General features: G+C 39.4%; 7 protein-coding genes, 1 non-coding gene and 2 pseudogenes across 15 annotated transcripts; 7 read left to right on the top strand and 3 right to left on the bottom strand.

Moving 5' to 3' along the window:
* Nucleotides 1-29,223: 29,223 nt before the first annotated feature.
* On the top strand, nucleotides 29,224-30,162 carry LOC118993545 (olfactory receptor 4F3/4F16/4F29-like). Its single transcript, XM_037056005.1, has one exon. It carries the CDS (start codon nucleotides 29,224-29,226, stop codon nucleotides 30,160-30,162), a length of 939 nt encoding a protein of 312 aa, XP_036911900.1.
* Nucleotides 30,163-47,606: 17,444 nt separating this feature from the next.
* LOC118993544 (40S ribosomal protein S2-like) lies at nucleotides 47,607-48,343 on the top strand (annotated as a pseudogene).
* A 9,695-nt stretch (nucleotides 48,344-58,038) lies between these two features.
* LPCAT4 (lysophosphatidylcholine acyltransferase 4) lies at nucleotides 58,039-67,140 on the top strand. 3 transcript variants are annotated; one of them, XM_037056155.1, is made up of 14 exons: nucleotides 58,039-58,759; nucleotides 60,067-60,209; nucleotides 60,728-60,770; nucleotides 61,157-61,255; nucleotides 61,395-61,455; nucleotides 61,739-61,797; nucleotides 61,991-62,025; nucleotides 62,557-62,611; nucleotides 62,735-62,817; nucleotides 63,076-63,201; nucleotides 63,557-63,689; nucleotides 65,070-65,168; nucleotides 65,514-65,670; nucleotides 65,948-67,140. In XM_037056155.1, the coding sequence occupies exons 1-14, from the start codon at nucleotides 58,646-58,648 to the stop codon at nucleotides 66,100-66,102; spliced, it is 1,362 nt and encodes a 453-aa protein (XP_036912050.1). In that variant the 5' UTR covers nucleotides 58,039-58,645; the 3' UTR covers nucleotides 66,103-67,140. The 3 variants fall into 3 exon arrangements, with proteins under 3 accessions (XP_036912050.1, XP_036912048.1, XP_036912049.1); XM_037056153.1 differs by having other exon boundaries at nucleotides 58,041-58,759; nucleotides 60,550-60,770; nucleotides 61,157-61,269; XM_037056154.1 differs by lacking the exon at nucleotides 58,039-58,759 and adding an exon at nucleotides 59,586-59,979 and having other exon boundaries at nucleotides 60,550-60,770; nucleotides 61,157-61,269.
* A 190-nt stretch (nucleotides 67,141-67,330) lies between these two features.
* NUTM1 (NUT midline carcinoma family member 1) lies at nucleotides 67,331-78,858 on the bottom strand. The gene is made up of 8 exons (XM_037056001.1): nucleotides 78,819-78,858; nucleotides 76,931-77,026; nucleotides 74,612-75,320; nucleotides 72,313-72,441; nucleotides 70,776-70,915; nucleotides 70,022-70,305; nucleotides 69,667-69,783; nucleotides 67,331-69,299 (listed from the first exon to the last, which is right to left on the bottom strand). Exons 1-8 carry the CDS (start codon nucleotides 78,856-78,858, stop codon nucleotides 67,356-67,358), a joined length of 3,459 nt encoding a protein of 1,152 aa, XP_036911896.1. The 3' UTR covers nucleotides 67,331-67,355.
* Nucleotides 78,781-79,585, top strand: NOP10 (NOP10 ribonucleoprotein). Its single transcript, XM_037056152.1, has 2 exons — nucleotides 78,781-78,910; nucleotides 79,208-79,585. Exons 1-2 carry the CDS (start codon nucleotides 78,857-78,859, stop codon nucleotides 79,346-79,348), a joined length of 195 nt encoding a protein of 64 aa, XP_036912047.1. The 5' UTR covers nucleotides 78,781-78,856; the 3' UTR covers nucleotides 79,349-79,585.
* A 2,847-nt stretch (nucleotides 79,586-82,432) lies between these two features.
* On the top strand, nucleotides 82,433-181,092 carry SLC12A6 (solute carrier family 12 member 6). Of its 3 annotated transcripts, XM_037056145.1 has the most exons (26): nucleotides 82,433-83,635; nucleotides 83,741-84,021; nucleotides 137,158-137,202; nucleotides 152,865-152,959; nucleotides 153,985-154,116; nucleotides 155,344-155,490; nucleotides 157,101-157,155; nucleotides 157,651-157,781; nucleotides 160,971-161,212; nucleotides 163,371-163,585; nucleotides 164,542-164,700; nucleotides 164,872-164,970; nucleotides 165,248-165,305; nucleotides 167,601-167,775; nucleotides 168,071-168,189; nucleotides 169,578-169,676; nucleotides 170,660-170,779; nucleotides 171,521-171,625; nucleotides 172,246-172,414; nucleotides 173,804-173,999; nucleotides 174,588-174,757; nucleotides 175,656-175,787; nucleotides 176,364-176,471; nucleotides 176,680-176,864; nucleotides 177,244-177,377; nucleotides 178,705-181,092. In XM_037056145.1, exons 2-26 carry the CDS (start codon nucleotides 83,751-83,753, stop codon nucleotides 178,794-178,796), a joined length of 3,453 nt encoding a protein of 1,150 aa, XP_036912040.1. In that variant the 5' UTR covers nucleotides 82,433-83,635; nucleotides 83,741-83,750; the 3' UTR covers nucleotides 178,797-181,092. The 3 variants fall into 3 exon arrangements, with proteins under 3 accessions (XP_036912040.1, XP_036912042.1, XP_036912043.1); XM_037056148.1 differs by lacking the exons at nucleotides 82,433-83,635; nucleotides 83,741-84,021 and adding an exon at nucleotides 107,511-107,910; XM_037056147.1 differs by lacking the exon at nucleotides 137,158-137,202 and having other exon boundaries at nucleotides 82,433-84,021.
* A 356-nt stretch (nucleotides 181,093-181,448) lies between these two features.
* Nucleotides 181,449-188,532, bottom strand: EMC4 (ER membrane protein complex subunit 4). Of its 3 annotated transcripts, XM_037056149.1 has the most exons (5): nucleotides 188,337-188,532; nucleotides 187,942-188,056; nucleotides 183,677-183,830; nucleotides 183,220-183,380; nucleotides 181,810-181,987 (listed from the first exon to the last, which is right to left on the bottom strand). In XM_037056149.1, exons 1-5 carry the CDS (start codon nucleotides 188,420-188,422, stop codon nucleotides 181,952-181,954), a joined length of 552 nt encoding a protein of 183 aa, XP_036912044.1. In that variant the 5' UTR covers nucleotides 188,423-188,532; the 3' UTR covers nucleotides 181,810-181,951. The 3 variants fall into 3 exon arrangements, with proteins under 3 accessions (XP_036912046.1, XP_036912044.1, XP_036912045.1); XM_037056151.1 differs by lacking the exon at nucleotides 183,220-183,380 and having other exon boundaries at nucleotides 181,449-181,987; XM_037056150.1 differs by lacking the exon at nucleotides 188,337-188,532 and having other exon boundaries at nucleotides 187,934-188,020.
* Nucleotides 188,533-203,412: 14,880 nt separating this feature from the next.
* Nucleotides 203,413-255,057, top strand: KATNBL1 (katanin regulatory subunit B1 like 1). 2 transcript variants are annotated; one of them, XM_037056143.1, is made up of 10 exons: nucleotides 203,413-203,546; nucleotides 238,805-238,935; nucleotides 240,134-240,174; nucleotides 242,215-242,494; nucleotides 247,645-247,763; nucleotides 248,608-248,658; nucleotides 248,753-248,842; nucleotides 249,179-249,268; nucleotides 250,314-250,407; nucleotides 251,876-255,057. In XM_037056143.1, exons 2-10 carry the CDS (start codon nucleotides 238,819-238,821, stop codon nucleotides 251,906-251,908), a joined length of 915 nt encoding a protein of 304 aa, XP_036912038.1. In that variant the 5' UTR covers nucleotides 203,413-203,546; nucleotides 238,805-238,818; the 3' UTR covers nucleotides 251,909-255,057. The 2 variants fall into 2 exon arrangements, with proteins under 2 accessions (XP_036912038.1, XP_036912039.1); XM_037056144.1 differs by lacking the exon at nucleotides 203,413-203,546 and adding an exon at nucleotides 206,402-206,575.
* Nucleotides 230,518-231,022, bottom strand: LOC118993642 (60S ribosomal protein L32-like; annotated as a pseudogene).
* Nucleotides 255,058-271,764: 16,707 nt separating the features above from the next.
* Nucleotides 271,765-271,954, top strand: LOC118993658 (small Cajal body-specific RNA 16). Its single transcript, XR_005067912.1, has one exon.
* The last annotated feature ends 6,170 nt before the right edge of the window (nucleotides 271,955-278,124 follow it).

Below are 278,124 nucleotides of genomic sequence, written 5' to 3'. Positions count from 1 at the left end.
CTTATGAGATGATGCTCCAAACAACTGAGCCACACCAACCAAGGATGTTGTCATTTTTTTAACTTGGTAGTCTAAGAAAAAAGAGGTCAATGCCCCTGACTGAATAAATAGTGAGGTATTGCATATTTTAAAATTCTTGCATGGCCAGGTAGTGTCTGCCATAGGCCAAGGTTTTGAGTTTGATTTCCAGTCAAGGTACACGCAAGGAGCAACCAATGAATGCATAAGTGGAACAGAAAATCTGTTTCTCTTTCTCCCCCCGAACCTCTTCCTCTTCCTCTGTCTCTCCTCCTCTTCCCCTTCCTAAGAATTACATTATTTTTCTTCTCATAAAATTGGTTTAATATTGATCTCTGGAGAGACCAACCTTAACTTTCTTTTTTAAATTTTTTATTTCCTTATATATTTTTTAATTATTTTATTGTCGTTCAAGTACAGTTGTCTGCATTTATCCCTCACCTCTCCCCCCAGCCCCAGACATACCCAACTCCCTCCTCTTCTTCCACCCCACCTTGGTTTTGCCCATGTGTCCTTTATAGTTGTTCCTGAAAACCCTTCCCCCCCTTCCCCACATTATCCCCTCCCACACCCCTCTGGTGACTGTCAGATTGTTCTTAATTTCAATGTCTCTCATATATTTTTAATCAATGCTTAGAAGTGGGGTGAATGAAGAACATTTTCCTAGATGATACTTGGGAGGCCTTTGCCTTCCTAGAATGTAGAAAGGATGTACTCCAACTTTTTTATATCAAAGTTTTGTACTTCTCGTGTATTTCCCAAACATTTAATTTTCTCCTTTTAAGAATTGTCTTTTTTCTATTTGTTTTTTGACTTGTACTGTCTCTACAATACTTGAATTACTAGTGTAGGAGAAGGTTTATGTCTATAATTATTAATTTATACTCCAGTATTTAAATGTATTTATCTTATTTTATTATTTTCATCCTTAAAATGGAATAAGATTGTATCTTGGGCCTCAGTTTGAATTAAATAGCCTTATCACACTTCTTAAGTGTGCGTCTTTATGCTAACCATATTGTGATGAATTTTCTTATGTTTTCCAAGTTTGTGGCACTCTAGCATTCTTTTGATGATATTGAATGATTTCTCCAGGAATTAAAGTGTTCGTGAACACATCTCTCCACCTTCATCTCTGTTTTCCACCTTGTCTGTCTTCTGACCTGTTTCTGTTCTGGGTTAGTGTCACTGCAAGTCTTTCACTTATACTCATGGCTGCTTCTCCTCCTTGTTGTTTGGTCCCTTGAACACATCAGAAGACACAGCAAAGTGTGTCAATATTTCTAAGTTCTATAACTGTTTTTGTAGGAATGTTTTAAACTTATTCTATTTAAAAATAAGAAAACACGTTTTTCCTTTTTGTTAGGCATTCCCCTGGGTCATATCATAAAATAAAGATGAATAATATGTAAAAAAATACAATTATACATCCTACTTCTTCACAATCCTACGAGACTCTTCCCTTGGCCTGATGATCTCATTCTGAGAATCCCAGAACTCTAATGCATAGCTTGGTCACCACCTTCTACTATAGCTAATTAGCCACCTCTCTCAAAATAGCAGTGTTTTATATAGCCTCTTGTCTTAGAGCAGGACAGTGAGAAGATGTGGGCAATGCTTGTGCACAGGAGAAAATTTGGGTTGTGGAACTTCTCTGACTCCCTGACCATGTTGCCAGTTAGGTAGGTGTTGGTGATGAAGAGGGGGAATGCTGTTGGGCTATGCTCTATGCCAAGAAGAATCCTCTAGGGTCCTTGCTTCCAGAGAGAAAAATGTAACAAAATGAGTGGGAGCAGAAATTATATAGGAATGAAGTTTCAGGGCAAATGGGCAGAGAAAAGCACATGAAAGAAAGTGAAGTTGATTTTTAAAATGGGAATCCAGGTAGAAGACTAAAGATATGGGAGAAAGAGTGGTTACCAAAGGCTGACAATTATGGTTCCTGCTTTTAAAATCTCTGATCCATATTCCACTTTCTCTGCATGTCAGCTCGTCTTTGACTTCACTTGCTGCATTGGCCAGAGTGAAATTTGGTCAAACAATTTCAATGTGACCTTTAGCGCCCATGAATTTCTATCTCTTTTGATAGTCCATTGTGCTCATATGTCAAACAAATGTACTGAAATTCTCATTAAGTTCCTGAGCATGAGTGAATGGTTTCACAAACGTATTCCAGCTAGCTTTGTCCAAGTTGTTGATGCTCACCTTCAAGAAGCTTCTTACAGTTCCTGAGGAGCTTTATTTATCTCAACCGTTTATAGATTTCTGCCCCTCTACACATTTTCTACATGTAGCATATTGTTATTTTCCCACTTTTTCCTCCAAAAACTCCTTGTCTGTATTACTGAAACTGTTCATCCTTTTAAATTCTGTTTTCTCTACTTTGTCATTATTCTTTACCTCCCTACAATCTTGATTCTGTCTTTACTATTTGACTTTACCTGCTCCTTTTAATGCCGCCTATAGTAAGTATCCCAGCCCTAAGTCCCTGCTTTTTTCTTAGTCTCTACCTTTTCGATCACTTTGTATCGTATGAGAGTGACAGCTATTCCTTCTTTGGTATTTCTTTTTCCCTTGTTTCTCATCGTTGTTCGCAGAAACAGAGCTTTTTAAGGCAGGTGATATGTAAAAATAGATATAATGCAAAGAAAGACATGGATGATATAGATAGAACAGGGCAAAAGCTGGAGTGGTTCTCAAGTGCACAGGCGGGAAGAGGTAGAATGAAAAAGGTGAGGACTGACTACATCTTTGTTACTTTAGCTTTAGAAGGGAAAGGACACACTTTCCTTTCTGCCCTCTTAAGATAGAATTCTGAATCCATTGTTTTGACAAGTGATAGGGCGGTCAGTTTTGTTTACTGCTGTTCTTGCCTGGTATATTTACCTTTTGGCTTCTAAAATAAGTGAACATGGTCAATGCTGTACGATTATTCTGTACTTTGACACAGAGGTGTGCTGTAGAGAAGAACAAGAAAAAATTAATTCTTTTCTTTTTAATGTATTTTATTGATTATGCCATTACAGTTGTCCCATTCCCCCCTTCATTCCCCTCCACCCTGCACACCCCTCCCCCACCATTCCCCCCTTTCATTTATGTCCATGTGTCACAAGTTCTTTAGATTCTGTATTTTCCATAGTATTCCTGCCCTCCCCCTGTCTATTTTCTACCTACTGTCTATGCTACTTAGTCTCTCTACCTTCTCCCCCCTTCTCCTCCTCCCACTCCCCTGTTGCTAACCCTCCATGTGATCTCCATTTCTAGGTTTCGCTCCTGATCTAGATGTCTTCTTAGTTTGCTTTTGTTTTAGGTGTGGTTGTTAATAACTGTGAGTTTGCTGTCCTTTCACTGTTCATATTTTTTATCTTATTTTTCTTAGATAAGTCCCTTTAACATTTTATACAATAAGGGATTGGTGACGATGAGCTCCTTGAATTTGATCTTATCTGAGAAGCACTTTATCTGCCCTTCCGTTCTAAATGAAAGCTTTGCTGAATAGAGCAATCTTGGATGTAAGTCCTTGTATTTCATGACTTGGAATACTTCCTTCCAGCCCCTTCTTGCCTGTAAGGTCTCTTTTGAGAAATCAGCTGACAGTCTGATGGGCACTCCTTTGTAGGTGACTGTCCCCTTATCTCTTGCTGCTTCTAGGATTCTCTCCTTCATTTTAATCTCAGCTAATGTCATTATGATGTGCCTTGGTGTGTTCCTTCTTGGGTCCAAGTTCTTTGGGACTCTCTGAGCTTCCTGGATTTCCTGGAAGTCTACTGCCTTTGCCAGACTGGGGGAGTTCTCCTTTATTATTTGTTCAAATAAGTTTTCCACTTGTTGCTGTTCCTCTTCACCTTCTGGTACCCCTATAATTCGAATGTTGGAATGTTTAAAGATGTCCTGGAGGTTCCTAACGCTCTCCTTATTTTTTTCAAATTCTTGTTTCTTCCTTCTTTTCTGTTTGGTCATTTTTTTCTTCCTCTGATCCACTCCCTTGATTTGAGTCCCAGATTTGTTTCTATCAGTATTGGATTCCTGTGCATTTCCCTTCATTTCAATTGGTTTAGCCTTCATTTGTTCCTCTAATTTGTGACTAAATTCAACCAATTCTGTGAGCATCCTGATCACCAGTATTTTGAACTGTGTATCTGATAGTTTGGCTATCTCTTGGTCGCTTAGAATTATTTGTTCTGCGGCTTTGAGCTGTTCTTGAGCCATAATGTTTTGGTCTGTTCACACTTGTTATGTATGAGGGGCGGAGCCTTAGGTGTTCACCAGGGCAGGGTAACCCAGTTGCTGGGTTGTGACGCTGTATGTGGGAGTGTGGTCAGAGCAGGGCAATGGCATTTGTTCTGCTCTCTCTTAGATTTCAGTCCCCTCTGCCGCTTCCCACAAGCAAATTGGGCCTGTCTGGTGCTGGTTCCCTGGTGTGTGGGCCTATGCAGCCGCCAGGAGCCTGTTGGTCTCTCCAAGAAACTCTCTGTGAGCCCAGGAGCTTCTCCCGGCACCTTGACCCCAAGAGTTTTTCCAATTGGTGCTTTTAGACTTTAATTCCCGTAGATGGGGCAGTAGCCTGCACAGTCTGTCTCACTGCTCACTCCTTCACCTGATTTATCTTCTCACAAATGTGTGACCACAGTCAGCCAGCCACCTTGCACCCTCACTGGGTCTGCCCATTGCCACCCCACCTCTGGGATCTGCCAATGGCCACCTGTGCGCCAGGGTCAGTCTGGTCCCGCTTTTCCCTGCACAACTCCGTTCCACCAGCCGCTGACTCCACCCATTTTACCAGTCGGGATGAATGGTTTCTTGTTGTCAGACTTCGGTACAGTTCAATTTTCCATGTTTTGGTTGTGTTTTTGTCCCTAAAACTTTGTTGTCTTTAAACTTGATTGTGTAAGGAGACACAGTGTTTCCACCTACGCCTCCATCTTGGCTGAAAGTCAAGAAAAAAATTTTAAATTGTAAAAGACAGAAAACTGTATTTGAACAACTATTATATATATGAAATTTTAAAATTCTGGATTAAAAGACAGAAGTTACCTTTATTAGCTATATAATTTGATTTAATATTGTACATAGATAGGAACTATGTAGTAATAACAATACAGTTTATTGCCATTCTGAGGATTCAGTCAAATAATATGCAAAATGACTGATTTCCAAAATCACTTTATTTTCACTACTTTAAAATACTTTTTGTTTTTAAAGAAATTTGAAAACTTAGGTGAAATGGACAAATTTCTACAAAAACATAATCTTCCAAAACTGAATGAAGAAGAAGCAGAATCTCCAACAGACCAATAATGGCTGATGAACTTGAAGAAGTAATCAAAAAGCTTCTGACACACAAAAGCCCTGGACCAGAAGGTTTCACAGGAGAATCTTACAAAGCATTTAAAGAAGAGGTAACCGCCACCCTTCAGGGATTATTCCAAAAAAAAATTGAACAAGATGGAAGACTCCCAAACTCCTTTTATGAAGGAGCATTATCCTAATCCCAAAAGCAGATAAAGACATACCAAAAAAGGAAATTGCCGTGCCAATATTGCTGATGAACATAGACGCTAAAATCCTCAACAAAATATAGGCAAACCACATTCAGCAATACATTAAAAAGATGACACACAATTGTAGGGGTCCGGTTTGTTTTGGTCTGGCAAACGTGACTCAGCTCTGTATGAAAAGCCTAGAGAAGCGAGCTGGTAGACAGGAGCCAGACCTTCAAACAAATTTTTCCCATGGGAATCAGGCCTAGAAAATGCATACAGACTATTATGGCTTACTTTTGCTAAAACTTCATCACCCTGGTGTAAAAGAACAAATCTGTATTATCTATCTAATTATCTGTATTATCTATCTAATTTCCAAAGCCTGTGTGAATTTTCCCAAGGACAAAGCTGATCAGCTCACTGCCTTTCCCTTCCGCATATTATTTTCAATTCCTTGAGTGCACCTAAAATGTAGAAAACCATATTCTATGTAATAGATAACAAATCCTTCTTTGATGTAAAACCCAAGAAAAACAATAAAAGTCTGTCTAGGTGGAAAATAAAAATAAATAAATAAAATACTTTTTATTTAAAAAAAAAACTCAAAAATTCTGTCCTCAAGGTTTTAAAAACACTTTGCTGTATTTTCAAATGATGAGTATATGCTACTGAAGTCCTCATAAAATTATTTTTAAAATTACTTTAAATTTTGCTATGGAATGCATTTCAGTCACTATGTAATAAAAAGAGGTCTAGAATGTGGTAGAAAGCCTCTTTGTCAAGAGAAAATTACAAACCTCTTATTTCCTCTCATTAACAGCCTCCCTGCTTAGTCACCCTGGGAAAACCTAAAAGGTCATAGGCAATGACCCTCCAGGACAAGCATTCTCAGTTTGGCAATCCCAGATCTCTGGAGCATCACTTGGTCATCGTCCTCAGGGACTGCAATTAACTTCCTTTCTTACTGTGACACTGTTTTACACAGCTATTTGTGTGTGTGTCTGTAATGACACTGAGTAGGATCTGGTTGAGTCTTGAGGGGACTAACACCGAATCTTAGCAATAATGATGTCTTAATCCCCTTGGCAAATCAGGCAGGTGAGGGAATAAAAACAGTGAAAAATCAGAAAACAACATTTCTCTGTTCTGAGGACAGAGATGGTTTTGGTAATGTGTAACAATTTTCTCTGGTCAGATGTGCTCCTTTACAGCAGTGTCTCAATGGGGCTTCTCTTTCTTGTCCCTTCTTTCCAGTTTATCCATGGCCCTGAAACAAGTCACATTCCTTAAGCATGGGTCTCATTGATTCCTTGCTCCCAAGTCTTTGCTTTCTTTTTTTGAAACAATGCTCAATTATACTAAGTTAGAGGCTGAGGTCAGGTTTGGTGTTTTTGTTTTTTTTTAATGAGTCTGAGCTTTCTTTCTCATTGCTCCATTGTTCTTTTAAGCAATTTCCAATCTCCAGGCAACTTGCACTTCTGACCATTATCCCAGAGTATCTTGGACTTACTTGTCATTTCTCACATTGTCATCTGCTTGATATGATTCTTCCAAATTTATCTTTAAATATTATAGTAGCCCTTCTCAGAGCCACATTTACCACTTCATCTTCTCTGATCACCAGAGTTGTAGTTTGCTTCTTCCACTTTGCTCGGGTAGTCCTGCCTGTGGCATTCATTTTACTGTGCCTGCTGGATATTTATTGATGATGTTAGATATGCACTGTCTTTCTAAGCAACTAACACAGAACAGATACTCAATAAATACATTTTAATTAATCAAAGAAATAAGAAGGCATGGTAGAACAGGAATAAATAGAACTAAGAGTACATTGGCCTGAGTTACCAGCTGTCTCCAAAAGTGACTGTTTGACATGCTTAAACTGTCTATGCATTTTACATTTGTCCAGGGTTACCAAGCACTATGGCTAAACAATGTTAAGTGGATCTTGGCAAAAAGATGGTAGTTTGGTAACTTTTTTTCACAAAAATCTTATTTACTGAGAGGCAGGTATTTGAGAATTTGCCTCCTTTGGAAATTCCATGAGCAACCCTCCCCCAACCCCTGCCAAAATTACAAATAAACAGTGTTATCTGAGTTGGTCAGGAAAGCATCACAATAATTTTTGAGAGAATTTATCTATAGCTTTGGCTTCAGGGGGAGGAGAAGTTGGGGAAATGACACAGTATGAGTGTGTGTCAGAGCACAATCTTCTTACAAAGCAAGCTCTGAACAGCATCTTCACTGAGGAGCAAAATAATTCTATGGCAAATATTCCTAATGAAGAGTTTCAAGTCACTGGACACCAGCACAGACATGAAAACCTATCTTAAAAGCAGCTCCACCTAATTATTTCAGAATGGTGGATTCAGAACTTTAAAACTTTTAATACTTGGAATTGAAATCTGGGACATACAGCTAGCTGGTCCTTCCCATGTACCAGGTACCATTTATTGGGCTCCACATTGTGGTCGGTACTGTGTCAGGTGTGTTACATTTATCATGTCACCTAGTTCCCATCACACCCTGCAGGGGAAGTGTTATCTCCTTTTGCAAATGAAGAAACTGAGGCTCTGAGGGGTTCAGGAACTTTCTCATGTTCATATAGAAAGTAAATAGTAAAATGGGAGGGAGGTGGAGAGCATGGGGCGGGAGGCGGGCAGGATTGGGAATATAAGACAGAAAGCTGTACTTGAACAAGAATTAAATAAAAAAATTATTTAAGAAAAAGAAAGTAAATAGTAGAGCCTGGCTCATAAAACAAACCTGATGTACTTCAAAGCCCAAGCTACTCACAGCTCCACTGTAGGCTTCTCAAATCAGAGTAGCAGCAACAATGTGTTTACCTTGACATTTGTACTGCATTTTGAAAAGCAAATTTTCCATTCATTATTATGCACAGAAATTGTGTGAGCCTGGCTGGACAGTTACTCAAGGAGTTTACCTTTGGGAACTGAATCACTAGAGGTGGGAGCTGGATCCTCCTACTTACTTTTATCTGAACCCTTCTGAACTTTGTTCCTCTGTCCTTGTGTGCTTCCCTTTTTACTCCCCTTTTTAGTATCATAGTGCACATCTCTTCTAATTTTTTTCCTTGTGTCTTTTTTATTTTCATATTCTCTTTCCACTTTTTCTCTTATTCCTCTCTACCTCATAACAGTGACAAGCTTCATGAAAATGAACTGAGTGTTGGATGTAGTTTCAGAGAGGAAAGTGTCCTCCTATCCCTAAGCAAGATGTATGTTACAGAGGGTGGGGTGCCTCTGGATAGAGATTATTAGTTATGATTACTATCAAGTTTGAGATGAGTTATATTTTATTCTTCTTTGCATGTAGAATCTACTTGAAAAGCTGCTGGTGAGAGGAGAGGATTGGAGTCTCCTCTCATTCTGCAAGTATTTACTAACTTTCACACCTAGTTATAAACTCTGGATGATACACAAATAAAAATTTTCAATCATTATGTGAATAGCAGAAAACCATTCATTATAGATCAAGGTGTTTACCACTCATATTTAAAAGAATAGGTCTCATTCCATCCTCTCCCTGAAATCCTTGACCTCTCCAGAGGATACTGGTCCTTTCTTTGAAAATCTATTGCTTTTTTCCCACACATTCAACAAACAATTTATTCTACTCTTTACATGGCATATATTGCATACTTCCTTTTTATTATAGCTATTATGTGTGCATTTTATGTCTTTACAATGATTTATTGAGTTTGTGGCTTACAGAAGTTACACAAAAATACCTTTTGACCATTATGAACTGAAAACATCAAAAAGCTTTATAAGATAATTCAGAACTTTTATTGACTTTTGAGGAGAGTAAAATATAGAAAAGCAGAAATGATGGTGCAATAACAAATAGTCCTTCATGACTTTCAACTGTTATATCCTTCCACATGAGCACTGAAATAAGAGGAGTGAACATTCAAAGTATGTTGGCCAACTGCCTTGTGAACCTTACTGGGTTTGCTGGTTTCCTCCTCCAGCCTGGGTCACTAACTACCACCTTTTTCTGCTGGGACCTCTCTCTCCTAGCCACCAACTCTACCCCTCTTACCGGTCTGGATGAATGGTTCGTTGTCGTCGGACTTTGGTACAATTCAATTTTCTGTCTGTTCTGGTTGCATTTTCATGTCTAAATATTTGTTGTCTTTAAGTGTGGTTGGGCGAGGAGGTACAGTATTTCCACCTATGCCTCCATCTTGGCCAGAAGTCCTTTCTTTTTTTTTCTTAGATGAGTTTCATGTGTACTATAAAATGAAATCTTGCAATTTGTGATGATAACATGGATGAACCTTAAGAGTACAGTGCTAAGTGAAATATGTCAAAGGGAGAACAACAAATACCATGTAGTTCCATTTTCATGTGGAATAAAAAAGACCTGAAAAAACAAAATTAAACCAAGTCTTTGATTTTTTATTTCATTTTGCTCAGGATATTTAAGCTCCCAATTTTTCTACTTTTAGTAATCTTCATTTCTATCATACTTTAATTTATCTATTTACTTTTTGAAATTTTCCAGTTTATTTTTCATCACTTTATATTTTTTATGATGTTTGTATTTTTTTAGAGTTTTTTGGAAAATTGTTATTTTTTATTTGTTTTTTATGTATTTATTGTTGTTCAGGTACAGTTGTCTCCATTTTCATACCACCATGGCCCCCACCCCACCAATTCTTGACTCCCACCCTTGACCCTACCCTCTTTTGGCTTTGTCCATGTGCCCCTCACATGTTGTCCATGATGGACCTCCCCTATTTGCTCCATTATTCCTCTCTCTCCTCCCCTGTGGTTACTGTCAGTTTGTTCTTTATTTCAATGTTCTGGTTATATTTTGCTTAATTGTTTTTTTTTATTAGGTTCCACTTACAGGTGAAATCATATGGTATTTTTCTTTCACCAGCTAGCTGATTTCACTTAGCATAATGGTCTCCAGTTTCATCCATGCTGTGGGGAAGGGTTATTTCTTTTTTAACACTTACAAAACAATGTAACTTTAGTTTTTATTTTGTTATGTGTGCTTTGCTTACTCTTTTCTTTTTTCTTTTTATGTTCTTCAATTGATCCAATTATTTCCCCATTCACCCCCTCTGCCCAGCCTGCCCTCTATTTCCATAGTCAATCTTGGCCCATTGTCCATGTCCATGGGTTCTTTAACTAATCCCTCACTTTATTCCAAGCAGTTACCCCCTCCCTCATCCCTTACCACTTTCAGTCCATTCTGTGAATATATGTTTGTGGTTCTATTTTTGCACTAGTTTACTTTTGTTCATTAGAACCCTCTTATAAGTGAGATACTTTATTTGTCTTTCACCAACTGGCTTATGTTACTCAGCGTGATAGTCTCCAGGTCCATCCATGGAGTTGAACAAAGTAGGAATTCCTCCTTTTTTTCTTCTGTGTAATATTTCACTGTGTAAATGTACTACAGTTTTTAAATCTACTCATCTACTGGTTTTTAAAATATTTACTTTCAACTACAGTTTGTAATTAATATTAGTTTGTGTTAGTTTCAGGGTACAGCATGGTGATCAGACATACTTTACAAAGTGTTCCTCTGATATTTCTAGTATTCAACTGGCATCATATATAATTATTGCAAAATTATTGACTATATTTCTTATGCTGTAATTTACATTCCTGTGACTATTTTGTAACTACTTGCGGGGCAGGAGTTGAGAGAAGCCTCTGCCCGCTGAGTTCCCCTGTCTGTCATGGATGAGAGTAAGTCTACAAAGACATGATGTGTTTAGGGAGGAAAGATGGCAAATCTGTCAAAGGAGAAGGGCCTTGAGCCTGTTCCTCAATGAGTTTTTATTGGGTTTAATTTGTCAGGCAGTAATGATCATACAATAGATAACAATCAAAGAAGTATAAGGGCTTACTCTGAGTAAGGTTAAGATGGCTGAAGGGTCATAAAACTTTGGGGAACAAACACATTAATGTTTAAACCCTCATCGTTTAAATTGAGAGTGATCTTAACAAAGCAGGTTTCCCAGGATTTTATGCATTCTTTTCTTAGGCCTAATTATCCTGGAAACCCACCCTTCCCAGCACAGGACTGAACTGGCTTGTGGGATTGTTTCAGGCTTAAGTTAGGAGGGGGATGCAGGCAGCCAAGTGATTAGGGGACATTTTATAGACAGAATGAGGACTCAGGCTATGTCAAAGACAAGGGGGGAGGGTCCATCACACTCTTTTTCTATAGTCCCCCAAGTCCTTCCCTGATGACCTCACTGTGACCATGTCTGTCTCAGGTTGTTAATTCTTTTTTATGGCTGGGTAATATTCTGTTGTATTATTGTACCACCACTTTTGTATACACTTGTCTAATTTTTTAATTATTTTTGTTTTAATACTTTCTCCAAGACAATTTCCATTGGAGAGAGAGAGAGAGAGAGAGAAAGAGGAACATCTATGTAAAAAAGAAACATTGATTGGTTGTCTCCCATAGGTACCTAACCAGGCTTCAAACACTTAACCTAAGTATGTGCCCTGACAGGGAATCAAACCCACAGCCTTTGGGCTTATGGTGCAATACTCCAACAAATCAAGCCTCACTGACCATGGTATCTATTTACCTATTTATGGGCACCTGGATTGCTTCTGTAGCCTGGCTATTGTAAATAATGCTGCAATGGAGATAGAGGAGCATATACCAGTATTTTTTGAATTAGTGTTTTGGGTTTCTTTGACTATATACTCAGAAGAGGAAACACTGGGTCATAAGGCAGTTCCATTTTTAAATTTTTGAGGAGCCTCCATACCATTTTCCACACTGATGGCTCCAGTGAGCAACCCCAACAGTTCACAAAGATTCTTTTTTCTCCACATCCTCACCAACATTTGTTATTTCTTGATTTATTAATAATAACCATTCTGACAGTTGTGAGGTAATATCTCATTGTGGTTTTAATTAGCATTCTCTGATGATTAATGATGTTGAGTATCTTTTCCTATGTAGGTTGTCCATCTGCATGTGCTCTTTGGAGAAGTGTCATTTATTTCTTTTCACTCATATCATGTACAAGTTATTTCAGAAAGAAGGCATCTTGTTAAAAATTCATAGAAAATTGGCTCTTAATTTTTACTTCAGGGAATAACTTTCTATTAGGTGTATGTTGTGTGCATTACGTCATTTTTCTCTTTTCTTTGTTCTTGAGGCTTGTTAATATGTCATCTGCTGCATTTTATAATGAAAATATTATAACAATAGTAATATTAATATGGATCCTTGAATATACCACATATTTGAAAGAACATTGTGGAGAAGGAGCTAGGGATAATAGAAAGTGAGAGGCTGAATTTTGAAATGGTGTCTTCAAAACAGTCTGTTGGTGTGATTTTTCTCCTGTGATACTGTCTTAACTTCTAACTCAGAGCACAGTCATTTGTTAATTTTTTTTAACATTTCTTATGATTTATACTTTTTTGTCACTATCTAATGGGAATTATCTGCTATCTGGCTGCTTGCCCCTTTCTCTTGCCTTGAGTTTTCTTCCATTGCACCACAAATGTAGCCTAATTATTCCAAAGGTAGTTTATCTGCATCTTTTCTTTCAGATCCTTTTCCCCACAATTCTTCAATACTTCTGTTCCATGTCAAATTCACCAGATTTGTATTTTGGTACCCACCTCTTTTTGAGACTTCTAAGCTTCCTGACTACCCTAAGATCTTTAGTGGGTTGTATTTCACTTCAGTGTTTTCTCTTGACCTGTTTCCATTTTTGTTAAACATACACTTTTCTTCACATGTTGAAGTTTGAAATTATAGATATATTTCCTGGTCTTTCTAAGAGTGGAACTCACATTTATGTTTTCTTCTCCTGGTTTACAGGAAAAGACAGAAACAATTTAAGTGTGGAATATAACAATGGAGGTATAAATTTATTTTTCAGGTTGACCTACGGCTTTACTTTTGCAGTTGTACTTGTCCAAAATTTGAATTTATCAATATGTTAGGGAACATTGATTTTTCAGAATCCAGAGTGCTAACCATTACACAATGGAACCTAACATTGAATTTTCTTTTTTCCTTTTTTTGTGCTTTTTATTTTTATTTGTTTATAATTTAATTGTTGTTCAAGTACAGTTTTCTTTCTTTTACTCCCATCCCAGGCCACCCCCCACCAGTGCTCCCCACATTTCTCCCATTTCTACCCCCCTTAGTTGTTGTCCGTGTGTCCTTTATACCAGTGCCTATTGACTTTTCTATTAAAAGTTAGCTGTATGTAAAGAGGAAAAGTTTGAGAAATTAAGAAATTTAAATGTAGTTCAAATTTTAATATCTGTAAATTGTGGATGAAAACTGATTTGAGATTTTGTGGCAATAACACCACTTCTTCACTGTATGATGGTGAAGATTCAATAGAATATATATAAAAGCATTATTTTAGAATTTTGATGCCATTTTCTAATGTATTTTTTTCTGCTTTTTCATGGAATAGTGTTTGGTTTTATCTCTAAGCATTATTATTTATACTTTTAAAAACAGTCTGTGTTGGACAGAGGAAGATGGCAGTGAAGTAGAAGGGAGCAGGTTCCACTTCCCCATACACATGGAGAAAAACCTAGGTGATCTATGGAGGAACAGAGCTAACAGCCAACCGTACCCTATAATATATAAAAATAGGAGACCAAAAATTGTAGCAGACATTGAAAAACCAGATAGTTGAACACCAGGATACCCACTGGAAGAGGAAACCCAACAACAAAAGAACCACCAAGAGATGACAACAGAAGAAGGTAAAGGAGGGAGTGGAAGGCACACTAACCTCAATCTAGGACTTATCTGAAAATACAACTAAATAGTGGAAAAATTACCTAGAACAAACAACTGAACAAGAGCAAGGGAGAATCCCCAAAACACTGTACACATGGAAGAACCAGCTTCAACACAATCTGCCATCACCAGGACAACAAAAAACAAGAGGTAGTGGACAGAGTGACCCTGACTTCACCAGCTGATGAAAGGACCCACCAAAGAAAGACCCAAGAACCATCAAAACACAAAGACAAATGCAGGGCCAACTTAAACGATAGCCCAAGCCCAGTGAGCTAAGGAGATTGAGGAGACTGCACCACTGAATCTCACAGGTATTCTACCACAGAAGTTCACACCATACATCCAGGGTGCCAGAACAGATCAATTTAAGAAGCTGAGGCTAACAAGAGGAGTCCCACGAACAGTAGGAAGATGAAGAAACAATCCCCAAATGAAAGGAAAGGAGGAAGCCTCAGAAAGAATGCTAAATGAAATAGAGGGAACTCAATGATCAGATATTGAGTTCAAACCAGTGATTATCAGGAAGCTCAATGAGTCCACAGTGAATTACCAGAAATTAAATGGAAACTAAAATGAATTCACTGCAGACTGTATCAGTATAAAAAAAGAAATAGAAAGTATCAACAAGGGCTGAGAGGAAATGAAGGATACAATTGCTGAACAAAGAACAAACTAGAAGGAATCAAAAGCAGGATTGATGAAGCAGAAGATCGGGTAAGCAAGTTGGAGGACAAAATAGGAAGAAATATCCAGAAAGAGCAAGAAAAGGAAAAGAGGCTGCAAAAGAATGAAGAGGGATTAAGAGAAATGCAGGACAGTATGAAACATAACAATGTCCATATAATAGGGATACCAGAAGGAGAAGAAGAAGAGCAAGGGATAGAAAAACTGTTTGAAAAAGTAATCATGGAAAACTTCCCTAATTTGATAAGAGAAAGTCACACAAATCCAGGAAACACAGAGTTCCAATCAAGAGGAACTCAAACATGCCCACTTCAAGACACATCATAGTTAAAATGGCAAGACTCTAAGACAAAGAGAGAATCTTAAAGGCAGCAGGGGAAATGCAGGAAGTAACATACAGCCCTAATAAGGTCACCAGCTGACTTCTCAATGGAAACACCCCAAGCCAGAAGAGAATAGCAAGAAATATTCCAAGCAATGAGATTCAGAGACCTGCAGCCAAGGCTACTTTACCCAGCAAGGCTCTCAATTGAGATAGAAGTCCAGCTAAGGAGCTTCCTAGACAAAAGAAGTCTAATAGAATACACTTCCACTAAAGCAACTCTGCAAGATGGTAAAAGGACTGCTTTAAGGAAATGAAAAAAACAGAGAGAGAGAGAGAGAGGACCACACATATGAAAATGGCAATGAATAAGTACCTATCAACAATAGCCTGAAATGTAAGTTGATTAAATGCTCCAATCAAAACACATCGAATAACTGAATGGATAAGAAAACATGACCCACACATAAGCTGCCTACAAGAGACTCACCTCAGGACAAAAGACATGCATAGACTGAAAGTGAAGGGCTGGAAATAAATTTTCCAAGCAAATAAACAGGAATATAAAGCAAGGGTAGGAATACTCATATCACATAAAATAGGCTTCAAAAAAAGTGCCATAAAGAGAGATCCAGAAGGTCACTTCATAATACTCAAGGTAAGAATCCACCAAGAAGACATAAACCTTGTAAATATATGTGCACCCCACATCTGAACACCCAAACACATAAAGAAAATCTTAGAGGACTTCAAGAAACATATTGACAACAACACAATTATAGTAGGGGGAATTTAACACCCCACTGTCAAAAATGGACACATCTTACAAATAAAATAACAACAAAGATATTGTGGCATTGAACAATTCCCTAGATGAAATGTACTTAACTGATATAGACAGAGGCCTTCATTACAAAGAAGAAAAATAGTCATTCTTTTCAAATGCACATGGAATACTTTCAAAGATAGGCCACATGATAGGACACAAAACAAGCCTCAAAAAATTCAAAAAAATTGAAATCATACCAACCATTTTCTCCAGCCACAAGGGACTGAAACTGGAAACCAACCCCAAAGGAAAAAAACTAAAAACACTGAAAATTATGGAGATTGTATAGCATGCTGTTAAACAATGAATGGGTCAAGGATGAAATTAGGGAACAAATAAACAAGTTTCTGGAAACAAATGAAAATGAGCTCAAAACAACCCAAAATTTATGGGACACAGTGAAGGAAGTCCTGAGAGGGAGAAGGAAGTCCTGAGAGGGAATTTCATAGCAATACAGGCCTACCTAAAAAAGATAGAAACATTTCAAACAAACAACCTAACCCTATGCCTACAAGGACTCAAGAAACAACAACAAAGACAGCCAACAGCAAGTAAAAGGAAGGAAATAACCAAGATCAGAGCAGAATTAAATGACATAGAGACTAAAAGCACAATTCTAAAAATCAATGAACACAGGGGCTGGTTTTTTGAAAAGATAAACAAAATGAACAAGCCTTTAAGTAGGCTCATCAAGAAAAAAAAAGAGAGGACCCAAATAAACACAATCAGAAATTAAAGGAAATAGATTACAACTGATACCACAGAAATACAAAGGATTGTAAGAAATTACTATGAAGAACTGTATGCCAAGAAATTTGAAAACCTAGGTGAAGTGGACAAATTTTAAGAAAAACATAATCTTCCAAAACTGAATGAAGAAGAAGCAGAAAGCCTAAACAGACCAATAACAACTGATGAAAAAGAAGCAATAATCGAAAAACTCCCAAAACACAAAAGACCCGGATCACATGGTTTCACAGGAAAATTCTACAAAGCATTTAAGGAAGAGCTAACGTCTATCCTTCACAGACTATTCCAAAAATTCCAAAATGATGGAAGACTTCCAAACACTTCTTATGATACCAGTTTCATCCTAATCCCAAAACCAGAAAAAGACACAGCAAAGAAAGAAAACTTCACGCCAATATCGCTGATGAACATAGATGCTAAAGTCCTCGGCAAAATATTGGCAAACCGCATCCAGGAATACGTATAAAATATCATACACCATAACCAAGTGGGATTCATCCCAAGAATGCAAGGATGGTACAATATTCGCAAATCAGTAAATGTAATGCATCACATAAACAACATCAAAGACAAAAATCACATGACCATAACAATTAGATGCAAAAAAACCCTTTGATAAGTTACAGCACCCATTTGTGATGAAAACACTCAGCAAAGTGGAAATAGAGGCAGCATTCCTCAACATAAAAAGGGCATGTATGAGAGACCTACAGCCAATATCATACTCAATGGACAAAAACTAAAATTTGTTTTACTAAGATCAGGAAGAAGACAAGATTGTCCACTTTCACCACTTCTATTCAATATAGTATTGGAAGTTTTAGCCACAGCAATCAGACAAGAAAATAAAATAAAATGCATAAATAGTAAAGGAGGAAACAAAACTATCACTGTTTGCAGATGACATGATAGTGTACATAATAAATCCTATGCACTCCACCAAAACACTCCTCGACTTAGAAGATGAATTTGGAAAAACAGTGGGATACAAAGTCAATATCCAGAACTCAAAGGCATCTTCCTATAGCAACAATAAAACAGTAGAAGGAGAAATCAAGAAAAAACCCATTTGATATAGCAAAAAGAAAAATAAAATAACTAGGAATAAAGCTAACCAAGGAGGTAAAACACCTGTATGCAAAAAAACTACACAACATTGAAGAAGGAAATCAAGGAAGACACAAACAAATGGAAACATATACGGTGTTCATGCATTGGAAGAATTAACATCATCAAAATGTCCATACTACCCAAAGCAATTTACAGATTCAATTCAATACCTATTGAACTACCAATAGCGTATTTCACAGACATAGAACAAACACTTCAAAAATTTATATGGAACCATATACGACCCTGAATATCTGCTGCAACTCTGAGAAAGAAGAGAAAAGTCAGAGGAATCACAATACCTGATACCAAACTGTATTACAAGGCCACTGTAATCAAAATAGCCTGTTACTGGCATAAAAACAGGCACATAGACCATTGGAACAGAATAGAGAGGCCAGTAATAAACCCAAGTCTCTACTGTCAATTAATGTTCGACAAAGGGGACAGCAACATAAAATGCAGTAAAAATAGCCTCTTCAACAAATGTTAGGAGAACTGGACAGCTATATGTAAAGAAATGAAAACTGAGCACCAGCTTACACCATACAAAAAAATAAATTCAAGGTGGTTAAAAAATTCAAATACAAGCCATGAGACCATTAAAGCCCTAGAGGAGAACATAGGCAGGAAAATCTCAGATATTTCACATAGCAACATTTTTATTAATATGTTCCCCAGAGCAAGGGACATAAAGAAAAGAATAAACAAATGGAATCTCATCAAAATTAAAAGCTTCTGCATGGCTAAAGAAAATTATATTAAAATAAAAAGAGAACCAACCATATGGGAAAACATATTTGCCAATGATACCTAAGACAAGGGTTTAATCTCCAAAATACATAAAGAACTTACATGACTCCACTCTAGGAAGACAAACAACCCAAGTTTAAAAAAGGCAAAGGACTTGAATAGACATTACTCCAAGGAGGACATACAGAGGATCCAGAGACACATGAAAAGATGCTCAGTTATTGCTAGCTATCAGAGAGATGCAAATTAAAACCACGATGAGATACCACCCGACACCACGCAGAATGGCTATCACGAACAAGGCAACAGACAAGTGTTGGAGAGGTTGTGTGAAAAGGGAACCCTAGTTCACTGTTGGTGGGATTGCAGACTGGTACAACCAAAATGAAAAACAGTTGGAATTTCCTCAAAACTAAAAATAGATCAGCCGTTTGACCCAGCACTGTTGGTGCTGATTGTACTGTGGTGGGATTGCAGGCTAATTGCAATGTTGGTGGGATTGCAGACTGGTACATCCAAAATGGAAAAGAGTATGGAATTTTCTCAGAAAACTAAACATGAATCTTCCTTTTGACCCAGCAATTCTATTACTAGGATTATATCCTAAGAACCGTGAAACACCAATCCAAAAGAACCTATGCACTCCTATGTTCATAGCAGCACAAGTTACAATAAGCAAGTGTTGGAAGCAACCTAGGTGCCCATCAGTAAATGAATGGATGAAAAAACTATGGCACATTTACACAAAGAAATTCTATACAGCAGAAAGAAAGAAGGAGCTCCTACCCTTTGCAACAAAATGAATGGAACCAGAAAGCATTATGCTAAGGAAAATAATGCCAGGGTGGGAAAGACAAATACCATATGATCTCACCTTAAACAGGAACCTAAACAACAAAACAAACAAGCAAAATGTAACCAAAGACACTGAAATACAGAACAAGCTGAGAGGGACCAGAGGGGAGAGGAGAGGGTATTTCAGGGGGAAAGGGGAAGGGTTTACAGGAACAAGTATAAAGGACACATGGACAAAAAAAACTAGAGGGAGGTGGAAATGGGAGGAAGGTGTGGAGAGTTGGGAAGGTGGGCTCCAATGGGAGTAACAGACAGAAAACTGTACTTGAACAATAATTAAACTAAAACAAATTAATTAAATATTAAATTTAAAAATGGAAATAAATATATTCTATGTTTAAATTGAATATAATTGTGATAATCAACATAGGAATGATTGGTTAAAAATTTAAAAGAAAGTAACTTTTATTTTTATTTTTTATTGAGTCATTTTTTTTAAGATTTTATTTATTTATCTATAGAGGGGAAGGGAAGGAGAGGAGAGAAATATCAATGTATGGTTGCTTCTGGTGCGTCCCCTGCCAGGAACCCAGAACTGGCCTGCAACCCAGGCATGTGCCCTGACTGGGAATTGAACTGTGATCGTGTGGTTCACAGGCCCTCGCTCAATCTACTGACTGTTGAGTCATTTTGATTGTTCTTTTCTATTCCCATTTTACCCCCCTACCCTCTCTATCTCCACCCACTGTCCTGTCCCAACAACAATTACCACACTGTGTCCATCTCCATAAAAAAACAATATTTGATAGCATTCTGGAATTCACTTTTAGTCACCATAAACCAAAGATTTACAAGAGCATGTTTTATTACTATTGTATTGTGTGCCTACCACAATATCATAGAATTGTCACTTGAATCTGTATAATTTTATTAACCAATATCACCCCATTAAATTTAATTAAAAGGACTTCTAAAAATGCTTCTCTTTCTTCTCATTAAAAGCTTCTCTGCTTAGATATACTGGGAAAACCTAAAAGACCATAAGACATGATTCCCAAGCCAAGTGATCTCATAGTCCTAAATCCCTGGAGCATTCCTTGGTCATTACCCCCTGGGGCTATAATTAGCTGCTGCTCTGTTGTATAATCATTTGTGTGTGCCTTTAATGGTCCTGCATTGGACCAGTTAATTTCAGAAGAACTGCATATTTCTGAAACTTCAATGACGCTGTTTTCTTGTTTCCCTTGGCAAAATAGGTAGGTGGGAGGGACAGAAATAAAATCTATAGCCAGCAAATCAGCCATGTAAGGTCTCTATGTTCCAGTCATGCAAAAATGAAGCTTTCCTTAACTCACTGTGATGTCAGCTTTCTATGTGGCTGGTTGCTGCTGGCAGTAGAGAAGGATGGAGCAGGAATCAGGCCCATGAATGAGAGTCACTTGTGTGGTCAGTTGAAGGTATGAGACAATGTGTAAGGGAACCTGCACATCTTACCCTCAGAGAATGAGAATAAAACTGTGGAAGGATATCAGGAAAGACTCAGAGCTTAGTCTATTACTATTTATCTTTCTCACCAAGTTTGCCAAGTGTTTGACCTCTTGTTTAAACATTTATTTTTTTGGTTTCATGTGCCCTCTTCTCTGGCCTGGAGTTTATGGTCAGTCTTGCCGGTTTGTAGGTCTATCCAATGCCTAGGAACCTTTCATCATTTTGCAACCTTCGGCCTCAGCTTTCATTCCACTTTTCAGCCCTCATCATCCTAATTATTGCCGCTCCTTTTGACTGACTGGAAGCTGTTGAGCATTGTTGGTGTGTTACAGCAGAGTCGCATGTAGTGTCTCTGAAAACTGTCATGCACCCTCTCATGGGAAATTTCCATTATTTCATTCTTTGACAGCTCGATCTCATTTATTATATTACTCATTTATTAATTAACCCATTTGATATTAGTTATATTGTGTGTCTACAATAACCATGTCCACACTTCCCGTTTACAAGGTGGAAAATTTATGGGAATTGCTGTCTCAACTTCTATTTCTTCCCCTTTTTCATTCCACTATCTTCAGTCATGAAATTGCTCTGTTTCTTCCCTCTCTCCTTTGTTTTCTTCCTTTATTATTTTTAAATTTTAATTAATGAACTTTATTCTTTAGAGCAGTTACTAGTTCACAGCAGAATTGAACAGAAGGTACAGAAAGTTCTCCTATACCCTTGTTTTCACACATGCACTCTCCCCTTCTAGGAACATCCTTCTCCAAAGTAGTAGTACACTGATGAACCTACACTGACATGCCATTATCACCTTGGTGTTGCACATCTTACAGATTTTGACTAATTATAATGACTTATATCCATCACTGCAGTATCATATGAAATAGTTTCACTTCCTTACAAATCTCCCATGATCTCTTACTTCATCCCTCCCTGTCCTCTAACACCCTGGCAACTGCTAATCCTTTAACTACCTCCAGAATTTTGCCTTTTCCTTAACATCATATAGTTGAAATCAATCACATAGTATATATCTTCTCAGATTGGCTTCTTTTATTTAGTAACATGCGTTCATTTCCTTCAGGTCTTTTCATGGCCTGATAGCTCATTTCTTTTAGCACTAAATTATTTCATTGTCTGGATATGCCAGTTAATTTATCCACTCACCTATTAAAGAACATTTTGTTTGCTTCCAAGTTTTGGCAGTTATGAATAGAGCTGCTATAAACATCCATGTGGTTTTTCTGTGGACATACATTTTCAATTCATTTGAATAAATACTTTTTCTTTTTTTATTTTAATTTTTGTTCAAGTAAAGTTTTTGGCCTTTTACCTCCATCCCAGCCCATCCCCCAGCCCTCTCCACCTCCTTCCCATTTCCACCCCCACCTTGTAATTGTCCATGTGTCCTTTATACTTGTTCCTGTAAACCCTTCTCCTTTTCCCCTGAAATTCATTCCCCTCCTCCCTGTGGTCCCTGTCAGCCTGTTCTCTATTTCAGTGTCTTTGGTTATATTTTGCTTGTTTGTTTTGTTGTTTAGGTTCCTGTTTAAGGTGAGATCATATGGTATTTGTCTTTCACCACCTGGCTTATTTCTCTTAGCACAATGCTTTCTGGTTCCATCCATGGTGTTGCAAAGGGTAGGAGTTCCTTCTTTCTTTCTGCTGCATAGAATTCCATTGTGTAAATGTGCCATAATTTTTTGATGCATTCATTTACTGATAGGCACCTAGGTTTCTTCCAGCTCTTGGCTACTGTAAATTGTGCTGCTATAAACATTGAGGTGGATAGTTTCTTCGGGATTGGTGTTTCAGGGTGTTGGCTGAATTTTGTATTAAGAGTATGTTAGTTTCGTAAGAAACTGTGAAACTGTCTTCTAAAGTGGCTGTACCATTTTTTTTCACATTTACTAGCTTTCTGTTCCTGTAGGTCCACATTCTGGCTAGCATTTGGTATTGTCAGCATTTTGAATTTTGGCCCCGTCATTAGTTCCTTGTACCTACTTATTTATTGCCCTCCCATGTTTATTTAATAATTCTCTTTTATGGTGCAAGGTTGATTTCTTATTTTTTTCACATTTCTTATTGTTGTTCAAAAGAAACAAGCAAGCAAAATAACCAGTACCCAGAGGGCACGTGGGGGAAGACAACGGGGAAAAAAGAGGGAATGGTCTTCAGGAACATGTACTTAATAATTCTTAAATATGTAGGTTAGTTTGCAATGTTAGGCACAAACTAATCTTTATCATCTTTCTCACCTTATTTTCTTCTGTTCTCCAAACAATATTTATGCTGTGGACATTCTGCGTGCTTTGTTATTAACCCAGTGAACACTAAACTTACCTGTTTTTTATATTTTACCACCTGGTTAAAATGACTTCTTTAGACATTGTATTTATGTGCTATAACACTTATTATTTCTTAAATCTATACACAATGGCCACATCTCTTATGCTTCCTTTTCTCATCATTATAGTTATTTATCCCCACAGTTCTCACATGTTAGAGGATCTATTCCACTTCCACCACATGCATCACCTACTGTCTAGTGTATATTTATAGAAATATTAGATATAGACTGACTTTGTACGATATGGTCTATGTTGAGATCTGACACTTACAAGTAAATCTATTTTGTTATTTTAATTTATTTTTTAAGTGTGGTTGCTATACAATTTTATATTGGTTATATTAGTTTAAGGTGTACCACATATGGATTAAACATTTTTATTCCTTACCATGTGATTATCCCACTAATTCTTATATACTGATTTTTTGATAATTGTCATTCTGAGTGTTGTGAATTGATATTGTGGCTTGGATTTGCATTGCTTTGATGAGTAGTGATGTTGAGCATTTTTCCATGTTCACTGGCTTTCTGTATATGTTCTTTGGTGGAATGTCTTTTCATGTCCTCTGACAATTTTCCAATTGGATTGCTTATTTTTTGTTATTGATCTGTATGAGTTCCTTACGATTTTGTGTGTAACCCCTTATCAGAAATATCTTTTCAAAAATTAATTTCCCAGTCTGTAGGTTGCCATTTTGTTTTGTTGGTTTCCTCCACTGTGAAAAATCTTTTTAGTTGTGCTGCCCCTTTTGTTTATTTTTACTTTTGTTTATCTTGCTCAAGGGGATGTGTCCAAAAAGATAGTACTCAGACTGATGTCTGGTAGTTTACTTTCTATGCTTTCTTCTAGGACTTTTATGGTTTAAAGCCTTATAAGTAAATTGACTTTAAATTAACAAAGTGAATAAATAAGAAGTTAAGACTGGGAATAGAGCATATCTAAAACTTTGGTCTTGAGTAACCATCAGACGTTATAATGTGCCTAAAATACCTCTGTTTTGCCCTGGCTGGTGTAGCTCAGTGGATTGAGCACGGGCCTGTGAAGCAAAGGGTCTCGGGTTCGGTTCCCAGTCAGGGCACATGCCTGGGTTGCAGGCCAGGACCCCAGTAGGGGACACATGAGAGGCAACCACACATTGATGTTTCTCTTCCACTCTTTCTCCTTCCCTTCCCTTCCCCTGTCTCTAAAAATAAATAAATAAAATATTTTTTAAAAATACCTCTGTTTTTTCCACTTACATAATTAAAGTGGAAATAAAACTAAAAAAATTATACACCTCACAAAAAAGGAATTTGGGAGAAAAGTCTGTTATCCTGAGCAGCTGGTATTGCATGGTTTAGCTTCCTTGCCTGGGAAGATGAACACCAACGTGCACTTTGAGAAATCTCTTGAAGTACCTGCCTTGACTCTTTCTTCCTTTCTCCTCCATTTATCCTGAATCGCAAGTAAAATAGTCAGTTTTATCTGATGTGGTAAGGAATAATATGTTTTAAATATGGAGATTTGAAGTTTATGGCATTAGGTTGTTGGGGATAGCAGTAGTGGAAGGGACACAGCCTGATTAGAGCATAAAGCATCTTTCTACACCCATCAGTCAGTCTTTGACTGGTATGTCCACTAAGGAACAAAATTCTTATTGGGAAATATGCTTAAATGACTGAATACAAGTGCACACATGAAGGCGTTACCTCAAACTAGGTCTAATTTCAATACTTCATAATGCAGAATCTGAATTTAAGAAATGATTTTCTTTACTTGAAAGTCACTCATATAGAGTCTTCAATACAGAATAAATGCCATTTTTGTGCCATACTATGTGTTAGTATGTCATTTATTTATGTATTATGCCATTTGTTTCTCAGACACCCTGAAAGTGTGGTGGTATTATCTCCATGTTATTAATGAGGATCTGAAGCTCAGAGAGGTCAAGTAACTTTGTCGTGCTCATATAGCAAATAGTGGTGGAGCCAGGGTTGAAAAACAAGCTTGGCTGCTGTCAAAGTCCAAGATTTTACCCACTCTGCCATAACATATGAAAGCCAACCTGTGATTTTTGTATTTGTAGGCTTGAAAAAGATAGAAGTGAAGATTTGGAAATGATTTCTGGACTTTTGAATGTGATCATGAATCCATGTGATGACACTACCATGGAGAAGAACCACACACTTTTGGAAGTAACTGTGCTGTGTCCCATAGTAACAGAAGCTGACTGGAAAGAGAATACTTCTGGAGTGGTAGAACACACAGAAAACATGCACCAGGGAGAGTTTCACGTGCTTGTTGTCTGTTGTTCTGTGTAACTCTTTCTCCTGCTAGGTGGTATTTCTAGACACTTCAAATGATATTAGCAGTTTAGATTTACACTGAGTTGCATGTGTATATCATTGTGCAGCATAAAGGGAAGAAGTCTTTCTGTTCATTACCATGTGTGATTTTCGAAGAAACTCTATGAGGATGAGACAGCGATTAACAGTAGCAGCTTCCTTTTCTCTCCTTCCTTAAATGCAACCCAGTGTCAAAGACAGGAACAGCGCTGAATCAGTGAATTACAGGTGAGAGATTTATGTTCTTCTTAACTTACTTGGGTTCTCAGAAACAGAGGCTTCTCTATTTCATCACCTGAACTGTATTCAGATCTTCCCCTTTTCTCCTGAACTGATTTTTTATATTGTACCTATCTTTCCTAATTTTCCCTTTTCCCATCTTCTCCATATTTTAAATCTTCATTTTTATCCTTTCTGTTTTATTTTTCTGCATACCAGACTATTCTACAGACTTTAGGAAAATGAGTAGAGTGCTGATTGTAGGTTTGGAGTTGAAATGCTATCTAATCCCCAGCAAGAAATCTGTTGTGGAGCTTTAGGTGGCTTCTCACTGAGAGATGGATTCTCTGTCACTGAGAGTCATGGATTCTATAAATTTTTAAATGAGGAATTTTTCCTTATGACTGTTAAAACTGTTAGAAAAGGTGAGCAAGAGAGAACAGAACCAAGAATAATAGAGATCACTGACCTGATGGCTTGGTCTTACTACAGGCTGAGGCTATTAATATAACCTCTCAATCAAGAACAATCTACTGACTTTCTATAGGTACCTCAGTGTATAATATGGGCTACACACATATGAATAATGACAGTTAATTTTAATGGGAAACTTCATCTTATATAACTCAAGGTATTTTCCTCACATTGTCTGTATCTTTCTTCTTTTTCCTGTTCAGTTCTCTCTATTACCTAAAGAGCTAAACCAATATCTATGCCCTGAAGTAAAGGTGTAGCCTTCACTACCTGCTGTTGCTGACATGAATTACCTTCTATCCCCAACTCTCCAAAACCCTTACCAAATATTCATCTTACTATTCATTTTACTTGTATGGTATACAACAACATTAGAGTGTATTTGGTATGGGTGCAATTCTTCTATTTTCAACTCTTTTCTTGTTCTTTGACTTGCAGGAGTTAGCAAAAGAACAAATAAGTATAAAAGAAATTTTTCAATAAAAGCTACAAGAAATAATTGGGATTTTAACTAAAGTTTTAGGATAATAAAATTAATAAAAACCAAGAGAATGAGCTCTTAGCAATAACACCTTGAGTTTTTCACAATTGTAGAGACCAGTTACACAACCAGCAAAATAAGAATCTTTACACCAACTTAATAGCAGAAAAAATAATCACTTTCCCTAATACAATTAACTATTTATTGTACTTGTCAAGTGATCTTTAACTCATCACACGTGCTATATTTACTTGTTGTCAGCCTGTTATATAATTTAGTATTAATAATGGACACTTTGTGAATGTTGCTGGTTTTAGTTGTAACCAGGAAGAAAATCACTGTTCTCAGTTTTTAAACTTAATTACTTTCTCCAGTATTTGTCTTTTTGGAATAAAATCAAGAGATTTAACTTTTGGTGCCCAATTCTGACAAATGTGGGAATCTGGAAAACTCAGTTTATTTTTCTGGGTCTCATTGTTCCATCTGATTGATGCCCAAATGAAAAATGAGTTTTATATAATTCCATGAGAATTTTCTTCTCAACACAATGTGGACATGTGCTTTTTCTCACTAAGGCTTTGGATCTTTTTCAACAGCTATTGAGTTTCTTGGGTCCCTCCCCAATGTCTCCATCACCTCCTCTCCATGCACACTGTTGCCATCAGTCCTGTCCTGCCCTGATGAGCAGCACATGTGGTTGTCCCCTGTCCCCCATTCCCTACCTGGAGCTCCAGGTTTTTGATAATAGAAAGTGTACACCGTGAAATTGTGGATTATTTGCTCAGAAGGTGACAGTATAATTACCGCATGTGAGAATATAGTGGCATTTGTGCCAGTGATGGTGATCCAGAATTGGGATCAAGACATGACAGCCTCTGTGAGTTTTATGATCTGGGCTGAGTGAGAGCATCAGTCATAGGGCTCTTTGTGTGAGAAGGTCTGGAGTTGTGGCTGTGAAAACGGAGGATGTCAATATTCCTGTTCTACTGTATTTGATCAACTCCTAAAATGATTAACTTGTATTGAATGCTCTCAGGACCTACTCTCCACTATCAGGAATGATTGTGGTGGGTATTGGAAATGAAGAAACATAACACTGTTCTCTGCTCACCCTCCATGTCACATGTAAATACAACACACATTAAAGGACTAAATCTCCAGTGTTACATTTTGTGTTCTATGCGTTAAGATCAAGAAGGAAGCTTTGTGCCCTAATAAAGTATGTCTTATTAATGATCGGTATTCCCCTTATTTTTATAGTCAGAGATCAAAAGCATAAAATAAAAATTTCCTTAAACATAAAATATCTGAATGTATTTCAAAGTAAGCAGGGTAATATGAAATTTTAGAATGGGTGATCATGCAGGCCTCACTCAGTACTTGAACGGGTAGGGGGATGGCAGTGGACATAAAAGATGTCACCAAAGGTAGGCTGAGACACTGATGAATTAAAATGTAATATCTCAAGTGTTCCAAGTGCTGGTGATTAAAATGTATATGGACTGAAGAAATGTGTTTGCAGAGCAGGTTTATATTTTCAATGGCTGTTAGGCATGTGCCTTAGCTAAATTCTGCTGAAATCTTCCAAATACATAGTTATTAGACCTGGACAAAATCTTGTATCACTAGGAGGCACAGATTCCTTATGAAATTCTTGCAGAGGGTTGAGGCCAGCTTATTGCTTTGTACTTATCAAAAATTGTATGAGAATTAGAGGTACCCAGGATGGAAGTAGACATGATAAAGTGTGATGAAAATAGTGCTGGTTAATTTTTTTTATTAGAGTCCACTAATTTCTTGTTCTACTATACTTAGGGGCCCTCCAATATCACATACACCAGTACCTTTACTCATTTTCAAGCTTCAGCCTGTCCTAATTCAGTGTTGACTCGTGTTAAGAACTTTTCATTCCAGGTGATATAGCTCACCAGTTAATCATATTTTCCTCTTATCACTGCTTTCTGTGGGTTGTGAGAACAAAATGGAAAAAAGAAAAGGATTATGAGAATGTACATAAAAGCAAGATGGAATCTGTTGCAAGTGAGGAATAGTCAATATTAGAAGTGATTTAAACAGGTGATGAATATCATGTACACTCATGAATTTGAGAACTGAACATTGCAGTGAGAGTTTTGGCGATAGGTTTAAAATACGTTACAGTTCATATGTTGTAATACTATGTTTTGTGTTTTGTTTTTGTATACTTAGGGAACTGTATATCTATATACTTTTTATTTGTAATGAGAACATTGAAATTCCTTGATGTCTTGGCATCTCTGTGATCACACTTTCCTCTTCACTTTCTTAGTTCTCATAATTGCATCCACAGCCCAGCTATGTGGATCAATGGATGGAGGGAATCACTCAGTTGTGTCTGAGATTGTGTTTCTGGGACTCACCCACTCATGGGAGATCCAGCTTGTCCTCCTGGTCTTTTCCTCTGTGCTCTATGTGGCAAGCATGACTGGAAACATGCTCATTGTGTTTTCTGTGACCTTTGATGCTCACTTACACTCCCCCATGTACATTTTCTTAGCCAACCTCTCCTTCATTGACTTGGGAGCCTGCTCTGTGGTCTCACCAAAGATGATTTACGACCTTTACAGAAAGCATAAAGTTATCTCTTTTGGAGGCTGCATTGCTCAGATCTTCTTCATCCATGTCATTGGTGGGGTAGAGATGGTGCTGCTCATGGCCATGGCCTTTGACAGATATGTGGCCATATGCAAGCCTCTCCACTATCTGTCCATCATGAGCCGGAGAGTGTGCATTTTGTTTATAGTTGCTGCTTGGGCCCTTGGCATCACTCACTCACTGGTCCAACTAGCATTTATTGTGAATTTGCCCTTCTGTGGTCCTAATGTATTGGACAGCTTTTACTGTGACCTTCCTCGGCTCCTCAGACTCGCCTGTACAGATACCTACAGATTGCAGTTCATGGTCACTGCCAACAGTGGGTTTATCTGTGTTGGTTCCTTCTTAATACTTCTCATCTCCTATGTCTTCATCATGTTTACTGTTTGGAAACACTCCTCAGGTGGTTCATCCAAGGCTCTCTCCACTCTGTCAGCTCACATCACTGTGGTCCTTTTGTTCTTTGCCCCAACCATGTTTATCTATACATGGCCACACCCCAATTCACAGATGGACAAGTTTCTTGCAATCTCTGATGCTGTGCTCACTCCTTTTTTAAATCCAGTCATTTACACATTTAGGAATAAAGAGATGAAGGCAGCAATGAAGAGAGTATGCAAAACCTTAGTTATCTACATAAAGGTCTCTTAGGTGATGAGGTTAAGGCCTTTTCACTAGCCATGGTGTAGCACATGGGTTGTATCTTTGATATTTTAGATTCAGGAAGTTTGAGGCATCACATATTGACTTGCTTGCCATCAAATCTTTAATATAATTTTTAAGTAATGAATGTATTTATTCCAGAGGAAGAATGAATTATGAAAACAGTATGTCTATCTGTGTAAATCCCACTAAATTTTTTTCAAATGTTATATAGTTTTCAATGAACAGATCTTACATGTAATTTTTGAGATTTATTCTTAAGTATTTTAAATCTTTGATACCGTTTTACATAGTGTAATTTGTTTAGTTTATATTTATGTCTCATATACATAAATAAAATTGAATGTTTTGTTTTTTGACATTATATCACAAAGCCTTGTAAAACCTCTTACTTCTACTCGTGTTTTTATAGTTTAAGTAAGATTTTCCTCATAAGTGATCATGTTGTCACTGAATAATGACATTTTAACTCTTTTATTTTAATGTGGATTACTTTGTTCATTTTTGTTGCTGTATTGCAATTGCTAGATAAAATGTTATGATGCTGAATAGAAGTGGTTAGAGTGAACATCCTTGACTTATTGTTACCAGAAAAGCATTCAATGTTTTATTATTAAGTATATAGGTTTTTCATAGGTGCCCTTTATCAAGGTGAAATAGTTTCTGTCTATTCAGTTTGTTGAATTTTTTAAAAATTTATTTTACTGATTATGCTATTACAGCTTTCCCAGTTTTTCCCCTTTGCCCCACTTCACCCAGTACCCCATTCCCTCAAACAATTCTCTTAATTCATGCCCATGGATCATATATGTAAGTTCTTTGGCTACTTTAATTCCTATGCTGCTCTTATCCCCTATCTATTTTGAGCCTATCAATTTGTACTTCTTAATTCCTGCACCTTTGCCCCCATTTTCCCCTTTTGTCCTACCAACTGATAATCCTGCAAATCTCCATATCTATGATTCTATTCCTCTCTGCTTGTTTATGTAGTTTGTTATTTGGATTCCATTATTGAAGGTTGTGAATTTTTTGCCTTTTTAATGTTCATCATCTTGACCTCTTCTTTTTCTTTTATAATTCCCTTTAGCATTTCATATAATAATAGCTTGGTGATGATGAACTCCTTTAGCTTTACTGTCTGGGAAGCACTTTATCTGTCTTTCAATTCTAAATGATAGCTTTGTTGGACAGAGTAATGTAGGTTGTAGAGCCTTGCTTTTCATCACTTTGAATACTTCTTGCCAGTTTCTAGCCTGCAAAGTTTCTATTGGGAAATCAGCTGACAGCCTAATGGGAACTTCTTTGTAGGAAACTATCTACTTTCCTCTTGCTGTGCTTAAGATTCTCTCTTCATGTTTAACCTTTGGCATTTTAATCATGATGTGTCTTGGTGTGGTCCTGTTTGGGTCCATTTTGTTCAGGACTCTTTGAGCTTCCTGGACTTGTATGTATATTTCTTTCACCAAATTAGGGAATTTTTCATTCATTATTTTTTCAATGAAGTGTTCAATTTCTTGTGCTTCCTCTTCTCCTTTCAGCACCCTTATGATTTGGCTGTTGGTACATTTAAAGATGTCCTAGGGGCTCCTTAGCCTATCATCAACTTTGAATTACTTTACTTCTTGCTTTTCTGATTGCATGTTTTTTTCTTCCTTGTGTTCCAAATCATTGATTTGAATGTCAGCTTTATCCCTTCCACTGTCAGTTCCCTGTAGACTTTTCTTTATTTCACTTCATATAACCTTCTTTTCTGCCTGGGTCCTTTTATGCTGTTGCAGTACCCAATGAGTTCCTGGAGCATCCTGATAACCAGTGTTTGAATTGTGCAACTGGTAGGTTGCTTATGTCCATTTTGTTGAGTTCTCTTTGGGGGAGGTTGTTCTGTTCTTTCATTTGGACTGTATTTCTTTGCGTCCTCATTTTGGCAGCCTGACTGTTTTTGTTTCTGTGTATTAGGTACAGCTGCTTTGACTCCCTTAGTAGCATGATCTGTTGTAAAAAAGTGTATCTGTAAAATGTGTGGGGTAGATCCTTAGATAATCACCAGAGAAGCAGAACCCATGTCACCACTGTGTTGCTCTGTGTGAGAGAGGACTCACAGAGATGACAGTGCCACTGCCTGGTCTCAGAGGTTTTGCCTAGGAGGAAGCTGTCTCCTGGCAGTTGCTCTTGTGCCTGTCTCTGCACTTTCTCCCCATATGCCACTGGTGCTCTTCCAGCTGTTGCCCTGTTGCTGAATCCCAGAGGGGTGGGTCTGAGTGAGTCCTAAGTCCATGGCAGGCCCTTTAAGAAGAGTCTCTTGAGAATACCACAGTTTCTTTCACCACCTCAATGTTCACTGGTTTTTACAGCCAGAAGTTATGGGGCCTTCTCTTCCTGGTGCTAGAACCACAGGCTGGGTGGTCTGATCTGGGGCTGGGATCACCTCAGTCCCTAAGTTGCCTTCCTGATTTTTGTCCACCACATGTGAATGTGGGACTGCCCATTGCACATTCCCTCACCTCTCTGCATCACTCCACATCTCATCTTTCTGTGCCTCTCACCTCTCTGAGCCTCTCTGTGCCACTCTAACATCTCCACATCTTCATTACTCCTACCTATCTAAATGAATGCGGCTTCTTTAAATCTTTGGTTGTCACAGTTCCATACAGCTTGATTTTCTGAAAGTGTGGGTGATATTTGTTTTATAATTTAGGTGTCATTTTTTTCTAGTTGTGCTGGATGGCGAAGCATGGTTACCTTTGCCTCCATCTTGACCAGAAGTCCTGTTGAATGTTTTTAAAATCAGAAATGAATGTTGGATTTCATAAAATGCCATTCTGGTTTAGTATGAGAGTAATGCTGGTCTTTTTAAAAAATTAAACATATCAGGGTGACATTGGTTGATAAGATTATATCATTTGTGCACTTCATTGTGTGTCAACCACCCCAAGTCGAGTCTCTGTCCTTCACCAGCTATCTCCCCTGTGCCCTCCTCCTACTCTCCTCCCTATTCCTTTGGTAATCACCACACTATTGTCTGTGTCCCCAGGTGTTTACCTCTTTTTTCCCTTTTTGCTCAACACCTGCACCCACACAGACACTCTCCCTGCCCCTGACCGCTGTCAGCCTGCTCTCTATCTGTGAGTCTGTCTCTCTTTTACTTGTTAGTTCATTTTGTTCATTAAAATGTACATTTGAATGAAGTAATGTGGCACTTGTCTGTCTCATGCTTGCTTATTTCTCTTAGCCTAATGCTTTCCAGGTCCATCTATACTGTTGCAGTTTAGGATTTCCTTCTTTTTATTATGGCCGAGAATACATTTCTAACACATGATCTGTAGATTGCATTGTATGGCCACCATCCAAAGTCAAATCATCTTCCATCACTGTATATTTGACTCCCTTTACCTTTACTACCTTTCCATCCCCTTTCCTTTTGTCTATGAGTATTTTTTGTGTGGTTTTCTTGTTTATTCATTTGTTGCTTTCAGTTTTAAAATATATCTCCTCATTTTAAATTTACTGAAAGAGTTTTGTAGAATTTATATTTTTTCTTTCTAAAATGTTAGGTAAAATTTACCAGAGAAGTCTAGGTCTGAATTTTCCTCTGTGAGAAAGTTTTCTAGGATAAATTCAATTTTTGGTATTCATATATCTTTTTTTCTCATTTGGTTCAATATATGTTCTATCTTCCTTTAAATTTTTTTAACACATAGATTATAATTTCTTTGAAATTTTTCCAGATATATCCTGTTATTGATTCTAATTCATTTTTATTGTAGCCCATAACCTACTTTGTATAATTTGAATAGTTTTAAATTAATGGAGATTCGTCTTATGGCCCATAAGATAGCAGGTTTCTGTCACACCTCATATTTACCTTTTTCTTGTTTTAGAATTCTGTTCTACATAGTCCCTCTCCATTTATTTATTTATTTATTTATTTATTTATTTATTTCAGCCACATTTACTAACAAAAAAGAGATTAACATCCCCCAAGCTTCAAGGCTTACCTGTAGATAATATAATCAGCCTTTCCATTCCAAAAAAAATTCAGCCCCTAAATGATTCATTTCAGCTAGCTATTCAGAGTGTGTTTAAAATCATATCAACTTCCAATCAGGATAGTTGCATAAGCAGACATGGCTTGCCTCTTTGCACAATCACATCAAAATTACAACTAAAATATCAAACAGCCATCACTGAGAACTGTCAGAAATTGAGTTGAATGGAATTCTGACAACTACGAATTAAAGAAACCACATCCATCCAGACTGGTAGGAGGGGCCCAGACACAGAATGGGGCTGGTCCCTCACCCACATATTAGATAAGATTTGGGACAAATATCTCTGGAGCGAAGAGTCCCACACCCACATCAGGACCCCAGCCCAGGGTTCTAATGCCAGGAAGATAAGTCTCCACAGATTCTGGCTACAAGACCAGGGAGGACTGAGTTGATGGAAGAAACTTCTGGAGCCCCAAGCACTTCCTCTTAAAGAACTCACACATGGACTCACCTACTCAGACACATTCCCTCTAAGTTCCAGCACCTCAGTAGCAGCTGAAAGGCACCAGAGGCATACAGGGAAAAATTGAAGTGTGTAGCATCAAGATAAGCAGAGGCCATAGTTCCTTTTCTGAACCCTCCCCCCTACAGAGCTGGCAAGCTTGTGCCATATCTGAGACTCCACCAACCTGGCTACCACTATTGGACTCACCTTGGAGATCCCCAGAGAATCCACCCCAACAAAGTTAAGGGCCCACTCAAGCTGCTTTTCCATGTGAATGGTTGGTCATGGCTCACTTCACAACTTCCTAAATTCTATCAAATGAGCAACAGCTGGACTCAGTGAGCCCCAGGCCCGGCACTAGCAGCAGCCAGCCTAGATTTACAGTTTGCCTTCATCTGGGAACCTCTAAGCCCCACACAAGTAGCAGCCATCTCAGATAACTTTATAGCTCAGGAGAGTGGCCCCAGGCATAACACCCGCAGGGGCTGAACTTGACCAGCACCACCTGGGAACCCCAGAGCCAGCACACCCAGTGGACAGCTACAGACCACATTGGAGCTCCACCACCCTCCCCATGGACAGCTGATCCTCCGTGGTAGGTGGAGGTTAGTGATAAGTGGTCACAGCCAATCCTTGCAACTGACCGGCTTGGGTAAATCCCTCCCATTGATCTGCGAACAGCAACCAAGTCTCAACTACAAGAGAAGGGTGTACTCAGCCCAAATGAAGGGTACACTTCAAGTACCCAGCTTGCAGATGAGGGGAGGCTATGGCATTGGAACCTACAGAGCACTTACTACATTAGGCCATACTACCAAGACACGGAGTCAAAGCAGCTCTACCTAATACATACAAACAAACACAGGGAGGCTGCCAAAACCAGGAGACAAAGAAACATGGCACAATGAAAAAAACAGAACAAAACTCCACAAATAGAGCTAAATAAAACAAAAATAAGCAATCTATCAGATGCAAAGTTCAAAATACTAGTTATAAGGATGTTAAAGGAACTTAGTGAGGACATCAGCAGCATAAAAAACACTAAGTCAGAAATGAAGAACTCACTAATTGAAATAAAAACAATTTACGAGGAATCAACAGTAGAGTGAATGAAGCTAGGAATCAAATCAATGATTTGGAACATAAGGAAGCAAAAAAACAACAAATCAGAAAAAGAAAAAATAACACCCCCCCCAAAAAAAAAGAGGATAGTATAAGCAGCCTCTGGGACAACTTCAAGAGATACAACATTTGCATCATAGGGGTGCTGGAAGGAGAAGAGAAAGAGAAAGAAATTGGAAATCTATTTGAAAAAATCATGAAAGAAAACTTTCCTAATTTGGTGAAGGAAATAAACATTCAATTCCAGGAAGCACAGAGAATCCCAAACAAGATGGATGCAAAGAGGCCCACTCCAAGATACATCATAATTAAAATACCAAAGTTAAAGATAAATAGAGAATCTTAAAAGAAGCAAAAGAAAAGAAGTTAGTTACCTACAGGGGAACTCCCATAAGACTGTCAGCTGATTTCTCTAAAGAAACTTTGCAAGCTAGAAGGGATTGGCAAGACACATTCAAAGTCATGAAAAGCAGGAACCTACAGACAAGATTGCTGTACCCAGCAAAGAATACCATTACATAATAAAGGGCAGATAAAGAGCTTCCCAGATAAGAAACAACTAAAGGAGTTCATCATCACCAAACCATTATCATATGAAATGTTAAAGAGACTTATTTAAAAAAAAGAAGGGGGGGTAGTAAATTCCCCCTGTGTCTGAGATGAGACAGGACCCTGGCTGCCAGAAATAGGTACAATGTGTGACCTATCTGCTTAGCATGATAGAGACTAACCTGGCAATCACAAACAGTTCCTGTCAACCTGATACACACTCACAGAAAATAAACTGTCTAGGAGAGAACAGACCCAAGACCCCCTGTCTGACAATAGTAAGCTTTACTGGTTCCCCTTCTCCCAGCCCCCATCCAGAACTGTCTTCCCCTCATTTCCTGCTTTGAGAGTACCAGGAGACTCTGAGTCTCCATGATACATCAAACCTCCCTCTTTGTAGCCAAATGACTTCAAAAAGAACAAGTACCTCAATTAGGAACTTGAGACTTACACAACATTATGCTCTTAAGAACTTCTGTTGTACTCTACATTACCTACAGATAAATGATCAGCCACAAATAAGCATCAAACCAGAAGAAAATGAGAAGGTTCTAGAGTCTGTGTACACTTAGATACTTGTATCAATGGGAGCAATTTTAATTTGTAGCAAAGTAGCTTTTTGTTGGTGTGATTGTCCCAGCCTTGGTTAGATAACAGAACAATTGAGATGTTTAGTAAGTGATCTTACAGGATATTCTCTGGAGACTAAAGATGAAGACAGGTGCTCACTGCGTGGTAAATTCGTGAACAGGAATATTGCTTTGCCTCTTACATGATGAAGGAAATCATCTCAATAATACCAATAAAGCCATGAATTGGCTGCAGAGTTGATGGAAAGATTCAATACCCAAGCACTAAACTGGGAAGTTTAGTGACAAAGTCAAGTTGACTTCATAAACTCTCTGGCATGGCAATTGAGCCCGAATACCAAACAAATTAAGCCTAGGAACCAAATTTAAAAAATGAACAAATGAAGGAGTGAAGGAGCTGTTCCTTCCTATGTCACAGATCACCCATACCTTCCTATTTCTCTCCTAAAAGGAGGATCCAAGATGCTCGTTAGACCCTGTTATAGAAAGGCAGGGCAGTGTATTGGTTAAAAGCTTAGACTCTAGAGTTAACCTGCCTTGGTTTAAGTCCTGACTCCTTCACTAGTTACATAACACTAAACAAGTTACTTCAACTCTCTATGCCTCAATTTCCTCATCTTTAGAGAACATACTAAAGTCTACCTAATAAGAGTGTTATGTGTCTGAAACGAGCTAATATTAGCAAAGTGCTTAGAAAGGCACATGGCACATAGAGTAAGTTCTATAAAAGTACTTGTGGAATTGAGATGTTTAGTAGGATATCTTAACTTGTTAATTTGATATTATTAAGTTAAATTATAATAACAAATCCAAAAATACTGTTCCTTCGACTTTATGTAGCCTTTTTATGTGTCTCTATCATTTTCAATTATTTTACCATAATAATAATCAACACTATTATTGTTATTACTCTTATACCAGTATGATCTTGGCCAAGCTAATTGCCTTATAATATATTAATCTCACATATATCTGTGAGAAGTAGACACGGAGGTATTGTAAGATCTCAAAGCTAATTTTAGGCTCTTCACAAGAATCTCTGTGACAGACAAAGGAATTAAAAATAATTAAAGTAATAAAATAGTTTTTATCTATTAGTAGCCAATAAAGTCATTATATCAAGTATATCTCAATTTTTAAAATAATAATCTATATAGGCAAAAGGTCACTGACCTTCAAATAGCAACCTAGGAAATGTTATGCTTATTCCAGGGACACTGGACAGCACTGTTCAGAAAATGTGGGTCACTCACAGACTCATAACACATTAAAGCTGGAAGAATAAATATGACTGTGTAACAGGTATGACTCTAAGTCCAAAAATGATGGATACAAGAAATAGTGTGTTGCCTTCATTTCTTTTAATTACCTTAAATGTGACTTGGAGCCCCAGTCATGAGGCTGCTCGAGAAATGCTATGCCATCCATTATTTGGGTTCCCGATTCCCAAGTTGTATCCACATCCTGGGATCTTTCAGCGCTGAAGTGTGAGACAGTTTTTCGGCCATCTATCCAGACTGCTAAGAGATCTGTCTTCCCAACAGACTGTGGCCCCTGCCAGTACAGCATGCCACCTCTTCTGGGCTCACTGGGAGCACTGGAGTCTTAGGCAAGGCTGGGAGTCCCTGAGCCTGGAGCCCAAGTTTCTAACAAGCACAAGTCCCAGTGACTTTTATTCCCTTCCTAGTCTCTTTCTTTCTCTTTCTTGCCCCTGCAGGGCATAAATTATACTAGGTGGAGATAATACCCTATTAGAAGCAAAGAAGACTTAGTGACATCAAAATTTATATTAATATCCTTCAAAAAATATCTGAAGCAAGGTATTTCTAAAGGGACTGGCTATGCCCTTGAATTGGAGGAGTAGAAATAAATACATGGCAAAATATACAAAGTAATACACACTTCCAAAATTATCCCGCCACACACCAAAAACCCAATTTAATGACTTTTCTTATCTGAAAGACTGGTCTCTGAATAACTTTTGACTGTTTCAAAAAATAAAATTTACTCTTAATCAGTGCCTTTGACATCTTTTAATAATATTCAAAGACTGCCAACCCTGAGACAGAACCAGCAGGATTTATTTTTAAATTACAAGAAATAATGTTGACTTCGAACTATGAAAACAAACCTTTTATTTTACAAGTGATTGTCTTAGTTCTGGCTGCTATAACACATTACCACAGACTGGTTGGCTTAAACAACAAACATTTCTCACAGATCTGGTGGCTGTAAATCCAAGATTAAGTCGCCAGCAGATGTATCCGGTGAGATCACAGTCCCTGGTTCATAGATGGCCATCGTCTTGCTGTGCACTCACATGACAAAAAGAATCAGAGCTCTCCAGAGCCCCCTTTACAGGGGCACTAGTGTCGCTCATGAGGGTCCCGCCTTCATGACCTGACCACCTCCCACAGGCCCTACCTCCTGATATCATCACATCACATCAACAAATGGATTTGGGGGAACACAAAATAGTCCATAACAGTGATAAGCCCGGATGAAAAAACAATAGCTCATGTTTGCTATAAACTTACTAGAGGCCACTTTAATCAACTTCTAAAATTCTCACAATTCTATTAGATAAATCCCATAACTATCCCTATTTACAGGTGAAGAAGCTGAGTCACAAACAAGGTAAGCAATTTGTCCAGTGTCACATTTGGTGTCTGGGTGCCAAGTCTGTCCCATCAGCCCCACCTAGTGGTGATGCTGCAGTTCACAGGCTGGCAACCGGCAGTGCCAGGGTGTGAATCCAAATTGAACATCAGTGCCAGGCAATCAGCATGGCTTTTTTTTTTTTAACAATATGTTATACTGAGAACTTCACAAATCAGTCAAAAGAGCTAGAATCTTTCTCTAAGCACATATGCTCACTATTTCACCAACTGCTCCCATTCTACGGCTGCTTTAAACCTTCCTTGTGATGAGGTATAATCTACCTCTGTGAGGGAACTGCCTGCCCACTGGCTCGGGTTCTAGTCTCTGGAGCTGCAGAGTGAGTCTGCTTTCACATGGCAGCCCCTCGAACCCCTAAATGCCATTTTCACATCTCCCCCGAGTCTTGCTTTCATCCTTCAGTTCCTTTAATTGCACCAAGTTCATGCCCACTGAGGCAACTGAGCGCAGCAGTTCAGTGCCTGTGTCTGGGAAACCCCGACTTACTAGCTGGCATATTTGAACACCTTTCCTAAATTCTCTAGGCCTCAGATGCCTCATCTGCAAAGCAAGCATAATAATCATTCCCACATAGTAGGACTGTTGTATTAATTTAGATAACACATGTAAGGGCTTAGCGTCCTCCTGGCCCTTACTAAGAGCTTAATAACTGTTTCTTGTTTTGATTATGATTTTTACTAACACCCCAAGCTCAGCACTGCCCACTCTTCCCTGCCCAAAGGGAGACCAACACATACAGAATGACCTACACAAATGATTTATGACCTCAGCATGACGCAATGCCACAGAATGTAGCCTAAACTAGATGATTTGCCTAACGGATCTGTGTGTATGAAATAATTGTGTACCCCTAAAACTCAGATATTGAAATCCTAATCCCAACACGATGGTATTTGGAGGTGGTGGACACTTTAAAAGCTAATGAGGTCATTCAGGTGGAGCCCTCAGGAATAGGATTAGTGCCTTTTATAAGAAGAGGCCCAAGAGAGCTCTCTCTCTTTCCACCATAAGAAGATATATAAGAAGTCAGCAGAGTGCAACCCAGAAAAGGGCACTCACAGGAATTCAATCCTGGTCTTGGACTTCCAGCTCCCACAACCATGAGAAGTAAATTTCTGTTGTTTAAAAGTCACCTAGATGCAACAAAACAAACAAGCAAGCAAAATGTGACCAAAGACACTGAAATACAGAATGGGCTGACAGGGTCCAGAAGGGAGAGGGGAGAGAGTCACAGGGGAAAAGGGGATGGACTCACATGAACAAGTATAAAGGACACATGGACAATAACTAAGATGGGGGGTGGAAATGGGAGGGAGGTGGGGAGCACTGGGGGGGGCAGGGCTGGGAATAAGACAGAAAACTGTACTTGAACAAGAATTAAATTTTAAAAAATAAATAAATAAATAAAAGTCACCTAGATGTCCTGGCTAGTGTGACTCAGTTGATTGAGTGCCAGCTTGTGAACCAAAGGGTTGCCAATTTGATTCCCAGTCAGGGCATGTGCCTGGGTTGTGAGCCAACATAACAGGCAACCACACACTGGTGTTTCTCTCCCTCTCTTTCTCCCGCCCTTCCCCTCTTTCTAAAATTAAATAATTTTTAAGGCACCTGAACTATGCTACTTTGTTAGTTCAGCTTAAACAAAGACAATCTGGTTTCTAAAAAAGTAGCTTGCTTAGAGCTGCTATGGAGGTTAATTTTCATAGAGTATGTCTGCCACCTACTGTAACTTTTGTGAATTACCAGCCAACAATGTTCTTTTACCTAATAAAAACCTGGAATAAAACTATACTAACACTATTCTAAGAACTAAGGGAAATGCTGCAAAGAATACTGCAAGGGTTTGAGATGACCCCAAAATTACACCCCTTTTCTACCTTGTTACCAGTAAATAAGGTGGTTAGAAGTCAAACATCACTTTTGTTATTAATAAAGCTGATGAGAGCATGTTTTATAGTGTATCAGAGCTAAATTACACCTTCAATGCTGACCCCCAAATGAGACCAAGCCAGGTACAAGCAGTGCTGAATCACCGTAGACCTTTCCACGTGGGAGCCTGTCCTTACGAAACTTAGTGCCCAGAGGAACAGGGAAGAAAGAATGCTGCCTGTGAGCAGGAAGGAGACACGCATCCCCTTTCTCCCAAATTCACCCATTGGATGTGGTGCAACATTGCCCATCTTACAGTGTGGAGTAAATGCATGCCCACCGCAAGGAAGGAAATGTCAGGAAAAAAGTGACCCTCCTACCTCCTGTCCTGCCACAGCCCTGCCTTAAAAAGATCAGGAAATTATAAACTGCTCAGAATAAATAACTCATATAAAGAGTAGTAGCAACAAGGACAAAGAACTAAATTAAAAGCTTTTTTTTCTTTTAATTCTTGTTCAAGTACAGTTTTCTGTCTTATATTCCCAGCTCTGCCCCTGCCAAGTGCTCCCCACCTCCCTCCCATTTCTGCCCCCCACTTTAGTTATTGTCTATGTGTCCTTTATACTTGTTCATGTGAGTCCATCCCCTTTTCCCCTGGGATTCTCTCCCCTCTCCCTTCTGGTCCCTGTCAGCCTGTTCCATATTTGAGTGTCATTGGTCATATTTTGCTTGCTTGTTTGTTGTGTTGTTTAGATTCCTGTTAACGGTGATATCATATGGTATTTGTCTTTCACCGCCTGGCTTGTTTCGCTCAACATAATGCTCTCCAGTTCCATCCATGATGTTGCAAAAGGTAGAAACTCCCTCTTCCTCTCTGCAGCATAGTATTCCACTGTGTAAATGTGCCATAGTTCTTTGATCCAGTCATTTACCTATGGCCATCTAGGTTGCTTCCAACTCTTGGCTATTGTAAATTGTGCTATGAACATCGGGGTGCACAGGTTCTTTTGGATTGGTGCTTCAGGGTTCTTAGGATATACTCCTAATAGTGGAACTTTTTTTATTTTTATTTTTCACATACTCAGACAGCCGATAGGTAAGAGAATGCTAAATCTCTTCGTTACGAGAATTAAATTAGCTAACATGTAGAAAGCACTTAGCACACACCTGTTTCTACTCTTTGTGAAGAGAATCTTCTAAAGAGTAGAACAAACTAGCCCTGGCTGGCATAGCTCAGTGGATTGAGCGCGGGCCTGCAAGCCAGATGATCGCGGTTCGATTCCCAGTCAGGGCACATGCCTGGGTTGCAGGCAGGTTCCTTGCAGGCTAACTACCAGCAGAGGACGCACAAAAGGCAACCATACATTGATGTTTCTCTCCCTCTCTCCTTCCCCTCTAAAGACATAAATAAATAAAATCTTTAAAAAAAAAAGAGTAGAACAAACTATCTCTTCTACACTCAAAGTCCTCCATGACTACTGCTCAGAGTAAAACCTAATACTACAAAGCGACCTATAAAGCTCTTTGTGATCTGGTTCTGAGGGTCCTCCTCACATTTCCCGTTACTCTCCCCCCTTCACTCCACTGGTTGCCCATCCTCCAGCATGCCTGGCAGGCCTCCTCCTCAGAGTCTTTTGTACTCCCTCTTCTCCCATAGAGCTCCATGCTCACTCGGTCTCTCCTCACATGTTACCATCTCAATGAGTCTTACCTAATTACAAGTTATGTTACCATCTCAATGAGTCTTACCTAATTACAAGTCCAATTACCACTTCCACCTTGCTTAGCACTCTTTGTACCCCATCCTCACTTCAGTTTTCTCTTTAGCACTTAGCACCATCTGACATTATAGACATATGGGTTTTGTGTCTCCTATGACGACAAACACACACATACAACTTTTGAATGAAGCTCCAGCAGAGTATAAATTGATTTATTGTGTTCATGGCTATATCCCCATACTCTAGAATACAGGGCAGATACTATGCTCAGTACAAGTTTGTGGAAAATTAACGTAATAAATGAACATCCTGACCAGTTTTCTAAAAGTCTACAGGCTGTTTGTAAGTCACCTGGTGCGCTTTTGGGAAAATGCAAATTCTGAGGCCCGCCCCACACCTCCTAAATTAAAATCTGTCAGGCTGGGCCAGCAAATTTTTTTATCTACCTGGAGCCACAAAAAAAGTTTCAGAACTACTGATTCAGCCCAATCCAGTCATTTTACAGGAAGGTCAAGGCTACAGTACTAGTTTGCAGAAAACAGATACTGTAACTACCATTCCATGTTCTTCCCACTGCAAATTATTTTCATTTGTATCAGCTAAAATGGTGTAGAGTTCTCTGGAAGAACTTGAAAATGACACTAGCTAGCCTTTGGGAGTACTACAGAGACACAATGCAACACTAATTAAAATATTTATTTCTCCCCTGACTGGCATGGCTCAGTCAGTTGAGCACCATCTCACAAAACAGTAAGTCACTGGTTCGATTCCCAGTTAGGGCACTGGTTCGATTCCCAGTTAGGGCACATGCCTACATTGCAGGCCTGATACCCAGTTGGGGGGTGTGCAAGAGGCAACCAACCAATGTTCCTCTCTCACATTGATGTTTCTCTCCCTCTCATTCTCCCTCCCATCCCCTCGCTCTCAAATAAATAAATAAATAAACAAACAAAAATCTTAAAAAATAAAATATTTATATCAGACAGTTGCAAAATGAAAAAGGTAACAAAAATATGAATAGTTTTAAAACACTGTTCAGGAAAATATGTTTTAATCATGAAATTTTATTTTATTCTTTTGACCCAAAGTTTCCACTACTACATTTCCTTCCCGTACGAAAGTGTAATCATCCATGTAACTGACTTTAATTGAATGCTTCTAGGTGCTCTGCTCTGCTCTAGAGCGGCAGGAGCAGGAGGCCAGGTCCCTGCCCTCATGAAGCAGATGCCAGGGAAACAGTAAGTAAACAGAAAGGTGAGTATATAATTCAGAGAGTCCTTGGTGCTATGAAAGAAAGATAAAATAAGTCACTGAGATGGCAGGCAATGCAGCAGTACAGATAAGGAGGAGCGGTCCAATTTTACATCGGGAATTCAGGAAGGGCTCTCTGAGGCATTAACAAAGAAACTCAAATGAAGGAAATAAGCCAAAGCGAGGTCAAGTGCCGAGTCAGAAGTAAGCTTGTTGTGGGTCTCGGGTCAAGTACTCGAGACACAGATCAGTTTGTGCGTGATTTACTCAGAAAATTCTCCCCGAGTGTCGGCGAGGATGTGGAGAAAAGGAAACACTGAGAACTGTTGGTGGAAATGTAAATTTATGTAACTATTATGGAAAACAGTGTAGAGATCCTGCAGAAAATTAAAAATAGAACTATCATATGATTCAGCAATTCCACTTCTGGGTATTTATCTGAAGTAATCAAATCAATACTCCAAAAAGATACCTGCACCCCATGTTCATGGCAGCATTACTTACAATACCCAAGATACAGAAACAACCTATGTATCCATCAACAGATGAATGGATAAACAAAATGCAGTGTGTATGGCACGGAATATTATGAAGCCATGAAGAGAAAGAAATCTTGCCATGTGCACAACGTGGATGCACCTTGAGGACATTATGCTAAGTGAAATAAGTCAAAGACAGATACTGTATGATCTCACTTATAAATACAATCTAAAAAAACTGAATGCATAGATACAGAAAACGGATGGATGGTTGCCAGTCTGTTGGGTGGAGGCAGGGAAATGTGTAAGGGTGGTCAAAAGGTACCAACTTCCAGCTATGAAATATATAAGTCGTGAGGAGCCCTGGACCATGTGGTTCAGTTGGTTGGAGCGTCATCCTGCAACAGAAAGGTTGAGGTCTGACTCCTGGTCAGGGCACACACCCAGATTGGGGGGGTTCAATACCAGATCCAGGTGCATACAATCCCCAGTCCATACGGGTAAGGGAGGGAAGGGGACAACCAATCAATGCTTCTTTCTCGCACTGATGTTCTCTCTCTTCCTTCCTCTATGCCTTCCTCTCTTAAAGCAATGAAAAAAAGTCCTTGGATAAAAATTAATTTAAAAATTCTAATTTAAGTCATGAGGATGTAAGGCACAGCATGGCAGATTATGGTTAGTAATACTATATTATATATTTGAAAGTTGCAAGAGAATAGACATTACAAGTTCTCATCACAAGAAAAAATTTTGTAACTGTGTGATTGATCTAAACTAAACTTGTGTTGGTGATCATTTTGCAATGTATACAAATATCAAACCATTATATTGTACACCTGAAACCTATATAATGCTATATGTCAATTGTACCTCAATTTAAAAAATCATTATGGTGTACATCTAAAACTAATAGTACACATCAATCATATCTCAATTAAAACATTAAATTTTTTAATGGCTCATGGCAGCCATATTTTCTGAGTTCTTACTTTAAAAAGAAGGAAAGAAAATGCTCCCAAAAGAAACTAGTAAGGGAGCTAGGGAAGCAGGGCTGGGAGGAGAGAAAGCCAAGAAAGGGTGCAGTCTCACACGCATCGAGTCTGGGCCCCAGCTGTACCCTGCAGGGGACCTTTGGAATGTAGGTCACTGCTCAGAGTTTAGAGTTTATCTCGACTGGAGCCAGAGGAGCTGGGCTTTCATACTTCTGCAGAGGCTGAGGCCTGGGAGGGTTGGTGCAGGAGGAATGTAAACTCTGGGTCATTTACTTTTGTCTTTGCCTGAGCAAAGCAGTTCCAATACTGACTCCATTTCCTTTGGCTATAAACCCAGAAGTTACACTAAGTGAAATAAGCCAGACACAGAAAGGCAAATACTATGTGATCTCACTTACATGTGGAATCTAAAAAATGTTGAACTCAGAACCCAAGAACAGTGGTTGCCGGGGGGTTGGGGGCTGGAGACGGGAAGAGGTCGGTAAGAGGGTACAAACTTTCACTTATAAGATGAGTAAGTTCTGGGGATATAATAATGTACAGCTTGATGACTATAGTAACAGCACTCTATTACATACTTGAAATTTGCTAATAAAGTAAATCTTAAGTGTTACTACAAAAATAAAAGTTAACTTTGTGTGTTGATGGATGGGTTCATTAACGTGACTGTGGTAATCATCTCCCAGCGTATTCATTTGGTTAGAGTATCACCTCAATAGGCCAAGGTTGTGGGTTGGATTTCTGGTCAGGGCACATACAAGAAAGCAACCAATAAATGCATAAGTGGAACAACAAATTGATGATTTGTTCTCTCTCTCTCTCTCCCCTGACCCCTTCTATCTCTCCCTCCTCTCTCTCTAAAATCAATAATTAAAAAAACAATGTATACATATATCAAATTATTACATTGTACAACCTAAATATACTGGTTGGGGGAGGCAGGTTCTAACAGCCCAAGGACAAACCTCCTAAGAGAGTTGCAGGTGCTGGCCATTAAAAAGCGCACAGAAATGTTTTACTGAGGAGTCCAAGAGGATCTGGGCAGAGCATTGACAGAGTTCACTACAGTGTATTCAGGAACTAAAAGTCTAGGAAGGAGGGAAACCGTCGGAAAGAGCACTGCGATACTGGTTTCTGGTATCCAGAACAGCATTGCTGTTGTTTTTTCACTAATAAACATGTATTGAGCACCTATGATGCTCAATGCCAGCCCTGAAATGCTACACCAGCCCTGAGGATACAGTGATGCACAACAGAGACACCCTTACTGTGTCTTCTTGGCACCTATAGTCTGACCATGAATAGAAACACTAAATTCATTTCAAGCACTACAGGATGCAAAACAGGGGAGCAACCACAAGCCTGGGAGTCAGAAAAGGCCTCTCTGCAGAAGTGGTACCTAAACTGAGGCTGAAGGGAGAACAGGATGTATGTAGTAGGGCATAGGCTGGATTAGGGGGAAGATAAAGGAGACGGTGAAGGGATTAAGAAGTACAAATAGACATTTTTTCCCAGGAAACACTAAATGGCTTCTGACAACAGTTATGCAGGAGGCCCCAGGAGTCCTGGAATGGGAGGCCACAGCGGCTTCTGTGGATGATTTGGCAGCAGCATCTGGGCCAACATCACTGTCACGGTCATGGTGGAGGCCATATAGCTCGCAGAGGCAAGGCCAAGGACAAGGAGTGGATCCCTGTCACCACACTGGGCCGCCTGGTCAAGGACATGAAGATCAAGTCCCTGGAGGAGATCTATCTCTTTTCTCTGCCCATCAGGAATCTGAGATCCTTGGCTTTTTCCTGGGGGCAGCCCTCAAGAACAAGGTTCTGAAGATTATGCCCACACAAAGGCAGACACGTGTGAGCCAGAAGACCCAGTTCAAGGCATTTGTTGCCTTTGGGGACTACAATGGACACATAGATCTGGGTGTTAATGCTCAGAGGAAGTAGCGACTGCCACCAGTGGGGCCACCATCCTGGCCAAGCTCTCCATTGTCCCTGTGCGGCAAGGCTACTGAAGAAACGAGATTGGCAAGCCCCACAGTCCCTTGGAAGGTGAATGGGTGCTGTGTCCCTGTACTGGTGTGCCTCATCCCTGCACCCTAGGGCACTGGCATCACCTCGGCCCCTGTGCCCAAAAACTGAAGATGATGGCTGGAATTGATGACCACCCTACCTCAGCCAGGGGCTGCACTGCTACTCTGGGCAACTTCGCCAAGGCCACCTTCAATTCCATCTCTGAGACCTACAGCTCTCTCACCCTTGACCTCTGGCAGGAGACTGTGTTCACCAAGTCTCCCTGCAGGAATTCACTGACTATCTTGTAAAGACCCTCCCCGGAGTGTCTGTGCAAAGGACTCAGGCTCCTGTGGCCACCACAAAATTTTATACAAGGAAAATAAAGTGAAATAAGCCTCTTAAAAATAAAAAAAAGAAGTAAAAATAGGTAGTTACAGAATAGCCATAGAGATGTAAAGTACAGCATAGGAAATGAAGTAACCAAAGAACTTACACGCATGACCCACGGACACGAATAATGGTGGGGATTGCCTGAGGGAGTCGGAGTGCCGGGTGGAGGAGGGAAAAGGCAGTAAATCAGGACAACTATAATAGCATAATCCATAAAATATCATTAAAAAAAATAAAGGCAAAAGAGACATTACAGTTCTGGAGGCTGGGAAGTCCAAAATCAAGTCACTGGTAGATTCGGTTTGGTGAGAGCCTGCTTCCTAGATCCTAGAGGGATGCCTCCTCCTTGCGTCCTCATATGCTGGGAGGGACAGGGCAGCTCTCCAGGGGTCTTTTATAAGAGCACTTATCCCACTCATGAGGCCTCAACTATCATGACCTAATCATCTCCCAAAGTCCCTACCTCCTACGACCATCACATTGTGGGTTAGGTTTCAACCTATGAGTTTTTGGAAAAATACATTCAGTCTATAGCACCAATCAACCCACAGAAGCATGAGGAATGATTCTTGCTTGAAACCATTAAGCTTTAGGATAACAGGAAACCCAGCAATAGATAACTGAAACACAGATAACCTTCACAAAACCTCTATAAGGCAATTCCCACTATTAGCCTCATCTTGTATATGAGAAAACTAATACTTAGTTTAAATAACTGTCCAAGGTCACAGAATTCAGAAGTGGTACAATCAAAATTAAAATCCATATGGGTCTGACACAGAGCCTAACTCCTAAGTGTTACATTACAGAGCTTCTGACCGAGACTAATCTGTTCCCTAAGGTGAAAAGTATAAAATCCAGTTGACAGTCAGGATCTAGAGAGAATGGATTCAGGACATGAAGGAGCAAACACCTTCACCATAACGTTTTTGTCACCTGGAGGCAGTATCTCCTAACACAGGGTTTCTTTCTATTCAGAAAATACTGTCATGCGCAGCCTTATTAGGGCTCATCCCAGCAATGCTAGAGCATCGGGGAACACAGAGACCTTTACCAAAAATAGCATCCTGCCACAGAGAGCAAAGGGAGGAAAGATCCTAGTTAAGACCAAGCGTGAACACTAGCCTGGGGACTCAGTTTGTTGTCATGGTTCAGGGGAAAGGAGTCTTTGAAGAAAGATTAGAAACCAATGACAGAAAAGATGTTCGACATCATTAGTCATTAGAGAAATGCACATTGAGATTAAAATGAGGCCTAATCATGTACCTATTAAAACAGCTAAAATTAAAAACAGTGGCAATGCCCAATGCTGCTGAGGAGGTGGAGCAGCAGGACGCCTTTCACACAGCTTGTGCAAATGCAAAAGACGGTCTTGGTTTGGCAGTTTCTTCCACAGCAAAACATCCAACTCACATTCAACCCAGCAATCGCACTCCCAGGCATTTATCCCAGAGAAGTGAAAATGTATATCTACACAAGAACCTGCACGTGAATGTTCATAGCAGCTTTACTTGAAACAGGCAAAATCTGGAAACAACCAGAACGTCCTTCGATGAGCAAACAGTTCAATAAACTGTGGTACTTCTATTGCATGGAATGCTAATCAGCAATAAATAGGATTGAAATATTGAAACACACAGCATTTTGGATGGATCTCAAGTGCCTTATGCTAAGTTAAAAAAAAAAATGCCAATCTGAAAAGGTTAGAGAAAAGTCACACGCTGTATGATTCCACTTACATAACATTCTCGATCTGACAAAATTTCAGTGATGGGAAACAGATTAGTTAGTGGTGTTGCCAGGGATGAGAGATGGTGGGAGGCCAGAGGCGGGTCTGACTGTAAAGAGGTAACAAAAGGAGATCTTTGTGACAATGGAACAGTGCTGTATCTTGATTGTGGTGGGAGCTGCCCGAATCTACAAATGAAATGAAGTGGTATAGAACTATACACACACATTATATCGACATCAATTTTCTGAAGAGTTTTGATAACTGCACACAATAGTCATAAAATGTGTAACCATGGGGGGACCCTGGAAGGACACATGGACCTCTCCATACTATTTTTGAAACTTTCTGTGAATTGATAATTGTTTAAAAATAAAAAGGCAAAAAAGAAATTACAGAGTAAAATATATCTTAGTGAAGTCAACTTTAAAACTAACAAAAGGATGCCCAGACTGGTGTGGCTCAGTGGATTGAGGGTTGGCCTGCAAACCTAAAGGTCGCTGATTGGATTTCCAATCAGAGCACATGCCTGGGTTGTGGGCCAGGTCCTGGCTTGACTAAGGGCCACTTGATGGATGTTTCTCTCCCTCTCTTTCTCTCTCCATGTCCCTTGCTCTAAAAATAAACAAATAATCTAAAAAAATAAAACTAACAAAAGGGAATGAAATTAATCACTTATTGAATACGGTATCTCGTTTATTCTTACTTGTATTTTCCCTGGTTCTAAGTCTTTGATCTTGTTTATATTTTATTTTACATGTTCTGATTGTGAGGCAACAAAAGTACTTTGTAAAATATGGTATAAAAACACACTAAACGTTACTTTGCATTTAACCAACAATTAGGAAGCGCCTACCGCCCCCGCGGCCCACCGCCCCCCCACCCCATCCCGCACTGTGCTAGGCCCCGCCACAGCACTAACACCTGAACTCATGCTCGGCTTTGCCTCTGGGCACGTACCACCAGGTCCAGTCCTGGCCCACTCTACACACAGTTCCCAACCTAGCTCTCTCCCATACTTCATTGCTTCTTCCTCATCTTTTATCAAAGCTTAAATTGTATTTCTCTGAGAAAAAGAAGGCAGGAAACAACTCTTTGGTTGCTACCAGGAAACTCTAAGGCTCGGGACAAAGAGGTTTGGAGGGAGTGGCTGCGGAGGCAGCTAACCGGAGACAGGGAGTGTGTGGGCAGGGCGGGTGGGTGTGTGCCCCAAGCAAAAAGTTCCACGAAGTATTCAGTAGTGCCAGAGTCAAGGCTGTTTCTTTTATGCTCACCTTACTCACTCTGGCAACTCAGATTCACACCATTATTCCCAGGAAGGATTAATGCAAATCTAACACCAAGGCTGGAAAAAATCTTTCAGACAATAGTGATATCTTTGTAAATATGAAAGATAGTCTTTTAGTCAGTGGCATTGTATTCTAACAAGTTCACTGTGAACACAGATCTCAGAGCAGTCACTAAGGTACAGTGATGACCATTATTCCAGGCCCCTGGACTTGGGTGACTCTCAGAGGAATAGGGGATGTCCAAGAATCTACGCCAGTTATTGCTTTTTAAAAAATCTAAGACTCTTGCCCTGGCCAGTGTGGCTCAGTTGGTTGGAGCGTGGTCCCATAACAGAAAGGCTGTGCTTTCATTTCTGGTCAGGGCCTGTACCCAGGTTGTGGGTTCAATCACGGATCCAGGCACGTGCAGAAGGCAACCAATCAATGCTTCTTGCATGATGTCACTTTCTCTCCCTTCCTCTCTCTCTAAAAGCAATGAAAAAATGTCCCCAAGTGAGGGGGTGGAAAAGCTGTGAAAAAGAATCTCCTTGGGAGAGGATAAAAAACCATTCTGAGACTCTTGAACACCAGAAGACAGTTACTAAACATAAGCACATTCAGTACTGCAGTAAACTCAGAGGCACAGAGATGGATTCTCCTTCTCCCTTGCTCACATGTGCCTTTATGCAGTAAGCTCCCTTTTTAAAACATTTTTTCTCATTTTGAGCTAATCTTGAATATTTTCGAATATGCTAAAGTTTATGATTTCCATTTCCCTAATCTCATACCTCTCCGCATACATTCCTGGTAACCAAAGTATGAGGCATTGAGCGTGTGCTATCCCACTGAAGAGCAGTGCCACCTTTGTCTCCTGAAAAAAGAATCTGGCCTGGCATTAAATGAGCTTCTTGCTTATCGACATTTCAAAAAATGGTCCACTATAAATCCTGACTCAAGAATAAGATGGGACAAAGAAGCTGAAATTCAAGTTTCACACCCACAGTAAATTACGTCCAACTCACTCACATGTGTATACTTCCTGCACTCGGCATGGCATCTGGCACATGTATGTTGCTCAATAAATACTTGTGAACCAAACTGAAAACAGACAAGAGAGTTTGTCGGAAGTATCCCTTCCTGGCTTGAGGCACCTCTGAAACAAACAGAAATACACCTGATCCCAAAAGTATGTGAAAACACACTTCTGATTTTGATTTCTCTACCATATGCATAGACTCCTCCAAAATCTTTATCTCCATCCCAAGCCCCAGATCCACATTTTTAGTCTTAGTAAGATGGTACCACCTGGACCTGGCTGGCACCTCCAGGCGAATATGTTTAAATCAAGTCGACCCCAAATCTTCCTAGTCTCCCAAGCTAGACCATTGGTTATCAAGTGCCTAAAAGATCATGGAGTCAGCAGGGTACCAAGGGTGGGTCGATGGAGGGGGTCAACCCCAGGTACAGATCACGAGAGTGTGCATTGCCTGTAGAGAATATAAAGCCAATAATAAAACTGTCTAAAAATCAGTCAGCATTTAATTATCACAATGTGCCAGCAATTCTGAACAATGTTAATGATAAAACACTTCTCAAAAAAAAACAAGAATCCAAGTTTTAAATGATTTCTCTAGTTACTTTTGAGTTTTAATAAAATTTATTTAAGCTTCAAGTTAGACCTTTAGTACACACCTTTTAGTAAACATCATATTCTACATGGGATTTAACTGAAGAATTCTCAGTTATACAATTGCCCCAAACACAAATTTGAGCTATTCCGATTCATTTGGAAAGTAAGTTTGCAAACATCTGCAATCATTTCAGATAACTTACATCCTTCCTGTCTCTAGCCCCTGGGGTACTCCATAGGCCTATGTTTAAATAGTACGTTTGAGATAAACAAAGATAGCACAGCAACAGTGTCTTGGCTTGGGCTGCGACACCAAAATACCATTAGTGACCCAAGAAATCAAAATTTATTTTCTCACAACTCTGGAGGCTGAAAGTGTGAGGTCCATTCACAGTGAGGGCTTTCTTCCTGGTTTGCCGATGGTAGCCTCTCACTGTGCTCACAAGTCCTGCAGACAACAAGCCCTTTGGCCTCTCTTACAAGGGCACAATCTCATCCTAAGGGCCCCACCCAGGGTCAAATATGCTAGGTATACTACTGAATAGAGTAATTCCAAGGAGTCTAGACATCCACAGAAACACCAAACATTATCTGCAAGCTGAATAAAGAATAGAACTCACATTATCTATATAGCCACAAAATGTACAGTTATACACATTACTTACACAGATGTACACGAAAATTCCACAGAACACTGCCATATTTTTTACCGACTTTGGCTTTCTCTTTTCTAGAGTCAGGGACAAGTGCAACTTATTTAGCATACTCTAAAGGTTTTGCACAATCTCTCTCAATCTCTTCCCCAACCTAATCTATCATTATCTTTCCAGCAACCTGATCACATGGGCGCATTCATACCCTCATTAATTTCCTTCTCTCTGTTGACTAATTGCTCCTATTTCTGTCTAACTTGTCCCTCCCTGACTTCTTTACAACTCCTTTTCCATCAAGATCAAATTCATATGACCCTCTTTAAGCAAGTCTCTCTTGAGATATGATCTACTTAGTTGTTCCCTTTGTGGCACTCTAAGACCATTTGTTCCTATCTGCATTTCAGAATTGTTCACAGCTTTGTAAGTATGCTATGGCTAAACAATAAACTCTGAACAAGAGAGGAATTTAATTTTACTTAGGAAAAAAATGAGGGTATTTCTCCACAGTGGGGAAACAGTCTTCATCCTGAACCCTGAAACACTATAGTTAGTGTCTATAGTGGATACACTCTAGAGTGGCCTTAGGATTCCTGCCTCCTTAGTGTGTACACCTTTGTATAACTCCCTCTTCTTGACTTGCTTTTAACAATAGAATATGGCAAAGGTTATATCACCCACATGATCACACAGCAAAGGTGATTGGTATTTTCAGATGCAGTTAAGATCCCTGATTCCTAATTAGTTGACTTTGAGTTCATCAAAAGCATTACTACCCTGGTGGGCCTGACATATTCAGGTGAAGTCTTTAAAAGAGAGTATGGATGTCAGCGACTCAAAGCAGCCACACTCTGGTGCTGGCTAAGAATCAAGGTGCCATGAATTCTACCAACAACTACGAACCCTTGAAGCAGATCCTTCCCTATTCAAACCATAATAAAAGACCATGGCCCTGCCAACACCTTGATTTCAACCTTTTGAGACCCCAAGCAGAACTGAGTCTGGACTTCCAACCTAGAGAAACTGTGATAATAAGAGAAGGCTGTTTTTATTAAGATAAAAAGAGAAGCAACTGTTTGGGAAAACATATTTGCCAATGATACCTCAGACAAAGTTTTAATCTCCAAAATATACAAAGTACTCACACGACTCCACTCTAAGAAGACAAGCAACCCAATTAAAACATGGGCAAAGGACTTGAACAGACACTTCTCCAAGGAGGACATACAGAGGATCCAGAGACACATGAGAAGATGTTCAATATCGCTAGCTCTCAGAGAGATGCAAATTAAAACCACAATGAGATACCACTTTACACTGGTCAGAATGGCCATCATAAACAAAGCAACAAATAACAAATGTTGGAGAGGTTGTGTGAAAAGGGAACCCTAGTTCACTGCTGGTGGGATTGCAGACTGGTACAACCACTATAGAAAACAGTAGGAATTTTCTCAGAAAACTAAAAATGAACATGCCTTTTGATCCAGCAATTCCACTGTTAGGAGTATATCCTAAGAATCCTGAAATACCAATCCAAAAGAACCTACGCACACCAATGTTCATTGCAGCACAATTTACAATAGCCAAGAGTTGGAAGCTACCTAGGTGCCCATCAGTAAATGAATGGATCAAAAAACTATGGTATATTTACACAATGGAATTCTATGCAGCAGAAAGAAAGAAGGAGCTCCTACCCTTTGCAACATTATGGATGGAACTGGGAAGCATTATGCTAAGTGAAATAAGCCAGATGGTAAAAGACAAATACCATATGATCTCACCTTTAAGAGGAACCTAAACAACAAAACAAACAAGCAAGCAAAATATGACCAAAGACACTGAAATATGGAACAGGCTGACAGGGACCAGAGGGGAGAGGGGAGAAAATCACAGGGGAAAAGGGGAAGGATTCACAGGAACAAGTATAAAGGACACATGGACAATAACTAAGGTGGGGGGTGGAAATGGGAGGGAGGTGGGGAGCACTGGGCGGGGGGCAGGGCTGGGAATATAAGACAGAAAACTGTACTTGAACAATAATAAAATTTTTAAAAACCTTAAAAAATAGTAAAAATTTAAAAAAAGAGAAGGCTGTTTTGAGCTGCTAATTGTAAAAAGCAATAGAAATCTAATGCAGTTGATTTTTGCACATAAGAAAGTCTCTGACTCAAACTGGTTTAATGAGCAAAAAAATTTATTTTCTCATATAACAGGACCAGAAGTACTTCAGACTTCAAATCAGTTTGCTCAGAGGCTCAATTCTGTCATCAAAGATCCAGACTCTTCATGTCTCACCACTCTGCTATCCTAGTGATAGCTGATCCTCAGGGCAGTTGCAAAACAGCCCCAGCAGTCAAAGGTGTCACAAGAAAAATCCAGAGGATAAAGAGAGTGCGCTAATTTGTAAGGCATTCTCATGAAGAGTGAGGAAACTTTCCAGAAGCTCCTTGGCTGATTTTCCTTCATGTCTTATTGTCCAGAGTCACACATCCATTCCGAATCAGCCTCTGACCAAGAGAAAAGGATTACCTCAGAGGGGTTCCACCCAACCTGGCTGCCCCCTGAGGCAAATGGGCATGGGGGCAGCTAGATACTGGAACTAATCAGAATTCTGTGAAAGAGGAAAAGGGAAAAAAAGACCAATACGTCCACTACAAATCTGAAGAGTTACTCTACAAAGAAGTCGAAATGTATGAAACCTCTGGCCCATCAGCACTAGCAGAATGAATTATACTAACGCCTTTAAACTAGAAAAAAAGCAAGTAGAGGAGCAAAAACGAAGAAACTGGTCCATGGTCATAAGCAGCTAATAGCACATTTTAACAAAAGGTAATGAAGAGATTTAAAATGTTAATAATTGCCACAAACACGTAGATTGCTCTGCAATCCATGATAAGAAATCTGAGACTATGAAGTTACGACCTGGTAGAGGCTGGCAAAGAGCAAGAACATTGCAAGAGACATGAAAGATAAACAAAACAAATGATGGAAGAATAGAAACCCACACAAGACATACTTCCTTAGGGTTTTTTCAGGTCCAGGGAGAGAAAGAACTAGAAGTTAGTATCAAAACATTTTCTAGCCCTGGTCAGGTGACTCAGTTAGTTGGAGCGTTGTCCTGTACATCAAAAGATTGTGGGTTTGATCCCCCATCAGGGCACACACCTAGGATACAGGTTCCATCTCTGGTGCAAGCCTGTATGGGAGGCAACTAATTGGTTTCTCTCTCCCATTAATCTCTCTCTCCCCCTCCCTCCCTCTTCCTCTTTCTCTGGAATCCTCAAGTAAGGATAGAAAAAGAAAGAAAAACTTTCTTTATATATTGATACTATGCGGTTATCCATAATTTTATAACATAGTAATTGGCATATAATTATTACACTATGGGTTTGAGTCCTAAGTTTAATAACTTCTCTTGGTATTTAGATAACATAAAACATTCAAGACATAAAAAGCAAATTATGTGTCATTATGGATTTAATGAATTGCCTTAATTTTAAAAAATTATTGAACTATTGAAAGTACCTTGGAAAACCAAGATATACAGTAACTGCCTTCCCATAAATTGTAGGTAAAAGATGTATCTAATCACCACATTGTACACCTCAAACTTATCTGTTATGTGTAAATAATATCACAAAGCTAGAAATTATATTAATTTAAAAATAGATGAAAAGATGTAGTAGCTGTCTAGAAATAAATCTGTATCCTGTCAAGAAATAAATCTTGACTAGGATATCCTTTTATTTCTCAGAGAATGTTGGCTGCTTTCTCCCTAAGGACATACGCCTGAGTGTAAGTGGGTCAGTTATGGGATGGTTACGGAGGTCTGGAGAGAAGTAGAGTGACTTCTGGGTTTTGCCTGATTCCCCTTCCAATAAAAAATTAATGGTACCCAGTGACACAGATGCCCGTTGATCTTCCATTGTCTTTGCTACGCTCAAGAAGTGGTGATTGCCAGGGTTGCGGAAGAGAGAAATAAAACAAAGTGAACCCAAGACATCTCCTTTCCACTGGCTGTAGGTCTCAAAGTGCACCCAATTCCCTGGTCTCACGACCACCTGAAAACCAGGCGCCGACTAGTTTATGAATTTTCTAGGAAAGTTTGTACTTGGGGGGTGAAGGGTATTTGTCCTCTCACTCATACAGTGGAGACAGGATTAGAAAAGACACTAGAAGACACCTGCCTTGCCTCTGGAGTCATCCCAGCTCTCCCAGTTCCCACTGCCCCTCCCCATCCTGGCTTGTCGGCTTGTGGGAAGCATACGGGCCAGCCTCTTGAGAATTGCTGGAGACAGTGGATTCAAGGAGTCCTCACACCGAAACAAGAACCCCTGCCTAGTGCGGTCAGGACCCGAAGGTCGAGAGCCGTGAGGCACACTGTGGCCGCCAGAGGGCTCGAGCGCCTCCAGTCCTCGAGCGATGGCCACGCCCCGACTGGGAAGACAAGGTGGTCGGCCTCGGAGGGGTGGCAGCACCAAAGCGAGAGCCGGCCTCCGCCTCACCTCCAAGTTGCGGGCTTGCCGGTCCTTCCATTCTCATCCGCCATAGGACCCCACCCTAGTCTACGGCGCCCACGACCGCACGGCGCCCACCACGACTCGAGAGCTCGGTGGGAGGGCTGTCTTGGCTCGGCGCCACCTCTGAGCCCAAAACTCGTTTCCAGCCGGAATCCTGCAGGGAGGAGACAGACGGATCCTCAGAGAGGAACGCCCGGAGGGCCAGGCCCCAGGACATTCCTCGGGCGGGCGCCGCGCCACAGCATCCGGCCTCCACGTAACAATGGCCGGAGGGGCTGCCGGCGCAGCAGCCGGTGCTGGGGAGTCCGGGCGCCAGGGTGCTGGAAGCCCCGCCCCTCGGCCGACTCCCTGACAACGCGGGCCGGGTCGCGTCGCCTGCTCCCCGCCCCTCAGCGCTGTGCACCAGGCGGGGCTGGGGCCGGAGGGAGGCCGCCGAGCCGCTGCTGCCGCAGCTGCTGCTCTGCAGAGCAGGGCCGGGGGCAGCGGCCGAGGCACACTCCTCGGACCTCCTCCAGCCGCTATGAGCCAGGGAAGTCCGGGGGACTGCGTCCCCCCGGAACCCACCTCCGCACCCTCAGCACCCCCCAACCCGTTCGTGCATGAGCTGCATCTCTCCCGCCTTCAGAGGATTAAGGTAAGGTGTTGTGCGGGGGACGTCTAGATGGTTCCTGGTGTTGGGCGGGGGGGGGGGGGGGGGGGGNGGGGGGGGGGGGGGGGGGGGGGGGGGGGCGTCTAGATGATTCCTCTAAAGGAGGCTGTGTAGAGCACTGGCAAAAATAGGGGTAGGGATCCGGAAAGGAGGTTTGCGGGGCGGGAGTCCAGGGATGCGCACATGGGGACGAGCTAGGAGACCTGGAGAGGACGCGTGGGCTTGGGCGATAGGCAAGCTCCAAGGTGTGAAAGAATCGGCTAGGTGAGGATGGAGTACTGCAGGGGAGCAAGGGGTAGCAGAAATGGAGGACACTGGGTAAGGCGAATTACATCTTGCAGAGGCCCGTGAGCTATGAAGAAGCTGAAGGCTACAGAAAGCCAAGGGTAGGGGTAGAGGCATGCTGAATGCTTCTCCGAGGCCCTGAATTAGAGGAAATGGGTTTCTGGGCCCGGAGTCTGCGCCTCTGTGCCCTTCTAACGCCCCCTCTTTCCACTCTCCCCCGCTCCCCGCCACCTCTGCACTGCAGCACCTCCTGGTAAGGGGGGAGGCCGAGAAGGGGGTTGGCCACAGGAAGTGCAGGGTCGCACCAGCCTAGCGGAACTGATGAGTGGTGCGGTGAGTGTCCAAGGTTTTTGCTGCCATTGCCTCCCCTTAGGCGAGCTCCTGGGGCTCGGTTTGTTTACTTGCACTCTCCCCCGGGCATCCCTTGGAGTCACCCTGGCTCCAGGCAATCCCTGCCCTTCCGAGTAGGGCTGAACTCTTCCCCGACCCCCAAGTACCAGGTAAATGCTGTTGGGAAGACCTAGAGACTGGCCTGAGGCCTGAAAAGTGGATCTGTGTGTTCCAAACCTCTGCCTCCTAGGCCCAAAGTGGAAAGAACCACTCTGGTTTCTGTTGGACCTGGGAGCTATTTATGGCATGGGACGTGGGTGAGGAGGAACTATCTCTAGCCTACTGCGCATAAAGCACTGTGCTGGGTGGTTCACATGGGTTATCATTAAATACTCTTAACAGCCTCTCCAAGTTCTAGATGTATTTTATGACATTCAGTGTTATGGGTGGGATAGGGACCAACAGAAAGATAAGAGAGAAAGAGGCCCCATCCCATTAATCTTTAATCCACTTGTTTTCCTCATTTCTTCATCCCCTGGTGGATGCCAGCTCAGTTTCCCGTTCCCACGCCACCTGTCTCCTCATCTCCAGTGGGTGGGGGCTCTCTGCTGCTGGGTCCATCCCAGTGGGAAAGGGGAAGATGTGGAGGGAGTGACCTTCTCTCCCTCCTTCTGCAGTTCTGCCTCCTAGGAACACTACTGGCCCCCATCCGAGTGCTTCTGGCCTTTATCGTCCTCTTTCTCCTCTGGCCCTTTGCCTGGCTACAAGTCGCCGGTCTTTCTGAGGAGCAACTTCAGGAGCCACTTACAGGATGGAGAAAGTAAGTGGGGGATCAGCCCCCAGACACCCTACTTCTTCCTTGTGTTGGCTGTTTATTCTGCTCTCTCTTTGGGAAGAACAGGAGGGAGGGTTCTGAGGCTCTGGTACCCAGCCTGGCAAGGTGAGATGAGTCAGCCAGGCTCAGACCTGATACCCAAGAACTCAGCACTAAGTGATGTGCTAAGTGCCCTGCTATGTCCTACAGCGGCCAGAGACTTCCACCTTCTGGTCAGAGTAATAAAGGGCAAAAGGGCACTTGCTTTCCAGGTGCCAAACCCTGTGGTGGTGAGTGAGGAGTATCAGACTCTCTGCCTCCACTGACGCCCCACTTTGCCCTGCAGGACTGTGTGCCACAATGGGGTGCTGGGCCTCAGCCGCCTGCTCTTTTTTCTCCTGGGCTTCCTTCGGATTCGTGTTCGGGGCCAGCGGGCCTCTTGCCTCCAAGCCCCTGTCCTTGTTGCTGCCCCTCATTCTACCTTCTTTGACCCCATTGTTCTTCTGCCCTGTGACCTGCCCAAGGTTGTATCCCGAGCTGAGAACCTTTCCGTACCTGTCATTGGAGGTGAGAGAGTGTAAAAGGGATGGAGGGGAGAGATGAAAACTCTGAACAAAGAAGACAGGAATCAGATGAGCACGCTCTGGGACGAAGAACTGACCTCAGGATTGGGGGAGGCATTAAAGGAAATGGACTGATGCAGGCAAATGAGATGCAAATTAGCACCATTTGTGAATCCTGCTCTTAGATTCTGAGGGACGGGGCTTAGAGACAGTATTGGAGGGAGCTCTCATCAGTTCCATGAAAGGACAACATACAATAAAAGGAGGGTCCCCAGGGCAAAGAGATAATAACTGAGAAGCATCTCCTACTGTGGAAGGAGGGGTGGCTGCAGGTGTTAATACCCCCCAGATAGGAACCAAGTGACTCCTTGCATCCTCTCTGGACCCCAGCCCTTCTTCGCTTCAACCAAGCCATCCTCGTATCCCGGCACGACCCGGCCTCTCGGCGCAGAGTGGTGGAGGAAGTCCGAAGGCGGGCTACCTCAGGAGGCAAGTGGCCCCAGGTGGGTAAGGGTGTTAAGGCTTTCTCCTCACCTCTGATGTGCCTCTAAAGAGGCTTCTCTTTTCTCTCTCCTTTTCTTCAGCCTACCCTGCTTCATTCTGCTCCCTTGGTTTGTTTTTTCCCCAGGTACTATTCTTTCCTGAAGGCACCTGTTCCAATAAGAAGGCTTTGCTTAAATTCAAACCAGGTGAATAAAACAATAGTGGGTGGTAGGGCCGTAGGAAAAAGGAGCCTCAGGTTTGAAGAGGGACTCTGGAATAACCCAAGAAGTGTGGGGGTGGGGGAGTGGAAGATAAGAAATCACCTAGCTGACACTGCAAAGTCTGGAGAAGTCAGAGAGAAAATTATAAATGAAACAGGGCCAGGCCAGACCTCATTTGAGAACTGTCCCTGACTCCTACACTCCATGCCCTTTAGCTCCCTACATGTACTAACCTCTGCCTGGGGGGTGGGGTGGAAATGGGATTTAGGAGCCTTCATCGCAGGGGTTCCTGTGCAGCCCGTCCTCATCCGATACCCCAACAGTCTGGTGAGTCGTAGAGTAAGAGAAGGGGGAAAGGGAGCATGAGTTCACCCTCACGGGCGAAAACCGTCAGTGCCCTGATGGGACGTGCATGTGGAGGTGGGGCCGGGGCGGGTTAGGGCCTCTGCTCAAAGAGGATTGGCCAGTTCCAAGAAAGAAAAGTAAAGCGTTTTCCCCTTCACCTCTTTTTCTCCCATAGGACACCACCAGCTGGGCTTGGAGGGGCCCTGGAGTGTGAGTTCTGGTGGTCCTAGGGTGAGGGTGGAGAGCAGGGTTCATCAGAAAATTCCTGGCCCATCCTGTAATCTCTAGACAAGGCCAGTGGCCCTTCATCCTTGAACAAGGGAACTCTAGAGGAGGAGCTGTCTGTTTCCTGCTGTTCTGCCCTCCCAGTGGGATCTGAAAGTGCTCGGAGCTGGCCCACCTAATCACACCTGCTGTGATTATAGCTCCTCTTAACTTTCTTCCCTGTTTCTAAGTGATGTTCTCACTCAGTCGCCTCTTACTGAGAACCACCACCATCAGGCCTGCCGCTTGCCCTTTTCCCAGTTACTGAGACCTCTTCTCACCTGCAGTCCTTCCTTCAGCACATCTCTGCAAAGCTTCTCACTTTTCCTCCCACCTTCCTGGCCCTTCTCTCAGTCCCCCAACTGCATATTTACCCAGCTGACTTTATGGCTAGGAATTCATTTTCATATCAGTGTTCCGGGTGGGAGGAGCTCCAAGTGAGAGATTAGGGAACGTCTGAAGCCTCTCTTCTCTTAGACTCAAAGTCCTCTGGCTCACAGCCTCTCAGCCCTGTAGCATCGTGGATGTGGAGGTATGACCCCCGTGGAGGGGTGGGAGACAGGGCATCCACTGATCCCTGAAGCTTTGGGAGAAGAGGGTGGGATGGGGTCACCCTGGCTTTGAGGTTCTGATGAGAAGTGTGTGTGTGTTTCAGTTCCTTCCCGTGTACCACCCCAGCCCAGAGGAGAGCAGGGACCCCACCCTCTATGCCAACAATGTCCAGAGAGTTATGGCACAGTGAGTGTTCCACAAAGTATTTCCTGGGGCAGCTATACAGGGCAAAGGGACCACAAGAGCAGGTTTAGGACTGAGGTTTCAAGGCAAAGATAGGGGAGTGGGCAGTGGGGAAGGGGCTGTTGGACAGCTGAGACTGGGATTGAAGGGAGTTAAAAGGATCTAATGTCCTCTCCCTAGTCAGCAGGTCGGTCAGGAATGGACCCTCTGGAGATTCTTCTGCCTCATTCCATCCCCATCCCAACCCTCTTCATCCTGTAGGGCCCTGGGCATTCCAGCCACAGAGTGTGAGTTTGTAGGGAGCTTGCCCGTGATTGTGGTGGGCCGGCTGAAGGTCGCATTGGAACCGAAGCTCTGGGAGCTGGGAAAGATTCTTTGCAAGGCTGGGTGAGTGACCTTGAAGATGAGCGAATGGGCAGTGTCATGTACAGACAGAAAAATAATAAGAAAAGGGAGAGTGGGAAGGAGGAAGGAAAGTCTTTTTAAAAAATAGTGGGAAAATAGAAGAATTTTTTAAGAGATAATGGAGGAAAAGGAAGGAGGTGGGGTGGTGGTGAGATAGGTAATTACCCCAGTGAGTGAAGTAAGAAATGCTCTCAGGGGATGATGACTCAGACTGTGTCTTAGAAAAACAAGAGGTACCTGCACCAGAAAACCCTTGGGCCTGGAGCCAAGGTCCTGCTGGGTGGTGTGCCCAGAAAGAATCTGAGTTAGCTCTCTGCCTTCAACAATTCCACTGCAGGCTGTCCCCTGGCTGTGTGGACACTGGGGCAGAGCCAGGCCGGAGTCGAATGATCAACCAGGACGAGTTTGCTGGGCAGCTGCAGCTCTCTGACCCTCAGGCCGTGGCTAGTGCCTTTAGCTACTTCCAGAAGGTAAAGGAGCCGGGCTGAAGAATGCAGAGCTCAGCGCATTCAGGGTTGGTGTCCGAGTGGCCCTGGTGTCAGTAGCATCAGATGGCCGGTTTGGACCTGTGCTGGATGTTCTGACAGCTGTTGTCACACAGCCAACTTCTGAGGTCTCCTAGGGAGCTCCTTTCTTTATAGAGTATCCAGTGCATCGCAGAGCAGTGTGGGGTGTAACGATGGAGAAGTAATCGGTCAGTGAGGTCCGTAAATTTCCAAAGCCACTTTAGAGACTGGCAAAGATGAAGGATCACATGACCTTGTGAGGGCACTGCCTGAAGGTTAGATGGGTAGGTGACATGGAGGAGACAGTGCTGGCAGGTTCAGTGGTGAAGAGTTTGAGACCTAGAAGTATTTGCAGATTTTTTTAAATATCCCCTAACTTCAGGAATTCTGCATAATTCCTGAACTTTCTCAAAAACCTTGGCAAACCTTTATTTCCTGTCAAATTATAATAAGATTGTTCCAGAAGATTCTTAATGCTTATAAACAACCACCAGTGGTCCCAAGGAGCAGTTTTTTTTCTATGTAACGTGCAGACTGTGGCTCAACGTTGTCTGAAGGAGGCTGACAGGGTCCAGAGACGAGATGGGAGAGAATCATAGGGGAAAAGGAGAGGGACTTACATGAATAAGTATAAAGGACGCATGGACAATAACTAAGGGTGGGGGGTGGAAATGGGAGGGAGTTGGGGAGCACTGGGCGGGGGGTGGGCAGGGCTGGGAATGTAAGACAGAAAGGTGTACTTGAATAAGAATTAAATTAAAAAAACAAAAAAAAATATCCTCTGAAGGAACAGAGAGTGGCCACAGGTGTTGATTTCTTAGATTGGGGCAGACCTTGCCTGCAGGGAGCTTCCCCACTTATCCTACAACAGGATGGAACCCAAGCCAGAATGCCAGGGTTTGCCCATAGAGTTGGCAGGCGTACTTCTTGGGCTTTTTGTAAGAAATTATGCCAGTGGCCCCCTCTTAGTCTGTAGGACCAGTTCTCCCACATAGGATGAGTCAGGAGAGAACCAGTTTTTCCAGCCTGGAGGCCAGGAATGCCCTCAGTGGTAGGTCAGACACTCAATACTAACTTCAGCATTCCTTCGGGATTCCCTAACATTGCTATGAGATCCCTTTGTAGGAGAGCGGTGTCATCAGGTGACTTGGTATAGCTTGGGCAAACCCATGACCTGAGGGAACTATCGGGTCCTGGAGAGTTCAGGACTCTGGGTTCTGAGGGAAGTGGACATAGGAGTCACCCTCGAGCCTGCTGAGAAGAGGCAGGAGCCAACATCCAAAGCAAGAGAGAGGATGTTGGGTTGGTGCCCCACATTGCCCTGGTTTCCCTTTCACACTCCAGGATGCCAACGGTTTGGTGGACTTCCGAGATGTGGCCCTTGCACTGGCAGCTCTGGATGGGGGCACAGACCTAGAGGAGCTGACTCGCCTAGCCTTTGAGGTGCCCGGGGTTGTGGGGGGAGAGGCAATATGGTGGCTCTGCTTACCCCACCCAGAAACCCTGTGGTGTGCTGTTACCAGTAGCTTCTGGGTAGTAGGTGCGTGCTCTCCACGCCAGTGCCACGCTGTGAACTGCAGAGCCCCGGTGTCTATGTTAAGACATGCTGGGAGCAAGAAGAGGGCAGCAATTCTGAAGCTAGAATTCCCCTGCAGAAAGGTCCCAGGGAGGCAGGGAGGGCCTGTGCCTCACAGTGTCAGAAGAGGAGGAGGCTGTCGGGCAGATCTCCCGTGGAGCGTGGGGTGGTGGTTTGAGGAGAGGGCTTGATTGTGTCTCCTTCTCTCCCAGCTGTTTGCTGAGGAGCCAGCAGAGGGGCCTGGCCATTTGCTGTGCAAAGACGGCTTCAGCACCATCCTGCACCTGCTGCTGGGCTCACCGCGCCCTGCTGCCGAGGCTCTGCACGCTGACCTGTGCCAGGCAGGACCCCACCAAGGCCTCTCCCTCTGTGAGTCACTGCCTTCTTGGCCCACTTGGGCATTCAGGGCACCTTCAGCACTGGACTGGGAGGTAACGAGGCCTGGTGGCCAGTGGCAGGGATTAGACCATCTGAGAGGGGAGAATGGGAGGAACTGGCTAAGAAGGCAGAAAGGACATAAATTTGGATTTGAGAAGTGAAGCAGAGACAAGATGGACAAACATATCACTTCTGAGAAAACTGCAGGGTGCCCACTTCCTCTCCTTATATCATTTTACTTTTCCCCATCTCACTCTTATCTGTCCAGGTCAATTCCAGGACTTCTTCCTCCGTGACCCGGTCCACAGGAAGCTCTTCAGCACCTACCTGCGCCCCTCCCAGACACCAAATGCCTCATCCCCAGGCAGCCCCACTGCTCTGGCCAATGGGACTGTGCACATGCCCAAGCATAAGGGCGACTGAGCGCCTCGACCTCCCCAGCTAGCATCCAGCCCGCAGACTCAGGGCAGTGCCAGGGGCCGACCCTGGGCCTCAAGCCCTCTCTGCTCCTGCTTTTCTGTTACGGTCGTTTGTTTGTTTTTAAGTTGATTTTCATTTTTGTTTGGGGTTTTTTGTAAGAAACTATTTTATATATAAATATATATCTATATCTATTTAAAAATTATGAAGCTCAATCACATTGATGGTATCCTTAGCTGGGAAGGAAAGTGATTAACGGTTGCCAGCTGCCCACTGGGCAATCCTGAAGGTTCCCAAGGCCAGTCCTCTTGGCCAGAGCTGAACGGGTCCTCCACCTCCAGTTGGACATGGTGCTTTTCTGCACAGAATTCCTGCAGTTCTCATGTCCTTGCCCCCTGTTGTCATGCCCTATATATGCACATTAGCAGGCTTACTCATGAACCTCTTTTCAGCCTATTCCCTATTGTTCTGGCCTCATTAGAGATTAAAAAATAGCTAACTACCATTCCATATTTAATAATCTTACTGAGAGTGATGCCTCCTCTCCACAGCTCAGACCAGCCACACAGGAGGGTTCTTCTGCCATGGGAGGAATTGAGGACATTTAAGTCCTTTCTGTCCAGTCTCTTCAGGGAAGAAGAAAACAAGGCCCCTCCTAAAAAAAGGTGCTACGTCTAGACACAATTATGGAAAGTTGGATCTAGAAAATTAAATACCTATTCCAGGTTTAAAAAAAGGGGGGGGAGGAGGCATCTTTCCATAAAGACTTTTAAAGGGAAAGAGAATGACGGGCTACCCCAGAGAAGCCCTCCCAAAACCAAGTCCTGGCCTTTGACCAGAGGAGGGACAAAGTCATTGGGGTTTATCAGGGAACCTGAATAAGGCTAAAGGCCAGAGGGGTGTCAGTCTGTTGAATCCAAGGCCACCCCCCCTCCTTTCATTACAGCACCTTATCCCACTAGGATCAAGAAGTGAATATACATTAGCACATCAAGAATATTTTCCAACACCAAAAAATCTTTATTCATTGTTTTCCCATGCAACTCCTTCCAAAAGTACTTCAACCGTCACCTCCCGCCAGGACACCACCACCAACCTAGCTGGAATGACCACTCTCCCCACAATAACCACTTTAGCAGAACTACAAAACGTAAAACTGAGAACAGGTGTCTGGTTTGTGTGCAGCCAGGTGAAATCTATTCGAGGGGCTCTGGCTGCAAGAACTGGCAGGAGGGATAGGAAGGTCCTTCTGCTCCCTACTGGCTACGACGGCGTTTCTTCCTTCTGCCAGTGCCCAAACTATCACGCCTTCTTTTTCGAGGCTGTGAGGATCGAGTGGGGGGTTTCTCTCCAGAGACCGCAAGTTCAGCTCCCAGGTAGGGCCTCTTTTCTGCAGGAATTGGACCTGTTACTAGAGCTCGTTTCCTAGTCTTGGCAATAGGATGTGGAGATTGGCCGAGGCCTCTTGCCTCAGGAGAGAGGGGGCTGGATGCTCTCTGGACCCCCTGGCCCATGGAGGACAGGCCTGAGGCAGGGTGAGGACTGAGAGAATTCTGCCTTGGCGACAGGCTCAGTTTAGAGGCCAAGAGGTAGGCAACGCGAGAGAGTTCCTTATCCTCCTTCTTTCTTTTGGCCCTACCTGCTGAACTGCGTGTTTCACTAACAGGGGAGGCTTTCATAAGTGAGGCATCCCTGGCTCCCCAACGACGAGAAGTTCTCCCAAGGCTCCGGGGAGATGTTGATTTGGGGGTCCCGTGTGCATAAGACTCTCGATTCCCTAGTAAGGGAGCAAGGTCTTTAGAATTCAACAAACCAGTGTCCTCCCTGCCCTCTCGTTGGTGGTCGTAAGAAGTAAAATTTAGTGGGCAGGTGTCTTCACTGACCCTTAACTGGAGGCCATAGCCATCTCTAGTATCGAGTATGTTGCTGTGATCTATGGTTTCCAACAGAGAAATGGAACCGCCTCTGTTCCCTGCCTCCTGGCTGGCCTCGGGGAAAGAAGAGGCATCCTGAATCCCCAGGATAAAGACATTGCCTTGACAAGCAGGTGGGAGGGTTTCTTTGGAAACCAGTGTGGAGGCATCAATACTGCTTTCCAGCATCGGGGGGCAACCGTCAACCCACAGATCGCTGGAATCCTGTAGAGCCTCAGGATTCTGTTCTTTAGGCCTCAAGGCCAAGCTGTAGTTTCGCTTTTCTAGGGCAGCTGTAGCATCTGTGCCTCCACAGGGAACTGCACTGCTCCCCACATCCCCATGTGCTGTGGTTCCTCCAGGACCCAGAGAAATGTTGCTTGTGAAACCCAGTGCCTGGCAGCCTCCCTGATGCTCAGGGACGTGTTCCCCGTCGTGGAAGTTCTCCAACACTTCCTCGATTTGTAAGGGCAACTCTAAGCCTATGGCATCCATCTCACTGCTGAGCCAAAGTCCTGGACTGAAAGAGGCCCCATCCTCATACTTGTCCTCAGCCGTTCTAGGGGAAAAGTTCTGCTCGTAACTCTGAACTATGGGAGGGCCTCTGTCATCTCCCCACATGACTCCTGAAGAGCCTTTCTGGGGCAATGCTAACAGCTCCTTGCCTTGAGCCAGCACTCCAAGACTCCCTCCTATCTGTTGTTCTGTCTGCAACCCCAGGACCTGCTTTTCCAACCCCTGTCCTTGCAGAGGAGCCAGCTCTGCAAGTCCAATATCCAAACTGGGGACTAACTCGAGCTGGGAGCCTTCCTGCCAGCAAAGGGACAGAGCCTCACAAGTCCCGTCAGCCACCAGGGAGTACCCAGGGGACCCGGCACCTCCTAGGTAGTCCTCCTGATGTTGGGCTCTCTGATTTGTAATCTTCCCAGGCTCTCTTCTTTCTGTATCTAAGGGCACTCTAGTTCCCTGTGGAGCTGCAAGTTCTATGTGCAAGTCCCAGCTGCTGGGGGATGGCAGGCTGTTCCCATCCCTGCACATCCTGGGGCCATCTAGGGCCTGTTCCTGCCCACCATGCACTGTTCTTGCCTGCTTTCCTGGAGAAGCAGCCTTCCCAAGGCAAACAGTGCCCCCAACCACCCGAAGCCCAGGTGAGGGCCGAAGCCGCCCACCCGCATCTTCATCCTCATCAGAAACAGAAGGACTTGAGTCCAGATGAGCTCCACTGCAATTCGGAGGTGCCTCTGCACCCTCCTCCTCCTCCAAGGCCAGGAGTCGCTTCTGGACCAGCTGGAAGGAGAATGGACAAATAGCATGCTACACATGGTTGTGGGGAGGGGTGGCTGAGTGGATGGGCAGGGCAGAAAATGCAAGCAAGCAAGTGGCTTAAGTGACAGTATTAAAGACAGATACCAAAGCTCTTAACTGCCTTCTTGGACCTTACTACCATGCTTTGAGCCCTTACACTTCCCTTTTCCTGCATGTCCATAGTCCCTTACCTACTGTTCAGTTCTCAAAGCACAATCTTGAAGCTCTTCATCTCCAGAAGTCATACCACCCAAGACAGTGTAGGATTAGCTAAAATCATACGAGCTTCTTTTTTTATATATATATTCTCGAGCTTCTTATTCTGATATTCCCTACCCCTCAGGTTTACCTGGGCAAGACTGAGTTCTTCTTCTTGCTCCAGTTCCTCCATTAAGGCCAAGGGGTCCCTCTGTTGTTCTGGGGACAGGAGATCTGCCAGAAATTGAGGGTGAATGACAGCCTCCACCTGGGCAACAGAAGGAAAAGTGATGAGTCTGACAGGAGGTAACTTGTGAGCCAAGAGGCTCTAGAGAAGCCACAGCCCCTCCTGCAAATTGTTATAAACTGTGACCACTACCAGCTACACACAATCACACATGTACGCACATAACATGCCCACACATTTCTCAGTAACAACAGAACCTAGTTTCTAGGAGTTCCCACCCCAGGATCTGCTAGAAACCAGATATCCAGGCCCAGCCCACCTTGGAGACGAAGACCTCCTGAGAACACAGCTCATTGATGTAGCTCAGGAGCTCTGGGTCTGGATACAGCCCTTCCTCCTGCCGCTGCTCTTCCTCTTCCTGTCTTCCCTCTGACTCCCCAGTGGCCAGGAGACTCCCCACCAGGCCTTCCATGATGTCAGCATACTCTTTCACGGCTTCTGGTGGGATTTCCTTGGGTGCCTGGGGAACTGGAGGCCTCTGGGTTTTGCGCTGCCGCTGGCGGGGCGCCCGTGCCTTGGAGGTCGCCTTCTTGGGGATGTACACTAGGGAAGAGATGAAAAGGAGACGTGGGAAGTGGCACAGAGATGACAGCTTCCGCCTCCCAACTCCATGGGAGAACACTGAAATGGCTCCAGGCTAAACCAGGCCACCCTGGAAAGTACCAGCCATGGGAAAAGGCTGAGGAGCCGGAGGCTCTGAAGAATCTCGGAACCCCTGAAATCCAAGAAGTCCCCCGATCCAGCATCCATTTCTCAAGCAGATGAGTAATTGTGGGCTGCACTTACAGCCTCAGTGAGAAGGTATCAATAGTTGGTTTACTTGGCCAAGATCAATACCTAGTTTGGGACCAAGGGAACCTGAGAACCCAGCATCCTACATTTGCCCTGTTTGGAACTTTCCCTCCCTGGAGGGAAAGTGGCAGAGGCGATGCCTTCCCCAGCCCTGACTGGGTTCTGTACGCCTCCCTTTCGGCTTCTCGTGTGTGGCTTCTGTTAGAGCTGGGGATCCTCACCTGGCTGCTGGCAAACCTCAGGGGCCTGGGGTCCTGGAGGATCAAGTTTCAGAGGGGCTGCAGGGGGCAGACCCTGGGACCCATTCATCAGCTGTGTGTTCTGATTCTGCATTTCCTCCTCGGCCTCGAACTCCATGAACCTGCAGAGCGGGAAGAAGGCCCCGGCAGTGCTGAGGCCAGACCCATCAGCAGCCCAGACACCAGTGGGGAGCTTCTTGCAGATGACTGAATAACAGTTCTGAGGAAATCTCCCAAGGTCCCCACGGAGTCCCTTCACCTGCAGATGTCACTTAGGAAGCGTGTTAAGAAAATGAACAACACAGAGCTTGTAAGTTCTTCCAGGACTGAGCCTGACTTGCTTTTTTTTTTTTTTTTTTTTTGCTGCCTTATCTCACACAGCATCACCAAGGGTATAGAGCAGTAATGAATTCAATCAGGCTTATGCCAAACCTGGCGGGATCTCACAAGCAGGCCCGTTCTCGAGGCCTTGTGTGTCTCAGGTTACAAACCGTCACATGGCTGAAATCCTGAAGCAGGGCCTGGGGCTGCAATTCAAGGCAGTTCCCACCAGGGGACAGTGCTGAGACCCAGGAGTCTGAGGCTATGACTGGGCCTTCAAAGGTTAAATATAGAAGGTTTGAGTCCAGAAGACTTGGGGGAGAAAGTAGAAGCTACGTGTGGAGGAAAGGGTTCATTTTCCTCTGAGTTATTTTGTTAACCAAGGAGATTATCGAGGAGAAGCGGCAGGTAGAAGCTGGGAAACCACTATGGGCATTTAGGATCCTGGCTTCCCCTGACCAGCCTCTTCGAGAACCAGTCCCTCCCTGGAATGACAGGAGTGACCAATTCTTGTGCCTGTATTTCCAGAGGAAGGATGGTCCCAAGGTCTTCATCAACAGACACTTTGCTACCTGGCCAGTGAGACAGTAAAGCCGCTGTCCAGTGGGGCTTACCTGCTCATTGCTAGACCCTTTCATCATGGAATTTTTACACTGAACTGTTGAGCCCCCATCCCAACCTAAGAGTTTTGGGGGGGGGGTTTCCTTTAGGTTTTATGTATTTATTTTTAGAGAGAGGAAGGGAGAAAGAGAGAGAAAGACACATTGATGTGCAAGAGAAACATCCATTGGTTGCCTCTCGCACACCCCCAACTAGGGACCTGGCCCACAACCCAGGCAATGTGCCCTGACTGAGAATTCAACTGGCAATCTTTAGTTCATGGGCCAGCACTCAATCCACTGATCCACAGAAGCCAGGGCTCAACCTAAGAGTTTTAATATCAAAGCCCTTATATAATTCAAACTCTGGAAAAGGGAGAGCTCCCAAGGGAAGACAGGACACAAAAACTCAAGAGTCAAGGTGGTGGAAGGAGCAACAAGGATCCAGGAGACACATTCCAGTCCACACCCCTCCTCCTAGCATCCCTTTTAATAATCAACCATGCACTCAGACTCGAGCCTGTCTTACCTGCCCCTACCCTTCCAGCCACACAGCACCCCCCCCCCCCATCAGGAGAATGAGGGTTTCCCAAACTCACTTTTCTGCCATCTCATAGAAGATCATCCGGTCGAAGTTGCTGGTGCGATCCCACTCCTGCACGGCCCTTGGCAGTCCCTCTTCCAGGGTCATAGTGGGCTTCAGCCGGGCCAGGGAACGGAGCACTGGGCTAAAAGCCCCACTGGGTCAATCACGGTCTACAGTGGGCCCCCCACCATCCACCTGTCCTGACACCATCTTAATGCACACACCCAGCCCCTCATCAAATCTAATGTGGCCCTCAGTCTCCAACATGTCCCACTTTTTTTTTTACAGACCTCACAGAAAATCAAACACGATTCTTCTCCCCATCCTTTGAAATCAATCACCCTTAATTCTCACAGTGCTTTCCTTAACCAAACATTTGGAAGAAAGCACTGATATTATTACATTAATGCGTTTCACTGTAAAGTAGGCTTAACCCTGCCCAAAAGCCTTTTGCATTTTAAAAAAGGTACACTCACTGACATAAATGAATCTCTAACTAAAGTTTGTGTGTGTTTTTATCTTCTTTACTTTGGTTTTTTTTTTTTGCCTCCAGGATACCCCTCTCAGACAGTCAAATATTAATATTCTTTAAATTATTTGTGACTAATGTTTACCTGCTTGAAATGAGTCCCCATGCATTGTTGTGCCTAGGATTACCTGGTGGAGCTTGTTATAAATATGGATGGCAGCGCCACAGGAGTCTAGACCTTGGAGCAGTTTACCAGCTTCCCGGGTGACCTTTGCAGAGGGTCTGAACTGAGCTACGGGGGAGACCCTGTCTACAGGTCCTGAGTGCGGCCAGCAGAAATAGGCCAGGACCAACAGCAGTGCTGGCTCAAGAGTTAGAAATTCAGCCTTCCACCTCCAAGAGAAAACTCAAAACTGACTGAAACAAGCAAGCAGTAGGTAAGATGATCTATATATACTCGGTTATGAGGAGAAGTCTTAATTTACTCACTCTAGAGCCAGAGTGGGAAGGGAGATTCCTTTAAGAGTCAGTCACTGGAGAAACAACATGTACGTTTTTTTAATCTAGTAAAATATGGTGTGTGTTACGCAGTGGTTTACACAAAGTGCGGAGGGCGCAGTGCAGTGGAAAGCGGCAGAAGGTCTGACTGGAAAAAAGAGAAAATTGCCCAGATGGCCAATGATTCTGTTTTATAAACACAAAAGACAGCCCATGACCCTGACACATTGGCTAAGCATCCACTCATACTCCTAAGAAAAAGATTTGGCCTTTTCTGGGTTCTTTTTCTCTTCTAGAGTGCCTTTTTGTAATAATAATAATAACAGCACAAAAAACAGCTACCACTTAGTGAAGCATTCCCTGTGTCTGGCACTCTGCTAAGCACTTCATATATACTAACTCATTTCATCTTCTCAGCAACCCTCTGAGGTAGTAGGTATAATTATCCCCTTTCTAGATGAGAAAAATGAGGGCAAAGATATGAAGTGCTGAGTCCAGGATCACAAATCCAGGGAGTGGTGGAGCCTAGGCCCTCAACTACTGAGCAAGCTCTACCTCCTCCCCATCTCAACTAGAATTCCCATGAATAAAATAGGGGTGGTGAAAGGGGACACTCAGAAGGCCCTTTGCCTGGCCCCATACTCTCCTCCCCCACCACACAGGAATGAATCAGGGCCCAGAAGTTCTAATCCTGGCAGGTTTGGACCGCTCAACTCTGTGTATGAAGGTATTAAAATAGAACCAGAGGACCCTGGCACTTAGTGTTGGAGACCTACATTGCAATCATTTCTCCACACTTTATGACAGGAAACCTCTCTGAGCATCAGACTTCTCATGTATAAATGAGGATTACCATAAAAATGCTTTCGAACCTGGCTGGTGTAGCTCAGTGGATTGAGCACGGGCCTGTGAACCACACGATCTCGGTTCGATTCCCAGTAAGGGCACATGCCTGGGTTGCAGGCCAGTTCCCAGCAGGGGACTCACGAGAAGCAACCATATATTGATATTTCTCTCCTTCCCTTCCCCTCTAAAGATAAATAAATAAAATCTTTTTTAAAAAAATGCTTTCCAGAACTCAAGAATTGTGAGCACCACTTGAAAGAAGACACCTAAAGTCTTGTTATAAACTGGGAAGTGGGTAAAGAATCTTACCATCATCGTCATCATCACCATTACTATCATCTTTTTGTACTCTTAGCCATGCTTTTGTACTCATCGCCCTCATGACCTGCCCTCAAGTATTCCTACCTAGCCTAACCTTTTTTGTCCATCCCAAAGCCCTCCTTAATTAAAAGCTCTAGGATAATTAATCTCAGAATTAATCTCAGGCCTCCCCACTTACATAAGAAAGCAGGAAAGAGCTTCTGCATCGGGACTTTGGGACAAGTGCCTCCGAGCCAAGGCTTTGTAGAGCTGCCAGCGACGGAAGTTCTCATAAACACCGTTAGAGGTATAGGAGAGGTCACCCAGTGCTGGCTTGGATTGGGCTGCTGCCAGGCCTCCTTCTCCGGCTGATCCATGTGGCCCTGGCCAAGCCTTTTCTAGAGACGCAATGGGGACCAGGTGGGCAGCTGGTGCTGGAGCCTGAGCAGGCAGGCCTGGGGGGCCCTCCTGACTCACCACAACAGCCTCGGTGGGCAGAAGGGCCTTCATGTTAGAGGCCGTCACAAATTGAGGGGATGGGCCTTCGGGGCCCCCACAGGGAGCACCTGAGGCAATCCAATTGTGGGCAGTTTGAGCAAGGATAAAGTTCTGAATTTGAGAGGACTCAGCTGCCCCCCCTTCTTTCTTGACTTTGACAATAACCTTGCTGGCTTCAGCCCCACTGTGGCCAGGGCCCCCATCTCCTGTCACCAACAACGGATTAGGGAAAGCAGAGATCATCAGAGCGTTGCCTGGAGATAAAGCTGAAGGCACGGGGGGCTGTGGAGGCAGCTCCCAGGGTGGTTGGTCTGGTGGGCCAGGAGCAGATGGGGGAATGGGAAGTGCAGTGAAAGGAGACAGGGCAGTGCCAGGTTTCAAGGTCATATCTGGTCCAGGCAACGGAGTTACTGTTGAGACAAAGAAAAAGACGGAATGGAGTAGGAGAAAAGCAGAGACCAGAAACCAGGTTATCAGAGTTCCACTTTAGTCCTCGAAGAATCAGAGCTCTGATTCTCAACAGGTGAGGAAGGGTATATGGAGGGGGAACTTGCATAGTTTGCAAATGTCTCTCAAGTGGTTTTGATGTCCCTTGGCCCCAAGAGCTCATACTCAGCCCACCTGACATACAGGTATGTCTCTGATTCCAACATATTCCAGACACATTCAAACCACCTGAACGCTGCTTTCAGCTGCTCTGTGGTCCCTGCCACCACTCACAAAAGTACTGTTCCCAGGAGAGGGGGTGTGGATTAAATGTTTGGTTCTCAGAAATTTTGTTATATAATAGCCAGGAATGACTAGAGATAAGGGCCAGGAAATGGGGGAGGGGAGGGGGGCTGTGTGGGTTGGGAGTTTCCCAGAGCCTCACATAGCTGCCACACATGTTACATTTGGTGATGCAGACTATCCATGGTCTTTCTGCTTGGAGCTGCTATCAGAAATGTAAAATCCACCGAGAACAAGGCACTGACAGTGAAGTTGGAAACACACTACTTGCTAAGGAGGAGCTATGTGAGCTCAAAGAGACCAAGAATAAATACATAAATCGTTGCTGAATTAATCAGGACATGTATCTCCTAGGGCTTTTTATGATAATAATAGGCCATCTGCCTAATTTCATGCTACTCTCATCCTTCTTATAAAGAATACTCTGCTGGCAAACTAACAACACTCAGCTTCCGCTCCCTGACCTTGAAGGAGACAGGGAATATGAGCAGACTCATCACCTCTAGCATAAGGCAGGTCACAATTTAAGACACAGTGAAATGGGTCTGAAGGCCCGAGTTCCACAAAAAGTAGAAAAATTGAGAGCTCCTCATTGAATCCCCAGCTCTCATTCTGCCTGGAGTGACCCACCTCCCCTGGCCCTGGGGGAATCAAGGAAAACTGCTCCTTGGACTGAGAGAGAAACCGTATCTGGGGCTGGAAGGAGCCATGAGACTCTGGGCAGAGGCACTTTGAGTACCTGCCAAGCTAGCTCTCAAGAGTACATTTCTTTACAGATTTGGCAACAGATAACCCCATTGAACAGTTTTTCTAGCTAAAGCCTCCACCCCACCCCACTCCACCCCCCAATACATCGAGAGTGGCCCCAGCTCGATTCTCTCACTGCAAAATTCTAAATCAAGCTCCAATGACCTAAAGATACAGGAACTTGGGCCTTCCCCTTGAACCAACTCTGTGTCACAAACACCACACATACTCCACATACTGCCACATACTGCCACACAAACACACGTTGAAGGGGTCCCTCTTCCAGAGCAGCAAATTGCTCATTGCCATCCCTTCCCTACACCTCGGGACTCTCTTCTAAGGTGCTTGGATCTGGCCCCCAGAAGGCCCTCTTCCTTCCCCAACCCCTAATCTTAATGGCACAATTTCCTTCCCCACCCTCCCTAAGTGTGATGCCTTTGGTCTAGTACTCTCACATCCCTCCAGGTCAGTCTAAAGTGCTCATTCCTAGGTAAAGTGTCAATTTTTAATCTCCAAGGACCCTCCCTGACACCTGCAGACTTACCTCCATCTGAAGTCATCCTCTCGGGCTTAGGCACTAACCGTGACTGTCTGGAAGCCTCCAGAATGAGAAAGTCTGGTCCAGGACCCAGGGAGAAACCTGGCGCCACCAGATACACAGGGATCCAAGGAGGGAAGGGTAAAGATTAGATCAAAACAGAACTAGAATCTAGGACTCGAGGCATTCTGCAGTGGGGGAGGGGAGAGGAAATGTGAGGTAGGGGCAGGGAGTTATTCCACCAAGGGGCTCTGGTAAAGTCAGTAACCACGAGTTCCCAACAAACCAGAGTACGGCAACACTATGGTTGTGTACCTCTTTAGGGCCATGTGCAAATAAATACATTCTCAGATTCCCAACATTACAGTTTTACATCTCCATTCCCTAAACAATTCTTCATCAATATATTTAATTTTGTGCCCTTCAATCCCACTCAGTTCTGTAACTGACTCCCTAGTAACAGCAGGTTGTGGCAGACTCTTGATTTAAGTCAATGTTGACTCTATTTTCTGAACCAAACTCAGAGCACATAGTATGTGAACTTAAGTATCAAGGGAATGGAATATCTGAAATTAGGATATTTTCAAGGTCTGGAAAGATCCAGAGTGTTCGTTTGCTGTATGTATATCATTTCCTTGGAAAGTTGTTCTGGAGTTCCCAAACAGTCCATTGCCATCAGCTCTGCAGTCCCCGGAAGGCTCAGCCTTAGACCTTGGCTGAGGTCCCACACTAGCAAAAAGGTCCCACACTGGCAAAAACTGGCATTTAGCCTAAAATATCAAGACCAAAAAGTCCTTTTTTATCTGTTAAATTATTTTTTTTGTTTAAAAGTTTTGTTCAATAATTTTTGTTCAACTTTTTCATTGGTACTACATTAGCATTGTTCCAAAGTAAAAGTGTACAAAATGGTGTACTGCAGTTTCCCTCCCACTCCTTTCCCCTGGAACCGGAGTTCTTTGTCCCAAGGGAACCAATATTATGTTTCTCGTGAATCGTTGCAGCGCTATTTCAGGCACTACAAGTAAATATGCCTGTACCATGATATTTATAGTCTTTTTTAAAAACAGTTTTCAGGTTCTTCTGGTTATAAAATTTAACATGTTGCAATATTTTTGCGATTATAAATAATACTGAACAATCATCTTTGTAGGGTAACCTGAGTTTCAATTTTCATTTCTTTAAACTACAGTCCTATAAGGAGAATCTCTCCGTTCTTTAAAATATTCGAAATACCCCTAGGAGACAGATCTTAGTATGCTATTATTAGGTACTCACCACTATAAGAAAGCACGCTGAATTTGTGATAGAGACCTGAGTTTGAATCTCGTTTCGCCCACTAAAACGTACTTCACCGGTTCCATAACATAACTGCACACTCTCTTTGGTGTACAGAATATTGGATACCCGTCATGCACTCTTTACCGCCAATACTTTGAAATAGGGCGAGGGAATCGGGTGTCAAAGAGGGGAGGAAAGAAAACTTTCTTTTTCCCCTAAGGTAAAGGGGCTCTGAATCCTGGACCCCTTTGTTTTTCCACGCACTAGAAAACCACCGCCCTGGTAATGGGTGTGCACGATTGGGATAAAGACAGGATTCTATTCACTAATGTTCAACCCATATCCATCCCTATCCCCCTGTAAAGTCTAGCAATGTCTGGCACACAATGGGCACATTCCATGTGCCTTAAAATGCCTGCAACGCTGCAATTGGCTCCAAGGCCTGCAAGGTTGCAACTTGGTTGCAACTAGGCCAAGTCCTTGCACTAGTGCGCCGCCTTCTGCCTAGCTGGAGAAAGGACTACAATGAACTACTTTTCCCAGCATGCCTTGAGAGAGACTGCCGGCTATAGCGGAAGGAAGTTGACAAGCACGTGAGGCCGTCCGTTAGACTGACCTGCAGACGGAATTGGAACCTCCAGCTTCAGCGTGATCATGTTTCTCCATTATTACCTCAATGAACAGGGAGACCGGATCTATACCCTGAAGGTGAGAAGAGGGAACAGGGTGTAAATGGGCATGGCGAGAAATGTCGGTGGGAGGAGAGGTTCAAACCAGCCACAAAGTTGCCCAGCTGAGTAGGGGAAACCAGAAAGCCCAGAAGCCAGGCGTGGCAGAAGCTGGAGTGTAGGTTTGTTCTGACCTTCGCGCCTCCTGTCTTCCTCTTTACCCTTTGTCACGCGTTCCCCTCCCTGTCCCAACCTCCATCCCCCTTGTGACGCCAGTGATTGAGTTTTCTCACCACTCCTGTACTGAGTCTATGTCCCCTCTTTCTTCCTCGAGCAGAAATTTGACCCTACGGGACAACAGACCTGCTCGGCCCATCCTGCTCGGTTCTCCCCAGACGACAAATACTCCAGACACCGAATCACCATCAAGAAACGTTTCAAGATGCTGTTGACCCAGCAACCGCGCCCTGTACTCTGAGGGGCCCTTAAATTTCATGCCTTTCCTGCCGCCTGCGACCCTTCTGAGACTTTCCGAAACCAAGCTCTTCAATTTGTGAGCCTTGAAGCCTTCTAGCCACCCTTGCTTTTTGGAATACGGTGTCATTACCTTTGCGTGTGCGACGCAATCGTGGTAGTATCCCCTTTGAGGGAACAAGTTTGATTCTGCTTTTTATATTTCACTCACTGTCAGGTTATTAAAATGATTTGAAAGAGCTCTCATTTCACATGTTGTGGGAAGAAAAGAGTGGCTTAAGAAAAGACGAGGGAGATGCAAGGGAAGAGTAACCCAGGGGTGAAACAAGGGGTAGTAAATAAGCTTGGAAGAAAATCTTAAGTAGCTATTTTATCACTACTGAAGATAGCATTTTATCACTAACAGTACAGCACTACTGTTAGTGATAGGAGGGTGTTGGGGTAGGGAATGAAAGGTCGAGAAAGACTTTTGTGTAATTGTCAGCATTCACTGAAAAATACTCCTGTGATAATACAAGTAATTTCTTGACACTTCATTTTGACTCAAAATGAAAGAGTTGTTTGACAAATAATAGCCATATTGTAGAGCAAAGGCAGTGATTTGGAAGTCAGGAGACCAGGATTCTCCCCTCTTCGTATAACTGTAAGAAACTCAACCTATTTAGTCCCACTTTCATCATTTCCAAGTTTTCTTTCAACTCTAAAACTGATTAGGTTCAGTGATGGACCTTAATATATTATCTACAGTGTTGTCCAACTGTTGTGAAGAGGAATGCCTTTGTGTATATTTACTGCTTCTCTGGTAGTATTCCCAGGCTTTTAGTTCTCTCCATCAAGGCTTTGCCCTCTTAGACATACACCTAAATTAACTCGCTGGCAGCTGGCTGCTATGTGGAACACTTTGTGGATCTTAATGTAAAAGATGACATATGAGAGATTGAAGCAGGGATTTTGTTGTTTTTCAAGCTACTGTTGGGGGTTAACAACAACAACCTGGGAGATTTCAGAGGACTGGAGTGGATGTCATGGGGCAGCCATAAATTTTTCATTCAATTCCATTAGAGGGGAAAATGAGGCAAAGTATTGCCTCAAAAAATGCTAGCTTGCTTTTCTTTCTACAGTACCTCTGCTTGTCAGGTTAATCCATTCATTTCCCAATCTTCTTATTTGTGGCTTTTGACATTGGATTTGAATGTTTGCTTAATGCCACTGATTTATATTTTTCTATTGCATCAAAATTCTAGACTCCAGAAGCAGATGTAACTTAAGTCAAAGCAAATTCAATTTATTAAGACTGGCCCTACAAAGGGTAGATATGTTCCTCTTGGAATCTGATGTCTGACCATCTCAGCAGAAAAATTCAGCATAGTTGTTGACTGCTGAGGAAAGAAAATTCTAAACGGGTTATAGTTAACAAAAGACATGATTTTTAGATTAATTACTTTAACTTACAGAAATAGAGAAATAGCTTTTTCCTCTTGAGCATTTTTATTTCTTAGCCCATTCACTTATGGGGTTCTTAGCAATGGATCTGACAGATTTAAAGAGTTTTCCTGATCTGATAAGGGGATAATGATTGAAGAAATATTAAAAATTTTGCAAATGGCTAGAAAAGAGATCTATGAAGTTTCTTAAGCACCAAAGTCAGTTAATGAAATCTTCCAATTAAAAAAAAAGTTGGCTGTAATCCTATCTTTATAATTTACTGCCCCCCTCCCAAAAGGATTAACTTTGGTCCATTCTATGTTCTGTATAGACTGAATTGAAAAGACTTCCACCTGGAAATACTCTGAAGTAGAAGAGAAAGGCAAACTGGTCTGAATATGCTAAGGATTTTTTCCTTAAGATATCCCCTAGCTATTAACATTAGAGATATGCTCTGAAACAAAAGAGTCTTAAAAGGTTTAGTATATTATATTAGTGTGTGTGTATATATATAGGAAGTGTGTATATGTGTGTGTGTGGTATGTATATATGTATGTGTGTATATATAGGAAGTTATAGGAAATTTCTGTCAAACGAAGCATTGATGAACCAAAATATACTGAACACCTATTGGTGCATTAAGTAAACATTCTACAAAAAATATTTTGGTGGCAATAGTAGGGGAAATACTGGGAATGGAGTCCAGAGAAAGTATCTTCAGGTTTAAATTAAAGGCATTTTTGTTAATGGAATGTTCAGTCTGACTAGAAAGTGAAGATAGCATTTTTTCCAGCTTTATTAGCTATGGTTGACAAACTACGTATTTAATAGATAAATATGTAGTTTTTGAAGCAATGTACTTTCTGAAGGACATAGCATTTTATTTGAAGCACAGAAAAAGGGAAAATGTAACAGTGCATAAATTTGAGGGTACAATGCAGTGATTTTCCACCCTTCTCATCTCATGGTACATATAAACTAATTACTAAAATTTTGTGGCACACCCAAAAATATATATTTTGCCAAATGACAAAAAAATAGAATTTTGATTCATTCACACTGGATGGCTATTGTGTTGGCTTTGTCATTTTTTTAAAATTTGACAGTCTAAGGGAAAAGAGGTCAGGGCCCCTGACTGAATAGGTACCGCGTGCTTTTTAAAGATTATTGCGGCACACCAGTGTGGCTCTTGCAGCACAGCATTTGAAAATCGCTGGTAAAATGCTTTAGAATAGATCTCTGCATAAATACTTCATGGAGAGTCGAACCTAGATACATGGTAGTGGGAGGGTTGTGTTTTTTGTTTTGTTTTTTAATCCTGAGTTTTCAGAGACTTTTTATTAAAGAGAGAGTTTTGAGATTCTAAAGGCAAAAGGCAGTGCCTGTTTCCCGAGGTGCCTCCATAGTGGGTAGACACAAGAAAGCAGGGCCAAGAAAGGAAAGGATTATTTTGTCTGGCGCACTACCAGTGCGGTAGCTTCAGGTCCAAACACCAAACTACAAATCCCGCCCTGCTCCGGCCCTCCTACATTTGGCCCCGCCCCTTGCCCTCCAGCTCCACTGCGACTTTAGCCAGCGCATGCGTTCAAGCATCTCCGTCTAGTCTGCGGGCTCTAGTGTGCGGGCGTCAGAAGCTGGGCGGGGCTCCGGGCACCAGCGGGACAGTTCCATCCTCCAATCCCTCTCCGACTTCCCCTGGACCGTTAACCTCGAATGAGGAATAAACCTGGAGGGAAGGAAGGAGCTGCAGCGGCTCCTACACAGACCACCGCACCGGGGACCGGGAGCGGCGAGGTCACGGAACTGCTACTTTGGTGCCTCACTGGGGAGGGGGTGCCCTCCGCAAGGGCCGAGCCCTCCTGGACACACTGCGGCTCCGAAACAGTTACCGGCTTGTAAACAACAGCTGCGCGCGCACCGCGTATCAGCTGGCGTCGGGATCCCGCGCCTGCGAACTCCTCCTCCTCTCATTGCTGCCCCCTCCTGCATAGCTAGGGTCTACTTGGGAGGCCGTCACCTCTTCTGCTAAGACTCCAAGGGAAACCGGGGAGTCGCTGACCTACGCCAGGGACCTGGTAGGGGAGAAAGCGCCCCTCGGCGAAGGGGTGGCCCGTCCTGTCATACGCAAGAGAAACCCAATGAGCGGACCTGAGCTCGATGGACTAGCAACGACCTGCTACGACCCTTAGCTGCAGTTAGGTGTCTCCATCTGCTCGCGACTCTTCCCAGTTCCCCGGGACCTTTCTGCGAGAAGAGCAGGCGGGCCACCCACCCCACAGACCTCTGGAGGCAGAAATCGTTCTGCCTCAGCATCCTCCTCTGCTCTCATCCTTCTCATCCTCCTCTGCCCTAGAGGGGGATATTTTTCCCCGTTATGCTTGCGCACCTCTCCCACCAGACCCAAGTGGATTATCGGCCTCAGAAACCTCGGGTAGCTCTACACACACCTCCTCCCAGCCAGACCTGTGGGGTATTCACCTGATATACAACAGGTGGCCGGTATACACTGTTTTGCAACCTCTCTGCTATATTTGCATGATAAGGGTGGGCCTGTGCACACTTTGTTCAACTAGAACCGTGGGACATTTACCAGCTAAAGGACTAATTACCTTGGCCGAAACCTGAGGGTCGAGGGGAGACCTTCCTGCTTCTCTAAGACCATGGCACTGAACCGGCACATCTGGACCAGGAGACATAGATAGATAGCTATTCATTCTGAAGGAACAAAGTTACATGAGATTGGCACCGCTTTGTCTTTTTTAAAAAAATATTTTTCAGCTACTGGTAGTGCACTTTCTAGGACAGTCTGCTTGAATTCTGAGTATAAAGATTCTTATTTGGGGCTCTTTGTGTAGTATAAATCAAGGTAATTGATTTTTTTTTTAAGTTTTCTATTTTTGCGATCAAAAGCAGCAAGCGTAGGAGGAAGGATTTTGCTGTTTTTTCCTTTTTTTTCTTTGCCCTTATAAAGGAAAAGAAAAATGCATCCTCCAGAAACCACCACCAAGATGGCTTCAGTTCGGTTCATGGTGACACCAACCAAGATCGATGATATTCCAGGTTTGTCAGACACCAGCCCAGACCTCAGCTCTCGATCTAGTTCCCGAGTAAGATTTAGCTCCCGGGAAAGTGTGCCTGAAACGAGCCGTAGTGAGCCCATGAGTGAAATGTCTGGAGCCACCACTTCACTGGCAACTGTGGCATTGGATCCAGCCAGTGACCGGACTTCTAACCCCCAGGATGTTACTGAGGGTAAGTAGAAACACAGATAACAGGGTTATTTCAGTACTGGTTTGTTTACCAAGGATGACTGTCTTTTGGGAAATTGATTTTTTTCTCTTATACAGAAATCAGGAACCAGGGTACATCCTTTTGAGATGCCTAGGAATCATTTGAAATAATGGTTAGCATAGTGGCTCCCTGCAGTAGTAATTTAGCATGTGGAAAGGTGTATGGTAAGAAGGAAAGATTATATTTTGACTTAAGCTAGCTTTGGGGGCTTAAACTTTTAGAGTCTGCTTTTAAGGCCACTTACAAGGAGTATTGATCATATATTAGATATTATTGGCTTTTCTACAAAGACTTCAGATATTGTTATCATAATTCTTTTTATTTTTTTATCTCCTGATTTTAGAGAGAGAGAGAAACATAGTTTATTGTTCCACATACTTATGCATTCATCGATTGGTTTTTGTACCCTGACCTGGGGATCGAATCCATGACCTTAGAGTATTGGGATGATGCTCTAACCAACTGAGCTACCTGGCCAGGGCTTTAAAAAATTATATTTTACAGAGATATTGGTTCAGGTATTTATATTTTACAGAGATATTGGTTCAGCCTCACTCCAGGTGAGGCTGGATAGATTACATCCGGTGTGCTATTCTTTCCAATAGAGAAATTCTAAAGACACTTTTAGGGCCTGATTCCTGATAATTTTTTCACTTTGAACTTTAATTAGAATGTATTGAGTATTGAGCCTTTGTCTTTAAGAAGCAGCTAATACACAAGCCACTTCTGACTTAGATTGACCACTGCAGACTTTTAGCTTCCTGAACCAATTTTTGTTTGGCTAGCTTGGAAGTTTTCATTGGATTTAGAGGGAAGAGAGAGATGAATGGAGAGATCAGAACATACTTAGGACTAAATTTTGAGAACTGCTCTACTGCTTTACATATTTAGTTTTATATTTTTATATATTTTGTTCTATATTCTAATGTAGATATGTCTGATAATGGAAATTTCTTTTAGGAATCTTAGACTCTAAAAATTATATTCTACCCAAATTTGAAAACAATAGCTTCAACCACTGACTTGTGAAAGCGAGGCTGACTTGCCATTTTCTGGTGTCAGGAAATACTGTTCCTCCTAACCTAGAGGGTGCAGGAAGCCAGAATGATTTTAGTTCCTTTTTCTGTTTGTATTTTTAAATGTCTGGAGACAAGGTAGATTTGGTAAAGTTTATAGTTCTAGAATTCACTTACCCTTAACAAATCATTTATTCAATGGAGGTATTACAGGTTGGTTCCTGAACTTAACTATTTTCAAATTGACTAACTTTACACTATGTACCACAATGTTAAATTACATTATAAAATAAAAAATAATGCCTTCCCCCCAAATTAGCACTAAATTATAGTTTTAGTTATTTATTGTACTGTATTTAGGTTATAAAAAAAATACCAAGTGAAGACTCTAAGTTTGATAATTTTTTTAATTGCTGTAGTTGTCATTAGGTAATTTATAGTTAAGTGTTGTTAAATTTATGGCCTATATGTTATGGAATTATATTTGGATTTTGTTCTGAAAAGTGGGCTTGTTTCTGTAATTTATTAGCTTTGCAGAACAGAATTCTTGTCCAGGCTACTATCTTACCTTTAAGCATTCTTTACAGTCCAGAATGATATCGATTTATACTATAAGGATAAAATTGGGGGCATATCTAGGTGAAATCTATGTTGCTTAGGTGGGTACAGAAGTTAAGACTTGGCTCTGTATTTAATACAGTCGTTAATGTTTAAATACTCTCTGGTACCCAATGAAAGGGAAATTAACTATCCAGCCATTGGACCACACTTTCGCCCATATTCTTGGGAAACTGATTTCCTACTTTGAGGATGACCTGCTTTTTCTCTTTCTTAATTAAAAAAAAATTCTTAGAACTATCATCTCACCATATATTGTTGCCACCATTAGGGGAAACTGGTTATAAATATCATTATTTCACCTTTGGTTTCATAATGCCCTTGTTAGATGGAGATCTTCAAAGGATGCTGTTGTCAAGAAAAGGAAGGACATATGTAATCTACATTTGTCTCTGGGCTGGAGTTAGTATATAAAAACTACTACTTCCTTTTCTACAGTTGACTATCTTTAGGCCCATAGTATGTTTCAGAATTGTGTTGGCTATTTTAATATTTAGAATTCTGTGATATTTTTCTTTTTAAATATTTTATTTATTTCTTTCTAAAAAGAGGGGAAGGGAAGGGGAGAGGGAGAGAAACATCAATGTGTGGTTGCCTCTCATGCATCTCCTACTGGGGACGTGGCCCACATCCCAGGCATGTGCCCTGACTGGGAATTGAACCAGCGACCATTCGGTTGGCAGTCCAGTGCTCAACTCACTGAGCCACACCAGCCAGGGTGAGTTCTGTGATTTTGGCTCTTTCTACTTATCCCTCTGTGGTTCTGATATTAGTATGATTCCCAATCCTTTCGCCATAATGACCATGCCTCCCATGTTTCTTCCTGTAGAGAAGTTTACCACCTTAAGTTTCTTTTCTTATATACCTTTTACTCACATTACATTGCACAAGGCAGGTGTCACAAAGAGAGTGGGTTTTTTTTTAATTTAATTTTTTTTTGGAGATGGGGAAAAGAGGGAGAAAGAAAGAAAAACATCAGTCAGTTGCCTCTTGCATGTCCCAACTGGGTGTATGGCCCACATCCCAGGATATGCCCTTACTGGAAATTGAACCAGCAACCTTTCAGTCCACAGGCCAGCACTCAATCCACTGAGCCCCATCTGCTGAAGCATACTGGTTTAAATACTTATTTCTGTGTTTTAATATTTTCTACTGTTGGTCTTTTGAAAGTAGATAATTACCTTTCTGCTATCAAAGTATAAATATTGGGTTGGCCAAAAAGTCCATTATGGTTTTTCTGTAAAATAAAAGACACATTTTTCATTTTCACCAATAACTTTGTTGATTTGGAGAGTTTGAGTATGTTGGCTATCTCCCACTATTGTCCGCTAGTGGGCAGAGCCAGGGGTGCTGCTAAACATCATCCGGTGCATAAGACAGCCTCACAGCAACGAATTATTTGGCCAAAATGTCGACAGTACCAAGAAACTTTGCAAACCACTTTTGACATATTTGATTAGTCACAGCACCTTCTCCATACACTACACAAATCTTTTTTTGCATTTCAGTTGCTTTTTTACCTTTCTGGAAATAATAAAGCATAATATGTCAGAAATGCTGTGTATTTTCTTCTACCTCCAATATTAAAATGGCTGCAGAAAAATTCACCAATTTTGATGTTTTTTTAAATGCACACTGATATGACAGCTGTGACAAAATTGTTTCAAATGAAGTTAAAGACAACTAAGCAGTACTAGAGCAATCATACAAAAAAAAATAATGGACTCTTTGGCCAACCCAATATTTATACTTTGATAGCAGAAAGATAATTATCTACTTTCAAAAGACCAACAGTAGAAAAACCCAATACTTGTTCTCCCTTCATTGTGTCAGGGTTCCATTAGAATTTATGGGACTGTCCAGTTTGTAAATAAAATCAGGACTCTTAGCACTGTATTTGCTTATGCATGAAGAATGTCTTAAAGGTACAGAAGGAACTGTTCAGAGTGGTTTACTCTGGAGAGTTCTGAAAATAGAATGGAAAGTAGGAATTTAAACAATTCAAAACGATATGTAAAACTTCTCGTATTGAGTGTATTCTCTCGTAAAAAAGTTTTAAGAGACACATAGCATGTTACAGAACCTCAGGTAATCAAGAATTGAATTCTGGTCACACCTCATTTTAATGAATGAGGAAACTAAGGCTTACAGAGATGTTAATTTTGTAGGTCACAGGGTGGCAAAGCCAAGACTGAAGTGCAGTCCTCCTGGCTTCTGTCCAGTGCTTTCTGTTTACTTAGTTTTGCCTCTGCGAGGATGAACATTATTACATTTGCCTCATAACCGTTTGGTTGTCTTAAATGGCTGTTAAAATAATAATACCAAAAAGGATCGGGGAACGTATTTTTATATGCCTTATATATTTCAACCTTTTACAATTTAGTAAAGGTTCCAATATGTGTGAGGCACTGTGGTAGGATGTTATAGTAAACATGCAGGTAAGATATAGTTTCAGCCTTTGGAGAGCTCAGCCATAGTGATCAAAGTGACAGAACACCGTTTCGTTGGAGCTTCACCAAACATCTACTGAGCACTTATGGGTCAGGCCCTGTTCTGGGTGTTAATGATGCAGTACTGATAAAAAGAATCTAATACCTGTTCTAAGGCAAGTTTTGATCTAGTAGAGAAAGAAAACCCATTTTCATGTAAATTATAATGCTGTATGGTAAATGCAACAATAGAAATATATAATAAAATACAAAAATAGAGGAATACAGCACATTTCAGAATATTACAATAGAAAAATACAGCAAAGAGCCCTGGCTGGTGTAGCTCAGTGGATTGAGCGTGGGCCTGTGAACCACAGGATCGCGGTTCGATTCCCAGTCAGGGCACATGCCTGGGTCGCAGGCCAGTTCCTGGCAGGGGACACACCAGAGGCAACCATACATTGATATTTCTCTCTCTTTCCTTCCTTTCCCCTCTAAAAATAAATAAATAAAAATTAAAAAAAAGAAAAATACAGCAAAGGAAAATGATGAACTGAGGTAAGATGGAGATGCTGACAGGCTAGAGGAACTGATGAGGTGACGTGGTTGTGAAAGATGGAGAAGGATGAAAGACTGGAGTCAGGCAGTTGAATGTCGGAGTTAATGGTGTCAGAGGAGGGCCAGTTCTGTGTTAACACGATATGCTGTGCAACCTTGAGAGTGGATTTCTGAAGTGGGGTGAAAGTAAAAGCCGATTATTCAAGGAGCTCTGTGTATACCAACTTTAAGACTCACCATTACCAAGTTTTTATGGAGCAATGAATGTTAGGTGTTAGAAATGCAGAAATAATTAAGGTAATCCCTCCTTCAAGGAGTCATCTTTTCTGAAACCTTTTCTGATTCAACCTCATCCCCAAATGGAATAGATTAGCTCTTTATTTCCCTACATCCCTTATACAGACTATTACTATACAGCACCTATTTCACTTCATTTTTGTTTTGTTTACACATTACCTTTCCCAGGCAGTATGGTTCTCTAGAGGACAGGGGTACAACATTGTTTCTGTATCTTCAGGACCCAGAATAATGGTGATGTCACATAACTTGTACTTAATAAGTGTGTATTGAGTTGAAGACCTATAGTAAAAATAAGATAAATATAAACAAAAATTAAAAACATACTGTGAGAAAGATAAAAGAAATGTACTACAAAAGCAGTGATACTTCATCTGTGAGGTATCAGTATACTTCAGCTGTGGCCGTATATTGGAATGATCTAGCAATATTTGAAAAAGAAATACCTCTGCCCCATTCCCAGGGATTCTGACTTAATTGCATCAGTAGTTTTTTAAAGCTCTTCAGCTTGTTCTCAAATGAAACCATAGTTAAAAACCACAGCTCAGAAGGAAAAGTGATTAATGCTACATGCATGCTAAAAACTTTCTTACTTGAGCTGGGCTTTGAAGGGTGAACAGAAATTCACCAAGTTAATAAAGCAGTAGGCTTTCCCTTAAATGTCAGTAGGTCTTGTAAAATGTTGATCTGTGCTTGAGATAATTACATTACACATGGATATTTAGCCTACTTGGTGACCAATTCTGTATTATTGATACCTCTCATCAGTTTCTCCTGCTAGGGCTTAATAAGAATGTTTGACTAAGAACCTTCAAAAGCCATTTTTTACATAAGAACATGTTTCAAAGTACCAAAGCACTTTTTAAAATACTTTTCAAAAGAAACTTACAGTTTTTACCTCAAACCAAAATAAGTGAATTACATCATATTGCCAATCGCAGATGATCACAACCCTTCTTTTAAATATATTTTAATATCATCTGGTTATTGAACACTTTCCTTCTCACACTGGCACTCTAATAGTGAGCCAGAACATTATATAATGGAGTAAGATGAATAGTTTTATAAAAATACATGGATTTGGTACCTTTGTGGCTTACCTGATCATCCTCTGATAGGTTTGTCTTTAAGGGTTTTCAGTATCAGTTGTCTGAAATATTTTGGTTATAAGCCACAGCTGTTTTAGCCTTTTCCTCATACTTCATAGCCAATGATTAAACTTTCTAATATACTATTTCGTACCATAAAAAACAATCAGCTGGACCCAGAATATGGGAAATTTTGTCAAATAACTAGATCCTTTAAGAACTAAAAGTCGTGGAGTGGAGGGAGAGTTGTGACAAGAGAGAGAAAGCTGTTACAGATAAAGAGTATCAACCAAATGCAACGTGTGAACTTTGGATCCTCATCTGAACAAAACAACTGAAGAAAGACTCTTTGAGATAACTAGGGAAATGTGACCATGTACTTGGTATTAAATGATATTAAGGAACTGTTGTGAGTTTTCTTGCATATGTACCGGAATATGACTTTGTGGTAATGTAAAGCCTTTTGTCTGTGGAGTTTCATATTGAAGTGTTGGCTGCAGTGAAAGTGGCCCCAGGTGCTAGGCCAGTGGAGTCAGACCAGACCTTGGTTCAGCGACTTCCATGCTTGAGTTCTGACTAAGAAAGACTTCAGAGGCAAGAGTCAAAATTATAAGAGAATGGCAAGAGTCAAAATTATAAGTCAAAACTTCACAGAGATAGATGAAGTGAGCTGTAGAAGAAATAGGCTCAGGAAACAAGTTACAGAGGCAAAAGAAGGGTACCTGAAGCTTAGGAGAGAGGGAGGTAATGGTAAAGCACTTGGGTGAGGGGAAGAAGGGGGGGAAGGAAAGGTGAGTGCAGGACAGGGATCAGGGCATGTGCTCCCTAAGGGCTTTTAAGGGTCGAGGTCTTAGCAGAGTTCCCTTGGGGAGAGTCTCAATAAAATATTCATCGGCTTTCCAGGTGTGTCCTTTCAGAACTCTGGTCTCCACTCACTGGTCAGCACAAGGGCTGGGGGTCATTAATCAATGCAGCTGTTCCTGAGGTTAGCTGTGGTGTGGCTTGTCTGGTTTTGCTGGTTTTCTGGGCCTGGAGCTCAAACACAATTGAAGCCCGGATATATTTGATGCAGGCCAGAACTTCACTGCCCTCACTATCCTGGGGGCTTAATGCTTAAGAGTGGTTGTGTGTGTAAGGGCTCACATGGGAGTTAAGTGGGGCCACTCTTGGGCTCCTTGATCCTTCTCTAATTAGCGGGGAGGGGGATCTGTAACATGATTAGCAACATGCCAGGAGGAGAAAGGTCAGGGAAGGGTCCAAACTGCATGACCAATGGTATGAAAAGTTAGGGGTTCTAAACCATATGATCAGCAGTGTGTCAGGGGAGGAAAGGTTACCTTGGGGGTGAGGTCCTTGTTTCAGTTTTAGCAGGTTGCTAGGCACCTGAGGCATTCCATCCTGGTGACCTTCTTTTGTATCTGGTGCATCATCTTCATCGTGTCTAACTGCCTACCACAGAAGTATTTACAGATGAAATGGAATGTCCTCCCCCCCCAAAAAAAAACTTGAGCAGAAATAAACAAAACAAGATTGACATTTATAATTTGTTAAATTGGATGCAAAGGTGTATGAGGATGCCTTTAACAGTTCTCTGTGCTATTGTGTATGTTGGAGAATATCTGTAATTTAAAAAGTTTTAATTAATATCTGTAATATTAAAAAAGTTAATATTACATCTGTAATATTAAAAGTTTCATCTGTAATAAAAAAGTTTCAAAAAGTTGAACTGCAATTAAGGTGCTTTAATAGAAAGGGCTTCCTTTTATAGAAGTGTGTCATAGAATGCTCTAGATAATTCAATTAAATATCAGTGATTAGTAAAGTGATTGCTTCACTACTTGTCTTTTATCCTTAGTGGTTTCTTCTGTGTTCTCACCAGTTCTTTCTACCAGGCACTTCATTCTTTTTCTCTCAGTGGTATGCTTCTTAATTCTAGATTCTTATAAGCTTTGTTTTGATATTACCTGTACTGGAATAGAAAAGAAGGAAGAAGAAGACATTCCTGGGGACCTGTGAACCTCATAAAGTCATGCTTCCCCATTTTAAGGCTGTTGAATAAAGGAAATGTTTCTAATGCTGACTTTTAAGGCAATTTGTGATGAGCTATGAGGGTGATATTATGCTGTAAACTTTCAGATAGTGAACTCTTGTTTTGTCCTCTGCCTGATAAATACTTGTGGACTAACAAGACCTTTGTGCAAATCCTAAAAAGGCGCCCCTTCCAAACTTCACTGGAGAAGGCCAAACTGAATCTCAGCCCACAGCCTACAGCCCCCTGCCCTTTTGTCCTGACACAGTCTGCACAGCTATACCTGGTGGGCTTGTTAACTCAGAATAATGCAAATTGTCTAGCCTTGGCCAAGTAGGTCACTCTGTTAGAGCATCATGCCATAAGCTGAGATTGCGGGTTCGATCTCCAGTCTGAGCACATACAAGTAACCAATGAATGCATAAGTAAGTGGAACAACAAACTAATGTCTTTCTCTCCCTCTCCCCCTTTCCCTTTCTCTCTCTAAAATCAATAAATCAAAAATTTAAAAATAAAAGGGAACCTTGACAGAAAAAGAATAATGCAAATTATGTTTGTTTTAAGTTCTTGGTGATATGTTTCTTAACAGTAGGTATGAAAGTTTGGAGAGCTGTATTGTAGGAGTTACGAAATTATATTTTTTGAATGTGTAAAACAATGTATTATTTTAATGAAGTGTTATAAGTAAATGGGAAACAAGATATTCCCATTAAAACTCTGTGATTAGTGCATTGTTGTATTTTGTAGAATCCCAGCAATTAAATATGAAGACATGAGCACAAAACAAACTTTTTGGCCAACCCAGTAAAATACACACACGGCACTTTACTTTAACTGCAGGAGCTTAATAGTTGAATAATAGGAAATATTACCATATTTGCTCACTTCTGAGGTATTCATTTGTCATATTTTAAACATTTCTGATATTCAGGTGCATTTTACTTTTGAAGAATTTTAAGCTACCATTAAATCATCACTGGAATTTAGAATTAACAAAATTTCAGAATGAAGTTCATATTTTGTATAAACCAATTTGAGAGGCTATGCAGAGCCTGAAATTTTTTTTTTTAAAGATTTTATTTATTTACCTCAGAGGGAAAGGGAAGGAGAGAGAGAGGGAGAGAAATATCAATGTATGGTTGCCTCTCGCACACCCCCCACCAGGAACCAGGAACTGGCCTGCAACCCAGGTATGTGCCCTGACTGGGAATCGAACTGCGATCGTGTGGTTCGCAGGCCCATGCTCAATCCACTGAGCTACACCAGCCAGGGCCAGAGCCTGAAATTTTGAAGTTAACTTTGGACATCTTAAATGAAAAAATGTAAGGGCTGAAGCTTTTACTTTTCCTTCTAAAATTGAGGTTTTTGTAGTTGAAAACTACAACAGAAATAGAAAACAAAAGCAGAAGAATTAAGTTATAAGAAAATGACAGATATGCTTAGGTGTTAATCCTAACTTTGGTTTTCTTTATTTTCTTTTTAAAATTGCTGTTGTTTTAGCCTAGAGCTGTGTTTCAATCTTTGGTTTTCTTGCTAAGTCAGTCAGTGGCAACTTCTGCTTTGCATCTTTCTTACTGCATTGCTAAGCCTTACTACATTTCTAATGGCCTTGAGAAATTCATGCAAAATACTGGATAGCATTCATCTGTTTACAGTTGAAACCATTTGGGTAGATAGCTTTAATTTTCGGCAAAGTGAAATGTAAATTTTTTCCATTTTAGCAGCTAAGTCTGCTTTTATTTTGGGGTAAAGCTATTCATTTCTCATGTTGCCAGTTTAAAAAAGAAAACACTAATAGTTAAAAATCCTTGTGTACACATGTACCTTTTCAATTTGAGAAGCTGTAAGAAATTAAATCCAACTGCAATTCAACTTTATATTATTTTGAGAGTATTACCATCCAGCTTTTAAAAATAAAAACAAAAAACTAGCCCTGGCTGGTGTGGCTCAGGGGATTGGCACACCTATGAACTGAAAGGTTGCCAGTTCACTTCCCAGTCAGGGCACATGCCTGGGTTGCAGGCCAGGTCCCCAGTTGGGGGCATGCAAGAGGCAACCAATCAAGGTATCTCTTGCACATTGATGTTTCTCTCCCTCTCCTTCTCCCTTCCTTTCCCTCTCTCTAAAAATAAATAAATAAAACCTTTAAAAAAATCTGTTTTAAAAAATCTAGAGGTAATACTTATTTTTATAGCTGGCTAATTTATATCGTAAAATGCATGTAAATTATGTTTTGTCGATTTATTTTTTCTAGTTTATCATTACAGTTTTTCCAGTTATTAAAATTTCCAAATAAAATTTTAATAATTAATGGGAAATACAAAGCATTCTTTATTAGATGAAGTTAATTCTTTCCTTTTTTGAAAAATCATCCATTTTGATAGTTTTCACTCTAAAAAAGTTATTTTCCTTTGAACTAATATGGGATTTCTTATCCAGAAGAAAACTGAAGCTGATATAGTTAAGTAAGCTGCCCACGATCATACAAGTAATACATTGAAGAATAGTGATTTGAATCTAGGTATGAGTGATTCTAATACCATTGTTCTTGTCATTGCACTTTCTCTACTATACTAGCAGCAGTTGGCTCTGTTGAAAAATTCATTCAGCTTCAGTTACATAGTACAGTAGAGGAAGCATAAAAGAAATGCGTTTTCTATCTTCTATGTACATTTTGGTAGTTACTTTGTCTGGCATTGGGGGCATGAAAGGAGATGGTGGCAAGAGGAAGTTATCAATATGACATGTTTTCCAGATAACTTAAGGTCCTGTGTTCCTAAAAGGAAATCTGCCCTAACAGTGTGAATTTTACTGGTTTTATTTATTTTTAAAGATTTTATTTATTTATTTTTAGAAAGAGGGGAAGAGAGGGAGAGAAACTTGGATGTGTGGTTGCCTCTTGCACAATCCAGGCACGTGCTCTGACTGGGAATTGAACTGGTGATCCTTCGTTTGGTTCACGTGTGGGCACTTAATCCACTTAGCCATACCAGCCAGGGCTAAAGTTAATGCTGAAGTTCATGAATATTCTTTTTTTTAAAGATTTTTTTCATTTATTTATCTCTAGAGGGGAAGGGAAGGAGATAGGAAGAGAACATCAATGTATGGTTGCCTCTCATGTGTCCCATGCTGGGAACTGGCCTGCAACCCAGGCATGTGCCCTGACTGGGAATCGAACTTTGATCCTCTGGTTCACAGTCCTGTACTCAATCCACTGAGCTACACCAGCCAGGGCTGAATATTCTTATTTGGATGAATATTCTTATTTGGACCCAAGTCTCAGTAGATCTATTTTTTCCAAAGATTTTATTTATATATTTGTAGAGAGAGGGGAAAGAAGGGAGGAAGAAAGGGAGAGAAACATCGATGTGTGGTTGCCTTTTGCATACCCCCAACCAGGGACCTGGTCAGCAACCCAGGTGTGTGCCCTGACCGGGAATCAGTGGTGACCTTTCTGTTTGCAGGAGGACACCCAACACCACTGAGCCACACCAGCCAGGGCAGTAGATCTATTTTAAAATGGAGTTTTCTTGCAAGGGAGGGAGGAAATAATAACTTACAAAGACATATTTTCTATGAGGTAAAAATTAACCAGGATATTTTGTTTTGAATTGTGTTTTTAATTTTCTTTTTTCAGAATTATGTTAAGCTTTGACAATATGTTGCTTAATATCAGTTTTATTTTTTATATACTGTGTATAGTGTTGACTAGAAGCCCATCTAGCAAGTATTTCATAATAAAAGAATGAAGTGCTCACGTCAGAAGTGAAATAGCTGTCAGGGCTACCTCTTGGGTTGGTGATTCTAGGGTTCTATCATACCTGGACTATAATGACATTAGACTAGTATAAGAGATGGGCAGCCTTATATAAGGAGTAACAATATAGTAAACAACAGGTAGCGGTGGAAACTGAGGGCTCTGAGGACTCAGCTGTTTTGGTAACACCTTCTTTATATTTGGGCCGATGTAGCTATCAAATTGAGGTGGCTATCCAGCCATCCTATATTCTTTCCTCCAGAAAAGAGGAGAGACACAACTTTAGGTCAAGGTGACGGTGTGCTGTGCTCTCAAGGTTCTTCTATGTTTATACTGTGTTGTATGTATAGTACTGGTTTTATATTGCCTTTTATTACATCTTTTTTAATTACATTCTAGATTTATTCACCTATTTCTTTAAGAAATTTATGTATTTTTTAAAAATTATTTTATTGTTGTTCAAGTACAGGTGTCTGCATTTATCCCCCACCACTCCCCACCCCCAGCCAGCCATCCCCACCTTCCTCCCCTATTTCCCCACCCCCTTGGTTTTATCTATGTGTCCTTAATAGTTGTTCCTGAAAACCTTTTTCCCCTTCCCTCTGATTATCCCCTCCCACCTCCCCTCTCGTTACTGTCAGATTGTCCTTAATTTCAATGTCTCGGGTTATATTTTGCTTGCTTGTTTGTTTTGTTGATTAGGTTCCACTTAACGGTGAAATCATATGGTATTTGTTTTTTATGGCTTGGCTTATTTCACTTAGCATAATGCTTTCCAGTTCCATCCATGCTGTTGCAAAGGGTAGGAGCTCTTTCTTCCTTTCTGCTGCGTAGTATTCCATTGTGTAAATGTACCATAGTTTTTTGATCCATAAATCGTGACACCATAAAAGTCCTAGAGGAAAACATTGGCAGGAAAATCTAAGGCATTCCACACAGCACCATCTTCACCGATATGTCTCCTAAAGCAAGGAATATAATGGAAAGAATAAACAAGTGGGACCTCATCAAATTAAAAAGCTTCTGCATGGCTAAAGAAAACAGCATTAAAATGCAAAGAGAACCAACCTTATGGGAAAACATATTTGCAGATGTTACCTCAGACAACGGCTTGATCTCCAAAATATATAAAGAACTTACATGATTCCACTCTAGGAAGACAAAAAAACCAATTAAAAAATGGGCAAAAGACTTGAACAGATACTTCTCCAAGGAGGACATACAGAGGGCCCAGAGACACATGAAAAGATGCTCAGCATCACTAGCCATCAGAGAGATGCAAATTAAAACACAATGAGATACCACTTCACACGGTGAAATGGCCATCATAAACAAATCAACAAACAAGTGTTGGAGAGGATGTGGAGAAAAGGGAACCCTAGTGCACTGTTGGTGGGACTGGAGACTGATGCAGCCACTGTGGAAAACAATATGGAATTTCCTCTGAAAACTAAAAATAGAACTGTCTTTTGACCTAGCAATTCCACTGCTGGGATTACATCCTAAGAACCCTGAAACACCAATCCAAAAGAACCTAGGTACCCCAATGTTCAGTTCATAGCAACACAATTTACAATAGCCAAGTGCTGGAAGCAACCTTTTATTGTATCCTTAATTGGATGACAAGACCACAGTTTTCTTGAGGGTAGGAAAGTGTCTTGTTCTTCTTTCCATTCCTCTTTCCTGGCACACAGTGGGCACTCACATACATATTGAATAGATGCATAATTTCTTCAGTCTCAGCAAAGCATGAGATTTTCCTGATGTTTGATTTGGAGAATTCTTTATCTTCATTCCTCTACAATATTATGAATTCACCAGAAAATAATATTTTTATCAACAGTATTATCTTTCAGTTGTTAGCCCCAAATACATTATACTATATTTATTACTGGTGCTACTTTATAAAAATACATTTTCATAGGCACTCTTACATAAATTTGAGATTTAGAAGTTTTACATTCTTGTTTTCCATGGCAGTTGGTCCTCACCAAAATTATTAATTTCATTTTCTCTATAATTATCTACATAGTAAGGTAAAATTTAGTATTTGTGACCATTTTCATATTTTAAACTAATATTTACTGTTGGAGTATCTGAAGGAGAAGAGGGTTTGCTGAATATGGTAAAAAAGGAAACGTATATACATCTTCTGCTTAAGAATGAGAGTCCGTCCTGGCTGATGTGGCTGAGTGGTCTGAGTACTGGCCTGCAAACCACAAGGTCACTGGTTCAGTTCCCAGGCAGGGCACAAACCTGGGTTGTGGGCCAGGTCCCTGGTTGGATATGTACAAGAGGCAACCACACATTGATGTTTCTCTTCCTCTCTTTCTCCCTCCCTTCCCCACTCTCTAAAAATAAATAAATAAAATCTTTTAAAAAAGAAAGAATGACAGTTTACTTCTCAGGCTCCAGCTATCGTTCTAAACTTAAATAGTGAACTGCTCACTCTCTTTCAGTAAAATATTTACAACATTGTCTAACACAGAGCTATTCGGAGTGTACTGTGCAGACGTTTATCCGTGAGCTATTTATTACCTGTCTGTAAGGCGATATAAGCTCAGAAACTGAGCATTTTTAAGGAACTTGTATGGCAGTTTGATAGAGCAATTTTATGTCTGTTGAACCTAATAATAAAAATTGAAACTTTTGTATATTTTATTTAATTTTCCAGTAATTCACTTTAATTTTTTTAATAAAAACTTTAGCCCACAATGAATTGGAAATTTAAAGAAAAATAGTCCTTTACAATAAATATTTGCAAAGCATTGTTCTAAAATAATGGTTCACAGCCTTTCGTGTTTGCCTAACCTGAATTATACCACATTCAAGGGGGTGTGGGGTAGTTTTCCCTTCCACTGGCCCTTTGAATCATGAGTATCTGAATGGGGGGGGGGGAGTGGGTTAGTCTTTCATGCAAGTCTGATAATTTTCTTAAGACTCTACTCTAGCACATACGATTTCTTTCCTCTCTTCTTATAACTCCGTATCTGAAGTTAGATAAAGAAATTCAGATCTTGTGCCTCAAACACATCTCAATAGGATGAATTATTACAGATTGATTGTCATAAAGATTTATAGAACAAAGAGTATTACGAGTTTGCAGCTGAGGATAAAACATGATTAACCTTTATAGCTAAAAGTTACTTATAAATTTGCCTTGATCAAGAGAATTAAAGTGTAATGTAGTTTCTACTTGTATTTAGTTGCTGACTAGTGGTTGCAACAATTCAGTAAGAATATCCACCCTGAGTATTTTGAAGTATAACTAGTAAGTTATTATTTTCATTAGAAGCAGCTGTTTGGAAGTAGATTTCACTTTCTTTACTATGTCTAATAAACCAAATACTATAAGCACAAACTATTAATATTAACTGGTTATAATTTTAAAGGTTAGTGGTAGCTAGCTCACAGTAGTGAATAAAGCACTCTGAATGGTGTCTTCAAACTATAGGACTGCAGGCGAGGTTCATGAGACTTGTGAATCTGTTTCCAAAGCAAATCCATTGTTCTCTGCTCAGCACCCCCACTGAACTTGTGTAGCTTGTGTGCATGTGCATGTGAACACTTAAGATACTTGTGTAAATCTTTGCCTTAGGGTGTGTGAGAGAAAGCTGGAGAGAGAATTCTGTGAAAAGGTGTAGACAGATAAGATAAATTAGGTCTACATTGTATGTGCTCATGAAATCTAGTCTGTCCTATTTTACATTTCCAGCTTTTTAATAGCATGTAGGTATATTTTTTATTTTAAAAAAGAATGCGGGACTTCCAGTCAAGATGGAGGTGTAGGTGGAAACACTGTGCCCCCTCCCACAACTAAATTTAAAGACAGCGAAGTTTTAGTAACCAAAACACAGCCATAACAGTAAAAATTGAACTGTACCGAAGTCCAACAACAACGAACCATTCAGCCAGACCTGTAAGAGGGGTGGAGTCAGCAGCGGAGCGGGGCCGGCTAGAAAGATCCTTCAGTCCTACTGACCCAGGAGCAGAGGCAGAGGCAGTTGGTGGATCCCAGGCGTGGGGTTGCGATGGGTGGACCCAGTGAGGGCACAGAGCAGCTGGCTGACTCCGGTCACACATTTGTGCACAGATAAACCAAGCAAAGGAGCAATCTGTGAGATAGACCACTCAGGCTAGGGCCCCAGTGACCGGAATTAGAGCCTGAAAGCATGAACTGGAAAGATTTTCTTGGGGTCGAGGGGCCAAGAGAGGCTCCCAGGCTCACAGAGAGTTCGTTGGAGAGACCCACAGGGTCTTGGAGAGTACACAGGCCCACACACCCAGGAATCAGCACCAGAGGGGTCCAATTTGCTTGTGGGAAGCCTCAGAGGGGACAGAAATCTGAGAGAGAGCAGAGCAGAGCAAAGCACCATTTTTCCCCCTCTCTGATCCCGCCCCCACATACAGCGTCACAACCCAGCAACTGGGTCGCCCGGCCCTGGTGAACACCTAAGGCTCCGTCCCTCATACATAACAGGTGTGAACAGACCAAACATTATGACTCAAGAACAGCTCAAAGCCCCAGAGCCTGTAATTCTAAGTGACCAAGAAATAGCCAACCTTTGAGATACACAGTTCAAAATACTGGTGATCAGGATGCTCACAGAATTGGTTGATTTTAGTCACAAATTACAGGAACATACGAAGGCTAAACTGATTGAAATGAAAGGAAATGCACAGGAAACCAATAGTGATGGGAAGGAAACTGGGACTCAAATCAATGGAGTGGACCAGAAGGAAGAACGAAACAAACAGAAAAGAAGGAAGAAACAAGAATTCAAAAAAATGAGGAAAGGCTTAGGAACCTCCAGGACATCTTTAAACGTTCCAACATCCGGATTATAGGGGTACCAGAAGGGGGAAAGAAACAGCCATGAGTGGAAAACTTATTTGAAAAAATAATAAAGGAGAACTTCCCCAGTCTGGCAAAGGAAATAGACTTCCAGGAAATCCAGGAAGCTCAGAGAGTCCCAAAGAAGTTGGACTCAAGAAGGAACACACCAAGGCACATCATAATTNGCTAGATCAGGAGCGGAAACATAGAAATGGAGATCACATGGAGGGTTAGCAACAGGGGAGTGGGAGAGGAGAAGGGGGGAGAAGGTACAGAGACTAAGTAGCATAGAAAATAGGGGGGAGGGCAGGAATGCTATGGGAAATACAGAGTCTAAAGAACTTGTGACACATGGACATGAATGAAAGGGGGAATGGTGGGGGAGGGGTGTGCAGGATGGAAGGGATTGAACAGGGGGAGTGGGACAACTAATGGCATAATCAATAAAATATATTTTAAAAATAAAAAATGAGTGTTACTAAACATGTTTCTAAAACCAACATATCTACAAGATACTCTCAAGAATGAACAGAATGACATTTGGTAAAATTCATGTATTCAGAATGTATGAGGCTTTTAAAAATATGTATTTATTTATTTTTAGAGAGAGGGGAAGTGAAGCAGAATGAGAGTGAAAGAAAACACCGATGAGTGGTTGCCTCTCATGCTCTCCCTGCTGGGAACCTGTCCCATGACCCAGGCATGTGCCCTGACTGGGAATCGAACCTGTGACCTTTTGATTCACAGGCCAGCACTCAATCTGCTGAGGCATACCAGCCAGGGCTATATGTGGCTTTTCAATTTCAGGGATTTTGCTCACTGCTAATTTAGAGTTTTCTTGCATGACAGATACATTTTTTGTGTGGTTACTAGATTCTTTTTCAGAATCATTTCAGCAATGAAATTGTGTGGTTCTAGATTATTTGTATAGTTTTCATATAATACATTTCTCAAAGTAAATACATGATTTGCTCTAAAGTTGATTGATTTTTCATATTATAGTATAACTATGTATTATAATTTGGTAGAGAATCCTTATGTCAATGGAAAATAATTTTCTAGTAACCACACTAAAAATAATTTTCCATTGACTTTCCCTTAATTGTTTCAGTCTTTTCACTAAATCTAACATGTCTTTCTTTAGTTAATAGATGTGTTAAGTAAAATAAAATGCTGGTTATCGTGAGTTGTTAGCTATGATTAAAAATACATAATTGGGTAGTGTAGTATAGTAAAATTGTACTTTGAAAATGTTACTCAAAGTATACCCATTCTGCTAAAGGATGTCCTTAAAAAAAAAAAGCAGCCCTGGTTGGTGTGGCTCCGTGGATTGAGCACTGGCCTGTGAATCAGAGTATCACAGTTCAAGTCCCAGTCAGGGCACATGCCTGGGTTGCAGGCCAGGTCCCTAGTTGGAGTGAATGTATCTCTTGCACATCAGTGTTTCTCACCTTCTCTTTCTCTGTCTCTTCCCATCTCTCTAAAAATAAATAAATAAAATCTTTTTTTTTAAAGCAGACATAGAAAAAGTATTTTACTGAAAGGAATTTAAAATAACTGTAATGTATATGGAGTAATATCATTATAAAGGTCCTTTTATTCTAGCCTGGCCTATATCTTACTACTTAAAAATACCAGGCCAGGGCCAGATAGCTCAGTTGAATAGAGTATCATCCTGGTACGCCGGGGTTTGCAGGTTCGATCCCCAGTCATGGTATGTCCAATGGCTTTGGCCTGTGTGGCTTAGTTAATTGGAACATTGTCCCATAAACTGAAAGGTTGCTGGTCCTATTCCTATTGAGGGAACCTGCCTAGATTCTAGATTGCAGGTTTGGTCTGCAGTTGGATGCATGTAAGAGAGATCTGATTGATGTTTGTTTTTCTCTCTCTCTTTCTCTCCCCCCTCCCTTCCCCACTCCCCCCCCCCAATCCCCTTTCTCCTTCCTTCCCTTCTCTCTAAAACTCAATTAAAAAAAGAAAAAACAAGTGGAACAACAAATTGATATTTCATTCTCACCCTCTCCCTTCCTCTCTCTCTAAAAAAGAAAATTATAAATTTTTAAAATGTAAACATTTCATACCTATTTTATGACTCTAATTTCAAACAACATTTAACACTCTAATATCAAAGTACTGGAAAAGCATTTGTGCAACTGTCTAATTTTATATGAAACAGAATTTGACTCATGAGTGATGATGTGCTTTATACTTAGATCCTAGTACCCATAGATTTCAGTTCACTGTTTTTTTTTTCAACATTTTATTATGAAAATTTGCAGACACACAGAAAAGTTGAAAAAATCGTGTCGTGGACACTCATATTCTTGTCCTTCAGATGCTACAATTAACATTTAGCTACATTTGTTTTAGCACATATTTATATTTTTTACATTGATTCATCTATTTTTGAAGCATTTCACAGTCACAGACATCACTGTGCTTCACTCCCAAATGCTTCAGTATGTATATAATAATGTGTAACATACTGTTTTTGAGATTCATCCATGTTGTTGAATGTTATCAGTAGTTCATTTCTGTTTGTTGTTGAGTAATAGTCCATTGTATGAATATATTATAGTTTCACTATCCTGTTGACAGATACCTGGACTGTTTCCTGTTGGGTTGTTATGAATAAAGCTGCTGTAAACATTCTTGTTCAACTTTTTATGAACATATGCTATTATTTCTCCTGGATAAATACATAGAGAGGAATTGCTGGGTCATAGGGTAGATGTATGTTTAAATTTATTAAACACTATTAGAACATTTTCCAAAGTGATTATACCTTTAAAAAAAATTTATTTATTTACTCTTAGGAGAAGGGAGGGAGAGCAGGAGAGAAACATTAATATGTGGTTGCCTCTTGTGCGCCCCCTTCTGGGGACCTGGTCTGTAACCCAGGCATGTTCCCTGACTGGGAATCAAACTGGCAACCCTTTGGTTCACAGGCTGGCGCTCTTTCCACTGAGCCCCACCAGCCAGGGCATGTACCATTTTTCATTGCCACCAACATTTGCTCTACATCCTTGCCAACAGTATTAATTGTGATATTAATGGATATTTCCCTAATGGCCAATAATGTTGGGCACTTTTCTGGGTTGTTGTATTTTAAAGATTTTATTTATTTTTTAGAGAGGGAGGAAGGGAGGGAGAAAGAGAGGGGTGAAACATCAGTTGGCTATCCCTTACAGGCCCCGAAAAAGGGGGCCTGGCCTGCAACCCAGTCATGTGCTCTGACTAGGATTGAACAGGTGACCTTCTGGTTTGCAGGGCAATGCTCAGCCCACGGAGCCACATGATTCAGGGTGATGTTGGCACTTTTTCAAGTGTTTATTAGCCATTTGTGAGACTTCCTTTGTGAATCTCCTGTTTAAATCTGTTGCCTATTTGGTATTTAATTGTCTTTGTATTAGTGAGTTGAAAGGCATTGTTCTGTATGTTCTAGATACAAGTCCTTTGTGTATTTTCTCCCAGTCTGTGACTTACCTTTTCATAATGGTGTCAATTCATTGTATTCTTTCAACATTTTATTATGAAAGCTTTCAAATATATAGAAAGTTTAAAGACTTTTACAGTAAATACCCATATATCTACCACCCAGCATCTCATTAACAATTTATTATACTTGGCCTATCAGGTATTTATCTATCATCTTATTTGTGCATTTCAAGGTAAATTGCAGGCATCAGTTTACCATTTGATAGTCCTTCAAAATGCATTTTACTAATTAGATTCAGTATTTGCAGATTTTTTTTCTTTTAAGGTAAACTTTTTATGCATTGAAATATACACATTTTAAGTGAACATTGACTAACTTTTGACAAATTCATACATTTGTGGGACGCTAAACTCTATCAAGATGTAGAATAGCATGATCAACTCTGGAAGTTCTCTCATGCCCTGTCCCAGTTAATCACCTTCATCTCCCCATAGGCAGCCATTATCCTGTTTTTTTTGTACATAGGTTAGTTTTGCCTGTTCTAAAACCTCATATCAGTGGATTCTAATATTGTGTACCCTTTTGTTTAAGGCTTCTTTCACATAGTATGTTTTTCACTTTTATTCATATTGTTGCATGTATCACTGATCATTCCTTTTTAGAGCTGACTAGCAATTCTTTGAATACATCATAGTTTATCCATTATCTCCTGTGGGTATATACCTGGGTTGTTTCCAGCTATTGGCTGTTAGTGATGAATTGCCATGAACATTCTTGTACAAGTCCTTTTGTGGGAATACGTTTTCATTTGGGGGATGAATACCTAGGAGTGCAATTGGTGGGTTATTGGGGAAAGTACCAGACCCTTTCTCAAAGTAGGTGAACCAGTTTACATCCCAGTGACAGTGTATGTAAGTTCCTTTCATTCCACATTCTCACCACATTTGGTGTTGTCAGTCTTACCAATTTTAGCCATCATGATAGGTGTGTAGTGGTACCTCATTGTGGTAGTTAATTGTACTAAAAATAATGATTTTTTAAAAGATTTTCTTTATTTTTTGAGAGAAGGGGAGGGAGGGAGGTAGAGACAAACATGTGAGAGAGAGGCACTGATTGGTTGCCTCTCCCACACTCCCAACTAGGGATCTGGCCTGCAACCTATGCTTGTGCCCTGACTCAGAATTAAGCCGACATTACAGTTTGCAGACTTGTACTCAATCCCCGGAGCCACACCAGCCATGGCTCAAAATAACTATTTCTTATATCTGACCCTCTCAGTCTAACCACTCTCTATATGCAGCATTCGCATATCTCAGCTTTACCACTTTTCTCCCAAGTTTTTCTGTACTACTTCAGTTTTTTTATGCCCCTGGACTGTTATGTATAGTACACTCTAGGAGAGAACTATGTTGAAATTGCTCATCACTATGGTACCAACACATCAAGTTGATTAAAAAGATTACTCTATTGTAGATTAATTGGAATTTGTTCCCTTCCTACTTGTTTACTTTGGGGAACCTTTTAGAGGGGAGAAATATTTAGAGGATAAAATTGTATGTAGGCTTATATGCACAATCTGTACACAGATTCATAAACACAAGTCATTGTTTTTGTCCATCAACTATAGAAGATTAGCCACAATTCAACTCTTTATACGATAAATATGAAAGGCAAGATCCTATTGGAAATATCCAATGGCACTAAAGTATTCAAGAATTTGGAATCCAGGATATAATATTTAAATCTTTGACAATTTGGTAGTATTTTACGTTCCTTTGAATAAATTAGTAGATAGCTACTTGAGTTGTAAGTATGGAAAAATCACCCAGGGCACTACCACATCTAATTTAGTTCACTTAGTCCTCTCAACGATAAAAATAGTTACATCCCTGGCTGGTGTGGCTCACTTGGTTGGAGCATCTTCAGGTAACTGAAGAGGTGCGGGTTCGATTCCCAGTCAGGGCACATACCTAGGTTGTGGGTTCAGTCCCTGGTCCAGGCATGAAGAAAGGCAACTAGTCAATGATTCTCTATTGCATTGATGTTGCTCTCTCTTCTTTCCTGTCTCCCTTATCCCCTCCCCCACCCCCCCAAAAGGCAATGAAAATAGTTACAAAGACTTAGCAGGTTAAACTCTTCTCTTTTCCATACAGTAGTTCTCAACCTTGACTATACCTTAGAACCATGGGGAGAGGGGTGCTTTTAAAATTTGTAGCCTAGGCTCTACTCCAGAACAATTAAATCAGACTATCTGGGATGAGACGCAGACATCAGTAATTTTAAAATCTCCCCAGGTGATTCCAGTGTGCAGCGAAGGTTACAAACCAGTGCCATACAGGAGCTCATAAAATAAAATTTAGGTAATCAAATGACTTTTTTTTCCCCATGAAAGTTCCACACTGCCTACCAACAAAGGTATTAGAAGTTTTTAAGTTAGGCTAGACCATTTACAAGCTCTGACTTTGCGCAAGTTCTTTAGACTGATGATGAAATGAGGTCATAATGAAAAGTTTCAAGTGCAGTGAGGAGCACAAAGTAGGTCTTTAACAACCATTGATTTCCTTCACCTTTAAAAGTGGTACAAATTTAAATAAATGAGGACTGTAAACCACCATTCCTCCTCTGTTAGATTTAGGGCAGTCTTACTTATCAGGTGTTACTAACAACAAAGCTCCTGTATTATCAACATAGAAAATAACACAGGGCTCAATTACTAAACTCACTCCTCTCAGTGCAGAGATTAGATAGGGCCTCTTACTCTGTAGTTAAAGTCATCAACTGAGAACTTGATACTAACAGATAGAATGTACCAAGAGTTAAGTATGTTATGTTAAGTGTGCGCTGAAGAAACTATGTACCTCTTGGATATTTTTTCTTGAAAGCATGACCTTTAAACTCTGACCAATAAAATAAATTCTGAATTCTTTCCCTGAAGAATATTTTGCTCTTTTGGACTTTGGGGAAAGTTAATGTCTCTTCTTGGATGTCCTTGTATACACTACAGGGTCTAGAACTATGCCTTGTATAAAATATTTAGGTGTTCATTAAATACTTGATTAATGAATGTTCTCATCTGAAAGATAAGAAAAAACTTTTGCTGATTTATATGACTATTATCTATATGCTTTGAAATAAAGCAACAACAGAAGTTTACAAATATTTGTTTCTTTGTCTAAGTTGATGTAGTGCCCGTCTTTCTTTAAAGAGGGAATTTTGTGAAATGAACTGTCCCTTAATCTCTGGTGTGAACTATGAGGGCCGAGGTTTAGATCAGGACTCCTCAGAGGGTGGAAATAATTTAAAGAAACAAGTGGTGAAACAGTGGGCTGCAGTTAGTGACTTCTGCCACTCGCCAGCGTTTGGCAGCTCTCCCAAAGCAGCCTGAACAGTTCTTAGGATCTTGAGCTTAATGATCATAAGCAAAGGGTGGAGTTCTAATCCTTTTAAGCGAAAGATAAACGCTGCAGAAGGTGTGTCTTCCAGTGTTCCACTCCCTAGGGTTGAGATCACGTGAGCTGAAAGTACTTCCCTATTCCCAGCGTCAGTCTCCCCTAGGCAGTGATCAGAGTTTGAAAAGAGACACAGCAAGGAAGTGGTAAGGCAGAAGTAGACTGGAAGGAAGTTTAAACACAGAAAAAAGCACCAGACTTCCATAACAATGCCACACTTCACCGTGACTAAGGTAGATGACCCCGAGGAGGGGGCGGCTGCTTCGGTCTCCCAAGACGGGGAGACCAGCTTAGCAGAAGTAAAAGCCCAGATTCACCATTCAGATGAACCAGGTAAGTACTCAAGTTGGGAAGTTTGGGCACTTAACAGGGTTTTTTTGCAGAAAAAAAAAGGGTAACAAATATTCAAAATATCTTCTTCAGGATAGAGAAAAAGTATTGTGGTTAAAGTGTTCGTCAATCAACTGTTTCACTCCTTTGTATATCTGATAGCTTCTCTTTTTTCACATTCTGGCTTGTTTCTTCCCACAATGAGTTCTGTGTTCATTACCTACAGGTGAAATTGAATCGGCAGCAATGTATGAAAGGAGTTTTCAAGCAAAAATAAAGGCACAGTAAAAGTCATTTTATGCGGAATTTAGAATTCACCTTTTGCTCAGGCAGTTTAAATTATATCTGGAAAAGTAAAGAAGGAGCATGGTTCAGTAGTTTTGTACAGTGGACTTTGCACTTGTGACTTCTCAAGTTCTTTAGTATTTTGCCTCAGTTTACCAGTTAAACAGTAACTTGAGAGTGAATGGCCTAACAATTTTTAATGAAAGAACGAAAGTACAGTAGATCTTTATAGTGACTAGCATAGCATTGGGTTTGATAAATTTGATGAATGTAATTATCCTTACAATTTTCTTTTAATAGTAACAGTTACACTTCCTGGGGCAATTGTGGTTTTGAATTTTTAAACACACAATTAAAAGCTTAGTTAATATTATGGTATTAAATATAGTCATAGTTTGAAGCCCTATTTTTTAAGTCTATAAATTTCATAAATTGTCAAAAACTTATCTGCTCTGTTAATGAAGGCTAAGAGAATAAATAATCTCTCAAGATTTCTTTTGATTATACATTTCCCCAGCAGGTTACTCATCACAATTTTTTGCTGTCAACAGCTGTTTACTCTCTACTGTCTCATCAAGCCTTCATGAATTTTTAAGAATCTTAACTAAAGATAAGGGCTATCAAAAACAAATTTCCTTTTGTTTATTTTTCCTACTAGTTGAGAGAATTTACTAGGGAAGATAAAGTTTTAGGGAAACTGTCTGCTAGGTTATTTTCATTTTGCTGAATAGTCATGGTGCTAAGAAGTTGAAAGTTAAGTTTAACCTACTTGGAACTTGAACCTAATTTTCCACAGCTTTAGTGCAAAGTTAGGTTCTCTTTTGGAATTGTATGTATTTGAAACTGCACTTTCTTACTTGCTTACGTTTGCTCCTTTTAGATTTTAATCTTTTTAGGCTTTTGTGTTTGCTATTGTCTTCATTAATATCACAAAATGCAAACAAGTGAAGTCTATACCTCATGTCATGTTTCACTGTTCTTTATTTCCTTTCTTCATCACCTCTCTTTTATTATTTCATCTTTACTCGTTCCATAATGTTTTAGGAAATTTGCTGTATTCAGATTAGAACAGTGTTGAAATTATTTAATCTATTAGCAGTCACCCAGAAAAGCCATACATTCTTTTTTTTTTTAAAGATTTTATTTATTTATTTATCTTTAGAGGGGAAGGAGAGAGGGAGAGAAACATCAATGTATGGTTGCCTTTCATGCGTCCCCTGCTGGGAGTTGGCCTGCAGGGAACTGGCCTGCAACCCAGGCATGTGCCCTGACTGGGAATTGAACCACGATCCTCTGGTTCGCAGGCCTGTGCTCAATCCACTGAGCTACACCAGCCAGGGCACAATCTTTATTATAGCAACCAACTTTGCAATAAGTGATAGTACTAGGCTTAATTTATTTTCTTCCATGGTAATTGTTTTGGACAAGGAAGAAGTGACAGGTGTGATCTAACTTGAATTTAATAGGCTTTTTATTGGCATTTTCCATGACAGCCCAGAAAGTGTCCACTTTAATGAGCTGTTTTGTTTGGTAAGTGAACAACTGATGGGAATATATTACCTAAATTGTATTCATTTTTCCTGTAGGGTTAAGTTAGAGGTGAAGAAGGGGAGAAATGTACATGAGAAAAAACTAAAAGTTCTGTTGTTACTGTTTTTTAAAATCATGTTTATTGACTTTAGAGAGAGAGAGGAAGGGGGAGAGAGAGGGAGAGAAACGCTGATGTGTGAGAGATACATCCATTGGTTGCCTCTTGTATGCCCCTGGCTGAGGACCTGGCCCACAACCCATGCTTGTGCCCTGACTGGAAATTTCACTGGTGACCCTTCAGTTGGCAGGCCCGCTCTTAGTTCATGGAGCCATACCAGCCAGGGCCAAGTCATTCTTTAAATAAATTTTAAAATGCGTTTTTAAAAGGTGAGTTTTATTTGAAGTAGAGAGGTAATTTGAGATAAAATAAAAACATGAATATAGATATAATATAAACTAGTTTTTAAAAGAACTATATTAATCCTTTCATGCTAGTTGCTAGAATGTTATTCTGATAGAACCTTGCTTAATTTTGGTTTTGAAGGGGAAAGCAGAAACAAACTTTTTTGAATATTTTATTTATTCATTTTTAGAGAGAGGGGAAAAGAGGGGAAAAAGAGAAGGAGAGAAGCATGAATGTGTGGTTGCCTGCTGCACACCCTCAACTGGGGACCTGGCCCACAACCCAGGCATGTGCTCTGACTGGGAATCAAACCAGTGACCCTTTGATTTGCCGGCTAGCATTCAGTCCACTGAGCCACACCAGCCAGGGCTAGAAACTCACACTTTCTTTACTGTTTTCCTTCTCCCCAGTTCAGTTTCCGTGCCCCATCTCGTGTTTTCTCAGCAATTTGTTTACAGAAGTAGCACGAATCACTACACAGTGACTACACTGTGTAGTAGTCACCTATTTACTTCTCTCTTCCACAAAGACCAGCTATAGACTCCTTGAGGGTAGAGACTTTGTGGGATCATTTTTCTATTTCCAGGTCCAGGTGAATTGGACATAAAAGGCAATTCAGTGGATAGATTTGCTCTCTGCCTTTTTTGTTCACCAAACACATTTAGTGCAAATATCATGGTATGTGTTACACTTTTTTCCTAAGGCTCCAAAGACATAGGAAGTATAAGTTCTCCAAAGACAGCAGTATGACTTTAGAGCCAGAGACTTGTCTTTGAATGTCAGTTCTACTAATTATTACTAATTAGGAGTAGTGATAATCTGTATTATTATATGAATGACTTTGGGCAAGTTATTTAACTTTAAGCTTTACTTTATCTCACTGATAAAGGGAATAATACCTACTTCACAGGGTGTTGTGAACTACATGTGAAAATTAATATAAAGCATTTAACATACCCTGCCTGGTGTGGCTTACTGAGTTGAGTGCCGGCCTACTAACTGAAAGATTGCCGGTTTGATTCCCACTCAGAGCACATGCCTGGGTTGTGGGCCAGGTCCCCAGTTGGAGGCATTCAAGAGGCAACCAATTGATGTATCTCTCGCACATTGATGTTTCTCTCCTCCCTTCTCTCCCTTCTCCTCTCTTTAAATATAAGTAAATAGCCCTGGCTGGTGTGGCTCATTGGATTGAGTGCCAGCCTGTGAACCAAAGGGTTACCTGTTCCATTCCCAGTCAGTGCACATGCCTGGGTTGTAGGCTAGGTCCCCAGTTAAGGGCACACGAGAAATAACCACATGTTGATGTTTCTCTCCCTCTTTTTCTCTCTCCCTTCTCACTCTAAAGATAAGTAAATAAATAGAAAAATATCTTTTAAAAAATAATTAAAGGAGTTCCAGCCAAGATGGAGGCATGGGTAGAAACCCTTTGCTTCCTCGCACAACCGAGAGGAGGATAACAACCAATCTAAAATCAATAAACAGCCAAAATTGCCAGAAAATCAAACTGCATGGAACTCCAACAACCAAGGAATTAACAAAAAATCAACCAGAACAACCAGGCTGGTAAGATGAACCATGCCAGCTGACTCAGAAAAACTGTGGCAAGGTGACTGAGGGAAGGGGGTGAGCAGATCTGTGTGGGAGGGACTGACTTAAGGGGGAAACTGAGACTCAGAGCTGACTGTGGGCTACAGCTGGGGTTGCCCCAGTGGGAGATGCTTCCAGTCTGACTCTAGAGATCTTTTGGAAAGTGTGCTAGAGATGAGCAGGCAAGCTGCATTGTTCCCTCTCTGGCCCCTTCCCCACAGGCAGTGCAGCAAAGAAGGTTATTCTGCCCAGGTGAATACCTCAGGCCCTGCCCTCTTATAACTTATCAGGTGTGTCAAGACCGAGAAAGTTGGCTGAAATGAAAGAACACAGCAAAACCTCACAACTAAGCAGTGAGGCGATTGCCAGCCTATCTGATGGAGAATTTAAAGCCCTGGTAATCAAAATGGCTCATGGAACTGATTGCGTTTGGTCAAAAAATGAAAGAACAAATGAAGGATACCCAAAGTAAAATAAAGCAAAATATTCAGGGAACCAACAATGACAAGAAGGAAACCAGTATTCAAAGCAACAATTTGGAACAAAAGGAAGAAATAAACATCCAACTGGATCAGAATGAGGAAATGAGTCCAAAAGAATGAAGAAAGGCTGAGGACTCTTCTGAAACATTCCAATATCCGAAGTATAGGGGTGCCAGAAGGAGAGCAACAGCAAGAAATTGAAAACTTACTTGAACAAATAATGAAGGAAAACTTCCCTAATCTGGTGAAGGAAATAGACTTTTAGGAAGTCCAGGAAGCCCAGGGTGTCCCCAAGAAGTTGGACCCAAAGAGGAACACACCAAGGCCCATCATCATTAAGTTACCCAAGATTAAAGACTAAAAACAACAAGATAAAAGGAGGCAGTTACCTACAAAGGAGTTCCCGTAAGGTCATCAGCTGGTTTCTCAAAAGAAACCTTATAGGCAAGAAAGGACTGGAAAGAAGTATTTGAAGTCCTGAAAGGCAAGGACCTGCATCCAGGATTACTCTATCCAGCAAAGCTTTCATTTACAATGGAAGGGCAGATCAAGTGCTTCCCAGATAAGGTCAAGTTAAAGGAGTTCATCATCATCAAGCCCTTATTATATGAAATGTTAAAAGGACTTATCTAAGAAAAAGAAGATCAAAAATATGAACAATAAAATGACAATAAACTCATAACTATTAACAAATGAACCTAAAAGAAAAGAAAAAATGAAAACAAAAACTAAGCAAACAGCCAGAATAGGAACAGAATCAGAGAAATGGACATCAGAGAAGGAGTTTTCAGTGGGGAGAGGGAAGGGAGGAATAGTGGGGGCGGGGGGAGGTACAGGGAAGAAGAAGCATAATCAGTAGGCATAAAATAGATGGGGAAAGATAAAAAGTGGTATAGGAAACAGAAGACTCAGCTTATGTGTACAACCTAAGTGGGTTGGGAACATGAACTAACCGGGGGGAAGTGCTGGAGGGTTGGGGGGGAAGGGGGATAAAGGGGGGAAATTGGGAAAACTATAATAGTATAATCAATAAAAAATACTTAATAAATGAACACATGTGAGACACAGTACTCAAAAATAAGAGCAACCTCTTATTACATTGTGGTTAGTTGTTTAATAAGAACAAAAAGAAACTGCTTTGGATAACAGATGATGAAGAGAATAATAATATTGCTTGGAGAGGACCTGCACAAGTATCTCAGAGGATAGGACACAGCTGATTCTCGAAGGGAAGTCTGGAGACGATTACAAGCAATGGGAGCACTTAAGGTATGACAGGAAAGTATAGAGCATGCAGGAAACAGGAGTTTAAGGTAGTTATCACATTGGGCTTGTGGTAAAGAGAGCTAAGAGATGAGGCTAGTTAATGAAGCGTTATCAACTTCATTCCCTCCCCTGTGGGAATACCCGGTGTTGTTGCCTTTTTGGAGATAAAATGAAGCTGTTGACAGTGCCTTTTCTCTGACTACATGGTGAGTAGTAGCAGAGCCAGTGTTCAAACTTACAGGTTTTTTTTTTTACACCCTAAGTATCAGGTCTTCTGTGTGTTCCAATAGCTAAGTTTTTGTCTATTGCACCTACTAGAAGTTTTAATAGCATTAAGGCATTAAATTTAGTCAGAAGTTTTTCAACATCTACCAAGATTCTCAATTTTCTTCCTTTATCTATTAGCATATGGAATTATATTAATAAAGTTCCTGATGTTGAACCACTTTTACACCCCTAAAATTGAACTTAGTTGGTCATCATACATGATTTTTTTTAATTTTTAAAGTTTGTTGAATTTATTGGGGTGACATTGGTTAATAAAATTATATATGTTTCAGGTGTATGATTCTACAGTACAGTATCTGTCTGTTGTATTGTATATTCACCACCTCAAGTCAAGTCTCCTTCCATCACCATTTATCTCCCCTTTACCCTCTTCTACCTCCCCCACTATTCTTCCCCTCTGGTAATCGCCCTACTCTTGTCTGTGTTTATGAGTTTGTTGTTTTTGCTTAATCCTTTCAGCTTTTTTACCCAACTGCCCTCCCCTCTGACAGCTGTCAGTCTGTACTCTGTATCTATGAGTCTATTTCTATTTTGTTAATTTTGTTTTGTTCCTTAGATTCCACATCTAAGTGAAATCATACAGAACTTTCTCTGACTGGCTTATTTCACTCAAACTTCTAGGTTTTATATGCTTCTCATCACCCTATAATGCCAAGTCCTAGCATTTTAAGAATAACAAGAAGTTATTTAGCATCTTAATGTGCACAGGCCACAGGACTTTGATGTGAGCATTATCAGATCTGTGATTTTTTTAGAATGGGAACAGTACACAGTTTTACTGTTTATTGTATTTACCTAATCAGGTATAGGTAGTATATTCATTCATTTATTTAAATATTTATTGAGTTTAAGTATTTCCATGCAATAATTGTCCTAAATGGCCTTATTCCTCAGATCTTCTTATAGTGTCTATGATTTAGGCAGGTTTTGACTGCTGGGCTTGCCTTCACTTGATACAGATTGCAGATTGGAATATTTCCTTTTCTTTCAAAATAGGGTTTTTAGGAAATTTTCAGAAACAGACCTATAATAGAAAAAAAGGAACCTATATTGGTATTGAACAACATCTCCAAACATTAACTCCCACATAATCCAAATGGTATTAGAGAGATTTTGTGTTAAATGGAGTTTAAATTTTATTAGGAATCCACAGGATGCTAGACTGTTAACTAAACATTAGTCCTGCTTGTTACCTACAAGTCATGAAAGGCTAAGTTTTTTACTATTGCACCTAATATGACCTAATATGAGGTGATATGACTATTGTCTTTCATTGACTAACATTAAAATCCATGGAAATAAACAGCTGCAGAGCATTGTTTATATTGATAAAAAATCTTCTCTGTAATGAAGATTATAAGTTTTTTGGGGAGGCGGGGTCAATTTAACCATTCACGTGGGGTTTTTGCCAACCCAACTTAAGAACTTTGGATCTGCATGTTTTAAAATCTCAGGGTCAGAGTTTATTTTTCGGCTCATTGAGGAATGTTTTTTGCCTCCCTCCCACCCCCAATATTCTATCATTGTCAGAAAGCCTAACCGCCTGGAAATATCTTTCCAATTCTTTTTTCCGTGTATCAAAGACTTTAATACAAGAATACAAATTTGAACCTGAGTCCTTTCAGTTCTTTACATCTGAAAACTTTGTTTAATTTGTTAACCCTTCATTGTCATGTTATGCTCTGACAATCTTGAGCACTTTCATTCCCTGTTTCAACACTATTATTAACAGGTGTTTAGAATCTCTTGCTGCTCAAATTTTCTTGCTTAGTGTACCAGCCTTCTGTGTACTGTCTGCTACTTGTGCCCACAGGAGATATACCAGATTGGAACTGATATTTTTCTATGAGGATAAAATATATCTCCAACTATATTTATATTTGGAGAAATATAAATTTCTCCAGGATATATATACATGCATATTGCTTAACATGTTTTATCCTATACTCAAAGCAACATTTAGCTTATGATTATAAAAACATATTAAGTACAATATTAGCATATTGTAAAATACTCAAAACATTTTTTAATTTTAGACTGAATTTAGACGTATGACCTAGATTACAAAATTGATTATTAGCTGGTAAACTTTAAAGAACCTAGCATTTCTTGGTTTTGCCAAGTTGAAAATGGAAACAGTTTTACTAAAACCATCATCAATATTATAGTAATAATTGTTGAGCACCCACTATATGCCAGGCATTTTACCAATTTTTGCTTATTTAATCCTCATAACAATCAGGACAGGTCATCATTTACCACCATTTTAGAGATGAGGAAAGTGAGGTGCTGAGACGTCAGGTTATGTAAGTGGTAGGTGTGGAATTCAAACTGAGGTCTCTGACTTTCTTCACTGCCACACACCGTCCCTTTAATTTAAACACACACATAGTTGGTTTTGTTTTCTGAAGTAGGCTGCTCAGTTTTCTTAGTAGTTACTAATTCTTTTTAGGTTCTATTTCTTTTGTCTTTGTGGATTTCTCAAAATTAATTGAAAGTTACTTGCTATTTCTACCTTTTATTTGTTGGATTGCCTTTTTATTTGGTATAGAATATTTCTAGATGTAATATAACAAGAATAAATATACATCTGAAGGTATGAAAGATATGTTTATTTTAATGCGCTAGAAAAAAGTTATAATATTTCAAGTATCTTATTACTTAGAATGAAGCTAGGTAATACACAAGTCTGTGTAGAGAAAAATACTAATACAGGTAAAGCGTAGACTTGGTAAACATTGAATATGGTGCATAAATAACAAATGATTTTGATCAAATCCAAACCCTTTTGTAGTGAATTAGACTTCATTTCCTTTCCTGAGTGTTCTTTTCACTGTAACATATAATGTTTTTGTAACAAAAGATTTCAATAATTGTGTTAGAAATGGTGAACCTATATATAGCGAGAGTATTTTTCAAAAGCTGTATTCATCTTCTTCCCACCAAATTCTTTGATTATATATTTTTCTGCATTTGTATTCTTACTTGCCGTCTGCTCCCCGTCTACCATAAAAAAATTACACAAACCTACATCGCTTCAAGACCAAACCCATTCACCTTTCCTCCAAGATGACTTGCCTAATTCTCTACCCCACCTTTGATTATTCAGTCAATCAGTAAGTATCTATCAGCACTCAAACATATACTTTGCAGTATACCTTGAACTTGGCAATGGCTTTGTAATTATATTTGTATCTGCAGGTAAGGGATAGTGTTTCAATTGTTTTTTGAAAATTATATATAGATATTTATATATAATTATATACAGCAATATATATATTTACATCTTAAAACTTTATGGTGGAAAATTTTCAGTCATAAAAGTTCATTGACTTTCTGTTCACTTTTCTTACCTGTTGGTGTTTTTATTTTTAGATGTTCTCTATATTTAGGAGTATCAGCCTTTTGTAATGCAAATATTTTTCCCAGTTAGTATGTCTTTTTAACATTTTATTGAGGTATAATTTGCATAAAATAAACCACACATATTTAATATGTATAGTTTAAGGAGTTTTGAAATGTGTGTACACCCCTGAAGCAATTATAATCGAGATAATAAACATTTCCATCATCTCCAAAAGTTTCCTTGTGCCCTTTTATAAACCGTTATCCAATTCCCTGGTCCCCAGGTGACCACTGATCTGCCTTTTGTCACTATGCATTAGTTTGCATTCCCTAGAATTTTATGTGAGTAGAATCATGCTCTCTTTTGTCTGACTGCTTCTATACAACATCATTATTTTGAGATTTATCCATCTAGTCAATATCCTTTAAATTTGACTTATGTTAAGATACTCATTATTTCTCAGAACTTCCTGTTTAGGTCCGTAGTTGGTAATGGTACAAACCACAGATATTTGTACCCCACAGAGCCTTTTAAAATTTTGATTTGCCAGGATTTGAATGTTTTGGGGATTAGTCTGTAAACATGACTTACTTTTCAGAGAGGGTTCTGGGAAGGTAAAATCTCACTATTTCTGTGTTCCTGATTCCAGCCTCTGTCTGCCACTCCTCAGCCAAATGGCCAGTGTTCAGTTAGGTGCAGTGAACCCTGGGCTACGAGGGAGCTCTGTCAGGGAGAGCTGGCCCAGGTCCTGTTCCTCTGGCTGGAGAAGAGCTTGGGGGTGGGGATAAGAATGCCAGATCTAGGAAAGGGCTTGGCTTGGTGGAGATCCATGGACTCCTGGGAGCAAGGAGAAAGGAAAAAGGGACATGTGTTCCTGTCCTTGAGGCTAAGAGATGTAAGGAGACCTGAGAACCTAGAGGCTTCCTCCTGGGTCTCTGCAGGGTTGGCAGCTTGCCCGCTGCACTTGCCTGCCTGCTGGGGTGGAGACTGCTGTGCCTTTCTATTCTCTTGAGACTGCTGCTACTTGTGGTCCTTGAACACTGAAACCTAAGCCCCTGTGAGGTAACAAACAACCCATCTGGGAAGCCAGACAACCAGAAAGAGAAAAATAACTTAGATAAACAATGCAGTATACCAGCCAAATAGAAATGGTGGAGAAGACAACAGCTTGAATATGAAAATAATAAGTAATAGGAATGTTTAAGGAGGTTCAAGTGAAGAATAAAAAAAGATTTTATTGATTTCCCAGCTAAATACTTATTGTTACATGACTCTCAATCCATGCATACACCTTTTTTCACTATCTCCACTGAAATAAGTACCTTAAGATTAGGAACTTTTTTTCCCATAAAACTGCTGACCTGTTGTCACTATCCACTGCCTATAACACTGTCTCACACATAGTAAGCACCCAGTACTTAACTACTAAATAAGGAATGAATGAGTAGCATAATGTATTGGCCTGGAAGATCAAGTGGAAGAAATATTTAAAGCTCAGAGCCAAAAATACAAAGAGATTTCAAAGCAATAATAAGAGATTTGGAGAGTAGATTCAGGACGCCTAATATGGCTAACATAAGTTCAAGAAAAAGGAACAAATGGAGGAGAAGCAATAAAATAAATTTCCTGAGTTGAAGACTTCATTGCACAGAATGAAATTTCAGGGAAGATCATTGATAACATACACTTAGAGTTATCCTGATAAAATTATTGAACTCCAAGGATTCATCTTGGAGGCTTCCGGATAGATTTATGCATACAAAGTATCAGACAGACATCAGAATTCTAACCCACAACACTGGAAATTTGGAGACAGTGGGAGAGTATCCACAGATTACCAAGAGAAAAGGTAATCCCAAGTCCCTAGTCCCAGTGAAGATCCCTAAAATGGGGGAATATGTTACAAACATAACAAAAATTTAGAGAGCATGTTACCACTTAACCCCTGTGACAACATTTAAGGTTTTTAATTAATAAATGAGCCATAACAAATCACAAGATGAAAGAGATAGAAATAGAAGAAAATGACAGACTCTCTGACAGTGTGTTATATAAATGCTAAGTAAAGACTCTAATCAAAAGGAACATGTTCAGGGAACAGTTCAATAATATTTATTATGTAAAAGTACGAAACAAGTCAATGGAGAACCTCAAAATTGTGGGAGGAAAAAGAGGTAGGTAAAAGCTTTTCAGGTGGAGATGAGGAGAGACAGAAGTGCCAATAAGCACATGTAAAGCTGCTCAGAAATCATTAGTCATCAGGGAAATGCACATCAAAACCACAATGAGATATCACTTCACATCCATTAGGAAGGCTTTATCAAAAACATGGACAATAACAAGTGTTGACAAGGATGTGGAAAAACTGAAACCCTCATACACCACTAATAGGAACAAAACGGTACAACCAATTTGAGTATACAGGGCCCAACACAAATAATGCCCTTATTATAAAATCATAAACATAATTCTGTAACGTAAGAATATCACACTCAAGCATACCATATGACATTTTAGGTGAAATGTTCAAATTAAAACTATAAATTATTATACCCATATTATTATTACCCTACCAACCACACTTAAGCAGGCATTACTTCTGCCAGACCCTGCAGTTTGGCAGTTTCTCAAAAAGTTAAGTATAGAGCTACCATATGACCCAGCAATTCTAGGTGTATGCCCAAATGAAATGAGAATAAATGTCCGTGCAAAAACTTGTACAGGTATGTTTATAGCAACATTATTCATAATGGCCAGAAAAAGATAGGAACAACCCAAATGTCCACTGATGAATAAATTAATAAAATGTGGTGTATCTGTGTAATGAGACGTTTTTGGCAATAAAACAAATGAAGTACTGCAATACATTAAAATATGGATGAACCTTGAAAACAATCTACAGAAAGTAGATCAGTGGTTGCTTTGGGTTGGGCAAGGTGGCTGAGGGAGGTGGAGATTGACTACTGGGGAGTACAGGGGGGGACCAGATTCTCAGACTGTGGTGATAGTTGCCCAATGTGACTATTAAGAAACATTGAATTCAACACTAAATGGGTGAATTATGTGGTATGTAAATTATTTCAATAAAACTTTTTAAATAACATGCAACAACTTGCATGAACCTTTAAGTCCTTCTGCTGAATAAAAGAAGCCAGTCTCAAAGGTTACATACTGTAAGACTCAAGTTTATTTTTAAAATTATGGTAGATTATGACACCATTATTAATCAAAACATATTACATGTATGTGAGTACGTACACACTAAAAACTGTTTTTAAAAATTTCAGTGTACATATACAATCGTTTTTGCCTTTTCTTTTTTATGTTTGAAAATTTAGAAAAATGTTAAATTAAGCTTGCATTAAGCAGTTAACCTTATCAGAAATTTTTATCATTTCCTCTTAGTCTCCATAATACAAACCTTTAGCTGCTTAGTTCCTTAGCTCTTTAGCTTCTTTGAATTGGGGTGTTTGGCTCAATTCCCTTCCCTCCTTTTTGTTAAGGAGATAATCTATATAGTCAGGCCTTATTCTTTCAAAACCATCTTAAAATGAAGGAAGCATGAATTGTGTTTTATTATAGTGCATGAAGAATGATTTCAATCATCCACAAAGCCAGAGATGCACATTAGGTATCAACAATATTCTTGAATATTTACAATTCCCAAATCCTTTCTTCTGTCACTTCTTGGTGAGATTTGTCTATTTTTTTTCTTAACTGTATAAGTACTGCCCTCTCCAAGCATATTTACTTTTCTTGGCTGATGAGTTTGTGGATTTGGCCCAAGAAACTGTCTTTATCTTTGTATTGTACTACGAACTTTATTAAAGCTGCTTTCTGCTATTATGCTTGCTATCTTCCAAGTGTTATATAGACTGAGTATTAAAATCAAAACTGTCTTCATCACAGATGGGTTCTTCAGCTTCTAGTGGATATGCCCATATATCTAGGAAGTGTTTTTAACAAAACTTAATTATTCAAATGCATTCAAGACAAATTTACGTATTTGTTTATTTATGCAAATCTGAAGCACAAACAAACAAAAGTAGCCTTGTAAGGACATTTCTCATGCTTGGGACACCCTACTAAACAGCACTGGTTTCCTCAAGGACCTCTATTAATCTGTTGCTTATACTTAGCATATGCACCAGAATTTGAAGAATATTGTTGATCATTACCCAATACTGGTGGCAGATTTGTCTGTGCCTCCTAGTGCCCCCTACTTCTTTCTGAACAGAGCCCAATATCCCCTGAGTTCCATCAGTTCTACCTTCTCCAACATTAGACTGTCCCCCTTCCCTGCACTGTAGTGGGCCCCTGCTGCAAGAGATGGGCTTGGGTGGCCTCTATAAGACTCATGTAACTGCTCCTGGTTCTTGGTTTACTCAAGCTTCAGCTACATACCTGCTGGCTGCTATTGCCTCACCTTTTCATTAAAACAAGTCAGATGGATCAGAGGAAAGACTGTTAAAAGAATTCTCTTTAAATTTCCTCAGGACGTGTGTATAGTGCTCTCTGCTCCCATAGGCATGTTTGGCTCTGCATTTTCACTACTTCCTATCTTAATGAACTTTCTCATCCTTTTAGTATCTAGATTTGTTGTGGGATAATTGGCATGACAGCATTGCTTTCATAAAGCCTTTCAATGATTTTTTTCATTGTTTCCTTCTGTGGTTGTACTTTGTTCTGTTCACTGGTATTTCCAGGGCTTGATTTTAGCTCCTCTCTTTGCCTTGACTTTTAGGAAAGTTTATTCTTTTATCTTGAACTCTTAATTTTGATGACTTTAAAATCATTATTTTCATCATTAACCTTTTATTGAAACTAGTCCTAATTTGTCTTAGTCTTTTTTTGAAATCACTTTACATCAGTCACTCATTTAACAAACAATGATGTACACTTTATATCATGTACAAAGCTCTATGTTACAAAAATTGTTATTGTCCCAGCAACATTAAACAAAGCGCTTATAGTGAGCAGATAGCCTCCCCCTCTACCCCCTGCCAATTTTCCCAGATTGACTCACTGAGCTTTCTCTCATTTTCTTTACTTTGAAAAAAATATTGATTGATTTTCCTCCTTTCATTCTTAAACTTAGCAGCTGTGTTGTTGGTAGTAGGGAAGAGGGCATATGTCACAGCTATGAAATTTGGTGCCACAACAAATTCACCATTTCCAATCTCAACTGTGCTGTTAACACTGTTCAAAATTCCTTCTATGTTATTCTAGTTAGCCTCTTTTATGTAAGTTTCTCACAAAACTTAAAATGCTCATTAAGCTCCCAATCCTCTTTTCCCTTATATTCAGCATGTCTGAACTTCTGCTCCACAGAGAAGACTATATTTCCAAAACGCTTTTTTCCAAGTTCTTACCAGCATCTGTCTTCACACCTATCCTTTACCTTCTTCTTGTTGTTACTCAGTACTTACCTGTATACCTGTGCTGCAGAGCCTTTCTTGCTTCGTCTTTCCTGAGTTGTCTATTGCATTATCGACTCCTTTGCCTCAATGTATTAAAACACTCAAGCTCTCCTCAGGCCTCTCCCTCTCTTTTCCTGTCTTTAACCAATTTTGCTCACTTGGTCTCCCAAATATTTCTCAAGTCTGTCCTCTTCTCTCCATCCTCATTGCTGCTACAGTTAGTTCACATTAGTCCTTAGTCATTTCTTACTTAGCCTCCGAAAGCTGCCAATTGCAGTAACTTCCATAGGAATTTTTCTCAGATATAAATGTCATCTTTTTATTCCCCCATTAAAAACCCTGTAGTCTTTGCCCATTGCTTGCTGAATAAAGTCTGTACTGCACAGCACAGTAGGTCATACATGTTCCTCCATGATCGAGAACATCCCTTGCCTCCTTGTCTGTCTTTCATGCATACTGCACACCAGATATAAGAAATGTTCTTGAATGTCTGTTTTTTCCACATATTTGTTTCATCATCCTGGAAAGTTCTTTTCTGCACTTACCAAGCAAACACCCTTAAGACTGAGCTCAAACATCACTTCTTCCTTAGTGACTTTTCCATTACATTTTTCAGGGGTTGTAATGTACACTTCCATATCAATTTGTCTGTATCTCTAATATAGTACTATAATCATTCTGATGTAATTGAGTCAATAATGACAACTACCTATTACTACTCTTCTATAGTCCACACTAGAGACACTTGTCAGCACGTGCATAAATTACAGTGGTCTAGTAGTGAGTGTGCCTGTTGGTCTCCAATAAATCTGGCACTCATTTCCCTTTGCATATTGCACTCATGTTTCCTTACCTGAAAAATACATTCTTTTAAAAAAAAAGATTTTATTTATTTATTTTTGAGAGAGAGGGGAAGGAAGGGAGAGAAACATCAATGTGTGAGATAAACGTCGATCAGTTGCGTCCCACACACCTCCCCACCCAGGCATGTGCTGTGTCCCAGAATCGAGCCAACAACTTTTGTTTCTAGGGATAGTTCCCAACCCGCTGAGCCACACCACCTAGGTCAATGCTTTCATTTTTAGACTTCTACTTAAGAGAATTTCAGTGGTTTTTCCATCCCACCCATGTTCTGTTTATTCCTCCCCTGTGGTTTTAAGTTCTACATGATTTTTATAAAGTTTAAAAAATAATTGTACTTAAAGCTTACATTGCCTTGATCCATATTGTTCCCCTCTTTCTTTGGACCTTTGCAGCACTAAAGGCTATGTACCACAGGTGTTTGGCTCTCCCACCTTGGACAAAGCAGTTCAGTTTTCTCAGGTCTAGCTTCTTCTGAAACATGGGAATAATTCTTCATGTGGCTGCTGTGGAGATTTGGTATGATGAACATTAAAAATTTCCCCTAAATTTAATCACTGAGAGACTACGTTTATAATCTTCCCAGTTTGATATATCATCTTTGCATTAATTTAATATTTTGTCTTAAATTGAGATACTGATTTTCTGGGGGAGTTTTTATAAAGGAAACTGTCACTAAATGAAATGCCGGCATACTTGCATAAAAGACTGTAAACTAAAAATAAATGTAATGCAGACGACATTAATCTCACTAGATAACTGTTGCCAAGTAGAGGCTCTGAGCCTGCTAAAAAAGAGAACATCAAATTTGGAAGAGATGTTCAATACGTTCCAGCACGAACATTAAAAAATGATATTTGATAAAGTGCTTTGACTCTGAGTTAACAGGGTTAATGGCAGGGGTGTAAGAAGAAAGTGGAATCACATCCTGATCATCTAAAATCATAGGTAAAACCTACCAAGATGTTTAGAACAGAAGGAACTTAATACATTTTTAAAGGTAAAATTACAAAAAAAAATGTATACTTGTGTTCTAGGAGTATTCAAAAGTATAAAAATAACAGAAAATAGTCTGGTCACTAAACTTTCTCAAATACTTAAAACAGAACCATATTTGCTATTCCAGGTGGATGATCTTTATCTCGTCCTAACTTCTCTGCCCTTTCAGCCCTGACTCTGTATTGGATTTCATAACCACGGGAGCTTCCCCCACCTTTCTCATGCCCTGGGGGGGTAGGGGAGGGTGTCTTACCGGGGTAGGTAGTATTTCTGAACTCTTCTGTGTTGCAGTAGGCATAGTGTGGCCATTCATGGTCACTATATAGTTCTATTTTGCTGGTTTCATAATTATTTTAATTATTTCATGATTACCTAGTTGGAATGTCTTTTACCTTAGTTATTTCATCCTGGGATAATTGATTTAATTATATAACTAATATTCATTCTTGGATATTTGTAGGATATTTGTATGGCTATAGGCCTCACTTCAAGTTTCTGATGAGGTGTCACATTTTCTGAGAGACCTTTTTAGACTCAGTATGAAAACCAACACAGAAAACACCCCCACTAATCCTCTTTCTTCTCCTAGTCTGCTTTTTTTGTTTATGTCTTACCATTCTTGACTTATAATATAGGATGTTGTTTGTTTATTGTTTGTGTCTTCCCCCAAATGTGTAAGCTCCTTGATGGTAGAGATTTTGTTACTACAGTTTTATTAGTTAGAATAATGTTTCACATGTAGCAGGAGCTCAAATAATATTGATTGAATAAATGAATGAAAAGAACTACAAATTTTAAGCAACATGGACATTACATTTGCAAACTAACTCATGGGCTCCCTTCAGGAGGGAGAGCCCATCACTCAAGTCCCTTTAACATTTCATATAATAATGGTTTGGTGATGATGTACTCCTTTAGTTTTTTCTTGTCTGGGAAGGTCTTCATATTCCCTTCGAATCTAAATGACATCTTTGCATCTAAAACAATCTTGGCTATTGGTCCCTGCTTTTCATGACTTGGAATATTTCTTGCCAATCTGTTCTAGCCTGCAAAGTTTCTTTTGAGAAATCAGCTGATAGTCTTATGGGAATTCCCCTGTAGATAACTAACTTCTTCTATCTTGCTGCTTTTAAGATCCTCTTCTTATCTTTAACCATTGGCATTTTAATTATGATGTGTCTTGGTGTGGTCTTCTTTGCGTCCATCTTGTCTGGGACTCTCTGTGCTTCCTGGACTTGCAATTCTATTTCCTTCACCAGGTTAGGGAAGTTTTGTTTCTTGATTTTTTCAAATAAATTTCCAGTTTCTTGCTCTTTCTATTCTCCTTCAGGAACCACTAAGATGCAGATGTTGGACCTCTTGAAGTTGTCCCAGAGGCTGCTCATACTTGATTTTTTTGGATTTTTTCCTTTTTGTTATTCTGATTGGTTGTTTTTTGCTCCCTTATGTTCCGAATCATTGATTTGATTCTTGGCTTCATCCACTCTATTGTTGTACTTCTGTAAATTGTTCTTTATTTCAATTAGTGTATCCTTTGTTTCTGACTAGTTCCTTTTTATGCTGCAGAGATCCTAAGTTCCTTGAGCATTATTATAACCAGTGTTTTGAACTCTGCATCTGATAGATTACTTATCTCCATTTCATTTAGTTGTTTTTCTCTTTTGATCTGTTCTTTCACTTGGGCCATGTTTCTTTGTCTCCTCATTTTGGCAGCCTCCCTGTGTTTGTTTCTGTGTTAGGTAGAGCTGTTTTCACTTTGTGTCTTGGTAATGTGGCCTAATGTAGTAGGTGTCCTGTAGGGTCCAGTGGCACAGCCTCCCCAATCACCCAAGCTGGGTACTCAAGGTATACCCTTCATGTGGGCTTAGTACACTCTTGTACTTGAGCCATGGTTGCTGATGGCAGATCAGTGGGAGGGATTTACCCAGGCCTGTCAGCTGTAAGGACTGGCTGTACCCTTGAACACCAACCTCCACCTTCCGTGGAGGATCAGTAGTGCCTGGGCAGGGTGGAGGGGCTCTGACGTGATCTGTAGCTGTCTATTGGTTGTGCTGGCCCAGGGGTTTCCTGGGTGATGCAGGCCAAGGTCAGCCCTCACCAATCTTTCCTGAGCTATAAAGCAGTCAGGGGTCGTTGCTACTTGTGCTGGGCTTGTTTCCCAGGCAAAGGCAAACTGTGAATCTAGTCTGGCTGCTGCTAGTTCCAGACTTGTAATCCTTAGCAGGAGCTACAGGGGCTGGGACCTCACTGAGGCTGACTGTTCCTTGTTTCAGAGGATTTAGAAAGTTGTGAAACATGAGCCAAGACCAGCCATTCATGTAGAAAAGCAGCTTGGGTGGGCCCTTAAGGTGAGTCAGACTGAGTCTATGGGGATCTCCAGGGTGGGGCAAACAGTGTTAGCCAGGTTGATGGAGTCTCAGGTATGCCACCAGCTTCCAGGCTCTGTGGTTCTGTGCAGGATGATTCAGAAGAGGGACAATGGCCTCTGCCCACCTATCTGTCTGGGAGAAAGCTGTGCCCCCAGCTCTCACCTTGATGCTGGACACTTCAGTTTCTCTCTGTATGCCACTGCTGCCTTTCAAGCTGCTACCCCTATGCTTGAGGGAGTGAATCTGAGTGAATCCATGTATTGGTTTTTTAAGAGGAGCTGCTTGGGGCTCCAGAAGTTTCTTCCCCCAGCTCAATCCCCACTGTTTTTTTCAGCCAAAGGTTATGCAGATTTATCTTCCTGGCACTGGAACCCTGGCCTGGAGACTTGATGTGGGTCTGGGGCTCCTCACTCCTGAGATATCCTTGCTGAATTTTTATCCACCTCATGCAAAAGTGGGGCCAGCCTGTCCCATACCTCCACCCCTTCTGCCAGTTAATGGATGTGGTTTCTTTAATTCCATAGTGGTCAAACTTCCATTCAATTTGATTTTTGACTGTTCCAAGTGATGGCAGTTCTATATTTTAGTTGTAAGTTTGATGTGGTTGTGCAAGGGGGTGAGCCGTGTTTCCTTGTGCCACCATCATCACTGACCTATTTTCTTTTTAAACCACTTTCTTACTCACTGCGCTTTAGTGGCATTGATGTTTCCAAATATACAAAGCTTATTCCCATCTTAGGGTGTTTGCATAACTACTGTTCCCTGACCAGTCTTTTTGAAGATCTTCACATTGGCTCTTTTACATTCAGGGCACACCTTAAAGATTATTTCCTCAGAAAGGCCTTCACCCCCAATCCAAAATAGCCTCTCCATTAACTCTTTTTAATTTTGGCTTAAATAAGTGTTATAAAGAAAATAGCCCTGGCTGGTGTGGTTCAGTGGATTGAGTGCTGGCCTGTGAGCCAAAGGGTTGTGGGTTCAATTCCCAGTCAGGGCACATAACCTGGGTTGTGGGCTAGGTCCCCAATAGGGGGCACGCAAGAGGCAACTAACTACACATTGATATTTCTCTCCTTTTTCTCCCTCCCTTCCCCTCTCTAAATTAAATAAATTAAATCTTTTTTAAAAAGAAAATAGTTGTCATTCATTTTCTTTTATTCTTTGTCTCACTAAATCTGCATGAGAACAGGAAATTTGTCTTTCTTAATTAATACTCTATCCTAGCACGTAGAATAATGCCTGAAACTTATTAATTACTCAGATATTTAAATGAATGTATTTTGAATGAATGAAGCTTTATGATAGTCACCTGGGGCACTTCATAGAACTGCAGAATCTGAAGTTATTTGGGTTAGTTATATGACCCATGAATATGTAGTTTAACAAATATTCCAGATGATTATTTTGCATAGACAAATAGGGAGTTATCTTTGAAGCTTAGTATATTGATATAAATTAGTTGAACATTCTCAGAATGTGTGCCATAAAACAATAATAATCCCTCCCCAAACTGTTTTCTCACTAAGTCCCTATTAATATGCTACAGATTGTATACCAGCACTAAGGAATATGCAGTGTATGTGAAGTACATCAGCACCACAATTTATTTGCTCTGTAATTAGCTGTCTACAGAGATCCCTTACATGGCAGATGGACTGAACCGAACCATAAATCCCAGCAGAAATTATCTTTTTTTTGCAGAAGTAAACTCTTAATATCTTTTATTCCCAAAGAAATGTAATTTTATTTTTTAACTGTTGATGCTATTACAGTTGTCCCAGTTACCACCCCTTCACCCTCCCCCAATCATCACTCCCCACTTCCATAATCATTCCTCACACTGTTGTCCTTGTTCATGGGTCCTTAGTATATATTTTTTGACTAATCCCTTCACCTTTTTTCAAACAGTCCACACCTCCCTCCTCCCCTATTACAGCTGTCAGTCTGTTCCATGATTCTGTGCCTCTGGTTCCATTTCACTCATTAGTTTATTTTGTTCATTAGAACTCTCTTATAAGTGAGATTCTGTGGTATTTGTCTTTCAATGATTGGCTTATTTCACTTAGCATAATGGTTTCCAGTATTATCCATGCTGTCACAAAAGATAGGAGTTCCTTTTTTCTGTTGCGTATTATTCCACTGTATAAATATACTACAGTTTTCTAAACTGGTAAAAACAGATACTGCACTCGATCTTAGCCAAAAGTCCAAGTAGCAATATACCACAGTTTTTTAATCAACTCATCTACTGATGGGCACTTAATGTTGTTTGTAGTACTTGGCTGTTGTAATTAACACTGCTATGAACATGGGGGTGCATAAATTATTTTTAATTGGTGTTTTGAGATTCTTAGGGTATATTCCCAGCAGTGGAATTACTAGGTCAAAAGACAGTTCCATTTTTAGTATTTGAGGAAATTCCATACTGCTTCCCACAGTGGCTGCACCAGTCTGCATTCCCACTAACACTGCACTAGGGTTCCCTTTTCTCTACATCCTCACCAGCACTTGTTTGTTTATTTGTTTATGACAGCCATTTTGGCAGGTGTGAGGTGATATTTCATTATGGTTTTAATTTGCATCTCTGATGGCTAGTAATGTTGAGCATTTTTTCATATGTCTGTGGGCTATCAGCATGTTCTCCTTGGAGAAGTGTTTGTGAGGTCCTTTGCCCATTTTTTAAATTGGATTTTTTGTCTTCCTGGTGTTGAGTCATATGAGTTCCTTATATATTTTAGAGATCAAACCCTTGTCCAGTGTATCCTTGGCAAATATGTTCTCCCATACAGTCAGTTGGTTCCCTTTTCATTTTGATACTGGTTTCTTTAGCCATGCAGAAGCTTTTTAACTTGATGTAGACCCATTTGTTTATTTTTTTCCTTTATTTCCCTTGACCTAGGAGATATATCAGCAAAAATATTGCTGTGCAGATATCTGAGATTTTACTGCCTATGTTTTCTGCTAGGATTTTTATGTTATCATCACTTACATTTAAATCTTTTATCCATTTTGAGTTTCTTGTGGTGTATGGTGTAAGTTGATGGTGTTGTTTCATTTTTTTGTATGTACCAGTCCAGTTCTGTCAACACCATTTATTGAAGAGACTGCTTTACTCCACATATGTCTGTGCCCTCTTTGTCAAATATTCATTGACCACAGAGACATGGGTGTATTTCGGGGCATTCTGTTTTCTTCCATTGATCTATATATCTGTTCTTATGCCAGTACAAGACTGTTTTGATTACAGTGACTACGTAGTATAGTTTAACATCAGGTATTGTGATTCCTCCAACTTTGTTCTTCTTTCTCAAGATTGCTGAGACTATTCGGGGTGTTTTTTGGATCCATGTTCTAGATCTATGATACATGCCCTTGCTATTTTAATAGGAATTGTCAAATCTGCAAATTACTTTAGGTAGTATGGACATTTCAATGATGTTAATTCTTCCAATCCATGAATACAGTATATGCTTCCATTTATTTGTATCTTCCTCAGCTTCTTTCTTCAGTGCGCTATAGTTTTCCAAGTACAGGTCTTTTACCTCCTTGGTTAAATTTATTCCTAGGTACTTTATTTTTGGTTGTTGTTGGTATAGTAAGTGGGATTTTTTTTCTTAGTTTCTCTTTCTCATAATTCATTGTTGATGTACAAAAAATGCCATCTATTTCTGAATATTGACTTTGTATCTTTTTAAAGTTATATTTTTGTATATTAAAAATTTAAAGAAGTATCTTTCTGCTCTCCTTTTTGGGGTAAGACTAGAAATAATGATTTATTAACTTTTTGTATATATTATTTTACATTTTCATCTCATTATTTAATTTTGCTTTGGCTAAAATTGCCTGCTGTTTTCACCCATCTACTTATTTAAATGTAAACACAATTAATCTTTTAGAGAGAGGGGAAGGGAAGGAGAAAGAGAGGAAGAGAAAGATCAATGTGTGGTTGACTCTTGTGCGCCCCCGACTAGGGACCTGGCCCATAACCCAGGCATGTGCCCTGACTGGGAATCAAACTGGCAACTCTTTGGTTTGCAGGTCGGTACTCAGTCCACTGAGCCATACCCACCAGAGCATTAATCTTACATAAAATTTAAACACAATCTCATGTAAAATTTTCATGTCTATGTAATTTAATCGCAGCAAGTTCAAAATCTATGTGAAGAGTATATAGGCTTTTCAGATTTTACCTTATTTCAACTTGTTTCTCTCTTAGGTTTCCCTACCCATACAGTGAAGAAGAATTTAATAATTGTGAATGTTAGAGTAATTGTCTTTGATTCCAATTAATCATCTTTGCCTATTTTTAGTCAGGTGATTTCTTATAATTTTTATGCTTCTTTGATCTTTTAAAAGTCACAGTCCAGAAAATTAGAAATGTGTTAAGACTGGTAATTTCAGGTATTTGGTATTCTGCCCTGACCAGTGTAGCTCAGTGGGTTGAGCAGTGTCCTGCAAAGTGAAAGGTCACAGGTTCAATTCCAGTCCAAGCACAGGCCTGGGTTGTGGTTTCCATCTGGGTCAGGGTACGTGCAAAAGGCAACTCATTGAGGTTTCTTTTTCAAATCAATGTTTTTCTCCCTCTCTTTCTCCCTCCACTCTCCCCCTCTAAAAATAAATAAATAAAATCTTTAACTTAAAAAAGTTATTTGACATTCAGAAATAGTTTTTGTAGTAAATCTAGATAATACAGATAGTAGCATGCATAACAAGCTAAATGTCCTGCTATATATGCATTTGGTCATGTCTACTTTTTCTAAACAATTAGGCAACAGTCTTCACTACTGATTGTGTTATTAATGAAATTACTTATTCTATCTTTAATGAAAACAGACCTTACACATTGTGTTTTAGAAGCAAAATACAAGCCCTGGCTGATGTGGCTCAGTGGATTGAGCGCTGGTTTACGAACCAAAGAGTTGCTGGTTTGATTCCTGGTCAGAGCACAATGCCTGGGTCGCTGGCCAGGTCCACAGTTGGGGATGTGTGAGAGGAAATCACACACTGATGTTTCTCTCTCTCTTTCTCCCTTCCTTTCCCTCTCTCTAAAAAAATAAATAAGCATAATCTTTAAAAAATATATACAAATAGCCTTTATTTACTTCAAATTCTCTACCAAGAATGGTAGATGAAGTGATTATCAAAGGAAATTCAGAAAAAGACTATTGCTGTGGGCAAACTAGGGAAAACAGTAAAGTTCTTCAGCACAACTATTTACAGAGGCAGTTTTGCAAGTGAGGTCCACCCACAGTCATTTTTCTCTACTTTCCAAGGTACATGGCAAGATACTGAATAAAATCTTCATTCTTTACCATTAATTCAAGATAAATGTATTGAACAATTGCCTACTTGTAAAATGACTATACCATTACTGTTACGAGAAATACTGTGTTGGCCAAAAAGTCTGTATGGTTTTTCCCATAAAATAAAAGATACATTTTTCATTTTCACTAATAACTTTATTGATTTGGATATTTTGAGTATGTCAGCTATCTCCCACGTGGTATAATTGAAACAGTTAATGTTTCAGCTTGATCACTATCAACTTCAACTGGTTCCCCCGACCGTGGAGCATCATCCAGCAGGAAATCTCTAGTACGAAACTTCACAAACTACTTTTGACACATTCGATCAGTCACACCATCTCCATTCACTTTACAAATATTTTTTGAGTTTCAGCTGCATTTTTGCCTTTCTTGAAATAATAAATCATAACATGCTAAAATGTTGCATATTTTCTTTCATCTTCAACATTAAAATGGCTACACAAAAATTCATCAATTTTAGTAAGTTTTTTTAAATGCATGCTGATATAACAGCTGTCACAATACAATCTAACAAAATTGTTTTAAGTGAAGTTAAAGACAATTAAGTGCTACTACAGCCACTGTATGCAAAAACAAAACAAAACAAACTTCTTGGCCAACCCAATATTTTCAGCTTATTTCAATGATTGCATTTGTGAGAAGGCTTATGTTTCTATTTTTTATTTAAACTACCATTTGACTAATAGAGTATCACAGGATTTTGTGTATTAATTGGTTATATTATGACGCAGAAGTAGCTTAATATTAAGACCATGGAAGAGTAAAAACAGTTATTGGCAGATTGTTCCTATTACGGAAGTAATTTGGTTAAAATTACTCATTTTGAGTAATATAAGGGACAACTCCCAGTCTTAGACAAACTTGGGCGTGCTCTCGCCAGTGACATAGGCAGGAAAAATGTTAAATAGGAGAGTTCAGATACAATACAATAGAAAGATGCCCAGACACATCTTAGATGCCCAGAACAATGTTATGTTGACTACAGTACACAATTTGGATTGCATACTCCGAAACGCCCTTCAGCGTAAGGTATTTACCAATTGTGGTTTTTACAGGCATGCTCAGTTTCGTTCTAGTGGTTTCATGAGCCTATTTATGCCTAGATTTGCCCTTGTTTCAGCTTTTACATATATTAAGGAAGCGTTCACAGGTTCTGAAGGGTTGGTGTTCGGTTTACCAGATTAGTAAAGATTGCCCCTCATCCTTTCATTATAATTGAAAAACAGGTATCTGTGTTGTACTTTCAGGGATCTACACAAGGGTGTTCAAAGGGAGAGTATTAGCTTGACTAGAGAATACACACATATACATATGCCCAGTTGAGAAGACAAGGAAGATATAGTACAGAAGGACATAATTCTTTTTAAATAAAGTCACTTACACTCCCACCTCTAAAATCATAGTTGCTCTGCCTGAGTATTCTGAGGTGTTTTTTCATTTTTATTCATAGATACATTTCCTAGCAATTCCGGACAGCTTGTTCTAGTCTATCATACTTTGTTTTAGAATAAAAAAGTTAGAGAATTGAGAAACACGGTCATAGGTTCTCAAGACATCAAGACTATTATTTGTATCCTTTCTCTTTGGCAGTAGTGTGACGTGTGTTTGGCCATTTCTTAATCTAGGCATTTGTTTTCTCCACTACAAATAGTAAAATCCAAGATTCTCAATTTGTTCTATCTTAAGCACACCTGAGAAAGGCATTCCTATTGATTACAGTAGATGGGAATCAGAATCTTGAGAAGGGATCTTGGTATGGTGTTAGGGAGAAAAGTAGAGGCTGGTAACCCCTCTCCTCCTTATCCTTAGAATTACTAGAGTACATCTAGATGATGACCCAAGTTCTGGTTCTAAACTTCTATTTTCCTTTCTCTACTCCTTACATACTATCTGTACACCTGCTTCTCTATAATGATTGGGTTCAAATTTTCCCCTATATGAAAGAGAGAAGGGGCCAGGAGATGGGGAGAGGAAAAGGGAGAAGATCTAACATATTAACTTGCTATGGAACTGTCATTCCTGCTGTCTCTTATGTGCAAGAACAACTCATATTCTGTTTTATCTCTATTTTTATTGTGATCTAATAGACATACAACCTTATATTAGTTTCAGGAAATTTCATATTTGTACATACTACAAAATGATCACCACGTAAGTCTAGTTAACATCTTCACCAGAAGTAGTTGAAGATTTTTTTTCTTGTGATAAGATAAATTCTATTTTACCATGGTGTATGTCCCTTTAAATATATTGTTGAATTCATTTTGATAATATTTTGTTTAAGATTATTGCATGTATATTTATCAGCCAGCAATTTTCTTTTCTTGTTCCTTGAGTGGTTTTGATATCAGGGTAATGCTAGCCTTGTAAAATAAGTTAGGAAGTAGTCCCTTCACTTCCTTTTTTTGGGAAGAGGTTTTTTTTGTTTTAGATTTTATGTATTTATTTGTTTGATTGTTTGTTTGTTTGTTTGTTTATAGAGACAGGGGAAGGGAGAGAGAAAGAGAGGGAGAGAAGCATCAATGTGTGAAAGAAGCATCAGTTGGTTGCCTCTTGCAGGCCCCTAACTGGAACCTAGACTGCAACCCAGACCTGTGCCCTGACCGGGAATTGAACCAGTGACCCTTTGGCTTGCTGGCTGGCACTCAACCCACTGAGCCACATCATTCAGGGCTTTGGACGAGTTTGAGAAAGATTGATATTAATTATTTGAATATTTAGAAGAATTTGCTAATGAACTGTGTTATTTATTTAGATAGGAAGACAAGTTTAAATTAAAACGGAGAGTTTACCTGCTACTATGTTGCAGAAAATATGTTAGAATAGAAAATCTGGGGATTTCTACTTTTTGAAATTAAATTAAGAATGAAAACTCTTCCAAAAATATATCTTAGGCCCCTGGCCTGGAAGCTCAGTTGGTTAGACCATCACTCCATTATGTCAAGATTGTGGGTTCAACCCCCCCCCAATCAGGGCATATATGAGAATCAACCAATGAATGCATAAATAAAATGAAACAATAAAAATATATCTTAATTCCTGGGGGCATGGATATGTGGTTGCCTCTTGAATGGTGGCATGCAAGAGGCAACCACAAACTGATGTTTCTCTCCTCTTTCTCCTTCCCTCTCCTGTCTCTACATATAAATAAATAAAATGCTTAAAATATATATATCTTAAAATACACACATAACATATGAAACTTTAGTTTTTTGAATCAGATTTCTGCTTTATTTCTTCCTTGAGTATAGTTTGTAGAGTACACATCAGAAACCAGGATTTATTAAGTATTCTGATTTATTCTTTCTGAGATGCTTAAAGTGTTAATTAAAATTATACACAAAATATTTATATTTATAAATACTGTGGAAAATATTATTTGCATTTTGTTAACAACAATAATCATTCATCTTTTTTGTATCTTGGACCACACTCCCAGCCTGAAGCCTACAAATTCCTTTTCAGTATTATGTTTTTAAGTGCATAAAATAATATGCACACATACATATACATAGGAGTAAAAATAACCCCATTATATTAAAGTATAGTCATAGAATATTAAACGTGTGATCTAAGAAGTGCTTTTTTTGTCAATGCATTGAGTAAGACCTAGCATCCATTTAAATAATTACTATAATTTCGAAGTAATATTGAACCTAAAAGATATTGCAATATATGCAGAACTGTTAATGTGATAGGAAAATATCTGATATTTATTGTTGACAAAATCACAGGTATTTCTGTGTAATTTGTTGCCTAGAGTAAACTTTAGTTAGAGGTTCATGAAAATAAAGGTGTAACCTATTTTCCCATTGTTGCTCACAGACCACCCTCTTACCCCTTACCCCTCCACGCCCTGTCTAAAATTTTTATTCCCCAGACACATTTGAGGAAGCCAGATGTAATCCTCTGTGTCACAAGAGACTTAATCTTTGAGGAAAGTAGAGCTATTTTCCATATTTAGCCCTTAATGCTTTTCAAACCTTTAAAATAAGCAAGTGGTTGGTTGTTAAATGGTGATAGTCAGTATCTCTTTGCATTAGGAACTTGGCTTATAGCCACTAATTTTATAATAAATTACTGAAGAAATAGATATTTATAAAATCCAGTTTTGTCATTTTATTTGAAAGTCGAATGAGGCCATATCTGCTAATAGTTATGAGTGCTTTACCTGTGTCTTCTTGACTTTGAGCTGCTGTGGTTGTATGTCATATGTTCCGTTGTTACTAAAGAGAAAGTGTAACTGATGTTGTAGGCCCCGAATCATCCTTCTGCTTTATAAAACTAGTATTGCTTCATTAAACCTGTGTTACTATTTTAATTTACTTTTTATTTTAGTAAATATATATGAAATAAAATCTACCATTTTAAGTGCACAATTCATTGACATTAATGGCAATTCCCAGTGTTGTGCAATCGCTACCACTATTTCCAAAATTTCTCGTTGCCCCAAACAGAAACTCTGCTTATTAAACAATAGCATCCCATTCCCCACTCCTTTTGCATCTGGTAACCTGTAATCTACTTTCTCTCTACATAAATTTGCCTTTTCCAGATAATTTATATAAATAGAATAATACAATATTTGTTCTTCTGCATCCAGCTTGTTTCCCTTAGCATAGTATTTTCAGGGTTCATCTATGTTGTAGCATGTATCAGAACTTTATTTTTTATGGTTGAAAGTATTCCATTGTAAGTGTATACCACATTTTGTTTCATCTATTCTTCTATTGAAGGGCACTTGGATTGTTTCCACCTTTTGGCTATTGTGAATAATGCTGCTATAAACATTGTCATATAAGTACCTGTTTGAGTCCCTGTTTGAGACCCTGTTTTTATTTCTTTTGGATATGTACCTAGGAGTGGAATTGCTGGGTCATGTGATAATTCTGTTTAACTTTGCAAGGAAGCAATACAGTTATTTTATAATAGTTCATTATATTTTTATTATCTTTCATTAATGTTTCTTAAGTACTTAAAATTTTTTTGCTTATTTCCTTTGTTAACTTTTGTTGTTGATTTTTAAGAAATTATTTGTTTTGGTCATTCATTTTTTTTTCTTTTCTTTTCAATTGTTTGTTTTTCAGACCCAAGTCAGAACTCCATCACAGGGGAACACAGCCAGCTGTTAGGTATAGTATTATATTACTGTGGGAACTGAATCTCTCTAACATTACCCTTTTCCTGTTTATACTAACAGACATTACTCCTTTCTCTAATTCTATTTTCTGTCTCCTCCTTTTCTACTTTTCACTCCTCAACTTTTTTTCCTGCTATTTCCATTCCCAACTTGGTAAGTTTCAGGAAACTACTTTTGTAATTGGTTGCTAAGACTCAATTTAGCTATACTAAAAATAATTTTAATACAAATACCAAGTTATGTTGTACATCTTAAACTAATGTAATGTTTCATGTCAATAATACCTCAGTAAGAAAGGTAATTTTAGCATGGTCTGTGGTGTTAAAAAATCTGTAGGAATTGGAACTTCTCTTTCCAAAATTTTGAAAAGAAGGTATTATAATAGTCTGTAATATTTTGGGTTTTGCAGCTACTTTGCCCTTTCCTTTTATTTTTCTCAGTCTCTTGATCACCTTCATTTTAATTACTGCAAGTACTTCATAAACAGCAAGCTATAGTAATTGATGTCCCAGTTCCTTGTCTGTTATACGTTATGGAAATGAGTTGATTTCCTTTAGGCATTGCCTATTTACATTGCAGTAAGCTTATAACTTGACAAGAATTTCACATCATCTCTGAACTGATAAATTTTTAAAATATAAAAATACTCAGGTGAGGAATTCATACAAAAGGTATATACTCTAAAGAAAGTAAAAATCCTCCAGAGTCCTTTCTCTCCATCACTTCACCTGTACTCCCAAGATACTTGCAGTTAACTCTTTCTTGGAAATTCTTCTAGAAATTATTTTTGTTGTCCAGTGACAGTTGTCCCAGTTTCTTCTAGAAATTTTTATTATTCATATTATATATTACTATCTTTTTTTACTGCTTTTTATCAGTGGAATTATATTACACAGATTGTTCTATGACTTCCTTTTGTTCACTTAACATTTTGCCTTGGACATCTCATACCAGTACATAAAGGTCTGCTGCATTTCTTTGTGGTGTAATAGTGTTCCACTGTGTTCCTGTGCTCTAATTTTACTCAGCCAATTCCCTCTTCATGAACACTTGAGTTATTTCCAGCTGTTTTACTGTTACATTATGTTGTGGTGAACATCTTGTACATGTATCCTTGCATTTCCCTTGCCAGTGTATTTGTAGAATAAATTCCTAATAGATTAATTCCTAATAGATTAATTGCTTGCTCAAAGGGTATGTACATTTTCAAAAAAATACATCAACTTAAATTCCCACCGATAAGGAGTATGGAGGTATACTTGGTTCCCTGTCATCAAAAGTAGGTATTATCTGTTGTAAAATTTTTCTTCATCCAGTCAGTGAAAACAGCATCTCTATTTTGTATTTGTACTTAATTATAAATAAGTACTTTTAAATATATGAACAGCCATTCTTTTGTATGTGTACCTTCTGGTTTGAGGCTTAGTTTGACTTGTATATTGCTGAACTTTTAGCTGTTTGAATACGTGCAAAGCAGCTGTGAAAAAATGTTAGCTCACAAAATGTTTGAGGTAGGAAAAATACTTGACTTGTTTGCTTATTAAAGGTTCAAAGTATTAGCTAAAGAAACTGCCCTAGAAGGTGTGGCTCAGTTGGTTGGATCATGAGCCCTACCTATACTTAAAGGTTGCTGATTTGATTCCCTGTCTGGGCGCATTCCCAGGTTCCAGGTTTGAGCCTGCGGGTTCAGTCCCTAGTCAGGGCATTTATAAGAAGGCAACCAAGTTAATGTTTTTCTCTCACACTGATGTCCGCCCCCCCCCACCCCCGCCACCTCTATTTCCCTCTCCCTCCCTCCCTTTCCCCCACTCCCTTCCTCCCTGTGTCCTCCTTCCTCACCCTCTGAAAGCAATGAAAAAAATGTCTGCAGGTGAGGATAAAAACAAAAAAAGAAAGATACTGGGATACTTCTTTTCTACTCTTTCAAGGTTAAGGACATAAACTTTGGGTCTTCTCATTCCTTTGAGTGAGCTTATGTGCTGGAATAGTACCAGACACCCTAATCACTAAATAGATAGTTGTTAAGCAAATGATTTGACAGAAACAGATAGCTACAAATCTGATTACCTAGCCTTGTGGTATGGAGGCTGTCACCATTCTCTTTTTCATACTTTTATGTTAGATAGTTTATTTAAACTGCTCAAAATTAGTGTTTATATAAAATTTTCACATTTGTATCAGGAATGGTTAAGATTTCGTTGAAAGATTTTGCTGTATCATGAAAAGTGTATTTTCCCCTGAAACTATTAAATTGCTCCTGTCTCTCTGATACATGGCTGACAGCGAAGTTTGAGAGTATTCAGTTCATCATCTGACCAGGAACAGGTGGGTAATGGAGGTAGCCAATCAAGTGTACAGTTGGGGGAGTTGGCACTGTTTCAGTGTTACTAGGTGGATTTTGTTTCCAGTTAAGCACTTGAAGTAAAAGGTAGCACATGAATTGTAGGGAAAAGAAATAGTATGTGATTGTGAAGGAAAGATTTGCTTAGTCAGTTTTAGCCAAAAATCCTACTAGCATTTGCAGAGACTTCCAAACATTTGGCAACCTACAATTGCATTCGATTTTAAGCAAACCTGGGAATTTATCCAGAGAGTCTTCTGGCCAGATTCTCAAGTAAGTTTATCCTGCTTCCTATCCTAGGTTCTCAGTCCTAGGTTCACTAGGTCAGATTGTATTTCCTTTTTTTCTCATGCTCTTACTAACTACCATCTTCTCCCATCTTCAGTATCTTTAACTGCAGCCTCAAAATCTTTTTAAAAAACTGGTTTACTTTAAAATTGTTTTTGTTTGCAAAGAAGTGGAAGATATTTTGTTATATTTTCTGATTATCTTGTAGTTCTCAGAAAAGGAATTGGTAGCTTGAATTAAAATCTTGCCAGCTCTCTATAAAAACCTCCTTTAGGATAAATTTGGCCTAGTGGGTGAAACACTGCTTCATTTACCTTGGTTGCCTATTGAATGGAATTTATAATAGCCCTTTCCAAGCCTTCTAAATGTTTTTTCCTATCAACAGAGTGCAGCTCTTTTAATGTACGTACTCTTCTCTCTGACTCATCAGATCTCTTGCAAAATTCAGGGTCAGGCCGAGGAGATGCATGAAGGAATGAAATCGCTGTTGCGATAAAAATCAAGCTGTACACTTAGGATTTATGATCTCTCTCTCTCTCTCTCTCTGTAACTTTCAGTTTACAAAGCAAACAAGCAGTAGCCTTGGCATTTTTACAAGTTTTACCAAACAGTCAAGGAAAAATAATTCCACTCTTCTACAGTTTCTCTCATGGAATAGAAAAACAAGTAAATGTTCCATACTCCATTTGAGACTTGCACAACCTAAATACCAAAACTTAACAGTGACAATATGAGAAAAGTATAGGCCAGTTTTACTTATAAGCACAGATCTAAGTAACCTAAACAAAATGTTTACAATCTGAATCAAGCAATATATTTTAAAAATTGTCCCTGTGAACAGGTTGGGTTTCTAGTAGAAAGAATGGTTGATTTATCATTAAAAATCAATTTATGTAACTCAGTATATTAACAGATTAGAGGAAAACTATCATAGAACCATATTAATAGATGTAGAAACAACATTTCATTTGAAACATATCCAATATTTAAATTCATGTTAGTTAAAAGAACTTACTGATCACCAGTGGAGTATTATGGTGAACCAATTTATTAATCGAGAGTTGCTCAATAAAGGGTAAAAATGAAGTATTTCTCTTGACTTTAACTATTCCAATGGATAACCAAATAGGACATTAGAAAGAATGTCTTTTTATAAAAGTATTCCAGCTAATTAATGAAAGAATAATATATTCAGAATATGACCATTTTTCAACCCCTCATGAAGTAATGGATCTAGGCATTAACCATCAATAATTGCTAGGATCTCAAAAAGAAAGACAGCCAGTTGACACAGGTACTTCCTGATAGAAGATCAAAATACTACTATGAAGGGTTTTCCTCTCTACCCCACCTAAAAATACTAAATGTGATTAAACCTTGAGACCCAACTATCAATTTATAGAAGTACCAAAAAAAAAAGTTAAACAACATTACATGGATGCCATCATCAAAATTTAGACCATCAGAAACAAATGACATACCATATTTTTTGGACAATAAGATGCACCTACATTTTAGAGGAGGAAAATAGGAAAAAAAATTTTTGAAGCAAAAAATGTGGTAAAATATTTAATAACATAAATAACAAGATACTTCACCAATGTAAATGTAAACAGGATTCAACAGCAGCATTAACAACCATTATTTCTCCCAAATTGGGTGGGAGGGTTGTGTCTTATAGTCCAAAAAATACTAGTTTCTTGAATAAATAAATTGCAAAGAAGGAGAAAGTTAAAGACTTAAGAGATACAGAAACCAATCATACTCTGTGCTTCTTAATTGGCTACTAATTTAAACAAATTCTAATATAAAAAACACGATAAGGGATTAATATCCAAAATATATAAAGAACTCATACTAGTCAGCACCAAATACATAATCCAATTAAAAAATGGGCAGAGGACCTGAATAGCCACTTCTCCAAAGAGGATGTACAGATGGCCAATAAACATGAAAAGATGCACAGTGTCACTAAGCCACCAAAGAAATGCACATTAAGACCACAGTGAGATACTACCTCACAACCTGTCAGAATGGCTAACATCAATACATGAACAAACAACAAATGTTGGTGAGGGTGTGGAGAAAAGGGAATCCTTGTGCACTGTTGGTGGGATTGAAAATTGCTGCAGCCACTATGAAAAACGGTATGGAGGGTTCTCAAAAAAAAAAAATAGAGCTACCATGTTACCCAGTAATTCCACTCCTGACTGTATATTCAAGGAAATCCAAAACACTAACCTAAAAGGATATATGCACCCCTGTGTTCATTGGAGCATTATTTACAGTAGCCAAGATATGGAAGCAGCCCAAATGTCCATTAGTAGTTGAGTGGATAAAAAAATGTGGTACATCTATACAATGTAATATTACTTGGCTGTAAAAAGAAAGAATGAAACCTAACCATTTGCAACAATGTGGGTGGACCTAACGGATATTATGCTGAGTGAAATAAATCGGATAAAGACAAATACAGTGGAACCTGGTTCTTGAACTTAATTCATTGTGGGAAACTGTTTGAGAAGCAGTTTGTTCAAAAACCAAATCTCCTTTGTCACTTGAGAGACACATACTGAAAATACAGGTATTAGCATGAAAGTGTTGTCAGGTGGAGAATCGAGACCAAAGTTCTGTTCAACATCTGCAACATTTTTTCTGTGAACAGCTTGATGAAGAATTGAATTGTTCCTGAGCTGAGATGATCAAGAAAAGAGGTTTGACTGTACCATATGATTTCACTTATATGTGGAACCTAAAGAACAAAATAGACAAACAAAACAGAAATAGACTCATAGATACAGAGAGCAGACAGACTGAGGGTTTTCAGATGGGAGGATAGTTAAGGGGGCTAGATGAAAAAGGTGAAGGAATTAAGAAGAACAAATTGGCAGTTAACAAAATAGTCATGGTATAAAGTACAGCATAGAGGAGATAGTCAATAATATGGTAATAACTATGGGTGCCACATGGGTACTGGAAATAGTAGGGGAACACTTTGTAAAGTATGTGATTGTCTAACCACTATGCTGTACACCTAAAAGTAATAAAACATAATATTGAATGTCAACTGTAATTGAAAAATGAAATAAAAAATAAAAACCATAATTTATAACATTTGCAACAACTTTTCATGTTCACATAGTCACATAATTCAAACCCAAACCTGTGCCAAGGAAAATTAAGTACATTTACTGTTCTGCTTAGCTCAGACCAGCAAAAGGCTATTTAACAAGGTCAGGAGGATAAGGGAAGAATCTGAGACTCACTCTTAAGCCCAAACTGTAGTGTAAGTGGTATTTGACAAAAGTAACATTATACAAGTAATAGCACCACAAAAATAAGGTTTTTATAAAGAGCAAAATGTACCATTTGCAAAAATAAAAGTAAGAAAATGGACACCATAAAAATGGAAATCTGAAATCTTCAGGAGAACCAGTGGTATTCTTATCATTTGAATTGCACAATGAAATACCCAGCGGTGAGTTTCAGAGTAATATCAGCATTATTTGGATAGTAAAATGAGAATAAAGAAACATAATAATGATACAATGGGCTGCTTAATTCAAAGCATTACCGAAGCCAGGCTCAGTACATATTATCCAAAGGAATCTTCTTAGAATTCTGGATAATCCTAAAACAGCCCCAGCATGTGGATTTGGTTCTTGTTTTTGCACAGTAAGGTTATTTGCTATTCAAACTCTAGAACTCCCATTCCGTTTGGGATTTCCTGGGGTCAGAGCAGTGACTCGGAGTTCTGAAAGCTGTTCAGTCTATCTGAAACAGCATGATTTCCCACCAAGAAGTGGTCAGTGCCTTTCAGTATACTCACTACTGACTTTATGCCTGATTGATCCATGCCTTTCTCTTTTTCTTTTTAATCCTCACCCAAGGATATGTTTTTATTGATTTAAGACAGAGAGAGAAATGTTGATGTGAGAGAGAAACATCGATCGGTTGCCTCTCACATGCACCCAATCAGGGGTCAAACCCACAACCTAGGTATATGTGCCTTGACCAGGGATTGAACCGAGAACCTTTTGGTGTACAGAATGATGCTCCAACCATCTGAGCCAGGGCTGGTCCATGACTTTCAATGAAAGCTTTGAGAGCTTTCACTTCTAATGAGAGCTTTGTTCCTTGCCTGATTGATCAGGAGCTCCACAGGACCCTCCCATTTTACACCACTATAAGTAGACCTCTGGACAACTTTGGAGTCATCATTGGTTTCATAAATGTAGGCAAAGTGTCCAGAGACATTCTGCTACCTGTAAAAAATTAAGCAAGCAAGCAAATGGGAGTTAGGCAAGAATCAGCCTGGACCAGAATGTCTGAAAGTTAAGGTGGTTGCACTTGCAACTTGAGACTCATGACCCCAAATGTAGATGTGCCAGGACTGCAGCCAGGGGAGCCAGAGCTTGTAGGAGGATGGCTTGTGCCAGCAGGCAGCAGGATGGGACAGGAAGTTCTGAGGACAGATTTTTATAGCAACAGTATTGTAAGGCTGTTGAACAACAAGGAAATAGTGTGCCAAAGTTGGGACTCCTACTCTTGTAAACCTTAAGGGGATGAAGTTGTCCCGAGTTTTGGATACAAGCTATTAAATGTCAAATCAATAAAGGATGCAATTAGGAAAAGTAACATACTCAAGAACAAAAGACTGTTTAGAGAAAAGGAAAACAAATGGAACTTGTAAAGAGAAAAAATATATAATTATTGATATAACAAATGAAGAGGTTAAACAGTAGAGTAGAAACTGGTGAAGAGAGCTGGTGAACAAAAAGTAAGTACATCTAGGCATATCTTAACGAAAGCTGTGCTGCAACTGAGAAAGATCTTGAAAGCAGCCACAGAGAAGACATTATCAAAGAACAGAATGACAACTATTTTCAACAGCCAAACAGATAACAAATAATGTTTTAAAGTGTTTGCAAAATTATCTTAGAATTATGCTTAGCAAGACACTCAGGAAAAAAGGCAGAATACAGACATAAAAACTGGGCCTTTTTTTTTTTGGCACAACTTGCTCTCAACTAATGGTTTTCAACTAGGAATAAGTTTGCCCCCTAAAGGATATTTGGGAGTATTTAGAGACATATTTTATCGTTGCTACTGGAGGAGATGCTAGTAGCATCTAGTGAGTAGAGACCAGGGATGCCCTTAAACATCCTGCAGTGCACTAGGCAGGTCCCCCACAATAAATCATCGTTTGGTTCAGAATTTCACATTGCTGAATTTGAGAAACCTTCCTCTAAAGGAATTGTAAAGGAAAATGATCCTAAAAGACTAGTACTTGGAAATGCAACAAAGAATATTGAACAAATGAAATGGTAAACACCCCTTGACCCAAGTCAATATTTCTGTATAAAATAATTTTAGTGTCTTATTTATGGAGTAAAAAATAAGACTGTTGGAAATATTGGACAGTAATATTAGGTAAGTCCAGAGGACAGAGTTGGAACTGAAGTGTTTGAAAGTCTTCGTTGTTTGAGAGAATGATTGTTATTGTTTAACTTACTTAACTTTTTAATATTTTTTACATAAGTTTTTAAAGCTAAAGTATGTGGTACAATTTCAAGAGTAATTATTAAAAGTATAGAAATAGAGTGTGGAAACTTCAGGAGAGGATAGAGGAAAAAATGGAATAAGGGAAAACATACCCCAAAAAATCCACAGAGAAAAAATGAGAATGAATGAATCATAGAGAAAGAAGGACAAATAGAAATAAAAAGATGGCAGAAATCCAGTCCAAATATATCACTCTCTAAGGTTGGTGGACTAAACTAGACAATTAAAAAGACAATTTGTCAGATTTTTAAAAATACAACTCTTACCTAAAGCAGGATATTTAACCAAAAGACAGGTAGTATAGCTATCATCTTTTTCCTTCTGTTGTCTTAGGGCTTATTTATTCTGCTGTCTTCCTAGCTTCCTGAAACAGCTACAGAGCTCATATAATTTTTGTTCTTTTTACTACTTTTGCCAGATTCTACAGGTTTCATTAAGTGGTTTTTTCATTGACACTCAAGTTAGTATTTTAATCTTTGATCCTTGAATTGTTTAGCAATATCCTTTTTTATTTCTACTCTTTTTAATTTATCTTTTTATAGTTAAATTCTTTTTTTTTAAGTTGTTGGGTTTGGGGGTTTTTTGTTTTTTGTTTTTTAAGGCTTTATTTATTTATGTATCTTTAGAGGGGAAGGAGAGAGGGAGAGAAACATCAATGTATGGTTGCCTTTTGTGCATCCCCTGCTGGGAGTTGGCCTGCAGGGAACCAGCCTGCAACCCAGGCATGTGCCCTGACTGGGAATTGAACCGCGATCCTCTGGTTCACAGGCCTGTGCTCAGTCCACTGAGCTACACCAGCCAGGGCATATAGTTAAATTCTTACTAAATTTTTATTGATCAAGATCATGGGCTGGCTGTATTATACCTGTTTAAAATTTATTGTCTTTAAAATCTAGTACGTAACTTTTTCTTTTGGGCTTTAACAATAGAAATTTAATTTCTCAAAATTTTAATTAATTTAAAATTTTCTCAAAGTTGTAGAGTCTAGAAATCCAAGATCAAGGTGTTGGCAGAATTGGTTTCTTCTGAGGCCTCTCTCCTGCACTTGCAGATGGCCGCATTCTCACTGTTCTCCCACGATTTTTACTCTGTGCACACTGTAGTACATAACTTTTTATACATTTTCCGTATATGTTTGATTAAAATGTATATTCTCTAATTGTGGAGGCAGGATTCTATGTCCATTTTTCATATTATTCAGATGTCTTTACCCTTGCTTATTTTGTCTTCTTCGTCTGTTATTGAGAGAAATATATTTAAAAGCTTCATGTGTAATAGTAGATTCATCTGTTTTTCACTATAGTTAAGTTGATTTTTTGCCTCAAATATTTGAGGCATGGGTGGGTGGGTGGATTCTGTAGGAAGCTTTTTGGATGAACTTTCAATGTGCCTTTCTTTCCTGTATTCATGCCCTTGAATAATCCTTCCCCTTTTAGTGAAGGTTGGACTTAATGACTCCTTCCAATTAATAGAATATGGCAAAAGTGATGTCACTTTCTAAATGAGAATACAAAAAGACTGTAACATTTGTCTTGCATTCTCTCTCTGGCTCTCTTTGGTGGCTGGCTTTGAGGGAATCTAGTTGCCATGCTGTGAGCATGGCAAGGCCCACGTGGCAAGGCCCACGTGGCAAGGAACCAAAAGAGACTTTAGGCTAAAAAGCCTGGAACTAAGTGAATCCTGCCAACAACGATGTGAGTGAGGTTGGAAGTGAATCTTCCCAAGGCCTTCAAAAGAGGCCCCAGTCACAGCAGACCCTTCATTGGTGCCTCATGGGAGACCAAAGCAAGGGCCCACCCAGCTAAGCCACGCCCATATTCCCAGCTCACACAAACTGGATAATAAGCCTGTGTGCTTTAAGTCACTAAATTTGGGAGTAATTTGTTAAACAGAAAGAGATAATTATCTGATAATAATAAAGCTATATCAAGTTTCTTTTGGTTAGTATTTCACCTGATATTTCTGTCTACTTTCAGCCCTTGTGTGCTTTTGTATCATGTCTCCTATAGACAGTGTATGCCTGGATCTTGTTTTATCCAATATCTGGGTCTTTGTTTTAACTAGTAAATTCAGTCTATTTGCATTATTATAATTATTGGTGCTATTGATATATTTGAACTATTCTGACATCCTAAATTATTCAGCTCTCCCCACTTTTCAGCTTCTTATTAAATCTTACTTAGAAAAAAAAAGCTATCTATATTACCCCTCTTCCACAAATAAAGGAACTAACATTAGAACACTCTCATATCATTCTCTCTCCCCAGACCTAACCCCCATCCATTGTGTGGTTCTTATCTAAAATAGGAGGTCAATGGGAAAAGAAGAGACGTTTGATAAATAGATTTGGGAGAACTATCCTTTTGCTTATGACTTCTGGCTTCTTTCTGTCTTTCTTATTCTCCCTTTTCCTCAGTCTCCTTCAGCCATGTTACCTGTTCTGTTTTATGAATCCATTAAGATTTTTTTGCTTTAGGATTTTTAAAAATATATTTTATTGATTATGCTGTTATAGTGGCCCCAACTTTCCTCCTTTGACCCCTCCACTCAGTGCCCCCATTCCCCCCAGTAATTCCCCCCCTTTAGTTCATGCCCATGGGTCATGCATATAAGTTCTTTGGCTACTCCATTACCTATACTGTTCTTAATACCCCCCTATTTTGTACCTTCCAATTTGTGCTTCTTAATCCTTGTACTTTTTCCCCATACTCCCTCTCCCCCACTCCCAGCTGATAACCCTCCAAATGACCTCCATATCTATGATTCTGTTCCCATTTGCTTGGTTTGTTTTTTAGATTCAGTTGTTGATAGTTGTGGATTTATCACCATTTTAATGTTCATCATTTTGATCTTCTTCTTATATAATTCCCTTTAGCATTTCATATAATAATGACTTGGTGATTATGAACTCCTTTAGTTTTATCTTGTCTGGGAAGCACTTTATCAGCCCTTCAATTCTAAATGATAGTTTTGCTGGATAGAGTTATCTAGGTTGTAGGTCCTTACTTTTCATCACTTTGAATACTTCTTGCCAGTCTGTTCTAGCCTAAAATAAAGAAACAAAGTTTCTTTTGAGAAATCATCTGACAGCCTTATGGGAACTCCTTTGTAGGTAAAACTCTGCTTTTCTCTTGCTGCTTTTAAGATTCTATCTTTAATCTTTAGCATTTTAATTATAGTGTGTCTTGGTGCGATCCTGTTTGGATCCATCTTGTTTGGGATTCTCTGTGCTTCCTGGACTTGTATGTCTATTTCCTTCACCAGATTAGGGAAGTTTTTCATTATTTTTTCCAAATAAGTTTTCAATTTTTTGATCTTCCTCTTCTCCTTTTGGCACCCCTACCATTCAGATGTTAGTACATTTCCAACAGGTTCCAGAGCCTATCCTCATTTTTTTTAATTCTTTTTTTTCCCTGCTGTTCTGATTGAATGCTTTTTCTTCCTTGTGTTCTAAATCCTTGATTCAATTCTCTACTTCATTCCCTCCACTGTTGGTTCCCTATGGATTTTCCTTTATTTCACTTAATGCAACCTTCATTTCTGCCTGGGTCTATTTTATGCTGTTGCAGTACCCAGTGATTTCTTTGAGCATTCAGTGGTTATTCAGTGGTTACGGAGATAACCAGTGTTATCATAACCACTGTTTTGAACTCTGCATCTGATACATTGCTTATCTCCGTATCTCCATTCTTTTTCTGGAGTTTTGTTCTTTTCTTTCATTTGGGCTGTATTCTTTGTCTCCTCAATTTGGCAGCCTCCTTGTGTTTGTTTCTGTGTATTAGGTAGAGCTGCTTTGACTCCCTGTCTTAGTAGTGTGGCCTATTGTAGAAAAGTGTACTTACTAAGTTGTATCGGGCGGAGCCTTAGGTAATTACCAGGGCAGGGGCAACCCGTTTCACCACTCTGTTACTCTATGTAGAGGAGGGCTAGGAGAGGAGTCAGTAACGCTTCCAGGCCTCTAGGGTTTTGCCTGGGAGGAAGCTGTCTCTCAGCACTCTCCGTGATGCCAGACACTGCACCTTCTCCTTGTATGCTAGTGGTACCCTTCCAGCTCTTGCCCTCATGCTGAATCACAGAGGATTGGGTCTGTGTGAGTCCTAAGTCTGTTTTGGATCCTTTAAGAGATGTCTTTTGAGAATCCTGCAGTGTTTCCCACCGCCCCAACCCTCACTGGTTTTACAGCCAGAAGTTATGGGGACTTATCTTCCTGGCACTGGAACCCTGGGCTGGGTGGTCTGGTCTGGGGCTGCAATCTCTCATGTCCCTCCCAATTTGTGGACGAGGATGTGGGACTCCTCATTCCTGTTTCCATGCCTCTCTGCAGTCTCTGCATCTCCACCCCTCCTACCCGTCTTGAATGTGGCTTCTTTAAATCCTTGGTTGTTGGACTTTCACACAGCTCAATTTTCTGACAGTTTTGGGTGATATTTGTTTTGTAGTCTAGTTGTATTTTTTTGCTATAGTTGTTCAAGGAGGGGAGGGGTTTTTACATATGCCTCCATCTTGACCAGAAGTCCTCTGCTTTAGGATCTTTTAAAATTGGTATTCCCATACCTGAAATGCAGGCTTTTTCTGACCATCTAATGGCCAGGGTATGTTGCTGCAAGCTCATACCAGCTCACAGAAGCCAATTGTATCGATCTTCTCCCAAAACAACATTTGGTGACTTCTCATTAGTAGTTGAAAATTGGCATGTGAATATTTACACCACAGAAATTGGCAAATATTAGAATAAGTAATTTTTGTTTTTAAATGCTGGAGAGCCTGCTTACCAGCACACCAATGATCTTACCTGAAGTTGTCCTTAATTTATCTCAGTATCTATATCATTGAATTGACAGCTTCTTGAAATGCCTTTTTTTGGTCTTTTGTTTTTATTTATTTTTGTCCTCTGTTACTTCAGTGTACTCAGAAGAAAGTAACATCTTTAACTGCCTGTCCACTGCTATATCCTGAGGGCCTAGAATAGTGCCCAGCATATCATAAGAACTTAATAAATACTTATTGAATAAATGAATAACTTGGAGTGGTGATAATTTTATGCTTTGTCATTCTCTTGCATATTTTCTGGAACCATTAGAGAGAGGAGTAGAATTATATTTTCCTTCCTTTTTCTATGTTTTTTATTATGGAAATTTCCAAAGGTTCAGGACAGTAGATAGAATATTATAATGAACCTTTATGAACCCCTTACCTAGCTGCAATAATGTTTTTAAGCCCCCACCTTTTTTCTTGGAATAATTTAAAGAAAATTCCAGACAACATATGATTTTAGTTATACTTAGAAAAATAATAACCGTATTCAAATTTCTCTGATTGTTTCAGAATGTCTTTTTACATTTGATTTGTTTGAGTCATGGTTCTAACAAGTTTCATATATTGTCATTGGTTGGTATATCTCTTAAGTCACTTTTAATTTATAAGAGTTCACATAGTTTTTAGTTTATACCTTTTATTTGTTAAGCGGTCAGATTATTTGTCATGTAGAATTTGTCACATTCTGTTTGCATCTTTGGGGCTATATTTATCGTGTTCCTCCTCTGTTTTCTGTGAACTGGCAGTTGGTTTTAAAGGCTTGATTAAACTTCATTCTTTCAGTGAGGATACATCACAGGTTGCACTTTTCATGTATTACATTAGAAGAGTGTGTTGACTCACTTTTAAGGATGTTAAGATTGATCAGTGGGTTCCAGATCGCCCTGGTCCATCCTCAGCCCTTCACCTAATTGGTTTCAGCAACCATTGATGGTCATTGCCAACATCCATTATTTCATTAGGGGTTGAAAATTGGTTATTTTATTTTCTAATTACATTATTCTACCTGCATTGATTAGCTAGAATATTTTTATAATGAAGAATTTTCTTTATTTAGTTATCCTGAAATAGAGTTGGTGTAGGAAAGGCAGGATAATTGCTTTATTCTTTTCATTTATTATTTTTAAAATTACTTCTTTTTAAGCAACTCTGTAAACGTAATTAGATTTTTTAACTTTATTTTTCAATTATAGTTTTCATTTAGTATTATTTCATATTAGTTTTAGGTGTATAGCTTAGTAGTTAGACATTTATTTATATAATACGTGAAGTAATTCCCAGTAAGTTTAGCACTACCTGGCACCATACATAGTTACTACAATATTATTTACTACATTCCTTACGCTTTTTCACCTAGTCTTCCAGCCCCCTCCCTGCTGGCAGCCATCATCAGTCTGTTCTCTGTCTTTGAGTCTGTTTCAATTTTGTTTATTTATTTTGGATTCTTCATATAAGTAAAATCATATGGTACTTGTAAAAGTGATTAAATTTTTAAAATATGTTGGGTATTTCACATATTTGCATTTTTTTGTTTGTTTATTGAGTTTAGAGAAAGGAATGGAAAGAGAGAAACAGTGATTTGTTTTTCCACTTATTTATTCATACAGTGGTTGTTTCTTTCTTTTTTCTTTTCATTGGCTGTTTCTTGTATGTGCCCTGACCAGGGATTAAACCCACAACTTTGGCATATTGGGACAGCGCTCTAACCAACTGAGCTATCTGGCCAGGGCCCACATCTGCATTTCAATTGATTGCATTATTTATTTTTAGTAATAATAATATTGCATTTTAACCAGTGGGTGCCCTTCAGGTTGGCTCTTCTGTTCTTTGGCATGCCCCAGTTATTTTGATAGCTTATTGCCTACTTCCCAAGCTCATCTAATATGTATTTAAGGTTATATAACTTTAAATTAATTACTTTAATTTTTATATCAGTATTTCCTCAATATTTAAAAGCTGAGTTCTTAATGACATTTAGATATTTTTTTAATTTTCTTTTTTTCCCTTCCAGCAGACAATGTAAATGATGTAAGTTACACAATAAAAAATGAAAGTTAAGGAAGTGCTGAAACAACACAAACACTATGTCTTAGGGAATCTAGTCTCTTTTTCTTTTTTTCTTCGTAGCTGGTTTACCAAATTCCTGTGGGATGTTTCTTTGAATATAAAATACTGTATGTGGCAAGTGTTTGTAGAAAAATAATACTTGGTTAAGTGACTTAATGTCATTTACAAAAGGTAGTACAGCACTCGAGGCCGAGAGCTCTAACTGCCATTATTAATAGCAGTGGTGTGGAAAGCAGTCCTTGGTTAGCATAGTATTGAACAGGTAATCAATAAGTATTCAGTTTCTTCTTTCATTGTAGATTTGAGTGACTTTAAAAGACCCTACTAGTCTAGAATTCTAAAAGAATAGTAGTTCTAGAGGTCTTCATTTTGTTAAGAAATTACCCATGTTTACTTAGATATTTCTTTTTGCAGTGAGCCACTTTCTCCAAGCAGTGCTGATTGGGTTCTGCCACTCTGAGATTAAAATTTGAACATGAAAATGGGTTCTGTATTAATACAGAGACAATGTACAGTGATTTGGTGCCGGTGTTCTCCAATACCAGTCAGAAACTAACTTGGTTTACTTTTTTCCCCAGATGATGGCCATAAGAAAGCTCGAAATGCTTATCTCAGTAATTCCAATTATGAAGAAGGAGATGAATATTTTGATAAAAACTTGGCACTCTTTGAGGTAATATTTGGGAGAAATCTAGGACAGATTTCAGGAAGAGAGATTTCAAGATAGCTGTTTTACACCCTATTTAGTTTTAAAACAGTATAGGCTGGATAATTTAATAATTGTTAAAATAAAAATTCACAACTTGTCATTGTGGTTGATTTAATGTATGTAATCTAATTATTGCTAATTAATGAATAGCCATTAAATCAAATTTCTGTGAAATAGGAAGAGGAATGTTGACATCACAGGCATGTGGAGAACCTTGCTATCAAATTCAGCTGAGATTTCACTGTTTATATTGGAATCATCATCTAGGTATAAAATAGTCTATTTTTCAGCTCTAAGTTTGGGAAGATTATCATTTACTTTCTAACTATTAAGCACAAATCAGTGTAGAAAGCAGGCTGCTGGAGTCAGAGGATCTGTGTGTTTACCTAAGACAGCATGGACTCTGCAGTGGGGTTGTTGGAGGAACTGTTTTATGCCATCATCTATGTCCACTGACTTTGGCTTTGGGCAATGATGCGAGTGCCACTTCTCTCAGTGTGCCTGTTTTTTAAATGATATTTTCCCTTATATTTCTTCAAGAAAAGGTCTGAGGTGAGTATTTAGTCAATCACAAAAGTTTTTCATTGACCTGTCCATTCTTGGTGTTATAAATAATAGCTGTAAATGCTAGTAGAATGTTAGTAGCCTAAAAAAAGAGGGTACTGTGGTTAAAGATCATATATCAGTATTGTTACAAGGTTACAACTGTCTATAGGGGCCAGTATGATTTTGTTTTTACTGTAAAATTAAGCTATTAGAAAGAATCATAAAACTTTTTACTTAAGAATTTTATAATTACTCATATAGGCTTGATTAAGCATCATATTTTAATGTGGGGGAAATAAACTTCATTGATAAGTTGTCTTAATATATTTACCTGTGAAATATTTTGCTATTTACTTTGCCATTTTCTGGTAGAGCAGTGGTTTTGATGTTTATTTCCAATGTGTTCCTCATCTCTCATTTCTTTCGTACTTCTGATTTTATAGGAAGAAATGGACACCAGACCAAAGGTGTCCTCTCTCCTCAACCGCATGGCCAATTACACTAACCTGACTCAAGGAGCAAAGGAACATGAAGAGGCAGAGAACATCACTGAAGGGAAAAAGAAGCCCACCAAGGTGAGGCCTTAGAAAACAAGGGTGAATAAAAAGAGCCCCGTATATCAGAAAGGGAGAATATACATGGCATCACTCTCTGCTCTGTAATAGGTATTTTATTGAATGTTTGATATATGCCAACATGTCCTGGGCACTGGATTCATAACACAAAAAGAACATACAATGTCTCATCTCATTGTCATGCAGTCTAAATTTTAGTGTGGGGATGTCGTCCTTAGTGTGCTAAAGAAAAATATAAGCATGGTAAAGAGAAGCTGAGACTGCTGGCCAGCAGGGGAGCCAGAGCAGAGGGAATTGCGATTTTAGAGAGGTTGGTCAGGAGAGGCCTTTCTGACAGGGTGATGTTTGAGCAGGCCCCAGCTAACGTGGGGGAGGGAGCCAAGTGATAGCTGGGAGAAGAGCATTCCCGTGAGAGGGGACAGCACTTCAGCAGGAGAATGTCCACAGTCATCTGCTGATGCTACCTCTGGGTTTTCAAAGACCAAATATCAGTCCTTTTTATCAAAATGAAAATATGAACAATATTACAAGTTAGTTTTTTTGTTGTTTAGGGGTAAAATGACCCTCAGATCTTTATGTTAGCAACTACATTTACCAGCTACTGTGAAGGATTAATACCAAATTCTGCAGATCAAGCCATTAATCCATCAATCTATTTATTTATTTATTATTTTTTCAATCCTCACCTGAGGACTTTTTTTTAAAATTGATTTTAGAGAGAAAAGGAGGAGGATAGAGGGGAGAGAGAGAGACAAACAGAGAGAAAAGCATTGACTGGTTGCCTCTTGTACATGGCCTGACCCAGGATTGAACTCACAACCTTTTGGTGTATGGGACCACACTCCAACCAGCTGAGCCACTGGGCCAGGCCTATTAGTCCATTTGTAAATGAAAAGAGATAGCCAACAACTTCAAACAACAGAAATTTTGAATTTGTTGGGGTGCACTTAAAAATTTATTTGTGGTCAAATGCCTATGTAAACACATGGAGACCTATGAAAGAAAGGTAAAAATTCATATCTCTAGGAATAATAGAACGTATGGTGATGGACATAGGTAACATGAAGATTTTATGTGTGCCTTTTTTAAGGTATTTATTAAACTTACTACCTCAGCTTAGAGATTAATATGATGGTTAAGAAGCAAGTTTTTATATAAAAGTAAAGAGGTAAAGTAATCTTTTCTAGATGACTATATAATTTTTTCTTTTGTCATTTCTCTTTCCAGACTCCCCAAATGGGTACCTTCATGGGTGTCTACCTCCCATGTCTACAAAATATTTTTGGAGTGATCCTGTTTCTACGCCTTACATGGGTAGTGGGCACAGCTGGAGTTCTTCAGTCCTTTGCGATTGTTCTTATCTGCTGCTGCTGTGTAAGTCCACAGGTGGCTCCTAGAGATCACCTGGCACCTTGTTAGAGCTCAAGAGTATATGCACTTGACCTCTTTGGGACTAAAACAAGGAATACTGGGGAAAGACTCATTTCAACAGAAGAGATTACTTTGGGATTAAAATCAAAAGGGTTTTCTATTATTTGATGTCAGTTATTCACTGATTATATCTATAATAAGATGTGGTAGAAATTATAATGGAAGACTTCTATAGGAAGCAGAAGATGCAGCTTAAGATGTAGAGAATTCAGAACACAAACAATTTGAGTTTGATAGCACCAGAGTTGTGATGGCAAATGTTAGAAAATGGAATGTACTGCTCCAGCAGAGTGTTCAGAAACAAAACTGAGGTCGTTTGTGGAGGAGGGTTATTTGTTTTGATTTGAAGACTCATTAATTTTCTCCTCCCCAGAAATTGAGATTTTTTCCCCAACTCTTATCTCCACCATTCTGAGAACATTTTAATCTTCTTATAACTTAAATTCCTGTTGCCTGAGTTTCTCAACCACATCTATCAGTTTTATTATAAGTTGATAGATTATTTTGTAAAAATTATTATATTATGTAACCACTGACATACCTCTTTTATTACTATCTCCATCATATCCTCCATGTGTATTATGCTCAGAAGAAAGCACGGTAAGCAGTGAGAGTCCATATCATTAACAAGTGAAAATCAACAGTTCCATCTTTTTTCCCCCAGTTTCTTAGTCTTGAAACTTCAGCGCCATGTTTGGCTCCCTGGCAGTCTTTCACACCCAGTCAGTTACCCGGCCAGTCATGCCTCCCTCTGAAATCTCTCACAGTCAACCCTTCCTTTATATTTCCACTGCTGCCACTGCAGTCCTTACCTCTCACTGCACCACTCGGCCTACTAACAGGTCACACTGCCTCCGTCTACTCCCTATCTGCCGTCCATGTTATACTCTGCTACTATACTCTGCTACTAGGTAATGTTTTTTGAGTTGCTGGGTTGTTGTTTTTTTAATTTTATTTATTTATTTTTAGATAGAGGGGAAGGGAGGGAAAAAGAGGGAGAGAAACATCAATGTGTGGTGGCCTCTCATGCTCCCCATACTGGAGACCTGGCCTGCAACCCAGGCATGTGCCCTGACTAGGAATCCAACCAGTGACCCTTTGGTTCACAGGCTTGCACTCAGTCCATGGAGCCACACCAGCCAGGGCCCAGGTAATGTTTTTAAAATACAGTTCTTATGTGCTCAGAAGTCTTCAGTAGTTCCCTTCCTTACTGAATACTGCTCTTGTTATTGTAGCCAGCCTTTAGTCAGTTTCTAATCTGTTTTTCAAGTTGTTTTGGAGACCCAGGCAGAATCAGTGGTTCTTAATAGCACCTAACAGATGATGATGTAGAGGGCATTTAACTGAATACTACAGGGAACGTTAGTGTGACTTGTGTAATGAGTTGAACCACATCATCTCATTTCCATGCCATTAGGTATGGCAGCTAACTCCCTCCCTAAAAGAGGGTAGAGGTAAATTTTCTGTAAGTCCTCTGAGGTCCACAGATGGGAAACAGTACAGAAAGGCCCTCTTTATGCAGTAACAACTTTATCCCTTCTTTTTCTCTACAGACAATGTTGACTGCTATTTCCATGAGTGCCATTGCGACCAATGGAGTGGTGCCAGGTCAGTAGGCTAAGCGTGGACTTCAGGGATTGTCAGCGATTACTGTGTTTATGAATAAAGACCAGAAGCATAAGCTTTTAAGAAATAGAATGCTATTTTAATCTGTTGGCCATAGACACTAATACTCTTTGACTTTGGGATATCTTTAAAAATTTATGTTCTACGCTAGAATCTTTCATTTTTATTGCATTCTTGGCTTCTGTTAGAATATACTGTACTGGACTATCGCATGCCTGTAGTGAATGTTCTCTGGTATTTCTGTGTACTGACAAATCATGCTGCTTCTTGTGGAGCATTAGAGGTGCAGCACGCTCTACCATACAGATATCTTGTACATCCCACTAGCAAATCTACTTTTTATCACACTCAGCATTTTCAAAAGCCTCAAATATTTATCCCTCATACATATTTTTATTATTCTTATTATTGACTTGTTTACATACCTCTTACTAATGTACTTTCTTTATCCTGATCACCTTCTACTTTGTGTTTTAGCTGGGGGCTCATACTTTATGATTTCCCGGGCACTGGGCCCAGAGTTTGGTGGAGCTGTTGGCCTCTGCTTTTATCTTGGTACCACATTTGCAGCAGCCATGTATATCCTTGGTGCCATTGAAATTTTTCTGGTGAGTAATGACTTATTTGTGTTCTATAGTGTAATAATAGTATAGATTTGAATATATTTTGTTCTTTGATGTCATGCTTCTGAGAGAGCAGCTATAAGGGATTTTTTTGCAATAGGAACCTTAAGTTTTTATTTATTTTTAAAATACATTTTATTGATTTTGCTATTATACGTTGTCCCAGTTTTTCCCTCTTTGCCCCCCTCTACCCAGTACCCTGATTTCCTCCAGCAATCCCCTCTCTTAGTTCATGTCTGTGGTTTGTGCATATAAGCTCTTTGGCTTCACATTTCCTATCTGTTCTTTTTCTTTGAGTTTATTTATTGATTATGCTGTTACAGTTGTCCAAATTTTTTTTTCCTTTGCCCCCCTCCACCCGTTACCCCCCTTCCCTCCAACAAATCCCCTTCACCTTTAGTTCACGTCCATGAGTTGTGCATATCTAAGTTCTTTGGCTTCTCCATTTCCTATACTATTCTTAACACTGCCCCCGCCCCCCCATCTATTTTGCATCTTCCAATTATGCATCTTAATCCCTGAATCTTTTCCCTCATTCTCCCTCTTCCCACACCCCACTGATGACCCTCCAAATGATCTTCAAATCTGTGATTCTGTTTCTCTTCTGCTTGTTTGCTTGGTTTCTTTTTTTAGTGGTTGATAGTTGTGAATTTGTTGCCATTTTAATGTTCATAGTTTTGATTTTTTCTTAAATAAGTCACTTTAACATTTCATATAATGTCGGTAATGATGAACTTGAGTTTTACCTTGTCTTGGAAGCGCTTTATCTGCCCTTCAATTCTAAATGAAAGCTTTGCTGGATAGAGTTATCTAGGTTGTAGGTCCTTACTTTTCATCACTTTGAATACTCCCTTTAGACTACAAAGTTTCTTTTGAGAAATCATCTGACAATCATATGGTAACTCCTTTGTAGATAACTAATTTCTTTTCTCTTGCTGCTTTTAAGATTCTCTCTTTATCTTTAACCTTTGGCATTTTAATTATGATGTGTCTTGGCGTGGTCCACTTTGTGTCCATCTTGTTTGGGATTCTCTGTGCTTTCTGGACTTGCATGTCTATTTCCCTCACCAAATTAGGGAAATTTTCTTTCATTATTTTTTCAAATAAGTTTTAAATTTTTTGCTCTTCTCCTTCTGGCATCCCTATGATTCAGATGTTGGTATGTTTGGAGATGTCCCAGAGGCTTATTATTCTGTCCTCATCTTCTTGAATACTCTTTTCTTCCTGCTGTTCTGATTGAATGCTTTTTTCTTCCTTATGTTTCAAATTGTTTATTTGGTTCTCAGTTTCATGCCCTTCACTGTTGGTTCCCTGTAGATTTTTCTTTATTTCACTTAATATAACCTTAATTTCTGCCTGGGTCTTTTTTATGCATTACATTACCCAGTGATTTCTTTGAGTATCCTGATAACCAGTGTTTTGAACTCTGCATCTGATAGGTTGGCTATCTCTGTTTCGTTTAATTCTTTTTCTGGAGTTTTGTTATTTTCTTTCATTTGGGCCATATTATTTGTCTCCTCAATTTGGCAGCCTTCCTGTGTTTGTTTCTGTTTATTGGGTAGAGCTGCTTTGACTCCCTGTCATAGTTGTGTGGCCTACTTTAGAAGAGTGGACCTGTATCTTTTGGTGGGTAGAGCCTTAGATATTAGTCAGAGCAGGGCAGCTTTTTTCATTATGTTGTGGCTCTGTGTGAGGGAAGGGTTTAGAGAGGGGACAATTCCTGGCTTCTAGAGTTTTACCTGGGAGGAAGCTGTCTCCCAGCACTTGCCCTGGTGCCAGATTCTTCATTTTCTCCCTAGACTCTAGCTGTTGCCCTGTTGCTGAATCCCAGAAGTGGGTCTGCATTAAGTGCTTAGTCCTTGGGGACCCTTTAAGATGAGTCTCCTTATAATCTGGCAGTTTTTTCCACCACCCTAACTCCTACTAGTTTGTATAGCCAAAAGTTACGGGGATTTATCTTCCTGGTTCTGGAACCCTGGACTGCTGGTTGAACTGGTTTGGGGCTGGCATCCCTCACTCCCGAGGTATCCCTCATGATTTTTATCCATCACTCGTGAATGTGGTACCACCTGTTCCACTGCCTCTCCATGCCATTCTCATGGCGCCATGCCTCTCTACCTCTCTCTGTATCTCCCCATCTCCTACCCATTTGGATGAATGTGGCTTCTTTAAATCCTTGGTTGTTGGACCTCCATATAGCTTGATTTTCTGACAATTCTGGGTGATATTGTTTTGTAGTCTAGTTGTAATTTTCTCTGTAGTTGAGCAAGAAAGCAAAGCATGTTTCCCTATGCCTCCATCTTGACTAGAAGTCCTATAAGTAATGAATTGTTATAGGCATACCTCATTTTATTGTGCTTTGCATTATTTTGTCTTGCTTTATTGCACTTCGCAGACATAGATTGGCCTCGTGGTGTGAATATGTGGCAGAAAGATTGAGGGACTCCTTTGCCTGCCTACTCCTTCCCCTTCACCCAGTCACCACTGTCCTACCACCCTACAACCGAGAAGTTAGTATCTCCAAGGAAGACTTGTGTCAGTGGGGAAAAATATTTATCTTTAAAATATCTTTATCCCAATTAAACATGTTTTGTTTTACTAATTTACTTTTAGAGAAGAGAGGGAGAAAAAAGAGGAAGAGAAACATCAACGTGGAAGAGATTTGGTTGTACTACCCCAGTTGGGGACCTGGCCTGCAACCCAGGCATGTGCCTGACTGGGAATCTAACCGGCAGCCTCTCAGTTCTCAGGCCAGTGGTCACTCCACTGAGCCACAGCAGCCAGGATTCTGTATTTCAATTAAATAGAATGTTTCTTATTTCTTTATTCATTCACCAGTGTATATTTTTTACTATTCAAACTAATGATAATAGAAGTAGGACTCAAGATAGTCATTACAATTATTTTATATAGCCCTTTGACTATAAGTTTTTAAGGCATTCCTTGTTTTTTTTTCCATTTGGACATATAGGTATTCAGAACAGCATCTAGACTTAAAAAAATCAGTGATATCCTAGTTCTATAGGCATTCTAGACCCAAATAAGAATTAGGCCGAATCTCCAGCCATTTTCCGTCTCAGCTTTACCTTTCTTTGTGAAAGCAAATCAAACTACAACATATTTTTTACTTGATTACTCTGAAATTTCTTAATCTTCTACTTTTTTTGCTTACAGGTATACATTTTCCCCCGGGCTGCCATCTTCCGTAGTGACGATGCACTAAAGGAGTCAGCAAACATGCTGAACAACATGCGGGTCTACGGCACGGCCTTCCTAGTCCTCCTGGTGTTGGTGGTGTTCATAGGCGTGCGCTACGTGAACAAGTTCGCCTCCCTCTTTCTGGCCTGTGTCATTGTGTCCATCCTGGCCATCTATGCTGGAGCCATCAAGTCGTCTTTTGCCCCTCCACACTTCCCGTATGTGTCTGTCTCTCTAACTAACCATTGTTGTTGGGTAGTCATGGCCAACACCTAATGTTCTGATCACTTTTAAGTCAGAATTTTACAGTCTCTGAAATTTCCCTTTCAGGTAGGCCAGGTTGGCGTCTAGGCAGGAAGGCTCCCAGCAGACTGCCTAGTTTGTTCATCCTCCTTGTGGATCCTCTTCCTTGGGTCTCAAGCATAGAACTGGCAGCTGTAGCTGTCATTTTGCTACAGAGACTTACAGAGGCTTCTTCAAAACCCTCTGACAATGATTGTGCATATTTGAACTATTCATGAAGGGCTTTTCAAATGGTATAGTTATTGCCAGAAACCTTTATAAACTATTTAAATGTTGGATTCTTTTTGCTAATGAAAAATCAAGAGTCAAAGGAAACCTAAATTCCTACCTAAATATTTGTAATTCATTAAATTTTTAATTGCGTTAGTACCATAGTGGACTTCCTAGTCATAAAATAAAGGAAAATAAATGTCATTATTTTCATTTATCTCATGGTATTAAGTTATATTATACACCATAAGTAGTTCAGGTACCTGAAAGTATATTTTGGAGCAGTAATGGGTGTGTGCAGATATGTGACTCACAGGCTCAAGTGTTTTCAATTACCGAGTAGCATAGGGACTAAGCAGCCCTGTTATTTGTAATCTTGTTACAGAGACTGTCTTCGAAAAGACATCTGATTCATCTAGGGATTAAATTAATCAGTCCTGTGTTGATTTAACCCAATTACAGAAAAGTAGATTTTTTAAGATGAAAAATTAGTTTCATAGAGATTAAATTGCCCCAAAGTTAATTAGTAGCAGAGCAATAACATGAACCCTGTGATTTTCTGACTCCTAGTCCAGTATTTTTCCTGTTACGCTAAATGATATCAGCAATAGGTCCCATCATTCTTTTTTTAAGATTTTATTTATTAATTTTTAGAAATAGGAGAAAGAAGGGTGAAAGAAAGGGAGAGAACCATCAATGTGCATTTGGCTCTTATGCCCCCTAACTGGGGACCTGGTCTACAACCCAGCCCTGTGCCCTGACTGGGAGTTGAACTAGCGACCCTTTGCTTTGCAGTCAGGTGCTAATCCACTGAGCCACACCAGCCAGGACCCATCATTCTTTTTTAATCTGCTCATCTGTGGACTACAGAGCAACGGAAGATCTACTTAGAGTCATAAAAATGGCTTCCTCTGGCGATATTGTAACTTGTAAAATTCCATTTGCCTCTAATTCTCTTTTGATGCTTCTCTTTTGTGGTGGATAAAAAGTCATATGTGTGGCATTTTCTTTAAAATATTCTAGAAAAATAAGTCAAAAAACCTAGAGGAATGCATGCAACAAGACTGGGAAATATTAAAAGTTATTGAAGTAATGGGTGCATGGTTCATTATGTATGCTTGCTATTATTTTGTAGATTTTAAAAGTTGCTTTGTTTCTCTTGAAAGGTATTTAACTGTGGGTGTATTATTCCTTTGTTTATATTCATATCTCCGGGTTAAAGAAAAAATAAAATCAGCAATGAATATTTGTATTATCCTTAAATACCCTCACTCCCACTGGGTCCAGGCTTAAGTTCAAAAACAGTTTTCTCTTAGGCCACTGGGGTATGTGCTTTTGAATTCTAGCCAAGCTGTCTTCCTCCAAACAGTAGCCAGAGGTTTGAGCTTTAGCCAAACATTTTCAAGGGGTTTACTTTAAACAAGGCTTTTCTAGGCCAAAAACAAAATTAGGGGGAAGTTTTTTTTGTAACAGAAAAAGACCCTATGGTTCTTTTAGACCTAACAATTGGTTAATAACCTAAAAATTTTGGAAGATGAATCAGCACAGTATATTCAGACAGTCCTTGTCTCTGAATTTTGTCACTACCACCTGCCATCTGTTTGATCTCATGCAGACTACTTTATTTCCCTAAACTTCAGTTCCTCCATTTACAAAATAAAAATAATACATATTTCATGAGATTTCTTTAAGGATTAAATTGGTGGAAAATGTAAGTCACCATTTACAGTACTAGTCAATAAATACTTTTTTTCCTATCCATGACAGTGAACCTCTTAGAATTCTGCTATTTATTATTTACTAACCCATTTTTAAAAATCTTTTTTCTTTACTTCATTTTTCTCCCTGTTTGTTTTTATTTAGGGTCTGCATGCTGGGTAACCGCACCCTTTCATCAAGACACATTGACATTTGCTCAAAGACCAAGGAAATGAACAACATGACAGTGCCGTCCAAGTTATGGGGCTTCTTCTGTAACTCAAGTCAGTTTTTCAATGCCACCTGTGACGAATATTTTGTTCACAACAATGTCACATCAATCCAGGGCATTCCTGGGTTGGCTAGTGGCGTCATTACAGGTAATTTGGGAGGTTTCTGGACAAGATTTTCCTTTTTCTCTGAGGAAAATGGGCTTTGCCATCTTAGACTCTTCCATAGTCTATGAAGACTCACTGCCAGGGATCACTCCCCCCTTAAGCCCAGCATACAACTCTTAATTCGACATCTTTTTGCTTTTCTATTAGTGACTTTATTCCTTTTCAGGACTCCCTAAAAGTGTTGCCCGTTAAAAGTGACCTCCTTTTGACAACGGAACTGAGAAAATCACCTTTTAACCTAGAATAAGATAATAAAATATTCTTTGTGTTACTGTAAAATCGCCGATGCTCTTCCTACGGTGACAGCTGGAGTGTAACTATTTTAGTGTCACCACATCCACATGTGTCTTTTCCTAACTCAGCTAAAGTTCTGAAACTCTTTCCTTAAGTGACTTCTATTTTAAATGTTTGGTCCACAAAATCTTTGCATGTAAGCAAGTTTACACTAAGAAACAGCATTGATAACTAATAAAAAATAGGCTTTGTGGGGCATTTAGCTTTAGTCTGCTTAAGTTTTACTAATTTGCATTAGCAAACTTGACTTGTATATTCCAAAGCATTTTGTCAAATTGTATTTGAACCACAATAATTAAGGTGGGGGGCGGAAATGGGAAGGAGGTGGGGAACACTGGGGTTGGGGGCAGGGCAGGGAATATAAAACAGAAAACTGTACTTGAATAAGAATTAAATAAAAAAAATTGTATTTGAACCAGATGAGAAAGGGAAATAAAAGAAATAAAAGAAAGCTCTTTTACTTATGTGTATTTTGTTGTACAAAATGCATGTGCATATATATATATGTGCTCATTGGAAGCAAATATACCTTTAAAAGATATGTAAATGAGGAATCCAATTTAGAAAATCATTTGGGTAGAAAATTATCTAATTCTCTTCTTTCCTTAGTGCTGTTACTTATATCCCCCTTTTTCCTACTGCAGAGAATCTTTGGAGTAATTATCTACTGAAGGGAGAGATCATTGAAAAGCCCTCAGCCAAATCTTCTGATGTCTTAGGCAGCTTAAACCACGAGTATGTCCTGGTTGACATTACCACCTCCTTTACACTTCTGGTGGGGATCTTCTTCCCCTCTGTCACAGGTGAGCATCTGGGCCGTTGTCTGTTTTAGAGGCTATCAGACACAAGGAGTGATTTTTCTCAGGAGACAAAACTGTATTCTCAGAGTTCCTCGATTTGTGTTCAGTATCAGTGTGAATATCAAAGTGTCCAGGAATCCAAGAAGTTAATTTGTTCTTTTTTCTTCCCTAAAGGCATCATGGCTGGATCAAACAGATCTGGAGATCTGAAAGATGCTCAAAAGTCTATTCCCATTGGCACTATCCTCGCCATCCTGACCACCTCCTTTGTCTGTATCCTTTTCATGGACCCAGCCTGAGTCTTAGTTATAGGAACATCGAGGGGAGCTAGGGTGATGAGTGGTTTTGTCCTGGTAAGAAAGACATCTTTTTCTACCACTTCAGTTCTCACCGGATAATCTACCCACCTCATCTTTAAAATACAAGAAAGGATTTATAGGATTAGTAAATGTAGCAAGTAATTTTACTGATAGAAGAAATATCCTGAGTGTCTACTTTCTACCTCATTTTAGAGGGTGAATGTCAGTTTCCTTGACTCTCAATACAATAGATTTAAGCAACGTTGTCCTTTTTGGCGCATGTATTGAGGGCGTTGTTCTCCGAGACAAGTGAGTAGTTTATTTCCTTGTAATAACTCTATCATATTCTGTCATGTCTGATCATCCCACATAATCCTGCGACCCAGAACTCAAAACCCAATCTGAGGTATCTAATATCATGACTAAAAATTAGGAAATACATGTACAGTCTGTAGTTCCCAAAAAAGATTTAATAAGGGCCAGTATGTTGTTAAAAATAGGTGAAATGCAAAAAAATTTAAAAATGTGAAATGCAATAAATATGGCTCTTCAATGAAGTAGTGAATTTGTCTGAACAATAAGAACTTTTCCGTACATTAAGGGATGCTGGAAAACCAAGACCAAAAGTAAGGAAGGCAAGTACAAGAAAACTGTCAGGTGTCTCTAGCGTCTTTGCTCTGAGGCATAAGTGTGCTATTTGGCATTCTAAATAAATGCATGAAACTTTCTTCATTTCCTTCATGAAGGCTGCTAAGTGTTTTTCCTTTCCTCTCACTTACGAGTATAAAATGTGTTTTTGCGGGAAATTCCTAGAAAAAGCTTTCCCTGAAACCTGCTCTATCTCTTCCCATTTCCCCTGTCTTGGGGAGTTAATAATCTCACCATTTACCCCTTTTACAGAAACCTAGGTGGCACCTTAGATTTTTTCCCTCCAATTCCCTCATTTAATTATTGTATTTTATAAGCCCTGTAAATTCCACCTTTCATCTTAATAGATCTTACTCTTTCCACTATTCTTTTTCCTCTGTCATTTTATATAGGGCTTCAGGATTTTTTGTAATAATCACCCTTTCAGTTTTACCACTTTCTAGTAATCCTTCTTATGATGCTGCCTCCAGAATGATTTTTCTAAAACACAAAATTTGGTCACACAAACCTTCCTACTTCAGAGCCCATCAAAGCTCTTGAAAACCCATTACTTGGCTCTGGTCCTGGCCACCTTTTTCTAATCTCATCTCCTGCCATTTTGTCATAAACTCCCTATGATCCGAACTTAAATGTACCTTGTTTCGGATCTCCATCCATCCTCACATCTATGTGGCTTCCTTTGCTTGGAATGGGTGATTCCCACCTGCCAGACTCATACTCACCCTCTAAGAGTAGACTGAGTGTCTCCTATCCTATTCAGCTTTCCCACTCAGGTATATCTTTCCCAAACAAAGATAACCACTCCTCCCTTTGTTCCACCACTGTATTGAACATGCTGTATTATCACACTTACCATACTGTATTGTGACTACTAGATTGAGTTTTTTGAAGACAGGAACCCTAACACAGGCATACCTCATTTTATTGTACTTTGTAGATGCTGAGTTTTTTACAAATTGAAGGTTTATGGCAACCTTGTATCGAGCAAGTATATCAGTACCATTTTTCCAATAGCATTTGCTTACTTTGTGTCTGTCACATTTAGGTAATTCTCATAATTATTTCCAACTTTTTCATTATTATATTTGTTTTATTTTTTATTTTTATTTTTTTAAATTAGTCAGCCTTTTTTTAAAATAAGATTTTATTTATTTATTTATCTTTAGAGGGGAAGGAGAGAGGGAGAGAAACATCAATGTATGGTTGCCTTTCGTGCGTCCCCTGCTGGGAGTTGGCCTGCAGGGAACTGGCCTGCAACCCAGGCATGTGCCCTGACTGGGAATCAACCACGATCCTCTGGTTCGCAGGCCCGCGCTCAATCCACTGAGCTACACCAGCCAGGGCTATTATATTTGTTTTAATGATCTGTGATTAGTGATCTTTGATGTTACTATTGTAATTGTTTTGGGCTACCACAAACCATGTCCATGTAAGACTTCTAACTTGATGCATATTCTGTGTGTTCTGACCGCTCCATTGACCTGCAATTCCCTCATCTTTCCCCCTCTGCACAGGCCTCCCTATTCCCAGAGACACAACAATATTGAAATTAGGCCACATAGTATCTCAACAGTGACCTCTTAAGTATTCAAGTGAAAGAATTGCATGTCTCTCACTTTAAATCAAAAGCTAGAAGTGCCTGGCTGGTGTAGCTCATTGGATTGAGCGCAGGCCTTCGGACCAAAGGATCACAGTTCGATTCCCAGTCAGGACACATGCCTGGGTTGCAGGCTAGGTCCCAGCAGGGATGCATGAGAGGCAACCATACATTGATATTTCTCTCCCTCTTTCTTTCTCTTCCCTCTAAATTAAAAAAAGAAAATTTTAAAAAGCTAGAAGTGATTAAGTTTAGTGAGGCAGACATGTCCAAAGCTGAGATAGTCTGAGAGCTAGGTCTCTTGTACCAGTCTAAAGTTATTCCCAGAATAAATTTCCCCACTCTCATTTCTCTCTCAGGTTTGGGGATGCTGTGAAAGGGAATCTGGTGGTAGGTACCTTATCTTGGCCGTCCCCATGGGTGATTGTTATTGGCTCCTTCTTCTCAACGTGTGGAGCTGGACTTCAAAGTCTCACAGGTGCACCACGGCTGCTACAGGCTATAGCAAAGGATAACATCATACCCTTTCTGAGGGTGAGTGACCCTTTTTTGTGCCCTCTTCCTTTTTTCTCAAGTCTTATGAGAAATGGTGTGATCTTTATAGGCTTAGAAATTACTAGATCACATAATATGAAGATATGTAGGTTTTTATTATAATACTCACTAAATTCATAGTGTAAGTTTATATGTGAGTTGAATAAAGGTGTTTAAAAGATAGTAAAGTTGTAACAGTATTATCTTCAGATATTATCTATAGACATCAAAAACTGTAGCACTGACTCCAACACTCCCGACACTCCTATATCTGATGTTTCCCTTCTTTATACAGGTTTTTGGTCACAGCAAAGCCAATGGGGAACCTACCTGGGCTTTACTTCTGACTGCTGCCATTGCAGAGCTGGGAATTCTTATCGCCTCTCTGGATCTTGTGGCCCCAATTCTTTCCATGTAAGAGCCAGTTATTATCTTTACTTACTCTTGCTTGTGCAGTGTATAGTACATGTTGATCTCCATCAGGCATAAAACAGTAGTGATAACAGAGCGAGCCAGATACAGGTGTAACTTTACCTACATCATAAATATTCCCGAGAAGTTTCATGTATGGCCAATTGCCATAATTTCTTTCTACCATATAACTTCAAATGTTCTTTGCCTTCATTTCTGACCATTATCAATTGATGGTAGCATATACTACTACTGTTAGCTCTTTTTCATCCCACTGTGACTTACTGATAACTTACTACCTACAGGGCACTGGGCATTAATTATACTAGGAATAAACGATGATGGAAGTGATGGTAGATGAAGGAAGCAATGATCTCTGCATAGTGTGATTAATACTGTGGTAAAAGTGTTCACTGAGTGCTATAAGGCTCTTAAGTGAGGCATCTAAATGGACTGAGACTCCAGAAAGGTGTTCTGGAGGAAATGACACTTGTCTCTTGAAGGAGGACTGGTTATTTGCTAAGCAACAAAGGGGTGAAAGGTATTCCAGGCAGAGGATGTGTGTGAACAAACCGAGGGGTGAAATAATGCAGCACATCCAGAGAGCTGAAAGCAGTTAGGCTCTGATGGAGAAGAGGGTGCCTGTCGGGAAGCGTCAGGCCAGAGAAGCAGGTAGGGCCAGATGGCAGAGTGCCTGGAACTTTCACCTGGAAGAACGGGGTAGCACTCTGAAAAGAAAATGATTATATTTATGTTTTAGAATGATCAATTTGCTATAAAACGTAGATTGAAAGAAAGCTGGAATTGAGCTAGGAATGCCAGTTGGAAGCCTATTTAACTAACAAAGAAGCAATGAGAGTCTGAACTAAGGTGATAGTGGTAGAGATTTTTTACTTATTTTTAAAATGATTTTATTTATTTATTTTTAGAGAGAGGCGAAGGGAGGGAGAAAAGAGATGGAGAGAAACATCAGTGTGTGGTTTCCTGTTGCATGCCCCACACTGGGGACCTGGCCCACATCCCAGGCATGTGCTCTGACTGGGAACTGAACCAGCAACCCTTTGCTTCACAGTCTGGCACTCAATCCACTGAGCCACTCCAGCCAGGGTAATGGTAGAAATTTTTAAATACACAGAATCCATAGGACTTGATAAGTGAATTTGGAACAAGGATGAGAAAAAAGAACACCTAGGTGACGCGTGGTTGTATCATTGCTGAGAGAGAGCATGAGAGAGTCAGCAGGTTTGCTGGGAGAATTTACGTTTCTCTACTTGCTAGTCTTAATCAAGTTAGTGGGTTAGAGCAAAGGCTTCAGTACAGCAAAGGTATTTAAAATAGCCTTTGAGGAATCATTTTACAGTAATAATTATTTCTCTTTTTTATTCTACCAGGTTTTTTCTCATGTGTTACCTCTTTGTAAACTTGGCATGTGCCTTGCAAACATTACTTCGAACGCCCAACTGGAGACCTCGGTTCCGCTACTACCACTGGTAAGTCTGCTTAAGAACTTCTTTCTCACCCCCAAATTCAGAGAGAGCCCACCACTGAACCTAGAAAACTAGGAGATTCTGGAATCTTGATACAATTTTTGTCTTGGCCAACTATTTCAACTTTCATTGCTCACATGAATTCCCAATACTACCATATATTTCATGTGCATTATAATAATTGGTAATGCCCACTTGTGAATAAAGACCAAAACTATGAAAGAGATATTTTCATCCTGCTTCATTCTTCAGGTTAAAACAACTTTCCCTTTGCACTCTTTTCCATGTCCCTCCTAGCTAAGCACTGGACTTCACTGCTTTCTATCTGTGCTCTTGTGTTCTCATCAGTTTCATTGTCAAGTTCTCGTCCTTATGAAAATTTCATTTAGTAGTTAGACGTATGAGCTGTGGAACCCAACAACCTAAGTTGAAATGCCAGCTCTACTATTTCCTAATTTTGTAACCTTCGACAAAGCACATAACCAAAGAATTTCTTTTACTGTTTGTAAACAAGACTGGTAGTATCACCTATCTCATAGGGTTGTTTTTGAGATACTCTAAAGCCCTTAGCACAGCGCTTGCTGTGTACTAATGTGTTCAAGTCTCCTCCGTCCTACAGGAGCCATCATGTTTTTAGCTACCACGCCCTTTCCCATTTCTTTTCTCTCATAGCTAAAAGTTCTTTAATATATCCTGTATGTACTTGCTCTTTAACAATCCTATATTGTCATTAAGTCCTAATCTCCACATTAGCAGCTCTCTTATTTATTCTTTAAAATGAATTACAGAGCTAAGAAGTTCATTGCACAGAACTTTAGTAAATGTAGTGTCTAATTCATTGTTATTCATTGTTATTCATTTTACTCAAATTCTGTCTGTAGTGCTCTCACCACAGTTTTAAAAGCCTGTACCCTCTAGTATAAGCTTCTTTTTTAGCTACTTAGAAGAATACTTTTTTGTTTGTGTTTTTGTTTTCATTTTTCCAGGGCGCTTTCTTTCATGGGAATGAGTATCTGTCTGGCTTTGATGTTCATTTCTTCCTGGTATTATGCCATCGTAGCTATGGTAATAGCTGGTATGATCTACAAGTACATTGAGTACCAAGGGTGAGTCTGTGGATTTGACCTTGATCACTGCTGAAAATATCAAAACTGGCTAGTTGGTTAGAGCCAACCCAAAGAAAATTGTATTAGGCTCCAGGTAACTTTATTCATAACTAAATTTTGTACCCCTGATGATTCTCTAAACTATCCTATAGGCACAGCTTTTAATTGCAGGGGGAACCTGTTAAGAAAGTGTGAATGGATTGATAAAAAAAATAATTAAAAGGACATATTCAAATAATAATGAGTATTAAATTATAATGCAAATATAAATAGCTCTTTAGTCAAGGGATCACTCTGAAATTAAAAAGAAGTTAGTCCTGAATAACTTTGTAACAACTAAGATTTAACAGTTTACAAAAATCAGCAATAAATAACACTGACACAGAAGATTACATTGAATAAACTGTTCCCATTATTTTCAAAATAAACTTTGCGTCTGTATTAATTTCCCAATTCAAATTGCTGTTTTACACGATTGCTTTTGAGTAGTTACACAGGACGAGTGAGTGACCCTTCCAGTCTTCACAGGGCACATTACAGCCTGTTGAGGAACATTAGTGGTGATCTGCTTACAGGGAGTTTATTATGTTAGTAAAGAACATTATGTAGATCATTAATATGAGTTTTTATCTTCTGCCTTGTGCGTATGTTACTTTTAGATTCTGAAAAAATAAACCTAATTTTTTGAAGCTGTACTTGCTGTGGTTTAAATCTGTTCCCTTTTTCTCCTTTTCCTTCCAGAGCTGAGAAAGAATGGGGTGATGGTATCCGTGGACTGTCCCTCAGTGCAGCTCGGTTTGCTTTGCTTCGCCTGGAGGAAGGACCTCCGCACACTAAAAACTGGAGGTAAGTAAGGGCTGGGGGGAAGGCAAAATGGGTAAAGGGGGTCAAATATATGGTAATGGATAGAAACTAGACTTTTGTTGGTGAGCATGCAATAGCATATACAATATCAAATTAGAGTGTAGTATACCTGAAATTTATATGATGTTATTAATCAGTTACCTCAGTAATAATTTTTTTTACTATAAATAACAGACTTTTAGAAGGAGAATGGAACAGAGCATTAGTGGTGTTTGGCATATAATTGCACACAGAAATGTGTATGTCATTGATACAGGTTAAGGAAATCCTGTGGCTCAAGGAATTGATGTAAGGGACCTGTTTTGAACTGTCCCATATCCTTGATTTCTTTGTTCATTTTTCTTCATGTGATTTATGATCTAGATTTTTACCATTTTTATTCTTCCTTGAAGATTGATCAATTTGAGATAATACTGGAAAGATTCAAAATAATTCTGTACTCTTGTGATTTCTTCTAATCTCTTCCTTCTGTCAAATTACATGTTCTTATATAGATCTCCTGAATTAAGGGATAGAATTGTCATTCTGTTCCCCTAACCCAGTGTTTTCTTGCCCACACCACACCCCTCACTCCTACTCCACCCCTACCAATTTCTTTACAGGCCTCAGTTGCTCGTGTTGCTGAAACTAGATGAAGACTTACATGTCAAACATCCTCGCCTCCTCACCTTTGCTTCACAGCTTAAAGCAGGAAAAGGCCTCACTATTGTAGGCTCTGTCATTGTGGGGAACTTCCTGGAGAACTATGGTGAAGCTTTAGCTGCTGAACAGGTAAGAGTCAAGGCTTACTGACTCAGTGTAATTTAGCTAAAGGTTTTGTGATGTTAAATGTTGACTTCAGATATCCGGGTTAATCCCTTTCCTGAGTAATCTAGGATATTTCCCTCTAAATGCTGTCTTTTGAGTAATCACATTCTCCCAAATAATAAGATGAGCCAGAATATAGTAATGTCTTCTTTCTTCTTATTTAAGGCATTACTGAACTATAAGATTATTGAGGCTAAGCACTATTGCCAGAAGACTCCAAACATTAACTCATCCCTGAGAGAGTCATGTAAATAAATCTGCCCTTTGGAATATGGAGATGGTTTTTCTCAATCTTGTGCCAACAAGGAGCAATGAGCAACCCTTCTTCCTGTTTACTAATCTGCATGGTATCATGAGCAAGATTTCTTTGCTGCTTCTGATTAGCTTACTTAATATTAAAGTTCTGCCCAAAGAATAAAGTCTTCTTCACTCTAATTCTTCTTATAAATAATAGAATTAACCATTTGTTTAGGGAAATTTTTAATTACATTTCAATTTTTTTACTGTATTTCATTTTGGAATGTTTTGAAACCTTAAACACTAGAAATGCTGAAAATGTATTAGTCCAGAATGATGGTAAAAATAAATAAAAAGCACAAGATTGGAACTCAAGAGACTCTGTATAATATCCCAGCTATACTACTAACTTAATCTGATCCTTTAGGAAAACCATATCCATTTTCCACATCATTATTCCCTTCACCTTTCCACCAACATGGTAGAGAAAGAGTAAATGAAATATCATCTCAAGGAGACTAAATGGCAATAGAAAAAAATACAATAAAGATTAAATAAAAAAAAGAAATATCACCTCCAAATTGGCTTGAATAAGTAAAAGAAATGTAAAGCAAATGCACATATCGTCAATAATCACCATTAAGATGTCAAAAAGAATATGGAAACAGGAGAGACAAAAACGAAAACATACCTGAAAAAATTCTAAAGTGAACCTAAATTATCACATTAAATTTCTAGTAATATGAGTCTGGGCATGCCTGATTGAGGAAGGAGATTGTGGTCACACTCACCCTGGTCAATTAAGAAAGAATATTGATGATTCATTTTGTGAAGATCCCTATTGTCAGTTTTTTGGGTATGTTAAGGGAATAAAGCAAAGTAGAGAAAAAGACAGAGGAACTACATGTAGACAACCACCTGTATGTATAGTTAGCCCTTAGCACATAAGACAAAGGATCATGAAATTTCATTGGGATGACTTTAACTTTTCGACTTTTCTATAGGAGATGGGGTCTTGGGCAGAGTTTAGAAAGAAGAAGGAAATTAGAGGAGGAGTAATAAGTTAAAAGGTCCAGGATGAAGCAATTCAGTATTGAAGTTATATCTCTCTTTCAGACCATAAAGAACCTAATGGAGGTAGAGAAGGTAAAAGGATTCTGCCAGCTGGTGGTGGCCGCCAAGCTGAAAGAGGGCATTTCCCACCTCATCCAGTCATGTGGCCTTGGAGGCATGAAGCACAACACCGTGGTGATGGGGTGGCCTAATGGCTGGCGCCAGAGTGAAGATGCTCGGGCTTGGAAGACTTTTATTGGTACAAAACACTTTTCATACTATCCCACAGCCCACATAGGGGATGCAGTTAAATACTGTTACTCTAACCCCATCCCCTAGCCTCCTAAGTAGGGACTGTACTTTGCCGAAGCATGATCTTGCAAGGGCACCTAAATAACCACTAGTAGTAATAACCTTATTCTACTTACCCCCTCTAGCTTTCCATTATGTTCATGAATTTTTATCTCTGTCAAGTCTTATGTTAGGAATTATCTCTAAAATTGATGTTTTCATTTGTGAGCTTCCACATTGAATTCTCTTATGAATTGCAAGGATTGACCCTCAGCTTCAAAATCTCCCAAATTTCCATATCCCCCCTTAGAAATGTAGTGAACATAATCTATCTAGTAATATACATCATGGCATTCAAGGCATTCAATATAATTCTCTTAGCTTTTTTCTCTCTGATTTTTTGGTTACTTGCTGAGGTACAACCTACTACGTAAATAGGACACTTGCTCAAAGAAATGTGAAGGAGCATTATCCTTGCTTTCCTGTCATGGTCGGAAGCAGGGTGTTCTTAAGGCTTCTTCTCCACTAATCCTGATTCTCTCTTCTTTCTCCCTAGGCACAGTTCGAGTGACAACTGCTGCCCACTTGGCCCTGCTAGTGGCGAAAAATATCTCGTTCTTCCCCAGTAACGTGGAGCAGTTCTCCGAGGGCAACATCGACGTGTGGTGGATCGTGCACGATGGGGGGATGCTCATGCTGCTGCCATTCTTACTTAAACAGCACAAGGTACTTCAGGCTTCTTTTTAAAAAGTCTTTCTCGCTCAACTTCTGTCCTGTTTACTAGATAAATTATTCCTCTCTCATTACATAGTGTTGGGGCTTAGAATTAGAAGACCTGGGGATTATGTTTGGCTCTCCCATGATAACTAGTTTCAACCTTATGAGAAATATTTTCTTCGTGGTTGGTATTTACCTATCTCCAAATGAAATTATGTAAATTACTAGTTCTATATGGGCCTTTGGATAAAACATTAACAAGTAAACACATTCTTTAAAAAAAGAAAAGACCAGCCCTGGCCAGATAGCCCAGTTGGTTAGAGCATCGTCATGATGTTCCCAGGTGGTGGATTCAGTCAAGGATAAGGACACATAAAGTAATCACCCAGTGAGTGCTCAGATAAGTGGAACAAGTCAGTGTTTCGCTGTCCTTCTGTCCCTTTGTTGGTCTCTCTCTAAAAATCAATAGACATATAAATTAATTTTTAAAAAGACCAAGGTCTCAAATTTTGGAAATCCAAGGGAGAGTGTGTGTGTGTGTGTGTGTGCGCGCGCGCGCGCGCATGTGTGTGAGAGAGAGACAAACTGAAATTTTAAATAATAGTTTATATGCATGGTATCATCAGTTTGCTACTGAATAAAGCACCCTCTTAATGTACCATATGCCATCTTTTTATTTTTGCCAGGTGTTTTCTTGTTATGAAATTAAGAACTCCATAAAACATTATTTAATGTTTTCCTCAGTCAAGCTCTTGCCCTAATACAACAACATTGCAAGTAGGAAGCTGGGAACCAAGGCCCTGATAATAGCAAGATGTTCTTAGGGGAAAATGCCTTGTGTTTTAAGAAATAGCTCACTTTTGCTTTCTTATATCAGATTTTTCATGCATGTGTGGTACTTTCTCAGGTGTGGCGAAAATGCAGCATACGGATCTTCACAGTGGCCCAACTAGAAGACAACAGTATTCAGATGAAGAAGGACCTGGCCACCTTCCTGTACCACCTGCGCATCGAGGCAGAGGTAGAAGTGGTGGAGATGGTAAGAAAGCTGAGTCTGATATCAAAGAGACCCTCCCTCCACCGTCCCCCATCCTGGTCCCTTTTCTGGTTTGGGAAATTCTTTAGCTGCAAATATATATCAATCCCTTAGTTCCAATATAATCCTAATGTATTGATCTAGATAAATGGAATGTGTATGTGATATGTGTTTATGGTTTTTTAATTTTTGTTTTCTTCTTTGTTACATAGCCCTCAAATTTCTGTCAGATTGTCTGCTTAATATAATTTCATTGTTTTCATTAATATAATCATGCTAAAATCACAGACATTTTTCAATAACCTAGCAGTATTTTTTTAAATGCTAGCATTTGTGTTTTGTATTTTATGGAAACACATATGTAATGGTTAGATTATGGAAAAGATTCTCAGGGCTCTGAATTTGATCTATAATTCACAATATTGTATTTATGTAGCTCAATGACTAAACAAAGTAGGGATGAATCTTAGGTCAACATCGTGATACTTTCTCTGGTTTAATTTAGTGAGTGGAAATGAAAATGTTGGTTCACCCTTCTTTCTCCTTTGTGCTTATTGCCCGCTTTGCTATTTGTGGCAGCATGACAGTGACATATCAGCTTATACTTATGAACGCACTCTGATGATGGAGCAAAGGTCCCAGATGCTCCGGCACATGCGACTCTCCAAGACAGAGCGGGACAGAGAGGTAAGACCTGGCTGTGCTCATCTAATCCTGGCCCTATAAAGTCTGTCACTGAAAGGGATGGTACTGTTTTTTTATAAGATGACAGATTCTTTCCTTCTCACTGTATCAGTTATCCCACTAGAATCACATTTTTGTTACAAAATAATTGAAAGATGAAGCATGAAAGAAATTTGGGTATAGAGTCAGAGTTGTGTTTGGCCTTCTGCAGGCACAGTTGGTAAAAGACCGGAATTCAATGCTACGATTGACCAGCATTGGCTCTGATGAGGATGAAGAGACAGAAACTTATCAGGAGAAGGTGCACATGACCTGGACAAAAGACAAGTACATGGCATCCCGGGGGCAAAAGGCCAAGTCAATGGAAGGATTCCAGGACCTGCTTAACATGCGCCCGTAAGTTTTCCAACTCATAAGCTTATCACATAACATAATATCCTAGTCAGTGCAACGTATGTGACTTTACCAGGATACTCATTTCACCCCAAATTTAGCCATCTGTTGTTTGCCTGTGCATATCAGCTACCAGTTAACATTGTACACAAGCTAACCATCGCTCTTGTCTATACTGTGTTCCTGGTATAAAACAAGAAAATATATAATGAAAAAAAAAACAAGATATTAATATTATAAGGAAATCATTTTGTTCATTATTCATACTCAAAGCAAAAAAGCTTATATATCAAGTTTTTTAAGGTTGTTAACTATATGCCTAGCTTCCTGTTTACCTTAACCACCTTTCTTTCCCCTCCTTCCTGCCCCTTTCCCTCCCCAGGGACCAGTCCAATGTGAGGCGGATGCACACAGCAGTGAAGCTCAATGAGGTTATAGTTAACAAGTCCCATGAAGCAAAGCTGGTTTTGTTGAATATGCCAGGGCCACCCCGAAACCCTGAGGGTGATGAAAACTGTATCCTTTCTAAGAGTGGAGCTACCAGTAAGGAAAATATTAGCTTGTTTTTTAGGCGAGACTACTAGATAACTGTAAAAGTCATCGTCTCTGCCAAAATTTCCTTCTTGAGGAGGGAAGACTTTTAAAGGTCTTAGTCAAGGATTCGTACAAAGCAGTGAGATTAATCTTTTAGAGAGTTGGGAGTGTAATATGTTCTCTCGGAACCCTAGAGGCTTTTAGGTGGTGTATTTTCAACATTACTTCTACTGTGTACAGAACCCTTTCTGACATTCCTGATAGAATATGCACATCTTTTCTTTTTTTCAGGCTCTCCACATTTGCAGAGCCTTTTTCTTTTGGATGGTGTGAGAGGAGAAGCAGTTGAAGTGGACCCTTCTCTGAAGGAAAAAAGAGAGAGATAAAGGTTCTTTCCTATACTCTGATCCCAGAAATTTTGTGGGACCACTTCCGCACTACAGTGGTATTGACAGGCCCATTCCCACTAGTACCACTAAGGAAGAGATGTTTAAAAAAGCAAAAAAAAGCTGGCAGAAAAATTCAACTTGAGGAGCTTCACTTAGAAATTACTTGGGTTCTCTCTAGGATTCTTAACAAGCTGCCCTGTTGTGGCTTTTCCTTTTTTTCCTGGCTTATTTTGCTATATAACAACACATTATTTGTGGGTTTTCCCTGTTTAAAAAAAATAAGGGAAAAATTTACCAAATGAGATATTTTTTTAAAGATCTTTTTGGGAAAGTCTTTTTTTTTTTAATTGTTAGAATTTGCTGTAGTCTTTTTTTTATTATTTCTACCAGAACAATCAATTGTAGCAACCACTTGGTTTCCCAAAGACTTTCCCTCAAAGAATATTCTATGCTAAGCAAAAAAAAATTTATATATATATATGTGTATATATATATATAACCACTGTATTCATGCACTACCACTATCAGTTATCAAGCCCTTTAAATGTAAGTAGACTAGATTCCCATCTTTGAAAGAGTGTTTCCCAGTACTGCTTCTGGTACAAAATTCTTTATCCGTCAAGGCTGAGTAAGAAGAACAGAAACCACTTTAGAAGGGATTTAAGTACCTACAAAACCTAATTAGGGAACTAGGGTCTCATAGAACCACTGGAATTCTTATATATGCAAAGGGACTAGATCCCTGAATTAATTCATAGGGTGAAATTGAATTACAAAGTACAGTCTTGTAATTCTGAGTATGCAGTAATTTAAACAAGCATGTTGATGTTATAGCTTTGTAACCAGATCAACTCCAATTATGATATACCAGGGGGTAAAGTGTGCTCTTTTGCTTATTTGTCTCTTAACTAATTCTGTAGATATGGAGTTCCTGGAAGTGCTCACTGAGGGACTAGAGCGAGTCCTTCTTGTTCGAGGTGGTGGCAGTGAAGTGATCACCATTTATTCATAATCTGCTCCTGAATGACTCTGCTTAGCTTCATCTCTCTTAAAAGGCTTCCATCCTCCATGGAAGTGCCAGCTTTTTACTACCATGCCCACCAGCTAGAGAGGCCTGTGTTCTGTACACCTTACCTGAATGAACTTGACAAGCTGAACATCAAGATCTTGTGCAAAAAAGTAAAAATAGTTCTGCTCGTTGCTCCCATATGATCTGCTGTCCTTACAAAAGAATCTAATATTCCCTCAACATTAGAAAAATGGTCAAGTCCTAAAGCCATGTTTGTACTAGTTGAAGGCAAGTTAGAATTAACAAGCTAAACCAATAAAATGAACTGGCAGAAAGAGTACTAGAAATTCAACTGAAGACAAAAATCAAGTAAGAATCCAACATCAAAGGTAAGTCTTGGAAGTCATGGTTCCTTGATAACACCATGAGAACAGAGAAATACTAAGGGATTCATGGTCAAGTATATGGAGACCTAACATCCTGGTGAAGAGAACCTGTAGCAAAGCAAGATGAAAACTTTTTTGTGCTAATTGTCTTGAGTGTATCCACTGTTTCCAGGACTCTGGTTTTATGTTAGGGTACTGAAGTACAAAACTGAAACATGGCTACAGCTTCTACTTCCTCCAAAACAAGATTTTCCCCCAACACCAGGTTTAAGTACACCTACTGGGTTGTTGTGTGTTTCAGCTGTTGGTTTCTCAAAAACCACTCTGATTAAGATTTTAATACAGGCAGTGTTATCGTGGAAATTGTATTTAAACAGTGAACATTTCTCTTTCAAATGGCCAAACTAAGGAAATTCTAAAGATAGCTATTAAGATTTACTGAAATATAATCTAGTTACCTGTGTGACATTGACAAAACATCTAAGAAATACAGATGATGATGCACATTGGCCAGTAGGTTCACCTTTGCTCCTCCCTTTTATACCCTCTGGGTTAGTAGGCACAGGTCAAAAATCATACGAACACTAAGATGACTGGCTAAAATTTTTCCCCGAACAGTGTCTGTCTTTTAAAGGGGAAATCCAGCAATGGAATTAGAAGTTCCTGAGCCATACTCCTTCCATAGTGCCAAAGTTACTGAGATGCTGCTACTCTGCTTACCTGCTTCACTCAAGTGGCATACAGTTGGCATTGGCCTATTTCAAGAAACTTTTTTCACTAAGAATGCTGTGGACTCATTTCTAAAGCCATAGTGAAGACTTGAGGCACTCACCTAAATGCCCAGAGATGCACATTTCCCTTTCAGTTTTATTCTTTATTCTGAGTGCAGAAACTTGGCTCTAAACCAAGAGATTGTCTAAGCCAATAGTCTTCTCCTATTCCAGTTTTGTTTTAGCTTTAAGTGTGTTACAGAAATACATGTGCAAGCTTAGCTTTTTATTTGCTAATTTACTGATCACAAAACACCTACCGCCATGGCTTTCAAGCATAGGGAAATTACCCCGTGTGACTTAAGTGGTAATTTCAAATATATGAGGTCATTTCTTTTACAGGATAGGTTATTTAAGGAAACTATTTGCCTATTATTTATGGCTGCTTTTGAATTTCACTTTACTGATCAATAGTGCCACTTTTTGATTACCCAATAGGATATGGACAAGATGACCTAGGTGCCAGCAGCCTGTTCATTTGACCCTTAGGGACAGAGAAAACCCATCAACATGGCTTAAGAAATTGAATCATTTCCATTTGTTCCTTTTGCTTTTCTTTCAACCTCTAGGCCCAGTCAGGATAGCAAAGCAGACAGAATCTTGTCTTTTATTCTGCTCCTTCCTGCAGAGGGTGGAAGCATTGTTTACAACTTCCATTGCAACACTCCATTGCCTAGTTGAGGACGGGTTCCCCAGGACCCCAAATATTGAAGATCCATGTTCTAAAGGTCAGCCTGCCTGGGAATTCCTCTACATTTACACAGACTCTCTGGCCTAAGCGGCATATATAATATACACGCACACACACACACACGTATATTGCAGAGAGAAAAAGTATGGGCAGAAGTTGGTTAGTTTTAAGTTTCTTGTGGCTGAAGCTCTATAAAAATCTTTTAAAGAGATAAGGGGATTAGTGGCTACTAATATATAGCCACTACTACTTCAGCCCCTAAAACACAAAATCACTGTTACTTGGAAAAATGGTTATTAGGCCATATTTAAATTCATCTCTGTCTAGAGCATTTCATGTCTTTGTGTTGCTTATGTTGTTTGTCTGCAAAGTGTCTTGTCTCTTTTAATCACTGCAAATAAAGCAATACCGAAAAGATGCACCTTAGGGGAAGGGGTTTTGAGTTTCAAGAAGGAAGAGGAAAAAAACTTCCTCTGCCTTCTGAGTAAGATCCAGCTTTTAAGTCTTAGCTATGACTTTACCAGGGCAGGTTATAACAACATACATTTTCCAATTGCTGGCCCTCTGCCTTCTATAGCTATCTTAAAAGCTGAAGTCTGAACCGCAGCATCTGTTTGACAGGTACCAGGTTCCTCTTGGCAGGGGAAAGATGACCTCTTTGTATTTTCCATTGCCTCAGATTCCTGTGGCCCCAATGATTCCTCCAATCCTCATTCCCCCAAATGTGTTAAAAATCCATTATTGTGGATATTAAAGTAGCAATTACACTGTAAGCATATTTATCTGCTCTTTTTGTCTGGTTTTTCACTTCATCATGTATAATCAGAATCCAGCATTAGTTTCTCACATCTTCTACAAGTGTCTCCAACAGAATTTTTATGTCCTAGCTTGTGTTAAATAGAAGTGAAATATTAAGAAAAATAGATTTAAGGGAAACGTACAATTTTTTTAAAGCACTGTTCTTGACCATTTAATTTATTGAAAGGAGATGCTGCTGTGGTCTTGATTTAGCAGCAACCATTCTTTTGTTTACATAGTTATGGTTTTATTTGTTGTTTTGCTCTATACTGGAAACATAAATAAAGTTTTCTACATTATTTTCAGTCAAGGGTTGTGGTAGCTTCTTTGTGTTTGTAGTGATAGTACATTCTTTCTACGGTGTTTCCTCCCCATGGAGGAAAGAGTGCTTTTGGTTCTTTCCAGCATGAGTGATCGTGTGAAGGGTCAATATGCTGAGGAGGAGCCACTGGGCATAAAGAAGGCTATGTATGTGATCCAAATACATAGGTACCAGGTGCTTTGTTCTCAGGTTCACAAAAGCAGTCCTCCACCACTGAACTCCATCCTCTAAAAGAAGAAAGTAAAATAGGTGAGTGGAAATGATCAATGAAATTATAGAGGACTGTTCACGTGGCGTAGGAAATGAAGCCCAGCCCCCACTCAAAAAGGCCAGTGGGGAGCAAGGTCCGGCACACGGGACCCACGCCCACGGATGAGTTCTCCCGTGGGAATTCAGGCCTGCATTGTACCTAGGCTGCTTTGAGTCTTGCTTTTTCTATAAAACTCCTTCACCCTGGATTGAAGCTGCAAATATTTACTGCATATCTCTAAAGTAACTTCCTAAAGTCTGTGCTAAACCTCAGTTCAACCACTTTTCCCCTTGATCTGCAACATCCTTCTCTTTGAAGTCATTAACATTTTTTCCTTTGTTACCTGTAAAAGATAATCACCTACAATGAACTTGTGCATATAGTAAATGAGGACCATCCTCAATGTAATGTATCCAGAAAAGCAGTAAAAGCCAGGCAGGGGTTGGGGGCCCTCTCTCTCACTTAGAGAGCAGCCACTGCCATCCCTCTTTCTCCACAGGACTTCTGTAGTCCATGTGAACTTCTCTCGCAGCCACAATACACGGGCTTCACGGGCTGGAGACCACATCAGAAATAACTTCCTGAATCAAGTACTTAATACTTTAATCACAAGTTGTTTTATCCTTAAAAAATAACTTCCAGTCCTGACTGATGTGGCTCAGTGGGTTGGGAGTTGTCCTGCAAACTGAAAGGTCACCAGTTTGATTCCCTGCTGGGACACATGCCTGGGTTGCGGGCCAGGTCCCCTGCTGAGGGTGCGTGAGAGGCAACCAGTTGATATCTTTCTCTCATATCAATGTTTTCCATTCTCCCTTCCCCTCTCTCTAAGAATAAATAAATAAAATCTTAAAAAAAAAAACTTCCAAACTCCTAATGGATCTTATTTCTTAAGAAATGAGCTTGCCCTGGCTGGTGTGACTCTGTTGGTTGGGTGTCATCCCACAAAGCTAAAGGTCACCAGTTCAATTCCTGGTCAGGGCACATGGCCTGGGTTGCAGGCTGGTACCCAGTTGGGGCATATGTGAGAGGCAATGGATTGATGTTTCTCTCCCTCTCTTTCTCCATCCTTTTCCCTTTCTCTAAAAATAAGTAAAATCCTTTAAAAAAAAAAAAAAGAGCTCGACTACCAACTCTAATCCACCATCAAATGAATCACCTATTTACTGTCCACTACAACTGACCCCAAAGTTAACTTGTCTTTTGCCTTACCTCAGGGGGTTCAATGAAGGCTAACCAATCCGATGCATGTGTAGGCAACAGTCCCATGGACTGGCACTTATAAACAGCCAATGCCAAGCCCATGAGGTTCCCAATGAGATACACCAAACCCTGAAGAAACTTCTGGCTTGAACTCTCTAGCATCTTGAAAGCTGTTAGGGTAACAAAGTGTCAAAACCAAAATAACTTTTTAAAAAATTATAACTTGGGCCACATATTAAAATAATACAAGTAATATGCACAGGCACACAATAAAATAGCAAATAGGACAATTAAAAGAACAAGAAAACATGATATGCACTGTTTTCCCTCCATGTCACCACCCTACACACCCTCCCCCTGCCACTAACCAAGAACCATGCCAAAGATTTCCAGTATCAGTTTTGCCTAAGAATTTCCTCCTAGTTCTTCAAACTTTGGGAAGGGTGGTTATTTCAAAAATACTTACTGGCTGAAATGGCCATAAGTGCCTGAATGGGTCGCCACGCCATCATACACACCATCATAGTAGGAAAGATGGAGATGGTATTGCCTGCCATGTACATGATGAAGAGGTTCATGGGAATCTGTTTGAGGGGACCCAAGGCAATGTCCCAGCAGCGCTAAAACAAAGACACAATTTTAACCTCTGATCACTACCCACCGTCCCACATTTATTGTACCACTAATGTTATAGTCAGATGAACATAATTCTCAAGTTGTGCTTCTGACTGAACTGACACCTCAATTCTACCACCTCTGGCCTCAATGTCACCACAGGAAGTCTGCTCTTCTACTAAAGATAAGTCATTCTTGTGGAGAAAGGGGAACCTTTTGCTCTGTTGGTGGGAATGCAGATTGGTGCAGCCACTATGGAAAGCACTATGGAGATAACCTCAAAAAATTAAAAATGGAACTGTCTTATGACCCAACGATTCCACTTCTGGGAATTTACTTGAAGAAACCCTGAAACACTAATTTGAAAGAATATAAGCACCCCTATGTTCACTGCAGCTTTCTTTACAATTGCCGAGATCTGGAAGCAGCCTCAGTGTCCATTAGTAGATAAGCGGATACGACTATGAGACATTTACTCAATGGAATACTACTGGAAGAAAATTTTTCCCTTTGTGACAGTATGGATGGACATGGAGAACATTATGCTAAGTGAAATAAGCCAGTCACAGAAAGAAAAATGTTATATTATCACTCATATGTGGAATCTAATGAATGAACTTAATTTAACAAGCAAAAGAGACTGGGAGAGAGCAGGCTGACAGCCAGGAGTGGGCTCGGAGGGATCAGGCAAAAAAAAAAAAGGATTCATGGACACAAACAGCAGTGTGGTGATTGGTGGGGGACGGGGGTGGGTGGAGGTGGAAGAGGTTATAAGGGGGATAAATGGTAATGGAAAAAATGCAATAAAAAGGATAAGGCATTCTGTTATATTTTTCCCTACGGGTTCTTCATATGGCATTTCCCCCACAATTCTAGCTAAAGAAAGGCTTTCCCTGCTTATACTTCTGGATCTATCAGTATGTACAACTGAATAAATATCATTATGTGCAACTTAATAAATAGATAAATCTATACAGTGAGAGATTAGCATACCTGAATCACTAACAGAATAGACAAATAAGAAATAGAAGATTTGAAAGACATTATTAACAAACTTAACCCAACTCACATTGAACACTGCACCCAACAGCTGAATTCACATCCTTCTCAAACACATATGGGGAAAACTGACCACTTGCTGACCCATGCTGGAAGTGTCGATAACTCTCAAAGAACTCAAATTGTATAAAGCATGTTCTCTGATTACCATTCAATTATGCTAGAAATAAGTAACAAAAATGTAACCAGAAAATCCCTTCTGACTTGGAATTAACAAATGTATTCTAAGTAATTCACAAATCAAATTATAATGGAAAATATAAGTTTTTTTAAACTGATCAAAATACATATTAACACTTGTGGGACACATCTAGAACTCTGAGAAATTTATAACCTTAAATACATATTAGAAGACTAAAAATAAAGTAAGCATCTATTTCAATAAATTAGAAAAAGAACAAATTAAACCCTAGGAAATGAGAAGGAAATAAAAATGAGAGCAATAATTAGTAAAGTTGTCTTTAAATCAAAAAAGCCAAGGGGATTTTTTTGTTTCTTTTAAAAAAATTAATAACTTTAATACTGCTGAACCCAATGAAGGGAAAAGAATGGAAGATAAATATTCAACATCAGGAATGAAAAAAGGGACATCTCTATAGGTTTTATAGATATTACAGTGATTATATTATGAATTTTAGGAAATGGTTCAATTACTAGAAAAAATAGTTTCACCTTAAAGGTGTAAGAAATTGGAAATATAAATAGTCCTCTCAATGTTTAAAAAACTGAATCTGTAATTAAGTCCAGATAGTTTTTCTTGGCAAATTCTAAACATTTAAGGAAAAAATTGAGCCAATCTTATACAAACTCAGAGAATAAAAATGAACACTCTACAACTCAACAACTCATTGTATTGGGCCTCATAAATAGCAAAACCTGACAAGGACATTATGAGAAAAGTCTATAGACCACTGTCAGACATGAACCTAAAAGTAAAAATCCTAAACAAAATATTATCAAAGCAAATCTAGCTGTAAAAAGATGATAATACACCATTATCCACTTGGATTTACTCACATCGAGAGAACAGCCATACCTATAAATGGTTCTCTAATGTGTTATTCACATAGAAGATCATTTGTCTGGAACTTCAAACATCATCTTGTCCTTACAAGAGAACTGTTCTAACAAAAGTATTTTATGATAACCTACCTTTAAAAATCAGGCCATTTTAATAATACTTTTATCATTTGTTGCAATTTGATATCAAGATAAAAATGATACTTATCAAGGAAAAAATGATATAACATTTCATGTTGTGAAAATCACTTGAATGCCAGGAAACAAAGATCATGTATTGATTAGTATTAGTATTGAACAATACTAATGGTTCAATACTAATACTAACACTAGTATTAGTATTGAATAATAGTAAGGCGGAGGGGAATGAGAGTGCAGGCACTGTTCTAGGCATTTGGGAGACAAAATCATGCTCTTGTGAGCTTATAAGAATGAAAAAATAAGTAGTAAAATAAGTAAACTATATCATATATATGAATGCCATGGGGAAATATAAAGTGGGAAAACAGGATAGGGTGTGCCATGAGGGTAGGCTTCATTTGAAAGTAATATTTGAGGTGAGAGGAAAATCATAAAGGTGGCTGGGGGAAGAGCACTCCCGGAAGAGGGAAAAACAAATACAAAAATCCTGAGATGGGAGTTTGCCTGGCCTATTTAAGGACTAGCAAAGGAGGCCAATCTGACTAGACTGCAGTGAACAAGGGGGAAGGTGGTAGGAGATGAAGTCAAAGATGTTACAAGGGGCTTGACCAATGTGTAATTATGCAGAGCATTATAAAGACTTTGGCTTTTACACTAAGTGAAATGAGTTACAGAAGGGTTTTGAGTAGAAATGATGTGACTTATGTTTCAGAAGGATCCCAACTAGCACCCTGTACAGTGTGGCTCAGTTAGTTGGAGCATCATCCCATAAACTCAGGGGTCAAGGGTTCAATTCCAAGTCAGGGCACATGCCTAGGTAGCTGGTACTGGTCAGGGTGTGTACAAAGGCAACCAAACGGTGTTTCTTTTTCACATCAATGTGTCTCTCCCACTCTTACTCCCTTCCCCTCTCCACAAAATCAATAAGCACGTCCTTAGGTGAGAATTAAGAAAAAAAAAAAGGATCATACTGGCTGCTGTGCTGGGAATAGACTACAGGGGGTAAGGTGGAAGTATTTTGAGACCAGTTAGAAGTCTAATGCAGAGAAGGACACAAGGAATCCTTTGGAGATGAAGCAAATGTTCTCTTTTCAAGATTGTGGTGGTTTCATGGTGCTATGCTAATACTAAAGCTCATCAGATTGTACTGTTCAAAAATCAACGAAGGACAATTTCCCCCCCTAAAGACATTTGGTAATGTTGGAGACCTCTTTATGTCAACTGGGGAGGGGCACTGGTGGCATCTGATAGAGGCCAGGGATACTGCTAAACATCCTACAATGCAGAGTATAGCCCCCACAATGAAGAATTAATTATTCAACTCGAAATGTCAGTAGTGCTGAGGTTGAGAAACCATAATTTAAATGAATGCAGTTTATTGTTCATAAACTATAACTCAAAAGAATTGATTTTTTAGTCTGTTGTAGATATTTGGGTGAAGGATGGTAGTGGCTTAAACCAGGATGATAGATGAAGGTAATAAGTAGTAAGACTTTGAATCTATTTTTAATGTAAAGCCAACAAAATATCCTGACAGGTATAACAGAATATTCTGACAGCCTGACAGAATATCCAACCAGGTATCCTGGTTGTGTCAGGTAAAGAAATTAGAGAAGAAAAGGATAACTTCACCTGGAAGGCACTGCCATCAATAGATAATTTTCAACCTACCTTCTTATGCCTTATGTTCCAAATGTCTTTTCTTTTTCCAATTATTAAGCACTTTTGCAGCTGATATGTATTCTACTGTACCACTAATCTCAAGCAGTTGGTCTACCAAATATTCAGAATAAGGGGCATCTGCAGTAAGATAATTCATATGTTTTCTGGGACAGAAGAGTGGGTATGTAGGTCAGGACCAGCCCAGAGACTACGGTGACATCTATACCTCTGTACCTTCTCCACCAGGATCCGGTCTGTCTCTTGCACGCTGGTATCAGGCACTTGCTTATCCAAGTAACCAACTGGGTACAGCGAGTCTCCCTGGCCACCGCCCCGATCACTTCGGCCCCTAAAGAACCAAACCAAGAAACCAAGGTTGCAGACTCCCACACTTCATATCCCACATTCCCTGTTCTACTCACAGGAGTGAATACCTTCAATTTCACCTCTACCCTGATTAAAGCAAGCCCTCCTGTGGTTTGGTCAGGCTCCTGCCTATTGGGAAGACAGCAATAAACATCCTTTGGCCACAAAAATCTCCACGGCAGAGGAGCCGCTAGCTCCCCAGGGGTCGTCTTTCTGCCACCCATCCTACCAGGTTCCAAGCCTCCGGGGGAAAGGTCCCTCACCTGCTGCCTCCTCCAGGCGCGCTCAGCTCAATGGCCCACTTGAAGCGTCGGCCTCGATTGGCCACCAGGCTCCCCTGAGCCGTCATGGCAAAGGATGCCTCTCCAAACAGTTCAGGTCCTTAATCTAATGCGTAGCGGTGCCTCCGGTCCACTGGCGTCGGCAAAAACTAGACCACAATCCGCAAGTCCACTTCCGGCGCGTGAGTGTATACGCCACTTCCGGAAACTGGAGGTCGCAGCAGCGGAGGGGGCGTGGAGGTACTGAGGGTGACTAGAGGGAAAAGCTGACGACCCAAATCTTCCTAAAGTGGATCCGGGGCGTCCCCTCCTTTCGGTAGAGACCTGTGCCTGACCTCTGAGGTGCACTCTACAGGGCAGAGGGGCGGTCCAGGCTGACTTTGCTTTGGGAGTTCCTACACTCTCCCGATAATTACGAGATTCAAATCTCGCTTTAAATCCTGGTTTCACCACAGATTGTGTGACCTTGAGTTATTTAGTAGCTTCCGCGTATTGAATGTCCACTGTGTTTCAGGAGCTTTGTGTTTATAACTTCTCACAGTAACCCTGCAAGGTAGAAAGTTGTATCCCAGACCTGCACGAAAGCTAGGGGGCAGTGTGGACATGGAAAGGTTCGTGGGCTGGAGATTCGGGTGGCCTTTTGAATCCTGGATTCAGTACTTAATTGTTTTACCCTGGGCAAGTTAAATTGTTTATGTTTCAAACCTCTTCAAACGTAAAATGTGGATAATCCACCTACTTTAAAAGTTTGTTGTTAGGTTACTTGGTGTGCTTGCCACATATACATGATGTATTTTTTAATGCCATTAAATAATCTACAACATTATTCGTATTGATTGGGTTTTGTATTCAGTTGTACACCTGTGTCATAATTGAACCTACTGGGTATTTAAGTTGTTCTTCTGTTTTATTTTTTCTTATTTCCTTAAGTTAAATTACTAGAACTGCAATTGCTAAATCCGTGTATGCGTTTTAAGGGAATTTTAGTTTAAAATGCCTGGAACATTGCACCAATTTACATTACACCAGGTGTAAAATTATAAGAACAATGTAATTGCCAGTTTGAAAATGGTACCATATTGTTTTTAAATTTGTATTACTTTGACCTCCACATTATTCAGTACAGCTGGGTGGAGGGCCAGGGGGAGGAATGCTGTGACAGTGTCTAGGGGGGTTAAGGTTGAAAAGAGCTTCTTTGGCCAACTAAAGAGTTTGCACCCTTAAAGATGATGGTGTTCTTGGAGACACGGAAGATTACCACCCCCACTTTGTTTTCTGATTTTAGAAATATTTGTGTTGTCCAAAAAGTCCCTTTAGTCTTTTCCATAAAATAAAAGACACCGTTTTTATTTTCACCAATAACTATTGATTTGGGTATTTTGAATATGTCGGCTATCTCCTGCTGTTGTCTTCTCATGGGTAGAGGCCAGGGGTGCTGCTAAACATCTTCCAATGCATAAGACAGCCCCACAGCAAAGAATTATTTGGCCAAAATGTCAACAGTACCAAGAAACTTCGCAAACTGCTTTTGACACGTTCAGTCACTCACAGCACCTTCTCCACACACTGCACAGATCCTTTTTTGTGTTTCAGTTGCATTTTTACCTTTCTTGAAATAATAAAGCATAATATGCATAATATGTTGCATAACTTCTATCTCCAATATTAAAATAGCTGCACAAAAATTTACCAATTTTGATAAGTTTTGTGAAGTGCATGCTGATATGACAGCTGTCACAATACAGTCTAACAAAACTGTTTTAAATGAAGTTAAAGACATCTAGCACAACTAGAGCCATCATACGGAAAAAACTAGAGGAAATTTTTGGCCAACCCAATATTATGTGTTCATAGAGTTCACTGCATGAACAAGGCAACTGTGAAAAAAAATTTTCATCTTCCAGTCTATTTTTTAACATATGCATGCCTATCTGATGGTAAGAAAACCCAGCTTGTAGATTGCGTTTCTTCTTTTTACTTCCCTGCCTTGATTGCCTAGTCTCTAATGAACCTTGGAGATTCATCTAAAGTTTCACATAGGCCTTGGCCCTAGGCATTCCTCTGTCGCACTATTTTCTCCAGAATAGCGCCCACAGCATTGCAGTGTTTGTTGACATCCTCTGAGCACCTATCGCTACCGTCCCCAAACCCTACCCTAAATTCCTTGAACATAGAAACTATGTTAATTATCTTTGATTCCACAGGCTATTCCCTTGCACATATAAAGTACTGATAAATGTTTAGTGAGTGTAAGTAAATTGATTGAAAGTGGTTATACTATAAGTACACTATGTAAAATAAAACATAATAATTAGAAGGGAGGGAATATATATAATGTTATATATTCTGGTAATGATTTTCATGCAATTTTGTCTGATGTTCAAGCTATTTGATTTTTGTGTGGTTTTGTCTGATTTTAAAACATTGTTAGTCATTTGAATCATGTGTTCCTTTCATTTTTTAAAACTGATTTTTAGAAACAGAGAGGAAAGGAGAGAGAGAGAGAGAGAAACATCAATTTGTTCTACTTATTCATTGGTTGATTCTTGTAAGTGCCCTGACCAGCCATCAAACCCACAACCTTGGCATATGGTGATGACACTCTAACCAACCGATCATGTGGCCAGGCTGTATTCCTTCCCTTTTAAAGTACGTCCCTACCTCTTAAAAAAAAATGTAACCATACCTGAATCAAAGTTGCTTTGGCCTCAATAGAGTATTCCAGTCTTTCATTCCTTTATGCTGGGAGTCCTCATAATGTTATTTGCTAAAACGTATTCCAGAGAACATGAAGATACTGGGACGGAGCTGAGGAAGGGTTCCAAGGTCAAATACTGCACATGGCATTCTGCACATATAGCCCAGATATTCTCAGTGCTATTAGTGTAATATTAAAATCACAAGAAATGATTCAGTAGAATCATTAAATTATCTCCCTTTAATTTTGCTTCCCAATTACTTAAATAAGAACCATCCCCTCCTCTCTTATCACATCTGTTAATGTCCAGTGGAATCAAGGTTCCACAGAACACTTGCTGTATGCTACAATTCAGGAGAAAGATGAAGGAACTCTTTAAGATTCTGCTCTTTTTAAATTATAAGAATATCACTAGAAATAATCCTTATAGAAATGGAGTTTTGACTTGGAATTAAACTTTTGAGGATTCCAGTTTTTGTACAAATTTTGAGGATTCCAGTTTTTGTACAGTTTTTGTATTATTATTTCTTAATAATAATTAAGAAATTATTTCTTAATTATTGTATTATTTTCCATATGAACAACTGTAAACCTACTTTTGCCCCACCCTGTATATAGCCGTTATATGTCAAACCATTAAGTTGTACACCTAAAACTAATTCAATATTATATGCCAATTATATCTTGGCATATAATTTAAAAAGAAAGAAAAATACAATTTTTTGTCATTGGTTAATAACCTAAGTTTCAGGTGTACAATGTTATAATTCAGTATCTAAACACACTATATAGCATGCTCACCACCCAAAATCAGGTTTCCATCTGTCACCATACAATGGCCCCCTTTACCCATTTCACCCTCTCTTCACCCCAGTTATAATATGACATGATTCTAAACCTACAAGTTTAATGGTTCTCTGCCCCAGATTCACAGGAGACTCACCTTGGGAACTCTTAAAGTACTGATGCCTGGGCCACACTTGCAGTGATTCTAATTATTTGCACAAGGTGGAACATGGGCATCAGGGGTTTTTTTTATAGCTCTCCAGTGATGCTACTGTGCAGCAAGAACTTAAATAAGAGCCACTGACTAGAGCATTTTGTTGCTTTAAAAGTAACAAGGTTTGAATTTACACAAAGTAATTTAAGCAAACGATCAGTTTTTGAGATCCTCCTGTATGCCTCCCACTCTATTAAACTTGAATTAGAGAATAATGCAAATACTGAAGTTGTGAAAATAAATGTTAAAGTTGGCTTACTTTGTGACTTTGAGCAAATATTGTAATTAAAGAAATTGTGAGAAGGCACATCAGGATTCTGTAGGTCATAACGGTTGTCTTATTTGACTTTAATCATTTCTGCCACCTACACAGTTTTTGTCATTGTTTTTGTATCTCACCCCTCCCCCAAACACACACACCTCTTTTTAGGAGTCATAGAAGCTGGCTAGTTCCAATACTTCATGCCATTCTCTTCAAAATAGTTGTATTTGCATTGAAACTTGAACAAGGAGATTTTCTTTGCAAGACTAGATTCCTCTAAAGGATAAAAAGAGAGTGCAAGCCTTTTATACATATGTTTTAAGTTTTGAGTCTATGCCATTTAACAGTGTCTATAATAATTCCATTGAGCTATCCTCACTGGATAATGTGCTCTAAACACTTTTAAGCCTTTGACAGACAGCTTCAGTAAAATTTGCTTCCAGTGAAAATCTCAGTTATTTGTGTTATTTAACTATCATCGTTCCTTTTGAAAAAGGACTATCTTACACTATTTTATTCATGATGCAATTTATTCCATGTCAGTAACAGGAGCTTAAAAAGGGGAAATTTTTAATCCATTTTGTCTGTTTTTGTTTTCAAACCTCTTGAGTGAATTTTTTTTTCTTTTGTAAGATCATACTTTGCTAGTTATTGTTGGATTTCTGAATCATTTGTAGGTACATCGTAATTTTTCCTTTTGTTTCTGGTTCACGGCTCTGCAGTGTCATGTCACCCCATCAGCAGTGATATGAACCAATAAGGTGCTGGAGGAAGATGTTTGTTAGTAATAATACCATTCTTCCTTAGCAATTAACTTTATTTCGTTTCAGGAGGACTTGTGCAATTCATATTTGAACAAGTTCCCATGAGAGCCCTTCCCTCCAGCGCTTGCTTAGGAAGCTGGGAGCGTTGCCATTCCCACAGATCCCATTAGAGAGCAAGGAGGAACCATAGCATGAGTCACAGTGATATATCACTGATGGCCTAACATGTTTCTTCAAGCTTGGTTACTCTGAATTCATTCTGGTAATTAATTTCAGCTATCTTGGAGGAAGTCTAAGCTGTCTCTACATCCAGTATCTGAATGACCAATCCAGTCCTTTGTGGCATTTTTTTCTTATGTGCTAATTTTTAAAGGCCTCAATTGGTTCAGCTATAAAGCATCACTTTATAGCCTGGGTACTTTTGTTTGTTTGTAGAATTTTTGTGGACTTATCCTCCCAAAATTTTTATGTCAAGGCCCTAGCCCCCAGTGTATTAGTATTTGGAGATGGGCCTTTGGGAGGTGCTTAGAGCTCCTTGTGGCCATGAAGATGGGCTCTCAGAATAGGATTTGTGTTCTTATATGAAGAGACACAAAAAGTACATTATTGTCTAACCATTATCCTGTATACCTATAACTGCTACATAGTATTGAATATAAACTGTAACTGGAAAATGATATGTAAAGGTCACTAAAAAAGAAAAAGAAGAGGCATGAGAGCTTGCTCTGTCACTACGCCAGTTAGGACACACAACGAGAAGGTGGCTTTCCTCAAGCCAGGAAGACCGCTGTCACCAGGAGCCAAATCAGCCAGAACCTTGATCTTGCACTTCCTAGCCTCCAGAACTGTAAGAAAATAAATTTCTGTTTTTAAGCCATCGAGCCTATGGTACTTTGTTGCAGCAGCCTAATCAGACTATGGTAGCCTGAGCAGACTGCTGCAAGGATGAAGCTGGATTCAGAAGAACTGAAGGAGAATAAGAACCTTTTGGTAGTTAAAAGACAAAGTCATACCTTAAAACATTCATGTAAGTGTAGGGTTGTTTAATTTGTAGGAGCCTATTGTGTAACTGGAAACATACTAATCACTGTCTACTGACTTGTTTTTTTCACTTAGTCTATCTTGGGTGTCTTCCATGCCTGTCACTCCAGTCTACCCCATTCTTTTTAAAGGCTACGGACGGAGTATACGTGGCATGGGTACGTGATAATTTAGTTAACTAGCCCACAACTGATGGATATTTAGGTTGTTCTATTTGTCACTGCTATAAAAAATGTTACTGTGAACATCCCTGGGTAGCTCGTTGACACAGTTATATAGGAGAATCATACAACCAGGATTGCTTACCATAGAGGTTATACAATTACAATGTTGAAATGTCCAAACAGGACCTCCAAAATATGTTCACTTACATTTTTAAGGGTTTGTGGACTAAACCATTTATCATAGTAATTTGAATAGTGTCTCTCAAAAATTTATATCCACCTAGAACCATGTGACTTTATTTGGAAATAGGGTCTTTTTGAATGTAATTAGTTAACATGAAGTAGATTATGATAGGTTCTAAATCCAATGACTGGTATCCTCATAAGAAGAGGAAAGACACAGATGCACAGAGGAGTCTGTGTGACAATGGAGGGAGGCAGAGACTGGAGGGATGTGGCTATAAACCAAAGATTGCCAGAACCACCAGCAGCTAGGAAGAGGCAAGGAAAGATTCCTCCCTAGAGCCTGCAAAAAGAGATCATGGCCCTACCAACAACTTGATTTTGGTCTTCTAGCCTGCAGAAGTAAGAGAGACCGTATTTCTGCTGTTTTAAGCCACCCAGTTTCTAGTACTTTGTTACAGCATCCCTAGTAAAATAGTACAAGTATCTAAAAAAGGTTCCGTATAAATAAATGAAACTAATCAGGGTTAGCTTAAGTGGGAAATAAGCAGTAATAAAAGCTGCCGCCCTGGCTGGTGTAGCTCAGTGGATTGAGCGCAGGCCTTCAAACCACAAGTCGTGGTTTGATTCCCAGTCAGGGCACATGCCTGGGTTGCAGGCCAGTTCCCAGCAGGGGACTCGTGAGAGGCAACCATACACTGATATTTCTGTCCTTCTCTCCTTCCCTTCCCTCTAAAGATAAATAAATAAAATCTTTAAAAAAAAAAAGCACAATTCTAAGGACCAGTAAATCCAGGAGCTGGTTCTTTCAAGAAAGAAGAGCTATTAGTTAATTTCTAATACATACTTGAAATGGTGTGTGCAGAAAGATGTGGCCCCAACTTAAGTGTTGTACAGGGATCCAAAGCCATTTATTTGCCACTGATTTGGGGGAAGTAGTAGTCTTTGAATGTAGAAATAAAGTAGTCAATCACTAGGGCAATTTAGGAAAACACTTGCTGAGGAACTCTCGTGTTAACTTAGATTTTTAAAGAATTTGGTCTTTTGGAAATCACCCACCATTAAAAGTGTTAATATTGACCATGCAGTTACTCCTACACATAATTAGTTGCTCTGTTACTTAAGGCAAGATACTTCACCTTTGGAGGCCTTGGTTTCTTCAGTTTCCCTATGTGTAATACAAGAGACTGGACCAGATCCATAGTTTTATAACTGCTCTGCTCTGGTTTTGTGAAGCTGCTTTTGGCGGCTTCCTGGGAAATATACCTTCTTCCCAAGTGAGCAGGGTTCATACTCTGCTCTTAAACTAGATCAGATTTATCTGCTTTGTATATTGAGTTTTTGCATAAGACTTTAGAAGTAATCATTCTACAGTTTTCCTTTAAAATAAAAAACTATAAAAACTAAAATCTTAGCACTATCTTAAACTGCATGATCTTTTAAGATTTTTTTTAGTTTTAAAATCCCTTCATTGTGCCCTGGCTGGTGTAGCTCAGTGGATTGAGCGTGGGCCTGCGAACCACACGATCAAGGTTAAATTCCCAGTCAGGGCACATGCCTGGGTTGCAGGCCAGTTCCCAGCAGGGGACTCACGAGAAGCAACCCTACATTGATACTTCTCTCCTTCTCTCCTTCCCTTCCCTTCTAAAGATAAATATAAATAAAATCTTAAAAAAAAAGCTGCCAAGTCAAATCCTAAACTTCCAAATATATATATGAAAAGATGACTGATTGTTTTAATAAAGTGATTTTTAAATTTGGTTTAATTACAAAAGAAAGACATTTGTTGTAGGAAATAGAAAATACAATAAAATAGAAGTAAAAAGAAAAACCCTGTCATGCCCCCCATAAAATTTTTCCAGGCATGTTGATTTCAACTCTTCCAGATGGTTTTGATTTATATTTAGACTTATTTAGCATACTGTCTAATAACACAATATTTCATGAAGATCCATATTTTTATTTTTTTAAAAAGGCAAAGCAAAGCCCTGCTGTGGCTCAATGGTTTGAACACCAGCCTGTGAACCAAAGGGTCCCGGTTCTATTCCCAATGAGGACACAAGCCTGGGTTGAGGGCCAGGTCCCCAGTTGGGGCACACAAGAGGCAACCACACATTGATGTTTCTCTCCCTGTCATCCTTCCCATTTCTCTAAAGATAAATATTTTTTATAAAGGCAAAGAAAAAAGTATAGCTAAATTTTTATTTCAGGTGGGGTTCTTTTGTTGTTTATCTCTTACAGTTCTGCCAGATGTTCTGGTTCTGTTGCTTTTATATGGCTCTGGCTGTGATCATGAGGCTCCACCCCTACTCAATTTCCACCCTCCTCCCCACCCAGCGCAGCTGGAGTCACACCCCTTTCCCCAAGACTCTGACTAGTCCTGCTGCTCTTCTTAGATAAGAGTAATTGTTTAGACTATGTGTGTACTAGATAAATCTTGCTTTTAGATTCAGTTAATGTTAGTATTTTAAAGGCTCTGGAAGTGCTATAGTAAGGAGACATTTGTTAATCCAGCAGTTACCTAACTTCTGTGGCCAAGAAAGCCTTTCAATTTTTTTTTCTCTCTTCTTTTTTTTTCCTTCAAACTATTGACATCTTGTGTAACTAGTGTTCTGAAAACACAGCTAATTAGGGGTAAGAACTCAAGCTAACTTAGGTTCAGACTGAATTTTGTTATGGCAAGAGTGGTTTTGCCTTGAAGTGGATCTGTTGATAATGTTTCTACTACTCCCATCTCTTGAGGCTGTGTACCTTTAAGTCCCCTTCCCAAGGGCATTAATAATCGTTGACCTCCCCATTTCATTTCCTTCCTGTCTTCCCCGTGCCCTTGAACTCCTCTTCACTAACCCTGCTGGTTAAGAGGCCCCATTAGTATTGAACCCCCTAAGCAACTGCATGATTAGACTTATTTTGGGTGTGATTGTACCTTTCAGATACCCTGTGCTGATTTCCAGGCCATCAGTATCACAGTGAGTCTGTCTCCCCAGCATTGCCCCCACTTTGGGAGCCAGTCCTGAATTTTCCAGCTCAGGATAATTTTTTTTCCAAGGCAGCAGCCAAAGTATTGGGTTCTCTATCTTGGGAGAAAAAAAGCACTGAATAGATAAAGTTAGGGATTGGGGATATTTTGCAGAGAAAGACAGAATCACGGCGCTAGGTACCAGTGTAGTGTTTTGTGCATTTATCTTATTTTCCAACATGCCCTGAGAGAAGAGGCCAAAGGCAGTGGTCTAGACTTCCGAAAGAGGTGAGCCTTGCTCCAAAGCTAGTATTCTTTCCTTTCTAACATGCTGCCCCATACCATCTTCCACTTGGTGAGTGTATCCGAATTGTAGGTAATCTACTTGGGGAAAAGAGGAATGTTCCCTGGGGATTCAGAATAGAAGATCTATAAATACCAAATAGTGCCACCTGTGTCTCAGCTGTTGCTATGTAACAGAGCTGCATCAGGAACAAACTGTTTTAGCAGGAGGATCCCCTACCACCCAACATTCTCCACCAACTCCTACCTTCCGGACCACAAAAACCCCAAGCAAAACTGCTGCTTCTGTTGAAACACATACAGTATATATAGTGACATGGAAATCTGTCCATGATACAGTATTTGTGAAATGAGAATAAAAGTTACATGACAACATTGTACACTGTGAGCCCATTATATATTTATGTATGTATGTATGTGTATGTATATATGTATATATATATATATTTACAGATGTATAGAAAGATTCATCTACTCGTTAATAAAAGTTATTTCTGGTACAATGTGGGAGACTGTTGGAAAGACATTAAATTACAAGGAGGTCTTTACTTTTTATTTATGTATGTTTCTGTATTGCTTTATTTTCATTTTACAACCAGCTTGTATTATTTTTTTATAATTAAAAAAGGAAAACTACATACTAGAAAAAAACAACAACTGCTTCTGCCACCAGGGAGGGCATCAGTACTGGGGGGGGGGTAAAAATCATGAATCTTGTAAACCAGCAGCGAGATTTGCTCATTTCCATTGCTATTGCCTTATCTGAAATGTTCCCTACCCCTACTGCCATTAATTACTTCCTTCCACAGTTTAGCACAGGAAGGTGGGGAAGGGAAGAGCAGAACAAAAGGGATCAACTTCTCACCTTTACTGCCAAAATCAACTGCCTGGAACTTTCCAAAGGCTCGGATGCAGAGCACCGGATGCAGTTACCTGTGGGATGGATGAGCTCTTGCTGTCTTAGGTCTCCTGAAGCATCGTCCTTCCCCGCTCTGGCCTCACTCTGAGCTGATGAGAATGACACACACCTCAGTAAATGCTGTGGCTCCCGGACCTTTGGCCTGCCCTGCACCACTTTGGTCCCCAAGGTCCTGGCCATCCGTCCTCCCTTCTTCCCACTCGCCATCCTGCATCTCCTGAGAGATGAATCCTTCCAAACTGAGTTAACTCTGTCACTTCCCTGCTCCACGCCTATGCCAGTTGTTTTTTTAAGTTTCAACTGCTACTTTTATTATGTGCACTTGTACTGACTGGCATGGATTGACTTAATAATATGATATTTATTATAGAAAAGGAGCTTACAGAGTTATAAGTAGGATATTATCTAATTTCTGTTCTTAAATATAGTCATTTTCACAGTAAAATACCTGAGAAAATATATTTTCAAATGGCTTGTCCAGGGCTCTTAATTCTTTCTTTCCTTCCCAAACACCTTCACGTGATCACTTCAGATCTTTACAACCTGTCAGATGACTACACACTTTTTCAATCCTCACTGTGCTGCTCCCCAGAGCTCCTCCCATTCCAGTCCAGTCAGGACAGACAGTGCTCCTGGAACTTACTCTGCAGTTTCCCCACTGTCAGAACACTGAGCCTGACAAGGTCCTGTCTGGCTTGTCAGGCCTAGCTCGACCCTTCCTCCAAGATCCCTCCCCTTACTCTCCAAGAAATGTATGGGTGACTTTGCTTGAGTTCCTTTCTCATGTTTATGGTTTATGGTTTATGGTTATGGTATTTATGGTTAGGGTTATTCTATACACCATCCCTCAGTGATGCCCATATTCCTAAAAAGACGGGGGGTGGGACAGAAAGGCTAAACTCAGCTGCCTTTCAGTCAGAGGGAAGGAATATTTCAGGCAGTGAGAAGGAAGGAATGAGGGAATGACCCCAGGGTTAAGGTCCCTCAGAGACTGTCTACTGTGAGATGTAGCAGTGAACCACCTTTCTGTGTCCAAGGACTGATGCCAGGATAATAAAAATATGTTTGGGCTGTACTTTTCTATCCATAAAAAAATATTAAAAAACTTGCTTTGGCTGATGTGGCTCAGTGCATTGAGCACCAGCCTGTGAACCACAGGGCTGTCGATTCAGTTCCCAGTCAGGTTCATGCCTGGGTTCTGGGCCAGATCCCCAGTAAGGGGTTCGAAAAAGGCAACCACACATTGATGTTTCTCTCCCTCTCTTTCCCTCTGTCTAAAAATAAAATCTTTATATATATATATATATATATATATATATATATATATTTAAAGTTGGTATATATATATATGTGTGTGTGTGTGTGTGTGTGTGTGTATACACTTGCCCTGGTTGGGTGATTCAGTTGGTTGGAGCATCGTCCTGTACACAAAAAGGCCATGGGTTCAATTCCCCTATCAGTACACATACCTAGGATGCAGGATTGATCCCTAATTGAGGCACAGAGGGAGGCAACCAATCAATATTTCTCTCACATCGATGTTTCTCTCTCTCCTTCCCTCTTTCTCTCTCTCAAATCAATACATATATCCTCAGGTGAGGATTTAAAAAAAAACTTTGACTGAACTCCAAGGGGAAAAATTCAGCTTTATTAACTAAAAAGTTTAGTTAATAAAATGAAGAAGNATGGTTAGGGTTATTCTATACACCATCCCTCAGTGATGCCCATATTCCTAAAAAGACGGGGGGTGGGACAGAAAGGCTAAACTCAGCTGCCTTTCAGTCAGAGGGAAGGAATATTTCAGGCAGTGAGAAGGAAGGAATGAGGGAATGACCCCAGGGTTAAGGTCCCTCAGAGACTGTCTACTGTGAGATGTAGCAGTGAACCACCTTTCTGTGTCCAAGGACTGATGCCAGGATAATAAAAATATGTTTGGGCTGTACTTTTCTATCCATAAAAAAATATTAAAAAACTTGCTTTGGCTGATGTGGCTCAGTGCATTGAGCACCAGCCTGTGAACCACAGGGCTGTCGATTCAGTTCCCAGTCAGGTTCATGCCTGGGTTCTGGGCCAGATCCCCAGTAAGGGGTTCAAAAAAGGCAACCACACATTGATGTTTCTCTCCCTCTCTTTCCCTCTGTCTAAAAATAAAATCTTTATATATATATTTAAAGTTGGTATATATATATATGTGTGTGTGTGTGTGTGTGTGTATACACTTGCCCTGGTTGGGTGATTCAGTTGGTTGGAGCATCGTCCTGTACACAAAAAGGTCATGGGTTCAATTCCCCTATCAGTACACATACCTAGGATGCAGGATTGATCCCTAATTGAGGCACAGAGGGAGACAACCAATCAATATTTCTCTCACATCGATGTTTCTCTCTCTCAAATCAATACATATATCCTCAGGTGAGGATTTAAAAAAAAAACCTTGACTGAACTCCAAGGGGAAAAATTCAACTTTATTAACTAAAAAGTTTAATGAAGAAGAAAAAATGTTTAAAGATTTTATTTATTTATCTTTAGAGGGGAAAGGAAGGAGAGAGGAGAGAAGGAGAGAGATATCAATGTAGGGTTGCTTCTCGTGAATCCCCTGCTGGGAACTGGCCTACAACCCAGGTATGTGCCCTGACTGGGAATCAAACCACGATGGCCTGGTTCGCAGGCCCACGCTCAATCCACTGAGCTACACCAGCCAGGACTGAAGAAAAATTTTTTTAAAAAGGAAGAAAATTGATCTACATTTTCATCACTAAAATGATATATATTTCAAAAGTAGCAATATAAAAAAGCCACTTTTAAATTTTTCACCTTAAATTATGTTGACACTTGGCAGTCACCTGAGCCCTGTGGGCCAGGGCAGCTCATCCACTGGGGTAAACCTTAAAGCCTGAGGCTGGAGATGAGCCTGCCTGAGACAGACACTGCCCTCAGAAGCTCTAGAGGTGAGAACATCAGGATTCTCGTCTGGCCTTCAGTCCACCTGCGGTCTTAATGTAGCAGAGATACTTCTATGTTAACACAGCAGATTTCCTGAGTCTCAGGACTCCCGTTATTTGTCTTACCTCGTCATCCAGCATCCCTTGAGGATAAGTACTGTCTTATACTTTTCCTTTTCCCACCTTCTTCTGTTGAAGGCCAATACAATGTCTTTTGCATAGTGGTTCATCAAGAAATTCCTGTTTATGATGATGGTGATGAAGAAATAGTCTGAGAGAAAGTGACTTCACCCACGTGTGTTGACTTTTATTTTCTTTAAAACATCACACCTTCTTAGTTGAAGTCATATGCAGGAATGTTGCAAGTTGCACACACCTAGAACCCAGTGCTCCTGCTTCCTTCAGTCACACTGCTGAACTCTCTCAACATTACCACCTGTTAACAGGTGTGGCCCCACACATAGGCATATGCCTTCTTGCGTGTGGTTTATCTGACAGTCTTTCATAGACATTGCATATGCAAAACATATCCTAAAAATATTTCTCCCATAGGCCTAAAATAGTGCCCAAAATTTTCACCACTACTTTTTTTTTGCAGTAAGTTAAGAACCCTGTTACTAGGGAGGAAAAAATACATTGTTATTTTCACCTAATGACACCTTAGCTCTAATTCGTTTATCTGCCAGGCCACCCATTGCTCTGGACTCCCACAGCATTTAGAATATACACTTTTATCACTGCACTCATCACAGTGTATTGGGATGACACCTTTCCCTACTTGCCCAAACCACGGTGAGTTCCTGCAGGCTACAAGCACCTAGTACCAGGTCAGCATGGAATATAGTAGACCCTCAAAAATATTGTTGTACCAAACTTAACCAACTTGTTTCTTGGGCAAGCCCTGGAGAGTTTGGAGATAAGGAGTGCCTTAAAAAGGTGACTCAAAGGATGTAGAGTCTTGCAGTGAGGAAAGTTTCCATCAAATGCACTACTTGATTGGCTTCTGCAAGGGGTGAGAGGCCAACCAAAGACAAACTTGCTCCCGTCCCAGTTTGGTTAACCCTGACCAGTGGCTTCACTTTGAAAATGGGTAGACTCTGCCTGCACTGAGATAAAGAGAATTACCCTCAGTAATTAAAAGTATGTCAGTGACTGATCAAATTTAACCTCATAATTGAGTGTACCCCATTCCAAAGAGGCTGAGCCTGCTTCCTGGGGACAGGGTATGCATCATACATATTTCTTGTGCTCTTATGAGTCTGACAGAGTCTGGCACATATTAGGAACCAAAAAAAACCCAATAGCTAACAATTATATAGTGCTTACTATATGCCAGATACATTCCTCTAAGCATTTTATGAGTTTTAACTCATTTAAAACTCACAATAATGAGTCAGCTACTACCATTATCCCCATTTTACAGATGGGGAAACCAAGGCACGCAGGAATTTATATGACTTACCCAGTGTCACGTAGCTCCAGAGTCCATGCTTTCAAATACTTTGCCTTAGTGCATTTAAATGAGAGTGAAAAACTCTCTCCCTGCACTGTATTTTTATAGATGTTTGAACCTCCTGGTGCAACACTTAAGGTACTGTCTGCCCTACTAGATTGTCATTAGCGCAGGGTCATTCTTTGACTTTTACTACCCTTAGTTCCTAGGGCAGTATTACCGCGTAGTACCTTGGCTAGTGTGCCTACCTGTGGCCACCAGAGGGCACTGTAGCCACACGTCCTCTTTCCCCTCTCTTCTGAGCGCCTCAAGGGGGCGGAGCCAGCGCTGGGCGGAGCCTGTGAGACGCCCAAGGGGGAGCAATCCCGGCGGGCCGCGCGCGTGGCCGCGTTTGAATGGCTGTGAGAGGGGCTCTGCCTGGGAGCGGAGGGACTCTCTAGGCTTCCGGGCGCTGTTCGTCTGCGCCGGGGCTGGGTTGAGGTGCCAGAATACCATGAGGCGCCGGTAAGTGACGGCCAGGCCCGGGCGGTCCCCGCGTCCACAGCTGCCTTGCCGGTGCAAGACTTCTCCTCGGGCCTGGCAGCGCCCAGGGTCCACCTGCAGGCCCCGCGGGGGCCTGGGCTGGAGCTGCGGCGGGGCTGTCGGGTCGGGGAGCGGGGTGGCGAGGCCGCGGTTTCCGGGGTGAGACCCCGTGCCCGGCCGCGGTGTGGGAGCTCCGGTCCGCGGGCGCTGGAGGCGTGGGAGGGCACGAGGGGTCCGGGCAGGGAGAGGCGTGGACGGAACCTGCTGTCACGTACTTATCTTCGGGCGGAGCCGACATCTGCACCCCGGGGAGGGGGAAGGACGGAACGCGTGAGGCGACCTGTTTGAGGACAGGTTTTCCCGAGAGCCGCCTAGGCCCGGCCTCGGAATTTCCTTATTTTCAGAGGGCTTCTTGGCTTCCTGACAGATAAGCTTTTGTTTAGCAGGACGAACACTTGACATTACTGCATAAGAATTGCAGATTACAACTTTAAAAGCCTCATTGTATCTTCTAAAAAGTTCAGTAACCACCTAGGCTTTTACTGCCCTCTTAAATTTGGCTTAAGTTATGGAGATAAAGAGTTGATTTGTGTGTGTGTGTGTGGCTTGTAAAGTTCCTTGAAAACAGAGTTGCCTGTGTCAGTTGTTTTGCAGATTAAAAAAAAAAAAAACCTAACAAAAATTCTGTAAAAATCACCAGTTTAGCACCATCAAAAATTCCGAAAAACTAGTCCACGTAATAGCTTAAACTTGTACATAGCTTAGCCTGCTTTTTGTAAAACCAGCTCCAGACTTGAATCAGAACTTTATACGTTGAGGATTTTACATGGCTAATAACTAACATTGCAGTAATAACAATGGCTACTGTTTATTTTGAGCTTTCACCCCGCAAACGCTGTTTTGAGAGCTTTGTTTGGGACAGGTACTATTAACTCCATTTGACAAGGAGAAACTGAGGCACGGAGAAGTTAAGTACCGTGTGTAAGTTTGCGCAGCAAATGTTGGGACCCAAGCAGGCTGGTGACTGTTTATGCTACTCTGTCGCCTCCTTTGTATGTGGCTTTTTTCAGTTCCCAAAGCACTTTCATTTCATTTACTTCTCTTAACTTGGAATGTAATATACATATGGGTAAGGGGTGTTGGTTGGTGTCCACATATATTCACACTGTAAAATCGAGTGGTGTCTGCTCTTGTTGACCATACCTAAGTTTTATGCACTGAGCAAAAAATCCATTGGGTATTTTAAGATAAATGGAGTTCGTGAAGTTCATGTTTGTGTTTCAGTTAGTAGTTTTAATTCCTTTGTATCATTTTCTGAAAGTGTGGAGAACAGTTCAAAATCTACATGTTTCTGAAAATATGTCATTATATACTAATGTTTTTATTCTGAAAACTTATCAAGTGGTTACTATGTACTTGGAGTGATTAACTGTTATGAAAAGAAATATGGTTCAAAAGCAAAATCATTTAATAAGAAAACAGCAGTTTACACTATTAACAACAGCATTTAAATTCATTCATCAGTTATCCAGGTTTTGATTGACTCTGTGCCCATCACAGTGTCAGCCTAGTGGCTATACAACAGAAATGTGCCTGAGCAACAAACCTGAAGGAGGTTGGTCTAGTTTGGGTATGAGATTAACACACACACACAGACACACACACGTATGTCTGTGTTGGTATAGTGGGTATATGCTGAACCGAACTGAGCAACTCAGTAAAGCTTCTGCAAAGAGCTGACAAGTGAAGGATGGATATAGGCCATTGAATAGAGAAGTATGAGTGGGGAATTTTAGTGAGGAGACTGTTCAAAGACTTGGAATTGAGAATGAAAATGATTTTTCTAGGGAACAGTAAATAAACCTTGTCTATTTGGAAGGTTCCTACTGAGAAAAATAAGATGTGGGCAAGACTATGAGGAGTATTGTATAAGACATATGACAAAGAAATTTATACTTGAGATATATAGATATCCAGATATATATCTAGTTATAGATCTATAGACATATCTATAGTAGCAGGCAGAGATGATTTTGGAAGTTTTAAGGCTTTTAAAATGGATGGTTCTCTATGGGGGCAATTTTGCCCCCCACCCCAGGGAACATTTGGCAATGTCACAAGAGGGGAGAGGGGAGGTGCTACTGGCATCCAATGGGTAGAGGCCAGGAATGCTACTAAACATCCTAAGACAGGATAAGCCCCTTCGTAAGAAATAATTACCCCAAGCATCAGCAGTCCCGGGACTGAGAAATGCTGTTTTAAATGGATCGTTTGTGTGGCCATCTCTGCTTCCATGTACTGTAGATATGTATGATGAATTTTAGGAGCATGAGTGCAAGCAGTATTCAAGTTGGGGAGAAGGCGGCTCAGACCTCAAGAAGAAAGAAGGCTGTCGGGAGAGTCCTGGGGGAGGGAGAAACTGGAGGACATAGGATGAGACCATGAGAATGGACAAGTAGTGGTAAAATGAGACAATTATTTAAATAACGTTTCTTCTAAGTTTGAAAATAATTCATGTTCATTGTAGGAAATTTAGGAAATGTAGAAAGTGTCAGGGGAATAACAGTTATAACCACCCCCCCAAACGGGAAGAACAGCTTGTCACCATTTTCATGTAGAGTGGTTCCTTTCAAATCTGTTTTTATGCTGATAACTAGTTTTCCTTTTATAAAACTAGAATTATATATTTTTCTCCCAATGGCAGTTGGGCATTTTCTGTTTTGTTTTTGACTCGGTGTATCATGAGTATTTCTCATTTTTCATTCTTTAAAAAATGTTCTTTTTAATGGTCAGCCTGTTTTTTGTATGTATTCTTTTGAAATTGGAAATTTTGCTTTGTGTTCACAGGAGACATTTTGAAGGAAGAAATATTAGAATATGATGACTGATTAACTATAGAAAACAATGAGGGAGAAAGACTACAGTATCTCCAAGGTTTTAAAACTGGGTCGCTAAAAGAATGGTGGAGCTACTGAAATAAATTGGCGTTCTTACAATACTTTTTATCTTAGGTAGGTAAAGTGCTATTCACAGAGACACATAACGAGATTTCAGTGAGGACCCTTGATACCCAGCACCTCATATCTTGCTAAAACTCCTATAATTTTCCTTTGTTTTTCTTTTTGTTTTTTGTTTCAAGCTTATTTTTCAGTTTCTTCTTAGCAAGTCTTCTTCCCCTTTCCTCGTCTTGGAATGGTTTTTAGAAATACATTTTCTATTAGAATCCTAAATAAGGCTCAAGTTTGTAGGTGTTGATTTTTACTTTGAGCAATTAGGGACTAGTTTGGGATTTTTAAATGTATAATGTGCTACAGTTTATGAGCAAGAGGTGAGTATAACTTCATGGAGAGGAGGAATTATCTTTAAATACACTTGGCCAGTGATGGGATGCCTCATAACATCATACCATACATTGTTATTTCATCAATCTTTACACTTGTTAATCTGTAGCAGTTTGTTTGGTGCTTTGTGGAAAATGTATTTAGGAAAGTAAATTTTTTTAAAAAAGCACCTTAAACCTAATACAGGTGGTGTACATTTTTCAAATTAGATAGGATATAACTTTACATTGTTGGATTAAAACACTGTGTTTTCTACTTTGTGTTCATCTCCAGGTATCTTCTGATAGCTAGTATCCATTACCTTTGGGCAAGTGTTATATTTTCTTCTTTGTTCTTGGTACACAATGAGGGTAGAAATGGAAGAGGAGTGAATATTAAGGGTCTATTTCCAGTATAGTAAGTTCAACAACAGGTGACTATTAGACACTCACGTGGAGCTGACTTGTGGGCATTTGGAGAAATGAGTCCAGAGTTTAGAAGGAACATTGAAATGAACTATTTTTCTTTTTTTTAAAAAAAATGAATATGTTAAATTTGATTGCAGTTAAGTCTTGAACCTGGGAGTCATTATACCTCCTTAAGGCACTATTTGACTCCTCTGCTGGAAAAGGGAATATATTCTCTAAGAGAAGGGGGCATTTTTAAACTTCAACGTATATTCTGATTTCAGCCCAGGCAACATAGTGGTAACAAACTGCTGTAACTGATAGGGAAATGCAGTAATTAATCAATCTAAGCATTGGAGTATAAGAAAGATTAAGAACCATTGTTATAAAAGGACTTGAGCATCATCTTTTGTTGATTTCTTTAATTCTGCAAGGCCAATATACCCTTATTTCACGGTCTTAGGGTATACTTCTCATACTGACCAGGTACTACAAAAATTAGGCACAAGTGTTAATAGATGTGTAATAGATAAGTCCCAAATCTTGAAGATTGGTGTTAAAATTAGTTTATATTAATTTGTCTTTTTGAGAATCATAAAGTTTGTAGGTATATCCTTCCGTATGTAGGAAGTCTATCTTAAAAGCATCAGCCGTGGCTGGCGTGGCTCAGTGGACTGAGTGCGGGCCTGCAAACTGGAGGATCGCTGTTCCTGGAGGATCGCTGTTCAGTTCCCAGTTGGGGCACATGCCTGGGTTGCGGGCCGGTTCCCAGTGGGGGATGCTCAAGAGGCAACCATGCATTGATGTTTCTCTCCCTCTCTCCTTTCCTTCCCCTCTAAAGATAAATAAATAAAATAAAATAAAATAAAATAGCATCAGAAATACCTTTAGTAACTAAACAAGGGCTCAAAAAGGATCCTTAAGGTGACTTATTTTGTATATGTGTGTATATACATTTCCATTTATGAGTTTAAGAAGACAATTAGAAAGGGTTAGACTGTTTTTCCTCCCTGTGAATATTTCCAGAAAAATAACTGGAATAGGGATACTGAGTAAAACAAGCTAGTAAGATAATCATGTACTTGGCTTAAGAATTGAAGTCTTCCAAAGATTCAGGTGTTTATTTAGCCATTTAAGATGTATAGTATAGTATTAATACATTTTAATTTTGTTAAAACATAATACATGATATTTAAATACAAAATTTTGACAGTCCAAAAGGGAAACATCTCCCTTTCACCTTATCCCCCAGCCACACATAGCCTATCTCTAGAAGTGACCTTTGTCCCCAGTTTCTTTCTTTGAATATCCAGAGATATTCAGTGAATATACAAGCAATGACTCGTGTACACATTTTGTTTTTAGGGTTTTTTTATTTATTGTTATTGATTTGAGAGGGGACGGGGAGAGAGACAGACAGACAGACAGACATCAACTTGTTCTACCTATCTATTCACTCACTGGTTGATTCTTGTATGTGCCCTGACCCAGGATTGAACCTGCAACCTTGGTGCATCAGAATGGTGCTCCAACCAACTGAGCTACCCAGCCAGGGCCACATTCTGTTTTTATCTGAGTAGTAACATGCTGTTTTATACCTGCCCTCCCCTTTACAACTAATGACAATAAGTCGTAAAGTCATTGAAAAAATTAAGTCTGTTGTTCCAAAACCACTGATAAAGGTAATGATAAACAACCACCTAGCTCTCAGAATTTGGTTAACTCCTTTTCCCATTAATCCTAATTCTTTAATGTAGTGTGCTCAGTGGCCCTAGTTATTAAAACTGAGGAAGAGGTGGTAAGAATGGCAATTCCCCTTTAGCATCAATTTTGTAATTTTTATTTCAGGGTGACTTGGTCATAAAAAAGTTGGAATTCAGTTTGGTCTAATTGATTATAGTGATGTGTAATCATATTGTCCCCACTGAGTTTTCAGAAATTTGTATTTTCATGCTTGACCTGCCTTCCTGAATTTGACATTATTTTTTACACCAGCCTTCCATGGAAAACTAAATGAAGAGAAGGTGGTATGATGAGCCCTGGCCTGTTGGCTCATTTGGTTGGAGTGTTGTTCTGTGCACCAAAAAAAAAAAGGTTGCTGGTTTATTTTCCCATCAGGGCACATACCTGGGTTGTGTGTTTGATCCTCCCAAGCATGGGTCACGGATGGGCGGCAACCAGTCTATGTTTCTCTCTCTCTTCCTTTCCCTTTCTCTAAAATCAATAAACATATCCTGGGGTGAGGATTTGCAGGGTAGGTGGGAGGATGAGTCATCATTCATCCAATAAAAAAACTGTCAGGGTTTATTTCAGGTTGTAGGTGTTTTGAGTTGTTCTGAACATGGAACCAGAATGTGACTTAATTTTATAATTTACAGTGACTATTAGGCTCTGATAACTTGGTAAATTCATTTCCTCAGTAGGAATAAACCCAGCAAGTCTATGAGACATTCCTGGAAACTTACTGGGGCACCCTTCACCCCAGACAGTGCATGAATGAGCCTGCCTGGCCCTGGCTGGTATGGCCTAGTGGGTTGAGGGTCAGCCTGTGAACCAAAAGGTGGCCCTTTAGATTCTCCATCAGGGTAGGAGCTCCTTCTTTCTTTCTGCTAGGTAGTATTCCATTGTGTAAGTGTACCACAGTTTTTTGATCCACTCGTTTAGATCCACTCGTTTACTGATGGGCACTTAGGTTGCTTCCAGCACTTGGCTATTATAAATTGTGCTGCTATGAACATTGGGGTACATAGATTCTTTTGGATCGGTGTGTCAGGGTTCTTAGGATGTAATCCCAGCAGTGGAATTGCTGGGGCAAAGGCAGTTTCATTTTTAGTTTTCTGAGAAAATTCCATACTGTTTTCCACAGTGGCTGTACCAGTTTGTGAGCCCACCAACAGTGTACTAGGGTTCCCTTTTCTCCACATCCTCTCCAACACTTGTTTGTTGATTTGTTTATGATGGCCACCCTCAGTGATGTGAAGTAGTATCTCATTGTGGTTTAATTTGCATCTCTCTGGTGGCTAGTGATGCTGAGCATCTTTTCATATGTCTCTGGGCCTGGCCCGCTGTGTGTCCTCCTTAGAGAAATGTTTGTTCAAGTTTTTTGCCCATTTTTAATTGGGTTATTTGTCTTCCTGGAGTGGAATTGTGTGAATTCATTATATATTTTAGAGATCAAACCCTTGTCCAAGGTATTATTGGCAAATATGTTTTTCCATATAGTTGGTTCTCTTTTCATTTTAATGCTATTTTCTTTAGCCATGCAGAAGCTTTTTAATTTGACGAGGTCCCATTTGTTTATTCTTTCCTTTATGTCCCTTGCTCTAGGGGACCTATTGGTGAAAATACTGCTGCGTGGAGTGTCTGAGATTTTCCTGCCTATGTTTTCCTCTAGGACTTTTATGATGTCACAACTTATATTTAAGTCTTTGCCACACCATGGATGGAACTGGAGAGCATTTTGCTAAGAGAAATAAGCCAGGGAGTTAGGGACAAATACCATATGATCGCACCTTTATGTGGAACCTAATCAGCAAAACAAATAAGCAAGCAAAATATAACCAGAAACATTGAAATGCAGAACAATCTGACAGTAACCAGAGGGGAGAAGGGTGGCAATAATGGGGGGGGGGGTTTAGGAACAACGTAAAGGACACAGATAAAATCAAGGGTGGGTAGATGTAGGAGAGGGAGGTGGGGATGGCTGGGGTTGGGGGGGCGGTAATGGTTGGGGGGTAAATGCAGACAACTGTACTTGAACAATAAAATAACTTTAAAAAAACAAAGGAAGCTGAAAAGAAAGTACTTTTTCTCTATCCTGAAAAAACAACAACTAGACAAAAAAGAAGATTCCCCATCAGCGCACATTCCTGGATTGTAGGCGGGGTCCCCAGTTGATGGGTATGAGAGGCAACAATAGATATATCTCTTCCTCTCTTTCTCCCTTCCTCCTCTCTAAAAATAAATAAAATCTTTAATAAAAAAAGAAGTACTGCCTATATTTGTTTTTGTCCTTCTCTTTTTCTCTCAGTGTGATTCACCTCTTTCCCCCAGTCCATGCCTTTTATGACACATTCTTTCAAAATGTTAACTTTCACTTAACTAACAGTTAGGTCCCTTCTAGACTCTAGAAGGGACTTAAAGTCTCCAAGCAAAACCAGTCAACAGAGAGGACTTCCGCCAAGGTGGAGGCGTAGGTGGAAACACTGTGCCTTCTCCTACAACCAAGTTTGAATACAACAAAGGTTTGGAGAACAAAGACGCAGCCAAAGAACAGAAAATTGAACTATACGGAAGTCCAACAACAATGAACCGTTCTACCGGATGGGTAAGAGGGACGGAGCCAGCAGCAGAGCAGGGTGGGGCAGGAAGGATCCTCCCCCCCCCCCCCGGGCTCCCAGGCATCCAGGGTAGCGCCGGCAGCCCTAGTGAGGGCTTGGGACTGCGGGAGTGAGAAGTAACACGGATCACGCAGCCCCCAGCAAGGAACCCAGCAGCGGCTGACTGCAGTCGCACATTCGCGAGCAGTGGGACAAATCACGAGGCACGCAGTGGCAGCGGGAGGAAGCAAAGGGTGGCCGCCATTGCCTTCTTTTGGCCCCGCCCCCACATACAGGGTCATAACCCAGCGACTGGGTTGCCCGGCCCTGGTGAACACCTGCTCCTCATACGTAACAGGCCCGAACAATCCAAAATATGGCTCAAGAAGAACTCAAAGCCCCAGAGCCCATAACTCTAAGTGACCAGGAAATAGCCAAACTCTCAGATGCACAATTCAAGACACTGGTGATCAGGATGCTCATAACTGGTTGATTATAGTCACAAATTAGAGGAACATATGAAGGCTAAACTAATTGAAATGAAGGTAAATGCACAGGAAACCAATAGTGATGGAAAGGAAACTGGGACTAAAATCAAGGGGGTGGACCAGAAGGAAGAAAGAAATGACCAAACAGGAAAGAGTAAAGTTACAAGAATTCAAAAAAATGAGGAGAGGATTAGGAACCTCCAGGACATGTTTAAAGGTTCCAATATCCGAATTATAGGGGTACCAGAAGGGGAAAAGAAACAGCCACGAGTGGAAAATTTATTTGAACAAATAATAAAGGAGAACTTCCCCAGTCTGGCAAAGGAAATAGACTTCCAGGAAATCCAGGAAGCTCAGAGTCCCAAAGAAGTTGGACCCAAGAAGAAACACACCAAGGCACATCATAATTACACTTGCCAAGATTAAAATGAAGGAGAGAATCCTAGAAGCAGCAAGAGATAAGGGGACAGTCACCTACAAAGGAGTTCCCATCAGACTGTCAGCGGATTTCTCAAAAGACACCTTATAGGCAAGAAGGGGCTGGAAAGAAGTATTCCAAGTCATGAAATCCAAAGACCTACATCCAAGATGGCTCTACCCAGCAAAGCTTTCATTTAGAATGGAAGGGCAGATAAAGTGCTTCTGAGATAACGTCAAATCCAAGGAGGTCATCATCACCAAGCCCTTATTATATGAAATGTTAAAGGGACTTATCTAAGAAAAAGAAGATAAAAAATGTTAACAGTGAAAGGACTGCAAACTCACAGTTATTAAGAACCACACCTAAAACAAAAGCAAACCAAGAAGACAGCTAGATCAGGAGCAGAACCATAGAAATGAAGAACACATGGAGGGTTAGCAACAGGGGAGCGGAAGGAGGAAAAGGGGGGAGAAGGTACAGAAAATAGCATAGATGGTAGGTAGAAAATAGACAGGGGGGAGGGCAAGAATAGTATGGGAAATATAGAATCTAAAGAACTTGAGACACGTGGGCATAAACTAAAGGGGGGTATGGTGGGGGAGGGGATGTGTAGGGTGGAGGGGAATGAAGGGAGGAATAGAACAACTGTAATGGTATAATCAATAAAATATATTTTTAAAAAATTTAAAAATAAAAAAAACAGTCAACAGAATCTATCATTACTATGTCAGTATAATAGTATCTTGTATAGTTTATAACAAGTACAGTTAGCATACTACTTACATTGTCACTTTTAGAGCACAGGTGTTTGCTGCCTTTGTTAACTCCCCTCCCCAACCCCTTGCTCAGATACATCTGAGAAAGAAATGTCACACTTAGGGAATCATGTATCTTTTAAATATGATTTCACATTAAAGTTCTTTTGGGGGCAGGCGGGGGGGCTTATTTTTTAGTTTTTGTAATAAATTATACCTGCTCTACACTGGGTTACATGATTGTTCACCTCAATGTGTGTTTTTTTTAATTTTTATATAATGAATTTTAGAGGAAGAGTAAGTTGGGGGAAATAAACATATTTTTCTTGTTCCATATACTTAACATTCATGATTTGACTTTCTTAATTGATTCTAGAGAGAAAGGAAGGAAAAGAATCATTGATTTGTTGTTTCACTTATTTATGCAGTCATTGGTTGCTTTTTTGTATGTGCCCTGACCTGAGATTGAACTCACAACCTTGGTGTATGGGTCTGACGCTCTAACCAACTTAGCTTACCCAGCCAGGTCCCAACATTTGTTTTCAACACTCTTGGAATAGCCATATGAAAATTAATTGATTAAAATGAGGAGAAATACTGGGCATGTCCTGCTATACTAGAAGTCGTTACTAACCACAAAATGACTCTGTGTAAATATCTTTGCTTTAAACCACTCTCTTCTCCTTAAGAGCAGTTTTCTTCCTAAACTCTTTAGGTAAGTCATAGAGCAGTGCACTGGGCAAGATAGGTCATAATGATTGCTGGGTTTTGTTTCTCCCATTTAAACCCTGTGGTGCTGGTGACAATGTTACAACAGGAAAGGGAAGTTTGAGGGTACCTGCAGAAGTGAGGCACTCTTGGTATTTTATAGCTACATCATAATACCAAGAGGTCTTATACCTTAAAGAGATTCAGGTCACTGAATTTTATAATTTTACAATTATTTTATGTTTCTTCACACAAATTCTGAAGAATTTTTGTTTTGAGGCTTAAGAAAGTATTTTCTGTTAGTGTTTGTTTTACATTAAAACTTTATCCTTTTATTTAAAATGTAATTATTTTACTGTAGAAAGTTGATACAGAAAAGAAAGGAAATGATTCAACCTAATACTGTAAAAACAAAAAGAAAAAAGGTCCAACTGTAATACCACTTTTCAGAAATAACTTGTATCCTTGTATACAGAAGAAACATAACAGATTTAGGAACTGGTAGTAAAATTTGCCTACAGTACAAATCATGTTTTTACACCAAAGGCAACTTGCTTCATTAGTGACGTTTACGTATAACTTAATAATACCTAACATTTACAGAGTGATTAACCCAGACATCATGGTAAGTAGATTCTTTTACTTATTCCTCACAACACTAATATGAAAATAGGGAATTCAGTAGGTGGCCTAAGATCACGTGACTAGTAAATGGTTAAAGCAGGACCCCAACCCAGGAACTCTGACGGTAGGACTTGTGTTTCCCATTACAACAGACTGCCTAGTCATTTCGGTTTAGTCATATAAGAAAAGTACAGCATCATGTTAAATCTTTCAACAGCAAACTACAACATGATATTGTTTATTGTCTTGTATTTTCAAAGATAAAAAGTTGATAATACAGAATCTTCTGTTATCAGGGGCATTAATAATGTTCATTCTACATTTCTAGTGGCAGAAATCTGGATGTAGAGGGCAACTGCCCAAATTATTTCTATATATAAAAAATAAATACACCCATGAGTTAAAACATACTCATTTAAATCACTTTCAAATGTTTTTATTTTTTATTTTTTAACCATGTTTTATTGATTGTGCTACTACAGTTGTACAATCATTATCCCCCACTTTATTCCTCTCCACTCTGCACCTCCCCCACTTGCATCCTCCCCCCGTAGTTCATGTCCAAGGGTTGTACATATAAATTCTTTGGCTTCTCCATTTCCTATACTATTCTTAACCTCCCCCTGTCTATTTTCTACCTACCATTTATGCTTCTTATTGCCTGTACCTTTCTCCCCCATTCTTCCCCTCCCCCTCCCTGTTGATAACTCTCCATATGATCTCCATTTCTGTGATTCTGTGCCTGTTGTTTTGCTTCATTTTTTTTTTAGGTTCAGTTGTTGATAGTTATAAGTTTGTTGTCATTTTACTGTTCATATTTTTTATCTTCTTTTTCTTAGATAAGTTTCTTTACTATTTCATATAATAAGGGCTTGGTAGTGATGAACTCCTCGAACTTGACCTTATCTGAGAAGCACTTTATCCATCCTTCCATTCTAAATGAAAGCTTTGCTGGATAGAGCAATCTTGGCTGTAGGTCTTTGGATTTCATGACTTGCAATACTTCTTGCCAGCCCCTTCTTACCTGTAAGGTTTCTTTTGAAAAATCAGCTAATAGTCTTATGGAGTCTCCTTTGTAGGTAACTGTCTCCTTTTCTCTCACTGCTTTTAAGATTCTCTCCTCCTCTTTAATCTTGGGTAAAGTAATTATGATATGCCTTGGTGGGTGCTTTCTTGGTGGGTCCAACTTCTTTGGGGGACTCTATGAGCTTCCTGGACTTCCTGGAAGTCTTTTTCCTTTGCCAGATTGGGGAAGTTCTCCATTATTTTTATTTTTATTTTTTATTTATATTTCGAGGGGAAGGGAAGGAAAGAAATATCAATGTATGGTTGCCTCTTGTGAGTCCTCTGCTGGGAACTGGCCTGCAACCCAGGCATGTGCCCTGACTGGAAATCGAACCGCAATTGTGTGGTTTGCAGGCCCGCGCTCAATCCACTGAGCTACACCAGCCAGGGCTCCATTATTTTTTAAAATAAGTTTTACATTTCTTGCCCTTCCTTTTCTCCTGGCACCACTATGATTCAGATGTTGGAATATTTAAAAATGTCCCATAGGTTTGTAAGCCTCTCTTCATTTTTTTGGATTCTTGTTTCTTCATTCTGTTTTGGTTGAATGGTTCTTTCTTCCTTCTGCTCCAAATTATTGATTGGAATTCCAGTTTCCTTCCCATCACTGTTGGTTCCATGTACATTTTCCTTTGTTTTATTTAGCATAGCCTTCATTTTTTTCATTAATTTGCGACTGTATTCAACCAGTTCTGTGAGCATCCTAATTACTAGTGGTTTGAACTGTGCATCTGATAGGTTGGCTATCTCTCTGTTGCCAGGTTGTATTTTTTCTGGAGGTTTGATTTGTTCTTTCACTTGGGCCATTTTTTGTGTCTTGGTGCGCCTGTTATGTAGAAAGGGGTGGAGCCTTAGGTGTTCACCAGGGTGGGGCAACCCACATCTCTGTGTTCCGATGTTGTATGTGGGGGAGGGGTCTGAGAGGGAACAGTGGCGGGTGCTCTGCTCTCTGCCAGATTTCAGTCACTTCTCCCATACCCACAAGCAAATCGGGCCCTTCTGGTGCTGATTCCGGGGTGTGTGGGTTTGTGTACGTCTAGGACCCTGTGGGTCTCTCCAACGAACTCTCTTTTGAGGCTGGGAGTGTCTCCTGCTGCCGCCTCAACCCCCATAGGTGTTTTCAGTCAAAGGCTTTGAGGCTCTATTTCCCTGCATTAGGATCCTGGGTGACACAGTCTGTCCTGCTCCCCAGTTGTTCCTCCCAGTTTATCTGCACACAATGTGGGACCATCTAGTCCACCAGCCACTGCTTTGCCCCAGTCCTCTCTGCTCAGCCGCCCGTCTCCATCCCTCCTACAAGTTGGATGAATATTTTGTCTTTAACTCCTTGGTTGTTGGACTTCCACAGAGTTCAATTTTCTGTCAGTTCTGGTTGTTTTTTGTATTTAAATTTATTGTCCTTTTGGTTGTGTGAGGAGACACAACTTGTCTCCCTATGCCTTCTTCTTGGCCAATAGTCCCCTAGAAAATGCAAACTATACTTTAGTGACAGAAAGTAGATCAAATGATTGGGGAGAGATTACAAAGGGTCATAAGAAATGACAGTTTACTAATGGCTTCATGGGTATATATGTATAGGTGTACGTATAAATATACTTTAAATACATACAGTTCATTATATGTAGTAACTTCAGAGTTGCAAACAACTCCTTAATCATATATCCAGCCACCATTCAAAATTATGTTTGTTACATTTTTTAAGTTTTTTAAAATTAGGATCTATGCAGTGTCCACACATTGTATTCAGTTGATACAGTCTCTTAATATATAGGGTCCTCCTCTTATTTTTATTTTATTTTAAATCTTCTAATTATATGCTTATTTTATTTATTTATTTTTATTCTCACCTATGGACACTTTTTTTACATGAGGACACTTTTTCTCTTGCACATCTGTGCAAGAGAAGCACTGAGTGGCTGCCTCCCAAACTAGAGAGAGAGAGAGAGATATTGATGGATCCCTGACTGGATTGAAAACTGCAACATTGTAGTGCACTAGACAACACTTCAGCCAACTAGCCCCCTGGCCAGGGCCCACCTCTTTATTTTTTCCTTGCAAAGTATTTGTTGAGGAAACTAAGTTTTGTGTCCCAAAGATTTTCAATTTTTGTGTATTTATCTCATGGTAGTGCTTATTAGGTTCCCCTCTGTTTTCTGTATTTCTATTAAACTTGTTGGTGACAGATGGATGAGCCTGGATAATGCTCAGGTTAGATTTTTTTGCAAGAATATTTAATAGTAGTGCTTTGTAGTATTTCCTGTGTGTCACATCAGGAAATATAATAACATCTGCTCGTCTCCTTTTCTGTGATGCCAAAGTTGATTTGTGGTTTGGATGTTGTCAACCTGATCTATTCATTGAGAAATTTCCTATCATCTTCTATATCAGTTTTTGTTTTCTATTTATACTCAGATTGAATAATCATTTCTAGAGAACTGAAAATACGGAAATAAGGAAAGCTCTAGATTCTGATTTTTTTTTTAGTACATAAGAGTTTTACTATGATTGCTTAAATAAAGCACTTTGTGTCATTTCATTTGTGCGATTTCCTATTTAGTTTTCGGAACTCAAATCTACTGTGACCTGAGATACATTCCTGAATGTTTTGGTGCCTCTCAAGTTAGATGCGTTGGTGCTGCTTTTTTAGCAACCTGTACTATCTGTTCCTCTTTTATAGCCCGTAATTATTTTATATTTATTGGCTTTCTTGTCATTCTTCCCCACTAGACCATGAGCTTCTTGAGAAATAGGGCATGTACTTTTTTTTCATTCATTTACTTTTTATTAAACTTATTGGCATAGCATTGGTTAATAACATTATATAAATTACAGATGTATGACTTTATAACATGACATCTGTTTACTCTATTGTGTGTTCACTACCTAAAGCCTAATCTCCTCCCATCACCAAATATTTGATCTCCTTTACCCTCTTCATCTCTCCTCTACCCCCTTTCTCCTCTGGTAATCACCAATCTGTTGTCTGTATCTATGAGGGTTTTTTTGTTTGTTTGTTTTTTATTTAAGACATGTACTTCCTATTTCTTGACACATGGTAGGTACTCAGTAAAGGCATGTTGAATTGAATACATATGCTTTCTTTATCATTTTTTTAAGATTGTATTTATTTTTAGAGAGGGTTGTGGGGGGAGAAAGAGAGGGGGTTTCCTGTCACACACCCTCTACTGGGGACCTGGCCCATAACCCAGGCATGTGCCCTGATTGGGAATCAAACTGGTGACCCTTTGGTTCACAGCCTGAGCTCAATCCACTGAGACACACCAGCCAGGACTCCTTTAATCATTTTTTTAATGAACCTTAAATTTCCAAGACTTTGATTGTGATGATGCTCATTTGCTCACTGGATGATATGCTGTGTAATGTGTGTGTGTGTGTGGGGGGGGTGAGAGAGATGTTTTGTACGTATTTAAATTAACTGAGTTGTTAAATTGCCTTTCAGGTTGTGTATATAAAAGTATGCAGTTAGTTCCTGCCCATAAGTAGTTCAGCAGTCTAGTTGATGAGAGGAAACACACCTAGATCAGGTAGTGCCAACTTGTTTGTAAATTGTTTAAGTTCTAAGCTATGTGTTATTAACTTAAGTGCCATAGAAAGATGGTAAAGGAAGAGATCAATGAATATGGGAACCAAGAAATGCTTCAGAGAGTTCCCTGGCTGGGTTGCTCCATTGGTTGGAGCATCATCCTGTGCACCGAAGGTTTGCTGAGGTCAGTCCCCAGTCAGGGCACATACTTAGGTTGCATGTTCAATCCCAGTTCAGGGTGCATATGGGAGGCAACTGATCCATGTTTCTCTCCCACTTCAATGTTTCTTTTCCCCTTCTCCACGCTCCCTTCCTTTCTCTCTAAAATTAGTAAACATTCCTGGGTGAGGATTTTTTTTTTCAAATGCTTCAGAGGAAGATTTGAACTCAATCATTATAGTTGGAGGCTGTGGTGAAATGGCTAGGGGGGAAAGAGACTTTTCAGGAACAAGAAACAATTTGGTACCATAGAACCCAAGCATCAAGAAAGATAAGAAGTTTTAATAGCAAAAGCTTAAAAAATGAGACCTAATATTATAAAATGTGCTTTCTGTATTTACGGAGGCTTACAATGAGTTTAGGAGTCCTTACCTTTTTACATTTCTTTTTTGTAAAGCTTTAATGTGGTTAATTTAAGTTTCCTCCTTCTTATAAACCAACTCCCTTGATCTCTCTAGTTGGATAAAGGGATGAGGGGGGGAGTAAACAAGTTAACAACTTAATTATTATAACAAGAGAATATTTATAGTGATCAAAGTGATTTTAAAAGAGAAGTCAAATTCTGGGGAGAGAAAGCACTAACACTGGAATGTCACAGAGATCAAGGAAGTCAATTTATGAGAAGATGGCAGAAACTTAAACCGTGTTAAAGCTTTCACACGAAGAAACAGGAAAAGGTAATGACTTCTATACTTACTGTACCTTTTGCAACAGCATGGATAGACCTGGAGAGTATTATGCTAAGTGAAATAAGCCAGTCAGAGAAAGACAAATACCATATGATTACACTTATATGTGGAATCTAATGAACAAAATAAACCAGCAAACACAATAGAAACAAACTCATAGATAAAGAGAACAGACAGCTGTCAGAGGAGAGGTGGTTGGGGCAGGGGCGGGGTTAGGTGAAAAAGGTGAAGGGATTAAGAAGAAAAATAAACTTAGAAACACACAATAGTATAGTGATTACTGTTGGGAACCACTTTGCCTGGTTTCAGGAGTTGTAACTGCCCCCCATGGCTAAGGATGAGTGAGTAACCTCCGGAATGCGAGCCACTTAAGGAGACAAAGCTTGTCCCCTGCCCCCAATGCTTGGTCAGTTAGTCTATGATGGGTACAGCCCCTCAGAGGGGGGGCAACCTAAGCCAGACACAATCACTTGGGAGGCTATCATGGAAGGACTGGGGTGGTGGCTGCAACAAAGGAGTGATGGACGCTTGTACCCCCGGCTATTTTGACATAGCTCAAGTCCCCATTTCCATCTGGGAGAAGTGCTTCTTGGCTCTAATCCACTTAAGCCTAAAAACCTATGATGGGGAAGGTGGTGCAGCCCTTTGCTGGCTAGATCAGGATCTGGGGTGATCAGGCCTAAGAAAGAATATGTAAAATCCTGTGAAACCTGCTTTGTTTAGAATGCTCTTATTTAAATAATAAGGGTCCAAGCAAGACATTTGTTCTTCAAAGTTTTATGGCTCTTTAGCTATCTGACCCTGACTAAGAATAAGCCCTCATAGTTCTTTGAATGCTACCTATTGTTTGATCCTTACCTATATTCTTGTGCAAACAAACCCAATAAAAGCCCCTTGAGGAAGAGGCTCTTGGCCTTTCTCCTCTGAGAGATTGGCCACCTCTCCTCCCCAAGCAGATCATGTCTTGGTAGTTTCACTTTCATCCGTGGCGGAGGTGGGGACTTGTGGGCAAAGTTGCCCCCACAGATTACCAGAGGGAAAGAAGACTGGGGGGAGCTAGAAGAGGGTAAAGAGGGAGTAAATTGTGTTGGAAGGAGACTTGACTTCGCGTGGTGGACACACAATGCAGCATACAGATAATATAGAATTGTACACCTGAAGCATATATAACTTTATGAACCCTAATAATTTCAATAAAAATAAGAAAAAATGACTGCAGGCTTTCTTACGCTCTTGGAGTGAGGCAAGCTGAAAACACAAACATCTTTACTTTTATAAATGAGGAAATTGAGGCTCAACTGTTTCCAGGGTCACATAGCTAGTTAAATGGGAAAGGTGGACATTTGAACATGGGTCTGTCTGACCTAATCTTTTAGCTATACCGGCCCGTCTTAAGGTTGGATGAGTCTTTAATCTTTCACCCAGGTAGTGAGTTGTAATACCTACTATAGAGTGAGCAGAAAGCTTTCCAGAGAACTGGAAGAGGCATGGGAAGCCTAAAGGCCTTTGCAGATGGAGTTTTTAACTCCCACTGATCTCCAAGTAGGGTGAGAGGACTCACCCCACTTTGATGTACACAGAGGGCATTGAGTGCATTTACCTTCCTCAGGGCCAGACTCAGCCCATGTGGCTGACTAGAACAAAGACGAAGCCAGAAGGACTGGTCTTAATAATCACCAGTCAAAAGAGAAAAATTCTAGATGCTTTGAGGAATGTTTCTGGAACCTTCAGGGCTAAAGGGTAGACCAATTTCCTAGAGAAGAACAAGAACAGATATGACCCCTGTGTAGCCATATTACTACTGGCGAGTGCTGAGTGTCCAAGGAGCCTAGTGAAAAGCCATAAATGGCATGTGTTCTGCACTCCAATCTTTTGAAGCCAGGTTATTGATGCATATTTACATGAGTTTTGATGTATATACAATATGGTCACTACCCCAGACAAGATATAGAACATGTTTCTCACCATGAGAGTAACATGTTCTGTATCTTGTTACTATATCTTCTGTATCTGTATCTTGTTCTGTATCAGACAGTAAATTGTCTCTTATCCCTTTGTAGTCAACTTCTACTTTCCCCTAGACTCTGGCAGCAACTGATGTTTTCTTTCCTGATAATACTACCTTTTCTAGAGTGTCATAAAAACAAAGTTATACAGCATTTAGCCTTTTAAATCTGTCTTCTCTCACTTAGCATAATGCATTTGAGACATTCTCATATAGTCTGTGTGTATCAGTAATTCATTTCTTTTTACTTCTGAGTAGTTGGTAATTTTTATAGAAAAAATACTTTAAAATCAGTCTAGGAAAGTAAACATTTGAAATGAGTTGGGGTGACCAGACATCTCAGTTTGCTTGGAGCAAAACTGGTTTATGCCTGTTGACTCAGAATAATTTTTAATACTGCCTTCCACTCTCAAATGTGTCTTGATTTGGATGATATGTTATATGGATGATATAAACTGAGTGACAAGATACAGTTTACTTGCCCTACAATGTTGTCAAATTTGCCTTCCAAAATACCAGAATCATATATATTTATATTTTACATAACTATTAGTGAGTAATATTGGCTGTAATAACATACATGTAATCTCATTTTGATCTTTTTTAAATATATTTTATTGATTATGCCATTATAGTTGTCCCATTTCCCCCTTCATTCCCCTCCCCCCTGCACACCCCCTCCCCCACCATTCCCCCCCTTTAGGTTATGTCCATGTGTCACAAGTTCTTTAGATTCTGTATTTCCCCTACTATTCTTGCCCTCCCTCCTGTCTATTTTCTACCTACCGTATATGCTACTTATTTTCTGTATCTTCTTCCCCCTTATCCTCCTCCCACTCCCCTTTTGCTAACCCTCCTTGTGATCTCCATTTCTGTGGTTCCGCTCCTGATCTAGCTGTCTATTTACTTTGCTTTTGTTTTAGGTGTGGTTGTTAATAACTGTGAGTTTGCTGTCCTTTCACTGTTAACATTTTTTATCTTCTTTTTCTTAGATAAGTCCCTTTAACATTTCATATAATAAGGGCTTGGTGATGACAAACTCCTTGAACTTGACGTTATCTGAGAAGCACTTTATCTGCCCTTCCATTCTAAATGAAAGCTTTGCTGAATAAAGCAATCTTGGATGTAGGTCTTTGGATTTCATGACTTGGAATACTTCTTTCCAGCCCCTTCTTGCCTGTAAGGTCTCTTTTGAGAAATCAGCTGACAGTCTGATGGGCACTTCTTTGTAGGTGACTGTCCTCTTATCTCCTGCTGCTTCTAGGATTCTCTCCTTCATTTTAATCTTGGCTAATGTCATTATGATGTGCCTTGGAGTGATCTTTCTTGGGTTCAGCTTCTTTGGCACTCTCTGAGCTTCCTGGAATTCCTGGAAGTCTATTTCCTTTGCCAGCCTGGGGAAGTTCTCCTTCATTATTTGTTCAAATAAGTTTTCCACTTGTTGCTGTTCCTCTTCTCCTTCTAGTACCCCTATAATTTGAATGTTGGAATGTTTAAAGATATTCTGGAGGTTCCTAAGCCTCTCCTCATTTTTTTGAATTCTTGTTCCTTCATTGTTTTCTGTTTGGTCATTTTTTTCTTCCTTTTGGTCCACTCCATTTATTTTAGTCCCAGTTTCCTTCCCATCACTATTGGTTCCCTGTGCATTTCCCTTCATTTTATTTAGTTTAGCCTTCATTTGTTTCTCTAATTTGTGACTAAAATCAACCAGTTTTGTGAGCATCCTGATCACCAGTGTTTTGAACTGTGCATCTGAAAGGTTGGCTATTTCTTGGTCACTTAGAATTATAGGCTCTGGGGCTTTGAGCTGTTCTTGAGTCATAATGTTTGGTCTATTTGTACCTGTTATATATGAGAGGCGGAGCCTTAGGTGTTCGTCAGGGCTGGGTGACTCAGTTGCTGGGTTGTGACGCTGTATGTGGGGGCAGGGTCAGAGAGGGGCAATGGCACTTGTTCCACCCTCTCTCTTGGATTTCTATCCCCTCTGCTGCTTCCTGCAAGCAAATTGGTCCCTTCTGGTGCTGGTTCCTGGGTGTGTGGACTTGTGCATCCTCCAGGACCCAGTGGGTCTCTCCAATGAACTCTCTGGGAACCTGGGAGCCTCTCCCAGCACCTCAACCCCCAAAAGTTTTTCCACTTGGTAGTTTTTTAGGCTTTAATTCCCATCACTGGGGCCCTGTGTTGCACGGTCTGTCTCACTGTCCATTTTTTCACCTGGTTTACCTGCATGTGAATGTGTGACCGCAGTTAGCCAGCCACCTTGTGCCTCACTGAGTCTGCCCGTTGCTATCCCACGCTGGGATCTACCAACCGCCGCCTGCCCACCCGGGTCAGTCCAGCAGCTTTTCCCTGCTTGACCCCGCTCAGAGTCACTGACTCTGTCCCTCTTACCGGTCTGGATGAATGGTTCATTGTTGTTGGACTTCCGTGAAGTTCAATTTTCTGTCCGTTTTTGTTGCTTTTTTGTTACTAAATATTTGTTGTCTTTAAACTTGGTTGTGCAAGGAGGTACAGTGTTTCCACTTACGCCTCCATCTTGTCTGGAAGTCCTCATTTTGATCTTTACACCCATATTTCCATTTCCATTAGAGATCACAGATTCAGAATAGAATAACCTGCCAAAAATCATAAGCTAAAAAAAGATAAAACCTTCATCGTTGCCCAGGGTGGTGTGGCTCAGTTGATTGTAACATCGTCCTATAAACCAAAAGATGGTGCTTTCTCTCCATCTCTCTCCCTCCCTTCCCTTGTCTACAAAATCAGCGAGCATATTCTAGGATGAAGATTTAAAAAAACATACAAAAAACCTGCATTGTCTATCAACACATTCACCCTTAATTTCTCATCTTAATTGAAAGGCAGGCATTATGACATATTGGTTGAGAGTAGAGGCAATGGCGACAGAATGTGTGGGTTCTAGTCCTGACTCTCATAACTTTCTTGCTGTTTGACCTTGGGAAGATTATGTAATCTTTCTGTTTCAGTTTCCTCATCTGTAAAAAGGGCATAATATATCTACAATACCTATGGCAAGCATATGGTAACCTTTTGATAAAGGCTAGCTATTATTATTATTTTTTAAGATTTTATTATTCATTTCTAGAGAAAGGGAAAGAGAGGGAGAAAGAGAGAGAGAGACATATCAATCAGTTGCCTCTCGCACACCCCCAGCCAGGGACCTGGCCTGTAACTCAGGCATGTGCCCTGACTGGGAATCAAACCAGTGACCTCTAGGTTCACAGTGCATTTCCCTTCATTTCATTTAGTTTAGCCTTCATTTGTTCATCTAATTTGTGACTAAAATCACAAACCAGTTCTGTGAGCATCCTGGTCACCAGTGAGCATGTTCTAGGATGAAGATTTATAGAAGAGTGCTAGTTGAGGCCAGCACTCAGCCCACTGAGCCACACCAGCTAGGGAGGCTAGCTCTTATTTTTAATATTATTGCTACTTAATTGACCAATACAATGGAATCTCCCTCAACAAAAAACTTCCCATCCTCCCCATATTAAAAAAAATCATGGGAATGTTTTGTTCTTTTCCCCTTCTAATTAAAAGAATATTAATTTCTAATAGTAAGGTACCTGATTATGAAGTGTTTTTCTACATTTAGATGAATAGTTTAGTCTTGGTGTAGTAAATCAATTCAACAAACTGTGTTTCTTATAACATCTGCATCTTTCAAACTTTATGTATATCTGGCAGAATTTTAAAAATAGGATGAGGCCTAAATTACGCAGGGTTAATAAAATTATGCAGCCTTCTCGGAGCCTCAGGCATTTAGTAGGAAACTATTGGAAATTTGAGGATTTTGCCATGAATACTGTAGGCAGTGGTTATGAAGGATGATTTATGGGACCAGGAACAGAATGGTGGCAGGAAAGTCAAATGGTTCCTACAGTTATTTAGGCTTGAAGTGATGGGGCTAGAGATCTGACCGTGGAAAAGGGAAGGTCAGAATGGATCCGTGAAAGAATCGGAAGGAAGCTTCAAGAAGACTTACTGACATGTTGGTGAGAAGGAGAAAGGAGTCAAATTAACTCCCAGGTTTCTAGTCTGAGAGAAGCTTGATGCCAGTAATTTAAACTGTGGTAGATAGGAAGGGCATCTAGTTGTTTTCACACTGGAACAGATTGAAGAGGTTTATTTTGGATGTGTTGGCTTGATTGAACCTAGCAGTGGCAATTTAGGAAGCCAAATACATAGATGTCAGGGGAGGGACTGGATCTAGAGAGATAGCTGAAGCCATGAAAGAATATTTTTCTAGTTTTAGTTTAAAGAGAAATGAGTCATTGAAGGTAAAAGACCAAGGAAAGTGCTGATAGTGCTGTGTCATGCGAACACAAAGATTGAGGGGAGAGGGACGTTGAAGTGATAAAAAAGCTAAATGATGAAGAGTGAGCAGTCTTTAGACTTGGCTTGGCTGACCTTAATGAGCATGGTCACTGCTGTAAAAGTTCCCCTATAGCTTTGAGTGGCTTTGGAGATGCAATTTTTTTCAAATAAGAAGGCAAAATAAAAACAAGATTGTAAAGAGTTAAAGAGAAAATGGAAACTAAAAAACACTCATTGTAGAAATTTGGCAGGAAAGAGAAGTAGAGAAAGAGTATAGGAGTTGATAGGGGAAACCTGATCGGGTTTAAAAGCAAGGAGGGGAGGAGTCAGTTCAAAGGAAGAAATTGAAGATACAAAAGTGTATGTAGAAGCTAAGTCCCAGATGAGGTGAGAAGGCAAGAATTGAGAAAATTAGAGGGAGTTGCCCTCAATTTGGAAAAATTAAAACAGATTCTTCCTGTGAAATATTACCTGTGTGTGCTGGCATTTACACCTTTTTTACTTCTCTACTATGAAGGAGTTATATAATCTGCTTTTTGTAGTGACATCATTATGTTAAAATATCTTCAGGTTATAAAAATAATTTATGTTCATTGTAGAACATGGCAAAACATGTAAATGAAGAAAAATCACCTGTAATTCCACCAGCAATAATAAATAACTTGTTAATGTTTGATAGAGTCCTTTCTAATGGATTAATTTTATGTATATTTCTGAAAAAACATGATTATACTATACTACATATTCTGTTTCTGTTCTACTTTTAAAAATACTGTTTTTAATATATTTTGTTGATTATACCTTACAGTTGTTCCATTCCCCCTCCATTCCCCTCCACCCTGCACACCCCCTCCCCCACCATGCCCCCCCTTTAGTTTATGACCACATGTCTCAAGTTCTTTAGATTCTATATTTCCCCTACTATTCTTGCCCTCCCCCTATCTATTTTTTACCTACTGTCTATGCTACTTATTCTCTGTACCATCTCCCCCTCCCCCGCACTCCCCTGTTGCTAACCCTCCATGTGACTCCATTTCTGTGGTTCTGCTCCTGATCTAGCTGTCTATTTAACTTTGCTTTTGTTTTAGATGTGGTTGTTAATAATTGTGAGTTTGCTGTTCTTTCACTGTTAACATTTTTTATTTTCTTTTTCTTAGTTAAGTCCCTTTAACATTTCATATAATAAGGGCTTGGTGATGATGAGCCCCTTGAACTTGATTTTATCTGAGAAGCACTTTATCTGCCCTTCCATTCTAACTGAGAGCTTTGCTAGATAGAGCAATCTTGTCTGTAGGTCTTTGGATTTCATGACTTGGAATACTTCTTTCCAGCCCCTTCTTGCCTGTAAGGTCTCTTTTGAGAAATCAGCTGACAGTCTGATGGGCACTTCTTTGTAGGTGACTGTCCTCTTATCTCTTGCTGCTTCTAGGATTCTCTCCTTCATTTTAATCTTGGCTAATGTAATTATGATGTGCCTTGATGTGTTCCTCCTTGGGTCCAACTTCTTTGGGACTCTCTGAGCTTCCTGGATTTCCTGGAAGTCTATTTCCTTTTCCAGATTGGGGAAGTTCTCCTTTATTATTTGTTCAAATAAGTTTTCCCCTTGTGGCTGTTTCTTTTCCCCTTCTGGTACCCCTATAATTTGAATGTTGGAATGTTTAAAGATATTCTGGAGGTTCCTAAGCCTCTCCTTGTTTTTTTGAATTCTTGTAATTTCACTTTTTTCTGTTTGGTCATTTCTTCCTTTCTTCTGGTCCACTCCATTTATTTTAGTCCCAGTTTCCTTTCCATCACTATTGGTTTCCTGTGCATTTCCCTTCATTTCAATTAGTTTAGCCTTTGTATGTTTTTCTAATTTGTGACTATAATCAACCAGTTCTGTGAGCATCCTGATCACCAGTGTCTTGAATTGTGCATCTGAGAGGCTTGCTATTTCTTTTTCGCTTAGAGTTATGGGCTCTGGGGCTTTGAGTTCTTCTTGAGCCATATTTTGGATTGTTCGTGCCTGTTATGTATGAGGAGCGGAGCCCTAGGTGTTCACCAGGGCAGGGCAGCTCAGTCACTAGGTTGTGATGCTGTACGTGGGGGCGGGGTCAAAGGGGAGCAGTGGTGGTCCCCTCTGCTGCCTCCCGCCGCTGGGGCCCACGAGGTCCATCCCACTGCATGGGAATGTGCAACTGCAGTCAACCTACCACCTTGTGTTCTCACTGGGTTCCCCTCTGGGGCCTGCGAGGGCCGTCCCACCCCTCTGCTAGTTTATCCGCACGTGAATGTGTGACCACAGTCGGCCTGCCACCCCATGCCTTCACTGGGACTGCCTGATGCTACCCCGGCTGCCTGGGCACCTGGGGTCAGGGGATCCTTCCTGCCCGACCCTGCTCTGCTGCTGGCTCTGCCCCTCTTACCGGTCCGGTTGAACGGTTTGTTGTTGTCGGACTTCCGTACAGTTCACTTTCTGTTCTTTGGCCGCATCTTTGTTTACTAAACCTTTGTTGTACTCAAACTTGGTTGTGGGAGAAGGCACAGTGTTTCCACCTATGCCTCCATCTTGGCGGAAGTCCAAAATACTATTATTTTTGAAACTTCTTCCACTTCACAAAATACTCTTTGTAAATAGTGTTTTTAATATTTCATTGTAAGCACTAATGCCATTTGGATCAACCAAGGCATTCTCAGTTCCCTTTTTTATCTCCTTATTTTTTTAACCTGATCCAAATTCTGTTATTAAACATAAGTGCTACAGATACCAAAACAGTTATTGAGAGTCTGGAAGCTGAGATTAGGAGGAAGAAATCACTATCCCCAGGCTCTAAAGATTGGCCCAGAAAATCCTCTTTACCTTCTTTCTCTCTCCCCTTCATTGACATTCTTGAAAAAAAGTCCATGTTCATCTTTCCCTTTTATTTTTTGTGTGGCATCTGCCTCAGAGAAACCAGTGACTTGCCTTTAGGCCCTGTAAATTCCTCTGTGGGGCCTTAGATGAGAGAAGAAAAGCTTACCCTTATATGGTGAGGGAAGGATGGGAGGTAGGGTTCCCATATTGTTTATGGTCACCTGTCCCCTCTTTGTCACCTCCTCAGAAAAATAGTACTCTCATCTTTTTTGGCTAATCATAATTAAAATGTTGGCTCTAGTTGAGAATGAATTGGATTTAATTAATGAAAACAAAGTTGTGGTAGAATGACATGGATTTTTTTCTGTGTCTTATGCTATACTGTTAATTAGCTACTGGGTTTTTTGGACTGTGAGATGCACTGGACTGTAAGATGCACCTAGGTTTTAGAGGAGGAAAATAGAAAAAATTGAAACAAAAAATGTAGTAAAATACTTAATAACATAAATAACAGGCTGCTGCCTGACCCCCCCACAGCGAGTTAGGTAAGCTACATTTGGACTATAAGACGCACCCCCATTTTCCTCCAAAATTTGGGGGGTGTCTTATAGTCAAAAAATACATAACTGTCTTTGGGCAAGTTACTTGTTCTTTCTGGGTTAGAAAAAAATTAGGCTGAAGCTTTAAACTCTAACCTGTCATTTATTATTATAAGTTAGTGTTATAAATTTTCAACCTCAAGACTCTTGATAAGAACACCCTTTGTAATAGTGAGAGTTACTCTGATGTTGGTGATTGGAAGAGAATCACTGATACCCAGAATATTATAATTCTTTGTATACATCTATGCTTTGTTTTTCAAGAAGGGTGAAATTGCAGAGTTAAATACAATATAAATAACTGATATACTATAATGTATTAATGTAAACAGAAAGCCTAAGTTAATTTAATCTTAAGCTGTGGCTTAAGTTATTAGAGACGAAAGTCCAGACATGTTTCATTCCTGTGTGATGAGCTTTCTCATTGGGAGTATCTAAACACTTGGAGCTATTTAATCTCTTTATTGGGCAGCCATTGTAATAAATTATATGAATAGATCCCTTTTCATTTTTCTGGTAGATGACTACTCTATAAAGGGAATTCATCTTTCCACCTCCTTCTGCATGTCACTATTTATCTTGTCAAGAAAATAGCCGTAGCAATTACTTTATTGTCTTTCTTTGGCAGAATTTCATGATTTTATTAACACAAATATAATGTGTATACAGTCTGTCTATTCATTTTCTTCGCTGCGCAGCCTGGCATTGGGATTGCTGACTCTGATGGCCAGCTGGGCTACTCTTTCCACGATGCCTTTGTGGTTCTTTGAGGAGACTTGTGAGCAGCCTCAGCACAGTAACATTTGTTGCACATCAGTAGCGCTTCAAGCTCCTGGACATTGTGGACCTGGAACTTTCAAAAGCCCCTGGGCAGCATGTGCTTTGTTTTCTTGTTGCTCTGCTAACCAGTGTTGGGCAGCAAGATGTGGCCCTTGAATCTTCTGTGTACCCTATAGTGTAAATGCCTATTTACAATAGGTGATGGGTTTCTACCAGTTCCACTTAATTTTGACATACCGGTCTGACCGGTACTGGATGAACTTCCTGGTCCTCTTTTTGACAATCTTGGGTTTCACAAGGGGTCTGAGGGCGGCCATGGTGCCAAGTAGGAGATGGCTGTCACCTCCATAGGCGGCACCAAGGAAGCTATTGTCTTTATTTAAGAAAATAGACACTATATCCAGTGTTCAGAATTGTTATAAGTAAAGTTAGTATTTTGTTCTCAGTGTGCCATAGCTCTTGCTTTATCTCTCAAGGCCTCTTTTCCTTTTGTTCTTTTTTTCATTGAAAGATTATTCTTTCTGTTTTCTGTAATCACTGTCTTCAACCACACGTGATCCCATTTCTGATTATTCTCTTTTTATATATTATCAAATGGTACTTTGCAAATATCTGGGAGCCTCAACAATTGTTTTAGACTGTCAGAGGCTCTTGGAGGAAAAGGATAATTTTACATTATTGCCCCAAAAAAGCATACCAAATGCATAAGGCATAAAATAAAATGGAATTTGTAATATAAAATTCCTTAAAGAGACTTTACCATTACAATTTTGATAATTTCCTTCACCTTTTTAAGCTTTATTGAAATATAACTTAACATAAAACTCACTTGACTTAAATGTACAGTTTACTGATTATAGTTGTATATGGAATAGTGCAATCATCAACACAACCAAATTTTAGAACTTTATCATCACCCCTGCCCAAGGTATTTTGAGCCCCTTTGCAGTTATTCCCACTCCCACCCCAGCCCTGGGCAACTGTTAATCTACTTTCTGTTTCAATAGATTTTGCTTTTATGGACGTTTTATATAAATGGAATCATATAATATGTGGTCTTTTGTACTTGGCTCTTTTCACTTGGCATGGTGTTCATAAATATTGTAGCATGTATTAGTACTTCATTCCTATTTGTTGCTGAGTCATATTCCAGGTGGATATACCTAATATTGTGTGTCCATTTTCCAATTGATAGACATTGAGATCTATCACATTTTTGGCTATTTTGAGTAATGTTGTTACGAACATTCACATAAAAGTATTTTGTGAACATAAACTTCCATTTCACATGAATAAACGTGTATGTAATGGTTAGTTTGTATTTAATATTTTAAAAAAGTAGCAAACTATTTTCCCAAGCTATTGTACCATTTATGTTTCCACAGTAATGTGTGAGGGTTCCAGTTTCTCTACATCATCCCCAACACTTCTTATTGTCTGTTTTATTATTATTATAGCCGTTCTGGTGGTTGTGAAATAGTATCTCACCAGATATTTTGACTTGCACTTTTCTCATGATGTAAAGTCCTTCACTCTTTAAAAAAATATGACACTGTATGTTCTTTAAAAAAAAGAAATGAGTATATCTTTCATCTAAAAGGGAGGCAGACTATCAATAAACAAGTGCTATTTTCTAAAGGAAAATATTCAAATTCGATAGACCTTTTTTTTAAGTTGTTTAATTATAGTTCTCCAACATTTGTCACTGTTGCTCTCCCCTCCCCTGCTCCCACCACAGGCAGTCCTCACTCCATTGTCCGTACCCATGGGTCCTCAACACATGTTTCTTGACTTGCCCCTTCCCTTTCCTCCATTACCCTCTCCCGCCTCCCCTCTGCTCACTGTCAGTTTGTTCTTTATTTCCACATCTCTGGTTCTATTTTGCTCATTTGTTTGTTTTGTTGATTAGGTTCCACTTACAGGTGAGATCATATGGTATTTGTCTTTCACCATCTGGCTTATTTCACTTAGCATAATGCTCTCCAGATCCATCTTTGCTGTCACAAAGGGTAGGAGTTTCTTTTTTCTTTGCTATGTAGTATTCCATTATGTAAATGTACCACAGTGTTCTGATCCATTCATTTACTGATGGCTGTTTCCAGCACATGGCTATTTTAAATAATGTAATGTTGCTATGAACATTGGGGTGTGTAGGTTCTCTTAAATTGATGTTTCAGGATCCTTAGGGTACAATCCCAGCAGTGGAATTGCTGGGTCAAAAGGCAGTTCTAGTTTTCTGAGGAAATTCCATACTGTTTCCCACAGTGGCTGTACTAGTCTGCATGCTGTAGACTTTTAAAATACATATATACATGTGTGTAATAAATAAGGTTAATCTATGGATAAAAGATTCTGGTAGTCTGTACTAGGAAAGGTTGAACTAAAAAAGACAGAAGGTGAAAGCTGTTTCAACTAATTATCATTTCTACATAGTATATAACAGAGTTTTTACTAATTCATTCAACATGTATGTTTAGAGCACTTTGTAAGTGCCAGGCGGTATTGTAGCCCCCGGGAATATAAGAGTGAACGATCAAGCAAGGTCCCACCAGTCATGAAGCTTATATTCTTGTAGAGAAAGCATATGATAAAGAGACAACTTATATACGGAGTAGTGGCAAATATTATCAAGAAAAGCGGGGTAGGGTAAGGAGATAGGAAAGGGAAGGTAGGTGCTGTTTTTTTTAACGATTTTATCTATTTATTTATTTGGGGGGAGAGGGGAAGGGAAGGAGAGTGAGAGAAATATCAATCGATTGGTTGCCTCTCACATGCTCCCAGTGGGGGACCTGGCCTGTAACCCAGACATGTGTCCTGACTGGGAATCAAACCAGTGACTTTTCAGTTTGCAAGTTGGTGCTCAATCCAGTGAGCCACACCACACCAGTCAGGGCAGTCAGTGCTATTTTAGAGTATGGTCAGGGAAAAGCCACTTTGAGGAGAGGTATTTGAGCAAGAACTTAAAAATGTTATAAGAAAGGAAATTATCAGAATATATGAGGGGAGAGCATATACATATACAGAGCACAGGAAATACACAGAACCTTGAGATGAGAAATTTTATCATCCATCCTCCACTGATCAGGCAAATTTTAGCCTAAAGAAACATAAAACATCTTTGGTACATTAGAAAAGTTACTTAACTTTTTAAAATCTACGTATTTTATAAATTGGGATTATAATTTCAGCATCAGAAATTATAATAATTGAGATTCTGAATATAAAGCATATATGGTTCCATTTTAAGTGATAAAATGGTAATTGCTGTTACTCTATTAGAAATTATTAATGTTATTGTCACACCACTTATTTTAAGCTTCAAATTAGGTTTCCAACTAGTATTCTTTAGTAATTTTTGTTTTCTGTATCTTTTTAAAAAATATTTATTTATTTATTTATTTTTAGAGAGAGGGGAAGGAAAGGAGAAAGCGTGAGAGAGAAACATCAGTGTGTAGTTGCATCCCATGTGTCCCCCACTGGGGACCCAGCCCGCAAACCAGGCACATGCCCTGACTGGGAATTGAACCAGCGACCCCCCTGCTTCACAGGCCTGCGCCCAATCCACTGAGCTACACCAGCCAGGGCGTGTTTTCTGTATCTTTTAAAATCTGTAAAGTCAAATCAGATACTGGTGCTTTAGGAATGTCATAATCTTAAAGAAATAGGACCATTACCTCACCTTCAGTTGTTCTTTTGATTATCATTCTAGTATTCTTATTTATTTTTAAAATATGAATGACATTAGAGATCTCTTTCTCCAGTTTTACTTCTGAAGGTGTTTTTGTGACAGGCAACTTCATATTTATCAGTGAATTGGATTCTAAAAAGTTGACTTTTTATAGATTGTTTAATCAGATTACATGTTTTGACAGAAACGTTTTCTCTAATAGTAATAAATTTCCAGGAGTCTTAGTTGGTTTATTTTTTGTCTCATTTGTGTTTCATGGATGCAGTTTGTTCTTATCTCTCAAGGATTTTTTCAAAGACAGGTTTATTGAGATAAAATGTACATCTAATAAAAATTCACCCTTTATATTGCATAGTTTTAGCAGTTGGGATAACTACCACCATAATCCTCGTGGACTTCGACCATCACTAATGTCAGTATTTTTAGATGTGTACATATGTGTGTTCCCTCTGGGATTGATCTCCTGCACTCTTTTCTGAAGTGTATGAGCCTGGCTGCAAGCCTCTGTGAGACAAATGATAGAAAAAATGTTAGAGATCGGGACATTAGTATGTAAATTACCACTTGATCCCATTTGTGACTGGTGTTTCTTATCCCAAGGACTGTTTCAAATTTTCCATGCAATAAAACTCTAGTTTTTTACTGGAATGGAGGAGAGGATATAGAGATATAACTGTGTCTTGAATGGACATTCAAGCATTCTACTTGTTCTTAAGCCTACCTTAATTAATCCTCACTTCTTGAGGTCCTCATTATTGGCAAATCTTGAACCTTTTTGGTGATTCTTCTTTTTACCTTTACTCACTGCTGATTTAGAATTTGTCTTTCTCAGATCTGCCAAGTCATTTATCACTTCTACTTTGCTGTTTCTAAAATGTTGTTGCTATCACCTCCTCTTCTTTGTTTTTATGGGTTTTATGTCTTTAAACATAAAAGACATAAACTTATTATTGTCATTGTAATGGAGCCTCAGGGAAAGGTAGAAGTAATTGCGTATTTAGCCTGTTACCTTTAAATGTCTCCCTTATAAAAAAAAAAAAAAAGCTTACCTGGTGGATAAGACCCTTTAAGATCTCGCTTCTGCCTGTCTCTCCAGCCTCCTTTCTCACTTAGCTGCAACCCACCCCAGCCTAAGCTCCAGTCACATTCACCTACTTAAGATAATGCCAGACAAACCCTGTTTCCTCATGCATTCTGTTCAGTACATGCTGTTTGTCCTTTAACTCTCCTTAGTGAAGCTTTACTCACTCATATGGGTGCCCCTCTATCAGTGCTTATTGTATTACTACAATTATTTACTTACTTTTTATTTTTTAAATATATTTTATTGATTGTGCTATTACAGTTGTCCCATTTTCCCCCCTTTATTCCCCTCTGCCCTGCACACCCCCTCCCACCCACATTCCCCCCCCCTTTAGTTCATGTCTATGGGTCATACATATAAGTTCTTTGGCTTCTACATTTCCTATACTATTCTTAACCTCCCCCTATTTTGTACCTACCATTTATGCTACTTATTCTCTGTACCTTTTCCCTCTCTCTCCCCTCCCACTCCCCTGTTGATAACACTCCATGTGATCTCCATTTCTGTGGTTCTGCTCCTATTGTAGTTGTTTGCTTACTTTGCTTTTGTTTTTGTTTTAGGTGTGGTTGTTAATAACTGAGTTTGCTATCATTTTACTGTTCATATTTTTCATCTTTTTTAGGTAAATCCCTTTAATATTTCATATAATAAGGGTTTGGTGATGATGAACTCCTTGAACTTGACCTTATCTGAGAAGCACTTTATCTGCCCTTCCATTCTAAATGAAAGGTTTGCTGGATAGAGAAATCTTGGATGTAGGTCCTTGCCTTTCATGAGTTGGAATACTTCTTTCCAGCCGCTTCTTGCCTGTAAGGTCTCTTTTAGAGAGAGACAATCAGCTGACAGTCTTGTGGCCACTCCTTTGTAGGTAACTGTCTTCTTTTCTCTTACTGCTTCTAAGATTATATCCTTCATTGTAATCTTGGCAAATGTAATTATGATGTGCCTTTGTGTGTTCCCCCTTGTGTCCAACTTCTCTGGGACTCTGAGCTTCCTGGACCTCCTGGGAGCCTATTTCCTTTGCCAGATTGGGGAAATTCTCCTTCATTTTTATTTTTTAAAGATTTTATTTATTTATCTTTAGAGGGGGAGGGAAGGAGAGAGGGAGAGAAATATCAGTGTATGGTTGCCTCTCATGTGCCCCCTTTTGGGGACCTGCCCCACAACCCAGGCAGGTCATGTGCCCTGACTGGGAATCGAATTGTGATCCTTTGGTTCGCAGGCTGTGCTCAATCCACTGAGCTACACCAGTCAAGGTCCTTCATTATTTGTTCAAATAAGTTTTCAATTTGTTGCTCTTCCCTTTCTCTCTTCCTTTTCTCCTGAATTATAGGTATCCCTATAATTCAGATGTTGGACTGTTTAAAGGTGTCCTGGAGGTTCCTAAGCCTCTCCTCATATTTTTGAATTCTTATTTCTTCATTCTTTTCTGGTTGAATGTTTCTTTCTTTCTTCTGGTCTACACCATTTATTTGAGTCCCAGTTTCCTTCTCATGACTATTGGTTTCCTGTACATTTTTCTTTATTTCACTTAGTGTAGCCTTCATGTTTTCATCTAATTTACAACCAAATTCAGCCAATTCTGTGAGCATCCTGATTATCAGTGTTTTGAACTGTACATCTGATAGGTTGGCTGACTCTTCGTCACTTAGTTGTATTTTTTTTTGAAGGTTTGATCAGTTCTTTCATTTGGGCCATTTTTTTGGTCTTGGCACTTCTATTTATGAGGGGCGGAGTCTTAGGTGTTCACCAGGTCAGGGTAACCCACGTCACTGAGTTGTGACGCTGTATGTGGGGAAGGGGTCCAAGAGGGAACAGTGGCGCTTGCTCCACTCTCTGCCACATTTCAGTCCCTTCCCCCACTACCCACAAGCAAAGTGGGCCCTTCTGGTGCCAATTCCCAGGTGGGTGGGTTTGTATATGTTCTAGGACCCCATGGGTCTCTCCAACAAACTCTCCAATGAGGATGAGAGTTTCTCCTGTGGCCGCTCCAACCCCCACAGGTGCTTTCAGTCAGAGGTTTAAGGTTTTATTTCCCCATGCTGAGACCCTGGGTTATGCAGTCTGTCTCCATCTCCAGTTATTCCTCCCGGTTTATCTGCATGTGAATGTGGAACTGCCTGCTCCACCAACTGCCACCTTGCTGGTCCACCAGCTGCTGCCTTGCCAGCCAGCCACCACCTGACTACAAGTCCTCTGCCCGGCTGCCCCTCTGCACCCCTCCTACCAGTCTGGATGAATATATCTTCTTTAACTCCTTGGTTGTCGGACTTCCATACAGTTCAATGTTCTGGCAGTTCTGGTTGTTTTTTGTTTTTAAATTGTTGTCCTTTCAGTTGTGCAAGGAAGCACAGTATGTCTACCTAGGCCTCCATCTTGGCCAGAAGTCCTTTATTTACTTAGTTTTTAAAAGTCTTTATCCGAGAGGTTTCTTAACCTTGGGGTACAGGTGGAGGGGCTGTTCATGGGTTAGATATAATTAGAGGAACAGGAGAGTGGATTATTTTTTTCAAAGGTAGAGGAAAGCTTTGGAAAGTTACTTGTAAGAATGAAAGAANTTCCATACAGTTCAATGTTCTGGCAGTTCTGGTTGTTTTTTGTTTTTAAATTGTTGTCCTTTCAGTTGTGCAAGGAAGCACAGTATGTCTACCTAGGCCTCCATCTTGGCCAGAAGTCCTTTATTTACTTAGTTTTTAAAAGTCTTTATCCGAGAGGTTTCTTAACCTTGGGGTACAGGTGGAGGGGCTGTTCATGGGTTAGATATAATTGGAGGAACAGGAGAGTGGATTATTTTTTTCAAAGGTAGAGAAAAGCTTTGGAAAGTTACTTGTAAGAATGAAAGAAAAGATGTAAGGGTTAGGCCTAAAACAAGTCAAGCTATATATATATATATATATATAGTTTGGTTTTGGTTCCTCTGACTGCTTGTGGTGGTATATGTGATTTGGTTCTGAAATTTTAGGCTTCTGTACATTTGGATGCCATAAATATCACTACTGTACATATAGACCTGATTTTATGACCTGTAAATTGAAATTTAATATATGACTACTGATAGGAAAATGGGAAGATTGACGTTTTTCATTAGCCCAAAATACATATCATATTATTTTTACAGGTTGCAATGAAAAAGAATGAGAACAGAAGGAGCCTTAATTTCCTAAAATACCCTACCTGTGCTTCCTATGTGCTTAAGGTTTTTAAAAATGTGTAGTTAGAAAACTGCATTCTCTGCTTTTCTCATAAGCCTCTTTTACACAGTGTGGAGCTGTTGTCTTTTTAGATGTGTATTAAGGAAATGATCGAGTTCTTTTGCTTTTTGTATTTTCTATTTATTATTTTTATTTTGTTGTCTAGGTATTTAAGAGATTATGGCATCTGAAACCCACAATGTTAAAAAACGGAACTTTTGTAATAATATTGAGGATCATTCCATTGATCTTCCTAGAAAAAGGATCTCTAATTTCACTAACAAGAACATGAAGGAGGTAAGTCCGTGGTTTCTAGACAGTAGGTATACATACAGGTAAGACAGTATGTATCTTGGTCTGGTCAGGCAAAGAATACCATTACAGAGTTCCATAAACTGGGTAGCTTCAAACAACAGAAATTTATCTCTCACAGTTCTGGAGTCTGGAAAGTTCAAGGCTTAGTCAGACTTGATATCTGGTGAGGGACTCCTTGCTAGTTCATAGATGACTGTCTTCTGACTTTGTCTTCACATAGTGGATGGGATGAGAGAGCTCTCTGGGATCTCTTATGTAAGGGCACTAATCTCATTCATGAAGGTCTACCCTCATGACCCAGTCACCTCCAAAAAGCCTTACCTCCAATATCATCACTTTGGATCACTTTGGAGGTTAGAATTTCTCTTTCTTTCTCTCTCTCTCTCTTTCTTTCTTTTTTTTCATTTATTTATTTTTAGGGAGAGGAGAAGGAAGGGAGAAAGAAAGGGAGAGAAACATCAACATACTAAAGAAACATTGCTTGGTTTCCTCTCACATGCCCCCGACTGGGGACCTGGCCCACAACCCAGGCATGTGCCCTGACCAGGAATCAAACTGGCGACCAACCTTTCAGTTCACAGGCTGGCACTCAGTCCACTGAGCCACACCAGCCAGGGCATGGATTTCAACTTATGAATTTTGGAAGACACAGTGTTTTATTCCATCACAGACAATTTAAACTGTTGGGGCTGTGGATAGTTCTGGTTAAATTATTTGAACAATGGGAGTTCTGATTTAACAAAATTAAGTAGAATTAATGAAATGTGTTTATGTTCTGAAATGTTTATAATCTGAAAACTCTAAAAAGTTTTTGGGCAGTATACTATTTTGATAGGATATAATTTTAATATTTTAGTTTAATATTAAAGACGAATTGTGGATGTACTTTTTGTTCACCGTTGAAAGGCATATCAGCATGGATGTAATTTCTTTTAAACCGTATTAAAATTCAATTTACTGAGCATCCTGTAAGTATAATATGTGACTAGTGGCATGTAAAATAGGGAGATGGATATATCAAAAACAACTATTTACAGTGTTATAACTAATGATTGAGATAAAGCATTAGAACGGGAAAATGTAACTGTTGAATTTCAGATTTGTTAATATCAATCACAAAATTTACATAGCTTTATTTAAAAGTTTAAATATACTGCAACTGTTCATTTTAATTTTTCAGGTTAAGAAATCTCCAAAACAGTTGGCTGCTTACATAAATAGGTAAGAGAATCTTAAAAGTTTGTGGGAAACAGCAAATACTGAAAGCTTGATAAGAGTAAAAATAGGGAAAAAATAAGTATTCTCTTTTATTATAATAATTAACTGATTGGCAAACAGTTCCTTTGTGGTAGGCACTGTGCTAAACACACCAGTATTATCTCTAATCCTTAAAGCAGTCCTACTGGGTAAGTATTACTACCCACTAACAATTGATGAGGAAAACTAAAGATCAGAAAATCTGATCTTTAAGTGGTTTGTTTAGAGTTGTACACCCAGAAAGTGGTAAAAATGGCATTCATTCTCCGATCTGCTGAACTTTCTCCTAAACCACTGGTGATCTGAGGACCCTGAGAGTCCCTGCAGCCCTTTCAGGGAGTTTTTGAGGTCACTATATTCATATCAATACTGAGATGTTATTTACCTTTTTTACTTTCATTCTCTTACAAGTGTACAGTAGAATTTTCGAGGGGCTACATTTGATATTACAATAAATTGAATGGAGAAGCAGATAATGAGAAGCCAGCTATCTTCTGTTAAAGCAGATGTAGAAATTTATAAAGATGTAAAAGTACCATTCTTCTCAGTAGTTGTATATATAGGATCTTTTTGGTGAATATTCTGTGGTAAATGAACTAACAAATTTTCTCAGGTTTAGTTCCTAATATAGTAAAATATCAGTAATTATTATCCACATTAAAAAATTCTTTTGAGACTTAGAGAATTTTTTAAAGTTTTTAAATTAAATTTATTGGCGTGACATTGGTTAATAAAATTATATAGGTTTCAAGTATATACAATTACATAATGCATCATCTGTATATTGCAGTATGTGCTTGCTACCCAAAGTCTAGTCTTCTTCCATCACCACATAACTGACTCCATTTACCCTTTACTCCCATCCCCCTTTTCCTCTGGTAACCATAGATAACCACCTTACTGTTATCTATGTCTGTGAGGGGTTTTTATTTGTTGTTTGTCTTATTCGTTCATTTGTTTATTCAGTTATTATATCCCATGTGAGTGAATACATACGGTTGACTTTTTCCATCTGACTTATTTCGTATAGCATGATATTCTCAGGATGCATCTGTGTTGTCACCAGTGGCAGTATTTCATCTTTTCTCGTGGCTGAGTAGTATTCCATAGTATATGCATACAATATCTTCTTTATCCAATCACCTATCAAAGGACACTTTGGTTGTTTCCATGTCTTGGCCACCATGAATAATGCTGCAGTGAACATGGGAGTACATATATCTTTATGAATAAATCAGATTTTTTGCATAGATACCCAGAAGAGGGGTTGCCAGATCATATGGTAACTCTATTCTTAATTTTGGGGGGAACCTCCATAGTGTTTTTCATAGTGGCAATATTAGTTTACATTTCTTCCAGCAGTGAATGAGGGTTCCTTTTTCTCTACAACCTCTCTTAACACTTGTTATTACTTGTTTTATTAATAGCCATTCAAACAGGTGTGAGGTGGTATATCATTTTAATTTGGATTTGCATTTTCCTAATAGCTAGTGAAGTTGAGCATCTTTCTATATATCTGTTGTCCAGAGAACTGTAAGTTCAGAAGACCTCAGGAATGTTTAAAAAGTGCAAAGTATCCTGAGGCCAAAACACTTGAGAACCATTAAACTCAACCATGAGATGTGCTCTGTTGTGGTTTCTTATTCAAGTGAAATTAAATATACTCAACTTAATCAAAATAAATCTTAATATACTCAAACATGTATAATTGTTACAAAAAGTTTAGATGACTAGAAATTGTTATAATTTTTTTACTTCCAGAATGGCCTGTAATATTTCATTTTAAAGGCATCTAGTTATTATGCCACTTTTCATTTTCATTTGATATAAAGTATCATCCTTTTTATTGTTTTTCAGATGGTTTGTAAATTAACCTCTTGGATCTAGAATTTAAGATTTTTAATTTTCATTTTACTGGATTGTGATCACAGAATGTGGCCTCTGAAATCTTTCTGTTTAAAAACGTTTAAAGGTTTTTATGTGCTCCTTTTTTTATTTTTACAGAACAGTTGGACAAGCTGTGAAAAGCACAGACAAACTACGTAAGGTGATCTACCACAGAAAGAAAGTTCATCATCCTTTTCCAAATCCTTGTTATAAAAAAAAACAGTCCCCTAGTAGTGGGGGCTGTGACATGGCAAATAAAGAAAATGAACTGGCTTGTGCAGGCCACCTGCCTGAGAAATTACACCATGATAGTCGAACATATTTGCTTAACTCCAGTGATTCTGGTTCTTCACAGACAGAAAGCCCATCATCAAAATACAGTAGTTTTTTTTCTGAGGTAAGTTTATAAACTTAACTTTATTCTTATTATACTATTGGGGTTTTTTTCTTTGCCATATTCTACAAGCAGCATAATTTGCCATCCACTAAATTCAGATTTATTTGAATGATTGTAATTCCTGGACAGTTCTCCTGATTAACCAAATGAATCAGTAGTTTATTTCATTTCTCTAAGTTAGTGATACACGAGGTGGCTTGAAATGATTGACAAGCTGCTATAAATATCCAGAATAATAAATTGGCTAGTAGAGATTTAAAGGAAGGGAAAAGAAATCTTGCCCTAAAAACGGACCACCAAAGCCAGTTATCCATGCACATTTTGCTGGGCTCTCAAAATCACCTAGTAGGAAGCTTTGTTTTGGCAAACCTACTGACTGAGGCTGCTCCTCTGGCTCATTCAAAATTAGGTATTTAATAGGTTCAAGGGAATTTTGAGGGGATGATAAAAACATTCTAAAGCTGGGTTGTTATGATGGCCCCACAACAATAAATTGGCTAAAAATAATTGAATTACATACTTCTAATGGATGAGTTTTGCGGTATGTAAATTATACCTCAAAAATGTCATTTTTATAAAAATGGTCATTTTGAAGATGGTTTGATAAAATTTGTATATACATGAATTTATAATAATTATGATATATTTATTGTATATGTTATAGAAATTAACCTGAAGGAAAAAATTATCCATAATCTCAACATTTGGAGATAACAGTATTAAATTTTTAATGTATCTTTCTCTTCATACTGACATATTATTTGATACCTTGATGCTTAATAAATTTAGATATTTTTCCATGTCATTAAATGGTTTCTATGATTTTTTAATAGATACATAACATTACATTGCTCAAAAGTACCTTAATTTCTTTAACTATGATTTGGTAAACTTCATATTGTTTTTGTCTGACATAACAGCTTAAAAAGCATTTTGTACATCATTCAAACAGAAAAAGTTTTTTAAATTAAAATGGTCAAAAGTATGTATAGGTGAATGAAGATGAGCATCATATTTAGGATAATAATACAAGAAAATAAGATGAAAGAAAGGTAGAAAATACAGTGTTACTAACTAAAATCATGACTAAGTGATGCAAAAAAAGATTCTTTTTGCTGGTGAAAATGTTCTTACAAAAATTAGGTCCTGAAGTAATAGAAAGTTAGTAATGCTAGGAGAAGTGAAGGAAGTGTGTGAGAAAAGAGGCTGGAAGGAGAATTTGGTTGAATATTGAATTAGCATGGGCCCTGGAGAATAGTATGGTAACTAGATCTTAGTGTTAAAGAGACTCACTGTCATACTAAATTCATTACAAATATTTATTGAGGGTTCCCTACTGTGTAATGCACTCTGCCGGCTCTGAGGAGATAGACTGAAGGGTATAAAAAACACGTTTCCTACTTTCATGTGGTCATAGGAGTGATGAGGCCAACACTAATCAGATAATAACAGAAACTACATACCTTTTCCTGGCTGGTGTGGCTCAGCAGATGGAGCACCAGCTTGCGAACCTAAACATTGCCAGTTCCATCCCAGTCAGGGCACATGCCTGGGCTGCGGGCCAGGTCCACGGTAGGAGGCATGGGAGAAGCAACCAAATCAATGTTTCTTTTATATAGTAGTGTATATAAATCTATACCAGTGTATATAGTAGTGTATATAAATCTATACCAGTGTCCTGCCCTTCCTCTCTCTCTAAAAATAAACACACAAAATCTGAAGAAAGGGAGGGAGGGAAGAAGGAACTAACTACATACAACCTTGAAAAAAAGGATCATATATAACTATTATAACCCAGAAATCTGGTCTTGATTGGGACCTGGGTTGGTTCTTCAGTTGAACTAGGGAATAAATATTGAGTGCAAGTGCCTTTTTAAAAAATTTCAGTTTTGCATTTGAATTAGTGTCACATTTTTTCAAGCCCTTTTTTTATTTTGCTCTCTGATTTTGACTACTTTTGAGAAAACTTCCTTAGCCTCACATTTAATAGATATTTGATTACTCTTCTGTTGTTTCACACCCTTTTTCCTGATTGTTAAATGCCTGCTTTAAAAACCTAAATCTACATGTGATACCATTATTTTGTCGAAGTTCAAATACCTGTAACCTTTAATCTAGTTGTTCTAGTTCTAAAATTAATCCTTCAGAAGTATCTGTACAAGTGTACATATTTACGTATATAATAATGTTCATTGATGCATAGTTTTAATAGGGAAAAACCAGAATCAAGCTAAATAAAGACTAGGGAATATGTCATTGTTTTCTAAAATGTAGGTTGATTTGTGTTTTGACTTTGGAAAACCTTCATAATATATATGTGCAAAAGCAAGGTTTTCAAAAATATACTGATTATGTACTATAATACTTTAGTTTTGTAAGTACCTAATTTGTCTTTGTCTAGAAAATGATTTGGAAAGATATATACCAGTCTGTTAACTGTGATTACTTCTCAGCAATGATAAGTAGATGTTTTTGTGGGCAGGTAGAATAGTTAACTTTTACTTTTATGCAGTTGTGCATTATTTAAACTTTTTCTAGCTTTGCACAGTGGCAGTATCATAACCAATAAGGTTTATCCAAGGTGTAAGTATTGTTAATTGTAAGCTTTTTAGAACAGGAATGTATCACTTTATTATGTAGAAAACATGAATAAATGAATTAATTTAAATACTTGTCACAGAATTGAATTTTTATGGTTCCCTTCTATGCACTATTCAGTAGATAATGACTTGTCTATATGTTTACGTTTTCCTTTAATCTATATTTTAAATTGAATCTTAGGTTTATAGATGAGCTAAAAATAATTTATTTTTCCAAATAATTAATATTTAAAAGAAAATGGTAGCAAATAAAAGAAAGTACTGGTAAAAAATAAATAAGTCCTAATTTTTAAGTATATTTTATTGATTATGCCATTACAGTTGTCCCAATTTTTTTCTCCCCTTTATCTCCCTCTACCCAGTATCTTCCATTCCCTCCAGCATTCCTCCCCTCTTGGTTCATGTCCATGAGTTGTACAAATAAGTTCTTTGGCTTCTCCATTTCCTATACTATTCTTAACTTTCCCCTGTCTATTTTGTACCTATACCAATTATTCTTCTTAACTCCCTGTACCTTTTCCCCCATTCTTCCCCCTACCCCTCTCTCTCCCCATGGATAACCTTCCATGTGATCTCTCTTTCTGTGATTCTCTTCCTGTTGTAGTGGTTTGCTTAGTTTGTTTTGTTTGGTTTTTTCTAGATTCAGTTGTTGATAGTTTCGAGTTTGTTGTCATTTTACTGTTCATAGTTTCTATCTTTTTCTTAGACAAGTCCCTTTAACATGTCATATAATAAGGGCTTGGTGACGATGAACTCCTTTAACTTGACCTAACCTGGGACGCACTTTATCTGCCCTTCCATTCTAAATGAAAGCTTTGCTGTATAGAGTAATCTTGGATGTAGGTCCTTTCCTTTCATGGCTTGGAATACTTCTTTCCAGCCCCTTCTTGCCTGTAAGGTTTCTTTTGAGAAATCGGCTGGTAGTCTTCCGGGAACTCTTTTGTAGGTAATGTCTCCTTTTCTCTTGCTGCTTTTAAGATTCTCTCCTTATCTTTAATCTTGGGCAACTTAATTATAGTGTGTCTTGGTGTGTTCTTCTTTGGGTCAAACTTGTTTGGGACTCCATGAGCTTCCTGAACTTCCTGGAAGTCTTTTTCCTTTGCCAGATTGGGGAAGTTTTCCTTATATTATTTGTTCAAATAAGTTTTCCATTTCTTGCTGTTCCTCTTCTCCTTCTGGCATGCCTATGATTCGGATGTTGGAACATTTCAAGTTGTCCTGGAGGTTCCTAACCCTCTCCTCTTCTTTTTGAATTCTTGTTTCTTCGTTCTGTTCTGCTTCAATGTTTACTTCTTTCTTCTGGTCCAAATCACTGATTTGAGTCCCAATTTGTTTCCCTTCACTGTTGGTTCCCTGTATATTTTTTTTTATTTCACTTTGTGTAGCCTTCACTGCTTCCTTTATTTTGTGGCCCACTCAATCATATCTGTGAGCACCCTGATTACCAGTGTTTTGAAGTCTGCATCTGGTAGGTTGGCTATAACTTCATTGCTTAGTTCTTTTTCTGGAGTTTTGATCTGTTCTTTCATTTTGGCCATGTTTCTTTGCCTTATCACACCTATTATAAGAGGCAGAGCCTTAGGTATTCACCAAGGCAGGGCAACATTGTAGAGCTGTATGTGGCCGAGGGGTCAGAGAAGGAACAATGGCACTTGCTCCACTCTCGCCTTACTTTTAGTCACTTTCCCCACTTCTCACAAGTGAATTGCCCCTCCAGGTGCTGCCCTGGTGCTGATTCCAGGTGGGTGAGCTTGAGTATGTTCTAGGACCTTATGGGCCCCTCCAAAATCTTCTGTGAGATTTTAGTTTCTTCTGCCACAGCACCCCCCACAGATTTTTACAGCCAGAGGTTCTGAGGCTTTCTTTTCCTGTGCTGGAACCCTGGGTCATGAGATCTGTCTCACTCCCCAGTAGTTCCTCCCGATTTAACTGCATGCAAATGTGGGGTTGCCCAGTCTGCCAGCTGCTGCCTTGCCATGTGTCCTGTGTGTTCCAACTGCCCATCTCCACTGCTCCCAGCAATCTGGATAAATGTTTTTCCTTTAACTCCTTGGTTGTCGGTCTTCCATACAGTTTCATTTTCTGGCACTTCAGGTTGTATTTTGTTTTTAAATTGGTTTTATCTTTCTTTTGTTTGTGCAGGAAGTGAAGCATCTCTACCTGTACCCCCATCTTGGCTGGAAGTCCTGGGTCCTAAGTTTATTCACATCATTTGTTTATTGTGTTTAACTGCATTTTTTTCATGTGTGTATCAGTAAAAGCAGTCACCTTTGTATATTTTTTTCTTGTTTCATTTTCAGTGGATTTATTGTGGTTATATTGGTGAATAAAAGTATAGGTTTTAGCTGTAGAGTTCTATAATACATCATCTGTATATCATATTGTGTCACCCAGAGTCTGTATATCACCCAAATTCAAGTCTCCTTCCATCACCATTTATCTCCCTTTTACCCTTTTCTACCTCCCTCTTACAAGAATAACTTAATTGAAAAAATGATTTCATATCATGCTTTAATGCAACTTTTAAGAAGTTGGATTATTGCCTTTCAGGTTTCTCAGGACCATGAAACAATGGCACAAGTTTTATTCAGCAGGAATTTGAGATTGAATGTGGCTTTAACTTTCTGGAAAAAGAGAAGTATAAGTGAACTTGTAGCTTATTTGGTGAGGTAAGTGTGATTTTTTTAATGCTTTTTGTTCAATAAATGTAATTTCCAATGTGCTATCCAGAAGTGCCTGTTCTTTGTTATTGTTGTTGTTACTTTCAACTGCTATGTTTAGCTTCAATAGAAATATTCATCACCAATCTAAGAGTAACCAAAATACAGAAAACTATCTGTTTTATCAAACTGAAGAAAGTTACCTTCTTTGTTACCTTGTCTAAGATTCTTATCCATAAAACTAAGAGATACCAGTATGGGAGAATTTGAAACATTACCTTCTCATATGTTATCTTAGGACTTCCTTGACCACCTGATTTTAAAATATATATTTCTTTACTCCCTGTCTTTTCTGTTTCATTTTTTTCATAACATCTACCACCATCTACATAGTCTATAAATTTTAGTTATTTATATGTTTATTGTCCATCTCAGCCTTTTCCTCCCATCCAGCCCACACTCACACACGTACTGTAATACAAGCCCTGTCTCTCTGTTTACTGCTGTACCCTCAGCATCTGGCTAATCATAGGCACTTGGGTAATTTGTTATTTAATGAGTGAGTGAATTTCTCAGAGGCAATGTGAAGGTCATCATATTAAAACAATTGAGGAAATTAGCTCTCTAAGCTAGAGGTGTCAAGCTCACTTTACCAGGGGCCACATCAGCTTCATGGTTTCCTTCAAAAGACTGAATGTAATTTCAACTCCTTAACAGTTAAGGAGTAGTTACATTTATATAGTTGTAAAATTATTTCAGCCCTTCGAAGGCAACCTTGAGGCTGATGTCGCCTTTGGTGAAAAAGAGTTTGACACCCCTGCTCTAAACAATGCTATTCTTTGTGTACCCACAGGATAGAAGACCTTGGTGTGGTGGTGGATTGCCTTCCTGTGCTTACCAATAGGTAAAAAGGATATTTTTCAGAAAACAAATTAGTTTGAAAAAGGACAAATTATGACCTGTTCACATTTTTATAACTTAGTATTTCTTTTTATTAGTTTACAGGAAGAAAAACAATATATATCACTTGGCTGCTGTGTAGACTTGTTGCCTCTAGTAAAGTCACTACTTAAAAGCAAATTTGAAGAGTAAGTGCTAATCTGAATCTCAATTCATTTTTCTTTTTCAACATCCTTGATTTTGTGCCCTGTATGTGCATTAGTAGTAGATTGAGCTCCATGAGACATATGTGGTTTCTCTTTCAAGTTGCTTAGAATCCAATTAGGAAAAGAATGTGAAATGACTAAAGAACAATTATAAAAGCATCTATAAACAAGTTATATAAAATAGTTTTGTGAAATAAATTTTTAGAAAGGGGAAAGATCATCGTATGTCTGTGTATTTGTTTTGAGTAAGGGGTATCATTTTTTGTAAAGGCTTCTTGGATGAAGACACTTGAATTTTGTAACAAAATGTCATTTCAGATATATAATAGTTGGTTTAAACTGGCTTCAAGCAGTCATAAAAAGATGGTGGTCAGAACTGTCATCCAAAGCAGAAATTATAAATGATGGGTGAGTATACCTTTAAAGATAACCTCATGCTTCTACTTTTTTTTTTCTTCAAAAAAGCAGCTGCATTAAACTAGGTGATAATTTTATTCCATGATCATCACTTTATAGTATTTATTCTCTTCACTTTCAGAGAAATATTAAATAGAGATACTGTTCCTATGTGGAAATTACACATAGAAGTTGAATTCCAGAGCCCAGCATCTCCCATCTCTCTCTCTTTCTCTCTCTCTTTCTCTTTTTTAAAGATATGATTTATTTTTAGAGAAGGGGTGGGAGAAAGAGAGGAAGAGAAACATCAGTGTATGGTTGCCTCTTGCACGCCCCTAGCCAGGGACCCGGCCCGCAACCCAGGCATATGCCCCGACCGGGAATCCAGCTGGCGACCCCCTGATTCACAGGCCAGCACTCAATCCACTGAGCCGCACCAGCCAGGGCACCCCCATATCTCTTCTTCTAACAGAACTCTTCTCTTCATTTGAGAAGGAAAAAGTGCAGCAGTGGTTTAACCCTCTTTATAATGAGTAAGGGAAAGAAAAAGAGATGTCCTTTAGTGGACTAGGTAATGAGGCACAGTAATGGAGGCATCCTTTGGCCACCTGGACATTAACCTCAGAATCCAATGGGGATGATTACAGTTGTAAGAACTATATCATAATCATCATGATTTGAGTAATGCCTTGATGTGAAAACATGTAGGTGTTTACCAAATGAGCCAGATTATCATAGGGTACAAAAAATATCTCCCAGTAGTGTCCTTAAAGTGTAAAGGTTTCTTTTTAGACTCTCAAAATTTCCCACTTCATACCCAAGAACAAGTTTTCAAAATGCTTCAAATGCCTAGCTTTCTTACCTACATTAAAGACTAAGTAACCTTTCATTTCTGTGATTGGCATGTACAATTTTAAACAGCTACTTGACTTGAAATAGTACAATGTCCTCTGATATGTACTGGAAAAAGTTAAAACTGTTTTCATTAGATGTATTTACATTGAAAGTTCATATACTATTATATTTCATTCTCATTTTTCTTCTTTTTTCCTCCTAGAAATATTCAGATTTTAAAACAACAATTAAGTGGATTGTGGGAACAAGAAAACCATCTTACTTTGGTTCCAGGATATACTGGTAATATTGCTAAGGTAATCTATAATTATGCTTAAAAATTTACAGTTAAAATCAATATTTAAGCTTAATTAAAATTTAGAAATAATGTTAGTATTATGCATTTATAAATGAACCCTTTCAAATTTTTGGCAAAGTAATTCAGTACTATTCATAAGGTCTAAAGTCAGTATCATATTTGCAAATGCTTATATGGATATGAATGTGACTTTGGCAGGGAATACAAGAATTAGCCATTGAATGTGTTTCAGATACAGCCACAGAAACAATGCCCTAGAGGTTGTTTAATGGCCTAGTTCCAGTCAAAGAAAGATATTTGAAAAGTTAAAAATCCAGGTAAGAAAGGCATCTGAAGATGAGGAAGAATACGATTAAACAGTTTGGGGATATTATATTTTACCTGACTTTTGCTACATTATGCTCTTTGGGAAAGTAAACTGTTCAAATCACAGTACGGATTTAACATTGGTCTTTATTCATTTGCTTGTCTCTTAAAGGAAAAGGTACATTGGATTTTAATATTTAAACTCCAGAAAACATTGGTATATACAATACAGATAATGGCAGGGGGAAAAATTATTGTTAAAAGTCTCCACCCTTTCACAGAGCATATTGTGTCATAAATGGGGATTAGCCAGAAACATAAAAGCATTCTTTAATTTTAAAAAATATAATACTCTAAATAAAAGGATTTATGTTATAGACTTATTTGTAAAAATCTTCTTGGATACTTTTCAAGAAAAGAAGTAAAGTGATATTTCAAGTATGTGTGTTACCACTGTGTATAATTTTATTTTGTAGGATTCTTGATGAAAATCTTATAGACAGAAATTAATTTTTCAGAAGTTTTTTTTTCTGTTCTTTTGGTAATAGGGGTGAAAATGAAGTGTAAAAGCTGAAAGATAGTGGGGTGCTTTTAAAGCATGCATGACATGTCACATTGTTCTGGAGGGGTCTTATATTCTTGGTAATGGAACTAGAAAATTACTGTTTCCTTAGAAGTTTGCTCTCAGTTGTAGTTTTTTATAAAGAGAGAAGCTTTATTGTGAATGTGAGATTAAGATAAAGACGATATTAAATGTTTAAAAGTTCTGTGAAGTTCCTTTAGCTATGATAAAAACCTCTTTTACAGTAGTAAACCCTCAATTCTAATTCTCTTGAGGGGAGAAAGCAGAAAGATAGGCTATCATCAAACTGAAGGAATTGCTGTGAATGATTCAATGCCCTTGCCTAGCTATAGAGGCAGAGTCGCTTGACCATAGGAACCAAACCAGTCACTCAGCCCTTAGCAAACATGTACTGAGCACATGCTGTGTGCCAGGCCCGTGCTAAACAAAGGCAGATTAAAATGGCACATCTTTTGCCCTCAAAGGGTTACAAAGAGGAACTAAGGCAAATAAAGTGACAAAAGGGGGAAGAAAATGGGTTATGTATATGTGCATTTACTGTACTAGCTAATGAAATGTTTTTGTTTTATTCTCTAAGGATGTAGATGCTTATTTATTACAGTTGCATTGAAAGACTTCGTCTACTAAAAAGCATTTGGTTATTCAAAACACCCTTGGACTATCTGATTTCCAAAAAAGTCTCATCACAGAACTATGAAACTTTGGAAGATATTAAAACTTTTTTTAATCCACATATGAAACCACTAATGAAACACTAACGATCTACTTCACATTGAAGTGGAAAAATATCCGAAAGGAGCAGCTTCAACTTCAGTAAGGTGAACGTGCACTATGGATTGTTCACCTTTGCTGCATTTGGAACTTATATGGTTATTTGATAACATTGTTTAAGAACTACTGGATCTTAATGCAATCCTGCATAAGAATATACTTTATACTATGTGAAAAAATAAGACAGAACTTATTACTAGGAACCACAAAGACCAATCATTACCTTTTTTAAGATTGTGTTTTATAAGAAAAAACACTTAGAAGTGTGCAGCTATTTTCTTATGTTGAAAAGACTTTGAAAGTTTAGAACATCATAGCAAATAATACTGAAAGTTTTTGTCCACACTGAAATACTGTGTATACAAGATGCCTTAATTATTAATAAGCCAATGTGTATGATACCAATATCTGTTTAAAAAAATTAAAACCAACCATGCTTCTGGCATGAAAATTATGGAATTAAATCAGGGGTTTCCATTCATGGAGAATGTTCTTGTTAAAACTTTTTCCACACCATCTATAAAACTTGACAATATTTTGAATATCTCTGATTTTTCTGCCATAATTGTGTCATATATGTATGTTATTCCTATATAAAAGAAAAAGGTGAATACGTATTTGTATGAGTGAGTGTTTTAGCTGTAAGAGTTCATAGAGTTGGCTAATTTATATTTACTTTCTATTGTATATAGATTTCTAGTATTTTCTGTTCTGTATCATTTAAGCTTTCTTCATTTGAGTAAATTTACTAAATATTCATATTTTTTGCTTTTTTGAAATTTGTTTTTGTATGAATTCTAATTCTTGTTCACTATATTATGATTTAAAGAATTACAGTGCTTTAGAAATGTTTACAGTTAGTGCTGACTTTGTATTTTAAATTCCAACACTTTATATTGCTACCTCTTTCAGTGGTTGGTATGAAATGCCAGCAGACTATATGAGGTCTTTTTTTTTTAATACCATTTTTTGTGTCAACCCACTTGTGGAATGTCTTTACAGCTGTATGTCTTAGTCTGTCTTGAAAGTGGTTTGGATTTAACTACCACTGTTGGTTCATACAGTATCTCATCTTCAATGAACCCAAGAAGCATCTGAGCAAAGATTTTTATGCAGCAGTCCTTCAAGCCCTTGAATGTAAGATGTTAGCATTTACCCAATTAGCAACTACTGATATGAATCCTAAACAAGCATCTCTCTTGCTTTAAAACACATTAAAAATGTTATCTTTTACTGAATTCTCCTTTTGTGTAGCTATATTTCATGTAGCTATATATTTCTTACAGTGAACATCAGTTGTAGTAATTGGCTGTTTTCTGAAATCTTTAGATTAGAATAATTTCAGATTACTGCAGTTTTGTGATTTGAGAGGTGAATTACTTAAGAAGTTGTTTTTCAGGAGGTGGGAATTTGAATCGGGAGCCTGCGTCATCTCTGAAACCTTAAGGTGATGAAATATAACCTTTCTTTGTTCCTGTTCCTTTAGTTATCACTTTTATCTAACAGTTTGAACCAGTTAACTCAGAGCATGGTGCTAGTGAGGCTAAGGACAGGATCTCAGTCCTTTTATAGGTTCATCAACTTTACACACATCCCCAGAACTATTCATTGCTACAGACTGCACTCTCGGTATTCATCTCACAAGTTTGGCTTTTGGTCACAAGGAAGATGGTGTGTATAACTTAGCATAAACTTTTCACCTCAAATAGAAAGATAATTCAAATAATTGATGTATGTAATACTAGAGACTTTTAATCTAATATTAAAAACAATGTAATATTAAAAATAATATCTAAAATACTGTGTCACCACAGTTTTCTCTGGGTAAGGCCATTGACTAAACTGTGTCTTCTAAAAATTATACTTCAATAAATCATACTTACGTAAAAATTAAGTACAAATATATAAATGAAACATAGTAAGAAAATGTACTGTCCTATTAACACTGAATTCTTGTGTCTAACCTTGGGTTTGTCGAAGGAGAGTAGATACTCCATTGTATTTACTTGGAGCTATGTGTAAACCAGCAGTTTTTAGCTCATGAAGATCATTCAGTAGCACACCTAATTTCTGCTCTTGGCCTTTGCAGTTTGCTTAGTACCTACTTCTCTCAGTGACTGAATTATGATTAGTATTAGTGATTTTAAGATTTGTGGATAAAAACTGTTAGATAAGTAAATATTGTTGAACACTTTTTGTTGCTATTAAGATCTTGGCATGGTATTTAATCAGAACAGTGATGATCTCCAGAAAGAGCCAAAGAAAGTGTTTACAAAGTATGTTGGCTGTTACTGACCTAGATCAGGACAATCGCTGTCTGTCATTACTGTGCTGCTGAGCAGGGTGCAGAACTGAGGGACCACCCGGTGTCTCTATGCCTTACTGCCTCTTCTACCCTCTTAGGTTTTCTGTACTAAACGTTGCTAACTTTCCAAGTCTGAGGACAGGTAGTTTGTTGATGATAGAGGGTTACAATCAAGTAATTTGTTTCTACTGGGAATAAAGTGGATATTGCCATAAGTGATCATGATCAGAATAAGGGTTAAAGGTAGGAAACAAACAGTATCAGATGGTTTTTTAAATTAATCTTTTGGCTGTACTTTCAAAGGTAATTGACGCAGATCATTTACGTGAGTCCTGAGGCGTGAGAATTTGGATATGAATATCTCTACTTGTTGGAATCATTAATGTCAGCACTGAAGTCTAAGGACTACTGAGGAATTAAATTCTTATCCATCCCCTAAACATACTTCGTACATGTCATATTCTAACCTTAAAAATTATTGTGTGGGTTCAAGGCTATATTTCTGGCCTTTGAAATAGTAATTTTCGTAGAATTTAATAATTATTAGCTATTAAATAATGATAATAGAAATCATATTTAAATGTTTAATTACTTAAATGAGTCAAGGAATATGAAAAAACAAAATTTAAGTTAGTATTTTGTTGGTCATTCCCAATTACCACTCTTCCTATTTAAGAGCAGGATGTGATGTCAGCTGCCTTTATTGATTTAAAGGGAAAAAAATAGAATCACAACAGCTGACTCACTGGAGTGATCCATTTGGATGCACTACGTCTTATCTTTCCATACAGACTTTTGTTTTCTGGATTACTTCAGATGGAAAAAGTACTGCTGGACATTTGTTGGTAGGTATTTATTCCTGTTATTCTTTATCCCTTACTCTTCAGTTCTTCTAACTGTGAAAAGTGTCATAAAACTTTGTGACACATTCCTTTTTTATCTGGTAACAGGAATATAGTATAAAAAGCTCCTGCCTGAACACTTTATGCGTCTAATTTATAGCATAGCTTGATTGATTCAACAACAGCACCTACTATAACAAAAACAAATACTACACATCATATACCCAGTATACTGAGTACATTTTCCAATGCTGTACTTAATATTTCAAATATTGTGGTCATAATTTTCTCTGGATCAGATTATTGATTTAATAATCTGGAGCTAGTATATGCTAGACTTCAGTAAAAATTAAGTACAAAAATTAAGTTCAAAACAGTGCAGGGCTTAGGGATACTAGCTCCCCCACCCCCTGCCGTCAAAAATTAACATATAGTATATTTTAACTTTTATTTATGTATTTATTTATTTTTAAACAGGGGAAGGAAGGCAGAAGGAGAAACAGAAAAACATTAATGTTTGATTGCCTCTCGCACACTTCCCTGTTGGGGACCTGGCCCACAACCCAGGCATGTGCCCTGACTGGAAATCGAACTAGCGACCCTTTGGTTTATAGGTCAACACTCAATCCACTGAGCCACACCAGCCAGGGCAAAAAATTCACATATAATGTTTTTTTAAGATTTTATTTATTTATCTTTAGAAGGGAAGGGAAAGAGAGAGGGAGAGAAATATCAATGTATGGTTGCCTCGTGTGTCCCCGGCTGGGAACTGGCCTGCAGCCTAGGCATGTGTCCTGACTGGGAATTGAACCGCAATCCTTTGGTTCACAGGCCTGCGCTCAATTCACTGAGCTACACCAGCCAGGGCCACATATAATTTTTGACACTCCAAAATCAACTGCTAATAGTCTACTGTTGACTGAATGCCTTACCAATAACATAAACAGTCAATTAACACATTTTGTATGTTACATGTATTATATAGTGTATTTTTACAATAAAGTAAACTAGAGGAAAGAAAATGTTACTAAAATCATAAGGAAGAAAAAATACATTTACAGTATTTATTTAAAAAATATGTATATAAGTGGGCCTGCACAGTTCCAACCCGTGTTGTTCAAGGGTCAACTGTAGCTATTCCAGTATTTTCTTTTATAGGCTCTAATTAATCATAAAACGCAAAATGACTGTTACTGTGTACCAAGTAGTTTTATGAAAGGGCAACCCCATAGCTACCAGTAGTTTTCATAGCAAAACTTGTTATATATTGGGTTGGCCAAGAGGTTAGTTTGGTTATTTCTGTAAGACGGCTGTAGTCGGGCTCAGTTGTCTTTCATTTCATTCAAAACAATTTGGTTAGGTTGAATTGTGACAGCTGTCATAAACTGTGTGTACTTTTAAAAGAGCTTATCAAAACTGGTAAATTTTATGTAGCCATTTTAATATTGAAGATGGAAGAAAATAAGCAACATTTTTGGCATGTTATGCTTGTTATTTTAAGAAAGGTAAAAATGCAACTGAAACAAAGTTTTGTGCAGCGTATGGAGAAGGTGCTGTGACTGATCAAATGTGTCAAAAGTGGTTTGTGAAGTTTCATGCTGGAGATTTCTCGCTAGACAATGCTCCATGGTTGGGTAGACCAGTTGATAGCATTTAAATCAAGACATTAATGGAAAATAACCAATGTTATACCATGCAGAAGATAGCCGACATACTCAAAATACCCATATCAATAAAGGTATTGGTGAAAATGAAAAAAAATGTGTCTTTTATTTTATGGAAAAAGACATACAGATTTAATGGCCAGCCCAACAGTATTGCTTTGATATACAAATTACCATTTTTTGAACTATAAAGTTTACAGATGGAAGATGCCAGGAGTCTGAATAAGGATTCAGCCCCTAAATACACTTTTACTAGTGCGGATTTATGCTTTGCAGTATTCTGTATTTTCATTTAGATTTAAACCACAGTACCTTTTTTTTTTTAATGTCCTGGACCCAGACTAGTCTGTTGTTACTCTGGATTTGTACCAAAGCTAAGAAGAGTTGATCCAAAGTATTTTCTAGGGTAAGAAATAATTGTCATGGGGTGGCCTGAAAGATACTGAATTGCCAGAATTATTTACTTCTAGAATTATAGTATTTCATTTATCAACCAAACCTTTAATGTGGCACCAGTACTAGAATTGGACCTCACCCTCCAGGAGTCGGGAGCTGAATTAGTATCTATTTACTTTTCTGTCATTTTTTTTTTAAGCAAAAAACTTCATTAGTCCTTTGTATAAAAGTAGTCCTCTGGACTTGGCTGCAACACACACCAGTTCTTCTCTGTACAACGGCAGCCTAGCTTCAATAGCAGGAGAAATGGAGGTTGATAAGTTACCTTTCTTTTAGGCAGGTTCTAAAGCTTACAGAAGGTTTAGGAGAGCTTATCTTTTCCCTTTATCCAGCCAGGTTTCCTTTTTTGCTACTTTGAATAGATGACAAGAAATCATTAAAGGAGAGAAACCATCTCACTTTTTAATTTATTTTGAAGGGTCCTCTGCCAGTCAAGTTTTTTTCTTACGGTCTTTCTCACTGCCGTTTCCCTGAAAAATCCTTTTGTTTATTCCCATTGTTTCCCTTACCAAATACATTAATTGTTCTCATTTTGGGAGTGGAAGGGAGGCCATTTTTTAAAGGTTGAGAAAACAACTGTATATCAAATCTCATATATGGATGGATATATAGATACTATTTCTTGTCCTAAACCCAGCTCTTAGTTCATAAATTATATATTCAGTTGCCTACTGGAAACATCCATTGGGATATCTTACAGACATTCTAAATTCAGTACATCCAGAATTGACCTCATTCTCCACCTCCACCTTCCTCTACCAACTACCCCTCCCCACCCCCACACACGAGGACAGAAAGGCTGCTGTTGCTGGAACCTAGTTTTCCTTTCTCATTGACTAGTCCTATTATCAGCAATTATCTAGCCACACAAGCCTGTGAATCATCTTTGAATCATCTCTAAATCACTTAAATCCTGTTGGTGCACCTACCCCCCACCCCCGCAGTGAATTTTATCTTTCTACATCTCTGCACCTTTTCTGCCATTATCTTAGTCTACATTATCACAGCAGCCTCCTGACCCTGGCATTGGCCCTTCATTCCTACAACCTCTTCCCCATACGTGCTGCCCCAGAATAGTGTGTAAAGCACAAATCATACTGTGCCACTTGATGCCTCTCCAGAGAGAATCTGAACAGTGTGATTTACAGTGTCTTGACAGCACCTCCTCCCCTCCCAATGCTCCAGCTAGAATGAACTTGTTTTAGTTTCAAGAAAGCATTACACTTTCTCTGCAAATACTTCCTTTGCCTGAGCTCTTGGCCCCCAAAATTCACAGTTACCATTTTCTTAGCCTCCAGGTCTCAGCCAAAACACGTTCCTCTGGGAATCTCTGAAGCCTCCTCAGCTGTTAGAGGTCTCTGACCACAGCTGTTGTCTCAACCTTGTTCTCCTAACTATTTCTAAGTGTTTTGTAATGTTTATTATCTGTCTTCCCAGCTGGATTGGTCGTTCTTGAGATCAGAGACTCTGCTCCTGTCACATCCCCAATACTTAGCACAAAGCCTGGCAATTAGGCATTTAATTATTCTGAATAAATGCACAAGGGCGGGGCATCTTTAGGCACACATTGTATGAGGAAGTGATTCAGTAATCCAAAACTATTTGTGATAGCATAGCAGTTTAAAACGAGTGATTCTAGATTAAATACATCCAGTTTTCTCTTTTTTTTTTTTAGGAAACTAAAATGTTTGTAAATGTTCATGCTATAACAAAATAAAACCTTATCTAAAATGTGTTTGATTCTTAAAGGTTGTTACATTTGTTTTTCAATTGTATGGTTTCTACATTCCACACAAAATTTATGTAAGTGAGGACCATCTAGACAGTGAAAAAGGAAGATATTTTCATGTAATATGTAAAATACATGTTTTTTTTTTCTTGAATTTGAGGGTATCCCTTTGGTGTTTATGTTTTCCTTCTGCCTTTATCTTGTTGAAAATTATGTGAAATAGTGTAAGTTCCTTTTTTAAATTAGAAAGTAGCTCATACCTATTTAGGAAAATAGAATTATGAAAGGAAGGAAACTAAATACCCATAATCTCATCTGCCTAGGCAAGGGTGTCAAACTCAATTTCACCGGGGGACACAGCCTCGCAGTTGCCTTCAAAGGGCCACATGGAATTTTAGGACTGTATAAATGTAACTGCCCTAACTAGGGGCAAGGAGCTCCGCGCTGCCGCTGCGTAGGACAAGGTACCCAGCCACATAAAACAAGGCGGAGGGCCGGACTGGGCCTGCAGGCCTTGTGTTTGCCACCTGTGGCCTAGGGGGACTGTTATGTCTCCTAGATTTTCTCTCATGGGTATGCATTTTTAATGCAAATGGATTCACATTGTATATACTGGTATGTAGTATATTGTTTCCTATGTTCTATACACTGGAAAAGCTTGAAGGTAACTGAACAATTTTTTGCCTATTAAAGCTATATGTTTTGAGCAATTACTATTAATATCTTTGGGGATCTTGGAAGAGGCCAAAATATATTTGTGAATTGCTTTTAAAGTTTTCTCAGTATATGATTCTGTTTTCTTTGACCATTGCTAATCATTATTTTTTTATAATGTTAAAAAGAGGTCTTATAAGGAAAACAGTATAATTTCTGTATTTTGAAAAGAAATGTGCATTTATTTAAATGATCCTTAGTATTTGGGAACAACATTTCACCTTTTATTCTGTGGTATATTTCCTCTAGCCATCAAACATAGTTTTCTAAATAGTAGTCATTTCTTATGTATGAAACTGATATAACATTAAACAACACATAAATATTGAGTCAGTATAGAACTAGATACGATTTGTAAGATTCAGTCCTGTCCAAATAAATCAATTCCTAATAACCTAACTCTTAAAGCATTTTCTATAACAAATGTATTTATTTTGATGCCTCTAACTAAATAATTTTCTCTGCTGCTTAAATAATTGCTTTTTTAAATTTCTGTATTTTTAAAAATATTTTATTTCTTTTTAGAAAGAGGGTAAAGGAGGGAGAGAGGGAGAAGAACATCCTCATGTGAGAGATACATCCATCAGTTTCTTCTCTCATACCCCCAGCTGGGGACCTGGCCCACAACCCAGGCATGTGCCCTGACCAGGGATCAAACCAGCCATCTCTGGATTAAGCAGGCCTGTGCTCAATCCACTAAGCCATACCAGCCAGGGCTAGTTTCTATATTCTTAGTTAAAAAGTAATCTGCATTCTTTTTTGGTGGAAATTTAATGCCAGAAATTGAGAATATAAATGGTGAATAATAACAACAGAGGTAGATAAAGCTAATTATATACATATATACACAAACATATTCACATGTATAAGTATAAATATCTTGTACCTAGAATCAACCTTTTATTCTATGCTGTAATCAACCATAAGATTATTAAATTTTTATGAGGAGTGAAGGGATGGTGATTTTCTTACCAGTGGACCCACTGTCTATTATTGAATGATCATTCTATATAGTATTAGTGTGTTTATAGTGCTAACTAGGCAAAACTTCCCAGTCGTCACCAACTCTTAAGATCACATTTTATAATTGGCTTGCTTTCACAAGGCACCATTTAAATGTTTATTTTAAAGAACAGAAATTAAACTTTACTCTTCACGTAAGTTATTGGTGATTTAATCTGGTATAGTTTTCTTTGACTCAGACATATTGAACCAATTAACAGCAAAAATGAAAGATGTCTATATAGCAATTGAAACAAAATAAATCTATTAGGTTTTTAAGAATATCTGATAGTATTGATTCAGGGCCATTTATTGTTGCCTTAGTCTCATTGATCAGTTGTTTCTGACTCGGGCTTCTACCCCCAGGAAGGTGGCCCTGACAGTGAGTGCCGTGTGGCTGTGCATGGATATGGGGTTTCCTTTTGGGGTGAAGATAGTATTTTGGAATTTTTTGTAGTGACAGTTGTGTAATTTTGTTATACTAAAAGCCACTGAATTATGTAAAAATTCATATACTAAATTTTATGGTATGTGAATGATACAGCAATAAACAGTTGAAGACTTAAAAAAGTCATTTCTGCTTTGTCAGCCATATGGTTGGATTGATATGTATAATGTCATTCTATAAATCTTCAAAATATGAAATAGCTAAAGTTTGCTTCAAACCTTCTGGTGATAACTAGAAATTATACTGTGGTACATTATCTAAAGTAGTCATTTTCTGTGCATTTCATTCATTAAACACTGACATAAATTTGGAATTAAGTGGTGATAGCTGAAGTTATAATGATTGACATGTGCTTGGTGTAATCTTCAAGAAAGTAGCTGATGTTTTAGATTAGTGCTACATCATATATCTTCTTAAGCTTTTCTTAGACAAATGATATAATTTTGTAATTAGAACTAAATGAATATAGCCTGGCTTTGTTGTTTTTATGTGTATTCGGTGAGTAGAACCTAATAATTCTTTTTTTTTCTATTTCTTTTTTTATTCAATTCTTGTTCAAGTACAGTTTTCTGTCTTATATTCCCAGCCCTGTCCCCCTGCCAGTGCTCCCCACCTCCCTCCCATTTCCACCCCGCACCTTAGTTATTGTCCATGTGTCCTTTATACTTGTTCCTGTGAATCCTTCCCCTTTTCCCCTGTGATTCTCTCCACTCTCCCCTCTCCCCTCTGGTCCCTGTCAGCCTGTTCTGTATTTCAGAGTCTTTGGTCATATTTTGCTTGCTTGTTTGTTTTGTTGTTTAGAATCCTGTTAAAGGTGAGATCATATGGTATTTGTCTTTCACCACCTGGCTTATTTCACTCAGCATAATGCTTTCCAGTTCCATCCATGATGTTGCTAAGGGCAGGAGCTCCTTTCTTTCTGCTGCATAGAATTCCATTGTGTAAATGTACCATAATTTTTGGATCCATTCATTTACTGATGGGCATCTAGGTTGCATCCAACTCTTGGCTGTCGTAAATTGTGCTGCTATGAACATCGGGGTGCATAGGTTCTTTTGGATTGGTGTTTCAGGGTTCTTAGGATATACTCCTAACAGTGGAATTGCTGGGTCAGAAGGCATGTTCATTTTTAGTTTTCTTAGAAAATTCCATACTGTTTTCCATAGTGCTTGTGCCAGTCTGCAATTCCACCAGCAATGAACTAGGGTCCCCTTTTCTCCACAACCTCTGCAACATTTGTTGTTTGTTGCTTTGTTTATGATGGCCATTCTGACTGGTGTAAAGTAGTATCTCATTGTGGTTTTAATTTGCATCTCTCTGATAGCTAGTGATATTGAGCATCTTTTCATGTGTCTCTGGATCCTCTGTATGTCCTTCTATTTCTTTTTCTGAGAGTATTTATCTTTATCATGAAGGGTGGTACTGCATTCACTGATTTTTATATGTTAAACCATCTTGCATTTCAGGATAAATCTTACTTGCTCATAGTGTGTAATTCATGTAACATGCTGCTGGATTTCGTTGGTTGGTATTTTGTTGAGGATTTTTTTTAATGTATATATTTATTTTTATCTTATCACTTCTATAGAACCTAGTAATTCTTTGAAAAATATGAGCTGATGTGGGGGACTCAGTATAAATTTTCTGTTTAAATAACATAAAAACTTAGGGCTTTCCTTTTAAATGTTAATTCAGCTGTTGACTAGTGTGATATTTGAGGAACCGCATTGTATCTTTGAAATCAAATACTTTAATTAAAAGATATTTATAAAAGTACAAAGCTCCTGGGAGCTGCTTGTGACAGCTGGCACACTCCCATTTGTCATATCGCATGTGGTGTGAGTTTCATGTCCGCCACTTTTGTCTCTTGATTCATCTTTTCTTTCAAGAAAAAAGCAACAGCTGACTATATAGAAGAAAAACCTTCCTCAAGTACATTCTAGTAATATTTTTTAGCAGTGGCCTCCGTGAATTGTAACATGTAGTTGAGAAATGTACATTTACAACCACTATAAGCCAAATGTTTAACGTTACCAAAGAAATATATTTGGTTCAACATTCAACAGTTGAATTGTTAACAAGTGTTTACATTTATATAGAGAAAGAGCTCCAAGTTAGAGTTAAATCCAGGGGGCTTTTTTTCTTCATATTAAACTAATAGAAATTTCTTTTCTTTTGTGTCATTCTGATTATACAGCTCTCTAAAAATCATGTATCAGTTGAGTTTCCCAAAACGTTTACTGGAAAATTAACAAGGTGGTTTTAGGTCGCAATGACTGCCAGCAGGTGTGACTGAGACTGTGTAAAGTTCTCTATTTACCACATGCCATTGTTCCTGGGAAATAAGCTGGTTGAGGCAGAGAGTCCACGTGATCAAGGTTACTTGCTGTATGCTGGTTGATGTTCACCATGGAAGTTAGGTAGAGGCCTTGTCCTCAGAGTTGTTTTCTTTTAGTTCAGATGGCCCTTTGTTTTTTAAAATTTATTCTTTATTACAGTTGACAATATTATATTAGTTTAAGGTGTACACAGTAGTGACTAGATATTTAAATGCCTTATAAAGTTACTACCCCATAAGTCTAATACCAATCTGATACCATGCATAGATACTCCAGTGTTACTGATTATATTCCCTGTGCTGCACTTTACATCCCTGTGACCAGCAATTTGTACTGCTTAATTTTCACCTACCCACCCAGCTTCACCGATCCTCCCATCTGGCAACCACCAATTTGTTCTCTGTATCTGCGAGTTTATATTTTGTTTTTTAGATTACACATATAAGTAAAATCCTGTGGCATTTGTCTTTGTCTGACTTACTTAATATACTCTAGGTCCATCTATGATGTCACAACAGCAAGATTTCATTCTTTTTTTATGGATTAATACTCCATTGTATATGGAGTGTTAACCACTATTTTTTTAATCCTCACCCAAAGACATGTTCATTGACCTTTAGAGAGGGAAGGCAGAGAGAGAGAGAGAGACATCCATGTGAGAGAAACATCGATCGGTTGCCTCCCATTCACACCATGACTGGGGATCAAACCTGCAACCTAGGTATGTGCCCTGACTGAGTATCCAACCCAAAACCCCTTTGTGTACCAATCAGCGCTCCAACCGCTGAGCCACCCATCCAGGGCTATATATACACCACTATTTTATATCCATTTGTCTATCATGGACACTTAGGTTGATATCTATTGTAAATAATACTGCAATAAAGATAGGGATGCCTATATCTTTTTGACTTAGTGTTTTGGATTTCTTTAAGTAAACATCCAGAAGTGGAATTGCTGGGTCATATGATAGTTCTATTTTTAATTTTTTGAGGAATCCCCATTCTGTTTTCCATAGTGGCTACAAAGTTTATTCAAAGAGTTGTTCTAAAATACTTAATGTACTCTGTGACTGGTGTGGTTCAGTTGGTTGGGCCTTGTCCTGCAAAGCAAAAGGTTGCCAGTTCAATTCCTGGTCAAGGCACGTGACTGGGTTACGAAGAGGCAAGCCACGTTTCTCTCCCCCCTTTCCCCTCCATCTAAAAATAAGTAAATAACTATTTTTTTAAAAATAAAATGCTAAATGTACTGTGATCCTAAATCATGCTATGGAAAAGACTCTGAAATCTTTGGTTCTTACTTAGGAAGACCCAGATTTTAGCAATTTTATACTCAAATGTGTAAGATGGTATGTTGAACATTTTAAAGTTTTTTCTTTATGTAGTGCATGTTACTTTTTACTACATGATTGGCCACAAAAGAGTAAAGCTATTTACTTACCCTGGTGTTATATAGGTCCCTCAGACCTTTTGTAATAAAAACTCAAGTCATAATTTTTTAAAATATTTTATTTACTTTTTTATAGAGGGGAAGGGAGGGAGAAAGTGGGAGAGAAACATCAACGTGTGGTTACCTCTCCTACACTCACTACTGGGGACCTGGCCCACAACTCAGGCATGTGCCCTGACTGGGAATTGAGTCGAACCAGTGACCCTTTGATTCACAGGCCAGANAGAGTAAAGCTATTTACTTACCCTGGTGTTATATAGGTCCCTCAGACCTTTTGTAATAAAAACTCAAGTCATAATTTTTTAAAATATTTTATTTACTTTTTTATAGAGGGGAAGGGAGGGAGAAAGTGGGAGAGAAACATCAACGTGTGGTTACCTCTCCTACATTCACTACTGGGGACCTGGCCCACAACTCAGGCATGTGCTCTGACTGGGAATTGAGTCGAACCAGTGACCCTTTGATTCACAGGCCAGAGCCACACCAACTAAGACAGCAATAATTAATTTTAATGGGGAGTTTTATATACCATGGCCATCCCTGTTTATTTCTAACTTATAGTATGTGGTATTCATACTTACATATTAGTTTATTATTCACACTTAAGTCTTTTGGCAATAGTGGCATGAAGTAAATTAAGGTATAACTTTCAAGAACATTTTGTCATGAGCTCTTTCCATCTTTCCCTACATGTTACGATGTATTTAATGGGTAGCTGCTTGGAAGTGATCCTTATAAGAACTTGACCCAGGAGATTTTATTTATTTTAGAGAGATGAGGAAGGGAGGGAGAAAGAGGGGGAGTGAAACATCAATGTGTGGTTGCTTCTGGCACACCCCATACTGGGGATATGGCCTGCAACTCAGGCATGTGCCCTGAGTGGGAATCAAACCCGCGGTGCTTTGGTTCTTAGGCCTGTGCTCAATCCACTGAGCTACACCAACCAGGGCCATGGAGAATTCTGATTACACTATTTTCAAGTCATCTTAAATGTATCTCCATTTTTTACAATTTTATTCAGGTATAATTGGTATGTAAAAACTTCACCTATTTAACTTACACTTCTTTTTCAAATTATAAAGAAAGTTTGTTTAGAAAGTTACAGAGGTGGTAGAAGTGAGCCATCTGGGCTGCATAGGCTCAGGGAACAAGTTAGAGAAGCAAAAGAAGGGGGACTTTTGGCCAAGATGGAGGTGTAAGTAGATACACTGCCTCCTTGCACAACCTAAATAAGGACAACAGCAATTTAGAAACAAAATAACAACCAGAACTGACAGAAAATTGAACTGTATGGAAGTTGGACAACCAAGGAGATAAAATAGACACATTCATCCAGACCGGTAGGTAGGGCAGAGTCAGGCAGCCGGGCAGAGAGGGGTTGTGGCACAAAAAGTGGTGGCACGGGGCGCACAGGCAGTGGCTGGCAGATCCCAGGCGCAGGGTGGCAATGAGCAGACCCAGGGAGGTGGCAACCGTGAAGCAAGGCACTGCCCGCAAGGCGGGTGGATGTACAGTCCCACATTCGCATTCAGATAAACCAGGCGAAATGGGGGAGCGAGACAGACAGTGCAACCCAGGGTCCCAGCACAGGGAAATAAAGCCTCAAAACACCTTTGGGAGTTGAGGTGCAGGGAGAGACTCCCAGCCTCACAAAACAGTTTGTTGGAAAGACCCACAGAGTCCTAGAATGTACACAAGTCCACCTACATGGGAATCACCATCAGAAAGGCCCAGTTTGTTTGGGAGAAATGGCGGAAGGGGCTAAAATCCGACAGCAAAACAAGCGCCATTGTTCCCTCTGTGACCCCGCCCCCACATATAGGGTGACAACCCAGCAACTGTGTTAACCCGCCCTGGTGAACACCTAAGGCTCCACCCCTCATACATAACAGGCTCGACAAGACCAAAAAAAAGGCCTCAACGAAAAAAAAGATCAAAGCTCCAGAGCGAATACAACTAAGCAATGAACAGATAGCCAACCTATCAGATACACAGTTCAAAGCACTGGTGATCAGGATGCTCACAAAATTGGTTGAATTTGGTTATAAATCAGATAAAAAATGAAGGCTACGCTAAGTGAAATGAAGGAAAATGCACAGGGAACCAATAGTGATGGGAGGAAAACTGGGACTCAAACCAATGGAATGGACCAGAACGAAGAAACAACCAAAAAAAAAAAAAAAAAACAAGAATTCAAAAAAATGAGAGGCTTAGGAACCTCCAGGACATCTTTAAACATTTCAACATCCGAATTATAGGGGTACTAGAAGGGGAAGAGGAACAGCAACAAGTAGAAAACTTATTTGAACAAATAATAAAGGAGAGCTTCCCCAATCTGACAAATGGAAATAGACTTCCAGGAAATCCAGGAAGCTCAGAGTGTCCCAAAGAAAGTGGACCCAAGGAGGAACACACCAAAGCACATCATAATTACATTAGCCAAGATTAAAATGAAGGAGAGAATCCTAGAAGCAGAAAGAGATAAAGAGACAGTCACCTACAAAGGAGTGCCCATCAGACTGTCAGCGGATTTCTCAAAAGACACCTTACAGGCAAGAAGGAGCTAGAAGTATTCCAAGTCATGAAAGGCAAGGACCTACATCCAAGATTGCTCTATCCAGCAAAGCTTTCATTTAGAATGGAAGGGCAGATAAAGTGCTTCTCAGATAAGGTCAAATTCAAGGAGTTCATCATCGCCAAGCCCTTATTATATGAAATGTTAAAGGGACTTATCTAAGAAAAAGAAGATTATAAAATATGAACAGTGAATGGACAGCAAACTCACAGTTATTAATAACCACACCTAAAACAAAAGCAAACTAAGCAGACACCTAAAACAGGAGCAGAGCCACAGAAATGGAGATCACATGGAAGGTTATCAGTTGGGGAGTGGGAGGAGGAAAGGTGGGGAGAAGGTACAGAGAATAAGTAGCATAGACAATGGGGAGAAAATAGGGGGAGGGCAAGAGTAGTGTGGGAAATGTAGAAGCTGAAGAACTTATGACCCATGGACATGAACTAAAGGGGGGAAGGTGGGTGGGAGAGGGCGTGCAGGGCGGAGGGGAATGAAAGGGGGGATTGGGACAACTGTAATAGCATAATCAATAAAATATTTTTTTTAAAAAAAGAAGGGACTTTGGAGCTTAAGAGAGAAAAGCAAAGGTAATGTGGGGGCTGGGGATGGGGTGGGTAGGAATGGAGAGGGGCAGGAATGTTCCCAAGAAGGAGAGCACTAAGGTAGGTGTACAGTTCGATGGATTTGAACATATATATGCCAGGTGTATACCTCTAATACCATCATAATCAAAGTAATATTGTAAGTATATCCCTCATTTGCAAAGTTTCCTTGTTCCTTACATGTGTATATGGTAAGAACAGTTACCCAAGATCTACCCTCTTATGAAAATGTTAAGTGTACACTATAGCATTATCCACAATAGCCAGGACAGGGAAACAACCCACGTGATCATCAAGAAATGGGTAAAGAAAATGTGTTCTATGTGTTATGTATGTACATACCTGGGAATTCTATTCAGCTCTAAAAAAGGAAATCCTACCATTTGCTACTTGGATAGACCTGGAAGACATTATTCCAAGAGTAATAAGTCAGTCACAGAAGGGCAAATATTACAGGATTCTACTTTTGTGAGGTATCTAAAATAAACGTACAGAGCAGAACATCATACTGAGTGATGGCTGCATGGTAAATTCTAAGTATCCACTTTTCACTTTTTAAAAAAAGTAATTCTCACCCAAGGATATGTTTATTAATTTTTAGAGAGAGAAAGAGAAACATGATTTGGTTGCCCTCACTAGGGATCAAACCAGAAATCCTGATATGTGCCCTGAACGGAACTGAACCCGCAGCCTCTTGAGTGTGGAAGAGGCTCGAACCAACCCAGACACCCCAACAGGGCCCCTTCTTTTTCATGCGTTGTTACAGCAACATTCTAAATTGCTACTTTTGGCTCTTCTAAAAAAGTCACATTTTAATCATAAAAGATATGAAACGGTAAAGCTATAGATCTCCTTTGGATTTGTGATGCCATCATCTTTTATAGGAACATTGTATATATTGTGTGAAACTACAGCCTTTAAATGTACCTACCCCTCACCTCCCTGAGATTCCATTTTAGCTGCGGTATCGCTGCAGGAGAAATCGGCGCCGTGCGTGGTTATGCAATGACTGCAGACTGCATTCTGAACGCGCCAGATGAAGCCCTGTGCCAAGAGTCCTGCCTTCGCAGGGGCGTGGTCAGCCGAGCAGAGGTACATTCTGTGAACTATCGCAAATGAAATTGCTGAACTTTCCGTTCCAAAGTTGCTCAAATTCTGGGGAATTTGAGCTTTCCCTTTTAAGGATTCAGAAGAACGCGTCCTTAGAACGTGTGACAGAGGGGAAAGAGCACTGGACTAGGATTAGGGGACCTTACGTTGTAAATACTTAGGGAAATTGAGGCTCAAAGAGGTAATCAGTTGACGTGGGTTTAATTTACGTAGATTAGGGGAAATGAGTCTGAGTTCCCCTCAATACCCCCAAATAATAATGAACTCTGGTTTGGGATGTGTCCTCTGCATATACTACACAACTTGTGCTTTCGCACCGCAGGGGAAGAGGATCTTGATAAAGGCACGCCAGCTTTGGTTTGGAAAGAGTGAGCCAGTATTTTCTATCAACTGAAACCTTTTTTATATTTCTGAAACGTGGGCCAGAAGCTGAGCTAAATCCCTGATGCTTAACAAGTTTAGCTCTTTCATTTTTTTCATTATACTTAAGATTTTATTTTTTTATAATTTTTATTTGTTTTATTCATTACATTGTTAAAGATTATTTATTTATTTATTTATTTATCTTTAGAGGGGAAGAGAAGGAAAGGAGAGAAATATCAATGTATGGTTGCCTCTCCTGTGTCCCCTGCTTCGAACTAGCCTGCAGGGAATCGGCTTGCAACCCAAGCATGTGCCCTGACTGGGAATCGAACCGTGATCGTGTGGTTAGCAGGCCCACGCTCAATCCACTGAGCTACACCAGCCCGGGCTTTTGTATACTTAAGATTTTAAAGATCTCAATAAATATCTTAACATAACACCTAGTTGATTATAAGCTTTGAATATCTGTATTTATAGAAATATTACAACACAGCAGCAAACTGTACTTGAACAATTAAAATTAAAAAAATTAAATTAATATTACAACACTCTATTTGGAAGAGCACTCAGTAAATGCATTCATTACCTTTGACAGGGTTTGCTGACTCACTTGATTCCATGTGTGATCCTTCCGCACAGAGCTTAAGCGTTATTTCCGTGAAGCACCACAACCCTGTCGTTGTGTCCCACAGCATTTTCTACGACTCCTGCACTCAAATCTGGGCTTCCACTCATGAGTTCCTCTAACACTTTATACCCATTCACCCAGACAACTTGCCCAAGTCGGGTTTATGATGATCGGCTACTTCCTCTCACCTCTGTTTTTTCTCCCAGGAGTCATTAGTATTTCTGATCGCACTTTTATATTAATAACTGCTAATCATTTGACTTCATTTGGGTATTGTACATATATTATTGCAGATCAAAGATAATGCTAAAGAACACAAATACTTCACCTTTTTAATTTATTCTTTACTTGCTACTTTTTAAGGCAAAATTTTTTTTATTGTATTTTTTTAACTTCACCCTTTTTAAAAGCCTAGAAGCCCTTGCTATAATTGAAGGCCCTCGGAAGAAAAAGTCTCCGGGAGTAATAACAGCTAACACTGACTGCCACGTGCCAGGCAGTGTTCTGGACACTTCACATGTATTCACTCATTTTGTCCTCACAAAAACTACGTGATGCTGTAGTTGTCCTTGTGAGGAAGGGGGAGTCCCCAGGGCTACTCAGCTCACAAGTGGCAAAGGAGGCGACCTGACTCACCTGCTCTTAAGAATGAGTCTGTGCTCTTAACCATTAAGCTATTTTCCTCTCCCAGGGATGGAGAGGGGGCAACGTAAGCAGAATCTGACCTTTGAAAATGGCATTTAGTTAAGTAGGTATTACTACCATCCTTGACAGTTATATGAATTTCGTAATTCTTCAAAGAATCTGTTTTATTTTTTTAGAATATGTGCCTAATATTTTTCTTTTGTATTATACATATTAAATCTTATGTGGACGTTTTGATTCATTTCTATGAAATTTCAATCGTTTCTAAGACCTACACTATATCTTACATGATTATAGCTGTTTTATGTGCATATACTTTTAACAATGTGTCTTTGCTAGTACAGCACCACACAAGATTATTCCTGTAGTGCTGTGCCTTCCCAGTAACAGGTGGAGCAAGAAAACGTAAAGTTCTGTTTAAAATTAATTTTGCTAGCCCTGACTGGTATGGCTCATCTGGTTGGAGCATCATCCCTTAGACCAAAAGGCTGGAGTTTCAATTTCCCATTAGGGCACATACCCAGGTTGCAGGTTTGATCCCTAGGTGGGATGTATACAAGAAGGTAACCAATCGAGCTCTGTCCATCTGTCTGTCTGTCTCTCCCCAAACCACACACTTTCTCTTTAAAAACAATGAAAAAAATGTCCTTATATAGCAAGAGATCAAAGTCGTCCCTGCTTATATTTTTTCTTAACTGTAAAGGCTTTAGTAGATACCCAAATCTCTTTCACATTAAAACAGGCCAGATCAGGTCTAATCCATGGCTAAATCATCATCCACCAGTACCCTAACGCGTATAAGCAAAATTAAGGAAATTGGTGCTAGGGTCTGGGGAAAGGCTCCTTCCTGTGTTGCTGAACCTGCCCGGTGGGGGGTGTGGCCTGGTCCCAGGCAGCCCTACCCTGACCCACAGTAAATCCCCAGGAGGGTGCTGCCTGGGTTTTGAGTGTGCAGTAACAGGTGTGAACATTCTAGCAGCAGTGTGATGATCATGTATGATACTGCAAACAAGAGAAAAAGAAAAAGAAAATGGATGCTAAAATAATTCTAATAAGCCTTATCTTAAGTTAAAAAGGGGAAAAAACCAATTATGCTGCTATTATAGCCAAAGTCATTTTTTACTGCAATTTCATCAGTCTCATTGTACATTCTTTGTATGTGTGAGAGATATTCGTTATTTAACTATGATCCTGGGCAGAAAACCTGTAAGGAGAGTGACAGGGAAAGCCCTTTCCTCATTCACTGTATCTGTATAGTAAGGGTCGCAAAATGAAAACAAAACTTCTAATCTGAAGGTAAAGTTAAAGAATATACTGGCTTCACCCTGGCTGGTGTAGCTCAGTGGATTGAGTGTGGGCCTGTGAAGCAAAGGGTCGCTGGTTCGATTCCCAGTCAGGGCACATGCCTAGGTTGCAGGCCAGGTCCCCAGTGGGGGACACATAAGAGGCAACCATACATTGATGTTTCTCTCCCATTCTTTCTCCTTCCCATCCCCTCTCTCTAAAAATAAATAAAGAAATAAAGAATATACTGGCTTCCTTTTCGGCCTTAATTCCTTAAATTTGAGGCTTGAACTCTGCCTATATACTCCCCCCACCACACACACACATACCCTATAGTGTCCTTATAATGAACAAGAGGCTAGTTTTCCTGGGAAATTTACTGCCATGATACAGGTTCGATGAATGAGAAGCAGTTTCACAAAAGGCTGCCTCCTTTGTTCATGGGAAACTTAAGAATGAAGAACAGATGGTTACGTTTTCTGCATCTTCTCCCAAAAGTGAGTTTGGAGACTAAATTCTGAAGTTAAACCTTTTCCAGCTACCATTTCTTGCCCCACTTGTCCCTTTCCTCAGGACACTGTGGACTGGTGTGGTGGGGTTAGGGACACAAAGATCAGTCGGACCCGGCGCTGCGCCCCAGCAGTTCCCAGCTTCGGCAGAGTGTGGCAGGCTCAGTAGTGGAGACTCCAACACAGGACTTGACGGGCTCACCGAGAAAGAACACATCTAAAGTGGGAAAGGAGCCCATGAAGGAAAGATTCACAGAAGTATCCCAAGTTGAAGGCAGTGAGTAGGAGTTAGCCAGCTGAGGAACGGCGCTCCAGGCAAAGTCACCAGTGAGTCTGAAGGCACTGTGGATGGAGCAAAACATCCTCCGTGGAAGGTGACAGGAGATTTATGTGAGGGGCCAGATAATAAAAGATGTTGTAAGCTTTGAGAATAATAGTCCAAGTTCCTAAATTCGAGTAAATAGGTCATAAGGGGGGAGCCATCATAAGGGGGATGAGTGGCCTTATGAAAGAGACCCTAGAGAGCTCTCTTGCCCCTTCTGGAGCGTGAGGACACGGGAAGAAGAAAACCATCAGTGACCAAGGAAGCAGGCTCCCACCAGACAGTGAATCCGCCAAGCCCTTCATTTTGGAATTCCAGGCTCCGAAACTGGGAGATAGAAAGGGTTGTTGTTTAAACCACCCTTTCTGTGGTGTTTTTGTTACAGCAGCCCGAATGGCCGAGTAAAAGGTAAACAAACACCCCTCAACTGAGAAACGGGAAAAAATGGCATCATAAATGCAGTGTGTCCACACAGTGGAACATTATTTGGTAATAAAGAGAAACAAAGTGCTGATACGTGCTACAACATGGGTGAACCTTGAAAACATGCTAAGCGAATGAAGACAGTCCCAAGTGACCACATTGTATGATCCCATTTATATGAAATGTCCAGAACAGGATAACCAGTAGAGACAGGAAACATATCTCTCCAGGGGAGTGGGGGTGGGTGGGAAGTTGGGGAAGTGACAGTTCAGAGGAATAAGAGAGATAATCTACATTTGATTATGGTGATGGACACACAACTCTATAAATATATTAAAAGCCATTGAATTTTACCATAACTGGATGAATTAGATCTCAATGAATTTGTCAAAAATTAGTGAAGTTAAAAAAAGACAACTTTTATTCCACCCACAGTTTTGGGAGTCAACGATCTGGGCAGGGCACAGTTCATACCTGCCCCATGTGACTGTATCCTGGGCTGGAGTGACTCGACTGGCCGGAGCTGCCTGGTGTGGCCCAACTCTGGTCACAGGCATCCGTCTGCTAGAACCAACTCGTACGCACTTCTGGGAAAGCCGCCTGTGCTCGTCCCAACTCCGCCTTTCATGGCACAGCCTGGTAATTGGTCACGGCGGAGGTATTCACACCATGTCAACTGGAAAAGCTACAAATCAAGATTTCCTGATTTGAGTGTTAGAGCAAGGCACAAAGAAAAAATTGAGACCGTGGATTCAGAAGCCTCCCTGAAAGAAGTTTGTACTTGTTTTCTGCTTCGTTGTTATTGTTTTCAACTGAGATTCTAACAGGAGGGATAAGTTGTTAACATGAATGGGATGTTAATAATATGGCAGACTGAAAATAAAGACTCGAACACTCTCCTGCTAAAGCCAGGCAGCCCTCTCCCAACCTGTGTCTCAGGTTTTCCCTGTGACTCTCACCACGTGACCTGCCCTTTCAGGAAAATAAAGGGCGGCATCTTAGGCTGGGAGCACCACAGACCACTGTGAAAGCCCAGGAGTCTGTCATTCACCCTTCCAGGATAGCAATTACAATTTCAAATGCTTCAAATCTCAAGTTTTACAATAAGAGGGCACATGATGTCAGCAAGTTAGGGGCCCTTTGGCAACCCTTTGGTCCAGGTTGAGGATGAAATCTTTTGGGCTGATCTTTTTGGAAGTTCCTACTACTTCACTTTCCCCACTGTGTTTCAACACAGAAGTTTGGGAGAACAGAAATTGTGAGTTAAATTCTCAAGTGTGTTTTGGCCAGCAGATTGCTATGCATATAAACACAGAGATTTAAAGCCACATCTTTATTGAAAAGACTGTAATAAGTACCTGCTGCATGCAAGGGCTTGTGGGAGGTATGCGCATGAAAAAAAGTGAAATAAAGTGGCATAAAGTGTGTGGAGGGAGGAGTGTGGTTGTGTGTGTTGTTCTTGTTTATGTTTTTCTTTTTTTGGTGGACATAGTTTGATACAGGTGGATTATTTTAGTCTGAAGGAATCTGGAAAAAAGTTCTCTGTACTCAAATAGCAACTTCAGGTAATATCGATCAGCAATTTTCAAGCATTCTCATTTCATGCCACACATAAACTAACTGCTAAAACACTGTGGCACACCAAAAAAGATGGGTTTTTTGCCAATCTAACAAGAAAATGGGTATATATTTTAATTATAAAAATATCTTTATTGATTTCCATAGAGAGAGGAAGGGAGAGAGAGAGAAACATCAACATGAGAGAAACATTGATCGGTTGCCTCCTACACGCACCCTGACCAGGGTCCAATCCGCAGTCTTTTGGTGTATGGGATGATGCTCTGACCAGCTGAGCCAACCGGTCCTGGACAAAAGCAATGGGTATAGTTTTGATTCATTCACATTAGATGGCTATTGTTGTGTTAGTTGGTGTCATGTTTTAATTTGACAATGTAGGGAAAAGAGGTTAGTGCCCCTGGACTACACAGTCAGGTGTTCCCTCTTCTAAAAATCCCTGCTGCACAAAAAGAGTTCAAGCCTCAAATTTAAGGAATTAAGGCTGAAAAGGAAGCCAGTATCATTCTTTAACTTTGCCTTCAGATTAGAAGTTTTGTTTTCATTTTGTGACCTATTTTACTAGTTGTGACCTATTTTACCAGCTGTGACCTATTTTACCAATTTTACCAGTTGAAAATTGCTGGTATAGATCAAATAGCAAATGTGTTCAAATAGTTTATAAGCTTATTCTGGGTAGAATTTCTTTATCTTTGTCTTCTAATCGGAATAGTTTTATTATTTTGATGTAGACCAGACTGCCGTGTTCTCCCTATTTTAGTTGGTCAGGATCAGACAGGCTTTAGAAAGATAAGGGGTGAAAGCACTCCCACCAACGATAGAACGTAAAAGCCCACCCAGCCCTCTTCAGTCTGGCTCAGAATCTGTCAGATTTCACCATCTCAACTCGCTGCTGCTAGTGACCTAATTGGACCTTCCTTGCACCTTAATATGGTTTTAATAAATTTGTAAAATACTGTAGGCTACTATTTTGGATGGTAAAATTTCATGGACCTATGTGACAGGTTGTATGAGACAGGAGTATAACAAAATTATTTATCTTTTGTAATAAATAGCTAGCAGGATCTTTCCAACTTACAAGAAAATTAAGTCATTTCCTGACTTAAAACACTTCAGTAGTGGTGTATCACCTCAGGATAAAGTACCTTGGTTTGCTGGGCCTTTCATGTTCTTGGTTTTGCTTTCCTCTCCAGCCTCGTGTCATCCTGACATCACACACACACACACACACACACACATACACACACACACACCCTGGTTGCCAGTGTACTCTTCAGCCACTTTGCCTGACACACCCTGCAATTTCAATTCCAAGCTTTCAAACTTGCTGTTCCTCCTGCCAAGAACACTCCTCCCTCCTTCTCTGCCTTTTCCCTCCAACTACCCTCCCCACCTCCTACTAAAATAACTCTTTCTTGAATCTTCGAGTCTTAGCTTATTCCTCACTTCTATTTTTTTTTATGTCAGGTGTGTCACTTTTGGGCTCTGAGGGTGCCCTGCACTCCACTCCGCATCGTACGTAGTACATGAGTATAATAGGCTGTACTGCATTTTTACCTATTTGTCCATTGCTTCTTAGGTAGGATCAGTCTGTTTAACTCATCATCTTATCCCCAGCTCCCAGCACTGTGCATCCTAAATAAGAAGTGTCCAATACAATTTGTTGAATAAATGAGCAAACAAAGGAACAAAGGGCTACTGAGTGCTTTTACTCAATCAGCAAATTCAGATAAGACCCAGATACCTGTACTTATCCCGTCTCCCGTTCTTCTCAATTGTAGCTGCCAACTGGCGCCTGTTTTTCTGTGGAGGGAAGATTCATTCAGCAACAAAGCTCCTGTAACAGGACCCTGCCATGCTGTCGGTGAGCACATCTGCAAACCCTGTGTTAACTGCCCCGGGGTTTCGCTGCCTTACACATGGGTCATTAACTGTAAGACTGCATATTTTATGGCAGTACGATTGTAACAAATAGACAATAATTGTTACAGTGAGACACTCGGCACAGAACCCTTCACAGTTTCATTGTATGCTAGGTGTGAACTGATAATCATGATAAAACCCAGGGGACCTCCAGCACCTCATCAGGATCTCTACTGGTAGGTCTGCCTTGAAGGTCGACGCCCACACCATATTGGTTTCTTTCTGACCTGTTCCCAGAGATGGATGTGAATAGAGGGCTTGCTCAGTGACTATTGTCAACACTGTCCAGCTCTGTTCAGGGATTTCACTGTCAGCTTCTGGGCCTTTTTCTGCCCGCCTCACTCCTACCACCTACCAATGCAAAATCATAAGGTGTTTGGGAAATGGAAATTTGTTCACACAGAAAAAAATTAGGGACCTTTGAGAACCAGAGCTGGGTAAGCCTGGGATAGAATTGTTCTGTTGGAAAGAGGGTTGCTGAAGATTCTTTATCTGAAAATTGTTCATACTCATTTTATTTAATGGGCCAGAGCGATCTGGCTAGCAGAACAATTATTAATGCTGTTTGTCAATGACTGTTACTACTTTTCTGTCTGGTATCAGGACATGCACCTCTCACCACTGTAAGACTAATTTATTTACTTGTTTTTTAAAAAAAGATTTTATTTATTTTTAAGACAGAGGGGAAGGGAGGGAGAAAGGGAGGGAGAAAAACATCAATGTGTGGTTGCCTCTTGCATGCCCCCAAACTGGGGACCGGGCCTGCAACCCAGGCATGTGCCCTGACTGGGAATCGAACTGGCGATCCTTTGGTTCGCAGGCCGGCACTCGATCCACTGAGCCACACCAGCCAGGGCAGACTAATTTATTTTTTGTCTTAGAAAAGCATGCTGATTTTGAAGGAGAAGTTTGGTCAGGGATATAAAATCAGTCCTCCAAATCTTAGATTTCCATAGTTGTTTCTCTCATGTGGCCTTGAATACTCCACATGTCCTTTTTAGGCCATTAACTTCTTTCTGTGTAATGAACTCCCTGTGTAATTGTAGGGGAGTTTATTTCTAACTGATACAAACAAATGAAGAATGGAAGGGACTAGATGAAATTACTTTAAAATAGATCAAACATGTTATTGTTGTGTGTATAATAGA

This window comes from Sturnira hondurensis, unplaced genomic scaffold (assembly GCF_014824575.4).
Source record: "Sturnira hondurensis isolate 20B ecotype Veracruz unplaced genomic scaffold, ASM1482457v3 Scaffold0008782, whole genome shotgun sequence".
Taxonomy (NCBI): domain Eukaryota; kingdom Metazoa; phylum Chordata; class Mammalia; order Chiroptera; family Phyllostomidae; genus Sturnira; species Sturnira hondurensis.
The sequence above is the reverse complement of the archived record's forward strand: the minus strand, read 5'-3'. Positions and strand labels throughout refer to the sequence as shown.

Coding starts and splice junctions, on each gene's coding strand:
- KATNBL1 (XM_037056143.1), top strand. CDS start 238,819: ATGGCATCTGAAACCCACAATGTTAAAAAACGGAACTTTTGTAATAAT. Junction 242,495..247,644: donor ACAGTAGTTTTTTTTCTGAG/GTAAGTTTATAA, acceptor ATTGCCTTTCAG/GTTTCTCAGGACCATGAAAC. Junction 247,764..248,607: donor CTTGTAGCTTATTTGGTGAG/GTAAGTGTGATT, acceptor GTGTACCCACAG/GATAGAAGACCTTGGTGTGG.
- NOP10 (XM_037056152.1), top strand. CDS start 78,857: ATGTTTCTCCATTATTACCTCAATGAACAGGGAGACCGGATCTATACC. Junction 78,911..79,207: donor ACCGGATCTATACCCTGAAG/GTGAGAAGAGGG, acceptor TTCCTCGAGCAG/AAATTTGACCCTACGGGACA.
- LOC118993545 (XM_037056005.1), top strand. CDS start 29,224: ATGGATGGAGGGAATCACTCAGTTGTGTCTGAGATTGTGTTTCTGGGA.
- NUTM1 (XM_037056001.1), bottom strand. CDS start 78,858: ATGATCACGCTGAAGCTGGAGGTTCCAATTCCGTCTGCAG. Junction 72,442..74,611: donor GCTCTTTCCTGCTTTCTTAT/GTAAGTGGGGAG, acceptor TGGGGCTTTTAG/CCCAGTGCTCCGTTCCCTGG. Junction 70,916..72,312: donor TTCTATGAGATGGCAGAAAA/GTGAGTTTGGGA, acceptor CCCGCTCTGCAG/GTTCATGGAGTTCGAGGCCG.
- EMC4 (XM_037056149.1), bottom strand. CDS start 188,422: ATGACGGCTCAGGGGAGCCTGGTGGCCAATCGAGGCCGACGCTTCAAG. Junction 183,831..187,941: donor ACCGGATCCTGGTGGAGAAG/GTACAGAGGTAT, acceptor TCTTTGTTTTAG/CGCTGCTGGGACATTGCCTT. Junction 183,381..183,676: donor ACTTATGGCCATTTCAGCCA/GTAAGTATTTTT, acceptor TTACCCTAACAG/CTTTCAAGATGCTAGAGAGT.
- SLC12A6 (XM_037056145.1), top strand. CDS start 83,751: ATGCATCCTCCAGAAACCACCACCAAGATGGCTTCAGTTCGGTTCATG. Junction 152,960..153,984: donor AAAACTTGGCACTCTTTGAG/GTAATATTTGGG, acceptor CTGATTTTATAG/GAAGAAATGGACACCAGACC. Junction 155,491..157,100: donor TTCTTATCTGCTGCTGCTGT/GTAAGTCCACAG, acceptor TTTTCTCTACAG/ACAATGTTGACTGCTATTTC.
- LPCAT4 (XM_037056153.1), top strand. CDS start 58,646: ATGAGCCAGGGAAGTCCGGGGGACTGCGTCCCCCCGGAACCCACCTCC. Junction 58,760..60,066: donor CCCGCCTTCAGAGGATTAAG/GTAAGGTGTTGT, acceptor CTCCTTCTGCAG/TTCTGCCTCCTAGGAACACT. Junction 65,169..65,513: donor TGACTCGCCTAGCCTTTGAG/GTGCCCGGGGTT, acceptor CTTCTCTCCCAG/CTGTTTGCTGAGGAGCCAGC.